Source organism: Trachypithecus francoisi, unplaced genomic scaffold (genome assembly GCF_009764315.1).
Source record: "Trachypithecus francoisi isolate TF-2019V2 unplaced genomic scaffold, Tfra_2.0 Lachesis_group5, whole genome shotgun sequence".
Lineage (NCBI taxonomy): Eukaryota > Metazoa > Chordata > Mammalia > Primates > Cercopithecidae > Trachypithecus > Trachypithecus francoisi.
Window position 1 is genome coordinate 134,679,913 of NW_022681470.1, and position 281,535 is coordinate 134,961,447.

The 281,535-nt window shown below is 51.0% G+C and overlaps 6 protein-coding genes across 11 annotated transcripts; 4 read left to right on the forward strand and 2 right to left on the reverse strand.

Moving 5' to 3' along the window:
• Positions 1-25,801: 25,801 nt before the first annotated feature.
• Positions 25,802-127,669, forward strand: BRD4 (bromodomain containing 4). Its single transcript, XM_033198027.1, is given in 20 exon segments — positions 25,802-25,901; positions 89,575-89,893; positions 93,955-94,092; positions 95,440-95,575; positions 97,378-97,667; positions 98,267-98,629; positions 99,791-99,919; positions 106,171-106,380; positions 107,067-107,266; positions 107,747-108,042; positions 109,065-109,175; positions 118,582-118,634; positions 118,741-119,110; positions 119,741-120,229; positions 120,232-120,327; positions 123,236-123,610; positions 123,737-123,867; positions 123,995-124,200; positions 124,280-124,526; positions 124,804-127,669. Coding segments are annotated over 19 exon segments (4,194 nt in total). The 5' UTR covers positions 25,802-25,901; positions 89,575-89,608; the 3' UTR covers positions 124,873-127,669.
• A 1,883-nt stretch (positions 127,670-129,552) lies between these two features.
• Positions 129,553-136,000, forward strand: EPHX3 (epoxide hydrolase 3). Of its 3 annotated transcripts, none has more exons than XM_033198030.1 (8): positions 129,553-129,806; positions 130,926-131,213; positions 131,321-131,406; positions 131,793-131,950; positions 132,099-132,227; positions 134,842-134,945; positions 135,035-135,171; positions 135,291-136,000. In XM_033198030.1, exons 2-8 carry the CDS (start codon positions 130,971-130,973, stop codon positions 135,514-135,516), a joined length of 1,083 nt encoding a protein of 360 aa, XP_033053921.1. In that variant the 5' UTR covers positions 129,553-129,806; positions 130,926-130,970; the 3' UTR covers positions 135,517-136,000. The 3 variants fall into 3 exon arrangements, with proteins under 3 accessions (XP_033053921.1, XP_033053920.1, XP_033053919.1); XM_033198029.1 differs by having other exon boundaries at positions 129,727-129,820; XM_033198028.1 differs by lacking the exon at positions 129,553-129,806 and adding an exon at positions 130,496-130,783.
• A 25,797-nt stretch (positions 136,001-161,797) lies between these two features.
• Positions 161,798-205,395, forward strand: NOTCH3 (notch receptor 3). The gene is made up of 33 exons (XM_033196580.1): positions 161,798-161,999; positions 165,727-165,805; positions 171,486-171,628; positions 171,707-172,045; positions 172,138-172,260; positions 172,348-172,581; positions 174,018-174,173; positions 174,272-174,457; positions 175,091-175,204; positions 175,442-175,555; positions 176,093-176,326; positions 176,443-176,553; positions 177,722-177,914; positions 177,993-178,144; positions 178,360-178,473; positions 178,929-179,084; positions 181,564-181,789; positions 182,222-182,423; positions 182,557-182,704; positions 183,129-183,313; positions 183,891-184,023; positions 184,103-184,360; positions 184,444-184,562; positions 185,294-185,859; positions 188,917-189,249; positions 192,693-192,847; positions 192,966-193,188; positions 193,353-193,437; positions 197,175-197,337; positions 198,490-198,794; positions 199,064-199,211; positions 202,476-202,573; positions 203,308-205,395. The coding sequence occupies exons 1-33, from the start codon at positions 161,882-161,884 to the stop codon at positions 204,358-204,360; spliced, it is 6,966 nt and encodes a 2,321-aa protein (XP_033052471.1). The 5' UTR covers positions 161,798-161,881; the 3' UTR covers positions 204,361-205,395.
• Positions 205,396-225,646: 20,251 nt separating this feature from the next.
• On the forward strand, positions 225,647-237,386 carry ILVBL (ilvB acetolactate synthase like). 4 transcript variants are annotated; one of them, XM_033195825.1, is made up of 16 exons: positions 225,647-225,788; positions 226,372-226,516; positions 227,823-228,024; positions 228,142-228,269; positions 228,356-228,494; positions 228,582-228,693; positions 232,288-232,387; positions 232,849-232,946; positions 233,062-233,198; positions 234,362-234,496; positions 235,852-235,966; positions 236,053-236,222; positions 236,303-236,373; positions 236,466-236,537; positions 236,716-236,821; positions 236,933-237,386. In XM_033195825.1, exons 1-16 carry the CDS (start codon positions 225,664-225,666, stop codon positions 237,109-237,111), a joined length of 2,034 nt encoding a protein of 677 aa, XP_033051716.1. In that variant the 5' UTR covers positions 225,647-225,663; the 3' UTR covers positions 237,112-237,386. The 4 variants fall into 4 exon arrangements, with proteins under 4 accessions (XP_033051716.1, XP_033051717.1, XP_033051720.1 ...); XM_033195829.1 differs by having other exon boundaries at positions 225,669-226,061; positions 236,933-237,372; XM_033195827.1 differs by having other exon boundaries at positions 225,669-226,057; positions 236,933-237,372.
• On the reverse strand, positions 237,375-245,468 carry SYDE1 (synapse defective Rho GTPase homolog 1). The gene is made up of 8 exons (XM_033195824.1): positions 245,317-245,468; positions 243,449-243,790; positions 242,136-242,780; positions 241,755-241,969; positions 241,050-241,176; positions 240,696-240,856; positions 239,917-240,142; positions 237,375-238,784 (listed from the first exon to the last, which is right to left on the reverse strand). Exons 1-8 carry the CDS (start codon positions 245,402-245,404, stop codon positions 238,381-238,383), a joined length of 2,208 nt encoding a protein of 735 aa, XP_033051715.1. The 5' UTR covers positions 245,405-245,468; the 3' UTR covers positions 237,375-238,380.
• An 18,815-nt stretch (positions 245,469-264,283) lies between these two features.
• On the reverse strand, positions 264,284-265,776 carry LOC117076218 (olfactory receptor 1I1). The gene has a single exon (XM_033199471.1). The coding sequence runs from the start codon at positions 265,763-265,765 to the stop codon at positions 264,629-264,631; it is 1,137 nt and encodes a 378-aa protein (XP_033055362.1). The 5' UTR covers positions 265,766-265,776; the 3' UTR covers positions 264,284-264,628.
• Positions 265,777-281,535: the final 15,759 nt, after the last annotated feature.

A 281,535-nucleotide genomic window follows, 5' to 3' on the forward strand; every position in this document is an offset into this window, starting at 1 on the left:
CCAAGTAGTTGGGATTACAGGTGCCTGCCACCACTCCCAGCTAATTGTTTTTTTTGTATTTTTAGTAGAGATGGGGTTTCACCATGTTAGCCAGGATGGTCTCGATCTCCTGATCTCATGATCTGCCCGCCTCGGCCTCCCAAAGTGCTGGGATTACAGGAGTGTGCCACCACGCCTGGTCTTTTTTTTTTTTTTTTTTTTTTTTTTGAGACAGGGTCTCACTCGGTCACCCAGGTTAGAGTGCAGTGCTGCAATCATGGCTCACTACAGCCTCACCTTCCAAGGGCTAAAATGATCCTCCCACCTCAGCCTCCGGGACTGCAGCTGGGACTACAAGTGTGCGCCACCATGCCTGGCCTAATTTTTGTATTTTTTATAGAGACAGTTTTGCCATGTTGCCCAGGCTCATCTCAAACTCCTGGGCTCAAGTGATCCTCTTGCCTCAGCCTCCCAAAGTGCTGGGATTACAGGTGTGAGCCACTGTGCCCAGTCTCATTTCTTTCCATGGTCACTTAATGTTCCACCCCACTCAACCTGTATATAAGTATTCTTTTTTTTTTTTTTCAATATTTTTTTGAGACTGAGTCTTGCTCTGTCGCCCCAGCTGGAGTGCAGTGGTGTGACCCGGGCTCACGCAACCTTCGTCTCCCCAATTCAAGCAATTCTCCTGCCTCAACCTCCAGAGTAGCTGGGATTACAGGCACATGCCACCATACCTGGCTAGTTTTTGTATTTTTTCAGTAGAGACGGGGTTTCACCATGTTGGCCAGGCTGCCCTCGAACTCCTGACCTTGTGATCCACCCGCCTCAGCCTGCCAAAGTGCTGAGATTACAGGTGTGAGCCACTGCACCCAGCCATATATATAATCTTACAGAGATGGGGGTCTCATGATATTGAACAGGTAGGTCTCAAACTCTTGGGCCCAAGCAGTTGTCCTGCCTTGGCCTCCCAAAGTGCTGGGATTACAGGTGTGACCCACTGCACCCAGCTGAGAGTCTCAATAATTGCAAAAGTTATTGAACCCCTTTTTTATCTTCTACAAGGACATTGAGGACTATGAGATGGGCAATCTGAATCAGATTTACAGTCTAAGATGCCTGTTAATACACTACTTGCTGAGCGTACACTTTATTTTTTTGAGACGAAGTCTTGCTCTGTCACCCAGGCTGTAGCGCAGTAGCACGATCTCAGGTCACTGCAAGCTCTGCCTCCAGGGTTCACGCCATTCTTCTGCCTCGGCCTCCCAAGTAGCTGGGACTACAGGTGCCTGCCACCACACCTGGCTAATTTTTTGTATTTTTTAGTAGACACAGGGTTTCACCGTGTTAGCCAGGATGGTCTCGATCTCCTGACCTCGTGATCCGCCTGCCTCAGCCTCCCAAAGTGCTGGGATTACAGACGTGAGCCACCGCACCCAGCCTTATACTTTATTTTTTATTTTTCTTAGAGACCGATGGTCTCACTCTGTCGCCCAGGATGGAGTACAGTGGCACAATCATGGCTCACTGCAGCCTCGACTTCCTGGGCCCAGGTGATCCTCCCACCTCAGCCTCCCAGGGATCTGGGACTTTAGGTACAGACCATGCCCAACTAATTTTTAATTTTTTTGTAGAGATGAGGTCTCACTATGTTGCTCACACTAGTCTCCAGCTCCTGACTTAAGAGATCCTCTTGCCTTAGGCTAGGCATGGTGGCTCATGCCTGTAATCCCAGCACTTTGGGAGGCCAAGGCGGGACAGATCACGAGGTCAGTATATCAAGACCATCCCAGCCAACGTGGTGAAACCCCATCTATACTAAAAATACAAAATAAGCCAGGCAAGGTAGCAGGCGCCTGTAATCCCAGCTACTTGGGGCGCTGAGGCAGGAGAACTGCTTGAACCCAGGAGGCGGAGGATTGCAGTGAATTGAGATTGTGCCATTGCACTCCAGCCTGGGCGACAGAACGAAACTCTGTCTCACAAATAAATAAATAAAACAGAGAACAGGTACTCAGATAAACACTTGACCATGACTGTTCCTTGCAGCACTGTTTACAATAGTAAACTCACATTAATCAGGTGAACATATAAACAAAATGTAAAATATACTGTATCCATACAATGGAATATTATTTAGTCATAAAAAGGAATGAAGGGAGGCTGGATGTGGTGGCTCACACCTATAATCCCAGCACTTTGGGAGGCAAACACAGGAGGATCTTTTTTTTTTTTTTTTTGAGACGGAGTGTCGCTCTGTGGCCCAAGCTGGAGTACAGTGGCGCGATCTTGGCTCACTGCAATCTCCGCTTCCTGGGTTCAAGTGATTCTTCTGCCTCAGCCTCCTGAGCAGCTGGGATTACAGGTGTCTGCCACAACACCCGGCTAATTTTTGTATTTTTAGTAGAGACGGGGTTTCACTCTGCTGGCCAGGCTGGTCTTGAACTCCTGACCTTGTTATCCCCCTGCCTTGGTCTCCCAAAGTGCTGGGGTTACAGGCATGAGCCACCATGCCTGGCCTCACTGTGGTTTTGATTGACATTTGCCTAATGATTCATGATGTTAGGCATCTGTTTATGTGCTTCTTGGCCATTTGCGTATCTTTGCATATCTACACAGGTTCTTTGCTATTTTATTTTATATATTTTGAGAGAGGGTCTTGCTCTGTCGTCCAGGCTGCAGTGCAGTGGTATGAATATAGCTCACCATAACCTCAACTTCCTGGGTTCAAGCAATTCTCACCTCAGCCTCCCAAGTAGCTGCGACCTGCGTGTGCCACCACCACGCCCAGGTAATTTTTTGATTTTTTTTTTTCTTTTTTTGTAGAGATGGGTTCTTCCTTTGTTATCCAGATTGGTCTTGAACTCCTGGGTGCAAGCTATCCTCCTGCCTCAGCCTCCCAAAGTGCTGGGATTACAAGCGTGAGCCACCACAACTCGCCTTTGCCCATTTTAAAATCAAATTGTCTTTCTGCTGATAGCAGGAATTTTTCGTGTATATTGAATACTAGACACTTGGCAGATATATGATGTGTAAATATTTTCTCCTGTTCTGTGGGTTATCTTTTCATTCCCTTCATAGTGCTCTTTAATGCACAAAATTTTTTTTTTTTTTTTGGGGGGACGGAGTCTAGCTCTGTTGCCCAGGCTGGAGTGCAGTGGCGCGATCTCGGCTCACTGCAAGCTCCGCCTCCCGGGTTCACACCCTTCTCCTGCCTCAGCCTCCCGAGTAGCTGGGACTACAGGCACCCGCCACCACGCCCGGCTAATTTTTTGTATTTTAGTAGAGACAGGGTTTCACTGTGGTCTCGATCTCCTGACCTCGTGATCCGCCCTCCTCGGCCTCCCAAAGTGCTGGGATTACAGGCGTGAGCCACCGTGCCCGGCCTAATGCACAAAATTTTTTTTTTTTTTTTTTTGAGACGGAGTCTCGCTCTGTCGCCCAGGCTGGAATACAGTGGCCGGATCTCAGCTCACTGCAAGCTCCGCCTCCCGGGTTCACGCCATTCTCCTGCCTCAGCCTCCCGAGTAGCTGGGACTACAGGCGCCCACCACCTCGCCCGGCTAGTTTTTTGTATTTTTTAGTAGAGATGGGGTTTCACCGGGTTAGCCAGGATGGTCTCGATCTCCTGACCTCGTGATCCGCCCGTCTCAGCCTTCCAAAGTGCTGGGATTACAGGCTTGAGCCACCGCGCCCGGCCTGCACAAAATTTTTAATTTTGAGGCTTGGCGAGGTGGCTCATGCCTATAATCCCAGCACTTTGGGACACCGAGTTGGGTGGATCACAAAGTCCGGAATTTGAGACCAGCCTGGCCAGCATGGTGAAACCCCATCTCTACTAAAAATACAAAAAATCAGCCAGGCATGGTGACACCTGCCTGTACTCCCAGCTACTTGGGAGGCTGAGGCAGGAGAATTACTTGAACCCAGAAGGCAGGGGTTGCAGTGAGCAGAGATCACGCCACTGCACTCCAGCCTGGGTGACAGAGTAATACTCCATCTCAATAAAATAAAGTAAAAATAAAATAAAATAAAATTAAATTAAATTAAAAAGTGAGTTTCTGGGAAAAAAAAATTTAATTTTGATGAAGCCTAATTTGTCTATTTTTTATTTTCTAAATTGTGCTTTTGATGACATATCAATAAAACCATTGCGATTCAGTCCAACAGGCTGTGAAAATAGAAAAAAAAGGAAAAGAAAAAAACGGCCGGGCGCGGTGGCTCAAGCCTGTAATCCTAGCACTTTGGGAGGCCGAGACGGGCGGATTGTGAGGTCAGGAGATCGAGACCATCCTGGCTAACACGGTGAAACCCCGTCTCTACTAAAAAATACAAAAAAACTAGCCGGGCGAGGTGGCGGTGCCTGTAGTCCCAGCTACCTGGGAGGCTGAGGCAGGAGAATGGCGTGAACCCAGGAGGCGGGGCTTGCAGTGAGCTGAGATCCAGCCACAGCACTCCAGCCTGGGTGACAGAGCGACACTCCGTCTCAAAAAAAAAAAAAAGAAAAAAGAAAAAAACATTGTCATATCCAAGGTCATGAAGATTTCACTCTTCCAGCACTTCGGGAGGCCAAGGTGGGAGATTACTTGAGCCTAGGAATTTGAGACCAGCCTGGGTAACATACACCCCATCTCTACAAAAAAAAAATTTTTTTGGCTGGGCACAGGGGCTCACGCCTGTAATTCCAACACTTTGGGAGGCCAAGATGGGTGGATCACCTGAGGTCAGGAGTTCGAGACCAGCCTGGTCAACATGGTGAAACCCTGTCTCTACTAAAAATATAAAAATTAGCCAGGCGTGGTGGTGTGCGACTGTAGTCCCAGTTACTTGGGAGGCTGAGGCAGGAGAGTTGCTTGAACCTGGGAGATAGAAGCTGCAGTGAGCTGAGATCGTGCCACTACACTCCAGCCTGGGCAACAGAGCAAGACTGCCTCTCAAAAAAAAAGAAACAAAACAAAAAATTAGTCTGGCATGGTGGCATGCACCTGTAATCCCAGCTACTCAGGAGGCTGAGGCAGCAGAATTGCTTGAACTCAGGAGGGAGGCAGAGGTTGCACTGAGCTGAGATTGCGTCGCTGCACTCTAGCCTGGGTAACGGAAGGAGACTTGGTCTCTAAAAAAAAAAAAAAAAAAAAAAAAAAAAGGCTGGGTGCAGTGACTCAGGCCTGTAATCAATCCCAGCACTTTGGGAGGCCAAGGCGGGCTGATCACCTGAGGTCAGGGGTTCGAGACCAGCCTGACCAACATGGCAAAACCCCATCTCTACCAAAAATACAAAAATATAAAACTTAGCCAGGCGTGGTGGCACATGTCTGTACAGCTACTTGGGAGGCTGAGGCAGAAGAATCGCTTGAACCCAGGAAGTGGAGGTTGCAGTCAGCCGGGATCGCGCCACTGCACTCTAGACTGGGCGACAAGAACGTGACTCTGTCTCAAAAAAAAAAAAAATTATTAGCTTGGCATGGTAGCATGTACCTGTAGTACCAGCTACTCAGGAAAGGCTATGGTGGGAGGATCACTTGAACCCAGGAGTTCAAGGCTACAGTGAGCTATGATTCCATCACTGCATTCAAGCCTGGGCAAAAGAGCAAGATCCTGTCTCAAAATATGCCTCTAGGCCGGGCACGGTGGCTTACGCCTGTAATCCCAGCACTTCAAGAGGCCCAGGCAGGCGGATCACCGGAGGTTGGAAGTTCGAGACCAGCCTGACCAACATGGAGAAACCACATCTCTAGTAAAAATACAAAATTAGCCAGGCATGGGGGCACCTGTAATCCCAGCTACTCAGGAGGCTGAGGCAGGAGAATCGCTTGAACCCGGGAGGCGGAAGTTGCGGTGAGCCGAGATTGCGTCACTGCACTCCAGCCTGGGCAACAAGAGCTAAACTCCATCTCAAAAAAAAAAAAAAAAAGCTGGGCTCGGTGGCTCATGCCTGTAATCTCAGTACTTTGCGAGGCCGAGGCAGGCAGATCACCTGAGGTTCAAAGTTTGAGAGCTGCCTAACAAACATGTAGAAACCCCCGTCTCTACTAAAACTACAAAATTAGCCGGGCGTGGTGGCGGGCGCCTGTAGTCCCAGCTACTCAGGAAGCTGAGGCAGGAGAATGGCTTGAACGCGGGAGGTGGAGGTTGTGGTGAGCTGAGATCACACCACTGCACTCCAGCCTGGGCAATAAGAGCAAAACTCCGTCTAAAAAAAAAAAAAAAATGGCCGGGCGCGGTGGCTCAAGCCTGTAATCCCAGCACTTTGGGAGGCCGAGGCGGGTGGATCACGAGGTCAGGAAATCAAGACCATCCTGGTTAACACGGTGAAACCCCGTCTCTACTAACTATACAAAAAAGTAGCCGGGCGTGGTGGCGGGCGCCTGTAGTCCCAGCTACTCGGGAGGCTGAGCCAGGAGAATGGCGTAAACCCGGGAGGTGGAGCTTGTAGTGAGCTGAGATCGCACCACTGCGCTCCAGCCTGGGCGACAGAGCGAGAGACTGTCTCAAAAAAAAAAAAAAAAAAAAAAACCTCTATGTTGTATTCCAATAATTTAATAATGTTAGCTTGTATTATTTAGGCCCGTAGTTCATTTTGAGTTAATTTTTTTGTTTTGTTTTGTGTGGCCCAGACTGGAGCGCAGTGGCGCGATCTCGGCTCACTACAAGCTCCGCCTCCAGGGTTCACGCCATTCTCCTGCCTCAGCCTCCAGAGTAGCTGGGACTACAGGCGCCCGCCACCACGCCCGGCTAATTTTTTGTATATTTAGTAGAGATGGGGTTTCACTTTGTTAGCCAGGATGGTCTCAATCTCCTGACCTTGTGGTGATCCACCCGCCTCGGCCTCCCAAAGTGCTGGGATTACAGGCGTGAGTCACCGCGCCTGGCCCTTTTTTTTTTTTTTTTTTTTGAGATGGAATCTCACTCTGTCGCCCAGGCTGGAGTGCAGTGAGGCAATCTTGGCTCACTGCAACCTCCACCTCCCGGGTTCAAGTGATTCTCCCACCTACTCTCCTGAGTAGCTGGGATTACAGGATACTGTGCCACCATGCCTGGATACTTTTTGTGTTTTCAGTAGAGAGGGGGTTTCATCATGTTGGCCAGGCTGGTCTTGAACTCCTGATATCAAGTGATCCTCCTGCCTCGGCCTCCCAAAGTGCTGGGATTAGAGGCATGAGCCACTGCACCTGGCCAAGTTAATTTTCATATACATGTAAGGTAAGGGTCCAACTTCACTCTACTCCATGTGGTTTATCCAGTTGTCTCAACGGTATTTGTTGAAGAGATTTTTCTTCCCCCATTGAATGGTCTTGACACCCTTGTCAAAAGTTAGTTGACCATATAACTATGCGGTTTACTTCTGCACTGTCAGCTCTGTTCTATTATTCTACATATCTATCCTTATGTCATTGTGCTTTGAAGTATGATTTAAAATCAGCCAGCGGCTCATGCCTGTAATCCCAACAGTTTGGGAGGCTGAGGTGGGCAGATCACATAAGACCAGGAGTTGGAGACCAGCCTGGCCAATATGGTGAAACTCCATCTCTACTAAAAATATAAAACTTAGCTGGACAGGCCAGGAGTGGTAGCTCACGCCTGTCATCCCATCACTTTGGGAGGGCGAGGTGGGTGGATCACTTGAGGTCAGGAGTTCGAGACCAGCCTGGCCAACATGGTGAAAGCTGTCGCTACGAAAAATACAAAAAATTAGCTGGGCATGGTGGTGTGTGCCTGTAATCCCAGCTACTCTGGAGGCTGAAGCAGGAGAATCGCTTGGACTCAGGAGGGAGGCAGAGATTGCAGTGAGCCGAGATCGCGCCATTGCACTCCAGCCTGGGCAACAAGAGTGAAACTCTGTCTCCAAAAAAAAAAAATTAGCTGGACATGGTGACGCACACCTGTAATCCCAGCTACTTGGGTAAGGCTGAGATGGGAGGATCGTTTGAGCCCAGGAGGCGGAGATTGCAGTGAGCTGAGATCATGCCACCTGCAATCCATCCAGCCTGGGCAACAAAGTGACCACACTCTGCCTCAAAAATTAAAATAAAATAATAAATAACCTGAAGTCTGCCAGGCACAGTGGCTCACGCCAGTAATCCCAGCACTTTGGGAGACCAAGGCAGGTGGATCACCTGAGCTCAGGAGTTGGGGACCAGCCTGGGCAACATGGTGAAACCTCCTCTCTACCGAAAATACCAAAAATTAGCCGGGCATGGTGGCAGGCGCCTGAAGTTCCACTTAGTGGAGACACTGAAATTAGAGGATCACCTGAGCCTGGGAGGTGGAGGTTGCAGTGAACTGAGATCATGCCACGGTACTCTAGGCTGAGTGACAGAGACTGTGCTCAAGAAAAATAAATAGGCTGGGCATGGCGGCTCATGCTTTTAATACCAGCATTTTGGGAGGCCAAAGCGGGTGGATCATGAGATCAGAAGTTCAAGACCTGCCTGGCCAAGATGGTGAAACCCCGTCTCTACTAAAAATACAAAAAAAATTAGCTGGGCGTGGTGGCAGGTGCCTGTAATCCCAACTATTCAGGAGGCCGAGGCAGAGAATTGCTTGAACCTTGGAGGCAGAAGTTCCAGTGAGCTGAGATCATGCCACTGCACTTTAGCCTGGGTGACACAGCCAGACTCCATCTCAAAATAAAATAAAATAAATAGATGAATAAATACAAGGCTGGGTGCAGTTGCTCACACCTGTAATCCCAACACTTTGGGAAGCTGAGGCGGGTAGATCCCCTGAGGTCAGGAGTTCGAGACCAGCCTGGCCAACATCCAATATGGCGAAACCCTATCTCTACTAAAAATACAAAAATCAGCCAGGTGTGGTGGTGCAAGCGTGTAATCCTGGCTACTTGGGAGGCTGAGGCAGAACAATCACTTGAACCGGGGAGGCAGAGGTTGTAGTGAGCCGAGATCCCGTCACTGCATTCCAGCCTGGGCGACAGAGTGAGACTCCATCTCAATAACAATAATAATAAAATAAAAACATGAATAAATAAATAAGGAAGTGTGATTCCTCCGAGTTTGTTCCTCTTTTTCAAGATTGTTTTATTGTTTTGGTTATTCTGTGTCCCCCCCCCTTTTTTTTTTTTTTGAGACAGAGTCTAACTTTGTTGCCCAAGCTGGAGTGCAGTGGCGTGATCTTGGCTTACTGCAAGCTTCACCTCCCGGGTTCACGCCATTCTCCTTCCTCAGCCTCCTGAGTAGCGGGGACTACAGGCGCCCGCCACCATGCCCAACTAATTTTTTGTATTTTTAGTAGAGATGGGGTTTCACCGTGTTAGTCAGGATGGTCTCGATCTCCTGGCCTCGTGATCCACCCACCTTGGCGTCCCAAAGTGCTTGGATTACAGGCGTGAGCCACTGCTCCCGGCCTTTTTTTTTTTTTTTTGAGACAGTTTTTTGCTCTGTCAACAGTGTGGAGTGCGATGGAGCGAGCTCAGCTCACTGCAACCTCCACCTCCCAGGTTCAAGCGATTCCCCTGCCTCAGACCCCCCGAGTAGTTGCGATTACAGGCAGGTGCCACCACACCCAGCTAATTTTTGTTATTTTCAGTAGAGACGGGGTTTCGCCATGTTGGCCAGGCTGGTCTCGAACACCTGACCTCAGGTGATCCGCCCACCGCGGCCTCCCAAAGTGCTGGGAAGGCATGAGCCACCGCACCCAGCCCCAGCCCTTGAGTTTTTATATGAATTTTAGGGTCAGCTTGTCAAACCCAGCTGGTATTCTGACAGAGATATCAGACAGGAAATCTACAGATCAACTGAGGTAATTTTTTTTTTTTTTTTTTGAGACGGAATCACGCTCTGTCACCAGGCTGGAGTTCAGTGGGACGATCTCGGCTCGCTGCAACCTCGACTTCTCAGGTTCAAGCGATTCTCCTGCCTCAGCCTCCTGAGTAGCTGGGACTACAGGCGTGTGCCACTGTGCCCAGCTAATTTTTGTATTTTTTCTTTTTCTTTTTTTTTTTTTTGAGACGGAGTCTCACTCTGTCGCCCAGGCTGGAGCGCAGTGGCCGGATCTCAGCTCACTGCAAGCTCCGCCTCCCGGGTTCACGCCATTCTCCTGCCTCAGCCTCCTGAGTAGCTGGGACTACAGGCGCCCGCCACCTCGCCCGGCTAGTTTTTTATATTTATTTTTAGTAGAGACGGGGTTTCACCGTGTTAGCCAGGATGGTCTCGATCTCCTGACCTCGTGATCCGCCCGTCTTGGCCTCCCAAAGTGCTAGGATTACAGGCTTGAGCCACCGCGCCCGGCCAATTTTTGTATTTTTAATAGAGACGACGCTTCGCCATGTTGGCCAGGATGGTCTCGATCTCTTGACCCTGTGATCCACCCGCCTCAGCCTCCCAAAGTCCTGAGACTACAGATGTGAGCCACCGTGCCCAGCCTTGGACCTCTTTTGTTCCTTTTTATTTTTTTTGAGACGGAGTCTCGCTCTGTCGCCCAGGCTGGAGCGCAGTAGCCGGATCTCAGCTCACTGCAAGCTCCGCCTCCCAGGTTCATGCCATTCTCCTGCCTCAGCCTCCTGAGTAGCTGGGACTACAGGCGCCCGCCACCTCACCCGGCTAGTTTTTTATATTTATTTTTAGTAGAGACGGGGTTTCACCGGGTTAGCCAGGATGGTCTCGATCTCCTGACCTGGTGATCCGCCCGTCTCGGCCTCCCAAAGTGCTGGGATTACAGGCTTGAGCCACCGCGCCCGGCCAATTTTTGTATTTTTAATAGAGACGATGCTTCGCCATGTTGGCCAGGATGGTCTCGATCTCTTGACCCTGTGATCCACCCGCCTCAGCCTCCCAAAGTCCTGGGACTACAGATGTGAGCCACCGTGCCCAGCCTTGGACCTCTTTTGTTCCTTTTTTTTTTTTTTTTTGAGACGGAGTCTTGCTCTTTTGCCTAGGCTGGAGTGCAGTGGCTGGATCTCAGCTCACTGCAAGCTCCGCCTCCCGGGTGTACGCCATTCTCCTGCCTCAGCCTCCCGACTAGCTGGGACTACAGGTGCCCGCCACCTTGCCCGGCTAGTGTTTTGTATTTTTTAGTAGACACGGGTTTCACCGTGTTAGCCAGGATGGTCTTGATCTCCTGACCTCATGATCCGCCCGTCTCGGCCTCCCAAAGTGCTGGGATTACAGGCTTGAGCCACCGCGCCCGGCCTGTTACTAAGTATTTTTTATGTTTGATGCTATTGTAAAATGAAGTTTTAACATTTATTTACTTTTTGTTTGTTTGAGACAGAATCTTGCTCTGTTGCCAGGCTGGATGGAGTGCAATGGTGCGATCTCGGCTCACTGCAACCTCCACCTCCTGGGTTCAAACGATACTCCTGCCTCAGCCTCCCAAGTAGCTGGGAATACAGGCGTGCGCCACCACGCCCACCTAGTTTTTGTATTTTTAGTAGAGACAGGGTTTCACCATGTTGGCCAGATGGTCTCGATCTCTTCACCTCGTGATTCGCCCACCTCAGCCTCCCAAAGTGCTGGGATTACCGGGGGTAAGCCACCGCGCCCAGACTAAAACTTTTTTTTTTTTTTTTCAGACAGAGTCTTGCTCCGCAGCCCAGGATGGAGTGCAATGCTGGCCTAATCTTGGCTCAGGGCAACCCGTGCCTCCTGGGTCCTCGTTAAGCAATTTTTCTGCCTTAGCCTCCCGAGTAGCTGGGATTACAGGCACACACCACCATGCCCAGCTAACTTTTGTATTTTTAGTAGAGATGAGGTTTCACCATGTTGGCTGGGCTGGTCTTGAACTCTTGACCTCGTGATCCACCCACCTAGGCCTCCCAAAATGGTAGGATTACAGGTGTGAACCACCATAAAATTTTGAGACACAGTCTTCTTCTGTCGCCCAGGCTAGAGTGCAGTGGTGTGATCTTGGCTCACTGTAACCTCCGCCTCCTGGGTTCAAGCGATTCTCCTGCCTGGCGCACGCTCCCACACCCAGCTAATTTTTGTATTTTTAGTAGTCACAGGGTTTCACCTTGTTGGCCAGGCTGGTCTTGAACTGCTGATCCCAAGTGATCCGCCTGCCTCTGCTTCCCAAAGTGCTGGGATTACAGGTGTGAGCCATTGTGCCCAGCCTATTTAAAAAATGTTTAATTAAAAATTTTTTTTGTACTCAGGAGCCTGCCTGATAATTTTTTTTCATTGTTGTTGAGACAAAGTCTAGCTCTTGTCGCCCAGGCTGGAGTGCAATGGCACGATCTCGGCTCACTGCAACCTCTGCTTCCCAGGTACAAGTGATTCTCCTGCCTCAGCCTCCCGAGTAGCTGGGATTACAGGTGCCCGCCACCATGCCCAGCTAATTTTTGTATTTTCAGTAGAGACAGAGTTTTACCATGTTGGTCAGGCTGGTCTCGAACTCCTGACCGCAGGCAATCTGTTTGCCTCAGCCTCCCAAAATGCCGGGATAACAGGCGTGAGCCACTGAATCTGATCAAGAATGTTTTTCATTTCATTTTTGGGTTGTTCGTTGCCAGTGTACAGAAATACAAGTAAAAGGTTTTTGTGTGTTGATCATGGACCCTAATTTTGTGGAATATATTAGCTCTAATAAGTTTGTTCCTCTCTGTGTGTGTGTGTGTGTTCTTCAGGATTTCCTATCTATAAAATCACATCATCTGTGAATCTAGTTTTACTTCTTTGATGACTGTCTTCCAGTACAATGCTGGCATTGTTGTAACACTTTTCTTTTATTCTTCTTTTTTTTTTTTTTGAGACAGGGTCTTGCTCTGTTGCCCAGACTGGAGAGCAGTGGCACAGCCATAGCTCACTGCAGTGTCAATCTCCTAGGCTGAAGCGATCCTCCCATCTCGGCCTCCTGAGTAGCTGGGACTACAGGCATGCACCATCATGCTCTGCTAATTTTTCTATATTTTGTAGAGACAGGGTTTCTCCATGTTGCCCAGGCTGGTCTCAAACTCCTGGGCATAAGAGAAACTCCTCCCAAGGTGATGGGATTACAGGTGTGAGCCATGGCACCCAGTCTTTTTTTTTTTTTTTTTTTTGAGACAGAGTCCTGCTATGTCTCCCAGGCTGGAGTGCAGTGGCACGATCTCGGCTCGCTGCAACCCCCACCTCCTGGGTTCAAACGATTCTCCTGCCTCAGCCTCCCAAGTAGCAGGGATTGCAGGCACACACCACCATAGCGGGCTAATTTTTTGGTACTTTTAGCAGAGATGTGGTTTCGCCATGTTGGCCAGGCTGGTCTCAAACTCCTGACCTCAAGTAATCCACCTGCCTCGGCCTCCAGAAGTACTGGAATTACAGGTGTGAGCCACCGCGCCAGGTCCCAGCCTCTTTTTAAAGCATATTTACATCCCCAGTAATCTTCCTCTTGACTGAATTCCATTATGTTGATGTGGAAGACCATTTATTCCTGCAAATACTATATTTCCAGCCAACTCATTCAAGCTGGATTATTTCAATAAAGAACAGAGTGTACATAACATCTCCTTTTGGGGTCTAAGTCTATGAGTCACAGGTCAGCGAGTTGGGTATTTGTGTCTGCAATGCCTAGGCATTGTGGGTGCACAGATCACCATGTTTTCACTTAATAGCCCACCCACAGTTCAACGCTACCCACTCAAGACGACAACTGAACCTGCCCTGTGGGAAATGCCTGGGGATTTCAGCTTCTCAGATGCTTACAAAGACTTCGGAACATTTCTCTAAATAGGTGTGAAGAGGCAGAGTTCAAAAATGCATGCAAGTTTCCCATATTTGCTGGCAGAAAATTATCTCTGAAATAACTGCTAAATACTTCTTGTCCTCTTTAGAGATTACCCACATGGGCCAGTGACTAACTTTAGAGAAATGAAATGTGGAAATCTGAGAATTTTCTACTACAATGGTCCCCAAAAGGAAAACTGTAGCCTCCCTAGAGAGACATAAGTTCCTAATTCCTCCTCAGAGGAGGACAATGAGAATGACAATACTGATTACCCCAAATGAATTAAGACCGCAACAATTCTCTGCAGGGTTTGAAATATACTGTCAGCTGGGTATGGTGGCTCACGCCTGTAATCCCAGCACTTTAGGAGGCTGGGGCTGAGACGGGCGGATTACCTGAGGCCGGAATTTCGAGACCAGCCTGACTAACATGGAGAAACCCTGTCTCTACTAAAAACACGAAATTAGCCAGGCGTGGTGGCACATGCCTGTAATCCCAGCTATTCGGGAGGCTGAGGCAGGAGGATCACTTGAAGCCGGGAGGCGGAGGTTGCGGTGAGCCGAGATCACACCATTGCACTCCAGCCTGGGCAAAAAGAGCGAAATTCTATCTAAAAAAAAAAAAAAAAAAACTGGCAAGCGTAATACTATATACATATCTTTATTTTAATTTTTTGAGATAGGGTCTCACTCTATTGCCCAGGCTGGAATGCGGCAGTGTGATCTTGGCTGACTGTAGCCTGGACCTCTCAGGTTCAGGTGATCCTCCTACCTCAGCCTTCCAAGTAGCTGGGACTACAGGCATGCGCCACCATAGCTGGCTAATGTTTTGTATTTTTGCAGAGATGAGGTTTCACCATGTTGCCCATGATGGTCTCAACCTTCTGGGCTCTAGTGATCCCCCTCCTCAGCCTCCTAAAGAGTTAAGATTATAGGCATGAGCCACCATGTCTGGCCTACATGTGTTTATACATTTGTCAAAACCCATAGAATACACAACACAGAGTGAACCCTAATGTAAAGTACAGGCATTAGTTAATCATGTATTGATATTGGAGGGATACTGGCTCATCAGCTGTAACAAATGTAGCACACTGATGTTAATGTTGATATTGGGGAAAATGGGGTGGAGAGTACTACTAAGGGCATATATGGGAACTGTACTTTCCACTCAATTTTTTTTTTTTTTTTTGAGATGGAGTTTCACTCTTGTTGCCCAGGCCGGAGTGTAATGGCGTGATCTTGGCTCACTGCAACCTCCGCCTCCTGGATTCAAGCGATTCTCCTGCCTCAGCCTTCTGAGTAGCTGGGAGTACAGACGTGTGCCACCATGCCTGGCTAATTTTTTGTATTTTTAGTACAGACGGGGTTTCACCATGTTGGGTAGGCTGGTCTCGAACTCCTGACTTCAGGTGATCCACCCACCTCAGCCTCCCAAAGTGCTGGGATTACAGGCATGAGCCACGGTGCCTGGCTTCAATTTTTTTTTTTTTTTTTTGAGATGGAGTCTCGCTCTGTTGCCCAGGCTGGAGTACAGTGGCACAATCTTGGCTCACTGCAACCTCCTTCTTCTCCCGAGTTCAAGTGATTCTCCTGCCTCAGCCTCCCAAGTAGCTGGGATTACAGGTGAGCGCCGCCACACCCAGCTAACTTTTTGTATTTTTAGTAGAGACAGGGTTTTGCCATGTTGCCCAGGGTGGTCTCAAACTCCTGACCTCAGGTGATCCACCTGGCTCAGCTTCCCAAAGTATTGGGATGACAGGCATGAGCCACTGCACCTGGTCTCAATTTTTATGTAAACCTAAAACTGCTAACAAAGTAGTCTATCAATTTTTTTTTTTTTTGAGACGGAGTCTCGCTCTGTCGCCCAGGCTGGAGTGCAGTGGCCGGATCTTGGCTCACTGCAAGCTCCACCTCCCGGGTTAACACCATTCTCCTGCCTCAGCCTCCCCAGTAGCTGGGACTACAGGCGCCGCCACCTCGCCCGGCTAGTTTTTTTGTTTTTGTTTTTTTTTTTTTTTGAGACGGAGTCTTGCTCTTTTGCCCGGGCTGGAGTGCAGTGGCCGGATCTCAGCTCGCTGCAAGCTCCGCCTCCCGGGTTTTACGCCATTCTCCTGCCTCAGCCTCCGGAGTAGCTGGGACTACAGGCGCCCGCCACCTCGCCCGGCTAGTTTTTTGTATTTTTAATAGAGACGGGGTTTCACCGTGTTAGCCAGGATGGTCTCGATCTCCTGACCTCGTGATCCGCCCGTCTCGGCCTCCCAAAGTGCTGGGATTACAGGCTTGAGCCACCGCGCCCGGCCGTTTTTTTGTATTTTTTAGTAGAGACGGGGTTTCACCGGGTTAGCCAGCATGGTCTCGATCCCCTGACCTCGTGATCCGCCCGTCTTGGCCTCCCAAAGTGCTGGGATTACAGGCTTGAGCCACTGCGCCCAGCCTAATTTTTTAAAAATTATAGCAGAGTAGCTTCTGTATCATTACAGAAACGATACGTGTAGGCTGGGCACAGTGGCTCATGCCTGCAATCCCAGCATTTTGGGAATTTGAGGCGGGAGGATCTCTTGAGCCCAGGAGTTCAAGCCAGCCTGGGCAATACGGTGAAACCCCGTCACAACAAAAAATGCAAAAGTTAGCCCAGTGTGGTGGCATGCACCTACGTATGGTTCCAGTTACACAGGAGGCTGAGGCAAGAGGATTGCTTGAGTCCAGGAGGTCAAGGCTGCAGTGATCGTGCCATTGCACTCCAGCCTGGGTGACAGAGAGACCCTGTCTTAAACAAACAAATAAAAAAGATGCATGTAAAGAAATTTCTGCTTCTCTAGGCTTGAGAGTCTAGAACTAGGATCAGCAAACTATGGCCGACAAGACAAATCTCAGCCATTGTTTTTGAACAGCCTTCCAGTGAGGAATGGTTTTTATATTTTTTAAAAGGTTGACAAAAGTCAAAATAATGATATTTTGTGACTCATGAAATTTATATGAAATTCTTATTTTAGTATCCATAACGTCTTATTGCTTGTCATGCCATATGTTTACATATTATCTATGGTTGTTTTTGTGCCACAATGGTAGAGTTACAAAAATTAACAGTGTAACTGGAGTTCGAGACCATGCTGGGCAACTTAATGAGAACCTCATCTCTACTAAAAACAATGAAAGAAAAAAAAAACAGCAGGGCACGGTGGATCACGTCTGTAATTCCAGCACTTTGGGAGGCCGAGGCAGGCAGATCACGAGGTCAGGAGTTCAAGACCAGCCTGGCCAACATAGTGAAACCCTGACTCTACTAAAAATATAAAAATTAGCTGGGTGTGGTGGCACACACCTATAGTCCCAACTACTCCGGAGCCTGAGGCAGGAGAATCACCTGAACCCAGGAGGCAGAGGTTGAAGTGACCCGAAACCCATGCCACTGCACTCCAGCCTGGGTGACAGAGTGAAACTCTATCTCAAAACAAAAACAAACAAACAGAAAAAGCCTAGCATGGTAGCATGTGCCTACAGTCCCAGCAACTTGGGAGGCTGAGGCAAGAGGATGGCTTGAGCCTAGGAGGTTGAGGCTGCAGTAAGCCCTGATGGTACCACTACAACTGCAGCCTGGGCGAAAGAATGAGACCCTGACTAAAAGAAAAAAAAAAAAGGCCAGGCACTGTGGGGCTCATATCTGTAATCCCAGCACTTTGGGAACCAGAGGCGGGCAGATCACCTGAGGTCAGGAGTTCAAGAGCAGCCTGGGCAACATGGTGAAACCCCGTTTCTAATAAAAATACAAATTAGCTGGGTGTGGTGGTACATGCCTGTGATCCCAGCTTCTTCGGAGACCAGGGCATGAAAAGTACTTGAATCTGGGAGGCAGAAGTTGCGGTGAGCTGAGATCATACCACTGCACTCCAGCCTGGGCAATGCAGCAAGACTCTGTCTCAAAAAAAAAAAAAAATTGGCCATGTTATAGAGATTATATGTCCTCCTAAGCCTAAAATGTTGAGTTTTTGGCTCTTTCCAGAAAAAGTTTGTTAACCCCTGGGCTAGGGGAAAAAATGAAAGCAATCTTTGCAGAGTCAGGAATATCTAGGTTCTCAACTCTGTGTAAATAAATGTGTGACCCTGGGTGAGTCACTTAACCTTCTATAACTATAATTTCTAGAATGTAACTTTTTGGGCAAGTTCCCACTGGAAAGTAGGCATTGATTCAGACACAAATCCTCCAGCCCTTTTTTTTTTTTTTTTTGGAGACGGAATCTTGCTCTGTCTCCCAGGCTGCAGTGCAGTGGTGCAATCTCTGCTCACTGCAACCTCCACCTCCCAAGTTCAAGCGATTCTTCTACTTCAACCTCCCACGTAGCTGGGATTACAGGCATGCACCACCATACCTGGCTAATTTTTGTATTTTTAGTAGAGATGGGGTTTCACCATGTTGGCAAGACTGGTCTCAAACTTCTGACCTCAGGTGATCCACTCACCTTGGCCTCCCAAAGTGCTGCAATTACAGGTGTGAGTCACAGAGCCCAGTCTCTCTCGCTCTCTCTTTTTTTTTTTTTTTTTTTTTTTTGAGATGGGGTTTCACTCCATTGCCCAGGCTGGAGTACAGAGACTCAATTGTGGCTCACTGCAACCTCTGCCTCCCAGGCTCTGATGATCCCCCCACCTCAGCTTTCCAAGTAGCTGGGATGACAGGTGTGCGCTACCATACCCAGCTAATTTCTTTTGTATTTTCTGTAGAGGTGGCATTTCGCCATGTTGGCCAGACTGGTCTTAAAGGATTCAAGTGATCCACCCTCCTCAGCCTCCCAAAGTGCTGGTTTTACAAGTGTGAGTCACCACACCCGACCTTTCTGATGTTTTCCTTTTTTTTTTTTGAGATGGAGTCTCGCTCTGTCACCCAGGCTGGAGTGCAGTGGCCGGATCTCAGCTCACTGCAAGCTCCGCCTCCCGGGTTCCCGCCATTCTCCTCCTCAGCCTCCCGAGTAGCTGGGCCTACAGGCGCCGCCACCTTGCCGGTTAGTTTTTTTGATTTTTTAGTAGAGACGGGGTTTCACTGTGTTAGCCAGGATGGTCTCGATCTCCTGACCTCGTGATCCGCCGTCTCAGTCTCCCAAGTGCTGGATTACAGGCTTGAGCCACCGCGCCCGGCCTCTGATGTTTTCTTTCTTTTTTTTTTTTTTGAGACAGAGTCTTGCTCTGTCGCCCAGGCTGGAGTGCAGTGGCCAGATCTCAGCTTACTGCAAGCTCCGCCTCCTGGGTTTACGCCATTCTCCTGCTTCAGCCTCCCAAGTAGCTGGGACTATAGGTGCCCGCCACCTCGCCTGGCTAGTTTTTTTGTATTCTTTAGTAGAGACGGGGTTTCACCATGATAGCCAGGATGGTCTTGATCTCCTGACCTCGTGATCCGCTCGTCTTGGCCTCCCAAAGTGCTAGGACTACAGGCTTGAGCCACCGCGCCTGGCCTGATGTTTTCAAAGCTGACCATGCTATATAAATTTATCCTTGTTTTTTTTTTTAACAGTCTATTGATCTTTTATTTATTTTTTTATTATTTATTTATTTATTTATTTATTTTTTTGAGACGGAGTCTCGCTCTGTCGCCCAGGCTGGAGTGCAGTGGCCGGATCTCATCTCACTGCAAGCTCCACCTCCCAGGTTTACGCCATTCTCCTGCCTCAGCCTCCCGAGTAGCTGGGACTACAGGTGCCCGCCACCTCGCCGGGGTAGTTTTTTGTATTTTTTAGTAGAGACGGGGTTTCACCGGGTTAGCCAGGATGGTCTCGATCTCCTGACCTCGTGATCCGCCCGTCTTGGCCTCCCAAAGTGCTGGGATTACAGGCTTGAGCCACTGCGCCCGGCCTTTATTTTTATTTTTTGAGATGGTATCTCATTCTGTTGCCCAGGCTGGAGTACAGTGGCGTGATCTTGGCTCACTGCAACTTTTGCCTCCCAGGTTCAAGTGATTCTCCTGCCTCAGCCTTCTGAGTAGCTGGGATTACATGTGCCTACCACCATGCCCACCTAATTTTTGTATCTTTAGTAGAGACGAGGTTTCTTTTTTTTTTTTTTTTTTTTGAGACGGAGTCTCACTCTGTCGCCCAGGCTGGAGTGCAGTGGCTGGACCTCAACTCACTGCAAGCTCCACCTCCCGGGTTTACGCCATTCTCCTGCCTCAGCCTCCCGAGTAGCTGGGACTACAGGCGCCTGCCACCTCGCCCGGCTAGTTTTTGTATTTTTTTAGTAGAGACGGGGTTTCACCCTGTTAGCCAGGATGGTCTCGATCTCCTGACCTCGTGATCCGCCCGTCTCGGCCTCCCAAAGTGCTGGGATTACAGGCTTGAGCCACCGCACCCGGCCAAGAGACGAGGTTTCACCGTGTTGGCCAGACTGGTCTTGAACTCCTGACCTCAACTGATCCGCCCACCTCGGCCTCCCAAAGTGCTGGGATTACAGGCATGAGCCACCGCGCCCAGCCTATTTTTGTTTTTTCACATCTATTAGGCCATGAATTAATAAGGAATAGGTTTGAACAGCTCAGGTTCATTTCCATTGGTTGTCACAAAGCATGCATCTCTGGGTGGTGCAGGCTAATGCTTCCAACGAACCTGGGCACCTTTTTCTTTGGCTTCGTTCTTTTTCTGATCATTTTCCTTCAGGTCTTTCAGGAAGCTATCTCAGCTCTTAGAGTGATTAATGTGCTCAATAAGTACATAAATTCTCTTGGCAAGAATTTGGCCGTTAACTTGTTCGTTTAGAAGAATCCCAACAGCATGCTGGGGAACACTGTAGACTCTTCCGGTTTTGCCATTATAACACTTGTGGGGCATTCCTTTGTGAACAGTACCCATTCCCTTGATGTCTACAACATTACTTTTCTTACAGATTTGCATGTATGTGGCCAAAGGAACAACTCCATGTTTTCTTTTTCCTTTGTTTTTTTAGTTTAGTTTAGTTTTTTTTTTTTTTTTTTTTTTTTTTTAGACAGAGTCTTGCTGTGTCTCCCAGGCTGGAGTGCAGTGGCTCAATCTCGGCTCACTTAACCTCCACCTCCCGGGTTCAAGCGATTCTTGTGCCTTAGCCTCCTGAGTAGCTGGGACAACAAGTGTGCACCACCACGGTTGGCTAATTTTTTTTTTTTTTTTTTTTTTTTGTGGGGACGGGGTTTCAGCATGTTGGCCAGGCTAGTCTCGAAATTCCTGACCTCAAATGATCCACCTGCCTCAACCTCCCAAAGTGCTGGGATTACAGGCATGAGCCACCATGTTATCTGAGATAGACGTATCTATCTTAGATAACATACTGTATGTGATCTTGACGTCATCTCCAATAAGGCAGATCTCAAAGTATTCACGTGAAATGACATCCAGCCAGACACAGTGGCATGCACCTGTAGTCCCAGCTATTTGGTATGCTGAGGTGGACTGGGAGGATTGCTTGAGTCTAGGAGATCTGGGCTATATGTATTAAATTTAAAAAGCTGGCTGGGTGCAGTAGTTCATGCCTGTAATGAACACTTTGGGAGGCCGAGATGGGCAGATCATTAAGGCCAGGATTTTGAGACCAGTCTGGCCAACATGGCGAAACCCTGTCTCTAGTAAAAATATGAAAATCAGATAGCCGTGGTGGCGCATGTCTGTAGTCCCAGATACTTGGGAGGCTGGGGCACAAGAATCGCTTGAAGCTGGAAAGCAGAGGTTGCAGTGAGCTGAGATCGCACCACTGCACTCCAGCCTGGGTGACAGAGCAAGACCCTGTCTAAAAAAAAGAAAACAGCAAGAAGCAACAGATATAGGATGATCCCTTTTGTTTAAATAACACAACTATTTCTATACATTGATATATATTGATGCATAGAATAAAAATCTAAGCTGGGCAGGCAGCTATAGTTCCAGCAACTCAGGAGGCTGAGGTAGGATTGCTTGGGCCCAGGAGTTCAAGGCTGTAGTCAGATATGATTGTGTCTGTGAATAGCCACTGCATTCTAGCTTGGGCAACATAGCGAAACCTTATTGTTATAAAAAACAAAAAAAAAACAAAAATTTTTAAAAAAATAGCCAAGTGTGGTGGGGCATAGGTGTAGTCCTATGTACTCTGGAGGCTGAGGCAGGAGAATCGCTTGAGTAGAGGAGGATGAGGCTACAGTAACCTATGATCATGCCACTGCACTCCAGCATGGGCGACAGGGTGAGATCTTGTCTTTATAACTTAATAAATAAATAAATAGCCGGGCACCATGGCTCAAGCCTGTAATCCCAGCACTTTGGGAGGCCGAGGTGGGCAGATTACTTGAGGCCAGGAGTTCAAGACCAGCCTGGCCAACACTGCGAAACCCTGTCTCTAATAAAAATACAAAACAGGCCAGGCGTGGTGGCTCAAGCCTGTAATCCCAGCACTTTGGGAGGCCGAGATGGGCGGATCACGAGGTCAGGAGATCGAGACCATCCTGGCTAACACGGTGAAACCCCGTCTCTACTAAAAAATACAAAAATCTAGCTGGGCGAGGTGGTGGGCGCCTGTAGTCCCAGCTACTCCGGAGGCTGAGGCAGGAGAATGGCGGGAACCCGGGAGGCGGAGCTTGCAGTGAGCTGAGATCCGGCCACTGCACTCCAGCCCCGGCGACAGAGCGAAACTCCGTCTCAAAAAAACAAACAAACAAACAAACAAAAAACAATTAGTCTGGTGTGGTGACACATGCCACTAATTCCTGCTACTCAGGAGGCTGAGGCATGAGAATCTCTTGAACCTGGGAGGTGGAGGTTGCAGTGAGCCGAGATCACGCCATTGCACTCCAGCCCAGGTGACAGAGTGAGACTGTTTTATAAATAAATAAATAACATGTGAACCATGAAGTAACAAGACTATTTTTATTAAAGTGACTCAACCAGATAAACATTTTCTGAGTTTGAACTATCTTCGAGGAGTAAGGCAAAGCACCACAGAAGACAAAAAGAATGAGACATTGTTCTCCCAAACGATTTCTGGAGACAGCTTTTGGAACTGCCTTTACAGCCTGAATATTTTCTCCAGGTTGGATTTAATTTGTAGCAATGGCCAAAAGCCATCTAGTTAGATCTAGTTATCAACCTGGATATATGGTTTTGTCTAAAGTTAAGTGTGACTCTACAGTAAAGTGACAGGTTTTATTATGTGATTTGCAAACCAGCAGTTCCAAATTACTTCCAAAAACATTTACTGTCAACGACAACGATAATTTTTTTTTTTTTTTTTTGAGATGGAGCCTCGCTCTGTCCCCCAGGCTGGAATGCAGTGGCTCGATCTCAGCTCACTGCAAGCTCCACCTCCCAGTTTATGTCATTCTCTCGCCTCAGCCTCCCGAGTAGCTGGGACTACAGGCGCCCGCCATCTCGCCCGGCTAATTTTTTGTATTTTTTTTAGTAGAGACAGGGTTTCACCGTGTTAGCCAGGATGGTCTCGATCTCCTGACCTCGTGATCCGCCCGTCTCGGCCTCCCAAAGTGCTGGGATTACAGGCTTGAGCCACCGCGCCCGGCCAATCTTGTCTTAAAAAATAAATAAATAAATAAGGCCGGGCACGGTGGCTCACGCCTGTAATCTCGGCACTTTGGGAGGCTGAGGCAGGTGGATCACGAGGTCAGGAGATCGAGACCATCCTGGTTAACATGGTGAAACCCCATCTCTACTAAAAAATACAAAAAATTAGCCGGGCGTGGTGGCGGGCGTCTGTAGTCCCAGCTTCTTGGGAGGCTGAGGCAGAATGGTGTGAACCCAGGAATCAGAGCTTGCAGTGAGCCGAGACTGCGCCACAGCACTCCAGCCTGTGCGACAGAGCAAGACTCCGTCTAAAAAAAAAAAAAAAAAATATATATATATATATATATATGGAAGGAGAACTGGTTATGTTTCCAGGTTTGAAAATTTCACAGTATTATTTTAAGCTGCAAGAGACATATGCCTAACTTCCTCCTTTTAGGAATCTCAAAACTACTCCACGTTTACTAAGCTCTTCCGTGGCCAGGTGGGGTGCTTTGGAAGCCCCCAAAGAGGTCATGTGATGTTTTTTCCTCTTGGACTCACACATGTAGAGTAGGCACATACGTCCTTGGAGCTGACTTGGGGTTGAGTCTTCTTTTTTTTCGAGATAGAGTCTTGCTCTGTCACCCAGGCTAGAGTACAGTGGCACAATCTCGGCTCACTGCAACCTCCGCCTCTTGGGTTGATGTGATTCTCCTCCCTTAGTCTCTCAAGTAGCTGGGATTACAGGCATGCGCCACCACACCGGGCTTTTTTTTTTTTTTTTTTGAGACGGAGCTGGAGCGCAGGGGCACCATCTCGGCTAACTGCAAGCTCCGCCTCCCGGGTTTATGCCATTCTCCTGCCTCAGCCTCCCGAGTAGCTGGGACTACAGGCACCCACCACCACGCCCGGCTAATTTTTTGTATTTTTAGTAGAGGCGGGGTTTCACCGTGTTAGACAGGATGGTCTGGATCTCCTGACCTCCTGATCTGCCCGCCTCGGCCTCCCAAAGTGCTGGGATTACAGGCGTGAGCCATAGCGCCCGGCCCACATGGGGCTAATTTTTGTATTTTTAGTAGAGGCGAGGTTTCACTGTGTTGGCTAGGATTATCTTGAACCCCTGGCCTCAAGCCAGCTGCCTGCCTCTGCCTCCCAAAGTGCTGGGATTACAGGCGTGAGCCACCGCGCCGGGTCTGACTTGGGGTTTAGTCTTAAGGATGGGAAGGAGCTGGGCGCAGTGGCTCACGCCTGTAATACTAGCACTTTGGAGGCCGAGGCAGGAGGATCGCTTGAGTCCAGGAGACAGAGACCAGCCTGGCCAACATCATGAGATCCCATCTCCACAAAAATAGTTAACTGGGTGTGGTGGTGCACACCTGTAGTCCCAGTTACCTGGGAGGCTGAAGCAAGAGGATCGCTTGAGGCCAGCAGTGAGCTATGATTGCACCACTGAACTCCAGCCTGGGGGACAGAGCAAGACTATGTCTTTTTTTTTTTTTTTTTAAAGGTGCGTTGGAAGAAGGTCAGCAGGGGGACATAAGAAGAGAAATTAAAAAAAAAAAAAAAGGTGGGTTGGAAGAAGGTTAGCAAGGGGACATAAGAGCAGAAAGGTGCTACCTCCCTGGCCAGGGGCAGCCAAGGAGGATCGGCCTCGGCCTTGCTCGCAACCTCCTCACCTCCTTTCCTCCACTTCACCCCAGCCCCAGCGCCCCCACTGCAGCTCTCTCGCCTCAGCCTCCTCACCTGGGGTCCTCCCTTACGGCTCTCTCCTCGTCTCCTCCATCAGTCTTTGGGGTCCCTCCTCACTATCCTCCCTCCCTGTGAGGGTCTGTCTTCAGACCTTTCTTAGTATTTTCGATGTCTCTCTCAGCCTTCAGATCTTTCCCCGCACGCCCAGCCTGCAGTCCGCGCGTTTCCCCCAGCCCGCTCCGTCACTCTGTAGGGTCTCCCCCTCAGTCCGCGGCATCCCCCACTCACCCCGCAGCCACCGTCTCTTCAGAGCTCGTTCGCGCCGGGCGCGGGGGCGGGGCGCGCACATCGGGCGGCGGCGGCGCGGGGCCGCGCGCGCAGCGTGCGCGGTGACGTCAGTGCGCTGGCGGCGGCGGCGGCGGCGGCGGCGGCTGGGCTGTTTGTTCTGCTCTCCCGCAGCCGAGGAGCCGAAGCAGTGGCGGCGGCAGCGGCGGCGGCGGCTGCCGGCGGTGCCCGCGGGCGAGCGCGGCCTGTGACCTCGGCGGAGCGGCGGGCGGGCCCCGGCGCCGCGCAGGCAGCTCGGGGAGGGGGCGGCGGCGGCGGGCGGACAGCCGGCGGGGGCGGCGTGCGGCCTAGCGTCTCAGGTGAGGACCGGTGCCCTTCGGGGCGGCGGACGGCGCGGGGCAGCCGGGGGGACTCGCGGCGCGGCCCGCGTAACCTGCACTGCGTAATGGGTCCGGTGCGCCGCCACCTACGCCATCCGCGCGGCGCGGGGGCGGGGAGGCCGGGGCTACGCGGGCTCGGGCCTGTGGGCCTCCCGCGCTGCTCGCGCCGGGCCGGGGCTGGCTGCGCCGTTGGTGTCGGGGCGGCGGGGTCGTTTGCGGCTGCCCTGCCGTTGGTGCCGTCGGATCTGGGCTCGGGCTGGCCGGCGGGGCGCGGGCGGGGGACGCGGGCGCCGCGGCGGGGCGGGCGGCCGGGGCGGGCGGGGGGCGGGCCGAGGCGCCCGGCACTTCCTGCCGCCGCCATTTTGTCAAGTGAGGAGGAGGAGGAGGAGGAGGAGGAAGCGGCTGCCGCGGGGTCCGCGGCGCGCCCGGGCCGAGTAAGTCCGGGCCTGGCGCGGGGACCGCGAGCGCCGCCGTCCCGGTCTGCGGTCTTCTGGGCGGGCTCGGCCCCGGCGTTCACGTGGGCCTGGCCCGGCGTGCTCTGCCTCTGGCACCCAGGTCCTTCTGCCTGGGTCGGGGCAGCGCGCCCCCGCCCCCATCTCCTAACCTTCCTGGCGGTCCCCGGAGCCCTGCGGAGAAAGGGGCAGGTCCCCTCCAGAGGGAGGTGGCTGCCGCTGCACGCCGGTCTGAGACCAGGCCTCCGAGGGCGGGAGCGGTGTCTTGGGGGCGAGCTTGGCCCGCTTGATGCACCCACTCCCAGCCTGGCAGCCCCTTGCTGGGCGCTTTGTTTTCGCCGGCATCCTTACAACGGCGTGTTTTATTTGCAGTGTTGTGTGTGGTGGTGGTGGTGGTGGTGGTTTGGGGTGGGGACGTGGGGGAGTTGTGATTCAGCGAAATAAAATGATCCCCCTCCTCCCAAACGGAAATAGCATGGCTTCACCCGGCTGAGATGCCCCCAAGGCTTGGCCTTCCTTGAAGATGGGAAACCCCACTTTGGTGTAGTGGACGGTGTAAATACTTTGGTTCAGGCCGGTGCATGAGTCATGTGCTTCTGCTGGGTGGCTGACCTCCCTTTTACTCAAGACTACACTTTGTTTTTTAAGATTTGTATTTGCTTGTTTACTTGTTTACGGTTTGTGCAGTCTGGTGGGGTGTCTGGTCTTGGTCATTGGGCTCATTTCTCTGCGTGTGTGTTGGATGCTAGTGACCTCTTGGAATGTATGCTTCACGAGAATTGGAATGTCTGCTTACCTTCGACAGGGCTCTACCAGTCCGTGGTCCCAAAAACCAAGTCGCAGTTTTACCTCTAAGCCAGTGGCTCTTTGGGGCTGTAACAATGGTCCGGAGTTTTTTATGAATGGAGCTGTCAAGTTCCCTACAAATTCCTTGAAATTTGTAGTCTTTTAGAAGTTGTAAAGAAAGCGATACTCAAAAGGATTTATGAATGTGTTTTTAATTTCAAGAAAGATTTTGATGGTACAATCTGTTTTATGACCTTGTCTGTGTGTGTGTGTGTGTGTGTGTGTATATATATATATATTTTTTTTTTTTTTTTTTTGAGATGAGTCTCACTCTGTCGCCCAGGCTGTAGTGCAGTGGCGCGATTTCGGCTCACTGCAACTTCCCCTCCGGGGTTCAAGCGATTCTCCTGTCTCAGCCTCCCCAGTAGCTGGGACTACAGGGCCCGCCACCACGCCCAGCTAATTTTTGTATTTTTAGTAGAGATGGAGGTTTCACCATGTTGGCCAGGCTGGTCTCAAACTCCTGACCTCAGGTATTCCGTCCTCCTCGGCTTCCCAAAGTGTTGGAATTACAGGCGTGAGCCACCGTTTCCGGCCGCCAATAGTTTTATAAAACATTTATTTCGGTTTAATTTGGGTGGGGATTATCTTTTCACTTGTAGATAACCAACCGCTTCCCCCCAAAAACTTCAACCAGGGAAAGATAAACCACTCAGGGTCTCTATTGATCAAATGGAGAAGGCAAAGCCTAACCTGAAAAAAATGTATTGCTGCTCTGTTATCCACCATACTTCTTTCTTTGATAGGAAACACAGTATCTTAAAGGCTCAAACTGGAGTAAGCTGGTCTCAGAATGGCTTTAGTTTGTCTTAACTGGAAGGAGTCGAGCCCAGCTCAGTGTATCTTGCTAGCAGTCAGCCCAGTGAAATTGCTGAAGATAAGGAACTTTGCCTACAGATGAAAGATAGATGAGAAGGTAGCTGCTGCGTTTTAAGGATTGTTTGGCTGTTCTGGGGTGCTATATGCGTAGCTTCACTAGTCGAGGACAGCGAGGGAACATTTTTAGCTAAGAATAACAAGAGAATCATTGGCCACTTAGTAAAATTTCCACTAAATTATTGAATTGTTTAAAGGAATTTAGACTTTGTTTCCAGAAGTTGCATTTTTGAGCCAGTTGTTGTGATCTTTGTACTAAATTGCACTTTTGCTTTAGGAGGTGGGGGTAACAATATTTTCTTGTTTCACAATTCAGGTTATTGAATGACTTGAGATTTACAGATTTAAGATAATTGGATTTTGTTTTGTTTTTAATTAATTTTTTTGAGACAGTCTAGCTGTCTGTCACCAGGCTAGAGTGCAGTGGCGTGATCTCATGATCTCGGCTCACTGCAACCTCCACCTCCCGGATTCAAGCAATTCTCCTGCCTCAGCCTCCCAAGTAGCTGGGATTACAGGCACGCGCCGCCGCCACGCCCAGCTAATTTTTGTGTTTTTAGTAGAGACGGGATTTCACCATGTTGGCCAGTATGGCCTCGATCTCCTCACTTCTTGATCCACCCTCCTTGGCCTCCCAAAGTACTGGGATTACAGGCCGGAGCCACCGTGCCCTGCCTGTTTTGTTTTTAAAGCAAAAAACCATTTGGCACTTCAGTGATTTGAAGACCCTGGGCTGTTAAATCTGATTCTGAAAACCTACCATGTAGTCCGTCGTATTTTGTGAATGTAAAATGTTTTGGTTTCTGATTTTGAATAAACTAGTAGAGTAGACCATGTTTGTCTTTATGTTCCTGGCAAATCTGTAAAAAGGAAAGATCAGCTTGTCATTGGAGACGGCTGCTGATGTTTCATAAATCTTTCTGATTTTTGGTGTCTAGAAAAGAGTGTATATTTGCAAGGTGAGAATTGTGAGGAATTCCTTGCTGGTGCTGACATTTAATACATAAGAGATTAGTTTGGAAAGATAAGATTTCCTTGTTAACTTAAAAAAAAAAAAAAGCAGAACGGGCCGGGCATAGTGACTCAGGCCTGCAATCCCAGCACTTTGCGAGGCCGAGGCGGGCGGATCACCTGAGGTTGAGAGTTCGAGACCAGCCTGATGAACATGGAGAAACCTCGTTTCTATTAAAAATACAAAATTAGCCGGGCGTGGTGGCGCATGCCCATAATCCCAGCTACTTGGGAGGCTGAGGCAGGAGCATCGCTTGAACCCGGGAGGCAGAGGTTGAGGTGAGCCAAGATGACGCCATTGCACTCCAGCCTGGTCAACCAGAGCGAAACTCCATCTCAAAACAAGCAAAAGACAAAACCAGAATGTAAGTTGGATGAGGGCAGGGTTTTGTTTGCTTGACTTTGCCTATTTTATTATGTTGTATCTTGTGGCTAGAAGAGCTCCTTAAATAGTCTCAATGAATAAACTGGAGAAATAACTGAGCAAGAATCTTGCATGCTATAATGCCAAATGCAAATAATACTGCTTTAAAAATGTTAGCTGTGGACATAATTGTTCAGTAGTGACTTACAAGGAATGTGAGTTTTAACTAAGATAACGCCGAGGTCCCTCGGAGTTGCAGTAAACTTACTATTAGTCCGAGCAGCCTGGCATGCAGTGTGTTTCCATGCATTACTGGACATTTCCCACTTAACAGTTTGAAGTGCGGTGAGTGGCTTTGCGCTGTGGTTCAACCCTGACCTGCAAAAAGTATTTTTAAGAGGGAGGAGAAGTGGGCGATAAACACACATGGGTAGGTAGCATTTCTTTTTTTTTTTTTTTTTTTTGAGACGGAGTCTTGCTCTGCCACCCAGGCTGGAGTGCAGTGGCCGGATCTCAGCTCACTGCAAGCTCCGCCTCCCGGGTTTACGCCATTCTCCTGCCTCAGCCTCCCGAGTAGCTGGGACTACAGGCGCCCGCCTCGTCGCCCGGCTAGTTTTTTGTATTTTTAAGTAGAGACAGGGTTTCACCGTATTAGCCAGGATGGTCTCGATCTCCTGACCTTGTGATCCGCCCGTCTCGGCCTCCCAAAGTGCTGGGATTACAGGCTTGAGCCACCGCGCCCGACCGGTAGCATTTCTTAATGTGAATTTCATGTTGTCAATGAAAACCTGATTACTTCTTTTTTAAACATTGAACACATTTTTAAATATTTTGATTTTTGTGTGTGCATGATTGACCAATCTGTCTCTACAGTTGGTCCCTGAGCCCTTACTATGTACAAGGAAAGACTGAAAGATGTTTGTATAATGACTTCAATATGCATAGTCTTTATTATTAGCGTGTTCATTCTCCACGTTTATTGAACATCAATTATGTATAATTTGAGCATAATACTATTATTGTAAAATCCTACCAAACATCTTTTTAAAAAAATAATAGTTCTGAGATAAATGTTGTTATACATGATACAATCATCGCTTTTTAAATGTATTTACGGAGATTTGCAGCCATCACTGCAACGAATTTTAGGACATTTCCATCCCCCCAAAAGAAATCCATTACCTATCATTCTCCATCCTCCTGCCCACTCCCCACCACCTTTGCCCCTGGAAACCACTCATCTACTTTCTGCCTCTATAGATCTGCCTGTTCTGGATATTTCAGGAATCCTACAATATGTAACGTTTTGTGCCTGGCATCTTTCACTCACTGTACTGTTTTTTAAAGGTTCTTGCTGTGTAGCATAAGTCAGTACTTCATTCCTTTTTTTTTTTTTTTTTTTTTTTTGAGGCGGAGTCTCGCTCTGTCGCCCGGACTGGAGTGCAGTGGCCAGATCTCAGCTCACTGCAAGCTCCGCCTCCCGGGTTTACGCCATTCTCCTGCCTCAGCCTCCCGAGTAGCTGGGACTACAGGCGCCCGCCACCTCGCCCGGCTAGTTTTTGTATTTTTAGTAGAGACGGGGTTTCACCGTGTTAGCCAGGATGGTCTTGATCTCCTGACCTCGTGATCCGCCCATCTCGGCCTCCCAAAGTGCTGGGATTACAGGCTTGAGCCACCGCGCCCGGCCTTCATTCCTTTTTATAACTGAATGATATTCCATTATATGGCTATGCTACATTTTGTTTACCCATTCATTAGTGGTTAACATTTGGGTTGTTTTCACTTTTTGACAATTGTGAATAGTGCTATTAAAATACGTTTGTGTACAATTTTTTTTTTTTTTTGAGACGGAGTCTCGCTGTGTCGCCCGGGCTGGAGTGCAGTGGCACGATCTCAGCTCACTGCAGCCTCCGCCTCCCGGTTTCAGGTTCAAGCAATTCCCCTGCCTCATTCTCTTGAGTAGTTGGGATTACAGGCACCTGCCACCACGCTCGGCTAATTTTTGTATTTTTATTAGAGACTGTGTTTCACCATGTTGGCCAGACTGGTCTTGAACTCTGGAGTTCAAGTGTGATCCACCCACCTCAGCTTTCCAAAGTGGTGGAATTACGGGCGTGAGCCACCGTGCCTGGCCTTTTGTGTACAGATTTTAGTTTCTCTGCGACAGATATCTGGGAGTGAATTGCTGGGTCATATATCTATGTTCAAGTTTTTGAGGATGCACAGCAACTTTTTAATGGCATTGATTTTTCTAGTACTTAGGTAGAAGGGTTAAAAGCTTAATGGGATACTGAGTAACTGTTTAAATGAATGAGGAAATGTAACCACAAGGGTATCAGTATGTTGACATGTTGTAATACTGCCTTCATGGTTTGGTCACCGTTTGGTTTTTTTACATTGTGCTTGGTTACAGAACAGTTTGAAATGCTGCTCCATAGAGAAGATGCTCCCCAAACTTGCACTTCCATTATTGTAAAGGGTGATGTTTTAAAGCAGTTTGTTTTCAGTCTAAACAAGCTACCAACCTCAATTAAACCATGTCCACATGTCTTAGTGTAATTCATGGGATGTAGTCCACTCTGAAGAAGTAGAGGAAGAGAGTTCTGAGTCAGGGTGAGGGCAGAGCAGCTGTCTGTACCATTCTTGTCCTCGTCCTGAAGAGGAACAACATTGGTTGGTCCACATCATTTGAAAATGAGATCGTAAGCCTTTTTTTTTTTTTTTTGAGACGGAGTCTTGCTCTGTCTCCCGGGCTGGAGTGCAGTGGCCGGATCTCAGCTCACTGCAAGCTCCGCCTCCCGGGTTTTACGCCATTCTCCTGCCTCAGCCTCCCGAGTAGCTGGGACTACAGGCACCCGCCACCTCGCCCGGCTAGTTTTTTTTTTTTTGTATTTTTTAGTAGAGACGGGGTTTCACCGTGTTAGCCAGGATGGTCTTGATCTCCTGACCTCATGATCCGCCCGTCTCGGCCTCCCAAAGTGCTGGGATTACAGGCTTGAGCCACCGCGCCCGGCCTTTTTTTTCTTTAAACAAAGTAGTGCGTGATCATTTTAAGGAATTTGGAAAATATAGGATGTTAAAATGATGGTTGAAAATGATCTCTTAATCCCATCTTCTTTCCTTCCAGTTATTTGTCTCTATCTGAGTAACACAATTGGGTTGTGGTGAAGTTCTTTGTTTTTAATTTTTATTTATTTATTTAGAGAGAGAGTTTTTCTCTGTCATCCATGCTGGAGTCTTCACTCTATCACCCGTGCAGAGATTGGCTCACTGCAACCTCTGCCTCCCCGGTTCAAGCCATTCTCATGCCTCAGCCTCCCAAGTAGCTGGGACTATAGGCTCCCCATTCCACCACACCTGGATAGATAATTTCTTGTAGTTTTAGTAGAGACTGAGTTTTGCTGTGTTGGCCACACCGGTCTCGAACTCCTGGCCTCAAGTGATCTGCCTATCTCAGCCTCCCAAAGTGCTGGGATTAGGATAACAGGCATGAGCCACAGCGCCCAGCCTTTTTTTTTTTTTTTTTTTTTTTTTTTTTTAAAGACGGAGTCTTGCTTTGTCACCCAGGCTGGAGTGTAGTGGGGCGATCTCGGCTCACTGCAAGCTCCGCCTCCCAGGTTCATGCCATTCTCCTGCCTCAGCCTCCGGAATAGCTGGACTGTTAAGTGCCCACCACCACACCTGGCTTATTTTTTGTATTTTTAGTAGAGACCGGGGTTTCACCATGTTAACCAGGATGATCTTGATCTCCTGCCCTCGTGATCCGCCTGCCTTGGCCTCCCAAAGTGTTGGGATTACAGGTGTGAGCCATGGCGCCCGGCTTTTTTTTTTTTTTTTTAAATACTACATTGTGAACATTTCCAAAATGTTTCATTTTAACTGGCTGCTTAGCTGTCATATGAATAGCATAACTTAATTCTGCTATTTTTTGACATTTGGACATGATTTCCAAGTTTTCTTTTTCTTTTTTTTTTTTTTTTGAGACGGCGTCCTGCTCTGTTGCCCAGGCTGGGGTGCAGTGGCGCGATCTCGGCTCACTGCAGCCTCTGCCTCCCGCGTTCAAGTAATTCTCCTACCTCAGCCTCCCTAGTAGCTAGGATTATAGACATGCACCCACACGCCCAGCTGATTTTGTATTTTTAGTAGAGACGGGGTTTCTCCATGTTGGTCAGGCTGGTCCGAAACTCCCGACCTCAGGTGATCCGTCCGCCTCAGCTTCCCAAAGTACTGGGATTGCCGCTGCGTCTGGTTTTTTCTCTGTTTTATCTTTGAATTGGGGGGTGTGTATTTTTGAAAACTTGATTTAACTTATTTTCTGGAAAGGTTGCATGTATTTCCATTTCTCCAATCAGAGCTTGACAGTGTCTTGTTTATAGGGGTGAGATTTTAAACATTTTTTTCCCCACAAATGATGATGTATGAAAACAAAATGTGTCTTTTTTAATGTGGTGAGAAGTGTCTCTAAACTCTTACTCTTTGACTTTTCTACTATCTCCTGCCCAGAGTTGGACTTTGTTTCCTGAAATCAAGTCTCCTGACCCAGCAGTATGAGCCCAGTCCAGTCTTACTGAAATGCTCTAGGGAGGGTGACCTTGGAGGCTTGATTAGCCTCTTGGCTTCCAGTCCTATCTCATTTTTGCTGCCTTGCTCCAAAGACTGATAACACCAGTACGGCACATTCAGGCCTCGGTTAGACTCTTGGCCCTGTTACCTGCTGTGTGACATTCAGTCTGTCACTCAGCCTTTCCAGAGCTTCACTGGCCCATCTTTCAGATGAGAGTAAAGTGAGACAGTGCCTCACAGGGCACACAGCACAGGTCTTGCCAGCAGTGCTGTGCTCTCTCACGGTTAGCTACTGCTGTCCTTGCCCAAGGTGAAGAATAGAAGTAGGAAGAGGAAGCCAGGGGTCAGAGTAGAGCTGCTGACAGCCAGGAGGTGCACCAGCTGATCCAGGACATGGTACTGGGTGATACTACGGCCTACCAGGTGCCTTCTAGAGGTGCCACCTCTTCCAAGTGAGCTCTGAGTGGAGACCAGTGGAAGAGGTGCTTGAAAGCAGGATTGTGTTTGTTTTTATTTTATAATGAGATTAAGAACAGTGATAATGGGATTAGTGGAGGTGCGGCAGCTTTGGGGGCATCCACTCTGGGATGTTTGCTGCAGAGTTTGGGGAAATGATCCAGCAGGGGAAGCTGGCTCAGTGTATCCTCAAGCCTAAAATGTAACTTACCCATCTTATGAAAACCTGGTTATCTGAACACAAAGACATGGTCAGAGAGCCAGAAGGCACTGGTGGGCCAAAGTTTTTCCAGAACACAGGAACATTTTTATCTTTCTGGCCTCCATTGGCCCTGATTCTAATTATATTGGCATGTGGGCTTGGTGAAAGAATTCTGGTCCCCAGGAAGGTGTAAGGTCTCCCTGGAAAAGTTTGGTAGAGTAATCCTGGCAGCTGGATGTGTGGAGGTCCTGACTGGGAGCCTGGCTACTGCTGATTGACTTTGGGCCTTTTGACCAGAAGAACCAGTTAATTCCAGTTACTTACTAGGAGTCATTGGGATCCGGTTCCACAAAAGTTGTTGCTTTTTGTTTGTGTAAAATGCAATTGAGGCCGGGCGCGGTGGCTCAAGCCTGTAATCCCAGCACTTTGGGAGGCCGAGACGGGCGGATCACGAGGTCAGGAAATCGAGACCATCCTGGCTAACACGGTGAAACCCCGTCTCTACTAAAAATACAAAAACTAGCCGGGCGAGGTGGCGGGCGCCTGTAGTCCCAGCTACTCGGGAGGCTGAGGCAGGAAAATGGCGTAAACCTGGGAGACGGAGCTTGCAGTGAGCTGAGATCCGGCCACTGCACTCCAGTCCGGGCGACAGAGCGAGACTCCGCCTCAAAAAATAAAAATAAAAAAAAAATGCAATTGAAAGATGTATTTTCTTTAGAGGTTGGTCACATAATCTAAGCATTAACTTCAAATTAAGAGAATGTGAATAAATTTGACATTTGTTCTATTTTTCATTTGTCTTTTTTTTTTTTTTTTTTTGAGACGGAGTCTCGCTCTGTCACCCAGGCTGGAGTGCTGTGGCCGGATCTCAGCTCACTGCAAGCTCCGCCTTCCGGGCTCACGCCATTCTCCTGCCTCAGCCTCCCGGTAGCTGGGACTACAGGCGCCGCCACCTCGCCCAGCTAGTTTTTTGTAGTTTTTAGTAGAGACGGGGTTTCACCGTGTTAGCCAGGATGGTCTCGATCTCCTGACCTCGTGATCCGCCCGTCTCGGCCTCCCAAAGTGCTGGGATTACAGGTTTGAGCCACCGTGCGCGGCCCATTTGTCTTAGGTGTAGACTGTTGTGTGATTCCTTCCCTCCCTCCCTCCTCTGCCTCCCCACCCCCGCTGCCCCAGGCATGTGTTAGCCTGTTCTGCCCAGCTGGAAGTTTCTGGGACCTTGGGCTGTGGCAGACAGCGTTGATTGGGTTTGGGTGGAGCTGTGTACCAGAGTGGGAAAGGAGAGAGAACACCATGGAGTTCACTGTTGGGTGCAGTCCCAGCCGCGCCCCCTTCTGGCCTTGACCTCAGGGGAGTTAACATCATCTCCGTGTAAGCCACAGTGTTCTCTTCTGTAAAATGGGATCAGTGTGCCTGCACAATGACAAAAGGGGGACCATGTGGGTTCTGACCTGGGCCTCATGTCTAGTTGTATAAAGATGCGTGGGACTCTCCAGAAAGATGGAGGCTAAGGAGTGCTGGTTTTGTTCTCTGCCTGAAAAAGTGAGAAATGCTGTCCAGGCCCTTCCTACTTAGTGTGTGTGGTCACCTTTCCTTGTCTTGGTCCCCACTCAAGGCTGAAACTCTTTATTTGTTCCTAGCTGCTCTTATGTCAAGAGACACTGGTACGCTGTCACCAGGGGAGAGGTGTTGGACTTGGTATTACACAATTTTCAGAAATGTGAACTAGTAATTCTCATGTCCTTGTGTGTTGCTAATGTCCCCAGTTGTTTTTTCTCAGGCAGTAACATATACATGTCTATGGGTGAATTAGCCTTTGAGGTTTTCTTTTGTGTAAAGAAAACGGAAGAGGGTGAGAAAAATTTGGGGACTTCATACTTGAAAATTTTACATGCTGTTCGAGGATACATACATTTTGTGGGAGGAGATCGTTATCATGAGAGTTGAAACAAAAAAACTACATGGAGGTGGAACCTGCCAGCCCAGTGGTGGGTGCCAGTCTGGGCCATACTAGGCTACTGGGGCACATTCAGCAGGGAACATCTGTCTGTGTCCTTGGACCCGTTGCCTATCCACTCTAGCCTCAGTTTTTTTTTTTTTTTTTTTTTTTTGAGACGGAGTCTCGCTCTGCTGCCCAGGCTGGAGTGCAGTGGCCGGATCTCAGCTCACTGGAAGCCCCGCCTCCTGGGTTTACGCCATTCTCCTGCCTCAGCCTCCCAAGTAGCTGGGACTACAGGAGCCCGCCACGTCGCCCGGCTAGTTTTTTGTATTTTTTAGTAGAGACGGGGTTTCACCGTGTTGGCCAGGATGGTCTCGATCTCCTGACCTCGTGATCCGCCCGTCTCGGCCTCCCAAAGTGCTGGGATTACAGGCTTGAGCCACCGCGCCCGGCCTAGCCTCAGTTTTTCATATATAAAGTAGGGGAGATAGGTTTGGGTTCCAGAGAAAATTGACCAGAATCTGGATTTTAAGAGAAAGCAGTTCTTTTTTTTTTTTTTTTTTTTTTTTTAAAAAGAGATGGGGTCTTGCTGTGTTGCTCAGCCGGCCGGACTTGAACTTCTGGGTTGAAGTGATCCTCCTGCCTTAGCCTCCCAATTAATTGGAAGAAAATAATTCTTTGTGTGTATGTTTGTTTGTTTGTTTGTTTTTGAGACTACTCCATTGCCCAGGCTGGAGTGCAGTGGTGCGATTTCAGCTCACTGCGAGCTCCGCCTCCCGGGTCCACGCCATTCTTCTGCCTCAGCTTCGTTTCCCTAGTACCTGGGACTACAGGTGCCCGCCACCACACCCGGCTAATTTTTTGTATGTATGTATGTATTTATTTATTTTGAGATGGAGTTTTGCTTTGTTGCCCCCAGGCTAGAGTGCAATGGTGCAATCTCCCTTCACTGCAAGCTCCGCCTCCCGGGTTCCTGCCATTCTCCTGCCTCAGCCTCCCAGGTAGCAGAGACTACAGGCCCCCACCACCACACCTGGCTAATTTTTGTTGTTGTTGTTATTTTGTTTTGTTTTTGAGATGGAGTCTCGCTCTGTCGCCCAGGCTGGAGTACAGTGGTGCAATCTCTGCTCACTGCAAGCTCTGCCTCCCGGGTTCACGCCATTCTCCTGCCTCATCCTCCCGAGTAGCTGGGACTACAGGCACCTGCCACCATGCCTGGCTAATTTTTTTTATTTTTAGTAGAGATGGGGTTTCACCGTGTTAGCCAAGATAGTCTCGATCTCCTGACATCATGATCCACCCACCTCGGCCTCCCAAAATGCCGGGATTACAGGCGTGAGCCACCGTGCCTGACCCCTTTGTTTTGTATTTTTTAGTAGAGATGGGGTTTCGCTTTGTTAGCCAGGATAGTCTCAATCTCCTGACCTTGTGATCTGCCCGCGTTGGCCTCCCAAAGTGCTGGGATTACAGGCGTGAGCCACTGCGCCCAGCCTTCGTTGTGTGTTTTTAAACCCATGGGTCATGAAACAAATCTAGTGGGTTGCAGCTGGTGTATAGGGGAGAAAAGGGAAATGTCAGAGAGTGTCCCAGTTTTCAAAGATATTTCATAGAACCTTTGCTTTGATCTTAGGTGTTGTGTACATGATAAAATGTGTTTCTTTTGGGGGGGTCATGTCAGAGGAGTGTGAATTACATTGGTTTCCATGCTACTTGATGGCAATTGTGAGTGCCTTGATTTTTTTTTTTTGTGCCATTTTGTGATCAGTTTCTTCATTTGCCCAATGATGACTGTTCTGGATACGCTTTCTAGTAGCAGGTGAAATGCATGGATCTGTAGTTTCTTTTCTTCCCTGTACCCACTGTATTTTAGGAGCTTTGTAGGGGGTGGTGTGAGGGAAGTTGAAAAAGCATGGAGTGGTGAAGGTCTAGTAGTTTGCCACAGGTGAAACAAGAAGTATGTAGAGTGTCATTTGTGTGCATGTGTGGTAAGCTACTTGTCGATTATTCTCAGATGTTGTTTTCCTAACTTTATTCAGTTGACTATTAGGAAATGGTTGTATTAGTTAGGTCTCTCTCTGGTGTAAATAACAAAGTTAGCTGAAGCAAAAGGGGATTTGTTGCCTGATGCCACATGAGGCTTAGAAGTAGTTGAATCTAGGGGCTTCACAATGACTTCAGAACTTGTTCTCTGTCACTAATGTTCTGACCTCAAGGTCAAGAGCGAGTCTTCCCCAGTAGTGCTCTCTGATGGCAGTGGATTCTAGGTTGGGTCATTGTCCATCTCTGACCATGTGCAGAATGGGAATGCTTAACTGGCTTGCCTCAAGCATGGCGCCTGTAGCTGGTCTCTGCCCTCCACTCCCTTAACCCAAGTAGTTGCTCCAGCGGCATCTTGTTGATATGAGGCATGCTAGATGGGATGCTTTGTCCAACGGACAGAGTCCGTCTTGTCTTTTCTGCCTCCCTTCCCTTCCCTTCCCTTTCCCCTCCCCTCCCCTCCCCTCCTTTCCCCTCCCCTCTCCTCCCCTCCTTTCCCCTCTCCCTTCCCTCTCCCTTCCTCCACCTCCTGGGTCAAGCGATTCTGCTGTCTCAGCCTCCCAAGTAGCTGGGATTACAAGCACGTGCCACCATGCCCGGCTAGTTTTTGTATTTTTAGTAGAGGCAGGGTTTCACCCCGTTGGCCAGGCTGGTCTCAAACTCCTGATCTCAGGTGATCCATCCGCCTTGGCCTCCCAAAGTATTGAGATTACAGGCATGAGCCTGGCCCACAGTGCTATACTGAAAGTAAAATGTACCCCCAAACTTGAAGCAAGAAATTTTGATTGGCATACTAGTTTGTAAACCAGAATTAGTGGAAAATAGTTCAGAATTAAGTTACTCACAAAGGGTAGGCTGAAGATAGTTAAGGATGTGTGTATCCCAAATATTTTCATAGAAGATGAAATACACTGTGAATCTTACCTGTGTCAGGCATAGAAGGAGCTCTGGGAGAAGTCAAGCCAAACCTCAGGAGTCACTTGGGTGGGCTGAAGGATGCAGTTTGGAGGGAAAACAGCCCTGAAGGGAGCACAGGAGTGAGACCAGCTTAGACAGTTGAGGAAGTGTTCAGGAAAATCTTGGATAAGAGACCAGGTAGATATAAAGTTTCAGTAAATGCTTACAAGATTGAAATTGTATGTGTCGTATTAGGTCTCTCTCCCATATAAATAACAAATTATATAAATAACAACTTGTTATTTATATGGTAACTTATGTAATTTATATGGTATATTATTATGAGTAACTTGTTACTTCAGGAGACTGGATTCATCTATCTTCCATGCCTGCAAAAGCTACAGTTGTAATTTTGCTATTTACTAAGTTGTTTCCATACTCAAGTTCTTGTAGTCTGCTGCTTGGCATTCCTTAAGCATTACAGAAAGCCACCTCAGATTTCCATAATCAAAAACAAGTGTTAAGTTCTACTGTAATAATCGTTTTCCTACAGTTCTTACGGTTGGAAATATTCGGTCCTTTAGGAGGCTCAAAATAGTTGAGTCTAGTGGCTAAGAATGGGACTGACCTTGCTTCTCTCTAGATCATCACTCCTTAAGAGGAGGCTGGAGGTCTCCTTGAGTATGCTACAAATGCTTTGGATCCTCTCTCCACAAAAATGCACATGGCATAAATATTGAACTCTAAAGACCAGGTACCAGAATTAATTTCCTGATTTTACTCTGAGGAAGAAAAATTTATTATGATGTTGGTTAAAAGGCTATTGATGGCTTTTTTGTTTTTTTCTGTTTGTTTGTTTTGGAGATAGAGTCTCACTTCGTTGCCCAGGCTGGAGTGCAGTGGCATGATCACGGCTAACTGTGGTCTCAGCCTCCCCATACTCAGGTAATCCTCCCACCTCAGCCTCCTGAGTAGCTGGGGCTACCATGTGTGTCACCATGCCTAGCTTATTTTTACTTTTTGAGACAAGGTGTCACTCTGTCATCCACGCTGGAGTGCAGTTGCTCACTGCAGCATCGGCCTCCTGGCCTAGGTGTTCCTCCTACTTCAGCCTTCCAGGTAGCTGGGACTACAGGTGTGAGCCACCATGCCCAGCTAATTTTTTTGTATTTTTGTGGAGACGGGGTTTCGCCATGTTGCCCAGGCTCCAACTTCTGGGCTCAAGTGATCTGCCCACTTCGGCCTCCCAGAATGCTGAGATTACGGGTGTGAGGCACCGCTCCCAGCCTATTTTTTATTTTGTGTAGAGACGAGGTCACCCTATGTTGCCCAGGCTGGTCTTGAACTTCTGGACTTGAGCAAGCCTCCTGCCTTCTTTGCTTCCCAGAGTGCTGGGATTACATGGGTAAGCCACTGTGCCAGGCTGGTTTTCACATTATCTTTCTTTTGTAGACATTTACAACTTGGAAATAGGCTGGATCGCCCATTTTAGTTTGTCCTTGTAAAAATCCTCCAGAGGTTTCACAGAGTTATCAGGTAACGTGTCAACAGTGGTGTGAACCTTCCCAGGGCTCCTGTGCCCCCAACTTTGTCAGCTTGTGCTCTTTCCTGGGGATAAGGAATTGGAGAATGTACCAGAATTGGGTCTGTTGCAGAGGCCACAGATGAGGGTCTTGATACTAGGGCTCTTCACTGAAGCTGCTGCTGTTTGTAAACTCTCTCCATGATTTGCTGTTGTTATGGAGCCTTTGCTGCAGAAGTTAACTGAATGGTTTCTAGCCAGCCTGATTATTTGTGTGGTGGTGTTGGATGTGGATAGGCTTATGAGATGTATGCTTTGGTCACTTACGTGGCTTAATGTGTGCTCTCTGCTGTGGGACATTTGCTTATGCATGCACTTGAACCTGCAGATTGAGGAAGAAAGCCTGTGGAAAAGTACCATTCTTCACCATGACATGCTTATGTTTAGGGATATCGGCATGCTACAGCAAGCAGTGTACACAGTGCCACTCTCTTTTTCCTCACATCCCTGTCTGGTGGAAGGAATAGGAAATACAATACCATAAACTTGAATAATTCATACTTTTGTAATTGGGGCAGAGTTGAGTCAGAGGATGGAAAAGAACTCTTATTACTTCTAAGAATAGCACCTATTACAGACTCTTTTCACCCCTCCCTAATCTCTATAGTTTGAAGATTAAACTTGTATGTGCCAATGGATGTTTTCTCTCATTCATTTACCATTGGTCTTGGCTTTTATTAATCCCATTTCTCTGCTCAGTTGGATTGCAGTCTTAACTGTACAGGCCTGATTTTTGTAACTTAAGCAATTTCCTCTTTCTATTCTGTAATTAAGAGAAATAAGATCATGTACGTGAAAGAGTTCTGTGAAAGGTGGTGCTGGCTGTCTGTAGGTTGTTTTCATTTATAATCTTCATTAAAAATTACTTGGCTCTGAAGCACTTTTCAGTTATAAAAAGCTGCCAAGTATTAGAGTTGTGTGTATATGAGACTCTTCATTTGTTTTCCTTTTGACAGTAGGAAACCGTTGAGCTGACAGATCAGCTGCCTGGAAATAATACCACCTTCATGTTCATCTATTTCAAAATAATAGCTCACCTATCTGTAATCCCAGGAAAGCAGTTTTAAATTTCCAGTGTTGGAGCAGTCTCTCTATTGGGCCCTTTTGAGTTTCATAGCATGCTGCTTGCAGCTTGCCTATCTTCAGTCTTTGGGCCTGTCTGCTCTGGTAACTGATGTCCTTTGCGCTGGTGAGAGCTGGTTACCCTTTCTGGCCTCTTTCCCCTGACCTTCCTGAACACCACCACCACCATTACCCCCTGCCACCCCCCCACTCCCATTGTTCACCTTAAAGCAGTCCTTATCTTTGTTGACTCTGAAAAGTTCAGGGTTTGTAGCAAATAGCTGTCTATGAATAGGCTTCCCTGTAAAGTATAAAGCTACATTTTCTGACTGAATGCTTGACATCTTCCTTAATTTTTTTCTGTTACTTACTGCATGCCTATTCTAAAGTGGTGGAGCCAAACATCCATCAGTCCAGTTTCTGTGTCAACCATGGTGCTGTAGGGAGCTGCAGACCTGGTCACTTCACTGCCACATTGCTCTCCCCAGACCCTGAGCTTGAGGTCACTGCTGCTGATTGTTCTGTCTTAGCGAATATTTCTAAGACTCTATGCATTCCTTAAGTCCTCAGAAAACAACCATATACATCCCGGTTTGCAGATGAGGAAGCTGATGCTTGGAGAGCTGTCCCTTGGGCAGGGTTGCAGGGTCACAGAGCTGGTAAGTACTTGGGAGCACTTGTCTCCAGAGCCTGCTAGCTCCTGACTGCTGTGGCACAAGCTGTGGGAGTCCACCATATTCAGCTTTGTTCTCAATGAACTCAGATGGTCTGGATGGTATGTAATGAGCACAGGGTACAGCTCAGAAGTGCTCTCCAAGACGTCCAGGCAAGGCAGCCTGAGAGGGAAGAGACTTTCCAACTGGGAGCATAGGAAGGGGGCTAGCGTTCAGTCTGGTTCTTCAGTGAGGACAGCAGAGGTTTAGAGACCTGAACGAGTCTGAAAGCAACTACCTGTCCCTTGGAGGTACTCACCAGGGTGAGGGGATGGTCAGAAGAGGGATGCAGAACACTGACTGGACAGGTCTCCTTTTCACCCAGACATCTGGTCAGTAAAAACAGTGCTCCCCTCCTGAGGAGTTTCTCATGAAGACATTCACAAGAGTGGAATTTAACCTCATCTTGAAAAAGTTTCTGCTAGAGAACCAAGTTGCATTGATTTAGTTTCACTTCCATTTTTTCTTTTTCCTCTTTTTTTGTTTCGAGATGGAGTTTGGTTCTTATTGCCCAGGCTGGAATGGAATGGTGTGGTCTCAGCTCACTGCAACCTCTGTCTCCCAGGTTCAAGTGATTCTCCTGCCTCGGCCTCCTGAGTTGCTGGGATTAAAGGCATGCTCCACCACGACTGGCTGATTTTTCTGTATTTTTTATTAGAGACAGGGTTTCACCATGTTAGCCAGGCTGGTCTCGAACTCCTGACCTCAGGTGATCCACCTGCCTCGGCCTCCCAAAGTGCTGAGATTACAGGTGTAAGCCACCACACCCGGCCTTCACTTCGTTTTTTCTTTTGCTACTCAGCACAGGTCGGGGGGGAAGTCAGTAAACTGGAGTGTGTCTTTAGTCCAGGTGCCCCAGGCTCGTTAAAATTATGATGTGAACTGGATGATCTTTCAGGATTGTGGTGAGCTGCTCAGTCTTGAGGTGCTTTTTTTTATTTTTTATTTTGAGACAGAGTCACCCAGGCTAGAGTGCAGTGCTATGATTTCAGCTGACTGCAGCCTCCACCTCCCGGGTTCAAGTGATTCTCATGCCTCAGCCTCCCAAGTAGCTGGGAATACCAGGCGCCTGCTACCACGCCCAGCTGGTTTTTTTTTTGGGGGGGGGGCGGTATTTTTAGTAGAAATGAGGCTTCACCATATTTTCAGGCTGGTCTTTAACTTCTGATCTCAACTGATTCACATGTCTGGTCCTCCCAACATGCTGGGATTACAGGCGTGAGCCACCATGCCTGGCCCTTGAAGTGCTGCTTACTGTAGGGTAGAATTGAGTTCTAGCTCATGGGTGCTTCCCCCCCACCCCCATCCTCTTAAGGATTCTGTTTCCAAGGGAATTTCCTGCCTGCCTCAGGCACACCAAATGGGACTCAGTCAACATCCATGTCCAATGTGTGTGCTGGATGTACTCGGTAATCAGACACTGTTCTGCGTTCTGCACGTGCATTTGATGGTGAACGGAGGGGTTTCCCGTGTGTGTGCTGCATATACTGCAGACATGACAGTGAGTGAGGCAGAGGTTTCAGGGATCCTAATGTCTCCCGTGGTGGAGATTGTTGTACAAAGATCCTAATACCGCTGTGCTAGAAAGGTGGTGATTGATTTAACAGGTGTGCCCTGAAGGATTTTACTTTTACATCTTTTCTTTGACTTTGTAAAATGACACATGATCTCATTCAGTAGGAAATTGGCTCTGAATACCTGTGGGGGGGGGAGGAAACCCAGTCCAGAGAAAATGGTAGAAGTGGTTAAACTCCACGCACAGTGCTACTAGTAAGCCAGTTGAAAAGTACACCATCAAAATAGAATAGATGACTGCGACATGATTATGTTACCCTGAAACCACACTGCGTATAGAATAGAACCTACGCTCCTGTTGTGTGGCACTCTGAGCTCCTGGGTTCTGTGACTCACTGTTGCCTCATTCAGTTCATTTGATTCTTCTTCCAGACATCCCCCAAACCCCATTCCCTCCATCTTCTGAGGTCTGATTTGGACCTTACTTATTTTACAGTGTACTACTACCAATTTCCAAAGCAGTGCCGTCCAGGGGGACTTTCTGCAGTGTTGGGAATGTTCTGCAGCTGGGTTATCCAGCCTGGTAGCCACTGTCCCCTGTGGTAAGTTGGGCCTTTGATGGGGGCTTGGAACACTCAGTAGTGCTGTTGTCAACCTGTTTTGACAGGTTTTAGAGAAAATGGGGTCCCTTTAGCTCCTTGACCATGTGGAGCTTGTGGGATATCCTCATGGATGCTGTCATTGAAGCAGTTGGATGTACAAACCTGGAATGCAGGGGTGGATCTAGACCAGACGTGGGGGTGTTGGGCATCGCCAGGAGGATGGGTGTGAGGTGTCCTCCCAATAGGATGTCAGAAATGGAGTCCCAGCAGGGTCCCAGACTTGAGAAAGCCAGACCCATGTGTAGTAAGAACACAGATTAGTGAATTTGCTTTAATCTCGGGAATGGTGAAGGGCATTTCTTTCCAAAACAGTGTATCCTAGAGTGAACTCCAGTGACCTAGGTAAGTATCATGTTTTCTAGTTTTGCCCTCTGTTCTTGGAGCCTAGAAAATTCCCCACTTCTCTTTGGAATTTGCTTTATCTGACATCTTTAATTCATTCTATGCCTCCACAACCCCACGTCCCCCATGTTGTGAGCAGGGTTTTAGGAGAAGGACTGGCACATTTTGGCACATTATGTTTGTGTGTGGAAAATGGGAAGTGCTGGAAGTGCTGAGCTGTGGTACTAGAAGGTGCCAGTGGTGGGTCCACCTGGAGTGAGTAAACCAGTGGTTGAGATGACTTGAAAATATTCCCTATTGATGTTTCAGGCAGGATGGCCCCTGAGTTCCTGAGGCAGAGGTTCTTAAATTTGGCATGTGTACTCCTCCCTCTCACTCATCATGGGGTTTTTCTGGTAAGCACTTGATGTTTCTGGTTATTGAGCAGTTATTTGTGTTGAGTGCTAGGGACTGTCTAGGTGCTGGAGGTCAGCGGTAAGCAAGGTGAATGACACCCACCCTCCTGCCTGCTGAGTTCATGTGCTGGGAGACTGTGGGGCAAATGATGCAGCCTGCTTGGCTTTTTTAGTCTATGATTACAGATTATTAAATATAAATATTAATGTATTAAAGTTATTACTGATTCATGACATTCACACTTTTTTTTTTTTTTTGAGACAGAGTCTCGCTCTGTCAGCCAGGCTGGAGTGCAGTGGCGTGATTTCGGTTCACTGCAAGCTCCGCCTCCCAGGTTCACGCCATTCTCCTGCCTCAGCCTCCTGAGTAGCTGGGAGTACAGGCGCCCGCCACCACACCCAGTTAATTTTTTGTATTTTTGGTAGAGATGGGGTTTCACCGTGTTAGCTAGGGTGGTCTCCATCTCCTGACCTCGTGATCCGCCTGCCTCGGCCTCCCAAAGTGCTGGGATTACAGTTGTGAGCTACCGTGTCTTTTTTTTTTGGGGGGGGGAGGTGGAGTCTCGCTCTGTTGCCCAGGCTGGAATGCAGTGGTGCGATCTTGGCTCACTGCAAGCTCCGCCTCCGAGGTTCACGCCATTCTCCTGCCTCAGCCTCCCGAGTAGCTGGGACCTCAGGTGCCTGCCACCATGCCCGGCTAATTTTTTGTATTTTGAGTAGAGAAGTTGGGTTTTCACTGTGTTAGTTGGGATGGTCTCTAGCTCCTGACCTCGCGATCCATCTGCCTTGGCCTCCCAAAGTGCTGGGATTACAGGCGTGAGCCACCGTGCCCGGCCACCATTCACACTTTTTTTTGGGAGACAGGTCTCTGTCATTCCGGCTGGAATGCATACTGGCACAGTCTTGGCTCACTGCAGCCTCCATCCTCCGGGCTCAAGCTATCCTCTCACCTCAGTCTCCTGAGTAGCTACGCCTGACATTTTTGTTTTGTTTTGTTTTGTTTTGTGAGTCTCACTCTCTCACCCAGGCTGGAGTGCAATGGTGTGATCTCGGCTCACTGCAACTTGCGCCTCCCGGATTCTAAGCGATTCTCTTGCCTCAGCCTCTGGAGTAGCTAGAATTGCAGGCATGCGCCCCCACACCTGGCTGATTTTGTATTTTTTGGAGAGACGGGGTTTCTTCATGTTGGCCAGGCTGGTCTAGAACTCCTGACCTCAGGTGATCCACCCGCCTTAGCCTCCCAAATTTCTGGGATTACAGGTGTGAGCCACTGTGCACAGCCTTTCGTTTGTTTGTTTTGGTTTTGTTGTTTGTTTCTGACGGATTTTCACTTTCATTGCCCAGGCTGGAGCGCCATAGCATGGTCTTGGCTCACTGCAACCTCCGCCTCCTGGGTTCAAGCGATTCTCCTGCCTCAGCCTCCTGAGTAGCTGGCATTACAGGCGCGCACCACCACGCCCAGCTAATTTTTTGTATTTTTAGTAGAGACGGGTTTTCACCATGGCCGAGGTGGTCTTGAACTCCTGACATCAAGTGATCCACCTGCCTCGGCCTCCCAGGATGCTGGGATTACAGGTGTGAGCCACCGCCCCTGGCCCCTTTTTTGTATTTTTAGTAGAGATGGGGTCTCACCATGTTGTCCAGGCTGGTCTCGAACTCCTGAGTTCAAGCAATGTGCCTGTCTTGGCCTCTCAAACTGCAGGGATTACGAATGGGAGCAAACCGTGCCTGGCCAGTGTTTGTTTTTATTAGTAGTGGGTGTTTATTAACACTTGCTTTGTGTAGCATTTCATTTGACCCAGCCCTGTGAGGGCATTCTCCCACATTAGTATTGAGGAATATGGGCGGAACCTATTTGCCTATGCATGCAAATGCCTGTGTGTTCAAAACATAAAATGCAACATCCTAACCATTTTACAGTGTAACCTACATGCATATTGTTGTGAGGATCACTAGAAAGTTTTCATCTTGCAAAGCTGACACTGTATCCTTCAAATAACTTCCCTTTCCTTCCTCCCCCCAATCTGTGACAGCCAGTCTTCTGCTTTCTGTTTGTATGAGTTTGACTACCATAGTCACTTCATTTAAGTAGAATCAGACAGTATTTGTTTTTTTTGTTTTGTTTTGTTTTTGAGATGGAATTTCGTTCTTGTTGCCCAGCCTGGAGTGCAATGGTGTGATCTTGGCTTACTGCAGTATCTGCCTCCCGGGTTCAAGTGATTCTCCTGCCTCAGCCTCTCAGGTAGCTGGGATTACAGCACCTGCCACCATACCTGGCTAATTTTTTTTTTTTTTTTAATGTATCTTTAGTAGAGATGGGGTTTTACCACGTTGTCCAGGCTGGTCTTGAACTCTTGATCTCAGGTGATCCACCCACCTCTGCCCCTCAAAAAAGTACTAGGATTACAGGCATGAGCCACCGCGCCCGGCCGAATCAGACAGTATTTACAATTTGTCGTTTGTGATTTGCTTATTTCACTAAGCATAATGTTCTCCAGCAACAAATACTGTGTTGTGGCATGTCAGAATTCCACTCTTTTGTTGATGGACACTTGGGTTGCTTCCACCTCTTGGCTGTTGTGAAGAATGCAGCAGTGAACATGAGTGTGCAAATATCCACCTGCCTACTTTTTTTTTTGACACGGAGTTTCACTCTGTTGCCCAGGCTGGAGTGCAGTGGTGCGATCTCAACTCTCTGCAACCTCCACCTCCTGTGCTCAAGCTATTCTCGTGCCTCAGCCTCTCAAGTAGCTGGGACTACAGGTCCCTTGCCAACATGCCTGGCTAATTTTTGTATTTTTAATACAAACAGGGTTTCACCATGTTGGCCAGGCTGGTCTCAAACTCCTGGCCTCAAGGGATCCATCTGCCTGGGCCTCCCATAGTGCTGGGATTACAGGCATGAGCCCCTGCTACCGGCTGTCTTGCTTACTTTTTGAACACATGTTAGAACTAAGAACTTGGATGCAGAAGCCTGCTGGGGGGCTTTAAATTCCCCATATCCTGCCTCCACACGGAAACTGATTTTGGGGATGGATATTGGGCATCTGTGAAGAATAGACACAAAGGTATGAGAGATGGGAGATGGTTCAAACAGTGGCGCAGCCAGGTGTCTTTCAGGACAGCCTAAAGGACTATTTAAGGTGGGGCGCAGTGGCTCATGCCTGTAATCCTAGTACTTTGGGAGGCCAAGGCAGGTGGATCACCTGAGGTCAGGAGTTCGAGACCATCCTGGCCAGTATGGTGAAACCCTGTCTCTAAAAAAAATATGTAAAAAACGGCCTAGTGGGGTGGCTCACGCCTGTAATCTCAGCACTTTGGGAGGCTGAGGTGAGTAGATCACGAGGTCAGGAGATCGGGACCATCCTGACTAACATGGTGAAACCCCGTCTCGACTCAAAAGAGAAGAAGTTAGCCAAGCATGGTGGCGGGCACCTGTAGTCCCAGCTACTGAGGTGGCTGAGGCAGGAGAATGGCGTGAACCCAGGAGGCGGAGGTTGCAGTGAGCCGAGATGGTGCCAATGCACTCCAGCCTCGGCGACAGAGTGAGACTCTATCTCAAAAAAAAAAAAAAAAAAAAAATTCCAGAAATCAGCCGGATGTGGAGGCATGCGCCTGTAGTTCCAACTACCCAGGAGGCGGAGGTTGCAGTGAGCTGAGATCACGCCATTGCACTTCAACCTGGGCAACAGAGTGAGATGCTCTTTCCAAAAAAAAAGAAAGAAAGAAGGAAAAGATGGTTTAAAACTGAATTGGCTCTCACCCCTTTCATCAGTTCCCAGGGACTTATCCTATCAGTGGGCTTCTCACTCCAACCCACTTTGTACAATAATTTCCACAGCAAGTGGTTTCTGTCTTGATGTCACTTTGAAAAGGCTCACAGAATCAACATTTCTTAACATTTCTCTGTGCATTGCCTCAGAATGTAACCAGAAAAGCTTAGGTTTTGGAATGTTTTATGTGTGAGGGTGCTTACCAACTCTTGAGGAGACAGAGAAGAAGTGAGAGGACCCCCTGGTGAAGCCAGATTGGCAAGCTCTGCCTCTCTCCGCACTCAGTGTTCTGTGACTTGTGCATGGATGACTTGATTGCTTTGTCCTTCACTCCGGCACAGTGATTCTTGGGTACGGTCCCTTAGTCCTTGGAAGGGCAGCATGGAGCCTCAGAATTGATTGCCACACTACACAGTTTGCTCCTCCAGAAGGAAGCATGTTTGATTCCCCTCCCCTACCCCCAATTTCAGAAAATCTGGTTGTATCCTTAGAAATGACACTATCGGTTCATCAGTTCATGGATATTTTGGTTTCTAGTTTTTGGCTCTTATGAATAATACCTCTGTGAGTGCCCACACACACTTTTTGTGTAGAAATGTTTTCCTTTCTCTTGGCATATGCGTAGGGGAGCAATTTCTGGGACATTCATTACCTATGTTTAACCTTTTGAGGAACTGCCAGACTGTTTTACAAGGTGGCTGCCCCATTTTACATTGCTGGACATATGCTGGACATCCAGTTTCTCCACATCCTTGCCAACAATTGTTGTTTGTCTTTTAGATGATAGCACAGATTCCTTTTAAACCTACCAGAGATTTAAAGTTTGTTTTTTTTTTTTTTATTTTTTTTGAGATGGAGTCTTGCTCTGTCACCCAGGCTGGAATGCAGTGGCACAATCTCTGCTCACTGCAGGCTCCGCCTCCCAGGTTCGCGCCATTCTCCTGCCTCAGCCTCCCGAGTAGCTGGGATTACAGGTGCCCACCACCACGCCTGGCTAATTTTTTGTATTTTTAGTAGAAATGGGGTTTTACCGTGTTAGCCAGGATGGTGTCGATCTCCTGACCTCGTGGTCCGCCCACCTTGGCCTCCCAAAGTTCTGGAATTACAGGTGTGAGCCACTGTGCTAGTCCCTAAAGTTTTTTATTTTATTTTATTATTATTATTATTATTATTTTTTTTTTTGAGGCGGAGTCTTGCTCTGTCACCCAGGCTGGAGTGCAGTGGCGGGATCTCAGCTCACTGCAAGCTCCGCCTCCCGGGTTCCCGCCATTCTCCTGCCTCAGCCTCCCAAGTAGCTGGGACTACAGGCGCCCGCCACCTCGCCCGGCTAGTTTTTTGTATTTTTAGTAGAGACGGGGTTTCACTGTGTTTGCCAGGATGGTCTCGATCTCCTGACCTTGTGATCCGCCCGTCTCGGCCTCCCAAAGTGCTGGAATTACAGGCTTGAGCCACCGTGCCCGGCCTTATTATTATTTTTGAGGTGGAGTCTCGCTTTGTCTCCCAGGCTGGAGTGCAGTGATGCAGTCTTGGCTCACTGCAACCTTCACCTGCCAGGTTGAAGCAGTTCTCTTGCCTCAGGCTCTCAAGTAGCTGGGACAACAGGCGTGTGCCACCACACCTGGCTAATTTTTTGTATTTTTAGTAGAGACGGGATTTCACCATGCTGGGCAGGCTGGTCTCAAACTCCTGACCTCGTGATCTGCCTGCCTCGGCCTCCCAAACTGCTGGGATTACAGGCATGAGCCACCGCGGCTGGCTCAGAGATTTAAAATTTAAGGAGTTTCAGCTTATGCTTTTTGCCCCCTTTTAAAAATTTTCTATCATCATTTTCTTTTTTCTTACAAATTTTTATTTTCTTCCTCCAGTGTCACAGCTTATACTTCTTCTGTTTTTTTTTTTTTTTGAGATGGAATCTCTCTCTGTTGCCCAGTCTGGAGTGCAGTGGCGTGATCTCGGCTCACTGCAAGCTCTGCCTTCCAGATTCACACCATTCTCCTGCCTCAGTCTTCCCAGTAGCTAGGACTACAGGCACCCGCCACCACACCTGGCTACTTTTTGTATTTTTAATAGAGATAGATGGGGTTTCACCGTGTTAGCCAGGATGGTCTCAATCTCCTAACCTCGGCCCGCCTCGGCCTCCCAGAATTTTTTTTTTTTTTTTTTTTTTTTTGAGGTAGAATCTCGCTCTGTCGTCCAGGTTGGAGTGCAGTGGTGCAATCTTGGCTCACTGCAACCTCTGCCTCCTGGGTTCAAGCAATTCTTCTGCGTCATCCTCCTGAGTAGCTGGGACTACAGGTGCACGCCATCGTGCCCAGCTAATTTCTGTATTTTACTAGAGACAGGGTTTCACCACATTGGCCAGTCTGGTCTCGAACTCCTGACATTGTGATCTGCCCACCTTGGCCTCCCAAAGTGCTGGGATTACAGGCGTGAACTACTGCATCCAGCCACACCCAGCTAATTTTTGTAGGGACAGGGATGCACCATGTTTCCCAGGCTGGTCTCAAAGGGCTCAAGCAGTCCGCCCACCTCAGCCTCCCAAAGTGTTGACAGTACAGACGTGAGCCACTAGGTCGGGCCTAACCTCAGTGGCACAATCTCGACTCATTGTAACCTCCGCCTCCTGGGTTCATACCATTCTCTTGCCTCAACCTCCCAAGTAGCTGGGACTACAGGCGCCCACCACCACGCCAAGCTAATTTTTTGTGTTTTTAGTAGAGACGGGGTTTCACCGTGTTAGCCAGGATGGTCTCGATCTCCTGATCTCGTGATTTGCCTGCCTGGGCCTCTCAAAGTACTGGGACTACAGGCATGAGCCACGGTGTCCAGCTTTTCTTTTTGTTTTTTTGAGATGGAGTTTAGCTCTGTTGCCAGGCTGGAGTGCAGTGGCATGATCTCAGCTCACTGCAGCCCCCCCCTCCTTGATTCAAGCAGTTCTCTTGCCTCAGCCTCCTGAGTAGCTGGGATTACAGGCATGCGCCACCATTCCCGGCAATTTTTGTATTTTTAGTGAAGGTGGGGTTTTCACCATGTTGACCAAGATGGTCTCCTGACCTTGTGATCTGTCCACCTCAGCCTCCCACAGTATTGGGATTACAGGCGTGAGCCACTGCGCCCAGCCAACCTGCCCTTTTAAGAGACAAGGTCTCCACTGTGTTGCCCAGGCTGGAGTACAGTGGTGATTCACATGCATGACCCCACTACTGATAGGTGTGGGAGTTTTGACCTGCCCCCTTTCTTTTTTTTTCTCACCGCCCAACCCTCGCCTTTTTTTTTTTTTTTTTTTTTTTTGAGACGGAGTCTCACTTACTCTCTTGCTCAAGCTGGAGTGCAGTGGCACAGTCTTGGCTCACTGCAACCTCTCTGTCTCCCAGGTTCAAGCAGTTCTCGTGCCTCAGCCTCCTGAGTAGCTGGGATTACAGACGCCTGCCACTATGCCCAGTTAATGCTTTTTAAGAGAGATGGGGTTTTGCCTTGTTGGCCAGGCTCATCTTGAACTCTCGGCCTCAAGCGATCTGCCCGCCAGGGCTTCCCAAAATGCTGGGATTACAGGTGTGTGCCACCGCATCTGGCTGTCCTGGGCTGGTTCACCCCTTAGGCAATCTGGTAGTCCCCACTCCCGCAAGGTCACCACACTGATGCCAGACTTAATGCAGCCAGCCACCTGATTGGCACCATGCAATGTAGCCCAGAACTCCTGGGCTCAGGCGATCCTCCCTCCTCAGCCTCTCAAGTAGTTGGGACTACAGGTGCTCACTTCTGCGCCCAGACTTGTTTCCGTTTTTGGCATTGTCTTGTCCTGGAAAGGGCATGAGATAGACTCAGTGTTGCATTTTGTGCTTAAAGATCTCTGTACCTCTGGTGTGTTTTATATGGACAATTAGAACTTGCTGAAAATGGAGTATACTACCTAAGCAGGTGCACAGATCAGTACCATTGTGACTAGTGGTACTGAAGCTCAAAATGGACATTCACCCACTGGAATTTGGAGACATTGGCAGTGATCTGGAACAGGTTGCTTAATCTTTGAGCCTTTTTCCCTGTCAGTGAGATTGGGTAGCAGAAGCACTCCATCCACCTGTCAGGGTTAGCTCTGCTTGTTACTGATGAGGGTCAAGCACAGTAGAGGGAATTGCTCTTACCCACCCTGCAGTGCTCTTATTTCACTGAAGGTGCTGTAGGTGATGGGCGGTGCAGTGGTTTGGTTAGCCCTGTACTTTTGAGTGATTCTGATTTGTGATTTGTGTCACTTAACTTGAGGAGACTTGGCCTGATCAGTTCAATTGCCTGTGCTTCCTGTGTGTGTTCTTTTGCCTACTTCATTTCCTTGCCCATCCTGAATTTTGAGTTTACTAGTTTTGTCTTTGTTGCATGTATAGGTATACCTCGTTTTATTGTGCTTTGCAGATAATTGCAGGTTTTTTAATTTACAAATTGAGGATTTGTGGTAACCCTGCATTGAACAAGTCTATCAGTGCCATTTTTCCAACAGCGTGTGCTCACTTCATGTCTGTGTCACATTTTGGTAATGTGACCAGTGTGTCAGACTGTTATATCTGTTATGATTTGTGATCAATGATTTTGGGTGTCATTATCATAGTTTTGGGGAACCACAAACCATATCCATATAAGAAGGTGAACTTAATCTATAAATGTTTGTGTTCTGACTGCCCCAGCTACCGGCTATTTCCCATCTCTTTTTCTTTCCTCAGAACTCTCTATTCCTTGAGACACAGCTGTCTTGAAGTTAGGCCAGTTAATATCCCTGTAATAGCCTTTAAAGTGTTCACATGAAAGGAAGAGTCTCGCATCTCTCACACCAAGTCAAAAGCTAAAAATGGCCAGGTGTGGGGTTCATGCCTGTAATCCTAGCATTTTGGCAGGCTTGTTTGGGAGGATCGCTTGAGGGCAGGAGTTTGAGACCATCCTGGGCAACATAGTGAGGCCCCGTCTTTACAAAAAAGTGGAAAAAGTAGCCACGTGTGGTGGTACACGCCTGTGGTCCCAGCTACTTGGGAGGCTAAGATGGGAGGATTGCTTGAGCCTAGGAGGTTGAGGCTGCAGCAAGCTGTGATCATGCCACTTGCACTCCAGCCTGGATGACAGAGCAATACCCTTTCTTTAGCAATGGTAAAAGGCCAATAACATATTTTGAAAGCTGAAATAGGCCAAAAGCTAGGCTGCTTAAGCCAGATAGCCAGATTGTGAATGCAAAGGAGTTCTTGAAGGAAATTAAAAGTGCAACTCCAGTGAATGCCCGAGTGATAAGAAAGTGAAATAGCCTTATTGCTGATATGGAGAAAGTTGTAGTGGTCTGGATAGAGCAAGCCAGCTGCAATATTCCCTTAAGACAAAGTCTAATCTAGCAAGGCCATAATAACTCTATTCAATTATTTGGAGGCTGAGAGAGGTCAGAAGGCTGCAGAAGAAAAGTTTGAAACCAGCAGAGGTTGGTTCATGAGGTTTAAGGAATGAAGCCATCTCCAAAACATAAAAGTGCAAGGTGAAGCAGCAAGTGCTGATGGAAAAACTGTAGCACCTTATCCAGATCTAGCTAAGATAATTGATAAAGGTGGCTACAGTAAACATTTTAGTGTAGAGAAAATAGTCTATTGGAAGAAAATGCCATCTAGGCTTTTATAGCTAGAGAAAAATCAATACTTGATTTCAAAGGACAGGCTTCCTCTCGTTAGGTGCTACTGCAGCTGATGACTTTAAGTTGAAGCTACTACTCATTCGCCATTCTGAATATCCAAGGACCTTAAGAATTATGCTAAATCTAAATTATGCTAAATCTACTCTGCCTGTGCTCTGTAAAGGGAAAAACAAAGTCTAGGTAACAGCACATCTGTTTACAACATCATTTACAGAATATTTTAAGCCCACTGTTGAGACCTACTGCTTAGTAAAATATATTTTTCAAAATATTATAGCTCATTAATAATGCACCTTGTCACTCAAGACCTCTGATGGAGATGTACAAGCAGATGAATGTTTTCATGCCTGCTAAAACATACATTCTGCGGCCTGTGGAACAGTTTCACCTTTCAAGTCTTATTAAGAAGTAACATTTCAGGCTGGGTGCTGTGGCTCATGCCTATAATCCCAGCATTTTGGGTGGCCAAGGCAGGTGGATCACCTGAGGTCAGGAGTGTGAGACCAGCCTGACCAACATGGAGAAACCGTGTTCCTACTAAAAATACAAAATTAGCCGGGCGTGGTGGCTCCTGCCCGTTATCCCAGCAACCCAGGAGGCTGAGGCGGGAGAATTGGTTGAACCCAGGAGGGGAGGTTGCGGTGAACCAAGGTGGCGCCATTGCACTCCAGCCTGGGCAACAAGAGCGAACTCTGCCTTAAAAAAAAAAAAAAAAAGACGGTCTTAATTTTAATGTAGGTGAACTTATGAATCTTTGTTTTACGGTTGGTGGGAAGAGCACTATCCTGAAGTGAAATATATTCTGTATTTTCTTCTGAAAGTTGTACAGTCTTGCCTTTCCAATTTATGCCCTTGATCCATCAGGAAATGATTTTGGGGGTGGTATAAGGTGAGGAGTCAGGTGTGACCTTAGATGAATTACTGATTTTTTTCTAGCATCAGCTTCCTTGGCTGCAAAACTGAGACCCTAATCCTTGCCATGTGCAAGGTTTTTGTGAGGTCGGAATACAGCATACAGACACATTGAGCCCCATGTCTCAGTAAGCATTCAGTAATTGCTTGTTGGTTTAAGTCCAATCTTGTTCCCTAAGCATGTGGACACTCAGGGAAAGTTGGCACTTAACTGGGAAAGTTGCTGCTCGTACATTGCCTGCCAAATTACTACAGGCATCATGGCCAGGCTGGGTTTGGCTGCTCAGCACATCCCCTGGCAGGGCACTGGCAGCCTGGAAAATGTATAGCAGGCAGGTGCTCAGTCAGTCCTAGAGCTGTTTTCATGTGATATCTGATGCATTTATTATAGAAATGAAAGCATAAGAATGTGTTTTAACGGTTTCCTTCCCCGCCCCCCACCCCCGCACAGTCACAAGGCTGATTCCAGGCACAGCTTGGTTAGGCCAGCACTTGTAACCCTGGTGGGGAGCCTCAAGGCACTGAGTGAGCTCAGCCTCCTTGGGCAGAAAAGCTTGTTTAGTTATTGCCAGGCACACAATGTGTGTTCCTGTGGGCAAACAAACAGACGGCTGGAGATCGGGGGACCTGGTGGTCGTCAGCATTTATGTAACCACCATATGCCTTCTGTGAATGACTTGGGAAAGAATAGAGTGGGTTGGGATTATGTGGTAAGTGTAAAAAAGTCAACAATCAGAGGGACTTTGGATTTACCTCTGGAGAGGAGGTAGTGATGACGGATGAGTGGATATTTCTTTGTACCCTGAGCTCTTTCATCCTACCTTGGTGGTCATGTGTGAGAGCAAGTGCTTTGGGTCTCAGAGGGCATCACTCCAAGCATTCTGCCTGGAGTCTGTTGTGGTGAATGTTCTTGCTGGCATCTTGATCAAGGACTTTGTCATAATTAGCAATCAAATGTTTGCTGGTCCTTCTCAACCCTGTAATGTTGATACTTGAAAAACTGGAAACATCCTGACAAACAGTTGGGAAGTGGTTTTGTGAGCTCTGATTATCGCATCACAGTTAAGGGTGGCGGGTAGGTTCTGTATACAGTGCCCCAGAGTGTATAAGGGGAATGTCGTTTGTAAGGAACTCTGTGGGCTAATTGTGCAAATAGGTGCTAGAATGCTGGGCAGCCTTTTTCCTTCGTGGCTTTGTTGTGTTTTATTGTATTGTTGTATTGCGTTTTATTGTAATGACAGTTACTCATTTTAATAAGATGATCTCAGTAGATGGGCTGAATTGTCCTGTTTAAGGCTACTTTTCCCTTCTGAATCTGAAAGTGTTTGCTGTCAGAGCTAGAAGGAAGTTTTGAATCTGGCACTGTGTCGCCTAGGCGTCTTCTCCCCCTTCCCATCCATGCATGCATAGACAAATAGTTTTACTTAGTTTGACATTTAATCAAAATTTAAACATGGGGCCAAGAAAGGTCCTCCAGGAAGCGTTAGTATGAAAAATATTTTAAACAGTAGCTTCGTACTAGCCACACAATTTAGATTTCTCAAGATTAACTGTCTGTACATTAAACACCCTTGAATAGCTATGTATTAACTTTCCCCTACTCTGAGCTGGGAACAGCTTCTCTTTTCCAGTAGATGTCAATGCAGGGGTAGTGTACCCCACGTGGACTCTGTATTACTCCTTTAAGATTGTTGGTCTTGCTGCTTTGTTCTCTTAAGTGTAAAGCACAAGTCACAGAACCCATAGTTTACCTTAACTAGAGCCCTCCTTTCAGAAAAGCACTTTTTAATCCTTTTTTTTTTCTTCTTCTGAGTCGGAGTCTTGCTCGGTTGTCCAGGCTGGAGTGCAGTGGCATGATCCCAGCTCGGTGCAACCTCTGCCTCCTGGGCTCAAGCAATTCTCCTGCCTCAGCCTCCTAAGTAGCTGAGATTACAGGCGTGTGCCACGATGCCTGGCTAATTTTTGCATTTTTAGTAGAGACAGGGTTTTGCCATGTTGGCCAGTCTGGTCTCCATCTCTTGACCTCGTGAGCCACCGTGCCTGGCTGAACTGCTCAGTTTTACAGACAGGAAACAGAAGGCTGACAGCGTCTGTTACTTGGAGTCCCCCAGGTTAGCATGGAAGCTTGGGGTTCAGACCGGGCTGTACTTGCCTGGTGCACTTGCAAGTCTGTCTGCCTTCCCTGCAAAGCAACATCTCCCAGTCCTGGGGGTCTCTGTACCAGGTCTGAAGGGGGTCAGGGGTGGGGTGCTGCATGTGGTTTGTTTATTCTCTTAAGTTTGTATGCAATAAAATTCCCCCCCCCCCCCCGCTTTTTTTTGGAGATTAAGTCCCACTCTTGTCTCCCAGACTAGAGGACAGTGGCGCAATTTCGGCTCACTGCAACCTCTGCGTGCTGGGTTCAAGCGATTCTCAAGTCTCAGCTTCTCAAATAGCTGGAATTACAGGCCCGTGCCACCATGCCTGGCTAATTTTTTATTTTTAGTGGGGATGGCATTTTACCATGTTGGCCAGGCTTTCTCAAACTCTTGACCTCAAATGATCCTGCCTCAGCCTCCTGATGTGCTGGAACCATAGGTGTGAGACTCAGAAACTTTTTTTTTTTTTTGAGATGGAGTCTCTCTTCTGTCGCCCAGGCTGGAGTGCAGTGGCATGGTCTTGGCTCATTGCAACCTCTGCCTCCCGGGTTCATGCCATTCTCCTGCCTCAGCCTCCCGAGTAGCTGGGACTACAGGCGCCCGCCACTATGCCCGGCCAATGTTTTTCCACTTTTAGTAGAGACGGGGTTTCACCGTGTTAGCCAGGATGTTCTGGATCTCCTGACCTCATGATCCACCCGCCTCGACCTTCCAAAGTGCTGGGATTACAGGGGTGAGCCACTGTGCCCGGCCTTTTTTGAGACATCGTCTCGCTCTGTTGCCCAGGCTGGAGTGCAGTGTGACATGATCTCAGCTCACTGTGACCTCCGCCTCTCGGGTTCACGCGATTCTCCTGCCTCAGCCTCCTTAGTAGCTGGGATTACAGGTGCTCACCACCATACCTGGCCAATTTTTGTATTTTTAGAAGAGACAGGGTTTCACCATGTTGGTCAGGCTGCTCTTGAACTCCTTGCGTTGTGATCTGCCCACCTCAGCCTCCCAAAATGCTGGGATTATAGGCATGAGCCACTGCGTCCGGCCGCTTAGCAACGATTGATCTGTTTTCTGTCTCTGTGATTTTGCTTTTCCTAGAATGTCATATTAAATGGAATCATACAATGCAGGGGAGGTGGAGTTTGAGTCAGGCTTCTTTCTGTTAACATAGTTCATTAGAGTCATCTGACTACTTAGTGGGAGTGTTTCAGTTGTTCCTTTTCATTGTTGAGTAGTATTTCATTATATGGATAGACCCCAGCTTTTCTGCATTTCTCAGTTGAAGGACATATGGGTGGTTTCTAGTTTTGGGTGATTCTTAATGAGGCTGCTAAAGCTATTCACATGCAGTTCTTTGCGTGAACATGTTTTTGTTTTGGTTAAAGATCTGCAAGTGAGATGGCTAGGTCATTAAAATAAATATATTTTTAGCTTTATAGGAAACTTTCAGATGTTTCTGGAGGGCTGCATCATTTTTTGGCCTCATTAGCAGTGGATGAGAGTTTTAGTCGCTGCACATCTTCACTAGCACTTGGTATTGTCAGGGTTTTAGGGTTGGGAAGCAGTGGATTCACATAGTCTTGTAGTGGTATCAGTGTGGCTGTAATTTGTATTTCCTCATGACTAGTGACAGGGAGCATCTTCCCAGGTGCGTTTTCTTTCTTCTTTTTGGTATGTATTTATCTTTTTATTTTGCCTTAACGGGTGATTGCCCTACCCTACTCATGGTTTTGTTTGATTGATTGATTTTGTTTTTATTAAGATGGAGTCTTCCACTATTACCCAGGCTGGAGTGCAGTGGCGCGATCTCGGCTCATGGCAACCTCTGCCTCCCGGGTTCAAGCAATTCTCCCACCTCAGCCTCCGAGTAGCTGCGATTACAGGCACCTACCACCATACTTGGCTTTTTGTATTTTTTTAGTGGAGATGGGGTTTCGCCCTGTTGGCCAGGCTGGTCTTGAACTCCTGACCTCAAATGGTTGGCCTCCTAAAGTGCTGGGATTACAGGCGTGAGCCACCACACCTGGCCCACTCATGAGTTTTTGTTTGTTTTTATTTATTTGTTGGGTCAGGGTCTTGCCCTGTCGCCCAGACAGCAGTTGGCAGTGGCTGTCATGTCTCACTGCAGCCTCTGCCTCCCAGGTTCAAGTGGTCCTCCCTCCTCAGCCCCCAGAGTAGCTGGAACTACAGGCACACACCACCACACTCAGCTAATTTTAAACTTTTTTAGTAGAGGTGGGGTTTCACTATGGTGTCCAGTTGGTTCTCTAGCTCCTGGGCTCAAGTGATCCTCCCACCTCAGCCTCCCAAGTGCTGGGATTGCAGGCGTGAATCACTGTGCCTGGCCAGGTGCAAACTCCAAGGGATTCTCTTTGTAGATGGAGAGGCAGCTTTTCATACGCTCTCTGTAGAACAGCAATTCTGTAGAGAGGCAATTAAGTCATGTGTTTTGCTTATGAACCTTAACAGGCCTGGGTGGGTGAGGTGCAGAAGCGGGTGACCACTTGTAATGTTGGGCTCCGCTCCCCTGAGTGAAGCCAGCTGGTTAATGCAGCCTTGCCCTAGGGAAAAGGAAACAGAACATCATACCAAGGAGTCCACTTACGCTGGGCCACTGAAGGAACCGTGGAAACGTGTCCCTATAAATGTGTCCTGATTCTCTGTGTCTCTCTACATGTGTCCATATTGAGAGTTCTGCTTGAAGCTGAGGATCACAAAATAAACCGAAATTATGTCAACCAACTTCTTAGCTGGGCTTGGCCATGGCGGGGATGTCCCAGGCCCTACATATTTGCCTCTTCTTCATTCACCCCCCACCCACCACCACCACCAACAAGGGATTCTTGAGTTGATTGCTTTGCTGTGGGCATAGCATAGCAGTCTATGTGCGGACTGTGTGGAAGTGCGTCAGGCTTTGATGGATAAAAAACTTTGATGGGTATGTGAGCACATATATCATGAGGAAAGAATTGCGTGACTTTCTGTGACTGTTGCAGAACTCTCCAGCAACCATTAGTCTTGGGGAATTCTTTTTAAAATGTCAAGGGTCATTCTGTCCATTCTCTGTGTGATGGTCACTTCTCATGGAGTGATGCAGCCTTCTCCCTTAAGACAGACACGCTGATCAGGAATAGACAGGAGTGACAGTGCCTCTCTTCTGTCCCAGATGGAAGACACTGCCTATTTCTACAAAGTGGGGGATACCTAGCCACCCCAATGGGCAGTCATGATAGCTGAGCATATTTGCTCCCCATGTGCCCACTTCTGCAAGTGTTTGTGGTGCCACCATGACTGGGGAATGACTGTGCCAGCAGAAGAGGGTTGTTGCTACACCTGTGGTATGACCTGTAAAGGTGACACGATGTGCTAGCAGTTACCCAAATGTCAGAATCCTAGGAAATTATCCTGGACTGGTTGGGGATCTCTTAGTGTGAGACTTTTCTTTCTTTGGATCTTAGGCGGAGTGGGATTGATTATTTGAAGGCTTGGGCATTCTTTCTCTTAAGCTGATTTTCTGATTGTGGGAAGTAGATTATAGTAATTTTGGCTTAGTTCAAAGTGTTAGGGAAGCTGTATAGAATTTCTTTCATCTCTTTTTCAGGGTGGGGTGAAGAGAGAAGGGATGTGACCACAGGCTTTTTTTTTTTTTTTTTTTGAGGTGGAGTCTCCTCGCCCCGTCACCCAGGCTGGGGTGCATTGGTGCAGTCTGCTCACTGCAACTGCTGTCCCCCAGGTGCAAGTGATTCTTCTGCTTCAGCTTCCTGAGTAGCTGGGACTATAGGCGCCCACCACCATGTCTGGCTAATTTTTGTAGAGACGGGGTCTCACCATATTGGGCAGGCTGGTCTTGATCTCCTGACCTCGTGTTCTGCCCGCCTCAGCCTCCCAAAGTGCTGGGATTACAGGCATGAGCCACCGTGCCTGGCCAAGCTTTTATATTAAGAATGCAAGGAAAGCATTTTGGGTTTTGCTTGAAAGCCGTTGAGTTAACCACAGTCCTGTACAGACTTAGCTAAGATTCAGGCAAAAACAAGCCAAATATTCCAGCAGTGTTTACGTTAAGTGTTTTTGTTTGTGGACATCCACCCATGTTTGTGCCTTTTGCAGAGCCCACCTTAATAAACTGTTGCTTATAATGAAGTCCAAGGTTGGCTCTGAGTCACTGGGCCTGCAGAGGCAGGCACAGAGGGATCTTTTCTCAGGAGTATTGGGTGCTGCTGTAACCCGTGTGAGGCAGGCCATCATCTTGTGCCTCATAGTGGCTCTCCCAACTGCAGATTCCACTGGTTTTAATAGAATCTCCGGTAATGCTTCCTTTTCTTTCATCTTGCAGAAAGAGATGGCAGAAATGCTTGAGGTTGTGGATGGGCACCCATGTAGGCAGCACCTCTTTCCCCCTGGTGCACCTGGTCCCTTGGGTTTCCTGGACTTGGTCCTTATATGCTGCCATTACCCTTTCACCTCCAGTTTTCCAACTGGTTTCTCCCTCTTACATCATCTGCTGTGATGAAGGCTGGCTTCATACAGAGGAAATGAGGACTCCTGGTTCGAACCCACAGCTATATTCCATTTGCCAGCAGGTGGGGCATCTCCCACTAAACCTGATCTGTGAGCAAAGGCACCTAAAAAGCAGATGAGATGTCAGCTTGCTCTGAAAGAGGCCCATTAGCTCTGTAAATACAGAGTGTGTCTTAGTTCTTTGCATTTGTCCAGTAAACAGTACAAAGGAATGTGTGGAAGTGCGTCAGGCTTTGATAGGTAAAAGACTTGAAAAGCAACCGCAGTACCCTAAGGCAATTTTAAAACTCTTGTGAAGCCAGGGTTAGGGGGGCGGTGGCAGTGGCTCAGTGCTTCTTTGTATTGTGCATATGTTGTTTCCTCAGGAAGGTAGGGAGCAGCAGTATAGACCAGCTGATGTTTTCTTAGCAACAGCTCTCAAGTAGATTTAGGACTGCAGAAGGAGAAGCTTGGAAGGCTCTGGAGTCTGTGCAGCCTGGTCAGTGGGAGGACACAACTGGAAACCATGCCAGGCCTGACTGCCATGCTATATTGTGTCTTTTGTTAAGAATGAGGCTGAGGGCTAATGTAACTGAGGGCTGCAGCTGTATCACATCCTGTGACTTTGTGTGTCAGAAGGGAAGGAACTTTTAAACATCATCTCTCTGTTAGAAGCCATGCTGGCTGCTTTCATGTTTCTTTTGTTTACTCCTCACAAAGATGCAAAGTAGATGTTACAAAATCCACCTAGAAGATGGACCTGGGGCTGAGGTGCCTGCCCAGGGTCACAGGAGCAGGATCTGAAGAAAGATCTTCCTGGCTTTGAAGTATCTTTGTTTCATGTGGTGGCTGTTGGTGGAGGGGCATCTGCCGTCAGAGCCTACTCTGCATGAGAGGGGAGCAGAAAGGGTTATATGTCTAGAGAACCAGGGAGAAACAGTTGTTCGTCAGATTAGAGAAGTCTCTGTCAACACAACTCCTTTGTTAAGGGGATTTTCAGAGGATTTAGAGTAAGTTGATTTGTCTCCCTTTATGCCCCTGGATTTTCCAACTTAAAGCTCTGCCATTGGACAGAGTGGTGCTTCAGAACCTTGGTGTGGCTGGACGGTCAGGAGACTGCACTTTGGGGTGCTACCTCACATCTGAGATCCTTCTGGCTCCCTGCCCACTTTAGCAGCCATGGTTTACTCTCCGCGCCACTGCTGTCTAAAGACACACTGGCTGGTCTGCAGACATCATGCTGTAGTCTCTGCCCCAGGCTTTGGGCTTTGTGTGGCTGACCATCGTGGCTAATCTCTGGCTTTCTTCAAACACACACTGAGGGCTGTCAACCTGCGAAGCATTCACTAGATGCTGTCCATGCTTATATGCAGTTGGTCACACGGTCACAGCATTACAGTGTGGTAGATGCTGTGGTTACATGTAATTGTGCATTGCTGGTATATAATACAAGGAAACAGTTGATGTTTGTGTATCCTGCAGCCTTTCTTCTTATCCAGGAGTGTTCGGGATTCTTTTTTTTTTTTCCTTTGAGATGGAGTGTTCGGGATTCTTTTTTTTTTTTTTCTTTGAGATGGAGTCTTGCTCTGTCGACAGGCTGGAGGGTAGTGGCACGATCTCGGGCCCCCTGCAACCTCTCTCTCCCAGGTTCAAGTGATTCTCCTGCCTCAGCCTCCTTAGTAGCTGGGACTACAGGCGTGCGCCACCACGCCCAGCTAATTTTTGTATTTTTAGTAAAGACGGGGTTTCACTGTGTTGGCCAGGATGGTCTTGATCTCCTGGCCTTGTGATGCGCCTGGCCAGAATTCTTTACCTAAACAATCATATCTGTGAACAAAGACAGTTTTTTTTTTGGGAGACTTAGTTTGCCCTTGTTGCCCAGGCTGGAGTGCAGTGGCATGATCTTAGTTCACTGCAACCTCCAGTTCTCGGGTTCAAGCGATTCTCCTGCCTCAGCCTTCCAAATCGCTGGGATTACAGGCATGTGCCACCATGCCTAGCTAATTTTTGTGTTTTTAGTAGAGACGGAGTTTCACCATGTTAGCCAGGCTGGTTTTGAACTCCTGACCTCAGTTGATCCACCTGCCTTGGCCTCCCAAAGTACTGGGATTACAGGCATGAACCACTGCGCAGCACCCACAAGAACAGTTCTATTTCTTCCTTCCCAATCTGTGCCCCTCTTGTTTCCTTTTCTTGTCTTACTACATTAGTTTGGACTTGAAGTGTGATTAAAAAGGAGTGGTAGGAAAGAATATGTTTGCCTTGTTCCATATGTAGGGGGAAAGCATCTAGTTTCTCAGCATTAAGTAGACCCTATGATTGTAATAAGACAAATTCTGGCCACAGGAACAGTTGGGAACGCCACCCGACGCAGGCTTGAAATTGGCAAAAGTGGAGGACACAAGGAAAGCCTTTTGAAGGAAAGGTTTTAGTCAGATGGTGCCTTGGAGGACAAGGTATTCCCGGCAGAGAAAGCCTAGTGTATTGATAGAAGAAATCGAGGGTCAGGAGGCCACATGAGCTAGCAACAGCAAGTGCATTCATGAGAGAGATGGGGGGACCTGTCTTTAGTCCCTGGGCTCTTGTCAGATGTCCAGTGCCCCGAGGTGCTAGGCATACAGTCTGCATAGACACCAGACATAACACCATGGCACCCCCAGGCTACAGTGGGACATGGCACAGCCTTCTCCAGCAAGCTGGTTTTCTGGGATGGGCAGAGGTTCAACTTCAACAATATGGTTTGTTCTCTGGGCTCTTGTCCCCCTTTGGAACCTCTTATTTAATAGCAGGCTAGGAAGTTGTAAACAGCACAAAGCAGTAGTATGGTGTTGAGTGTTTAGACAGGGAAACCATTCATAGCTGAACCGTAGTTTTTATCTTCGTTTTGGAGCTGGTCATGTTCTTTGGTCTCTGAATGGCCTTCTGGGCGTGGGGCCTGGGACAGCCTACACACCTTTCAGTATCCTTGACTGCCTGCTACTTCACCGCACAGGACTCCAGATACCCCTCACTGGCTCTCAGTATCCCAGGCACCTTGGATGTCAGCCAGGCCCTAGGGACTCAGGCTCTGAGGAGATCAGTGATTCTGTTGATTTTGAATTAGCCATGGCACCCAGCCATCATTTACAACATTCTTCCCTGGGAACCTGGCAGAGAAGTCCCAGGAATTGGCTCGATGAACATTTGGAGCACAATCCTCTCCTGAACTGTTGCCTGCCTGTGGTATATTGAGATTTCTGCAAAAACAGTGGGAAAGGGGAACAAAATTAGCCCTGGATTTCTGGGCCAGTTCTTTTAGTGTCATCCTCCCACACCTAACCTTCCAGGTGGCAAGATAACCAAGTTTCACTTGCATTCGGTGCTTGCTGCAAAAATCACTTACCAACATTCCTCTTCTCATCCCATTTTGGAGTGGAGAGGAAGCAAATGGGCCCAGGAAATCTTCACATGAGGTGTTTCCACCTAGCTGGCAGAAAGCACCGTGAGGACTGGGTGTCTGTCCTCCAGATGTGTCCAGAGCAGCCACAGTCTCTCTCCTCTACCGTGAACTGCATGTCCAGACCTTTATCAGTTACAGCGGCAGAAATGTAAGGGAACAAGAACATTTTGCCTTGGCGTTTGTGTTTTACTCAACACAGAAATGTTAAGTTTCAGAGTATGAGCAAATTGTTACATTTGCGAAAAACTCAGACTCATGGTATGTCCTAGCATGGTACTCTATTTCTTTTTTTTTTTTTTTTTTTGAGATGGAGTCTGGCTCTGTCGCCCAGGCTGGAGTGCGGTGGCCAGATCTCAGCTCACTGCAAGCTCCGCCTCCCAGGTTCACGCCATTCTCCTGCCTCAGCCTCCCGAGTAGCTGGGACTACAGGCGCCCGCCTCGTCGCCCGGCTAGTTTTTTGTATTTTTTAGTAGAGACGGGGTTTCACCGTATTAGCCAGGATGGTCTCGATCTCCTGACCTTGTGATCCGCCCGTCTCGGCCTCCCAAAGTGCTGGGATTACAGGCTTGAGCCACCGCGCCCGGCCTCTATTTCTTAATTATTCCCGGTTGTGCTATCCAGGAGCCCCCAGCCCTCAGTCTACTCATTAGCATACAAAAAGACACTTAGCGATTTTGGGGATTCTAAGGAGTTGTATGCCAGGAAACAGTGAAGACCAAATATGTATTTCACAATATCACGTGCTACAACTTGGATGAATCTTAAGACATTATGCTAAGAGAAAGAAGCCAGACACAAAAGGGCAAATATTGTGATTCAGCTTACATGAGATACCAAAAATAGTCAAATACATAGACAAAAAGTAGTGGTTACCACGAGCAGGGGAATTAAGGAGTTACTGTTTAGTGGGTAGAGTTTCTGTTTGGAATGATGAAAAAGTGCCAGAGGAGGATAGTGATGATGGTTGCAGAACAGTGTAAATGTACTTAATGCCACTGAATTGTACACCTAAAAATGGTTAAATTGGCAGATTTTACGTTTTGTGTATTTTACAATAAACATTTAAAACGTAGTTATGCTTTACCCCTTCTGGGTTGCTAGCTTGGGGACTCCTTACTATCAGTCATATCCACCAGAGACTGTCACGAGTGGTGCCTGCACGGGTCGGCTAAAGCTCTTACACTCTGCCATGACAGTTAAGTTTTTGGCTGATTTTTCTTTTGGCAAGAGCCCAAGTTACCAGCTGTTGCTTCCTGTCTTGTGCCTTTAATTGCTACTCTCCTTTTAATGGACTGCTTATGATCTGGTGTCCTGGGAACTGAGATAAGCCTGCCTGTTCAGTGGTGTGGGCTTTGTGGTGGCCTTACCCAGTGCCACCCTCCTGGGTCTAGTGTCACCGTCCTGGGACTTCTGATTTGGGCTCAGGTAGCCAGGAGCCCTTAAAACAACCACTCTGGTGTCTTTAATAAGTGAAACTGTATGGTTTCAGGGTTGTTTTCTAGCTTCAGTTTTTACATTGGCACCTGAGGTTCAGCTGGTCTTTTTATGAGTTAAAGATGAGCTTATTGGCCGGGCGCGGTGGCTCAAGCCTGTAATCCCAGCACTTTGGGAGGCCGAGACGGGCGGATCACGAGGACAGGAGATCGAGATCATCCTGGCTAACACGGTGAAACCCCGTCTCTACTAAAAACTACAAAAAACTAGCCGGGCGAGGTAGCAGCGCCTGTAGTCCCAGCTACCCGGGAGGCTGAGGCGGGAGAATGGCGTGAACCTGGGAGGCGGAGCTTGCAGTGAGCTGAGATCCGGCCACAGCACTCCAGCCTGGGTGACAGAGCGAGACTCCGTCTCAAAAAAAAAAAAAAAAAAAGATGAGCTTATTATTATTCTTTTTTTTTTCTCTAGCCTAGATGTCACTCCTCTTTTGAGTGGTGCTGCCACTGGCCTCTTTGAACTTTTGGCATTGACAGTAGTCGGCTGTTGTGGGGACACCCAGGTGTGCACTTGGTGTGATCTGGCAGGAAGCACCCTTTCAGGGGCACTTAACTCCAAGAGGAGTTAGTAGGATATTAACTAACAGCAGTGAGCAGAGTTACCCTCCTTGCGTTGCTGCAATCCTTTCACATCCGAAATTGTGAAACCTAAAACTAGACTTTTAGTTTGGGGATGTTTCAGGCTTTTCAAAGAAACATCTACAGGTGTTTTCTCTTTTGCTCACGATGCCCTATTAGGCAGGCAGTTTTCCCCATGGTCCATTGTGTGGTCCAAATTAGTGCCAAGGGCTTCTGAGTCCAGCATTTCCAGCAGCAGAGACAGACCCTTTGGGGTGTAGATAAGTCATCTGAGTCTGCAGCCATAATTGAGTGTCATGAAGACACCTCCAGATGGCTGTGAAATGAAGCTCTTTTGCCTTTGGCCTATGAGAGCTGTGTAACTTCTGAGAATTCTGGGATACAGAGAAGATCAGGGTGGGATCATTAAGTATGGTGGCATGTTATGATAACTAGGGGGTCTCCTTTTGGCTTGGTTTCCCAATTAAAGGTGGAACATACTTGTAAAATGAAAAATGTGGCTTTGATTAGCTGAGTGGCTGTCATTCAGCACTGCTTTCAGTTTATTTAGGGAATCACTTTGTCTACCTAGCAAAATAACTGGAAGGAATTACCATCCTTCTGGCTATAACAGTGTAAACCTAGGGGTTGCTGACATCATAACCTGCCTGAAGGGAGAGTCAAGGATGACTGAACCTTCATTTGACTCAGGAAAATACACATAAGCTTATAATCAATATCTAGGCAAAGTAGTACAGTGTGCAAACCACTGAAGTTGTATGGTATTGCTTAATGAGCTGCTCTTTTATATATGTACATTAATTCTCAAAGGCATATTCAGTTCTTTTTCATTATTTTTAAAGATGATAGTATAAAGATGCTATCACCAAATGGAAGCTGTGGTTTTAAGTAAGCCACAAGCCCCTGTGTTCAAAATAGTTGTGTATCAGGGGAACCAGCCTTAGAGCAATAAATGAAATGTTCCAGTGGAGAAAGTATATTGTTTAGGTGGACTGTTACCCTGTTTTTTGTTTTGTTTTGTTTTGTTTTTTTTTGGAGACGGAGTCTCACTCTGTCGCCCAGGCTTGAGGGCAGTGGCACAATCTCCACTCACTGCAAGCTCTGCCTCCCGGGTTCACACCATTCTCCTGCCTCAGCCTCCCGAGTAGCCGGGACTACAGGCACCCGCCACCGCGCCCGGCTAATTTTTGAATTTTTAGTAGAGACAGGGTTTCACCGTGTTAGCCAGGGTGATCTCTATCTCCCGACCTCGTGATCCAGCCGTCTTGGCCTCCCAAAGTGCTGGGATTACAGGTGTGAGCCACTGCGCCCGGCCTGTTACCCTGTTTAATGCATAATATGGAGGCAATGAGAAGATATTAGGAACCACAGAGCCTCACTTGTGAAAGTCATTAGGAGTAGCAATTTTAAAAGTGCCATCCCATCTGCTGTCTACACTTCTTTTTTCTGTAGGGTTTACATCTCCTAATTTTAGTTATTTTCATTCTTGATTGTCTTTCTGTCCCTGTGAACCCACGAGGGCAATTGTCTTTGTGTTGAATCTCCTGAGCCCACGGTCTCCCAAGATATGTAGTAGGATGAGTCAGAACTCCCAGTATTTTCACCTAAACCAGGAACACTTCAAATGATGGGGATACTGAGTCATCCCAGGCACCTGCTGCTTGGCTAGCCTCAACCAGGAACTGGTTTGCAGTCTGTTTTTCACCTTAACACCATCTCCTTATAGGCCCACTCCAGGAGCAGGGCATAGCAAGTCAGGAGCAGGCCCAGCAGACATATTTTAGGAACAGGATGGGGGTGGTGGTGCTGGGTGATAAGCAATGGTCAGGTTACAGTTACCATAACCCATTGACTTAGGGGTTTTGCAGGGTCTGAAGTGCCGTGATACCCACTTCTTTCCATCTGGGACCAGTAAAAAATACCATCTACCTCTTTAATGTAATAGACTTTTTTTCGTTTTTCATTTATGAAGAACGCTTATTGAACCTCTCAAATGTTTCCTTGGGTTGAAATCAAATTTATAATAGCCTGTGTATCATCCCCTAGAGATAGCAAACCCAACTCATGAGGGAGCCTGTGTTTATGGGGGAAGAGGGGGCCACACTTAGGTTTTCATACATATGGGTATGAGAATGGAACACAATGGAAACATGAAAACTGCAGACTTAGAGTGAGAAACGGGTGTATGTGTTGTGAGCTTTACCGTCTGAGGCGGAGTCCCAGCCTGGCCAGATTAGCTGTTTGCCTAGAGCATCTTTCTGTGGGTTGTTGTTCTGTATGTTGAAATGAATGAAATTGCTTCCCTAGGGCTGTAACACATCTGTTTGGGTGGTATTCTGGGTGTATACTTGCACCCATTTATTATTAAAGGGTTGATTGGAGTTTGTACTGGATTTGATGAGAGTTTTTCTTTTTCAGCATCCATGATGCATTTCTTCACCTGAAAGTATAATGCATTTTGTTGCTATTTCTATAGCAACCAGTGAACGCCAAGGGAACAAATTCTATTTCTGTGTTCTAACGTGGTAACAGGATTAGTGGAGACACATCGAAAGTTCCATTATAAGTTAGTGCTGCGTTTTGAAGAGAATTGAAATGGTCTAGTACTAACTTTTTAACATTGACTTTGAATACACTTCTAATAATCCACATGTCAGTCAGCTTACTCTTGGTGTTAAATGTCATTCGAACAGGAGGGGGCCTCGATGGGAGCTTCTTTTTAATCCCCAATGAATCCTCAGTAAAGCCCTTAGGAATTTCATTTTCTAGGTTTCAGAAGTACACACACCTCTGTCATTAGGGGTTCGTGTGCCCAGCGTGTCACCCCCTGCCCCACCCTTAAGCCTAAGGCAGTCTTACAGTTTTTTTTTTTTTTTTTTGAGACGGAGTCTTGCTCTGTCGCCCAGGCTGGAGTGCACTGGCCAGATCTCAGCTCACTGCAAGCTCCGCCTTCCGGGTTCAAGCCATTCTCCTGCCTCAGCCTCCCAAGTAGCTGGGACTACAGGCACCCGCCACCACGCCCGGCTAGTTTTTTGTATTTTTTAGTAGAGACGGGGTTTCACTGTCTTAGCCAGGATGCTCTCGATCTCCTGACCTCATGATCCGCCCGTCTCGGCCTCCCAAAGTACTGGGATTACAGGCTTGCGCCACCGCGCCCGGCCTCAGTCTTACAGTTTTTAATGTGTCTGTCCTGCCTTGAAACCAAACCTCTCCAAGAACTAAAACAAAAATGCGAATTACTCCTTGCCCTTCAGGTTGCTTCGTTGGAAAGCCGCCTCTTAGCTGAGCCCCTTGCTGAGAGGCCTGTAGCACCCTGTGAAGTGGCCCCCTTTTCCTTCCTGTCTGTGCAGGCAGGGACCTGGCTGTGGGTGGTGCTCCATGGGCAGAACCCAGAGGCTGGGCGCTCTATTGTCCTTACAAGCATACTTCTACCATTGCTTGTGAGCCACACCTTTCCTAGCTTCCATTCTCCTGGTTTCATCAGATCTGTTAGGATGGTGCAAAAGTAATTGCGGTTTTGGTCTTAACAACAAAAACAGCAATTACTTTTGCACGGAACGCTACCTTGAGGGTGGTTTTGAGTGGGGAAGTAATACCTATTTTCTGATTTATTTTATTATTTTTATTTTTTTTAAGATGAAGTTTCGCCCTTGTTTCCCAGGCTGGAGTGCGATGGCGTGATCTTGGCTTACCGCAACATCTGCCTCTAGGGTTCAAGCGATCTTCCTGCCTCAGCCTCCCTAGTAGCTGGGATTACAGGCATGTGCACACCTGGCCAATTTTGTGTTTTTAGTAGAAACGGGATTTCTCCATGTGGTCAGGCTGGTCCTGAACTCCTGACCTCAGGTGATCGACCCGCCTTGGCCTCCCAAAGTGCTGGGATTACAGGCGTGAGCCACCACACCTGGCTATTTTCTGATTTTAAGTAGCTAAGGAGTCTAGCTTTCTGCTGGAATCGTTTGGAAAGGTCATGGGAGAAACACCTCAAGCCTACCTAGATTGTCTCTTTGGGGCCTGGCCTCTGGCTCGGGGCACTGGTTGTCAGAACCCAGAAAACAAACTGTGGGATCTGGGTCAGGGAGTGGGGTTGCTGAACAAAGGTATTTTGAGGTAGGAGACGTGAAGCATTTCTAATTTGGTTCTGCAGTTTGCTTTCCCTGGGTTGTTATGGACCAAGAAACTGTAGCTGACTTTGTTTAGCACTCATGTTCGGGGCGGAGGAGGGGACTTGCCTGTTAGAGCCACCTTGACACATTGGAGGCCTAGTGGCTGTGGAAGGCTGACTGCTCCTCTGAACTTTCCCTCCCCTCAGCAGATGGTACTGTTGCGTGTTCTCTCTGGTGCCAGTGAAAGAGCTCATTCATGCCATTCACAGAGTAGTGTGCTTAGAACTCAGCCCTCCTCCATCTGCTGGGGCAGGCAGCCGCCACTGGGCTTAGTGGCCACCTCGGGCGTTGACTTCCTCCCTGTGGCAGCCCTGTGTGTCTGCTGGGCAGCGCACCGGCATGTGTAGCACCAGCTGCTCGGCTGTTTTGGTAAAAACAAGGGAAGACTGTGAAGCTGTTCTGTGCTCTGCACACCAGCGGGAGAAGCCAGCCGAGGGTGTGGATGGGCTTAGGGCAGCGTCTGTAGTTCGGGCGAATTCTGCTTGTGCCTCGTAAACTTCTTCTGGGAAGGAGCTGATTTTTGGTGGGTGATTGTCCAAGTTTATAACTGGATCTTGTGTTTCACTGCTTTCCCTATTTATTTTTATTTATTATTTTTTGAGACGTGGTCTTGCTCTGGCACCCAGTCTGGAGGGCAGATCATAGCTCACTGCAGCCTGAAACTCCTGGCTTCAAGCGATCCTTCTCAGCGCCCCATAAATCCTTTTAAAGTAAGTTGCAGATGTGATATTACCTCTGTGTATTTCAGCAAACATCTCTTAAGGGCATTCTCTTTGAAAGCAGGGACTGGAACATACATTTGTATGCCCATGTTCACAGCAGCCCTGTACAGAGTAGCCAAAAGGTGTTACAGAAGCAACCTGTGTCCATTGATGGATGGATAGATAGGCAAAATGTGAAGTATTAATCAGCCTTAAAAAGGAATGAAATTCAGGCCGGGTGTGGTGGTTCATGTCTGTAATCCCAGCAGTTTGGGAGACCAAGGTGGGCGGATCACCTGAGTCAGGAGTTCGAGATCAGCCTGACCAACTTGGTGAAACCCCGTCCCTACTAAAAATACAGAAATTAGCCAGACGTGGTGGCACGTGTCTGTAGTCCCAGCTCCTCGTGAGGCTGAGGCATGAGAATCGCCGAACCCGGGAGGTGGAGGTTGCAGTGAGCCTAGGTGGTACCACTGCACTCCAGCCTGGGCAACAAAGAGAGACTGTCTCAAAAAAAAAATTCAGAGGTGCTACAATGTGGATGAACCTAGAAGACATTATGCCCGGTGAAATATGACAACCACAGAAGGACAAATACTTTGTGATTTCAGTCATGCTAGGCACCTATGGGAGTCACTTTCATAGAGACAGAAAGTAGAATGGTGGTTGCCGGAGGAAGGGATTGGGAGTTAGTGTTTAATGGATATGTGGAGTACAGAGTTTGTTTTGCAAGGTGAAAGAGTTCTGAAACGCCCAGTTGTGGTGGCTTATCTGTAGTCCTGGCACTTTGGAAGGCTGAGGCAGGAAGATTGCTTGAGCCCAGGAGTTTGAGACCAGCCTGAGCAACATAGCAAGACCCCATTTAAAAAAAAAAAAAATACATAAATTAAAAAGTTCTGTAGCTGGATAGTGGTTGCATAGTAGCATAAATGTACTGAATGTCACCAAACTGCAGTAAAAAATGGTTAAAATGGTAAATTTTGTGTTACATATATTTTACCGTAATAAAAATAATATTATTAAAGTTTTTACTGTGTCTTTAAAAAAAGAATAAAGGCATTGTCCTCTAAAACCACATAAACATTTTTTGCATACAGGAACCTCAACAATGATTGTATCCTGTGTTGAGATTTCCCATAAATTTCCCCCATTCACACAGGTTCACGCATCACAGGTGATGTGTTAATACTAGTGCTATGTTAATGTTTTCTTTTAAACAGATATATTTTAGTTGAGCAGGTTGATTTAAAGCTCAGGTGGATCTGTGGGTGATAAAAGTGGTAGGTGTGGAAACTGGGGTCTAACCAGCCTGGATGTGTAGTATTCGCCATCCCTGTGGCCCCAGAGCGGAGTTCTTAAAATGCCTGCCCTTGACCAGTGAAACCTCTTAAATTTTCACAGTGAGGTCAGCACTAACCCCATGTGGCTCTTGAGCATCAAAAAATGTGGCTAGTGCTACCAAGAAAATGAATTTTTACTTTAATCAAATCCTAATTAATTTTCAAAGCTGATGCTCAGTTTAGTTAATGAAAAACATCCAGATATGTTGGGGACACCTTGGGTATGTGAATCTACTTCTTCAGCTGCAAGTTTCATGGAATCTAAATACAGATCATATATTTTGGGTGAAAATTTAGCACCTGAATTGTACTATGACTGTGGGGCATGTACGCTTAGATTTCACAGATTTAGTAAGGAAAAAAAAGGTCACACATTTACATGTTGAAGTGGTATTTTGGATACGCATACCTGCTTTCTCTGTTATGGCTCCTAGGATATTTAAAATGGCATGGGTAGCCATATTAGGTTTCTATTGGACATGCGCAGATGTGCAGGTATGGAGTTTCACTTCCTCCATGCAGTAGCCACCTTCCTCTCCCATGCCCTCCACCTGATGTCCCTATTACTTCCCTGTCTCTGCTGCTGAAGTCTCTTTCTCATCTTCTGTGCTATTAGGCCTTCAGCCTGTGAGTACCACGGTGCCTGATTATGGTCTTGCTGCAGCACCGTGTTGGCTCCTCTGTGTTAGGCTAGCACAGGGGAGGTGCTCCGCTGCTTTTCTCATCTGCACGGGGTGGAGGGGACTGGACTGATGTGTGTTACTGGATACCTGAGGATACCTTTGTCCCCCTCTGTCTGGCTTTTGGCCTTAGGTCCATAGGACAGAGGCATGGGAAGAATTGGTGGGAGGGCATTGGGACTTAGGAGAAGGTAATGGGGCACCTCCTTGATGTGGCTCCCTCCCTGGATGAGACAAGCCTAGCATGGCATCTGGGAGAACCTGGGAATGACTTAGGGAACTAGGGAAGACCCATGGGCCTCATGCTGCCAGCCTGTTGCTCTCTGGCTCTCCCCACACATGCCTCCTGAAGCAGTTACTAAAATCAGAGTGGGCACCATCCTAACTAAGCCAGGTGTCTCTCCTGCTGTGCTTCGTGCCCCCACCCACCCCGACCATTTAAGTCCTCTTAAAGTATTTTTCCCCTTAGTTCCTGATTGATAATTGTGTTCAGGGTATTTCAGGGAATTCGAAAAAACAAATGTAAAAAATAATAATAAAGGCCAGGCGTGGTGGCTCATGCCTGTAATCCCTGCACATTGGGAGGCCGAGGCGGGCAGATCACGAGGTCAGGAGATCGAGACCATCCTGGCTAACACGGTGAAACCCCGTCTCTACTAAAAATACAAAAAATTAGCCGGGCGCGGTGGCGGGCGCCTGTAGCCCCAGCTACTCGGGAGGCTGAGGCAGGAAAATGGCGCGAACCCAGGAGGCGGAGCTTGCAGTGAGCTGAGATCATGCCACTGCACTCCAGCCTAGGCGACAGAGTGAGACTCCACCTCAAAAAAAAAAAAGTAATAAAAATTAGCCAAAGATGTGTTATCTTGCCATCTCTTTTCTACTCAGGGATGTGCACTTTTTATATTTTTTCATTCTGTATTTAGACCGTAGTCTAAAGCTTTATGTGTGATGCACCGCATTTCTACATCCTTAGATTTTTTTTCCTTTTTTTTTTTTTGACGAGGTCTCACTCTGTCACCCAAATTGGAGTGCAGTGTCGTGATTCCGGCTCACAGCATCCTCTGCCTCCCAGGCTTAAGTGATGCTCCCTCCTCAGCCTCCAGAGTAGCTGGGACCACAGGCGTGCACCACCACGCCTGGCTAATCTTTTGTATTTTTGGTAGAGACAGAGTTTTGCCGTGTTGCTCAGGCTGGACGTGAACTCCTGAACTTAATCAGATTTTTAGTAGAAAGGTGATGAGGCGTTCCTAGGGAGTGCCACAGGTTCCATATGAGTGTGATAGTCGCTGCCCTGGGTTTTGGTTTCTGTTGGTCTGAAAGTTCCTTACCAGTTAAGTGGCTGTTACTCCTCAGTGGGCTCAAAGGACAAGCTGGCCACATCTGCAGGGGAGTAAACTTAGGTTGTATGGTGGACTCTGAGTCTGCAAGATGCCAGCCTGGCTGCATCTGAGGCTACCTTGGGGCACAGCACCCAGGGCTGCTCTGTGAGTGGCTGCTTCCTGCAAGGGCTGAAGACAGGAGGAAAGGTGCGCGCAGTGAGGAGATGAGGCACGCTGCGTGTCTTTTCTCTCCAGCACCTCCATGCACCTGTCAGTGTGATAGTTGGGCTACTTGACTTCTGTGGGTTATTTACTTTGTGGAAGTTAGGTGGAATTAAGGGCAAACTAATCTGGTTCTCACAAAGTGATAGATGCCTGCCAAGTTTTTTGCTTCCTTAGCTGTTGTCATCTGACATGGTGTGGGTTTCATTTCATTCTGCACCTTTACATTTTGAAAGTTACTGAGATGAGTGGGTGACAGCTATTTACTTCCAAGCATCCCTCTTCGGCAGATTCAGTTCAATTGTCTGGACAGAAGTAGACACTGAATGTATATGGAGGGCCTCCCAGCAGTGCATGGAATGGGTTATCTGGGTGACTTGCTTTTACCTGAGGGAAGAGAAGCCTGAAAGTGAAGTTAACGTTGCCTGGAAGGTGGGGACCCCTTGACCTATTTCCCTAGGATGGCATTGACCATCAAAGTCTTCTGTAAAGGTGTAGGAATGGCCTTCTGTGTACCTTTGGGGGTGTGTATCAGATATAAATCCAGCACTTGAGACACTGTCAGCTCTCACTGACTGGTCACAGTCTTCAGTTCCTGCTTTGTCAACCAGGGACTTTGGAAGCTCTGACATTAATTTACTGTCACATTCTGTGTTCCCTTTTCTTCAAGAAAAGTGATGCCGTTCCTCCTCCTAATCCCCATAGATTGGATTCTGTACCTAATGAGTGGTGAGGGCAAGATGAGAAGAAAAGTCATCTTGTCTAAAGCCATTTCTTGAGAGAGTCTGGATACTGACTGGTGTAACGTCTTTTCCAGATCTTTCTCTTAAAATCACAATGAAGTGCCCAGGGTAATATCGTTGAAGAAAAGATCATCCCATTAACGTCAGCTCCTCACCGAGGTGCCCAGGGTCCGATATCTCTGGATCCTGAGTCAGTGTGTGCTGTTGCCTTTCATGTGTGTGTCTGTTCCTGACTCCATCTCTCCTTGTGGCCATCAAAGGTCTAGTTTGGCTTTCCCACTCAGCAAGGGCTCTTGGTAGTCATGGCTAAAATGTTGCTGGGGGTGTTAGGTCATGGTGTCTCTAGAAGCACTTGGGCCAGCCCTGTTCCCTTTTGTGTCCCCAGTGAGTGTAGGCAGGTTCCAGGGACACCTTGAGTCAGCCACTGCCCTGCTGCTTTGAGAAGAAGCTTAGAGGCATGATATACTCTTGCTTACTCACCCCGGCTGCTTCCCAGTGGGTGAAATTAGAGCAGTTGATTGGAATGTCACCTTTCCCACTTGTGGACCTGTTTCAGTTCAGTGTTGTTTCCACTTGCATGTAACAGGACTGTGTTTAATTAAGCCGGTGCGTTTTGGAACATTACGGCCACAGGCAGTGTGGTCATGAACCATGCAGATTGTCGTTTGCATTTCACTCATCTCTCTCTTGGCTTCCCAAATTCCCAAAGGGCATGATCTTGACCGCTCACATGGAAGTTGGCATAACATGTTTCCCTGGTGTTTGGTATATAGGAAGTTTTTATAGTTTTATATTTAAATGAGGATTATAAGCTTAGTTTTTATACTTTTGTTTGCAATGGGAAAATTGCAGAAGACCGGTGTGATGTCATCCGGAGAAATTTTCTGATCGACACCAGGGGCCGCCCAAGATTGTATTATCAGCTGAGTTTGACTACACCTGTTTTTCACTCTTTAACTTTTTTCTCATTTTAATTATTTGTGCTAAGAAGTGAATTTCCTCTCCCACTCTTGCTGCCTTTGTAGTCTTTCATTCTCCATGTGTCCCCTGTGTTACCTTCCTCCTAGGAAACACTCCTCTTAAGCAGAGCGAAATGCCCAGCTCACTGCCAGCCCCCACGTTGTGATCTGCATTGCTCTCTGGCCATCTTGGAGTCTCTCTCAGAGCAGGGTTTTAATCCATAAATTCAAAGACAGAGTCTTATTCTGTTGCCTAGGTTGGAGTGCAGTGGCATGATCATAGCTTTCTGCTGCAGCCTTGCTGAGCTCAAGCAATGCTTCTGCCTCAGCCTCCTAAGAGCTTGGGACTGTGTGTGCGAGCACATCCAGCTGTGTTTCATATTACGGTGCAGATGAACCTCAGTGCCACATACCCTACACCAGCTCTGCTGAAAAAAATGAATAGGCCGGGCACGGTGGCTCAAGCCTGTAATCCCAGCACTTTGGGAGGCCGAGATGGGCGGATCACGAGGTCAGGACATCGAGACCATCCTGGCTAACACGGTGAAACCCTGTCTCTACTAAAAAAATACAAAAAATTAGCCGGGCGTGGTGGCGGGCGCCTGTAGTCCCAGCTACTCCAGAGGCTGAGCCAGGAGAATGACATGAACCTGGGAGGCGGAGCTTGCAATTAGCTGAGATCGCGCCGCTGCACTCCAGCCTGGGTGACAGAGCAAGACTCCTTCTCAAAAAAAAAAAAAAAAAAAAAAGATGAATAGCTGAAAAGGTGTAAAGTGAAAACAGGTAAAGAAGATGGGATAATGGCTTTAAAAGAGGGAACAAGGAGAAAATGCCACTCTTAGCTGTGAAGGGCACAGCTGAGTCAGTGGGAATGCATAACTTTAATTAACGACACTTCTTTCTTTTTCTTTTTCTTTTTTTTTTTTGAGACAGAGTCTTACTCTGTCGCCCAGGCTGAAGTGCAGTGGCCAGATCTCAGCTCACTGCAAGCTCCACCCCCCGGGTTTACGCCATTCTCCTGCCTCAGCCTCCCGAGTAGCTGGTACTACAGGCGCCCACCACCTCGCCTAGCTAGTTTTTTTTGTATTTTGTAGTAGAGGCGGGGTTTGACTGCGTTAGCCAGGATGGTCTCGATCTCCTGACCTCGTGATCTGCCCGTCTCGGCCTCCCAAAGTGCTGGGATTACAGGCTTGAGCCACCGCGCCCGGCCGAATTAATGACATTTCTGTCATAATCTTTCAGCCTGTAATTTGGCCAGGTGTAGTGCCTGAAGGGCCAGCTCACCAAGTAGAAGTGGACAGACACCAAGAGGCCAGTAGGGGCTTGTGAAAGGGGATAGATTGCATAGAGGCTGAGTGGTTTTTACATGTGTGCCGAGTGGTTGATTGGTTTTCAGTGTAAGTAGGTGTTGTCATCCACACACCTGCCACCACCTCCGGCTTCATTCTGTGGGTCTTTGTACCACCCACCTGGCATTGTTACCTAATTTCATCTGTAATTTTGCATCCTGCATTTCTAATGTAACATCACATACCCTCACCTTCACAAAGTCTAGAAATCTATGGAATGGGCCGCAAACTGTGGCCTGCAGGCCAGTTTTATTGGCACACAGTGAGGCTCATTTGTTTCAGTATTATTTGTGGCTACTTTCATGTTATGATGATGGCAGAATGGAATATTTTAACAGGCTGTTTGTCCTGCACATCTGGCCCTTTATTGGAAAAGTTAGCCTAGCCTGCCCCTGCTAAGAATACATTTTAACCCAACAGTTTTTGTTTGTTTGGTTGGTTTGTTTGTTGGTTGGTTGGTTGGTTTTGGAGACGGAGTCTCGCTCTGTTGCCCAGGCTGGAGTGCAGTGGCGCAGTCTTGGCTCACTGCAACCTCTGCCTCCTGGGTTCAAGCAATTCTCCTGCCTCCGCCTCCTGAGTAGCTGGGACTACAGGTGCACGCCGCCATGCCCGGCTAATATTAGTAGAGATGGGGTTTCACCGTGTTGCCCAGTCTGGTCTCGAACTCCTGAGCTCAGGCAATCCACCTGCATCGGCCTCCCAGAGTGCTGGGATTATAGACGTGAGCCCCCACGTCCGGCCAGCCCAACAGTTTTGATCTTGTCCATGTCAAAGTTTTGTTTTGTTTTTGCTACATGCTTTTCACAGGAACATTTTACTTTACATTCATGAATCCATCCGCCCAGATTTACCCATCAGCAACATGATGTAACCCACATGTAACAATGGACCCTTTCAGTGTACCTGAGCCACTTGTCCCTTCAGCTGCTGGCAGCTTTTGCAGGGAAAAGATGGTGCAGCATTTTCAGTGCTACTAGTTTAATTAGCCTGCTGATGAGTTTCAAAAGCAGAGAGACTGGAATTCTGGTTGATGAGATTGTGGCCTGCCCGGTTTCCTGGTCCTCCTGGCTGCAAGATCCTTGTGTGCCGGTGTCCCCTCCAGTGGAGAACAGAGAGCGAGAGTGTGGCTCACACTCTCCCCTAGCAGGAAGGCCGATATATCTCTGCCTTGGCTTGTCTGATTCAAGGCAAGCTGCAGGGTCTGAGGTACTGCAGAATCAAGAGGTAATGGGGCCCCACCACTCAACTGGTCCAAGAGGTGGGGGGTGGGGTGTATACACGCTGCATGAAGGAGGATTAAGGCTTCTAAGAGCTGCCTCGGCTCAAGGTCCCTGGCCCGGCTCCAGGTGGCGCAGTCTGGCTGATGACACGAGTGCAGTTCTCACCAGCTGCCTGAGCCAGTCAGATGGAAAAGTAATCCTGTTTGTGCTTCCCCACTGACACAGATTGTACAATTAAACAGGCTGCTGTCATGAATTTGAAGTAGCCACCACTGTAGCACCTAGGAGGGGAATAGACCTTCTTATACTGATGTTGTGTAACCAGCATTTCAGCAAAGATGTTTCTAGGACAAGATAAGATGTAAATTGCTGTAAATTGAATCATATTGAGAAATTACCAGGTTTTTACCAGTCAGGGTCCCTCATCCCCTTGTTTTTGTCTCCGGGCAGAATGTAGCATTCCCCCAAAATAATTATTTGTACAAGAGCCTTGGAGCAGTGGAGAGGTGACCTCCTCTACCTGAAGGGTATGTGCGACTGCGAACTTGTGATTTCATGAGGGGCTGTAGTCAGTTGGCATTGACTAGCACTCTGTATGGAATAAAACAAATTTAAGCCATGTTCCCTGAGGCATCTTACTGCTTGGGAAGCATAAGTGACAGCTTGGTGTCCCTTCCCTTTGCCCCCACACCTCATGGCTTCAGTAGGGTGGTATGTTTTAGATTTCACCTATGCGGGGTATGTCTCGTTGTAAGCAGATGGCCACGTGCTACAGGGAGAGGTCTTGGCTCTGATTTGTTTAGGAGGATGAAATTCTTTGGAAACACTACTGCTAGAAGTCTGACTTAAGACCCAGCTTATGGGCCACGTGGCACTCAGCTGCTTCTGCAGAGAAGGCAGGCCACTGATGGGTACAGCAAAGTGTGGTGCTGCTGGCCAAGCCAAAGACCCATGTGGGGTGACTGGGCCTCTGCCCCTTGTGGGTGTTGCCAGTGCTTGGTGAGTGGAGGCAGCTGCGGAGCAGAGGACTTTGAAGCACATGCTGCTCCAAGTGACGTCCAGCCAACCGGGCCATCATACGCTCTGCCTCTGTCACCATGGGGATGATGATGAAGGTGATAAAGTCACAGCCTGCTTTTTAGGGTTGCTGTGTGGATAACTAAGCCAATACAGATGAAGTGCTGGATAACAGTATCAGCTCAGGAAGTGGCAGGTACCTCCTGTGGAGCTCTTCCAGGCCCTAGTGCAGGTCGGTGTGATGATGGTTTGCATAAAGCTCTGCTAAGTGTGGTTTTATGGGAGAATCAGAAAGCCTTCTGTTAACCAGCCATCGTCTTGGCGACTGCTCCTGCCTTCCCTGGCGTCTTTCTGCCTGTGTGCTCCATCACTTTAGGAGAGGGGTGAGTCTGAACAGACCAGACAGAATGAAGGCAGGATTACTGGGTTTCAGGGGGCCTGCTGGGAGGCCAGGACTTCAGGTAGAACTATACATACAAAGTATAGCTGGTCCCAACTCCCAACCCATTGGTTTTCTCAGTGACTTGTGATGGACAGAACTGGAACTGAATCTCCAGCAATCAGCAGATTCTGGGCAGTTGTTTGTGGTCTTTCTCTTTTCCTCTCTGGCTTGCCTTTAGAGTCCCAGAACTAAGCCTGCCCTGCATGTCTGTATCTATCGCTATCTTGCTTTCTAATCTCCTTTCGTGGTCTGGAAACAGGTTGCTTGGGGCCAGGCGCTTTGTGATGAGTGGGCTCGAAACAAAGTCTGTCTGGAGACCCTGAAAGCCCCTTCAAAGGATAGGAGCTAATTGGGGCAGGCGATGAAGAGAACTATGGCTTGATGGAGGATGCCAGTGAAGAGGGCTTGCTGCCATCCACTTTGCAAGTAGGAACTCCATCATTGCAGAAAGTGTTGCAAACTTTCTGAACTGGTTTTGGATTTTTTGTTTTCTACATCTTTTGTTAGATTTCTGATTTGTCTGAACTGTTGACTAGAATGTAAATAAGGTTAGTCCAAGGAAACAATTTGTTTCCTGCTCAAAGTTATAAAACATTACAGTTGTGTTCATTACAGTTAAGTACTGTCTATCCCTAAAATTTCCCCAAAATTCACTTAAATACTATGATTGCAAAGAACATCTTTGAAAACAGGCATACTTAGCCGGATGCGGTGGCTCACGCCTGTAATCCCAGCATTTTGGGGAGGCCGAGGCAGGTGGATCACCTGAGGTCGGGAGTTTGAGACCAGCCTGACCAACATGAAGAAATCCCATTTCTACTAAAAATACAAAATTAGCTGGGCGTGGAGGCACATGCCTGTAATACCAGCTACTCAGGAGGCTGAGGCCCGAGAATTGCTAGAACCTGGGAGGCAGAGGTTACAGTGAGTTGAGATCACGCCACTGCACTCTAGCCTGGGCAATAAGAGCAAAACTCTGTCTTTAAAAACAAAAACAAACAAACAAAAAAAAACGAAAAAAACCCGGCATGCTTAATAAGAGGTCTATGAATTTAGAGGGAAAATTTATGTTTTTATTCTCATTAACCCAGAGGTTCCCAAATTTTCTTGATTCACAACATCCTTAAACGTCTCAGTTTTTTCTTTGATGCTCTCAGGCCAAAGGAAATAGCCAACAATGTTGTTTATTAGGTGGTTAAACTCAAGCAGCAGAATAAGTACCAGTGTCTCAACAACTGTGTAGCTGTCTGGGAAAAAAAAAAAAAAAAGAATATATATTTTATCCTTACAAAACCATACTTTGCCTTTTTTTTTTTTTTTTCCTTGGCAGAGTCTCGGTCTGTTGCCCAGGCTGGAGTGCAGTGGCACAATCTTGGCTCACTGCAGCCTCTGCCTCCTGGATTCAAGTGATTCTCCTGTCTCAGCCTCTGGAGTAGCTGGGATTACAAGTACGTGCCACCATACCTGGCTGATTTTTTTGTATTTTTAGTAGAGATGGGGTTTCACCAGATGGGCAGGCTGGTCTCAAACTCATGACCTCAAATGATCCGCCTACCTCGTGCTCCCAGAGTGCTGGGATTACAGGTGTGACCCACCATGCCCGGCCCATAGTTACTTTCTAATAGGGTGTGTCTGCCTGTTGGGTGCTGCACAAGTTCTCAAACCTTAGAACCAGATTGGATGTCACTACCTGCATTTCCTGTTCATGTTGATTTTTATATGACCTTTGCTTTTTTTTTTCTTTTGGAGATGGAATCTTGCTCTGTCCTCCAGGCTGGAGTATGGTGGCGCCATCTCTGCTCACTGCAACTTTCACCTCCTGGATTTAAGTAATTCTCCTGCCTCAGCCTCCTGAGTAGCTGGGACCACAGGTGCACACCACCATGCCTGGGTACTTTTTTTTTTTTTTTCCCGGTAGAGATAGGGTTGCACTATGTTGACCAGGCGGGTCTCAAACTCCTGATTGCAGGTGATTCACCTCCCGTGGCCTCCCAAAGTGCTGGGATTACAGGCGTGAGCCACTGTGCCTGGCGATCTTTGATTTCTATTATAGCAACTTACTGATCAAGTGTTGCAGGCTGTGACATTGTTGAAAGGAATAGAGTGCAATCTGGTGTTGAAATGATCAACTGCAGCTGGGCGCGGTGGCTCACACCTGTAATCCCAGCACTTTGGGAGGCCAAGACAGGCAGATCACGAGGTCAGGAGATCGAGACCATCCTGGCTAACACGGTGAAACCCCGTCTCTACTAAAAAATACAAAAAAACCTAGCCGGGCGAGGTGGTGGGCGCCTGTAGTACCAGCTAGTCGGGAGGCTGAGGCAGGAGAATGGCGTGAACCCGGGAGGCAGAGCTTGCAGTGAGCTGAGATCCGGCCACTGCACTCCAGCCTGGGCGACAGAGCAAGACTCCATCTCAAAAAAAAAAAAAAAGAAAGAAAGAAATGATGAACTGCTTTGTGCTAATAGTTCCTGCAATGCCATCTGAGTTTGCCATGACATCCCCAGGGCACCTGGGCACTCAGTTTGGGAACTACAGCATTGTCTAACCTTGCTTCATCCTTTTCTTCTACACTGGGAACGTGATGTAGGATTTCTGTTGGAAGTAGATACAAAAGTAGGACATCCAGTTTGATTATGTAGCCTTCTTTGGATTGGAAACAATATGCAAAATTTTTTTCCTTTCCGTTGACCTTCAGCTAACTTTTAACATAGTCAATGGTGGCTCCTGCTTTTTGGCCACAGGTCAGTATGACAATGGAGAGGGAGCAGCATTTTTTAATATTTTCAATGGAAAACTTTGAAGATGTTCTCTCCCGTTAACTATGCCAGGCATGCCTTCTCTTGCCGATGCCTGCCTCACCCCCACCACAGAAGCGCACACACTGTTCCTCCCACTCTGGTCTCATTCTCTGTCCCTTCTTCAGAGATGCCGCCTGTCCCTTGGGTCAGTCCAAATTCTTCTCCTCATCCATGGCCAGAGGAAATTCCTGGCCTCGTCCAGGGTCAGAGCAGCCCTACCCTTCTCCTCCACGGTATTTACCCCACGTATTGCCTAATCACTCGGGAGAATGCCATGTCAACCACTGAGTGCTAGGGCAGAGCATGTTAGGACCTGTTGCTTGAGCGAGTGACTGTGTCTGGTGGTCTCCACTTATCCATGTGAGAGCATGAGCTGTTTTCCTTTTCCAGAGCTTTGAGATTGAGCTGGAAGCCCCAGGATGACAATCTGGGTGTGGTCACTGAGGGGGTACACCTCCTGTGTGCTGGGAAGACAAAAGTGAAATAAAGATGAGCCTGCCTTCAGTTCCCAGGGGTGCCCACCATGGGCTGACCGTGGAACTCACTAGATGGAGATTAGGGAAGCACCAGATGCTGTGGGCTAGAGAGAGAGAGAGAGCACGCACCTGTGAGCCTCTGTCTGCATCCATCCATCTGTCTGGCCGTAGGGCTAGCAGATCAAAGGCTGAAGGTGACAGGGGTGGCTGACTTCTTGTTGGAGCCTAGATGCTAGGGGTCTGGGGCAGTGGGGGGTGGGGGGGAACCGCTGTGGGAAGAATTCACCCAAGAAGGCTGACCTCATCAAATCTGGGCCTTAGAAAAGTCGTCTGGCTCTCACATAGGAGTTCTCACTCTACCTCTCTTTCTTGCCCTATAACAGACTAGAAGTGGTTGGTTTTCCTCATGTTTCTTGTCATTGCAGTAAGAGTGGGCTCTTGAAGTTTCCCAAGCATCTTACTTTCCTGTGGTCATGGGAAGGCTATAGGCATAGCAGTAGGTCAGTATGGTCCCTTGAAGTGCAGGTGCTGTACAGGCCCAGAGTGGGTGCAGGAGTCCCAGGCGTCTTATGGTGATCCCCCTTGTGGGGCCATGGGTGTCACTTTCTTTTCTTTCTTTTTCTTTTTATTTTTTGAGACGGAGTTTCACTCTTGTTGCCCAGGCCTGGAGTACAGTGGCACAATCTTGGCTCACTGCAGTTTCCACCTCCCAGGTTCAAGCAATTGTCTGGCGTCGGCCTCTGGAGTAGTTGGGATTACAGGTGCCCGCCACCATGCCCAGCTAATTTTTTGTATTTTTAGTAGAGATGGGGGTTTCATCATGTTGGCCAGGCTTGTCTCCAACTTCTGACCTCAGGTGATCCGCCCTTCTCGGCCTCCCGAAGTGCTGGGATTAGAGGTGTGAGCCACTGCGCCCGGCCAGATGTCACTTTCATTGGTTATCTTCAGAACCTCCTTAAAGAAACTTTGGGGTACTGGTAGCTCCCAGGTTTGTCTCATGTGTCGAACATGTCATACCTTCACATTCGAACAGACAACCTCCAACAGTTTCTTTCCTCAGGGAACTGGGTGTGTGTTAAGGATGGTGGCCACTGTGTCACGACCGTCTGTGTTGGACACTTCTGGTGTGTGTGTGTGTAGCTCACTAGTGAGGATTTCCTTAGTTCAGAGGCAAACTTAAACTGCCCAGGAATCAGATGCCAGGTTTTGGGCCACTCTATCTGCTTAGACCTGGTCTTCCCACTCCTGGGTCATGTACTTCTCTCTGCCTTGGTGTCCCTATCTGTAAAGTGGGGATGAGGCCAGAAGCAGTGTTAGCATTTTTGAGGATTTAACTGTTACTTGTGAGCTGGCTAAGGAAGGGTGTTTTGGCTTTTGCAATGGCTTAAAACACCAAATGAGGCAAGGTTGAAGAGTCAGGTTTTCTGTAGAAAACTGTTTTTTCCTCTTGTGAGCAGAAAATTCAGCTTCTGGCCAGGCGTGGTGGTTCACATCTGTAACCCCAGCAATTTGGGAGGCCAAGGTGGGCGGATCATCTGAGGTCAGGAGTTTGAGACCAGCCTGGCCAACAGGGTGAAAACCCATCTCTACTAAAAATACAAATATTAGCCAGCCATGGTGGTACATGCCTGTAATCCCAGTTACTGGAGAGGCTGAGGTGGGAGAATCATTTGAGCCCCGAAGGCAGAGGTTGCAGTGAGCCAAGATTGTACCACTGCACTCCCTGGGCGACAGACCCTGTTTCAAAAAAAAAAAAAAGAAAGAAAGGAAGAAAGAAAAGAAAATTCAGCTTCCTTGGCTCAGGGGCCTGTCTAAGCCTGCTGAGAAGGTGAAGAAGAGTAGTCACTGGCCCAGGGCACACATGAGTTTTCATCCCTTGGCTTTGCTGGAAGTCTTTTTGGAAAGAGACAAGCATGGCCCAGCCCAGAAGTTCTGGAAGTCCTTGGCCTCATCTTGCCTCAGGGGCATTGCTTCAAGATTTCCAGAACGTCATTACTTAATGGAAAATTTATGGGGGCTGCTTCCTTTTGGGACAGCTTGGCTCTGCCCCCTGGCGGCCTGTGTCCTTGTGGCTGGGCTGCTCCCGTCCCTGCCTGCCATCACTCACCTGGCGTGTGCTTGTTGTGCAGCATCAGCTGTATGTTTCTGGAGCTGCTTTCTAGAAGAAATCTAATTGTAGAAACCAAACTGCATGGCATTCCTTGGCCTCACTCTGTGTACCCTCCATCCCGGGACCCAGGCTTCCCCAGTGCCTTTAGGCCTCCCCTCCCCTTGGCCCCATCACACTTGTCCCCTTCAGTCACTTTGAACTTGCTGGTCCTGCTACATGGAAGCCCTCTCCAGCCGACTCCACATGTGAGTGGGGTTTAAACCCCACTGACGTGTTTCCTTGTCTGTGATGCTGTCCTTCTGCCAATACTTGTGTCCAGTCACTTGGTGTGTCTGTAATCTGTCTATGCCTGGACCAAGACTGGTACACTGGACCCAAGGTTCCCAGCAAGCTGGTATGTGGCTGGTGTCATTTGTTCCTGTGTCTTCTCCTATCTCACTGGCCTCCCATCTCCACAGCCTAGTCCACGAAATTGTTTTATGTAGCAAATTCTCCATTTGGCACTTTAAAAATAGGATTATTTGCCAGAACTACATTTACAAAAATAGTTTGTGTAATCCTGGTTTAAGTAAATTACACAAAGTAATTCACTGGCAGCTCGGGTGCCTAGTGTGTGCCAGGCATAAAGCTGCTTCTGCACCCACTAAAAGTTCATTGCAGAATGATATCTCCACTGAGTTCTTATGTTTATTACTAGAGATGCTTGTTAGATGCAGTCAGCCCCAAGCTTTCAAAGTTTTTCTTACTACTGGAACTGAGTTTAAAAAGCCGACCATATATATATACTTTTTGCCAGTAGAAAAATGTCACAAAAAGGATGCAAATGGCCAGTATACATCTGAGCAAGTGCCTTTTCTCATGACTCATCAGTGTGGAAACTCAGTCACTGCAAGGGGTGGGTTGTGTTTCCAGAGGGCAATTTGGCAGTAAAAACGTGCATACTGTTGACCTGCAGCTATACATCTTGGGGTTTGTCCCACTGGAAAAACTGGACAGGTATTCAGAACCACCATTGTGAAGATGCTTGTGGCAGGGTTTGCAAAGTTGGGGTGGCCTTCAGCAGGAGTTGTTCAGGTGAGGGGAGGTACCAGAGCAGGTGCTCAGACAGGCACTGACAGCAGGGACCTGTGTTGCTACTGGGGGCGTGCCTTATAGTTAAGAAAAATGGTAGGTCTTGGCCGGGCACGGTGGCTCACACCTGTAATCCCAACACTTTGGGAGCCCGAGGCGGGTGGATCACGAAGTCAGGAGTTTTGAGACCAGCCTGGGCCAAGATTGTGAAACCCCGTCTCTACTAAAAATACAAAAATTAGCGGGGCACGGTGGTGACCGCTTATAATCCCAGCTACTCGGAAGGCTGAGGCAGGATAATTGTTTGAACCAGGGAGGCGGAGGTTTCAGTGAGCCGAGATCTCGCCACTGCACTCTAGCCTGGGCAACAAGAGCAAGGCTCCGTCTCAAAAAAAAAAAAAAAAAAGAAGAAGAAGAAAATGATAGGTCTAGTATGGATTCATTTTTGTTTTATCGGCAGTAAACATGCAGATTTTTTCCTCAGCAAACCTGCATTATTTAAGTTACCAAGAAAATATTCTTAGTAAGTTTGTGGCTTTGCCCTGAGCACTTGGCAGTGGGCTGAGTGAACCATCCATGGGTGGGTGGACCTGGCCTTCCTGCTTCTCCTTGCCTGGCCCACCAAATGGAATTACTGACTTAGCTCGATGCTTCGTGTGTGACAAGTGCAAACAATTTTAATGTAAATGTCATATGTAGGAGTCTGCAAATCATCCTCTTCCACACTCAGGCAGCATCTCCTAAAAGCTCACAGATAGGTAAAGGGATATGCAGGTTTGTGAGACGTGGTGCCATTGTACCTCCTTCCCCATGATCTTCATAGTTCCCAGAGCCCCTGCTGGTTCCTAGTGGGCTCTCACCACCTCACTCTGCCTCCTGTGTTGGTATGTGGTCTCCTCCCTGCTGGAGGGTAAGTCTTTGGGGAGGGGAGATATTGGAACCCTTTCAGTCAAAGCATGGGGTGGCCCCTCTGGTCAACCTGGCCAGCTACTGCCAGAGAAGCTCAGTCCTTGGAGACCACAGCCGGAAGGACTTGTCATTCTGAGCAGTGCCCATCTGCTAACTGATCTCTCACAGGGACTATTCTCTTCCTTTGTAGAGTGCCTGGTGAAGAATGTGATGGGATCACTAGCATGTCTGCGGAGAGCGGCCCTGGGACGAGATTGAGAAATCTGCCAGTAATGGGGGATGGACTAGAAACTTCCCAAATGTCTACGACGCAGGCCCAGGCCCAACCTCAGCCAGCCAACGCAGCCAGCACCAACCCCCCGCCCCCAGAGACCTCCAACCCTAACAAGCCCAAGAGGCAGACCAACCAACTGCAATACCTGCTCAGAGTGGTGCTCAAGACACTATGGAAACACCAGTTTGCGTGGCCTTTCCAGCAGCCTGTGGATGCCGTCAAGCTGAACCTCCCTGTGAGTAGTGTGGGCAGGGCCCAGGGCTGCCATCGTCGAGGTCTCCTCCTGCATGTCTCCTGGTCAGGACAGATCCTGGGGGAGGGTAGGAGATGCATTTGGAGTCGTGGTGAGAGCTTCACGGCCCTTGAGTGAGTGGTTTCAGCAGTTCTAATCAGTTGAAATCGGGGAGAAAGAACAAGTTAATTGGCTTAACAATAACTGGTTTCTTAGATACTGGAATCCTGGGGAAAATTGTGTAGAGGTTGAAGCAGTGGGAGAAAGGAAGGCCTACAGATCTACTTCCAGTTCCATGGTGAGTTGAAGTCAGAGCACTTGGCCATCCTGGCCCCTTCCTTTCTCAAGTGTGGACATAGTTGATCAAGGATAAGTAGACGTAGTTGATCAAACTATGCTAGAGGGGGATTGGCTTGCCACAATAGCAGTCACCTAGCATCATCGTCACTGTCACCCAGAGCACGCAGTGGGGAAAGGTAGTGGATTACCTCCCAGGGAGCGCAAGTACATGGAGGTGACCCCAGGTGGAGAAAGGTGGCTGTGGCTGCAGCTGCACAGGCGGTGTTGCCCTCCCTCCCTCTGACTGCAGCACACTTGCTCTTGTGCTTTTTGTGAGCCCACCACTCTTCTCTTTCCCTAGAGAGTTTTCCATTTGCCCATATCCCTAGCAAACTGTTCTGCAAGCACAACTTGTATCTCCAACTGAACCTCAGGGAGCAGATGGAATAAATGCTTTAGTTTTTTTTCTTTTGTTTAAAGCACCAAGGACTAATTGTCTTTAAATTGTCCTTTACTGTTTGCTAAGTCCCGTACACCCCCTGGCAAGTGCATTAGGTGGTTGCAGCCACTGACCCAGGCTGGAGCTACTCGTGTATAGGAGCGACCTTAGCCTCTGCCAGGCATCCAGACTCCCAAGTTTAAAGCCATTGTGTCTGTAAGAACTGTCTGGTGCTATTGGTTCACTGAATACGTGTCGTGCACTCGGGGGAAGATAATCAGAAGAGGGCAGTATGTGTCTGGGTCTTGAGCTGGCTCAGGAAAGGTATGGAGGCAAAAGGGGCCCCACTCTCTATTGACCAAAATAAGGAGTGGAGGCAGTCAGCTGTGTTGGCCTGCGGGAGGGAGACTGTTGGGGGAGCTCACTGTACCAGTCTCTAGCCGGGCAGGGCAGGGTCCATAGTTGAGAGTGACGTTCTCAGAGCAAATGCACAGAACCAGGAGAGAAGGAGCTGGGGGCTGGAGTGGAACCCAGAGCGCTGTGAGGCCCTTAGGGGTTGGGGGGAAGGCAGAAGGCCTACAGAAGAGAGCATTTCCCCAGATTCCAACATCAGAAGCTACAGGGAGGTCAAAGAGATGAGGATTCCGACCTGACCGTCCTGTTGACCTTTAGGAGGGCATTGGTGACCTTAGGAAGAGGTGACAAAGAAGTAGAAACCAGATTTGCGATGGTGTGAATGCGAAGGTGAGGATGTGAAGCCACCATTTCAAGAAGCTTGGCTTTGAAGGGAAACGCATCAGTGCCAGAATAGCAGAGGGGTCAGCTTGTTACAAGAAAACACAGTGGGAACTGAAGCAGGGAGGGCTGAGAAGGTGAAGACAGGAGAAGGAAGGGCTGGGCGACTTGAGATTGCCGGGAAGCAGCAGCATCCCAGGTGAGGCTGAGGGAACAGTGCTGACCAGCAGGTCAGACAAATATGGGTGGTTGGTTAGGCCATGGGGTTTGGGAGTTCAAGGTCAGTCTCTGAAGTGCAGGCCAGAGAGTGGCCAGGACATTCTTGCTCCGGGCAGAGTGTGAAGCTACCTGTCCCTATGAGTGTTGACGTTGCCCTCATTAGCTCTGACATAAGAGGAAGGGACTGATCCATGGTGGCCCTGATCTGATGTCTTCAGAGATGGGAGAGTGAGGAGCTGAGGAGGGAGCTTGCTGGATGAGAGTGGTCTCAGGGCGTTTGGTGGGGGCTGAGCTAAAGGGGATGCTTGATCAGGAGCATCGTCATGCTAAAGCTGTTTTCCGGGGACTTCCTTCTTCAGGAGATGTTAAGGCCACCCCAAAAAGTATTCCTTGTCTGTTTTCTGACGCCTTCTAGGTCTTCACCTGCATTTTTGTTTGTTTGTTTGTTTGTTTTTGAGACGGAGTCTCGCTCTATCGCCCAGGCTGGAGTGCAGTGGCCGGATCTCAGCTCACTGCAAGCTCCGCCTTCCGGGTTTACGCCATTCTCCTGCCTCAGCCTCCCGAGTAGCTGGGACTACAGGCGCCCGCCACCTCACCTGGCTAGTTTTTGTATTTTTTAGTAGAGACGGGGTTTCACGGTGTTAGCCAGGATGGTCTCGATCTCCTGACCTCGTGATCCACCCGTCTCGGCCTCCCAAAGTGCTGGGATTACAGGCTTGAGCCACCGCGCCTGGCCTTCACCCGCATTTTGATCTCCTGTCATGCCCCTAAACCTTACTATCCAGGCTGGCAGTTCCTCTTCCTCCACTTTTCTCTCTGTCTTCACCCCAATTCCTCTTTACTGTTCTGTTTGCCCTTGAGCCATGTGACACACTGTGGCCAATTCAGTGGCCTTTGGCCATAGAATAAAATCTAAATTTCCACTGTGATAGATCTATTCAGACTTGGTTCTCTTGGTGAAGGAGGTCAGAGCATAGACAGTGGTGTCGATAGTCTGCTTCCAGTCTCCCCTCTTGACCACTTGCCTAAGGTACCCAGGTGTGTACTTGTAGCCCCCACCCCTAGGGCAGTTCCATGACCTGTGCCAAACCCTTACATGTAAGCAGGTGGCCCTTGTCTCTTTCTCGTGGATGTCAGAACATCTCAAAACCCCACACCCGTACCCTGTGCTGGCCTTTCCAACACTCTGCACTACTATTCCCGAGCAGGGCCTTGGTGCTTGCTGTTAGCACACCTGATCTCTCCTCCCTGCAAGAGCCTCTCCATCTGCAGCCTGTGCCTCTACCTTGGGACTCCACTTGGATTTGGTTCTGATACGCCACTCAAACTTAATTACGGGAGCACCTCTCCCCAGTCAGGGTGATGGCTCAGAAAGTTTGGCTCTCAGTGGGTCAGGCCAACAGCCTAAGCTGGTCTAGTCATCGGGGGCTTGCTGTCTGGGTGCAGCCCCCTGCCTGGCCCTCTGTGATTCTCACACCTGGAAACTCAGGCACTGCTTAATCTGTCCCCACATTCCTTCTGTGGTTGTTTTTAAAAATGAACTTAGTTTTAGAATAGGTTTAGATTTAGAGAAAAAGTTGTGAGAATGATGCAGTTTGATTTCGGGCACTTTAAGACATTTACATCTGTTATCTGGCTCCTTCTGTTTGGCACTTAGAGAATAAGATCTGGAGGTTTGAGGGTTGGGATGGCGGATTTTTTTTTTTTTTTTTTTTAAAACTAAGGATTGTAAAGGCTGTCCAGATTTGTCATTTGGCAGTTAACCTGGTCGTTCAACTGTATCTGGATACTAAAGAATCCTTAGTGGTAGACTATGTGCAAGTGAAAGAAACATGAGTCCAGTGAACTTGACTAAGGGTGGAAGCTTATGCTCTGCAGCTCTTCATGGTGACAAGGAGGCAGGAGTGCCAGGGCCAAGGGTTAAGAGTGGGCTCCAGCATTGGCGCCAGGGGAATTTGCATTTTATGGACATGTAAAATTTCAAATGGTGGGGACAGGTAGGACCTGCCATGGATTGTCTTACTAGGTGAGAATTGCTTTTTAAAAGGCTGCCTGGTTTTCCCCTTATTTATTAAAAGTAAAAGAATATTTTAGCATCTATAAAAAGAAAAAATGTGCATTTCAATAAAGGCAACCTGTTCTAAGGTAGAGCAGTTGGAAACTTGTATGTTTCCCTCTGAATTACTCTCCAGCATTCAGGAACCCTTCCCCACTCCACTGTATTTTGGTGTTCCCCCTCGAGATCACTTGCTGATGCCAGTAGGAGCTGTGGTTCCCGTGGATTTACCTGTGCAGCAGCCAGGGGTGAGGTCCCCAGGCCAGCCTGGCCAGCCCAGCGTTTGTGCTGCCTGGCTGCCTAGGTGACACTGGACTTTTGCTCTCTGCTCTCCAGGATTACTATAAGATCATTAAAACGCCTATGGATATGGGAACAATAAAGAAGCGCTTGGAAAACAACTATTACTGGAATGCTCAGGAATGTATCCAGGACTTCAACACTATGTTTACAAATTGTTACATCTACAACAAGGTGAGATATGGGGGTGGGTGTCCAGCTGCCCTGGGGAGAGTGGAGGAGAGGCGACGGCAGTGGGCATGTCAGGAGCCCGTGGGCAGGGGTGTTGGGTGTGGCTGGGCTTCGAGTCTGGCAAGAGGAGACCCTTGGAGGTAGAGGTAATGAGACCTGTGGTTGTGCCTGTGGCTGGGTGTGGGCTTTTTTGCTGGGAGGAGGGTGCTGGCCATGTTGAACTTGCAAGCCGTCCTTGTTAGCCTGAAGCATGTGCTTCTGGTGCCCTTGGGATTTTGGTTCCTGAGCATGTCTAGTAGAGAAGGTGTGAGGAGAATAGTGGCGACTCATGACAAAGTCCATTTGGGTGATGTAAATTGTTAGGAAAGAGCCTGCTAAAATGTAGTTGTGCAGAGGTGTGCCCAAACAGACCTCCACGTGAGAGAGGGTGTGATGGGGCCGGCGCAGAGCTCAGTTGCTCTGTGGGTGATGGTCTGCTGGAACTGTGGACATGACTGTCGATAACTCTTGGCCATAGATGAAGTGTCCCCCCGATCCTACATGTAGACCTGAAGGTCACTTCCTAACCCCGTAGCCAAACCTTTCGGCTCGGCTGTGCCATGAAGCCAGATCATTTGTTTACAGTTCAGACCACAGATGTGATTAAAATCAACCCTTTCAAATAGAACGACTCTGGAGGGAGACACTATACAGAACTCAGCTTTTGACCTCTGCTGGTGTAGTGGGTAAAAATGCCCAGAAGAGATGGGTAGGTGAGTTTCTTGAAGTTTACTGTGTTTTTTAAAGTTTCAGCTCTCACCACTTAGGTTTGAGCAAAATGTGCAGACCAGGCTCTCAGTTTAGAACTGAGTGGGAACAGCATGTTATAGATGAGGTGACAGAGTGGGACCCCTAAACTAGTGTGAGATGTGCAGTGCCCAGAGTCCTGGTAAGCTGCCATGGGGGTACATTGGGGAGCATTGCTGGGGCCCTGCTAATGTATCATGGCAAAAAATCCTGTGTCATTCAAGTATTTCTGGTGAAACTGAATTGTGTCAAAGGAGGGCCCCTTTCAGTGATTGGCTGAGCTTGGCAGATGCTTAAGGCATTAGGATGGCTTCTCAGACAGGCCAGAGCTTAAAAGATGAGGGAGGTGTAGGTAGACAAGTGTAGGCTCAGCACACCTGTGGGAACACAAGCCTCTGTGATACCTGGTAGTGTAGCCATTGTGGCTCCTTTGGGTGCAGATCGGGGAAGGACCCGGAATACGACGCTTCATGCTTTGGGGGCAGGGGGTGGCATGGGGTGCCCTGTCTACAGAGGTGGGGAGGGGAGGGCCCTCTGACTCTACCCCTGTGTCTCCTTATCCAGCCTGGAGATGACATAGTCTTAATGGCAGAAGCTCTGGAAAAGCTCTTCTTGCAAAAAATAAATGAACTACCCACAGAAGAAACCGAGATCATGATAGTCCAGGCGAAAGGAAGAGGACGTGGGAGGAAAGAAGCAGGTAGAGTACTGAAATAGCAAGTAAACTGACTTTCTCCCCGACCTTTGTCCCTTTTCCAAGTTCAGTGGGGGGCTGGGAGTGGCAGGAAGATGGTGACATTATATACTGCATTCCGTGTTTGGACATGTGAGATTGGGTTTGGTGTTGGATCCATCCCACAGGGTCATGTGGCCCTGTGGCCTCTCCTAAGCAGAAATAATTGGGCCCTGCCTTTTCTGAGGGTAGGTGATGGATTTACGATAAAAAGAAAGTGTAACTTTTCAAAGCACTTTGACATTTTTTGAATACTTGACTCTACCAGTATCATAGGTGGTTTTTACTTTTCCATTTTAAGGACATTAACATGACCAGAAATCATTTTAACTAACATCTCAGCTCTAAACCTTGAGGTTGGAAATTGGAATTACCTTAATGCACTGGTGTCAGAGCTATCCCTGCTTCTGATGCTCAGTCATCTGAAGTGAAAGGCTTCCGCATCCATTTCTGCCTGTCACCACCCCCAACTGACACAGGGTTCCAGGGGCCAGCTGGCAGAGCTGTGCACTCCAGGAAATTATTCTGTCTAGGAAACCAGCAGCTACTGTCCACATCTTGTCCTTTGCAACTCCATGCTGCAGAAGGGTGACATTTGCAAGGTGGTCCCTGAGTGTGAGTTGTTTGCTTCTCTGAGCAGCAGCCTTTCACCTGGCCTCCCACGCTGTTCTGAAGTGGTGGCAGAAAGGGGGTTGCTGCATCCCCTGCTGCACGCAGAGGTAAATAAGGAGAACTAGTCTCACGTGTCATCCTGTGGCTCTTGTACGTATCAGATCACATCCCTGATCCTCATGTAAGTCACATCCCTTATCCTTACATGAGGATATTGGTCCTCACTCCCTGGGACCAGGGGTTTGGGCTGCACGCTGGGCAGACAGACATGGTGGCACCTCCTGTTCCAGTCTGGGAGAAGCCCAGCAGTTGTGCCAGGGGAATGAGAATTGGGAAACTCAGTGGAATCTCACCCTTGCTCCTTGAGATGCACAGAGAACATGGGTGTTGCTTGAGCTGGTAGATGAAGGCACTGGGTGTCTTTTTCCGTTTTCATGGCAGCCAGCATGCACACGAAGGATGTGGTGACCCAGGTTATGCTCCCAGACGTTCGCACCCCGGTCCATCCGCTCCAGGTTATGCTCCCAGACGTTCGCACCCTGGTCCATCCGCTCTTGTTAGAGCTCTGACCTTAACCCCTCACTTTTTGCAGCTGGTTGGGTGAGCCACGTGACCATTGTGTGTTTGGACTCCCTGCACAGCTGCTGGGAGGCAGCGCCGGAGCCAGTCATGAAGGGCAGCAGTCCAGCTGCCCCCTGTGGCTCGCGGAGGTGGGGGTCTGCCAGTTTCCAGAAACTTTGGCAAGGGTGGCTACTGCCGGCTCCCTGCCAGAAGCTTTTACTCAGAAGACAGTGCTTCTGGGAACTAGGGCAGCTGTGCCTGGAAGCTCTGAGTGTTTTCCCGCTCTCTGTCCCCTGTCAGCGTGTGCTTCCTGCTCCTTCAGCCTGGGCCTCCAGGCTTCATGAAGGGGTCTTTGTGCCTGAGTTGGGAGTTGCAGCCAGGACGCCCTCGGAAATGAGAAGTGCGGTTTTCTGCTGTTCTCTGAGCCCCAGGAACAGGTGGACGGGTTTGGCAGAGTGGAGTCTGGGATGTTCATCTCTCAGGCAAATGCAGCACGCAGATGTGCGCTCACTGTGTGTGGTGTGTGGCCCCGTAAGGTCAACCAGCATGTGGACGTTAGCATGGCCTCTAACTCCCTGTCTTATTATGATTCGTAGGGACAGCAAAACCTGGTGTTTCCACGGTACCAAACACAACTCAAGCATCAACTCCTCCGCAGACCCAGACCCCTCAGCCGAATCCTCCTCCTGTGCAGGCCACGCCTCACCCCTTCCCTGCCGTCACCCCAGACCTCATCGTCCAGACCCCTGTCATGACAGTGGTGCCTCCCCAGCCACTGCAGACACCCCCGCCGGTGCCCCCCCAGCCACAACCCCCACCCGCTCCAGCTCCCCAGCCTGTACAGAGCCACCCACCCATCATCGCGGCCACCCCACAGCCTGTGAAGGTGAGTGTCCTGGACTCTGGAGGGCTGCTGTCACCAGGGAGGAGAGCAACCCTGTCCTTGCCCGTGCTTTACACAAAGCCTGTCCTGGGTCCCGGGCATTGGTGGGTGTTTCTGGGGAGATCTTGCTGTGTTGAAATTGCAGCCTAGAAGCAGCTGCCCCACTGACTCAAAAGATCCCATAATTGTGTCACACCTCCTAGTGGGTTCCTGCACCCCCCCCCCCCCCGCCCCTCTCTAATTTAGACTGTGCATATTTGCAGATGTGCCATCTAAATAGTCTCTGAATTGTGCCTCCCCTGGGCACTTGGGGGGAGGCCCTGGTGCTAGGTAGTAAGCAGCCTCCAGAGGTCCCTTGGCTTCCAAGTGAGCACACAGTTTTATGCTTTCTCCTGCCACAGGCAGGTCCTGTCCCAGCTGCAGAGCAGAGTGGTGGAACACCGTCTGCCTGTCCTTGGCCCTTTGCCTATGCAGTTATCTTTGGGTCCATCCTATGTGAATGTCGGGCCCCTAGACAGGGCATGGCTTTGGGGGTGACCCTGAGGGCAGCTGTGCTGGCTGCCACTTCTGACTGTGCCTGTTGGCGTCCGTGTTCTTGGCAGACAAAGAAAGGAGTGAAGAGGAAAGCAGACACCACCACCCCCACCACCATCGACCCCATTCACGAGCCACCCTCACTGCCCCCGGAGCCCAAGACCACCAAGCTGGGCCAGCGGCGGGAGAGCAGCCGGCCTGTGAAACCTCCAAAGAAGGACGTGCCCGACTCTCAGCAGCACCCAGCACCAGAGAAGAGCAGCAAGGTCTCAGAGCAGCTCAAGTGCTGCAGCGGCATCCTCAAGGAGATGTTTGCCAAGAAGCACGCCGCCTATGCCTGGCCCTTCTACAAGCCTGTGGACGTGGAGGCACTGGGCCTGCACGACTACTGTGACATCATCAAGCACCCCATGGACATGAGCACAATCAAGGTGAGTGGGATGTGCCTGAGCAGAGGGACAAGGTGGGCAGGCTGTCCCTCCACATCAGAGCCTTCCTAGCCTTTCCAGTCCAAGAGGAGGCCTAGGCCTGGAACGGTGGCTGCGTGGGCTTTTCCTGCTAACTCGAAGAAACTGAGCGCCCCCTGCTGGCCGCTGTGGGACATGCTCTGAGCCCCCGTGCTTGGCCATTGTGGCTGCGGATGGCTGTGCTGCCCCTTCCTCTAGTCTGAGGAAAAGCAAGACAAGCCCTCTGGTCTTGGGGGCCCGGGGCCCCGGGTACCTTGCCCACACAGTAGATGCTCCATGAGAGTTTGGGACTTGGCGGCCTTGCCAGCCTCTTTCTGGTGGGGAAGGCCTTGCTATCTCTTCTGTGTGGGAGGCACGCTGTAAGTGCCAACATTTTCACCATAGTGTTTTGAGACCTTTTTGGTTTTAAAACTTATTACGTGGCCGGGCGCGGTGGCTCAAGCCTGTAATCCCAGCACTTTGGGAGGCCGAGACGGGCGGATCACGAGGTCAGGAGATCGAGACCATCCTGGCTAACACGGTGAAACCCCGTCTCTACTAAAAATACAAAAACTAGCCGGGCGAGGTGGCGGGCGCCTGTAGTCCCAGCTACTCGGGAGGCTGAGGCAGGAGAATGGCGTAAACCCGGAGGCGGAGCTTGCAGTGAGCTGAGATCCGGCCACTGCACTCCAGTCCTGGCGACAGAGCGAGACTCCGCCTCAAAAAAAAAAAAAAAAAACTTATTACGTGTGTCTTCTTCTGGGAGTGGAGTCCCAAACATGGGGCAGGCAGAACAGGGAACAGTGCTGTGTCCGTTTGACGAGCTCCTGTACTGTGTCATCACGATGAGCTGGGCCCAGCCCTCTCCATCACTTCTCCCCCTCAGTTCTGGCTCAGGCTCCACCTCCTGTGGGTTCTGAGTCTACCTGCCTGTGAGCCAGGCAGGTAAGCTGGGATGCTGGCAGGGCCAATCCCAGCCCTGAGGCTGAGAACTGGGGTGATGGCCTGTCCCCTACTAGAGTCTTGACAAAACTGAGAACCAAGAAACCAACTTGCTCCTCTAGGCAGCCCTTTCATCTGCTGCTAGCTACTTCTCCATGGTCACTTGGGCAGACACAGCTAACAGGGACCTGTCTTGTTTTCCAGTCTAAACTGGAGGCCCGTGAGTACCGTGATGCTCAGGAGTTTGGTGCTGACGTCCGATTGATGTTCTCCAACTGCTATAAGTACAACCCTCCTGACCACGAGGTGGTGGCCATGGCCCGCAAGCTCCAGGTGAGGCTTGGGGGAGGGCACAGCCACCCTCAGCAGAGCGGGCTGAGGTCCTCGTGGGAGCAGACCTCTGTGGGCCTTGGCAGTTTTTTTTTCTGTCACTTTCCTTGGGATAATACCATGTTGCTTTAGAAAAGTGTCTAAACTCAGCCTAGTGCACACATTTTAAGTTGAGGTTATTCAGTTAAAGTAGAGTGGGTGTTCCACTGCAGGCCCCCTTCCCCATCCTCCACCAGCTCTCATTTGCTTTTGGCTGGAAGAGCGGGTGTGTGTTGTGCATGGCCCAGTCTCTCCTACAAAACACACCTGTCTCAAGTGGTTCGGGGGTGGGGGGCACTCTTGCCAAGTAGGTTCTGTCACAGTTGTGAGCTGAGGACATCTGCACTGTGGACATCTTTCCACCAGAGCCTTAAGAGCCTTCTAGCTGCAGAATGGTTGTTTTTCCACATGGCCACAATTCTGATGGGGGATCCTGGGCCACTTCCTTCAATTTGAGAGCCTGGGTGGTTCACAATGTGAAATACACGTGTGGACGGGGAGGGGAGATTACAGCATAGACGTGTGAACTATTATTTTTTTAAGAAAGGAAAAATATTTAGGTTTAAAAAACAGCTTTCTTTGGTTAATAAGATTGAGTTAAAAATTTTGGAGAATAAAGTCAATATTTAGTACTATCATCTTTTTCTTTCTTTCTTTTTTTTTTTTTTTTGCCGGGGGAGGGGGTCTTAATTATTGGAGACAGGGTCTCGTTCTGTCACCCAGGCTGGAGTGTAGTGGCACAATCATAGTCACGGCAGCCTCTGCCTTCCAGGCTCAAGCAATCCTCCCACCTCAGCCTCCCGAGTAGCTGGGACTGCAGACTTGCACCACCATGCCCAGCTAATTTTGCCTCTTTTCTTTTCTTTTTTCTTAAAGAGGTGGAGTTTTACCATGTTGCACAGGCTGTTCTGGAACCCCTGGGCTTAAGTGTTCCACCTGCCTCGGACTCCCAAAGTGCTGGGATTACAGACCCATCTTCTTTTTTAAATTATTTAAAACTGTAGATAAATGATCATAAAAATTCCCAGCCTTTTCTCCCCAAGGCCATGGGTTGCTTCGGTTCTCAGGGTCAGAGCAGGCTGTGTGCTGGGCCACCTGCCATCATGAGGTGCTGATGTGCTCATTGTAGGCCTTAGCAGGCTTCTGCACTCCTGGCTCTCACAGCCATCTGCTTCCAGGGCAGAAGTGAGGACTTGGAAAGCCTTTGGTGACCTGCAGATCTGTGCCAGGCAGAGGTCACCAGAGCCCCACTGTCTGCTTGCCTCCCAGCTGCACTAGTTCCTCGTGTTGTCCCAGACTCCCCACCATAGCACCCCATACCTGCTCCCACTGGACCTAAGGCACTGTGTCTCCTGTTCTCTGTGGATCAGGGGCTGCCTTGACTTCAGAGGACATGTGCTCAAACTCTTGAGGTAGGGTAAACACTTTCCTTGTGAAGTTTGTTGGGCTTTTTCTTACTAGTATGGATGTGTCTCTTGTTATTTAAATGCATGCTCAGGCTTAGGGCTTTTTATTTCTACTTTTTGTTAGGGTTTTTTTTTTTTTTGGAAACGGGGTCTCATTCTGCTTACTGCAGCCTCAACCTGCTGTGCTCAGTTGAGCCTCCCAAGTAGCTAGGACAGTAAGCGTGTGCCACCATGCCTGGCTAATTTTTGTATTTTTTTGTAGACATGGCGTCTCACTGTGTTGCCCAGGCTGGTCTCAAACTCCTGGGCTTAGGTGATCCACCCACTTCAGCCTCCCAAACTTCCAGGATTACAGGCATGAGCCACAGCACCTGGCCTGTTTCTTAGTTTTATTTTCTGTGACTTGGGGAGTTGTTGCCCTCTCTTCACTTTGGTGGCGTCTGTGTGCCTTCTTCACAAACAACATTGCCCCTTCGTCATCCATGTTTGCATTTCCCATCCTTGAAGGAGTTGAGGCTTTTTAATTTCTTTCCTTTTTTTTTTTTTTTGAGATGCAGTCTCTTTCTGTCACCCAGGCTGGAGTGCGATGACAAATCTCACCTCACTGCAACCTCACCCTCCTGGGTTCAAGCAATTCTCCTGCCTCAGCCGCCTGAGTAGCTGGGAATACAGGCGCACACTACTACACCCAGCTAATTTTTGTATTTTTAGTAGAGACGGGGTTTCACCATATTGGTCAGGCTGGTCTTGAACTCCTGACCTCGTGATCCGCCTGCTCAGCCTCCCAAAGTGCTGGGATTACAGGCGTGAGCCACCATGCCCGGCCAGGCTTTTTAATTTGAATGCAGTTTTTGTTCAGTGCCACCCGGTGGCAGTGGCGCCCTCAGATTTGTGCCTTAAGCTCCTCCATCGCTCCCTCTCTCCCACTCTCTTGAGAAGACGGGCACAGCTTTTGCCCACACTGCTCACGTTGATACCCATGCCCTTCATCTACCCTCACAGGAAGAACTCAGCAGAAACAGATTCTCTCCCAGCACCAGAGGTGACTGTTTTGAGCTACTTTACTAAGAGAAAGAAAAGAGAAAGCACTTTCTGATGCATTCTATTCCTTCCTTCCTCATTTTTATCTCATTTTTCCTGTCCTCTCCTGCACCGTGGAGCCACCTCCTTTTCACAGATATTCTCCAACAAAGATTTTTGGGTCTTCAGTGTTTTTTGCATTTTTTTCCTTCTGGGAAACCTGCCTGAATGTAGAGTTTACCAAGGCCACTGGGATGTCTGTCACACCACAGACCCTGCAGCAGAAGAGTTTCTTCTACACACAGGCTACAGGTGCTGAACTGTAGTAGACACAGGCCTCACTCTTAAGGGGGGCCCAGTGCAGGCCAAGGGGTAGGGGGTGCTGTGGGTGGGCTGCCTCTGGCCCAGCCTGCTTTGCCTGCCCTTGGGAGGGGTACCTCTCTGCCAGTGCTTGGTAGAGGTGTTTCTCTTTGAGCAACAGAGTTGATGTGGAGGGTTCCAGGGCAGGCTTCTCTTCAGTGGGCAGTTGTGTTTGTGGCATTTCAGGCTTTGTTTTTCTTTCGTCTCTCTACTTTCTCTGCATCAACATGGGATAGAGAGCAAATTCTCCATCAGAGAAGGGGAGGGACAAAGCCCCAGCCCTTGCTCACCTCTTCAAGACCTGTTGGGACTTGCTTAATTGGGTCTCTTAATTGGGCTGGGCCCAAGAAGTGGGATTTATCTGGAAAGTTACTTGGAAAAGGAGCCACTTTATTTTTCTCTCTCAGCCTCTGAATTCTGAGGTCCTTGAGAAAACCTGTGTTCCACAGCCTGACAGCCAAGATACTTGTCTGAAACCAGTGGGGTGTGCTGAAACTGAGAAGCACGACCTCAGAGCCAGACCTCCAGAGGAGTGGGGTGTAGGTTATGGGATGCTGGGCAGGGGGCTGGGCGTCAGCTGGGTCTCTGTCAGTCCAACAGAATGCTTGCGCTCCGTGTTCCATGGTGGGTGCTGGTGCGTGCTCCCCCTCACCATCACCATCCTCCCTTGTGAGAGGCTTGCCCTGGGTGCATCTTGAATCGGGTTTTACTGTCCTCTCGCTGGCTCCACAGCATCCCTGACTGTGTTCTTTCACTCTTAGGTCTTAGCACACTTCCAGCTCATGGCAACCCATTGCTGCCCATGTATTCATTCGCTTTTCTGTTTCCAACTAGAGTGTGAGCTCCTTGAACAGGGAACTTGTCATTCCTGTTTATCATCAAGCTGTTACTTGGGGACATGTGACTGTTGCAGCCACACAGCAAGGTTTTCCTACAGCAGCCCGGGGCCCACTGGCTTGTGGGTTTCCTAGGGTGCCCCCCACTCAGGCTACAACAGCAGTTCTCATGTCCAAGAGACAATGAAGGATGACAGGGTCACGCAACTGGACACGCCAGGAAGCTGGCAGTTCCCAGTCCTGCCAATGTTAGTTTCTCATCCCAGCTGGCTTTGTGTCTTGTATTCTTTGCTCTTTGTTCCTGGGGCCTTTGGAGAGCCGCCATGGGCACCCAGGGAATGGAAGGAGGCCTCAGAGTGAATGCCACGTGCCCCCACCCCACCATTTACACAGCAGTCATCACCTGGTGGGGAGGAACGAGGACATCCTCATGTCTCGAAGCTGGCCCAGCCTTACAGACTAGTTCACTGCAGTAGCTACCAGTCAGTAGAGGGGCACTCCCTCTCTCCTGGGAGGCAGAGCTGATATCTCCCTTCATGATGTCCTGACACTTCTGAGGCCCACTTCTCTAACCTGCTCCCTGCTGCTTGGCAGCAGGCCTGGCTCTTCCAGAAGCTCATGTGGCCCCAACTGCCTCTTGGAGTCATTTTGGGACCTGAGACCACCCATATCCAGAACACTACCCACCTGGCACATAGCTGGGTGCTGCAGGGCTAGGGATCTGTCTTATTCTGTCACTAGGGCCTCCACTCTGATGTGAATCCCCCCACCTTTTCCTCCCTGGGCCCTACTCCTGGCAGGCTAACTGGTGATGGTCTCTGGTCATCCCTTCTTGTGTATCTTCTTCCTTGCCTCAGACCTGCTCAAGGAGTTATTTCTGAATAAAGTTATTTGCTGGGTGCAGTGGCTCATGCCTGTAATCCCAGCACTTTTCACTGTAGGCCTCAGCCTACATTCTAGGCCACCTCGTGGGAGGATTTATTGATCCCAGGAATTGGAGACCAGCCTGGGCAAGATGGCAAAAACCTGTCTGCACAAAAACTTAGCTGGGCATGGTGGTCTCAGTTACTCAGGAGGCTGAGGCAGGAGGATCTCTTGAGCCCAGGAAGATGAGGCTGTAGTGAGCCATGATTGAGCCACTGATTGCATTCCACCCTGGGCAACAGAGCAAGGCTGTATCTCCAAAAAGAAGATGGAAGAAAGAAAGAAAAATTTATTGGGCCAGGCGCAGTGGCTCACGCTGGTCATCCCAACATTTTGGGAGGCCGTGGCAAGTGGATCTGTTGAGGTCAGGAGTTGGAGACCAGCCTGACCAACATGGTAGAACGCTGTCTCTGCTAAAAATACAAAAATTAGATGGGCGTGGTGGTGTGTGCCTGTAATTCCAGCTACTTGGGAGGCAGAGGTTACAGTGAGCTGAGATTGCACCACTGCACTCCAACCTGGGTGACAGAGTGAGACTGTCTCAAAAAAAGAAAGAGAAAAAGTTACTGGCTAAAGGAAGTCATGCTCCGGGTGGCCTGGAGGGGAGGGAATCAACACCACAGTTATATGGGATGCCTGCTCCAGCAGCATGGGAGAGGAAGCCTCAAGAAGTGTCTCCTGAGCCATCAGGAGGGGACTCCAGGGCTATGGTCCTCTCTGAAGCATTGACACACATTTAGGGGAAGGTCCTTGCCATGCTGTGTTTCCACGATGACCAGTTTATTCCTGGTTTAAAGCAGGTCCCAGAATTCTCCTGGGAAGTCAGGCCTGTGCTTCTGCCTCTGTCCTGAGCCATCACTGGATTGAGCACAGCGCCCCCAGGGTAGGGCAGGGACTTGCTAGCTGGCTGGCAGTATGTGTGGTCTATGTGTGGCTGCTGTTCCCTGAGCTACATGACCCCGTGTGGTTCCATCTGATTGCTGGATCTTAGGGTCTCCTGCGCACAATGGTTCCCTCCTGCAGCCTGTCCTCAGTGCCCCACACCTGCTGCCTAAACTTCTCTTACCTTGTCCCATGTACGCTGGAGGTGCCTCCTCCAGTGGTGCAGCCCTGCTTGGTTAAGTGCTCCAGGGACGATCTGAGGAATGAGGAGACCAACTTAGAGCCGTGTCTGCTACAGCAGAGCCTGGTCCCCTAGAGGAGGTGTGCTTGTGGCAGGCACACTCCCACTGGGGACCTCTGCACGTGCTGTGTCCTCTGCCTGGAACACCCTCTCAAGCCACAGACTCCTGCTCCCGCCACGCACCTGGCGGGAGCCTTGGCTGTTTTGCGGTTTGGGGGTGCCCTTGACCAAGCACCCCCAGACTTCAGTGGGCTGGCTGCCTTGGTGGCCTGGGTCTCACGTCCTTACCTTGGCTGTGTCCTCCAGGGAGTAAGTGCCTGGCTACATCTGGACCACCTTGCTCTTCAAAGTGAGATTTGAGAGAAGAGTGTTGCAAGAGTTGTCGGAGGCCCTTGCCCCTGTCTTGGCGGCAAAGAGAGGATCACCATCCTCTTTCGCTCTCGGTTGGTTTCTGTTGAGTTGGCCCCAGCAGCCAGTTAGGCCAGGTGATGCTAGGCCGTGGCCTGGGTACCCAGCAGCCCTCACAGCGTGTCTTTCTCTCACCAGGATGTGTTCGAAATGCGCTTTGCCAAGATGCCGGATGAGCCTGAGGAGCCAGTGGTGGCTGTGTCCTCCCCGGCAGTGCCCCCTCCCACCAAGGTTGTGGCCCCGCCCTCCTCCAGCGACAGCAGCAGCGATAGCTCCTCGGACAGTGACAGTTCGACTGATGACTCTGAGGAGGAGCGAGCCCAGCGGCTGGCTGAGCTCCAGGAGCAGGTGAGGGCGTTGGTGGCTCCATTCTTAATCCCCAGAGTCCATGGACTAGGGTGGCCTCCCCAGAAGTTTCTAAGAGAGATTCTTGGCTCTGAGTTCCCAAGGGAGCAGAATTTTCACTGGACCGCCTATGGCCTTTTCCCCTCTGCTAGGTCAAGTGCATGTTGATCATGCACGTATGTGTGATATTTGTGTTGAGCTTGCAGTTGGGGATGGGGAGTGACGTGGCCATTTTCTGGGCAGAGAGGAGGTGGCTTGATCCTTTCAATGTCTGGAAGGAGGAGGTTGAGCTAGGATGTTCGTCTCTCCTGGGGCTACCTGGTTGCTCCTCTCCCTATAGCCAGTCATCAGGCCCTTCATGCCTGACGTGTCTGTATGCTCTTACTTAGCTTCTTAGGGGCCCTCCTTCTGGGATCAGGATGGCTGTGAGACTTAGTGTCTGTCGACTTGATCGGCTCCTCTGTTGAGGAGGACACTGGCAATCTTCGGAGTTGAGGGAATGGGTGGGGATAGGCTTGTTAGGAATCTGGTTAACATGACAGGTGCAGAGCTGGGGGCCTTCCCTCCCCCTGCGTCCCCTACACACCCTGATGCCCCAGATGCATGTTTTTTGGAGCAGTCGCCTGGGTCTTGGGTGACAGGAAGGTGGTCTTAGCCCTGAGTGTGTGTCTTGCCTGTCTGGTCCACAGCTCAAAGCCGTCCACGAGCAGCTTGCAGCCCTCTCTCAGCCCCAGCAGAACAAACCAAAGAAAAAGGAGAAAGACAAGAAGGAAAAGAAAAAAGAAAAGCACAAAAGGAAAGAGGAAGTGGAAGAGAATAAAAAAAGCAAAGCCAAGGAACCTCCTCCCAAAAAGACAAAGAAAAATAATAGCAGCAACAGCAGTGCAAGGTCTGTGTCCCCTGAGTTTGCCCTGGGTGGGGACCCTCCTTCCAGGGCCTGCTCTGAGACTGTGTGGGCCACTGCCCCTCCCCGTCCTTGTTGGGTGCGGAGGCTGCCCGTCTGCAGCGTGGCTCCACAGGCCAGGCTGGTGGCCATTTGCACACAGGACTTAGCTGCACTGTCTCTGCCCCTTTCTGTAGGATGAGCCTTTGGAGCTCACCATGTTTGGTTGGGGGGAATAGGCGGCAAGGATGGGGCTGTAGCACAACCCCCACTCAGGCAGCCTGCAGTCACAGTTTACTTTCAGTCTCCGCTGGGTGCTCCCAGAGATTGAGTTGCCTATGCCCCGTTTCCTGTGAAGGTCGGTGGGTGGGGGATATGGGAAGGGCACCCCTGGCACTCCTTCACCCCAACATACATGTGGAGGAATGAGTGCCTGGCGTCCTCAGGGGGCCCGTTCTTGATGATGTCTGCATTGTCCCTTCATAGCAAGAAGGAGCCAGCGCCCATGAAGAGCAAGCCCCCTCCCACGTATGAGTCGGAGGAAGAGGACAAGTGCAAGCCTATGTCCTATGAGGAGAAGCGGCAGCTCAGCCTGGACATCAACAAGCTCCCCGGCGAGAAGCTGGGCCGCGTGGTGCACATCATCCAGTCACGGGAGCCCTCGCTGAAGAACTCCAACCCCGACGAGATTGAGATCGACTTTGAGACCCTGAAGCCGTCCACACTGCGTGAGCTGGAGCGCTATGTCACCTCCTGTTTGCGGAAGAAAAGGAAACCTCAAGGTGTGCTTGGGCCCTCTGGGCGTGGGGGTCCTTCTGTGGGCACTCTTAGTAACTTCCCTCCTTGCTCAGTCTACTCTCTGTGCACTTTTTCTTTCCAATTATAACGTTTGTGTTCTTGACACAGAAATCTCTGAAAGGTTGTGACATCACCCTCGGCCCTAGGCTGTCAGTGCCTTTCTAGATCTCTGACTGGTGGTGTCTGGGGCCCCTCTGCACCTTGTTGCCTGAAGCTGTGTTCTAAACCAGAGCTGCTTTCAACCCAGGCTGCCTGCTGCTGAGTCTTTCTCTGGCCTCTTTGGGGAAGGAGGACAGGCGGGTCTGCAGGGTCCCAGGACCTGTGTACCAATGGTTAATGCAGCACTGAACCGGCCTTTGTCCCTCTCTAGCAGGGACAGTTAGGTGTGGCATCCTTTCTGGACTCTTCCAAGCAGTTCTTTTGTGTCACACAGCTCATCTTGGCCTATGGCTTTTCTCTGAGGACTTAGCATCCGGTGTCAGGGCATTGCACAGTCTTTGTCCTCAGCCCATACTGGCTCTTGGTGTCCTTGGGCCCCTACCTGGGGCACACCACATGATGATTCCGGCGTGTGTCTGAACAGCTGTGTTGAGAGACCCCCTGGGGTCTCTCCCTGCCTTGCCTTACCTCTGGGCAGCATGTTCCTTTTGGATCCTCTTCTTCCCCTGTCTGAACAGTAACTGGGAGAATCCAAGCCTCATGCCCAGCGGTACCTTGTGTTAGGAAATTACCCCTCTGCCTGGTCTCTTGAATCCCTGATAAACCCCCCAAAGGGAACTTTGAGAGATTGAAGGAACCTTGAAATCCCAATGTCCGCAGTCTACCCATGGGAACTGTGGGGCCACGTGGGTTCTGGGAGTGACAGCTGGCAGGAGCAGCCCCTGGGCCCACCGTGCACAAGGCTCCTCACTGGTCCTTCCTCCAGATGGATGGGGTGTGCCCATGGCTCAGAGCGGCCTCCTGGGCCACGGCCTCGCCTGACAAGCTCCCATTGCTTGGGTTGCAGCTGAGAAAGTTGATGTGATTGCCGGCTCCTCCAAGATGAAGGGCTTCTCGTCCTCAGAGTCGGAGAGCTCCAGTGAGTCCAGCTCCTCTGACAGCGAAGACTCCGAAACAGGTTAGGTGACTTGTGTCCTACGTGTCTTACCAAACTCCTCCCACCTATGCCCAGCACCAGCTCAGTCTTGTGTCCAGGATGCTAGAGCCCAGAGACCGCCATCCCAGAACTTGCTCAGTTCCTCTGTCTGCCTGTCTCTGTGTCGTCTCCCTGGGGCCATGGATAGCCTTGCATTCTGTGCAGCAGTGTCCATTCTCTCAGCCTGTCCGTCATGCTGTCCCTGCCAGGGGCTGGTCATGGAGGACAAATGGCCAAAGGCGTTGACACTGCGGAGCCCTGGATGGTGGGTGGGGAGGCTGGGCCATGAGGACTGTGGGCATGGGGTCCCAGGCTGTGCTGTTGACCTTGAGGTGACCGCACCCAGCTTTGTGCCCCAGAGGAGACTTCGTGTCCCTAGGGGCTTCCCCATATCACATGCAGTGCGGCAGCTTCAGGGAGACACTTTGCTGATTTCTGGTGGATGTGGAGCAGACTGCAGCTGGCCAGCCGCATGGCCAGTCTGCTGCTGGCCTGGCCCCTGCCATCACCTGGGCCCCGGCCATTGCCTGCTCCTCCCCAGAGTGTGCTCGTTGCTGTGTTGGCTGCTCTTGAATCTGCCCTAACTCCACATGCACCTGGACTTGGTGTGTCTCTCCTGCAATTCTAACTAACAGTCTCTTCTCTTTAAGCCCTGTGGGCCTGCACGTCAGACCCTGGGTTCCGCCTTAGAGCCCACCTTCTGAGCAGCAGCCTCAGTGGGAGGTGGAGGCAGGTAGCGATTCTGGGTGCCAGGTGGGAGTGGAGAGGGTCTGCTCTCCTCCAAGTGTGCACTTTCCTCATTATTCTCAGGGGCACAGATGCTCAGGCTGGTGCAGAGGAGAGGATAGGGAGGGAGCCATGGTGCCCAGGAGGCCTGGCAACCAGCCCCTGCTGAGCGATGGAGCTAACATCCTGTGTTTATGGCCAGCGGGGTTGCCGCTAGGCTGGTGCAGCTGCATCAGTGAGCTGGCGTGCTGCAGACCACCTGAGAGCTGGCCCTAGGGTCTCAGGCAGGCTGGGGAGTGGGCATCCACAGTGGGAAACCTGTGTTTTGGCAGTAGACTCCTGCATGTTTTCCCACGGGCTTGTCGCATCCCTGGGATTTTATTCTAACTAGAAATAAATGCTAACCGTCAATAATCAGTGCATGTAAATAACTTGATCTTGCCAAGGAAGATTGAGGACCCCTCACAGCAGCTGGGGAGAGCCATGTTGCTCTGAGGTGTGTGCGCAGATGGGGCGGGGGCAGGTGGCACCTCGGGTCTTGTCAGTATTCCTTTTCCCTTGGACAGCCTGGTGCCCTCTGCTTCCCAGGTGAGTGAGGAGACTTGCCTTGAAGTGGGCTGAAAGACCCTCTAGGACTCCAGATGCCCACATTCTCTAGCACAACTGTGCAGAATGCCCTGGGCAGCTCACTGGCCTCCTGGCCTTCCCTGTCGCCATCCTTCACCCTTTCATCTCTAACCAGCACTCTCCCCACACTGCTTTTGTAATCCATCAGCCAGCAGGAGGCGCTGCACCCCATGGCTGCCCAGGATAGGGCTGGCTCTGCCACCCGAAGCTAGGGCTCCCACTCGCCGCACAGTGAGTGGGGTGAATGGCTGTATTCTTGGATCCAATTAGCATTCCTGGTGGCCGCTGACTTTTCACTTCCGGTGCCAGCCAAGCCTCCTCCAGCTTGCCTTCCTCTGGGTTTTTGCACCTCCTGTTTTCTAGCTGACTGCTCCTACCGGAGGTTTTATAGCCTTTTCATGTAAGGATCTGAGTGACCAAGTGGAAACCCCAGATGCTGAAATTGTCAGGGGACCCGATTAACTAAAATGACGTGGCATGGTTGGGGCGGGGGGGTTGCTATTTTAGCCCTCACAAGACACCTTAGAGGGCTGTGGACATCACATCCTGATTTCCAGTCTGTGGTCGTGGCCTTTGCCCTTGGCCTCTGCGTCCCTCTTCTGGGCTTCTCTGCTTTGGGAGAGGAGTTGGGAACGCTTCTGGCTTCCTGAGTGAGTGCCCCACACCCCTCCTGCCGCTGCTGAGATTTTATTATTTTTTCACTCCCCCACTTTTAAAAAAGTGGAAAGATTGTGCAACAAGTAATCTGAGAGTCCTGGGAACAGCTGTCCTGGCGGGAAGGAGGGCGAGATTTACAGTCTCAGAGCCTCTGGCTCCCAGGCTCCCAGGCTGTGGCGGTCCAGCCCTGGCCGCTCGCGCAGCTGCCTGGGCTCTGGCCTTCCCCTCTTCCCAGACGCCCTCCCCACCTTGGATTTTGCCTGGCTCCCTTTTGTCTTCGCAGTCCTGACCAGCAGGGGCTTTCCTTTGCCTTCTGTGTGCACTGAGTGAGCTCTGTCGTGGGCCGGCAGGGTGCTTCTGCTCTCAGGCGGGGCTGCTGTGAGGGTTTTGTACGGCAGATCCCGAAGCGGGAACCCACACCCTGGCACCAATAAGTGCAGCCTTCTCCTGCCCTGTCCTGCACAGGACTCTGCATTCTCAGGGCGGGGGAGCAGAGGGGGCATAGCTCCTTCAGCAGCTGCTCTCCTGGGTCCAGGAAGTCCAGCAGCCCTGATGTCCATGGCCAGTTACAGGCAGCTCTGCCTTAGTGGAGGAGTGGGTCAGGGTGGGGGAACATTATTTCCCTTTGGTGTTTTGGGGCCTAATTGATTTGCAGCTCCCCCCAACCCCCCTTGTTCTTGTGTTTCCATTTGGATTGGAGCCGAAATTCCTGAAAGGGCCTATTTTTGTCACTTATACTACGGGGTTAGTTCCGCTGACACGGCCCTGAGACATGAATCACCAAAAGAAACCGAACAGAGTCACTAGATTGAGACTGGGGGGTGTGATACTGAACACCCCTCCTGGCAGCTATCCATAGACCAGGATGCTGTAGACTGATGCAGGCGTGGGGCGGTCCTCTGCAGCCAGGCTCCAGTTCAGGAAACCACGGAACACAGGCAGGAGGAGGATGGCGGGGGTGGGTGCTGCTTTCCTAGCTGGGTACCAGGCTACCATGTATTCCCCACCCTCTGCCCCGGCAGCATGCAGTGCAGTGGGCCAACCCTACCACTTCCTCTCATTCCAGCTAGTGCTTGGGCTGTGGTCTTTCATTGAGCTGTGATTCCAACTAAAGCCTGGAGCTGCTTGAGGGTTCTCTATTGAGACAGGCAGGGGTAGGGCACAAATGCCACCCTCCCACCACCCCTAGGGCATCTGCAGACCTGGGGAGGGGTCAGACTGGAGGAAGATACTGTCCCAGGTGGGCTGTGGACAGCACTGTGGCTTTGCTGTCATTAGCAGTGGGGTTAGGTCTGCCCAGCATATGGGGCAGGGCATGTCCTAGGAATCTCCTAGCTTTGACTTGTCACATTGCTGACATCTGGCTCTTCCCAAGTGTCACGCACAGGTCTTTGTGAGCTGAGGTGTCTCCACAGCTTATATTCCTCTTAGGGATACCCCCTTCACCTCAGCTACCTGGGCTGGGACAGGGTTTCAGGGAGGTGTGAGAGATCCTCCTGGGCTTTGGTCTGGTCTTCTAGTTGGAGCGGGAGCGCAGTCCAGCTATTTTAGTCTCCTGGCTTCCTTTTCCCAGGATTGGAGCGTGTGGGTGTTTCTTAATGGCTCCAGGGGAAAAAGGAATGCTTGATGTTTTGGAAAGATTCGAGCTGGGAAGTGCAGACAGAGGCCATGGGGCATTCTTACCACACAACCAGCCTCAGCTTCCTGACCCCCAGGGTCTTTGAGGCACTTAGTCGCATCTCCAGGCCTGCTGCTTGCCTCTTCCAGAGTGTGGCGCTTACCTAGGGGAAAAGTGAGGACCTTGAAGGTGGGGGAATAGGAAGAGACTTGAAGATGGGGCAGTAGCCTTTCCTTCTGCACAGCCAGGTGACTCCCCCCTACACACCCAGTATTTGCAGCTGGAGGGATTCTGGGGCTTCATGGGTGGGTGAGGGTGAGCCTTGTGGAATGTGGCCCGGAGTGAGAGGCCGCCAGTGGGCGGGTTTTTCCCATGCCCGCACTCAGGGGCCAGGGAATAGCACGTCGGTTGCATCCGTGACTCCAGCAGAGGCATCTGCTCTGCTGTGTGGGTGGGAACAAGCCCAGCGCCCCTCCCTGGTCCAGGGAGCCATGTTGGATGCCCCAGAAAAGGAAAGAAAGGACAAGACTTTATTCCTTGGCGTGTTTCTTTTTCTTTTTTTCTTCCTCTTCAACAGTGTATATAATAGGTTCTGCTTTTTAAGAGTTTGAACTTTTTGTTTGGGAGATCTGGAGGAATGCAGAGATGAGGCTGTTTGCTCTTTCCCCTCCACTGGGGATCCTGCATTCGGGTACCTCCTTTCTTAGGGACCTAGGCGGAAGGGCTGGCATTGCCTCCCTGAGAATAGACAGTGCGCAGCCCCTGGATGAGATGAGCTCAAAGTCAGCAGGGGCCTAGTTGGTTTGCCACACCTGTCTGGTGGGACAGGGCAGGGGCACCACTCAAATTCAAAAGAAGCCGCTTGAGGGCAGTAAAGGAAATGCTGGCGTGTGCTCAGCAGACAGGGCACTCGTGGAGCTTGGTAGTGGGGGCCAAAGCCACTCTGTAGAAGCTGAGCAGGCTGGGGGTGGTTTCCGAGGCGTTCATGCGTTCTGCCTCTGTGACCTTTCTAAGGGGGTGGTGGGTCTGTCCCTACCTACGATTAGCCAGGCACGGGGCAGAGCTCCAGTCTCCAGTGCTGTTCTTGTGTGCATCAGCCACCAGGGCGCAGGAGGCTGGCTCGTTCTGCAGTTCTTCTGTTCTTGTGACTTAAATGGTACATTCCACACCATTTCTCTCACACTGGTTTCTCTCTCCCTCTACGTAGGTCCTGCCTAATCATTGGACACGGACTCTTAATAAAACGGTCTTCAGTTCCAGATTCCTTCCCAGCAAGTTATAGCTTAAGTCCATTTTCTTCCGTGAAAGGGACAGGACTCCATCAAGTTATGGAATTCCTCAGAGCCCTGGGCCTGTCCCCCGGGGTGGATTAGTCATGTCCAGCAGCACATGCCTAGTCCCGCCTTCGGGAAGGCTGCCTGCCTGGCCAGCAGCCCGGGCCTCCCTGTGTAAAGACTGCCTGGCTGTCCTGCCCAGACTCCCTGGTCCTCTGGGGTCCTCTGGGTGGGTGGCATCTCCTGGAGGATGATGACAATCCCCCACACATGCATTCATGTGGTGCTGCTCTGTGTGCAAAGCCAGATCCCAAGTATGTTTTCTCTCTTTGTCCCATCCCTCTTTTTCTGGGACTTTGGACCCTAACTACTTCCCTCCTGAACCTCGCAGTGACATTAGTCCAGGAGAGCTCTTGTTCAGTGTGCGGAAGAACACTCTGACCTCTAGAGCTGCCCCAGATAAGGAGTGGGAGCTTTAGAGGCAAGGCCTCTAGACCCTGGAAGGCTCAGTGAGGCTCTTCCCACAGCATGCTTCTCACTGATACCCTATGAGGTTCGAGCCACCGTTGACTCTGAGCCTTTTGGAGTCTTTCCTCCTCCGTCTCCATTGTTCCCGTGCATTTCCAAAAGCTTAAGTTGCCTGGCGGGCATTTCCCCAGTTTCTTTGGCCTCCCTCTTCTCAAGTCACATAGGGAAAGTACCTCCTGGAACCAGGCTGCAGTGTGCAGGACCTGCCGGGCAGGCACTGGTGAAGGGCCTTGGGCCCATCATTCCCCAACCCCACCAACCTCCTCTAGGGGGGCGAATCTGGGCTGGTGGACCGGAGAGGGTGTCACAGACCCTCAGGGACTGCCCCATGGACACCTCTGATTGGTGTTAACAGTGTGAACATTTTCCCCGTCTTAAGTCACTTAGAATAACGACAGCCCCTGGGGTTGGGGCAGACGAGGTGGCCACATCATCCAAGCCCTCCCAGAGGCACTAATAGGCTTTTTTGCTCTAAAAATAAATACCGGCCCTTTTTTGGTCACAAATCCAGCATCTCAGCAGAAAACTGCCTGACGTGAAAAGTCCCCTAAGAAACTGCGTCTGCGTTTCAGGGGCTTTTCATTTTTTCTTCTTTTTTAAAGTGTAGATTGTGGGTGCTTCCTAAAGGCCTGCCTTCTTCTGAAACTGGAAGTGGGCTGTCGCCATGGGCAAGCCCTCGGGTGCCGGCTCCCCGCCCAATGTGGGAGCCCTGGCAGCTCTCCTCAGCTCCCTGGGCTTGAGCAGCTGCAACTGCCCCAGATTCGCTGTGGAAGCAGGGGCTAGCCCTGGCCTCACCAGAGCCTCCCGGGGCCTGCATTGATGCTCAGGAGTTCCTGGGCTGCTCCTGATCCTCTCTGGGCGTCCAGCTTCCAGTCAAGCTCCGTTTGCCAAACAAACTATTCTGAGCTGCCCTTTGGCCTGCGCCTGTTGTGTTCCTGTTGCAGCCCCGCCTGGCTGAGATGGGAGCAGGCGGGAGAGCCTTCATGCCCAGATTCCCACAGGACAGTTGGGGAGCTGCTGGCATTGTCTTTCTGGGAAGATTGTGCTTTCTTGGACCAAATGGCAGCCTGGATTCCCAGTGTCAGGCCTGCAAGGCCTGCATGCTGCCCCTGCCCCCACCCACACACACACACACACTGTGCACGCACACACATTGCACATGGGCCATAGCCACAGGCCAGCTCTCCTCCAGGGTCCTTTCAACCTCACTGTCCAGGGACCCTCTCCTTCTTGCCCATGGGGCTTCCATCTGGCAGAGAGTGCTCAGGGCTTGTTGAACTTGAAAGCACATTAGACTTAAGCTGTCACCTGTGCTTGGTGCCCCAGGAACAGCCAGAGAGGACAGTGCCCACTCACTTCTCCTTGTTGGCAGCCTCCTGTGCAGGAAGTGCCAGCCGGGCCTCAACGCACCAGCTGGCTGTGGGTCCTGAGGAGGAGCCGGAGGCGGCCGCTCAGTGCAGGCGGGGACTCCTCTCCTCTGCCCTGACCTTACCCTCCATCCTGCCTCCTTTATTGGAGTGGGGCTGGGGGGTGGGCGGAATCAGTGTTTTAATCGGATTTTTAAAAAACATTTTATTTCTTTGTACAATTACCATCCTATGTAAAGATGAAATTTGTGTTGAGTTGAAGATTGTCATGGAATAAAGATCACACCGTACTTGAGGCCATCTTCATGTAACCCTTTCTAGAGAGTTTTGTGTGGGGGTGTCTTGGGGCTGGTGTGTTGTGAAGCTGTGCACTTCCTGTCTTGTCTTTTACTGGTAACTCCAACACAAGGCTCAGACCATGTGGGCCAGATGGGGCTACCTCTACCACCAGCCCCTTTAGTCATCTGGTCCTGGGGGTCTGCCGTGCACCTTCTCTCCCCCACTTGTTAGTCCTGCCTTGCCTGGGGGCCCCAGCACTTGCAAGGGGCCCTGGAGACAAGTCTGCAGGATATTACCTGTGGCCTTTCCAAGGCAGCTGAGACATGCCCCCTGGAATCCCCACAGGCCCCTGCTGCACATTATCCCTACATCTCCTCCTATGGGCCTCTGCTCACAGCCCACAGGCTGTGAGGTGTTAGAGTGGCCATCCCTCTTTTACAACTGAAAAAACAAGGTTTCTTCCAAGGCCACAAGACAATAGGCGAGCCCCAGCATGTCCTTCCCTTGCACACACACTTTCTCCCTCAACTCTGCATCTGGACACATCCCTGAGGCTTCTCCTAGTCAGACTTCAGACGGTGGCCCTGCTGCTTCCCACTACCTTCCGCCTCCTGCCCCAGGTCCCCTCCGAGGTATGCGCAGCATGCCCCTAGACACCATGGCTCCATCACCTCCTCACACCGGGATTAGTGCTGGGAGAGAAGCCGTGGCCTTTTCTTCCTGCTTCCCTAGCGTGCAGGGTCCCACTGGTCCTGTGGCCGCCAGCCTCTGCAGCCCGTGTTCCTCCCACCGCACCACAGCAGTCAGACTCCCTGTTGCCCTGACACTGCAAATCTACCCAAGCTTTCCCTTCTGGCATGTCTCACCCACAACAGTATCTCTCTCACCAGATGTCATACTCTGACTCAGAGCGGTCCTGAGCCCTGTATGCAGGTTTGAGGTGGGGCCCCAGGTTCCCCCATGTCCCCATTTGCAGCCCCTGGTCATTTGTACAAGGACGTGTGTCTGTAGCTGCTGAGGTCTGTGTCTGTGTCTTGTCTCGCGTGGAGTGGTGAGCTCTTACAGGGCACAAGGTCTTTCCCCATCCCTTTTGGTGTCTTGCTGCACTGAGGGCCACGAGCCTCACAGAAGCTTAGCGTGGCCCTCCACGAAGCAGATCCAAGTGGAAGGAGCCTCGATTTGGCCAAAGCATGTGTCCTCCAACACCAGCAGCAAGAGGCAGCACCCTGGCAAGGAGCTCAGGCGAAGCCAGGCAGTGCCATGAAGTGCTTCTCAGTGACAGGAATCCAAAAGGCGCCATATCATGGGCCCGGCCTCCAATCTGGTGGCTGGCGACTGTGTGACCTGCCAGCCCGTGAGCACTGGCCAGGGCTCATGTCCCCCACTGGGGCTTGTACACCATCCATGTTTGGTGAGGGGATATCCAGCTGGCAAAAGTCCCTTAGTGTAAATCTCTGGAGTGGGGACAGCGGTGGGCACGCTGGCTCTCGAGTACACCTCCTAGGCCCAGACATACCCTGGACCCATCCACCCCACTGTGGTGCCAAGCTGTCGGCCCACAGGAACGAGGGCACATGCCGCCTTCTGTCTGCAGCATGGTGACTGTGTCCCAAAGCAGGGACTTCTGAGGTCCATCTACCTCTTTAGTTGCTGGTCATTCCCAGGGGGCCAACCTGCTCCTTTTTTTCTTCCTGGAGTGGGCTCTCTGCATTCTCCCTTGCCAATATGTTCCTCACCGTCCTGTGGCTCTCGCCCCAGCTGAGCCTCTCTGCTTCCCCTTGGAGAATGGAAAGGAGTGGGCCTCAGAGGGCCATGCAGTTGGAAGCCCCTGTGAAGCTGTTTTTTAGCCATGTGACCCTAGACAAGTCCCCTCCCTTCTCAGAGCCCCTCTTTTCTCAACTGTCAGATGAATGTGACCATTGCAGCCATCACAAGTTGTTGGAAAACTGAGCAGGTTGCCGTCCAGGCCATGCACTCAGTCCCTATAGTAAGTGACTGACCCTTGAGTAGTGGGAGGCGTTGGGCAAGCTCTCAGCTTCCGGTGCGGCTGTGGTGATCTGAAGCTTGGCAGGGGAAGCTTTTTCAGGCACAGTCCCTGCTAGGAAAAGCAGCAGGCAAGTGGGTAGGTGATGCCTCGCATGTCTCTCACTCCCCCGTGATGACCAACTTATCCCGTTTCGAACCCGGCTGCCCTCTCTCAGGGTCACTGGTCCTTCTCCTGAACGTGCCCTGTTTTTTCCTGTTTCTCCATCCAAGGCCAGCTCACTCACCTTCTCCCCCAGAGCCTCACTACCTTCTCTTTTCCTCTGCAGAGATGGCTCCGAAGTCAAAAAAGAAGGGGCACCCCGGGAGGGAGCAGAAGAAGGTACATGGGCTCAGGGGGCATCCTCCATTATGTGGGACATTGGGTCTGGCCCTGGCCAGTTCTGCCTGCCTGACATCAGCCTGTCTGTCTGTCTTTCTATCTGCAGCACCATCATCACCACCATCAGCAGATGCAGCAGGCCCCGGCTCCTGTGCCCCAGCAGCCGCCCCCGCCTCCCCAGCAGCCCCCACCGCCTCCACCTCCGCAGCAGCAACAGCAGCCGCCGCCCCCGCCTCCCCCACCCTCCATGCCTCAGCAGGCAGCCCCGGCGATGAAGTCCTCGCCCCCACCCTTCATTGCCACCCAGGTGCCCGTCCTGGAGCCCCAGCTCCCAGGCAGCGTCTTTGACCCCATCGGCCACTTCACCCAGCCCATCCTGCACCTGCCGCAGCCCGAGCTGCCCCCTCACCTGCCCCAGCCGCCTGAGCACAGCACTCCACCCCATCTCAACCAGCACGCGGTGGTCTCTCCTCCAGGTGAGCCGTGGCCCACCCTGGTGTGGGCTGAGACCCCTTCCTGCCTCGGTTCGCCTCAAGACAGGTCTTGCATGAAGTTATTAACACGTTGATTCAGAAGATTTTTGTTTTTAAACACCTGAGACATTTGAGTAACAATCTAGATGATTTTGACTTATTTCTCCCGCTGGGCCAGGCGTCATGTTAGATGAGAAAAGCTGCGACCCCTCTGCAGCTTTTCTCATCGGGGTTGGGGGATACACTCATGCAATGGGATTCCTCCCGTGGAACCTGGAAAACAGCACTCACCTGGGGGATATGGGGACAGGGCCATCATCTTGGGGGCCTGGGCAATGGCCGGGCAAGTGGGGGACCAAGCTCTGCACTGAGGTCTGAAGAGCCATTGTGAGCATGGGGAGCAGGAGCTGGGGACACAGCATAGGGCAGGACAACACTGCCCTAAAGCCCTCTCTGGAAGCTGTTTGCTGCTCTGGAGTTTGTGGGAGACCACGGTAGGTGAGGAGGGAGTGCTGGTTTGAGGGAGGCTAGGAGGAGGCCACTGGAGTCCAGATGAGGTCAGGATGGAGCAGAAAGGCCAGGCTGGGGCCACAGGTGCTCAGGCCTCACCGCCTCGGTATTGTGTCCTTCCAGCTTTGCACAACGCGCTGCCCCAGCAGCCATCACGGCCCAGCAACCGAGCCGCTGCCCTGCCTCCCAAGCCCGCCCGGCCCCCAGCCGTGTCACCAGCGTTGACCCAACCACCCCTGCTCCCACAGCCCCCCATGGCCCAACCACCCCAAGTATTGCTGGAGGATGAAGAGCCACCTGCCCCACCCCTCACCTCCATGCAGATGCAGCTGTACCTGCAGCAACTGCAGAAGGTGCAGCCCCCTACGCCGCTACTCCCTTCCGTGAAGGTGCAGTCCCAGCCCCCGCCCCCCCTGCCGCCCCCACCCCACCCCTCTGTGCAGCAGCAGCTGCAGCAGCAGCCGCCACCACCCCCGCCGCCCCAGCCCCAGCCCCCGCCCCAGCAGCAGCATCAGCCCCCTCCACGGCCCGTGCACTTGCAGCCCATGCAATTCTCCACCCACATCCAACAGCCCCCACCACCCCAGGGCCAGCAGCCCCCTCACCAGCCCCCGGCCAGCAGCCACCCCCGCCACAGCCTGCCAAGCCTCAGCAAGTCATCCAGCATCACCATTCTCCCCGGCACCACAAGTCAGACCCCTACTCAACCGGTAAGTGGCCCTCACCTATAGACTCTCGGGAGGCTGGTGCTGGGCCTGTAGTTTTGTCCTCAGGAAGCCGAAAGGGTTAACTCATGCTTCGGGCTGCAGTGGGTTCAGAGCTGAGCCTCAAAGTCTGGCTGTTGGGAGGGGGACTTGGAAGGGTCATTGGTGCTTTCTGCAGCGTGTTTATCAGGTGTCTGTCTTGCTTGTGAGTCGAGATCACCCAGAATAAGGCCCCTCTGGTCCCTCTTAGAACTTAGAGTCAGGAGCACGACAATGCTAGGTGACTTCTTGCTAGGTGGGGAAGCTAGGGGCCCAGGGGAGGCACCTGATCCACCTCGAGGGGTCAGGATATGCTTCCAAGAGGCAGTGACCACAGACAGGTAAGCAGCTAACTTAGAAAGCAGAGTGAGTAGTGAAGTTCAGGGAGAGCCAGAACCATGGTGGGGAGCACTGAGCTGGAAGCTCAAAGGCAGCTCAGAGCCTTCCCGGGACCTGTCCTTGTCACCTGTTCCCAGCCTCCAGCCCAGTCCAGGCCACCCTTTTCCCATTGACAGCATTGGTCAGGCCACACCCTCTCTCCTTTTCTGGGCACTTAAGTGTCAGTAACTAAAATGTCCTGGCTGGCTCTGGCAGGGGACGTTCTGGTCAGTGCCTCCTGATGTGGTGCTGCAGGGTTAGGGTGGAGGGTCCTGGCTTCAGCAGTGTAGATGGTGCTGTCTGTCTTGGGTGTGTACCGGGTGCTACCTGCAAATCAGCAACAAGGCAGGGCTGTGATTACTCCTAACTCAACAAAAGCTGCTGGGTGCAGGCCGAGTGCGGTGGCTCACGCCTGTAATCCCAGCACTTTGGGAGACCAAGGCAGGTGGATCACCTGAGGTCAGGAGTTTCAAGACCAGCCTGACCAAGAAGGTGAAACCCTGTCTGTACTAAAAATACAAAAATTATCCAGGCGTGGTGGCAGGCACCTGTAATCCCAACCACTCGGGAGGCTGAGGCGGGAGAATCGCTTGAGTCTGGGAGGCGGAGGTTGCAGTGAACTGAGATCATGCCACTGGACTCCAGCCTGAGTGACAGATTGAGATTCCATCTCAAAAAAAAAAAAAAAAAAAAAAAGCTGCCAGGTGCCAAGTGGATCGCTGCGTGTCCTGAGCCAAGAACAGCTGCCTGTCCTCCCTGGGAAACACTGGTGTTGGGCCTCACAGCTGTGCGGCTCTGCCTGTTCTCACATGAAGCAGGGCCAGGCTCCTGTTGGGGGTAATAGACAGGATGCAAGGCATTTAGAGCCAGTACTTGGGTGCAGTGAGCGCCTACCAGGACTGAGGCAGGTCTCCTCTAGCCAGCTATACTTCAGGTCCCTGACCCTGACTCGAGCCCCAACAGGCTGAGATGGGGCATCAAGAGGAGTGTGGATTGGGATCCTGCTGGGAGCTTCAGGTCAAAAGCCAAGTTGTTAGACTCCAAAGAGACTTAACAGGCATCCCTGGGCACCCTGCCAGCTTTCAGGAGCCATCCGTGAGCCACCCTCTGAACCCACCAGCAGGCAGGTGGTATCTATAAACCACAGCCCCTGGAGCCTACTGTTGCCCAGGTCAGACTCAGCAGGTGCTGAAGGCGCTGCCCTAGGTGGGTGGGAAGCTGTTGCAGTCGTGTGCCTGTGGATCCCTGGCAGGCCAGACCTGGGGCCCTCCAGAACTTAATGGAGATGGCAGTGCCCAGAGTGGTCCCAATGTGCTAGAATTGAAGGAGACGTCAAGGCCAGGAAAACCAGCCACGCAGGGCAGTGGGCTGCGGGGACAGGGTGGGCCTGGCCACCATATGGGCTCCAAGCAGCTGCAATGTCTTCTGGCATTAGGAGTGGGTCCTGGCTCTAGAGAGGCAGGAGAATCGACCACACCTGGGGCATTGTGGTTTGCTCCAGGCCTATGAAAATAGGTGTCTCCAGCCAGCAGGACTCCTGGAGAACCCAAGGGTGCCTGTGCTGGCAGACGGTGGAAGGAGATGGGGGTGAGGCTAGGCTGGGAGCAAAAGCATTGCAGAGAGGCAACCTCCTTTGTGGACAGTGTGGCTTGCCCTGAGTTGGAGCTAGTCAGTGGGCGGTGAGGCCCCTTGCCTGCAGGGATTCCAGCAGAGAGAGACCATGTGTTGGATGGGCAGGACTCAGCTCCTCCAGCTGCGCAGTCCTGAGGTGCTGGCTTACTATGATTCAGAGCCCAGTAGTCCCTGTGGCTGCTGGATCCTTCCCAGCCTTGGGTTGGATGCAGATGGCAGGCTGGTCTGTTTCCTAAAAGAGACAGCTCCAGGCCCCGTTCTGCCTGCTCCCCACTTGGCCCAGGTGGAGGTCAATTCCAGGCTTCCCTCTTCTGTGGGGCGTGCAGGGTGAGTGGGGAATTAGGACCATGGGGAGGGTCCTGAGCATCCCCACCCTCAGGACTGAGTCCTGCACCCCCTGCTGTCATCCACGTGGGCCAGGCTAGTTGGCAGGAACCCAGGCTGAGCTTTGTGGGGTTAAAAAGTATTAGGGCCCAGGCCCTGCCAAGCCCACATGTGTCAGGATCTGTGTTTGCCACAGCATCCCAGATGGTTCTGATGCACACAGGAGGGTCAAACACCAGGACTGGTGCCACCAGGCTCCAGAAAGCCCTGCTGCACACTGAGTTATTCCCCACGTGCAGGGAGACATAGGGCACTCAGCCCTTTGGGGGAGCGGTCATGTCCTCACCAGGCCTAGTCACTTGCATGGGTCTTTACCTTCTTGAGCTGAGCTGATGGACCCTTGTCCCAGGGCCTGGGTGGCATGTGTAGGTTCTCCATCCAGCCCATCTTTTCTTTCCCGACAATTTTCTCGGGGCCCAAGTGGCCCAGGGCCAGCAGCTCTAAGCCAGCCCCTTGACACATTCCTTGTCCCCTCTCCTAGGTCACCTCCGCGAAGCCCCCTCCCCGCTTATGATACATTCCCCCCAGATGTCACAGTTCCAGAGCCTGACCCACCAGTCTCCACCCCAGCAAAACGTCCAGCCTAAGAAGCAGGTAACGGGCAGGGCTGGGCCATAGTCTCCAGGGCCAGGCGTGGACCGGGGCCGGGGGTACCTGCTCACCTCACCAGCTGCTGTGCCTGTGCCATCCCAGGAGCTGCGTGCAGCCTCCGTGGTCCAGCCCCAGCCCCTGGTGGTGGTGAAGGAGGAGAAGATCCACTCACCCATCATCCGCAGTGAGCCCTTCAGCCCCTCGCTGCGGCCGGAGCCCCCCAAGCACCCGGAGAGCATCAAGGCCCCCGTCCATCTGCCCCAGCGTGAGTGCCCTCTCCGCCCACAGCCAGGGCTCAGGCCCCCAGGCCTATGTTGGACTTGAGCTTGCTGTGGGGCTGGTGGACTGTGCCCCGCCGTGGGCCTGGGCCCATGGGCTGTTTATGTTCCAGGGCCAGAGATGAAGCCTGTGGATGTCGGGAGGCCTGTGATCCGGCCCCCTGAGCAGAATGCACCGCCACCGGGGGCCCCTGACAAGGACAAACAGAAACAGGAGCCGAAGACTCCGGTTGCACCCAAAAAGGTCGGGATGGAGGCCCATGGGTGTCGCTTGCCCCTTGGCCATGAAAGATGCCATGCTGGGCATGCCCCCTGCTATGCCCTTTGGGCACAGCAGACCCCTCACCCACTCCAACCTCTCTGTTCTGCAGGACCTGAAAATCAAAAACATGGGCTCCTGGGCCAGCCTAGTGCAGAAGCATCCAACAACCCCCTCCTCCACAGCCAAGTCATCCAGCGACAGCTTTGAGCAGTTTCGCCGTGCTGCTCGGGAGAAGGAGGAGCGTGAGAAGGCCCTGAAGGCTCAGGCCGAGCATGCTGAGAAGGAGAAGGAGAGACTGCGGCAGGAGCGCATGAGGTGGGCGAGGGCTCTGGGCGGGGCATGGGGACTCCTGGGGCCACACCAGTTCCCAGCCTGACTGGGACCCTCTGCCCAGGAGCCGAGAGGATGAGGATGCGCTGGAGCAGGCCCGGCGGGCTCATGAAGAGGCTCGCCGGCGCCAGGAGCAGCAGCAGCAGCAGCAGCAGCAGCGCCAGGAGCAACAGCAGCAGCAGCAACAACAAGCGGCTGCGGTGGCTGCCGCAGCCACCCCCCAGGCCCAGAGCTCCCAGCCCCAGTCCATGCTGGACCAGCAGAGGGAGTTGGCCCGGAAGCGGGAGCAGGAGCGAAGACGCCGGGAAGCCGTGAGTCTGGAGGCCTAGTGGGGACCCTGGCCTAAGGGTTAGCTCTTGGGGGAGCTGGGAAAGGGGTACTGGAGCCTGGACAGGGAGGGGCAGCAGGGGAGCCCAGGCCCTGCTGGTCAGCGTGCGGTCATCTGGGCTCAGATGTAGGGGCCTGAGTGCTGTGTGTGAACGGGATGGGCGCTGTGAGGGGTCAGCCCTGGGGAGGGCAGTGGGTGTGAGGACTTGGAGCTGCAGGGTGGCTAGGTCACCTTCCTGACTCCCTCCTTCCTTTCTCCAGATGGCAGCTACCATTGACATGAATTTCCAGAGTGATCTATTGTCAATATTTGAAGAAAATCTTTTCTGAGCGCACCTAGGTGGCTTTTGACTTTGATTTTCTGGCGAAACATTGACTTTCCATAGTGTTAGGGGCGGCGGTGCAGGTGGGAGCAGTGGCCAGGGGATGCCTCAGGGCCTGGCCCTCCTGCATGCTATGCCCGGGGGAAGGCCTGACGGGCAGCTGAGGATTGCAGAGCCTGTCTGCCTTACGGCCAGTCGGACAGACGTCCCGCCACCTACCACCCCGCACAGGACGTCTGCTCAGCGCACGCCTTGTTACGAGCAAGTGCCGGCTGGACCCAAGCCCTGCATCCCCATGTGCGGGGCAGAGGCCCTTCTCTCCGCCAAATGTCTACACAGTATACACAGGACATCGTTGCTGCCGCCACCGTGACTGGTTTTCTGTCCCCAAGAACGTGACGTTCGTGACATCCTGCCCGCCAGGAGTCCTTCCCCACACCCCAGCAATCGCTGCCCGCTCTCAGGAGGCCAGGGCAGGCCCGCGTGGGCTGGAAGCGGGCGAGGCCAGCCCACCCCCTCGCTGGCACTGACTTTGCCTTGAACAGACCCCCCCGACCCTCCCCCACAAGCCTTTAATTGAGAGCCGCTCTCTGTAAGTGTTTGCTTGTGCAAAAGGGAATAGTGCCGTGGAGGTGTGTGTGTCCATGGCATCCGGAGCGAGGCGACTGTCCTGTGTGGGTAGCCCTCGGCCGGGGAGTGAGGCCGCCAACCAAAGTCAGTTCCTTCCCACCTGTGTTTCTGTTTTTTTTTTTTTTTTTTTCTATATATATTTTTTGTTGAATTCTATTTTATTTTTAATTCTCTCTTCTCCTCCAGACACAATGGCACTGCTTATCTCCGAAATGGTGTGATCGTCTCCTCATTGAGCAGCGGCTGCCACCGCGCTGTGGGTAGTGTGTGACCGTGGCTGTACTGTATAGTGAACATAGTTGGCATATCTTTGTTTGAAGTTTGTTGGTGACTCCACCAAACTGGTGTAAAAAAAGAAAAAAGCTCAAAAAAATCCACAAAAAAGACAAAACACACAAAAAAACCCTGCCTATATTTTACTCAGTTTCAAACTTTATTAGTCTATTTTTAATTATAAAACCAGAAAGCTGCGATTTCTTTTCCTTCCCCTACCCCCCACCCATTTGTTGGCTTTTTTGTTTTTTAATGTCAGATCTGTTGAGTTGGTTTTTTTTGTTGTTGTTGGTTTTTGTTTTTGTTTTTTTACTGAGAAAGGAAGGGCCAAGGGATGAGGTGGGCACCAGACCCTGGGGGCGCCACAGACTGAGACTCCCCCACCTGACGCCCAGCCCTGACCAGCTGGCCGTTCCTGCCCATGCTTTTTTTTTTTTTTAATTTTATAATTGGAGCCCTTGGTGAGGTTACGCGTGCCATGAGAACCCACTCTACACCACGACGCTGGTGCCTCAGTGTTGGCCAAACTCTGGAGTCACTGACTGGTTTGACTTTCATACGGTGAATATGCATTTGGTCTGTACTGATCATGGAATAAACACATCTCTCTTTTTTAATGCTGGCGTCTCCCTGACATTTCTTTGTGAACTGTTGCCTAGGCTAGGCCCAGGGGATCCCCTGGACCCCAGACCACCTCTGTACAGGATCTACTGCCAGGGGTGTTACCTAGCCCCTCTCCTGTGACCTGTCCCTGTCTGCCCTGGGCAGGAGCCATGCAGGCTCATACCAACCACCCCAAGCTGAAGCCGTGACACAGAGCCTGGTACCCATCCTTGTAGACCCTGGCCGAGGTGGAGGGTGTACTCCAGCAGAGCCCTGGCCAAACTCCAGACAGTATTCTTCCCCTCCACGCTACTCCATCCTGTCTCCCATTCACCAAAGGTCTCGGGCCACTTCTCCTACCTTGCCTGCCTCAACCTAACTCCTCCTTTCATTTAAGCTCAGGGTTAACCAGATATTCTAAGTCTACGTCCCCCAAAATAGAATCCTAATCCCCCATGCATATACACACACACGTGCACATTGCTGCCCCAGAAAGCCCACAGGTGGCCGCCCTGCCTATGTGCCCACCTGTGTATGCACATGCCCCAGCCACAAGGCACGGGTGATGGCCAAGAAGAGCCCCTAAGATGTAAGATACAAGTATATAATTTATATGTATGTAGAGACAAACAGACATTTCTAGCACTGTTTATTAACCTACATCCCCTCTTTTTGACCTGAAAGGTCCTTTATTGTCTTTGGATCTGCCAAATCTCCCTGTGAGGGTGTGGTTTAGGCATCCAGCCAGAGGCCCCCCACTTCCTCTTTGTCCCTGCCCACTGAGGCACTTCCTCATATACCACTGTGCCGCTTCAAGTGTGACGTATTTAGGTTCTTTGGGGTTTCTTCCATCTCATCCCACCCCCTCATTTTTGTTCCTTGTTTTGTTCAGACACTTCCCCAGGCTGGGTCCAACTGCTGAGCTGGATAGTTTTCTCTGCACCTTCCTGCTGAAGATTTAACTCTGCCATGGCCTTCTCCACACCTCCCTGATGGGTGTCTCTCTAACTGGGTTGTAATTAGAACTGGGATCTATTTAATTTCTCCAGCCATTTCCCAACCCTTCCCACAGTACTAGAAATCTTAGTCCTATACCAGAGTAAGAGGTGTGTACAAGCCCCCACTGTACTGTATGCACGGATCGCTTGGCCAATAATTATGTCAGTGAATCTGAGACTTGTATTAAACACTTTAGACATTTGTAGAAGGGAATTCATAGACTTTTCACTTATATATGAAAGGTTCTTTTTTTTTTTTTTTTGTGCAGTTCTCATTGCAAAAATAAACATTTGTACTGAATATAAAGTTACTCTCCTGTGACGACTGCTGTCTTTTTGTTTGAGGGTAGACAGGAGAAGCGGGGGAGGTGAGGGCGGGGGGTCAGTGATGTGTAGCAGAGGAAGGGAGATTCCCAAGACACGCACCACCCATGTGGCCAGATTAGCGGAGTCAGGAGGGAGAGATCCTGGGAACATCAAATTGTGAGAGAATTGATTTAATGGAAGGTATAAAAGAAAAAGCTGCCAGGCACGGTGACTCACGCCTGTAATCCCAGCACTTTTGGGAGGCCGAGGTGGGAGGATCGCTTGAGGTCAGCAGTTAGAGACAGCCTGGCCAACGTGGTGACACCCCGTTTCTATTGAAAAATACAAAAAATTAGCTGGATGTGGTGGCACACGCCTGTAGTCCCAGCTGCTATGGAGGCTGAGACAGGAGAATCGCTTGAACTCTGGAGGCGGAGGTTGCAGTGAGCCGAGATCATCACACCACTCATTGCATTCCAGCTTGGGTGATACGGTGAGACTCCCAACTGGGAAAAAAAAAAAAAAAAAAAAAGCTTTGATAAAGCTTTGATGTAGGCTAATCACACAACAAAAGAAAGGTGGTGGTTAAGTAGTCCAGGGAGAACAAAAGTTTGTACACTATGGGTAAGGTAATCATACAGGTCTATTCAGCTCTGAGATGCGTTGTTTACTGAGGCAGAACATAAACCACTATTCACCTTTAAGTAGCAACTTCATGGACTTAATTATGGTCCCAGGACAGTAATGTTTAGCAGCCTTGACAGTTCAAAGGTATATGGATAAAAGTGGGAGGTGAAAAGGGGCAAGAGGTGACAAGTGGAGTGTTTTTAAAGGAAACTAAGGGAAACAAAAAACAGCATGTCCAGGGGTAGTGATGTGAGCAAGTCTGTGGCTAATGTCATACACTGATTAAGTCAAGAAATAGAGGCGGGGCATGGTGGCTTACATCTGTAATCCCACTTTGGGAGGTGGAGGCTTGAGGATCGCTTGAGGCCAGGAGTTTGAGACCAGCCTGGACAATATAGCAAGTCCTCTGTATGAAAAAGTTTTGAAAAATTAGCTGAGTGTGGTGGCACAGGCCTGTAGTCCCAACGACAGGTTGTAGTGTTTGAGCCCAGGAGTTCGAGGCTGCAGTGAGCTATGATCGAAACCCCATCTGAAAGAAAGAAAATGCTAAAAACGTTCCAGTGGCTGCTTCCGGGAGGAAGGGTAGGTGTAGCCACAGATTGCTGCCTTTTCCCCCTACATCTTTATGGATGGCTGTTTAACAGGATGTATGTCTTCAGGCAAATGACTTCATCCTCGAATTTCAGGTTCATGATCTACAGGGATGTGATTATGCTACTTAATAGGGTTGCTATACGGGTTAAGTGATGGGTGTCCCTAAAATGTTCAAGAATATCGGGAGAAGGTTGCAAAATAGGAGGAAGAAGCTGGCTGTTTTTTTTTTTTTTTTTTTTTTTTTTTTGAGTCGGAGTCTCGCTCTGTCGCCCAGGCTGGAGTGCAGTGGCGCAATCTCGGCTCACCGCAACCTCTGCCTCCTGGGTTCACGCCATTCTCCTGCCTCAGCCTGCCGAGTAGCTACAGGCGCCGCCACCACGCCCGGCTAATTTTTTTGTATTTGTTTGTTTGTTTAGTAGAGACGGGGGTTTCACCATGTTAGCCAGGATGGTCTCGATCTCCTGACCTCGTGATCCGCCCGCCTCGGCTTCCCAAAGTGCTGGGATTACAGGCGTGAGCCATCGCGCCCGGCCAGAAGCTGGCTTCTTGCAGGGACAGCAGGGCCGCAAGGCTTTGTGACTCTAGGCCCCATCACACCCGGCCCTGTCCCACTTCCTTTTTCGGCCAGAACCCCAGAACCCCAGTCATTCAATAGGTCGGGTTCTCCTCGGGGGAACCAGGCCTGCCCTCTAGGAATCAGGGTATCCCCGCCTCCTTGGCCAGCTCTCGGAGCCTGGGACTCAACACCTGCCGATTGGCTCCCGGGCCAGGACCTGTCGCTTGGGCATCAGTGGCCGCCGCCGTCCAATCACAGACGTACAGGGGCGGGCGTGAGGGCCTGTTGGACCAGCAGGAGGACGGCGACGGGCCGAGGCCGCTGGACCCGCCGTTGGAACCACAGCCGGGTGAAGTCAGTGCTGCTAGGTCTTTGGAGCCAGACCCAGGGGAGGGTCGCGCGCTCCGGGGTGGGGAACACCAGGCGGGCGTCGGCCGGGCCTCCCGAAGCCTCCTCAAGCCGTTAATACCGCCCGCGCCTCCCTCCTAGTCCTACATCTGGCATTACCTCTTCCTCTTTTTCGGCTTCCAGGCCCGCCCGACCCGCCATATTAGGTCCCGGCCCCGCCCTCCGTCTCATTGGCACCCCCCACCCCCCAACCCAGGCCGACCCTCAGCTCTTTGGCCCAGGCTCCCGCCTTCTCCGCCCAACGTTAGGCGTCACCTTCTCTAGGATCCACCCTCTCCCCGCCCACCTGCATAAGCCACGCCTACCACTCCAACTCTCCTTTCTGGCTTGTAGGCCGCACCTACTCTGCATATGCCCCGCCCCTCACTCCAGGTGCCGCCCACTTAACTGAGGATCCAGGATCCCCTCCTTAAGGTTTGGGCTCGGAATTGCCTTTATTTTTTCTTGAGATGGAGTTTCCCTGTTGTCACCCAGGCTGGAGTGCGGTGGCACGATCTGAGCTCACCGCAACCTCCACGTCCCGGGTACAAGCGATTCTCCTGCCTCAGCCTCCCAAGTAACTGGGATTACAGGCGCCCACCACCACGCCCAGCTAAGTTTTGTATTTTTAGTAGAGACGGGTTTCACCACATTGACCAGGCTGGTCTCGAGCTCTTGACCACAGGTGATCCGCCCGCCTTGGCCTACCAAAGTGCTGGGCTTACAGGCATGAGCCACCGCGCCCGGGTCGGAATTGCCTTCTTTAGACCCTCGCCCACCTGCTGCTGAGTCCTCCTGGGCCCCGCCCCAGTCGTAAGCCCCGCACACGCCCTGCTAGGCCCCGCCCATTTCTTTCCCCCCTTTCCAACCCCTTCCTCCCCAGCCTCCGCACCCTACACTTGTTTCCTGTCCCTGTCGCGCCCAGGTGTTTACCTGGCACTCAGGTGAGTCGTGTGCTCCGGCGGTTTCGGTCGGAGCCGCCCGCCTCTTCCCCCAGTGCGTCCCACAAACCCCGACGGCACGGAGGGGTCCCAGGCCAAAGGCGGTGGGCCCCTGAGCCCTGACACCTCCCCGCCACTGCTGCAGGTGACCCCGGCCGGCAGCGCCGCCGTGGTCCCGGAGCGCAGCAACATGCCCGAGCTGGTGGTAACCGCGCTGCTGGCGCCGTCGCGCCTGTCGCTGAAGCTGCTGCGCGCCTTCATGTGGAGCCTGGTGTTCTCGGTGGCGCTGGTGGCCGCGGCGGTCTACAGCTGCATAGCGTTCACGCACGTGCTGTGTCGGCCCCGGCGCGGCTGCTGCGGACGCCGTCGGAGCGCGTCCCCCGCCTGCCTGAGCGACCCCTCGCTGGGCGAGCACGGTTTCCTGAACCTCAAGGTGATCGCACGGGGGCGCTATCGGGGCTGCGGGGTCGCGTGGGGTCGAGACGGTTCAAGCCTCGGGAGGGAGGATTCCCCAGGCTTCAGGCCGTGCCCTCCCCCTAGAGCTCCGGCCTGCGTCTGCACTATGTCTCGGCTGGACAAGGCAACGGACCCCTCATGCTGTTTCTGCACGGCTTCCCTGAGAACTGGTACGTCTGGGGCCCAGGGGCCTGAGGCGCACGGGACTCCGGGGGCAGGTGGAGCTTGGGTTCCCAAGAGGCAGGGGGGAGGGCTGCGTAGATCGGGACAAGCTGAACATAGATGGGGACAGGGGTACTGGCCAGCATACCTAGGATCCCTAGGCCCTGAAGGGACAGGACAAAGGGGTATTGAGGTTGGTTGAAGCTCCCTGGATTCAGGGTGTGGTTGGCTTCAGCCTCAGGCTCTGCCTCTGCCTCTGCCTGGGATTCCTCATCCTCCTTTTAGGGGAAGTTTAGAGCAGGAAGGAGGGGTTGCCAATGGTCGCTGATAGGCGTAGGGTGCAGGTGCAACCTGAGGGCCCTGACTCAGCCTCTCTCCCGCACCCGCCTGGCAGGTTCTCCTGGCGTTACCAGCTCCGGGAGTTCCAGAGCTGCTTCCATGTTGTGGCTGTGGATTTGCGAGGTTACGGCCCCTCAGATGCGCCCCGGGATGTGGACTGCTACACCATCGACCTGTTGCTGGTGGACATCAAGGATGTCATCCTAGGCCTGGGTGCAGACATACCCCCATCCTAGGCGTGGCCTCCCTTATCCTGCACACACACATACCCCCACTTTCTCCTTGCTGGAACCTACTTGCCCCACCCCTGCTTCAGTCCTACCTGGCACCTCACTTATGCCAGCTCCTTGGATTCCCACAGGTTACTCCAAGTGCGTCCTTGTGGCCCATGACTGGGGTGCCCTCCTTGCCTGGCATTTCTCCATCTACTACCCATCCCTGGTCGAGCGGATGGTTGTGGTCAGTGGTGCCCCCATGTCGGTGTACCAAGGTGTGTGTGGGGATCCGGGACACTGGGATGTACTTGTGTGCAAGGGGGCAGGTACATGTGTATGTGTTTGCAATTCTCTGTATACCTGTCGACACATCAGAGGCCGAGGGTGCAGCAATCAACCCAGGTCCCTTCCGTTGTGGAGCTCCTCATTCGGAAATTAATGACACGCCAGACCCAGTGGCTCACACCTGTAATCCGAGCCCTCTGGGCCGCTGAGGTGGGAGGATCACTTGAGGCCAGGAGTTCAAGACTAATCTGGTCAACATAGCAAGACCCCAACTGTCTCTCCAAAAAAAAAAAAAAAAAAAAAAAATTGGCATTGGTGGTGCACACCTGTCGTCCCAGCTACTCGGGAGGCTGATGCAGGAGAATCTCCTGAACCCAGGAGATGGAGGTTGCAGTGAGCTGAAATCATGCCATTGCACTCCAGCCTAGGCAACAAGAGCAAAACTCCATCTCAAGAAATAAATATATAAAATAAAATATGGTCAGGCATGGTGGCTCTCGCCTGTAATCCCTGCACTTTGGGAGGCCAAGGCCTGTGGATCGCTTGAGCCCAGAAGTTCAAGACCAGCCTGGCCAACATGGTGAAACCCCGTCTCTACCAAAAATACAAAAAATCAGCCAGGCATGGTGGTGCACACCTGTAGTCTCAGCTACTTGGGAGGCTGAGGCAAGAGCGTCACTTGAACCTGAGAAGTGGAGGTTGCAGTGAGCCAAGATCGTACCACTGCACTCCAGCCTGGACGACAGAGTAAGACTCTGTCTCAAAAATAAAATAAAATAAAAATCAATCACAATACACTTAGGACTAATCCACATTTTTTTATAGTACTTACAGTAACAAGGAACGTGCACACAGTAACCTACTTAAGGCTCCTGGGCTTGTGAAGGTTGTGTTATCCCCATGTTCCAGCTGGAGGAAACTGAGCCTGGGGAGGTTAACAATGTCTATCATATCACCTGATGTTAATACTCAGCATTGTGGTCATAACTGTGCTCTCTCTCTTTCTCTCTTTTGTTGTTTTCTTTTCTTTTCTTTTCTTTTCTTTTTTTTTGAGACAGAATCTTGCTCTGTCACCAGGCTGGAGTGCAGTGGCGTGATCTCAGCTCACTGCAACCTCCGCCTCCCAGGTTCAAGCGATTCCCCTGCCTCAGCCTCCCAAGTAGCTGGAATTACAGGCCACCACACCGGGCTAATTTTTTGTATTTTAGTAGAGACGGGGTTTCACCATGTTGGCCAAGATGGTCTCAATCTCCTGACCTCATGATCTTCCCAAAGTGCTGGAATTATAGGCATGAGCCACCATGCCCAGCAACTCTTTTTTTCTTGAGTTGGAGTCTCGCTCTGTGCAGTGCAATGGCACAATGTCAGCTCATGGCAACCTCCACTCACGGCAACCTCTGCCTCTCAGGTTCAAGTGATTCTCTTGCCTCAGCCTCCTCAGTAGATGAAACTACAGACGTGTGCCACCATACCCGGCTAATTATTTTGTATTTTTAGTAGAGATGGGGTTTCATCATGTTGGCCAGGCTGGTCTTGAACTCCCGGGCTTAAGCGATCTGCCGGCTTCGGCCTCCCAAAGTGTAATCACTGGGATTACAGGAGTGAGCCACCATGCCTAGCAACCTCTACCTCCTGGGTTCAAGTGACTCTCCTTCCTTAGCCTCCAGAGTAGTGGGGACTACAGACACACGCCACCACGCACGGCTAATTTTTGTATTTTTAGTGGCGATGGGGTTTCATTATGTTGCCCAGGTTAGTGTCTAACTCCTGACCTCAAGAGATCTACCCGCCTTGACCTCCCAAAGTGCTGGGATTACAGGCGTGAGCCACCGCGCCCGGCCTATATATATATATATATATATATATTATATATTTTTTTTTTTTTTTGGTAGATACAGGGGTCTCCTTAATTGCTTAGGATGAACAGGGAGTTTTGTCTGTGTCTTTCACTGCTGTATCTAGAACAAGGCCTAGCATGCAGTAGTTGCTCAATAAGTGTTAGCTGAATAAAGCAGAAGAAATGCACCCTGGCGGCCGGGCACGGTGGCTCAAGCCTGTAATCCCAGCACTTTGGGAGGCTGAGACGGGCAGATCACGAAGTCAGGAGATCGAGACCATCCGGGCTAACACGGTGAAACCCCGTCTCTACTAAAAAATACAAAAAAAACTAGCTGGGCGAGGTGGCGGGCGCCTGTAGTACCAGCTACTCGGGAGGCTGAGGCAGGAGAATGGCGTGAGCCCAGGAGGCGGAGCTTGCAGTGAGCTGAGATCCGGCCACTGCACTCCAGCCTGGGCGACAGAGCGAGACTCCGTCTCAAAAAAAAAAAAAAAAAGAAATGCACCCTGGCCTGGGCAGGGGAAGCACACCAGTGGATATGGGGGTTCCCAGGAGATGCCCCCATCCTGTGGATAGTGAAACATGGCAGGAGAGAATGTAGCTGGTGCCCATGCCAGGAGGGGTGTCTGGTACCTTCACAGACCCAGGCAGGCAGCAGTGGCATTCCTGAGGCTTGTGTGCCTGACCTGGGTGTGTGTAGGGGTGCAGGTGTGTGGGGCCATCCCAGGGGCAGGCCTTACCTCTCTTCCCTAACCCTTCTATCCCAGACTATTCCCTGCACCACATCAGCCAGTTCTTCCGTTCCCACTACATGTTCCTGTTCCAGCTGCCCTGGCTGCCCGAGAAGCTGCTGTCTATGTCTGACTTCCAGGTACACAGGGTACAGGTTGAAGGGAGGAGGGAAGCAGGTCAGGGCTGGGCAGACTGGGCACCGAAGCCAGAGTCCTGCTGTGTACCTAGATTCTGAAGACCACCCTCACCCACCACAAGACAGGCATCCCACGCTTGACCCCCAATGAGCTCGAGGCCTTCCTTTATAACTTCTCTCAGCCTGGTGGCCTCATTGGGCCCCTTAACTACTACCGAAACCTCTTCAGGTAAGACCAGATGCCAAGCATGAACTCAGGAGATTTGCAGGGGCTGGGGGTGGGGGTGGGGGTGGGAGGCAGCCATCCTTCTGCCTATCTGTCTGCCTGTCTGTCTGTCCTGGCCACAGGAACTTCCCCTTGGAACCCCAGGAGCTGGCCACACCCACATTGCTGCTGTGGGGGGAGAAGGACACTTACTTGGAACAGGGGCTGGTGGAAGCCATCAGCAGCCGCTTTGTGCCGGGCCGCTTGGAGGCCCACATCCTGCCAGGCATGGGGCATTGGATCCCACAGAGCAACCCCCAGGAGATGCACCAGTACATGTGGGTCTTCTTACAAGACCTGCTGGACTAGTGGCCCTTGCTGGCCTGCCCAGGAGGCATGGATACTCAGGAAGGAACACACATATCTGCGTGTGCCTGGGAGTCCATACAATGTCCATACATGGGTGGACTCTTGAATCGCTCATACGTATGGGACTCCTGGATCTCACACAGGTGCACCTATGGGTGCCTTGGGACACACCAACCCCTGTACTCACACACAGGCATGGATGCATGCATGTGTAAAATCACTTTGACCCTCGGAACTGGGTATACCTCTCCTCCAGTGGAGCCAGATGCCAAGGGGCCTCACTCTGCTCTTTGCCAAAGTTGGTTCTCTGCCATAGCTGCACAAACCTTAAACCCTGACCTTCCTGTCCCTGCCTTCCACCTCCTGCCTGGGTCTTCAGCTCAGTGCTACTCTAAATACGATACTGCTGACCACATTTGGCTACTTCAACTTAAATGTATGTTAATTGAAATGAAATGCAATGAAAATGCAGTGCTCAGTCACACCAGCTGTATTTCTTTTTTTTTCCCCTTGAGACAGAGTCTTGCTCTGTTGCCCAGGCTGGATGGAGTGCAATGGATGCAGTCTTGGCTCACTGCAGCCTCCACCTCCTGGGTTCCAGCGATTCTTGTGCCTCAGCCTCTCGAGTAGCTGGGACTACAGGTGCGTCACCAGGCCTGACTAATTTTTGTATTTTCAGTAGAGATGGGGTTTTACCATGTTGGCCAGGCTGGTCTCGAACTGCTGATCTCAAGTGATCTGCCCACCTTGGCTTCCCACAGTGCTGGGATTACAGGCGTGAGCCACTGTGCCTGTCCACACCAGCTGTATTTCACGTGCTCGATTGCCACATCAGTGAAGAAAGTTCTGTGTGGCAGCGCTGATGAGGGTAATCCTAGCTTAGGAGCAGGGGTCAGGGCCGGCCGCAGTGGCTCAAACCTGTAATCCCAGCACTTTGGGAGGCTGAGGTGGGTGGATCACGAAGTCAGGAGATCAAGACCATCCTGGCTAACATGGTGAAACGCTGTCTCTACTAAAAATGCAAAAAATTAGCCAGGCATGGTGGCAGGTGCCTGTAGTCCCAGCTACTCAGGAGGCTGAGGCAGGAGAATGGCATGAATCCGAAAGGCAGAGCTTGCAGTGAGCCAAGATTGCGCCACTGCACTCCAGCCTGGCAACAGAGTGAGACTCCATCTCAAAAAAAAAAAAAAAAAAAAAAAGAGCAGGGGACCTCCCTGCCTGGCCCCTGGCAACCTCCCCAAGGGCAGACCCTCATGAGCAGGCAGATGGGTGTGCAGATTCCTCTCCAGCCAGTCCCAGGAGAGCTCCCGCAAGCCCTTTCCCTCACACCCCTGTCATGACCCCAGGCTTGGTCAGGTCAAGTTCTCTTGCCCTGGCCTGGGCTGGCCTGCCTCAGATCCCTGGGAAAACAGCTCTTGTCTCTGTTAGGACAAGTGAGATTCTGGATTCAGGGCAGGAAGGGACCAGCTCCCAGAACAGCCATCTGGGATCTGAGGCCTGCCTCTCCAGCTCCTGGAAACTTCTGCTCCAAATTAGCCACAGTTTCCACTGACTCTGGAGCCCTCTGGGGTGGGGGTTACATGTGGAGGGTGTACCACCCAGCCCCAGGCTGACCATAGCATCTGCTTGTATCTCCCTGGCTTGTGCCTGGCTTTTGGGGGAGGTTACCATCATCACCTGTACTATGAGGACTGAGGGGCCCTGAGAAATACATTCTCCTGTCTCTGAGATGGGCCTGCCTGCTGGTCATCCACCTCCCTTATCCCCAGCACAACATCCTCTGTGTGTGTGTGTGTGTGTGTGTGTGTGTGTGTGTGAGAGAGAGAGAGAGAGAGAGATGGAGTCTTGCTCTGTTGCCCAGGCTGGAGTGCAATGGCGTGATCTCGGCTCACTGCAACCGCCTCCTGGGCTCAAGTGATTCTCCTGTCTCTACCTCCTGAGCAGCTGGGATTACAGGCGCCTGCCACCACATCCAGCTAATTTTTGTATTTTTAGCCGAGATGGGGTTTCACCATGTTGTCCAGGCTGGTCTCAAATTCCTGACCTCATGATCTGCCTACCTCAGCCTCCCAAAGTGCTGGGACTACAGGCGTGCGCCACTGCGCCCAGCACAACTTCCTTTTACTCAACACAGATACCAGGCGGTGTTATAGGTCCTAGTGATAGAGTGTGAGCCGGAAAGAGTTTAAGGAGGAGAGAGCTGACAGGACTCAGGGAAGGCTTCCCTGAAGACCAGCAGGTGGGACCCTAGCTGGGGAATGCACTTATTTATTGTTGTTTTGAGACAGAGTCTCACTCTGTTGCCCAGGCTGTAATGCAGTGGTGTGATCTTAGCTCACAGCAGCCTACACCTCCTGGGCTCAATCAATCCTCCTGCTTCAGCTTCCGGAGTAGCTGAGACTATAGGGGCATGCCACCATGCCAGGCTAATTTGCATTATTTATTTATTTATTGAGAATGGAGGCTTGCTCTGTTGCCCAGACTGGAGTGTAGCGGCATGATCTCAGCTCACTGCAACCTCCACCTCGTGGGTTCAAGCGATTCTCCTGCCTTAGCCTCCCCAGTAGCTAGGATTACAGGCGCATGCCACCACACCTGGCTAATTTTTGTAATTTTAGTAGAGACGGGGTTTCGCCATGTTGGCCAGGCTGATCTCGAACGCCTGACCTCAAGCAATCCACCTGCCTCGGCCTCCCAAACATTTTTTATAGAGACAGATGTCTCACTATGCTGCACAAGGTGGTCTCAAACTCCTCAGCTCAAGTGATCCTCCCACCTCGGCCTCCCAAAGTGCTGGGATTGCAGGCATGAGCCACCGTGCCCGTCTTGGGATGCACTTTTTTGGGAAGTGGGAAGTAGTGACTAGAAAGGTCCCAGGCGGGAAGAAGCTTGGGTCATTGGAGTCACAACACGCAGGCCAGGGGCTTGCTAAGGCAGAGTGAGTGAGGAGGCTTCAGAGAAGAGGCCACATAGCCAGACCGCCAGGGGCTGCGAGGAGCTTGGATTCGATTCTCAAGGGGAGCCAGGGGAGGGTTTTCAGCAGGGGAGGGACATGGCTTGCATTTTGAAGAGCTCCCTGTGGCGGTTGGACAGTCCCACGCAAGAGTGCGAGCGCCGAGGTCTGCGGGGGACTGCGCGCGGCCACAGCACAGGGCGGTCCCACTGTCCCGACCGAGCAGGGACTCCAGGGCCCGGCCCAACCCGGGGCCCCCCTGCCGGGGTGGGAGCAAGGTCCCCCGCCCCGGGGAGGCGAGAAGACAGGCAGAAGGAGGAGGGAGCCACTGAGACGTGGGGCCCCGGGACATCGGAGCTCACGGAGTAGGTTTGGGGCGAGGAGGCCTGTGGACAGGACCAGGACGGCGTCCAGGGGGCGGTGGGTCCAGTGACGGTTGCCGGGGTGACGGGGGACGGGTTGATGGTTGACCGGAACGGGTAGCGGTTGTCCGGGTGACCGGAGGGGCCCAGGCAAAGGCTGACGGGAGGCCTGGGACAGTTGCCCTGGCGACGGGGTTCCGCTGACGGTTGCTAGGGCGACGGAAAGGCGCCTTCCGCCTGCGCGGCTGCAGGCGGGAGGGAGGCGGGGTCTTCTGGAGAAGGCGATCGCGTCGATTGGGCATAGTCCTGGCTAGTGAGCCAATAGAGACTCGTGTCTCTCCTAGACCCGCCTCCCCCAGCCTGAGCCAATCCCGGCCCGCTTTTTTTTTTTTTTTTTTCTGGCCCAAGGGCTTGTAGCGCGCATCTTTTAGGGCTGGAGCGGAGACCTCCGGGGCTTGGCCTGGGATTTCTCCCATGATCGGCCTGTCCCTCTCCCTGCCTGTAGTCCACTTTCCATCACTCACTCTCACTCCTCACTCATTCAGAGGTCTGCATTGATGGTCCAGTAGTAGAATTCTCACTTCCCATTCATTCATTCATCCATTCAACTGTCCCTGCCACCAGTTCTAGGAGGGATGGTGGGAGACAAAGCCGGGCTCTGACACTGCCAGCAGGGTGTGATCAGACCCTGGTGGAATGAGAAACGGGAGGAGCACTTACCTGGGGAGAGGGAGGGAAGGCTCCCTGGAGGAAGCAGTTTTGGAGCTGAACCTGGTAAAGCTGGGCTCCGACCCACAGAAGCCTCCCACGCAGGGATAATTTAGCATTTCCGTGAGACTGGGAGGAAAGTTTGGGATCGGATTGGAACTGTAAAAGGCTTCACATGCCAGCAGGGGAGGGTCTCGGACAGATCCGTGTGTCTGGAATGTCACTTGGGGGATGGTGAGAAGGCGGACCAGAGGGGCAGACGGAGGGTGGGGAGGCCTCAGAGGAGGATGGGCGTGGTCCAGGCAGTGGAGAAGGAGACTCAAGTCCAGGCACTGGAAGAGGAGCAGATACGATGGGAAGGTACAGAGGCAGGTTTGGGATATATTCAGTCTGACGGGGCTGGATCCCAGGGTAGGGACCTAGAAGCATATTATGGGCTAAAGACAAAAATAGCCCAGCAAGCATCGGTGTATTGTGCGGCAGAGAGTCTCTGAAGCTGGGAGGGAGGGTGAAGTCTCCCTAGAGCAGAATGGACAACAAGACTGAGCCCTGAGGACCCCCAACACCTCAGAGACAGGCAGAGAAGAGAGGCCACAAAGGTAGGAGATGAGGCCGGGCGCGGTGGCTCACGCCTGTAATCCCAGCACTTTGGGAGGCCGAGGCCGGCGGATCACAAGGTCAGGAGATAAAGACCATCCTGGCTAACATGGTGAAACCCCATCTCTATCAAAAATACAAAAAATTAGCCGGGCATGGTGGCACACGCCTGTAATCCCAGCTACTCGGGAGGCTGAGGCAGGAGAATCACTTGAACCTGGGAGGCAGAGGTTGCAGTGAGCCAAGATCATGCCACTGCACTCCAGCCTGGGCGACAGAGGAAGACTCCACCTCAAAAAAAAAAAAAAAAAAAAAAGAAGCCGGGCGCGGTGGCTCAAGCCTGTAATCCCAGCACTTTGGGAGGCCGAGACGGGCGGATCAAGAGGTCAGCAGTTCGAGACCATCCTGGCTAACACGGTGAAACCCCGTCTCTACTAAAAAATACAAGAAGCTAGCCGGGCGAGGTGGCTGGTGCCTGTAGTCCCAGCTACTCGGGAGGCTGAGGCAGGAGAATGGCGTAAACCCGGGAGGCGGAGCTTGCAGTGAGCTGAGATCAGGCCACTGCACTCCAGCCTGGGCGACAGAGCGAGACTCTGTCTCAAAAAAAAAAAGAAAAGAAAAGAAAAGAAAGAAAGATCCGGCACAGTGGCTCACGCTTGTAATCCCAGCACTTTGGGAGGCCGAGGCGGGAGGATCACAAGGTCAGGAGTTGGAGACCAGCCTATCCAACACAGTGAAACCCTGTCTCTACTAAAAACAGAAAAATCAGCTGTGTGTGGTGGCGGGCGCCTGTAATCTCAGCTACTCGGGAGGCTGAGGCAGGAGAATTGCTTGAACCCAGCAGGTGGAGGTTGCAGTGAGCCGAGATCGCGCCACTGTATTGCAGAGCCTGGGCAACAGAGCTAGACTCTGTCTCAAAAAAAAAAAAAAAAAAAAAAAAAAGGATAGGAGGTGAACCAGGCAAAAGTGGTGCCCCAGCAATGGAGGAGGGAGGAGTGTCAAGGAATAGAGATGTAGTTCCTGGTGTCAAAAGCTGCTGAGAGACAAGTGTGGTGGTTCATGCCTTTAATCCCAGCATTTTGGGAGGCTGAGGAGGGAGGATCACTTCAGACCAAGAGTTTTGAGACCAGCCTTGGAAACATTGCAAGACCCCTTGTCTCAAAATAAAAAAAATAAAAAATAAAAAAATAAAAAAATTTTAAACTGCTGGGCATAGAGGCTTGTGCCTGTAGTCCCAGCTACTCAGGAGGCTGAGATGGGAGGATTGCTTGAGCTTGTGAGGTAAAGACTACAGTGAGCTGTGATCATGCCACTGCACTCCAGCCTGGGCAACAGAGCAAGACCCTGTCTTAAACAAACAAAAATCCAGGCCGGGCGCAGTGGCTCACTTGTGTAATCCCAGTACTTTGGGAGGCCAAGGTGAGCAGATCACTTGAGGCCAGGAGTTCAAGATCAGCCTGGCCAACATGGTGAAATTCTGTCTCTACTTAAAAAAAAAAAAAAAAAAAATTAGCTGGGCTTGGTGGCGGGTGCCTGTAGTCCCAGCTACTCAGGAGACTGAAGCATGAGAATTGCCTGAACCTGGGAGGTGGAGGTTGCAGTGAGCTGAGATTGTGCCACTGCACTCCAGCCTGGGAGACAGAGCGAGACCTTGTCTCAAACAAAAAGGAAAAACAACAACAACAACAAAAAAAACAGGCCGGACGCGGTGGCTCACGCCTATAATCCCAGCACTTTGGGAGGCCGAGGCAGGTGGATCACCTGAGGTCAGGAGTTCGAGACCAGCCTGACCAATATGGAGAAACCCCGTGTCTACTAAAAAAAATACAAAATTAGCTGGGTTTGGTGGTGTACGCCTGTAATCCCAGCTACTCGGTAGGCTGAGGCAGGAGAATCGCTTGAACTTGGGATGCGGAGGTTGCGGTGAGCTGAGATGGCGCCATTGCACTCCAGCCTGGGCAACAAGAGCGAAACCCCGTCTCAAAAAAAAAAGAAAAAAAGAAAACCCAAAACAAAACAAAAAACCAACTGCTGAGATAATCAAGCGAGAGCCATGGAAATCTCCAAGTTATGAGGAAGGTAAGCCAGGAGTGAGACTGAAGGCAGAGGGCTTGGCTGCTCTGAATGAGGTTAAGCAGGGATGGGCAAGGGAATATTGGAGGCTTGGGGAAAAACAACGGAACACATTCAAACAGAGTAATGCGGTCAGGCACCCAGGCTCACACCTGTAATCCCAGAGCTTTGGGAGACTGGGGAGAGAGAATCGCTTGAGTTTAGGAGTTCGTGACCAGGCTGGGCGACACAGGGAGACCCAGTCTCTAAAAAATAATAATAGTAATAATAAAAAAGACAAACTGGAGAATTTGAGGCAGGTTTGCTGCAAGGACTATACACAGAGGCATGGGCAGAGTTTGGGGAAACCAACAGGAGTTGGTGAGACACCCAGGGCAAGCATCCTTGGGGATCCTTTATCATTTTTGGATGCTCCCGATGGGGCAAGGGGAAGGATGTTAGCAGAGCCTAGGGAGAGAGTCGTGTGGATGATGGACACAGCCAAGTTGAGGCGACCCTGCAGGGAAGGACCCAGGAGGATTAATGTCCCCTATTCACTTTCCTCTGACTACTTTTTTTTTTTTTGAGACAAGGTGTCCCTCTTGTCGCCCAGGCTAGAGTGCAGTGACGTGATCTCAGCTCACTGCAACCTCTGCCTCCCAGGTTCAAGCGATTCTCCTGCCTTAGCCAAGTAGCTAGAATTACAGGCGCCCGCCGCCATGCCCAGCAATTTTTGTATTTTTAGTAGAGACGGAGTTTCACCATGTTGGCCAGGTTGGTCTCAAACTTAGGTGATTCACCCGCCTCGGCCTCCCAAAGTGCTGGGATTAGAGACATGAACCACCATGCCTGGCCAATTTTTGTATTTTTAGTAGAGATAGGGTTTCACCATGTTGGCCAGGTTGCTCTCAAACTCCTGACCTCAAGTGATGTGCCCTCCTTGGCCTCCCAAAGTGCCGGGATTACAGGTGTGGGCCACTGCACCTGGCCAGATTTTCACTTCATCATGGTAGAGATTTCAGCCTATGGCTAAGGAAGAAGGTAATGAAAGCCTAGGGGAGGAGCTCCCCTTCTCTCATGTAGGAGGGAAGGTAATTGGGACAGTGGGGACAAGTGCCACCCCTACAGGAAGGAGGACAAACTTCTGGGGCCAGGGAGGCAAAAATGAGCAGTAAGGGCAGGGGTCCCCAAACCTCAGGCCACAGAGAAACGGGGCCGTACAGCAGGAGCTGAGTGGCAGGAGAGCCAGAGAGGCTCCATCTGTATTTACAGCCCCTCCCGCTCCGCACATGACCACCTGAGCTCTGCCTCCTGTCAGATAAGCAGCAGCATTAGATTCTCATAGGAGTGCAAATCCTACTGTGAACCGCGCATGCAGGGGATCGAGACTGCATGCTCCTTATGAGCATCTAATGACTGATGATCTGTCACTGTCTCTCATCACCCTCAGATGGGACCGACTAGTTGTAAGAAAACAAGCTCAGGGGTCCCACTGATTCTACATTATGGTCGTATCATTATTTCATCTATAATGTCATGTAATAATAATAGAAATGAAGTGCACAAAAAAATCTAATGCGTTTGAGGCTGGTCATGGCGGCTCATGCCTGTAATTCCATCACTTTGGGAGGCCGACGCAGATGGATCACTTGAGACCAGGAATTAGAGACCAGCCTGGCCAACATCATGAAACTCTATCTACTGAAAATACAAAAACTAGTTGGGCATGGTGGCGCATGCCTGTAATTCCAGCTAATCAGGAGGCTGAGGCACAAGAATCACTTGAACCCAGGAGGCAGAGGTTGCAGTGAGCTGAGATCACGCCACTGAACTCCAGCCTGGGTCACAGAGCGAGACTCTGTCTCAAATACATAAATATAAATAAAAATGTAGACCGAGTGTGGTGGCTCATGCCTGTAATCCCAGCACTTTGGGAGGCCGAGGCAGGCAAACCACCTGAGGTCAGATGTTCGAGACCAGCCTGGCCAACATGGTGAAACTCTGCCTCTACTAAAAATACTAAAATTAACTGGGTGTGGTGGTGCGTGCCTATAACCCCAGCTACTTGGGAGGCTGAGGCAGGAGAAATGCTTGAACTCAGGAGGCAGAGGTTGCAGTCAGCCGAGATTGTGCCACTGCACTCCAGCCTGGGCAACAGAGTGAGACTCCATCCCAAAATAAAAGGAGGGGGATGTGTGGGCCAGTGGCCAGTCATGGCTCTCATCTGTAATCCCTGCACTTTGGGAGGCCAAGGCAGGAGGATTACCTGAGGTCAGAAGTTTGAGACCAGCCTGACCAACATGGAGAAACCTCGTCTCTACTAAAAATACAAAATTAGCCAGGTGTGGTGGCACATTCCTGTAGTCCCAGCTACTCGGGAGGCTGAGGCAGGAGAATCGCTTGAACCCGGGAGGCGGAGGTTGAGGTGAGCCAAGATCACGCCACTGAACTCCAGCCTGAGCAACAAGAGCGAAACTCCGTCTCAAAAAAGTAAAAAATAAAAAAAGTATCACTTGAATCATCCCGAAACCACCCCCTACCCCGGTCTGTGGAAATATTGTCTCTCACAAAACCAGTCCCTGGTGCCAAAGAGGTTGGTGGTCACTGAGTTAGGGGACATCAGAACATCACAATTCAGAGGTGAGCATAAGGAGCAGAGGGAGATAAGATCCAGGGTGAGGCCATGGGCATGGAAGGTTGCTGAGGTCCAGAGCCCAGGGCCTGAGAAGACAGGACAGAGAACAGGGCATCAGACACAATGGAAGGTTCTGGGGTGGGGAAACCAGCACCCCCAGAAGGGGTTGAGAATGACCTCCCCTCTACCCCTCCCCAGAACCACAGAGCTGCAGATGCTGCATCAAAGTGAATTCCAGGCTGGGCTTGGTTGCTCATGCCTGTAATTCCAGCACTTCAGGAGGCTGAGGCAGGAGGATCACTTGAGGCCAAGAGTTCAAGACCCCATCTCTACAGAAAAAAAAAAAAAAAAAAAAAAGGCTGGTCACAATGGCTCACACCTGTAATCCCAGCACTTTGGGAGGCCAAGATGGGCAGATCACGAGGTCGAGAGATCGAGACCATCCTGGCTAACACGGTGAAACCCCGTCTCTGCTAAAAATACAAAAAATTAGCTGGGCGTGGTGGCAGGCACCTGTAGTCCCAGCTACTTGGGAGGCTGAGGCAGGAGAATGGCGTGAACCTGGGAGGCGGAGCTTGCAGTGAGCCGAGATCGCACCACTGCACTCCAGCCTGGGTAACAGAGTGAGACTCCTTCTCAAAAATAAAAATAAAAAAAAATAAAGACCAGGCGCAGTGACTCATGCCTGTAATCCCAACACTTTGGGAGGCAGAGGTGGCTGGATCACCTGAGGTCAGAAGTTCAAGACCAGCCTGGCCAACATGGTAAAACCCTGTCTTTACAAAAATAAAAAAATTAGCTGGGCATGATGGCGGGTGCCTGTCATTCCAGCTACTTGGGAGGCTGAGGCATGAGAATTGCTTGAACCCAGGAGGTGGAAGTTGCAATTAGCTGAGATGGTACCATTGCACTCCAGCCTGGGCAACAGTGAGACTCCGTGGGAAAAAAAAAATATATATATATATATATATATGGTGGGTTTGGTGGCTCATGCCTGTAATCCTAAGCACTTTGTGAGGCCGAGGCAGGCGGATCACCTGAGGTCAGGAGTTCAAGACCAGCCTGACCAACATGGAGAAACCCCATCTCTGCTAAAAATACAAAATTAGCCAGGTGTGGTGGCTTATGCCTGTCATCCCAGTTACTTGGGAGGCTGAGGCAGGAGAATCGCTTGAACGTGGGAGGCAGAGGTGGCGGTGAGCTGAGATCGTGCCATTGCACTCCAGCCTGGGTGACAAGAGTGCAACTCCGTCTCAAAAAGAAACCCAAACAAACAAAAAGCGACTTCTCTTCCTCCACTTCCTTTTCTTTTCCATCAGTTCTCACACCCCAACACCCCAGTCTTTTCCTCTGACCTAGCCCCTGATCCAGTGGGGTGTGGATATGTCTATGCGCATACAGAGGGTCTCAGGAAGTCTCGAGGGCTGGCCCTGGACACGATCAGGTTCCCAACTCCTAATTTATTCATTCATCCAGCTGAAAATGATTTCACTTACTGTGCATCAGGCTCTGTGCTGGATGTTGGGGACTCAGCACTGACCAAGACAGATGCTCACCTAGCTCAGAATCTGACGGGCCAGCCAGGCAGGATCACATGGAGTCATCAGAGCCCTGATGGAGGCTGTGTGAAACCTCAGGGAAGGCTCCCTGGGAGAAGAGAATGACAGGCCTTCCAAAGTGATTCTTTTCGACCAGGCGCAGTGGCTCATGCCTGTAATCCTAACACTTTGGGAGGCCAAGGTGGGTGGATTGCTTGAGCTCAGGAGTTTGAGACCAGACTGGGAAACATGGTGAAATCCCGTCTCTACTAAAATACAAAAAAATTAGCCCAGGTGCAGTGGCTCATGCCTGTAATCCCAGCACTTTGGGAGGCTGAGGTGGGTGAATCACTTGAGGTCAGGAGTTCAAGACCAGCCTGACCGAACTCCTGACTCTACTAAAAACACAAAAAATTAGCCAGCTGTGATGGCGGGTGGTTGTAATCTCAGCTACTTGGGAGGCTGAAGCAGAAGAACAGCTTGAACCCGGGAGGTGGAGGTTGCAGTGAGCAGAGATCGTGCCACTGCACTCCAGCCTGGGCAACAAGAGTGAAACTCTGTCTCAAAGAGAGAAAAAAAAAAAATTACCTGGGCATGGTGCTGCGCGCCTGTAGTCCCAGCTACTCGGGAGGCTGAGGCATGAGAATCGCTTGAACCTGGGAGGCAGAGTTTGCAGTGAGCAGAGATCATACCACTGCACTACAACCTGGGCGACAGAATGAGACACTGTCCCCAAAAAACAAAAAAAGCCCAAAGTGATTGTTTGTAAACTAAATCAGATCAGCTTCTTGTGCTAAAACCCTCCAGTGGCTTCACCTTCACTGTGCTTGGGCTAGAATCCCAGACCCTCTGGCCCCTTGGGAGTCAGCCCCACCCGCTTTCCTGACCTCCTCCCCTTTGCTCATTCTGCACCCGGCACCCAGGCTTCCTCACTGGTCCTCTCATCCACCCTCTCCTTCCTCCTCTGGGCCTTTGCACTTGCTGTTCACTGTCTGGAACACCCTAGTCCTGGATGTTTGCCTCGCAGGCTCCTCTTCTCCTTTAGGTGACTTCCCCGCTCTCCCTCACATTTAACCATTTTGTCTCAATGGCTCTGTTTTGGTTTCTTTTCTTTCTTTTCTTTTTTTTTTGAGATGGAATATCCCTCCGTCACCCAGGCTGGAGTGCAGTGGTGCGATCTCGGCTCATGGCAACCTCCACCTCCCGGGTTCAAACGATTCACCTGCCTCAGCCTCCCAAGTCACTGGGACTACAGGCGCCTGCCACCATGCCCAGCAAATTTTTGTATTTTTAGTAGAGACGAGGTTTCACCATGTTGACCCAGGCTGGTCTCCAACTCCTGACCTCAGGCGATCCGCCCACCTCAGCCTCCCAAAGTGCTGGGATTACAGGCATGAGCCATCATACCCAGCCTCTTTATTATTATTTTTTTAAGACAGGGTCTTGCTCTTTTGCTCAGGCTGGAGTACAGTGGCACAATCATAGCTCTCTGCAGCCTCAAACTCTGGGCTCAAATGATCCTCCTGCCTTAGCCTTGGAAGTAGATGCACCACCTATGCCTGGCTAATTTAAAAGATTTCCTTAGGCCAGGCGCAGTGGCTCACGTCTGTAATCCCAGCAGTTTGGGAGGTCAAGGCAGGTGGATCACGAGCTCAGGGGTTCGAGACCAGCCTGACCAACATTGTGAAACCCTGTCTCTGCTAAACATACACACACACACACACACACACACACACACACACACAACAAACAAACAAAAAAAAACAAAAAAAACTAGCCGGGCATGGTGGCACATACTTGTAATCCCAGCTACTCAGGAGGCTGAGGCAGGAGAATCGCTTGAATCCAGGAGGCGGAGGTTGCAGTGAGCGGAGATGGTGCCACTGCACTCTAGCCTGGTGACAGAGTGAGACTCTGTCTCAAAAAGAAAAAAAGAAAAAATTCTTTCGAAGAGACAGGTGGGGTCTCGCTATGTTGACCAGACTGGTTCTGAACTCCTGGACTCAAGTGATACTCCTTCCTTTGCCAAAGTGCTGGGACTACAGGTGTGAGCCGCCGCGCCCGGCTTTGATGGTTCCGTTTGCCTGTTTGTTTCTTGTCTGTTTCCCTTCTCAGGGCAGGAACTGGCTCTGTCTTGGGTCACCTCTGTCTACAATAAGGCCTGGCACCAAGTAAGTGTCCAGTAAATGTTTGTTGAACCACTGAATGAAGGTGAGAAGAGCTGGAGGGTCAGAGTAAGCAGCCAGGGGAAAGGAGCCTTTGTGGTATGAGAAGCATGTTCCTACCAGTGGGAACTTTGCAGGCAAAGGCTGGCAAGGCCAAGAGGCAGGGAGATGGAGCTGATGAGGTGGGGAGGAATTGTGTTACTTCAGGCAATGGGGAACCATGGAAGGTTCAAGCGTCGGAGTGTCCCAGGGAAGCAGTGTCCAGGGGACACGGCTGGGTCCAGCCTCCCTACACTTGCCGAAGGCCCACACTCAACTGCCCTCACCCCTGCTGGTTCTCACTAGGCTCCCACAGCCCACTGCCTGGCTGGAGAACCTGGCCCCAGCTTCTGGGCAGAAGGCGGGACCGCAGTCCCAAGAGGAAAAGCCAAGGGCACATTCTCAGGTTCCTGGTCAGCGGGCCGGCAGCTGTGTCTTGGCCTGGCCCCAGGTCCCGCATCCCCAGGGACTGAGCTCATGGAGGAGAAATGCAGTCCCCAGCCAAGGCAGCCAGCAGGAGCTGGAAAGGGGGCTCAAGCCCACCCCTGCCACATTGGGAACTGTGCGGCTGCAGGCTGCAAGGCCATGGGAAGGGTTGCTCCGACTGCCCCGTCCCCTAGGGATCTGGACACCTTGGGTGGGTCCCACCACCGTGGCTGGAGGGCAGTGGCAGGAACCCGCAGCTGAGACCCCATCTTTGGCTGAGCGGGTGCTCTGTAGATATGTCTTTCTTCTTTTCATTTGAGACAAAGTCTTGCTCTGTTGCCCAGGCTAGAGTGCAGTGGTGCAATCTCGGCTCACTGCAACCTCTGCCTCCCGGGTTCAAGTGATTCTCCTGCCTCAGCCTCCCAAGTAGCTGGGATTACAGGCGTCGCCACCAGGCCTGACTAATTTTTGTATTTTTAGTACAGGTGGGGTTTCGCCATATTGGCCAGGCTGGTCTCAAACTCCTGACCTCAAGTGATCCGCCCATCTCAGCCTCCCAAAGTGCTGGGATTACAGGCATGAGCCACAGCTCCTGGCCAGGTCTTTCTTCTTTTAGTCTGTATTCCCCCGTGCAGTCCTCTGCCTGTGTTTTCACCATTACTGCCCCCTCTCCCACAGACCAGGGTGTGCTGTATCAGCAGTCACAGATTCTGAACTTCCCGCCTAGTGAAATGTGTGTCCAGGGTCCTTGGTTGCTCCTAGTGATGAGGGGCTCAGCACCTCCTACAGCATCCATTCCAGCAGAAAGCCCTTTCTCAATTGTTTGAACACAGGAGGCGGAGTTGCAATGAGCCGAGATTGAGCCACTGCACCCCAGCCTGGGTGACAGAATGACACTCTGTCTCAGAAAAAAAAAGAAAAAAGAAAGAAAGAAAGAAAGAAAGACCCTTCTCAGATGGGCCAAGGGAGGAGCTGACCTTCCTTGAGGGCCCTAACTTTGCCCCTCAATCCCTAGACTCTTCTGTGGAACCATAGTCCATCCCTGCCTGCAAAATTATACTGAACAGAGTGGTTTGAGGTCCCCAAAGTGGCTTTTTTTGGGGGGGGGACGGGGTCTCACTCTGTCACCAGGCTGGAGTGCAGTGGTGCAATCTTGGGTCACTGCAAGCTCCACCTTCCAGGTTCAAGCGATTCTCCTGCCTCAGCCCCCCCGAGTATCTGGGACTACAGGCGCCCGCCACCACACGCGGCTAATTTTTTGTATTTTTAGTAGAGACGGGGTTTCATCATGTTAGCCAGGATGGTCTGGATCTCCTGACCTTGTGATCTGCCTGCCTTGGCCTCCCAAAGTGCTGGGATTATAGGCATGAGCCACCGCACCTGGCCCTGAAGTGGCTCTTCTGGGCTGGGCTTCTCAGCTCCTTCAGCCCCTTCCTGAGTCACCAAACTGTCCCATGTCACTTGCTTCGTGCTCACCCCATGCTGGGGGATGCTGGGACCCTTGAGAAACCTCATCCTCTGTCTACCTCAGTCTTTTGTTTGTTAGTTTTTTGTTTTTGTTTGGAGACAGGGTCTCAGTCTGTCACCCAGGCTGGAGTGCAGGGGCACAATCTCAGCTCACTGCAACCTCCACTTCCCAGGCTCAAGCGATCCTCACACCTCAGTCTTCCGAATTGCTGGGACTACAGGTATGCAGCAGCATGCCTGGATAATTTTTGTGTTTTTTTGTAGACACGGGGTTTTATCATGTTACCCACGCTGGTCTGAAACTGTTGCCCTCAGGTGACCTGCCCGCCTCGGCATCCCAAAGTGTTGGGATGACAGGCGTGAGCCACTGCACACAGCCAACCCTTAGTCTTTACATAGGGGACAAACCAGGGTACAGACACCCCCAACCCCTTGTGAACAAGGCTGAGCCATGGAGAAAAAGGGCACCAGAAGAGCAGGGGTGTCGGGGAGACAGAGGTGCAGACTGAGGGGCAGGGAGGACTTCCCGGAGAGGTATCCTTGAAGAATGGATAGGAGGTAACCAGAAACAGAAATAAGGGGCCAGGCACAGTGAGTCAGGCCTGGAATCCCAGCACTTTGGGAGGCCAAGAGCGGGAGGATCGCTCAAGCTCAGGAGTTTGAGACCAGCCTGGGCAACATAGCGAGACCCCCATCGCTACAAAAAATACAAAAATTAGCAGGGTTTGGTGGTAAGCACCTGTAATTCCAACTACTCAGGAGACCGAGGTGGGAGGATCACTTAAGCCTGGGAGGTCAAGGCTGCAGTGAGCCGTGATCACACCACTGCACTCCAGCCTGCACTATAGAATGAGACCCTGTCTCTATTAAAAATAAGTAAATAAAATAAAGAAATAAATAGAAAGAAAGAAAGAAAGACAGCAAACAGGCCAGGCATGGTGGCTCACGCCTGTAATCCCAGCACTTTGGGAGGCTGAGGCGGGCAGATCACTTGAGGTCAGGAGTTCGAGACCAGCCTGGCCAACATGGTGAAACCCTATCTCTACTAAAAATACAAAAATTAGCCGGGTGTGGTGGCACACCCCTGTAATTCCATGGGAGGCTGAGACCGGAGAATCACTGGAACCTGGGAGGTGGAGGCTGCAGTGAGCCGAGATTGCGCCACTGCACTCCAGCCTGGGCGACAGAGCGAAACTCCATCTCAAAAAAAAAAAAAAAAAAAAAGAAAGAGAGTAGCTTGGGCAAAGGGGTGGCCTTTCTGAGAACTGTGTGAGAAACAGCGGAACATTCCCTCTAGCTGGAAAAAAATGAATTTTCGAAGAGGTCACGCTGGCTGTGAGTTCCTGCTTGGGGAGGAAGCAAAAGGGTGTTTCTGTGCAGCTGGGTGTCTCCGGCAGAGGGAAGCGTCAGGCAAAGACCATGCAAGGCCTGCTGGGTGCAGATGAGGTTTGACATGGTGTGACGATGTTGTTTTTTTTTTTGTTTGTTTTTGCTGGGGGGTTGGTGGGGAGGGTTAGGAAGGAAAGGGTCAGTCCTGGCCCAAGGGGCCTGAAAGCAGGACTGAGGGTCTTGGATTTCCTTCCTGGGTGGTGGGCATGACGCAGGACTAGATCTGTGTCTGCCCCCACGGGCCTGTTGACTCAGCACAGTCACTGTGAGTCAGCGTGTACCCCTTCTTAGGCAACTTTTGTCTACTCCTCTGCCCAACGCCTACCCTGCCCCTGTACTCCATGTGGCCGGGAGTCACTGAGACCCAGGTTCATTTTTTTTTTCTTTTTCTTCCTTTTTTTTTTTTTTTTGAATCAAGGTCACTCTGTTGTCCAGGCTGCAGTGCAGTGGTGTGACCATGGCTCCCTGCAGTCTGGAACTCCTGGGCTCAAGTGATCCTCCTGCCTCAGCCTCCTGAGTAGCTGGGACTACAGGTGTACACCACCACACCCTGCTAATTGTTTCTTTTTTGTTTTTGTTTTTGTAGAGACAGAGTCTCACTATGGCCCAGTCTGGTCTCAAACTCTGAGCTCAAGTGATCCTCCTGCCTCAGCCTCCCAAAGTTCTGAGATTACAGGTGTGCTACACTGTGCCCAGCCAGGTTTTTTTTTCTCTTTTTTTGAGGTAGTCTTGCTCCAAGGCTGGAGTGCAGTGTCATGATCATAGTTCACTGCAGCCTGGAACTCCTGGGCTCAAGTGATCCTCCTGCCTCAGTCTTCCTAGTAGCTGGGACTATAGGCGTGCACCGCAATGCCTGGCTTGAGACTTAGCTTCAAACCTCAACTTTTTTTCCAGAAAGGCTGCAGTGAGTCACTGTCTTTTTTTTTTTTTTTTTCTTTTTTGAGACGGAGTTTCACTCTTGTTGCCCAGGCTGGAGTGCAGTGGTGCGATCTCAGCTCACTGCAACCTCCTCCTTCCAGGTTCAAGTGATTTTCCTACAGCAGCCTCCTGAGTAGTTGGAATTACAGTCACCCGCCACCATGCCCAGGAAATTTTGGTATTTTTAGTAGAGATGGGGCTTCACCATGTTAGCCAGGCTGGTCTCAAACTCCTGACCTCAGGTAATCCACCCACCTCAGCCTCCCAAAGTGCTGGGATTCCAGGTGTGTGCCACCGTGGCCAGCCTGTCTTCTCTAAGTTATACAGCTGCACCTGTAAGATGGAAATGGTCAAATATCTTCACCTCCTGCCCTCTCAGAAGCCAGGGCAAGACCAGGGGTTGTCAGTGATGCTAGATGCTGGTCAGTCATTCAACTTTCTTTGTTGTTGTTGTTGTTGTTTTGAGACAGAGTCTCACTTTGTCACCTGGGCTGGAGTGCAATTGCACGATCTTGGCTCACTGCAACCTCCACCTCCTGAGTTCAAGCGATTCTCTTGCCTCAGCCTCCTGAGTAGCTGGGATTACAGGAACATGCCACTAAGCCTGGCTAATTTTTGTAATTTTAGTAGAGGCAGGGCTTCACCATGTTGGTCAGGCTGGTTTCGAATTCCTGACCTTATGATTTGCCCGCCTCGGCCTCCCAAAGTGCTGGGATTACAGGCATGAGCCACTGTGCCCAAGCTCAACTTTCATCCTTAGCACTCTCTCTCGCTCTCTCTCTTTTTTTTTTTTTTTTTTTGAGACGGAGTCTCGCTCTGTCGCCCGGGCTGGAGTGCAGTGGCGGGATCTCAGCTCACTGCAAGCTCCGCCTCCCGGGTTTATGCCATTCTCCTGCCTCAGCCTCCCGAGTAGCTGGGACTACAGGCGCCAACCACCTCGCCCGGCTAGCTTTTTGTATTTTTTAGTAGAGACGGGGTTTCACCGTGTTAGCCAGGATGGTCTCGATCTCCTGACCTCGTGATCCGCCCGTCTCGCCCTCCCAAAGTGCTGGGATTACAGGCTTGAGCCACCGCGCCCGGCCAGCTTGCTCTCTCTTTTTGAGACAGCTCTGTCACCCAGGTTGGAGTGCAGTGGTGTGATCATAGCTCACTGCAGCCTGGAACTCCTGGGCTCAAGCAATCCTTCCACCTCAGCCTCTTTTTTTTTTTTTTTTTTGGAGACAGAGTCTCGCTCTGTCGCCCAGGCTGGAGTGCAGTGGCACAATATCAGCTCACTGCAACCTCCGCCTCCTTGGTTCAAGCGATTCTGCTGCCTCAGCCTCTGAGTAGCTGAGACTACAGGCACGTGCTATCATGCCTCACTAATTTTTTTTATTTTTAGTAGGGACAGGGTTTCACTGTGTTAGTCGGGATGGTCTCAATCTCTTGACCTTGTGATCCTCCCACCTCGGCCTTCCAAATGGTGGGATTACATGAGTGAGCCACCGCACCTGACAATTTTAAAATTTTTTATAGAGATGGGATTTCACTATGTTGCCCAGGCTTATCTGGAACTCCTGAGCTCAAGCAATCCTCCCATGTCTGCCTCCTAAAGTGTGATTATGGGCGTGAGCCACCGTGCCCGGCTGTCTCCTCTCTTTGACAATCCTTCTCTGTCTCCTTTGCCTCCTTCTCTTTCAGCCTTTAAAAATCATCCATCCGGCCGGGCGTGGTGGCTTATGCCTGTAATCCAGTGCTTTGGGAGGCTGAGGCGGACGGATCACAAGGTCAGGAGTTTGAGACCAGCTTGGCCATTGTAGTGAAACCCTGTTCCTACTAAAAATACAAAAAGTTATCTGGGCATGGTGGTGTGCACCTGTAGCCCCAGCTAGTCAGGAGGCTAAGGCAGGATGATCTCTTGAACCCGGGAGGCAGAGGTTGCAGTGAGCCGAGATTCTGCCACTGCACTCTGGCTTAGGTGGCAGAGTAAGAGTCCATCCAAAAAAAAAAAGAAAGAAAAAAATCCATCCAGCTGGGCACGGTGGTTCATGCCTGTAATCCCAGCATTTTGGGAGGATGAGACCTTTGGATCACAGGATCAGGAGTTCGAGACCAGCCTGGCCAAGATGGTGAAACCCTCGTTTCTACTAAAAATACAAAAATTAGCCAGGCATGATGGTGAGCGCCTGTAATCCCAGCTACTTGGAGAGCTGAGACAGAGAATTGCTTGAATCCAGGAGGCGGAGGTTGCAGTGAGCTGAAACCACTCCACTGCAGTCCAGCATGGGTGACAGAGCGAGACTCCGTCTCAAAAAAAAAAAAAAAACATCCTAAGTATCAATGGACGACTGGATAAGTAATGTGTGGTATAGCCATTCAATGAAATATTACTTAGCCATAATGAAGGAAGGCCGGGTACAGTGGCTCATGCCTATAATCCTAGCACTTTGGGAGGCCAAGACTAACCTGGTCAACATGGTGAGGCTCTACTAAAATTACAGAATTTTTGTATTTTTACAAAATAACTAGAATTATTAACTATTAAAAATACAAAAATTAGCTGGGTGTTGTGGCAGGTACATGTAGTCACAGCTGCTCAGGAGGCTGAGGCAGAAGAATCGCTTGAACCTGGGAGGCGTTGGTTGCAGTCAGCCCGAGATCGTGCCACTGCACTCCAGCCTGGGTGCAACAGAGTGAGACCCTGTCTCAAAAATTAATAATAATAATAATAAATAATAAAATAAAATTAAAAGGAAGGAAGCCTGGATCCACGCTACAACACAGAAGAACCCCAAAAACATGATGTTGAGTGACAGAAGCCAGACACAAAAGGTCACATAGTGTATGATTCCATTGATATGAAATGCCCAGAATGGATAAATTCATAGAGACAGAAAGTGGATTAGTGGATTCGAGGGCCTGGAGGAGGGAGAATGGGGAGGTTTCTGTTTGTAGGGATGGAAATGATCTGTAACTAGAGGTGATGGTCACACAGTATGAACATACTTTAAATGGTCAATGTTTAATTTTATGCTATGTGAATTTTACCTCAATTAAAACAAAAAGCATCAGAGAAGGCCCAGGAGTTGTGGGGTGTGTTTGTAGTTCCAGCTACTCAGGAGGCTAAGGCAGGAAGGACACTTGGGCCCAGGAGTTCGAGGCTGCAGTGAGCTATGATTGTGCCACTGGAACCCCGCCTGGAAACAGAGCAAGACACTCTCTCAAAAAAAAAAAAAAAAAAAGTAAAAAAATTATCAGGAGAGGCCGGGCGCGGTGGCTCAAGCCTGTAATCCCAGCACTTTGGGAGGCCGAGACGGGCAGATCACGAGGTCAGGAGATCGAGACCATCCTGGCTAACACCGTGAAACCCCATCTCTACTAAAAAAAAAAACACAAAAAACTAGCCGGGCAAGGTGGTGGGCGCCTGTAGTCCCAGCTACTCGGGAGGCTGAGGCAGGAGAATGGCGTAAACCTGGGAGGCGGAGCTTGCAGTGAGCTGAGATCCAGCCACGGCACTCCAGCCTGGGCGACAGAGCAAGACTCTGTCTCAAAAAAAAAAAAAATTGATCAGGACAAATAACCAAAAGATGCTAAAATCCATAGGGGAAAGCTCAATGGGTACTAGGATATTCACACGGTCTCAGTGTATCTCCTTATAGGATAAGTGTTCTGTGATGCTAGCCCCTGGTCAGTCATTCAACTTTCATCCCCCTTACAAACGAGGAGGATGGAAAGGGAGGAAAATGGCACCCTTACAGCAAGGAAACTTGACCAACTTTGCCCTGATGATGACAGCTGAACATTGCCAATGCTGGGAACTGACGTCAGGAACCTCCAGATATGATGCACCGGGCGGCATTGCTTCTGTGGTTTCTGCCGAAGATGCACAGCCTGAACCTGATCACAAGGAAATGGCAGGCCAGCTGGCTGCTGGCCATTCTGCACAACTGACCTCAGCTCTCCAAAAATGTCCATGTCATGAAAGACAAAGAAAGGCTGAAGAACCGATTCAGATTAAAAGAAATCAAGAGATATAAGGATTAGAATTAGCCGGGTGTGGTGGCTAGCTACTTGGGAGGCTGAGGCAGGAGAATCTGTTGAACTTGGGAGGTGGAGGTTACAGTGCGCCAAGATCATGCCACTGCACTTCAGCCTGGGTGACAGAGCGAGACTCTGCCTCAAAACAAAAGGATTAGATGCAACTCATGATGCAGCATTAGATCCTGGGCCAGCAAAGAAACATTGCAATAAAGGATTCAATTTTTTTTCTTTTCTTTTTTCTTTCTTTCTTTTTTTTTTTTTCTTTTTTTTGAGACTGAATCTTGCTCTTTCACCCAGTCTGGAGTGCAGTGTCACGATCACAGCTCACTGCAACCTCTGCCTCCTGGGTTCAAGCTATTCTCATGCCTCAGCCTCCCAAGTAGCTGGGATTACAGGCACCCACCACCATGCCCAGTTAATTTTTGTATTTTTTAGTAGAAAAGGGGTTTCACCATGTTGGCCAGGCTGGTCTTTTTTTTTTTTTTTTTTTTTTTTTTTTTTTGAGACGAAGTCTCGCTCTGTGGCCCGGGCTGGAGTGCAGTGGCCGGATCTCAGCTCACTGCAAGCTCTGCCTCCTGGGTTTACACCATTCTCCTGCCTCAGCCTCCCGAGTAGCTGGGACTACAGGCGCCAGCCACCTCGCCTGGCTAGCTTTTTTTGTATTTTTTAGTAGAGACGGGGTTTCACGGTGTTAGCCAGGATGGTCTCAATCTCCTGACCTCGTGATCCGCCCGTCTCGGCCTCCCAAAGTGCTGGGATTACAGGCTTGAGCCACCGCGCCCAGCCCAGGCTGGTCTTGAACTCCTGACCTCAGGTGATCCGCCAGCCTCGGCCTCCCAAAGCGCTGGAATTACAGGTGTGAGCCACCACGCCCGGCCACTGTTTTTTTTTTTTTTTTTTTTTTTTTCCCTACAGGGTCTTGCTCTGTTATCCAGACTGGAATGGAGTAGCATGATCACAGCTCATGGCAGCCTCAACCTCCTGGGCTCAAGCAACTCTCTCACCTCAGCCTCCTGAGTAGCTGGGACTACAGGTACGCACCACCATATGCTGCTAATTTTTTCTAGTTTTGTAGAGTCAGGGGTCTTAGTATGTTGCCCAGGCTAGTCTTGAACTGTTGGCCTCAACCAATCCTCCCTCCTTGGCTTCTCAAAGTGTTGGGATTACAGGTGTGAGCCACTGTACCTGGCCCAATAAAGACTATTATTTGGGCAACTAGCAAACTTTGAATACCGACTGGGGCAAAAACTGTAGTATGTTTACACAAGAGGATGTCCTTGTCCTTAGGAAACACACAGCAAAGTATCTGAAGGCAAAGGAACATGCTGTCTACAACTTGCTCTGAAATCATTTAGTCAAAAAATGCATATATACATATGTGTATAACGTATATGTGCATATATATGGCAAATGTGGCAAAATGTGAGTGGTTGGTGAATCTGAACAAAGGGCTTATACAAGTTGTTCATGCTATTCTGTAACTCTCAGTTGTTTTTGTTTTTGTTTTGAAGTGGGGTCTTGCTCTGCTGCCCAGGCTGAAGTGCAGTGACATCCAGACTCAAGTGATCCTCCCACTTCAGCCTCCCAAGTAGCTGGGACTACAGGCGCTCACCACTACACCCTCTTAATTTTCTTTTAATTTTTTGTAGAGATGGAGGTCTTGCTATGTTGCCCAGACTCATTTTGAACTCCTGGTCTCAAACGATCCTCCTGCCTCAGCTTCCCAAAGTGCTGGGATTACAGACGTGAGCCACCATCCCTGGCATGCAACTTTGTGTGTTTTTAATTATTTTCAAATAAAAAGTTAAAAAATTTTGGTCAGGCGTGGTGGCTCATGCCTGTAATTCCAGCACTTTGGGGGCCGAGGTGTGTAGATCACTTGAGGGCAGGAGTTCGAGACCAGCCTGACCAACATGGTGAAACCCTGTCTCCACCAAAAACGCAAAAACTAGTTGGACATGGGCCTGTAGTTCCACCTACTCGGGGGAGGGGACTGAGGCAGGAGAATTGCTTGAACCCAGGAATGGAGGTTGTAGTGAGCCGATGGCGCCACTGCACTCCAGGCTGGGCCACAGAGCGAGACTTGGTCTTGAAAAAAAAAGTCTGGGCATGGTGGCTCATGCCTGTAATCCCAGCACTTTGGAAGGCTGAGGCGGGCAGATTCCGTGAGGTCGGGAGTTCGAGACCAGCCTGACCAACATGGAGAAACCTGCCTCTGCTAAAAATACAAAATTAACTGGGCATGGTGGCACATGCCTGTAATCCCAGCTACTCGGGAGGCTTAGGTAGAAGAATCTCTTGAACTCAGGAGGCGGAGGTTGGGGTGAACAGAGATTGCGCCATTGCACTCCAGCCTGGGCAACAAGAGTGAAACTCCGTCTCAAAAAAAAAAAAAAAAAAAAAATTGGCCGGGCACGGTGGCTCATGCCTGTAATCCCATAATCCCAGCACTTTGGGAGGCAGAGAAGGGTAGATCACCTGAGTTCAGGAGTTTGAGACTAGCCTGGCCAACATGGTCTCTACTACATAGTCTCTACTACAAATGCAAAATAAGCCAGGCGTTGTGGTGTGTGCCTGTAATGCCAGCTACTTGGGAGGCTGAGGCAGGAGAATCAATTGAACCCTGGAGGCAGAGGTTGCAGTGAGCCGAGATCGCGCGCCACTGCACTCCAGTCTGGGTGACAGAGGGAGATTTGTCTCAAAAAAAAAAATTGCCTGAAGATTTCTGGGATACCCATGTAACTATCTCCTACCAGAATGGTTCTCCCATGCTCAGCCCTACCTGCCTTGTAGGTGATCCCCTCAAACCCAGCACCTCACCTCCTCCCAACCCATTCCTTCTTCCAGGATCCTCACCACCAAGCCAGATACCAAGGAGTAAGCATGGCTCCTTTCTCTTCTTAACCTCTGGCCTGCACACTTTCCCTTCCAACTCTGCCCCTTCCTCTTGGCATGAGCCTGTCCCTCTGCTGGGATGTCTTCCCTTCAGCTCACCTTTCAGGGCCAAACCCCACTGGATGTCCTCTTGGACGCCCTCCAGAGTGCACCCCTGTCCATAGAACAGAGTGTGACATAGGGCTGGAGCCTTAGCCATACTTGTTGAATACATGAAAGAACAAATAAATAACCCTCCCAGGCAAAGTCCTCACCCATCACCTGTGTACCCCAGGCCCTTCCCAGATTCCATGCCTTTCTCTGGCCCAGCCCTGAGCCCACCACACTGGGTGTGTGTGCGTCTAGCTTTTTCTTCCCCAGACTGGAAGTTCCTTCAGGGCTGGGCTCCAGGCCTTTCAGGGTCCCCATTCTTTCCACAGGAACAGAGGGAGCTGCAGGAAGGCTGTGCAGCATGACTGAATTGGGAAAAGGCAATTGATCAAGGCTGGGCGTGGTGGTTCATGCCTGTAATCCCAGCACTTTAGGAGGCCAAGGTGGGCGGATCACTTGAAGTCAGGAGTTCGAGACCAGCCTGGCCAACATGGCAAAACCCAGTCTCTGCTAAAAAAAATAGAAGCTGGGCGCGGTGGCTAACGCCTGTAATCCCAGCACTTTGGGCGGCTGAGGCGGGCGGATTACAATGTCAGGAGATCGAGACCATTCTGGCTAACATGGTGAAACCCAGTCTCTACTAAAAATACAAAAAAATTATAGCCGGGCGTGGTGGCAGACACCTGTAGTCCCAGCTACTCAGGAGGTCGAGGCAGGAGAATGGCGTGAACCCGGGAGGCGGAGCTTACAGTGAGCTGAGATCGCGCCACTGCACTCCAGCCTGGGCGACAGAGCGAGACTCCATCTCAAAAAAAGAAAAAGAAAAAATTAGCCAGGTGTGGTGGCACACACCTCTAATCCCAGCTACCTGGCAGGTTGGGGGGGATGGGGGCTGAGGCAGGAGACTCGCTTTAACCCAGGAGATGCAGATTGCAGTGGGCCAATATAGGGACACTGCACTCCAGCCTGGGTGACACAGCGAGACCCTGTCTCAAAAAAAAAAAAAAAAAAAAATAGAAAAGAGAATTGATCTAATTGAGCCAGATGGGCTGAGGGCCAAAGATGTGTGGGGTATGGGGGTGGGACTAGGGGGCTGGGGAGACCCTTTGAGTCACAGAGGGTAGTAAGGAGGAAGTGGGTTGCTTTCTGGGAGGGCTGAAAGAAGGGTGTGTGTGTGTGCATGTGTGAGCACACACGCATGCATGTGACTCCTAGTGTGTGTCTGAGGTCTGAGGCTGCAAACGTACTCCTAGGCTTCTTGCCTGGTTGAGTGGGTTTTAGCGGTTTTTTGTTTGTTTGTTTGTTTTGTTTGAGACAGGGTCTTGCTCTGTTGCCCAGGCTGGACTGCAGTGGCACAATTTCGGCTAACTGCAACCTCAGCCTTCTGGGTTGAAGCGATTTTCCTGCCTCAGCCTCTCGAATAGCTGGGACTACAGGCGTGCACCACCATGCTCAGCTCATTTTTATATTTTCAGTAGAGTCGGGGTTTCACCATGTTGGCCAGGCTGGTCTCGAACTCCTGACCTCAAGTGATCCATCTGCCTCTGCCTCTCAAAGTGCTGGGATTACAGGCGTGAGCCACCGCACCCGGTCGACTTTTAGGTTTGTGAGTGTTTTAGATCAGCGAGTCCTGGGGAATCTTGGTGCATGGGCTTGCATTTGCGCGTCCGTGGCTATGGGTCCATGAGCCTCTCAGGACGTGACTGGTCTCAGTTTCCAGGGTTTCTGGGAGGCTGTGTTTTTGTCCCAGCTCCAGAGGTGTCCTGCTCTGGGTGTGTATTGGGGGATGGGGATGGGGTGCGTGGGCGTTCAGCAGGTTGGGTGTGCCCGCCACTCCGGGTTCGGCCCGCGTCTCACTGCATGCTCGGCCTGGGTTTCCGAGGGTCCGCGCGTCCCAGGCCATGCGGGTGGAGGGTGGGCAGGGACCCCGGGAGGCCGGGCGGGGGGCGGGGGCGCGCTGGGCCGGCCCCGGGGCGGGGCGAGCCTTCGAGGGCTGGGGGCGGGGCGGCCCGGCCGCCTCACTTCGGCGAAGTTGGCGGCGCGGAGGCTGGCCCGGGACGCGCCCGGAGCCCAGGGAAGGAGGGAGGAGGGGAGGGTCGCGGCCGGCCGCCATGGGGCCGGGGGCCCGGGGCCGTCGCCGCCGCCGTCGCCCGATGTCGCCGCCACCGCTACCGCCACCCGTGCGGGCGCTGCCCCTGCTGCTGCTGCTAGCGGGGCCTGGGGCTGCAGGTGAGGGGCCGGGACTTGGCGGATGGGACGAGGGCGGCAGAGGGGGAGTGCAAGAACCCCCAAGGCCGGGGCTGGGGGCTTTCATGGGAGGCAGGAACCAGGGTCGGGGAAGGCGCGCAGGAGCCCGGGGTTGCATGCCAGTCCTGGAGGTCCCAGAGGTTCAGAATGGGGAGGACCCCAGAGGCCCAAGGAACAGGGACCCTTGAGCGATCAGAGCAGAAGATGAAGGGACCCAGGAGTCCGAGACTGGGAGCTCGAGGTGCAGGGATCAGGGACTCGAGGTGGGAAGGGTGTACAGAGTCCGGGACTCGTCCCCATCCAACTCACGCCTGGAGTCCTGGGTAGCTTATGGTTGGGGGCCCAGGTACTCCTAGGCCGGGGACCTCTCGCACAAAAGCCCCCCCACCCCGCCCCCGACACCCGGGGCGGGCCTGGCCCGGCGGGGGGTGGGGAGGGGGCGCGAAGTTCTGGGAGCTCTGAACTCGGAGAAAACTTCCCAGACCGGCGCGCAGCAAGACCCGGAGCCGGATTCGGAGCCGGAGCCTCGGCGGCGCGCGCGCCCCCTCCCCCGCCCGCAGCCCCGCTCCCTCCTCTGGCCGCGGGGACCCGGAGGCCCTGAGACCCCGCCCCTGCACGGGGAGGGGAAGGGGCGAGGACTCACGTGCTCCCCTTAGGCTCCAGCGCCCCCTCCCCACGGCCGGAGCCCCTCCCCAGTCGGCCAGGGGCCCCCCGCCCCTCCTCTTCTCCTCTCTCCCCTCCCCCGCTCGGGACAATGGCCGCGCCGTCTAGACACCCCCTCCCCCCGGCCGGCCTCGCGCTTTCTTTGCCAGACAAAGCGGGACCCGCGGCAGGGCCGGGGAGGGGGCTGCGGGGGCACCCCCCTCACCGCTACGGGAGGCCTGGTGGGCGGGGGAGGGGCGCCGGCCAAGGCCCCTGGCCAGGGGTCCCAGACGCCACTGTGGGGCTTGGCGCTGGGTGGAATGGGGGTTTCGGGAGTGAACGGCCTCCCCAGCCCAGCCCCGGGGCCCGGACGGGACAGGACAGGGCAGGAGCAGCCGCCTCCGCCGGACCAGCGGCGCACACACATGGCCTGTGACACACTCGCTGGCACACACAACTCTAGGTCAAGTAACAGAGATGCAAACCTGCACACACACAGCACACTCGCAGACATGCACACCTGGCTCAGGAAAGACACACCCAGCTTCACACACACAGCTCACACATTGACATACATGCACACACAAATATGATCACACATACTGTGCATCACTAGTGCAAGGTGTGGTACACACGCTGCCTGCACACACTCAGACAGCACACAGATAAAGATTCAAGGACATGCTTACACCCAGCTCACACATGCAGATGGACAGATAGCCAACCCATACACAGACACAGCGGTGCACACACAGGTCACACCAACACACAGCTGTACACCCAGATGCCCGGTTCACATACACAGATACACAACAGACACAGCCTGCATACAGACAGCACACACATCTGTGCACTCCTGTATGGGTGTGCAGCTCATACACACATGGGCACACCCACGCTGACATGCATGTACAGATAGACTCACATGTAGCTGCACAGGGACACAATAGATGCATGCCCAAATCCACATACAGACTGACACACAAGCCTGTGCACGCACACACATGTGGCTCACATTGCCTACAGCTCAGCGTGACCCATAGCCCATGTTATGAGACCCACAGCGTGAGTTCACGAACACCCACAGGTCCTGGTGTGGGTGGTAGTGTCCAGTCGGCTTGTCCTGTGGGGAAGGCGACATATATCATGTACGCCCATGCTCAGGATCAGTTCAACTCATTCTGTCACTCACCCTCACCCTCTTGTTTTCTATTTCTTTCTGTCCTTCTCTCTCTCTTTTTTTTTTTTTTTTTGGATACAGAGTCTCACTCTTCCCAGGCTGCCAGGCTGGAGTGCAGTGGCGCGATCTCGGCTCACTGCAACCTCCGCCTCCCGAGTTCAAGCGACTCTCCTTCCTCAGCCTCCTGAGTAGCTAGGATTACAGGCGCCCGCCACCACGCACAGCTAACTTTTGTATTTTTAGTAGAGGCTGGGTTTCACCATGTTGGCCAGGCTGGTCTCAAACTCGTCCTGTCCTCAGGTGATCCATCCACCTTGGCCTCCCAAAGTGCTGGGATTACAGGCGTGAGCCACCGCGCCCAGCCACTTTCTATTTCTTTTCTTTCTTTCTTTCTTTTTTTTTTTTTTGAGAGGGAGTCTTGCTCTGTCGCCCAAGCTGGAGTGCAGTGGCGGGATCTCGGCTTACTGCAAGCTCCACCTCCTGGGTTCATACCATTCTCCTGCCTCAGCCTCCTGAGTTGCTGGGACTACAGGCACCCACCACCACTCCTGGCTATTTTTTGTGTTTTTAGTAGAGAAGGGGTTTCACCTTGTTAGCCAGGATGGTCTCGATCTCCTGACCTCTGATCTGCCGGCCTCGGCCTCCCAAAGTGCTGGGATTACAGGCGTGAGCCACTGCGCCTGGCCCGTTTCTTTCTGTCCTTCTCTGTCTTCTCCTGGTCTATCTGCTTCTAGTTCATTGTTTTTTTTTTTTGTTTTTGTTTTTTTTTTTTGAGACGGAGTCTGGCTCTGTCTCCCAGGCTGGAGTGCAGTGGCCGGATCTCAGCTCACTGCAAGCTCCGCCTCCCGGGTTTACACCATTCTCCTGCCTCAGCCTCCCGAGTAGCTGGGACTACAGGCGCCCGCCTCGTCGCCCGGCTAGTTTTTTGTATTTTTAGTAGAGACGGGGTTTCACCGTGTTAGCCAGGATGGTCTCGATCTCCTGACCTCGTGATCCGCCCGTCTCAGCCTCCCAAAGTGCTGGGATTACAGGCTTGAGCCACCGCGCCCGGCTAGTTCATGGTTTTGTGTCTTTCTGTTTTTCTCGATCTTCCTTTCTCCATCACCCTCTTTTTGACACGAGCACGCATGGACATACACACTGTGTCCCCACACCTGATCGAATGCACACAGTTCTCCACTAGCTCAGATCCAGCCACACCCTGGACCCGTCTGGCAGGACAGTTAGACTATGCCACACCCTAGAGGGACACAGCCCTTAGGGATGGTGATGTTGGACAGGGCAGCACATGCCTTGTGCCAGTTGCCCCTCCCTTCAACACACACCCTATTCCAGCAACGCCCAGCGCTGGCTGCTACTGGAGATGCTGTGCTCACTCGTGGGTACATGCCTTGGTCCCTCTCCCAAGAGCACAACGCAGGCCTGCCTGGCTGGAGTAGATGCCCATCAGGGAAAGGAAGACCCACGGCCCTAGGATCCCCTGCCCCTTCCCCTTTTATTACCCCTGAACCTGGACTTGAAGTCCCAGACCTCCCTGTAACACTCAGCACCCTTACTTCCTGTTTCGGCACACCCCATTCTGCACATCTTGGCTCTGGCAGCTTCCCGAGCCCCCACATCTGGCACAAGACAGCCCCTCCTCCTGCCCGCCCCTGCTTTGTGGTTCCCAGGGCCCGAGCTGGCAGGGACAGCTGCAGTCTCAACAGCTGGGGCTGGGGCGGGGGAGGGGGCCGTGGGAACTGTGGATGGGGGGACTCCCTGCATCCGCAGAGACGCCCCCAGCCCCATGCAGCTGTTGCCTGGTGGAGGGAGGGAGGGGGTTTGTCACTTGGGCCTGGGGTTCCTGGGCACCTGGCTGATCCTCCACCTTCCTTCGCCCCCACACAGCCCCCCCTTGCCTGGACGGAAGCCCGTGTGCAAATGGAGGTCGTTGCACCCAGCTGCCCTCCCGGGAGGCTGCCTGCCTGTGAGTGCCTGGCTCAGAGCCACCAGTGGGCCCTGTGTGGGGGGTGCGATTTGTCTTCTCCCTCTGCTTCTGTGTTCACCATGGATGTCTCTACCACTTCCTACATGTGTGTGGCTTGGGCAACCTCTTGTGTTTCCCCATTGGAAACTGAGCAGGGGCTCTGCAGTCTTCTTGGCCTGGGTTCAAGTCCCACATCATGTTGCTGACCATCTAGGATTTAAACTCTTTATGTCTCAGTGTCATGGTCTGCAAAATGGACCTAGTAATCCGAGCTTCACAGTTCTTGGCCACCTGAGGTCACATGTAAAGCCCCCCATGAGACAGGTATTATTCAATCAACAAACTGCCAGGCACCAATGGCAGTGGCTCACACCCTCCATGCCCCTCCCGTCTCTCAACATTTAGTGGTGGGGGACATAGGAGGCCTATAATACAGTCCTCCACTGTCACTTACTTGCAGTGTGACTTTGGGCTAGTCACTTTCCCTCTCTGATCATCATTGCACCTGTGAGATAGGGCATGCTTCACCCTGGCGACTGTGAAGGGGCTTAACAATTTAGTTGTTAGATATCGCAAGGAAAGGCAGGGGGTTGCGGGGAGCAGAGCAGAGGCTGGGAAAGAGCTGAGCAGAGACGGAAAGAGCTCAGTTTGAATTCTGGGGTCTGGGACACCTTGAGCATTCAAGCTTTTTGAGCCTCAGTTTTTGCATCTGGAAAATGGGGCAATAATAACTCCTGTATGCACTCAGCATACATTAACTGCTCAGAATACAGTATGTGCTCAACACATAGGCATTATTATAAATAATAATGGTAGGGAGGCAGGAAACAGGTGCTCTAAGGAGAAGTCTCTCAAGATTATGAGGAAATGCTTGGCTCCTTTCATGCTATCATTAATAACAGCAGTTCACGCCGTAGCCATTAATTGACTCATTAATGTATTCATTTATTCAGCATCATGTGTGCCAAGTACTGGGTCAGTCCCAAGCTGGGTCGGTCTAGGGTGATTTTAGACCCAGAAGAGCCGCTTTGAAGTTACACCTACATTTATTTTGGCTGGATCTCCCACTCGGGCTCACCTTTGTGGAGGGCTGAGCCTGACTGAGGGGGTTTCCTGGGTGGGGCTGGGGTGTCTGCGATGGTGGGGCTGGATGGGGAAAAGTGTGACCTTACCTGGAGCCACACACCTGGGAGGGCGAGCGGTGGGGCCGGGCGCCTGCGCAGTGGAGCTCCGCGCCTGGAATACTGCCGACAGGTGAATGCGCCCGCGGCTGCCCCGCCCTTCGACAGGTGAATCACCGGCGTGCGCGGCGCCCGGAGCCCGGATCGCCCGGAGTGGAGCGGGCTCAATCCTCCGAGCTGGGCTGTGGGAACCACTGCCTGCACGCCCCCCACCCCCCACGAGTCTCTTTCATGGTCTTAAATACTCAGGTCCTTTCAAGGATGCCCCAAGCTGTCACCCCACCCATGGATCCCCCAAGACTCCCCCCCTCCGACCGCAGAAGGTTCCATAGACCTCGTCCCCATCTCCTAGTCCTCGCCTCACCCGCTGTGGCCCCCCCGACCAGGTCTGCGCTCCCCACTCCGTCTCCCCCAAAGCTTAGGCCGTGGGGCGGGGCGCGGGCTGGGGCTGGAACCGGCCCGACCGGTCGGCGGGGGCGCGGGACTCAGAGCGTGGGAACCCGCCCGGGGCGTCGGGAGGGGGCCCGCGCGGGTCGCGCCCTGCCTGGCGGTGGGACCGGCTATCCTCGGCGCCCAGCTCAGCGCGCCCCCTCCCGACGCGCGGTCGCGGCCGCAGTGGTCGCCCTGCAGGCCTTGGAGGAGGGGGCGGGAGCTGTGCCCTCCCCTCCCAACGCCACCCGCACCTCTGCGTGCTCGGCCGTGCCCCGACCTGTTTCGCTGGGGGCCGGGGTGGGGGGGATCTTGCGGGTGACGCTGACTGAGTCAGCCGCTTGTTGAGCTCAGTCGCAGGCGTCTGGGACAAGCCGGAGGGAGGACAACCGCGCCAGGGACGGGGGAGGTAGAGGGGGGTGAGGGTTGGCAGCGTTGGGGGGCGGAGCTAGGACTCTCTGGCTTCTCCAAGCCCCTCCCTCTGACCACGCTAGAGCCCCTTGGAGATTTCCAGTCTTAAGACCAATCCCTCCCAGTTCCAATTTCTCACACTCCTTGGTGGGCTTGGGGAGGGGAGTGCAGGTTGAAGGACCACCCCCCCAGAGATGAAGGTACCGACAGCAGTGTCAGTTCCCCAACCCTCCACCTTCCCATCCCTTCATGGGAGGCTATATAAGTCCCAGGGAAGGGACTTGAGGGTTTGTGGGAGCCCTGCTGTCTGTCCCTGTCAGTGAGAGTTACTCGTTTCCGCGTGGGATGCTGTGGCTTGGTATCTTGAGTGTTGGCCAGGCCATGGGGTCCAATTGGTGTGTCCCTCTATGTGTGTAGCTGTGGTTTCTGGGCCTATGTGTGCTTGGGTGGTTGTGTTCTGGGGTCTGAGACTTTTCTCCTTTCTTTCTTTCTCTCTTTCTTTCTTTCTTTCTTTCTTTCTTTCTTTCTTTCTTTCTTTCTGTCTTTCTTTCCTCTCTTCCTTCCTTTCTTCCTTCTTCATTTCTCTTCCTTTCTCTTTCTTTCTTTCTTTCTTTCTTCTCTTTCTTTCTTTCTTTCTTTCTTCTTTCTTTCTTTCTTTCTTTCTGTCTTTCTTTCCTCTCTTCCTTCCTTTCTCTTTCTTTCTTCTTTCTCTTCTTTTCTCTTTCTTTCTTTCTTTCTTTCTTTCTTTTCTTTCTTCTCTTTCTTTTTTTTTTTTTTTGAGACGGAGTCTCGCTCTGTCGCCCAGGCTGGAGTGCAGTGGCCGGATCTCAGCTCACTGCAAGCTCCGCCTCCCGGGTTTACGCCATTCTCTCGCCTCAGCCTCCTTCTTTACTACTCCCTCTCGCCCGGCTTTTTTGTTTTTTTTTCTTCTGTTCCATTTCTCTCTCCTCCTCGTTCCGCCCGTCTCGGCCTCCCAAAGTGCTGGGATTACAGGCTTGAGCCACCGCGCCCGGCTCCTTTCTCTTTCTTTCTTTCTTTCTTTCTTTCTCTTCTTTCTTTCTTCTTCTTCTTTCTTTCTTTCTTTCTTTCTCTTTTCTCTTTCTTCTCTTTCCCCTTCCTTCCCTCCCTCTCTCTCTCTTCCTTCCTTTCTCTTTCTTTCTTTCTTTCTTTCTTCTTTCTCTTCTTTTCTCTTTCTTCTCTTTCCCCTTCCTTCCCTCCCTCTCTCTCTCCTTCCTTCCTTTTCTCTTTCTTTCTTTCTCTCTCTCTCTTTCTTTTTCTTTCTTTAGATTGAGTTTTGCTCTTGTTGCCCAGGCTGGAGTGCAGTGGCTCTATCTTCACTCACTGCAACCTCTACCTCCTGGGTTCAAGCGATTTTCTTGCCTCAGCCTCCCAAGTACCTGGGATTACAGGCATGTGCCACCACACCCAGCTAATTTTTTGTGTTTTTAGTAGAGACGGGGTTTCTTCGTGTTGGTCAGACTGGTCTCAAACTCCCGACCTCAGGTGATCCACCTGCCTCGGTCTCCCAAAGTGCTGGGATTACAGGCGTGAGCCACTGGGCCTGGACAAGGGTCTGAGACTTTTGATTTGCTGTTCCCTCTGCCTGGAATGCTGTTCCCCATAAATCCCCATGCCCCCCTCGTTACCTTCAAATGTCTGTGAAAACAGAATTCCACCTCCTCAACCCCCTCATTCTATCCCTTAGCCCTGTGGTTTAGCTTCCTACTGCTGCTCTAACAAATTACCACAAACTGGATAGCTCGAACAACAGTAATTCATTGCCATGAAGTTTGGAGGTTGGAAGTCTGAAATCAAGGTTTCGGCAGGGCTGAGCCTCTCCATGGGGACCCAGGGGAGAACTGACTCTTGTAGCTTCCGGTGGCTCCAGACGTTTCTCAGCTTGTGGTTGTCTCACTCCAGTCCCTGTCTCAGTCTCCTTCTCTTCCTTCTCCCACCCAAATCTCCTTTTGGCTGCCTCTCTCATTTTTTTGAGACAGAATCTTGCTCCGTCACCCAGGCTGGAGTGCAGTGGCGCAATCTCAGTTCACTGCAGCCTTCAACTCCCAGACTGAAGCGATCCTCCCACCTCGGCCTCCCAAGAAGCTGGGACTACAAGTGTGAGCCACCACTTCCAGCTAATTTTTTATTTTTATTTTTTAAATGGAGTCTCTCTCTGTCACCCAGGCTGGGGTGCAGTGGCATGATTTTGGCTTACTGCAACCTCCGCCTCCCAGGTTCAAGTGCTTCTTCTGTCTCAGCCTCCTGAGTAGCGGGAACTACATGTGTGCACCACCACGCCCAGCTAATTTTTGTGTTTTTAGTAGCGACGAGGTTTCACCATATTGGCCAGGCTGGTCTTGAACTCCTGACCTCGTGATCTACCCTCCTCAGCTTTCCAAAGTGCTGGGATTACAGGTGTGAGCCACTGCACCCGGCCTTTTTTGTTTGTTTGTTTTTGGAGATGGAGTCTCCCTTTGTCACCCAGGCCGGAGTGCAGTTGTACAATTTCGGCTCACTGCAACTTCCACCTCCCGGGTTCAAGCGATTCTCCTGCCTCAGCCTCCTGAGTAGCTGGGATTACAGGCTCCTGCCACCATGCCAGGTTTTTTTTTTTTTTTTTTTAATGGAAAAAGGGTCTCCCTATGTTGCTCAGGCTGTTCTCGAACTTCTGTCTTGAAGTGATTGTCCTATCTTGACCTCCCAAAGTGTTGGGATTAGTCGTGAGCCTTTCGCTTGTATGAACACTTGTTACTGAATTTAGGGCCCAGGTGAATACTTCAGAATAATCTCATCTTGACATCTCTCATTTAATTGCATCTACATAGCCAGGTGTGGTGTCGTGTGCCTATAGTCCCAGCTACCCAGCTACTCCAGCCTGGGTGACAGAGCAAGACTCAGTCTCTTAAAAGAAAAAAAAAGAAAAGAAAAGAAAAAAATTACATCTGCAAAGAGTCATTTTTAAAAAAAAATAAGGTCCTAGTCACAGGTTCTGGGACATGGACATAACCTTTTCAGGGGCTGCCACCCAACTGACTACATCCTTCATGGTTCTGATGGCTGTCACCACCCCCTGCCAGCATGTTGTATAGTAATTTGTTATTTCTATATGTTCTCCTTGCCTGGACCTTGCTGCAAGGATCCAGAGGGGTAGGGACCACTTTCATTGTGTTTGTTACTGTATTTGTATTGCTCAGGACATAGTAGGTCCTCAGAAAATCTTCATTGCATGAATGAATGTGTGTTTTGTTTTGTTTTGTTTTGTTGGGACGGAGTCTCACTCTGTCACCCAGGCTGGAGTGCAGTGGCACGATCTTGGCTCACTGCAACCTCCACCTCCCGAGTTCAAGTGATTCTCCTGCTTCAGCCTCTTGAGTAGCTGGGACTACAGGCACACACCACTATGCCCAGCAAATTTTTGTACTTTTAGTAGAGACAGGGTTACACCATGTTGGTCAGGCTGGTTTTGACTGGTCTGACTCCAAGTGATCTGCCTGCCGCAGCCTCCCAAAGTTTTGGGATTACAGTCGTGAGCCACCGCGCTCAGCAAATGTGTGTTTGCTGCGCTGTTTCCCTGTGTGTTTCTTGCCTGTCTGGTGTGTATCTTTGTGTCTGGGGCCATCCTGCCCTGTGCTGCCCGACCAAGCCACCTCTGCCCACAGGTGCCCGCCTGGCTGGGTGGGTGAGCGGTGTCAGCTGGAGGACCCCTGTCACTCAGGCCCCTGTGCTGGCCGTGGTGTTTGCCAGAGTTCAGTGGTGGCTGGCACCGCCCGATTCTCATGCCGGTGCCCCCGTGGCTTCCGAGGTGAGAGGGGAAGAGTCTGGAGGGGAGGCAGGCGGAGGTGTCGTCAGTCCCAAACTAACCCTGTCCTGTTCCCTCCAGGCCCTGACTGCTCTCTGCCAGATCCCTGCCTCAGCAGTCCTTGTGCCCACGGTGCCCGCTGCTCAGTGGGGCCCGATGGACGCTTCCTCTGCTCCTGTCCACCTGGCTACCAGGGCCGCAGCTGCCGAAGTGACGTGGATGAGTGCCGGGTGGGTGAGCCCTGCCGCCATGGTGGCACCTGCCTCAACACGCCTGGCTCTTTCCGCTGCCAGTGTCCAGCTGGCTACACGGGGCCTCTATGTGAGAACCCCGCCGTGCCCTGTGCGCCCTCGCCGTGCCGTAACGGGGGCACCTGCAGGCAGAGTGGCGACCTCACTTACGACTGCGCCTGTCTTCCTGGTGAGTGAGCCCTACTCAGGGGAGGCAAAGGGATGGGCGTGGGGACATCAGGCCAGCCCGACGGTGACCATCCTTGCCCCCTTCCCTGCTAGGGTTTGAGGGTCAGAATTGTGAAGTGAACATGGACGACTGTCCAGGACACCGATGTCTCAATGGGGGGACATGCGTGGATGGCGTCAACACCTATAACTGCCAGTGCCCTCCTGAGTGGACAGGTGGGCACTGGGGCCAGAGGGAGCGGGGAGGCAGGCCTCGGGTGGACATGCTCCAGGTAGCTGGACTGCTGCATCTGTGTGCCACAGGCCAGTTCTGCACAGAGGATGTGGATGAGTGTCAGCTGCAACCCAACGCTTGCCACAATGGGGGTACCTGCTTCAACACGCTGGGTGGCCACAGCTGCGTGTGTGTCAATGGCTGGACAGGCGAGAGCTGCAGTCAGAATATCGATGACTGTGCCACAGCCGTGTGCTTCCACGGGGCCACCTGCCATGACCGCGTGGCTTCTTTCTACTGTGCCTGCCCCATGGGCAAGACTGGTGAGTGGCTGTTTCCTCTGCAGGGAGCCATGGATGGTTTTTAGGTGGGGCAAATAAGAAGTCTGACTTGAGTGTTAGAAAGATTATGCTAGGCTGCGCACAGTGGCTCATGCCTGTAATCACAGCGCTTTGGGAGGCCAAGATAGGAGGATCGCTTGGGCCCAGGACTTTGAAGACCAGCCTGGACAACATAGTGAGACCTCATCTCTACAAAAACTTGGTAGGCTGGGTGTGGTAGCTCACGCCTGTAACCCCAGCACATTTGGAGGCCCAGGCAGGTGGATTGCTTGAGTTCAGCAGTTTGAGACCAGCCTGGGCAACATGGCAAAATCCTGTCTCTACCAAAAATACAAAAAATTAGTTGGGCATGGTAGTGCATGCCTGTAGTCCCAGCTACTCTGGATGCAAAGGTGGAAGGATGGCTTCAGCCCAGAAGGTGGAGGTTCCAGTAAGCTGAGATTGAGCCACTGCACTCCAGCATGGGAGACAGTGTAAGACCCTATATTTGAAAAAAAAAAAAAAAAAAAAAAAAAAAGAGGCCAGGCGCGGTGGCTCACGCTTGTAATCCCAGCACTTTGGGAGGCCGAGGCGGGCGGATCACTAGGTCAGGAGATCAAGACCATCCTGGCTAACACAGTGAAACCCTGTCCCTACTAAAAATACAATTAGCCAGGCTTGGTGGCACACGTCTGTAGTCCCAGCTACTTGGGAGCCTGAGGCAGGAGAATGGCGTGAACCTGGGAGGTGGAGCTTGCAGTGAGCGGAGATTGCACCGTTGCACTCCAGCCTGGGTGACAGAGCGAGATTCCGTCTCAAAAAAAAAAAAAAGATTATGCCGGAGGCGACTTTAGAGGGGAAGTTGCTGGGAGAGGAAGCTTGGGAGAGACTTAGGAGGAGGCTGACATTGCACTGATGCATGCAGAAGCCATTGGAATTGGGGAACTCCTAGAAGTTATCTTTGGAAGTGGCAAAGATCAGAGAACATGTTTAGGAGGGGAACATGGATATAGAAAGAGGGCATAACATGGCAGAGGGTATTACAGAAGCAAAGGCTGGAAGGCAGGCATGGTGGCTCATGCCTGTAATCCCAGCACTTTGGGAGGCTGAGGCAGGCAGATCACCTGAGGTCAGGAGTTTGAGACCAGCCTGGCTAACGTGGTGAAACCCCATTTCTACTAAAAGTAAAAAACATTAGCGGGGTGTGGTGGCGCATGCCTGTAATCCCAGCTACTCCGGAGGCTGAGCAGAAGAATCGCTTGAACCCGGGAGGTGGAGGTTGCAGTGAGCTGAGATCGTGCCATTTTACTCCAGCTTGGGCAGCAAGAGCGAAACTTCGTCTCAAAAAACAAAACAACAACAAAACAATATGCAAAGGGTGTGGGCCTTTTGGGCAGAGCAGGAAGGTCTCACTATGACTTCTGCCTACCACTTCCCAGGCCTCCTGTGTCACCTGGATGACGCCTGTGTCAGCAACCCCTGCCACGAGGATGCTATCTGTGACACGAATCCGGTGAACGGCCGGGCCATTTGCACCTGTCCGCCTGGTTTCACGGGCGGCGCGTGTGACCAGGATGTGGACGAGTGCTCTATCGGTGAGGGGAGCTCCATCGTCTGTGAATGGGCCAGGAAAGAGGGGAGAGGAGGGGGTCCCATCCAACCACGCCCACACTGAACGCACTCTATCCGGCAGGCGCCAACCCCTGCGAGCACTTGGGCAGGTGCGTGAACACACAGGGCTCCTTCCTGTGCCAGTGCGGCCGTGGCTACACTGGACCTCGCTGTGAGACTGACGTCAACGAATGTCTGTCGGGGCCCTGCCGCAACCAGGCCACGTGCCTTGATCGCATAGGCCAGTTCACCTGTATCTGTATGGCAGGTGGGTGGTGGGCGTGGCCTGGGCGGGTCCTGAGGCAGGGGCGGGGCCAGATAAGCCCGCGGATGGGCAGCTGAGCAGAATGGGGTGGAAGTGGGTTTGGAGTGGGACCCTTAGAGACTGAAGCCCGGAGGGAGGTGGGGTCAGGGCCAGAAGGGAATCCTGTGTGATTCTGGGGGCTTGGTCAAATGGAGTCAGTAGAACCTCAGGTGGGCTGGGAGTATTCTTGGCCTTAGGACCCTCTCGGCAAGGGGTTGGGGATAGAGAGGCAGAGTCGGGGCTGCTGTGAGGTCAAGGTGAAGCCTGCAGACAGTCTTGCAGTGAGCCTGGGCAAAGGCTATGGGGGGCCCTGGGGCTGGGGGCTGGGGACTGGGGAAAGGGCTTAGTCTGGGGACTGGGGAGAGAAGGAAGGGTTTGAAGGCAAGGCCTCTGCGGACACCCATGAGCCTTGGGCCAATTGGGACCACAGCTGGGTGACAGTCCAGGCTGAAAATTAAGGTTGGGCTGGGAATGTGGGAGTGGGGACGAAGGCTTGGGGGACTTGTCGATGAGTAGGAAGGGAAGTACCTCCTTCCTTGCACCCCGTTCACACCACAGGGCAGCCCCCACTTTCCTAAGCCCTGTTGCCTGCCCCAGGCTTCACAGGAACCTATTGCGAGGTGGACATTGACGAGTGTCAGAGTAGCCCCTGTGTCAACGGTGGGGTCTGCAAGGACCGAGTCAACGGCTTCAGCTGCACCTGCCCCTCGGGTGAGGACCTTGGAAGAGGGAGCCTGAAAAACATGTCTGGGAAGGGGCGAAAACTCCAGGGTGGGTATAAAACCACATTAGCGGATAACTTACAATAGAAACCACAGGTTATGAAGCACATTGAAGTTAATTTAAATCCAAGTAAATGGGTTTTTCCACCCAAACAAGGTGGGGCTGGAGTGGGGTGTACTGCTCTCACCTTTTCTGGGCCTCTGCTCATCCCGTTCCTCACCCCAGGCTTCAGCGGCTCCACGTGTCAGTTGGACGTGGACGAATGCGCCAGCACACCCTGCAGGAATGGCGCCAAGTGCGTGGACCAGCCTGATGGCTACGAGTGCCGCTGTGCCGAGGGTGAGGCGGGCCAATGACAATCTGACAAGAATCAGGAGGCGGAGCTTGTGGGCGACAGGGCCAATAACAGACTTGGGGAGAGCTTGGGGGCGGGGTTGTAGCAAGGCAGGACCCAGTGACAGAGTTGGGGGGTGGAGCCAATAATGCATATAGACTGACATAAGGCTACCTGTGGAGCCAAAGGGTTGGGCTGGGCACAGGGTGCGTGTGACTGAATGGGGAGGGCCCAGTACCTTCCCCTGGCACCTGCCATGTGCTCCCATCTCCAGTGGGGTGTGGGGCAGAAACAGGGCTGGAGGTGGGGCCACAGCTGGGGGTGGGATTTAACTGTGGGAGAGTCTTGGCTAGGGACAAATTCCGGAGCTTATAGAGGGGTGGAGTGGAAGTTAAGTTGGGGGGCAGGGCCTGTATTGAGCCTGCCTCCTGACAGCTTGATGGGCAGGGCCTCAGATAGAGCTGAACCAGGATTGGTCCGAGGCCTCACCTGTGGGCAGGCCCCTGGCAAGTGGGCGGAGCCTGACACTCTTGGCCCCGCAGGCTTTGAGGGCATGCTGTGTGAGCGCAACGTGGATGACTGCTCCCCTGACCCATGCCACCATGGTCGCTGCGTGGATGGCATCGCCAGCTTCTCATGTGCCTGTGCCCCTGGCTACACGGGCACACGCTGCGAGAGCCAGGTGGACGAATGCCGTAGCCAGCCCTGCCGCCATGGCGGCAAATGCCTAGACCTGGTGGACAAGTACCTCTGCCGTTGCCCTTCTGGGACTACAGGTAGGACCGGGGGCTGGGGCAGAAACAGCACTCCTGAAGGGGCACAGAGGGTTTGGGTAGGTTGCATTTAGTGGGGCACAGTGGTGATTGCTGCATGCCATGTTCCTGGCCACCAGGTGTGAACTGCGAAGTGAACATTGACGACTGTGCCAGCAACCCCTGCAGCTTTGGAGTCTGCCGTGATGGTATCAACCGCTACGACTGTGTCTGCCAACCTGGCTTCACAGGTGGGCAAGTGGCTGCCATGGAGAGGGGGTCCTTAGATCGAGGGTGAAGTCGCTCGTTTCTGTGGGCCTGTTTTGCCTATATCTTTGCAGACTCTTGTCCAATGAGGTTGTCCGTGCTTTGCCCTGAGTCTGTGCTGTCTCATTGGCATAAGGTTATTTCGAGATTATTCTGGAGGCCGGGCGTGATGGCTCACGCCTGTAATCCCAGAGCTTTGGGAGGCCAAGGCAGGTGGATCAGTTGAGGTCAGGAGTTTGAGATCAGCTTAGCCAAAATGGCGAACCCCGTCTCTACTAAAAATACAAAAATTAGCCAGGTGTGGTGGTGGGCTCCTGTAGTCCCCGCTACTTGGGAGGCTGAGGCAGGACAATTGCTTGAACCCAGGAGGCGGTGGTGGCAGTGAGCCAAGATTGTGCCACTGCACTCCAGCCTGGGCGACAGAGTGAGACTTCATCTAAACACACACACACACACACACACACACACACACACACACACAAGATTATTCTGGAACATAGATGAAAGTGTCCAAACTCAGTGACTAGGTTATTTCTGAATGGGACTAAAGTAATTCTTGGTGGAAATGAATGGGACTTTGCTAGGTGTGTTGGCTCATGTCTGTAATCCCAGCACTTTGGGAGGCTGAGACGTGAGGATCACTTGAGCCCAGGAATTCGAGACTAGCCTGGGCAACATAATGAAACCCTGTCTCTACAAAAAATAAACACACTCCCAAAGCCAGATTAGTCAATAAGTAGATAAACACACACACATGCACACAATTAGTCGGACGTGCTGGTGTGCAACTGTAGTCCCAGCCAGTCGGGAGACTGAGATGGGAGGATCGCTTGAGCCCAGGAGGTCGAGGCTGTGGTGAGCTATGATCACGCCACTGCAGTCCAGCCTGAGACACAGAGTGCGACCCTATCTCAAAAAATAAGAAGAAAAGAAAAAGAAAGGGACTTCATGGAAGTTTGGGGACCAGAATGATCTGGGGCAAGGCAGCTCTTGTTTGAGGAGGTGAGTGTCCTAATTTGCACAAGAGCTGATGCTTACGAAAGAGGTTGTCCTTGCTCGGGGGTGTGGGTGTGCTAAGTGGGGTCAGATCGTCCCTCCCTGGTTGTCCCTGCTGCCTTTGTTCTGAGGTGAGATTGCTTGTGTACTCCCCAGGGCCCCTTTGTAACGTGGAGATCAATGAGTGTGCTTCCAGCCCCTGCGGCGAGGGAGGCTCCTGCGTGGATGGGGAAAACGGCTTCCGCTGCCTCTGCCCGCCCGGCTCCTTGCCTCCACTCTGCCTCCCCCCGAGCCATCCCTGTGCCCATGAGCCCTGCAGTCACGGCATCTGCTATGATGCACCTGGCGGGTGAGAGTCCTTCTCAACCTCAGACACCGCCTCCTCTCCCTGGCCAACCTCCTTGGCCTGACTACCTTCCCCTGCCAGGTTCCGCTGTGTGTGTGAGCCTGGCTGGAGTGGCCCCCGCTGCAGCCAGAGCCTGGCTCGAGATGCCTGTGAGTCCCAGCCCTGCCGGGCCGGCGGGACATGCAGCAGCGATGGAATGGGTTTCCACTGCACCTGCCCCCCTGGTGTCCAGGGTGTGTACCTCACCTTCCCTCCACAGCCCTCTCATCTCTCTTCTCTTCTACTCTCTCCTCCCCATATATTGGCTTCTTTTTTGCTTTCAATCATTTCCCTCCAGGAGCTTGGGAGGTGGGTATTGAAGTGGGCACAGGTTGGGGGAGGTGGGGGGAGATGGGATCAGGGAATCCCTCAAGGCTATCTCTGCTTCCTTCTCTTCCACCCCCCACAGGACGTCAGTGTGAGCTCCTCTCCCCCTGCACGCCGAACCCCTGTGAGCATGGGGGCCACTGCGAGTCTGCCCCTGGCCAGCTGCCTGTCTGCTCCTGCCCCCAGGGCTGGCAAGGTATGTCACCTGCTTCTCGCCCCTCCTCCTCTCCATCTCCTCTGCCCCCTGCCCTATCGGGATTGATGCTGGGGATCTGGAGGGGACCATCCCCAGCCCTGCCTTTGAGAGAGGTTTCCTTCTGGGAAAGACAGAGCTGGACACAGATCTGCTGCCTGTGTGGGTCAGCCTTTGGAAGAGGAAGGGCTATGGGGCTAGAGATGCTGGGACTCAGGATGGGATTTGGGGTACAGCTTCCTGGAGGAGCAGATCTCATTGTAGGTATTTGCCACCTACTGAGACAGAGAGACGGCTGTTCTGAAACTGCATAGGCAAAATGCCCACACGCGACTGACAGCATGGCTTATTTTGCCTTCACCCATCTCAGCCTGCAGGTTCTTCCTGAGCCCCAGGTGCCTGGGACCCTGCTCTATACCCTGTAATCCTAGGTGTAACCTTTTGCTCCCCACCCTCAGGCCCACGATGCCAGCAGGATGTGGACGAGTGTGCTGGCCCCGCACCCTGTGGCCCTCATGGCATCTGCACCAACCTGGCAGGGAGTTTCAGCTGCACCTGCCAGGGAGGGTACACTGGCCCTTCCTGCGATCAGGACATCAATGACTGTGACCCCAGTGAGTGCAGGGGAGCTCTTGGGGGTGCTGCTCTGGGGAACACAGTCATTAAGCTTGAGCTGTGTGCCTGGCACTGTGCTGTCATTTCGTCTTCACAGTTATCTTACTTTTCCCGTTTTATTCATATGGAAACCTAGGCCCAAGGAGGTTGAGTGACTTCTTGCCCGAGGCTATGGAACGAGTTAGGAAATGAGCTGGGCTTAGAACCCTGGAGTCTGTGCACTGCCTTTTTTTTTTTTTTTTTTGAGACAGTCTTAGCTCTGTTACTGGAGTGCAGTGGTGTGATCATGACTCACTGCAACCTCTGCTCTCTGGGCTCAGGTGCCTCAGCCTCCCCAGTGGCTGGGACTATAGGCGCGCACTACCATACCCAGCTAATCTTTTGTATTTTTTGTAGAGATGGAGTTTCACCGTGTTGCCCACGGTGGTCTCCAATTCCTGGGCTCAAGCAATCTACCTGCCTCCACCTCCCAAAGTGCTGGGATTACAGGCGTGAGCCACCACACCCGGCCTGAGTGCACTGGCTTTGAGAGCGAGTTAATATCGTGTGCAGAGTATGAGATAAAAGGCCCCCTAGAGGCCGGGTGCGTTGGCTCACACCTGTAATCCCAGCACTTTGGGAGGCCAAGGTGGGCGAATCACCTGCAATCAGGAGTTCGAGACCAGCCTGACCAACATGGAGAAACTCTGTCTCTACTAAAAATACAAATTTAGCAGGGTGTGGTGGCACATGCCTGTAATCCCAGCTACTTGGCAGGCTGAGGCAGGAGAATCACTTGAACCTGGGAGGCGGAGGTTGCGGTGAGGTGAGATCGTGTCATTGCACTCCAGCCTGAGCAACAAGGAAAAACTGTCTCAAAAACAAAAAACAAACAAAAAGGCCCCCCAGAGGATTCCCCAGGGATGCCGCCCAATAGACAACACAAGCCATATATGCAATTTCAAATTTTCTAGTAGTCACATTAAAAATAAACAGAAACTGGAGATATTAAATTTAATATTATGTATTTATTTATTTATGTATTATTTATTCAGAATGTGGCTCTGTCGCCCTGGCTGGAGTGCAGTGGTGCGATTTTGGCTCAATGTAGTCTCGAACTCCTGGGCTGAGGCAATCCTCCTGTCTTAACCTCCTGAGTAGCTAGGATTACAGGCACTCACTACCATGCCTAGCTAATATTTTTATTTTAATTTTGTAGATATGGGGTCTCGCTACATTGTCTAGGCTGGTCTCAAACTCCTGGCCTCAAACCACCCTCCTGCCTTGGCCTCTCAAACTGCTGCCACTGTGCCTGGCCAAATTTAATATATTTAAATTTAATTTATTGAATGTATATAATCGGCTGGGCGCGGTGGCTCACACCTGTAATCTCAGCACTTTGGGAGGCTGAGACAGGTGGATGACCTGAGGTCAGAAGTTCAAGACCAGCCTGACCAACATGGAGAAACCCCGTCTCTACTAAAAATACAAAATTAGCCCTGCATGATGGCTCATGCCTGTAATCCCAGCTACTCAGGAGGCTGAGGCAGGAGAATCACTTGAACCCGGGAGGCGGGAGGTTGTGGTAAGCTGAGATTGTGTCATTGTGCTCCAGCCTGGGCAACAAGAGTGAAACTCCATCTCAAAAAATAAAATAAAATAAATATAAATAAATAAAAGTAAATGGATATAATCTATTTTATTTAACCCAACATATTAACATATCATTTCAACATGTAATCAGTATAAAAAGTGTTAATGAGATATTTTACATTTTTCCTTTTTTTAATTTTTTGGAGACAAGGTCTCACTCTGTCACCCGGACTAGGGTGCAGTGGTGTGGTCATGATTCACTGCAGCCTTGATCTCCCAGGCTCAAGTGATCCTCCCATCTCAGCCTCCCCAGTAGCTGGGACTACAGTGTGCACCACCACACCCAGCTAATTTTTGTATTTTTTATAGAAATGGGGTCTTGCCATGTTGCCCAGGTTGGTCTCGAACTCCTGAGCTCAAGTGATCTGCCCACCTTGGCCTCCCAAAGTGTTGGGATTACAAGTGCGTGCCACCATGCTCAGCCTATTTTTTTTTCATACCATGTCTTCAAAATCTGAAACCCAGTGTGTATTTTACATTTATAGCACTTCTCCATTTAGTCACAATTTCAAGAACTCAGTAGCCACATGTGGCTAGTGGCCACTGTCCTTGGCTTGTCCCAAGCACAGGAATTAGATCAGGCACAATTAGCAGCATTTGCTCGGCAGCTTAAAGGGACATTTTGGTTCTCCCAACATCCTGCCCTTGCCACATAGGTGAGGTTTCCAGATAAAGGAGGGGACGAGGCCACAGAAGGGGATGGATTTAGATTCCTCTGATCAAATGCACCCCATCCCAGTTGAACCTGGTTTCCTCCTGAATTCTTCTCAATCCAAGGCATATCCCAGTCAGACTGGACTAATGGGGGCAAAGTAGGTGACCAGACTGCCTTTCTCCTGTCGGCAGACCCATGCCTGAACGGTGGCTCGTGCCAAGACGGTGTGGGCTCCTTTTCCTGCTCCTGCCTCCCTGGTTTCGCCGGCCCACGATGCGCCCGCGACGTGGACGAGTGCCTGAGCAACCCCTGCGGCCCGGGCACCTGCACCGACCACGTGGCCTCCTTCACCTGCACCTGCCCGCCTGGCTACGGAGGCTTCCACTGTGAACAGGACCTGCCCGACTGCAGCCCCAGGTGGGCGGGGCCTCTGTTTGGAGCGCAGGAACTCTGACTTGGGATGAGGCCTGGAATCTGGGACGAAGTGGGGACAGCAAGGACTAGGGGAAGTCCTCAGCTTGATACCCACTGCAGACTGTGATGACTAATGGGGCAGGGCCAGGGAAGGAGCAGGGCGTCTATTTGGAGGTCACCTTGGAATCTCTGGTGCCTGAGAGGGCATGGTCTCCAGGTGGCTCTCACCTTAGGGCTGAAGTCCCTGGTGAATTGGGGCTAAGGGACTTGGTTGGCTTCTGCTGGGGCTGCAGCTTCTTGCGGAGATAAGGGTCAGGGAGTGGGACGTCCCCAGCGCTACCAGTGGAACTCAGTGCTTCTAGCGGGACTCAGGAAGGAGGGCGGGGCCTGTGAGGGGGCGGAGCCTGATTCTCCCTCCCACTCCTTCCGCCCCAGCTCCTGTTTCAATGGCGGGACCTGCGTGGACGGCGTGAACTCGTTCAGCTGCCTATGCCGTCCTGGCTACACAGGAGCCCACTGCCAACATGAGGCAGACCCTTGCCTCTCGCGCCCCTGCCTGCACGGGGGCGTCTGCAGCTCCGCCCACTCTGGCTTCCGCTGCGCCTGCCCCCAGAGCTTCACGGGCCCGCAGTGCCAGGTGGGTGGAGTTACTGGGGACCTGGGGGAGGAGCCTGCCTGGTATCCTAGAACGGAGGAGCCAAGTCCGGGCACAGTGTCTCCCAGACTACCCCCTATACACCCCAGTACTGACTCTAGTGCTTCCCCTCCAGACGCTGGTGGATTGGTGCAGCCGCCAGCCTTGTCAAAACGGGGGTCGCTGCGTCCAGACTGGGGCCTATTGCCTTTGTCCCCCGGGATGGAGCGGACGTCTCTGTGACATCCGAAGCCTGCCCTGCAGGGAGGCTGCAGCCCAGATCGGTGAGTGGGAGCACGCGGGCGGGGCTGTGGGGTTTCGGGAGGGGGCTCTTGCACGTACCTCCTGCTAGTGTGAGCCGAATGGGGGTGTCACAGAGCTTATGCGGCATGGTGGGGTGTGTGGCTAAGTGGTATGGGTGTGTGAGCATGTGACAACTGGCCGGGATGGTGTGTGTGTCTGTCACTGTGAGACAGCACGGATGGTGTATGTGCTACAGGGTGTGACCGAGCTGCTGTGAGCGTGGAAGACGTGTGTGTGTGTCAGTGATGAGACCTTGCCTGCTGGAAGGGTGTGCAACAACCTGATGGAGTGTGGGTGCGATCCTGTGGACCCATTCTAGCAAGGATGTTGGAAGATGTGTGTGATGGAGGCAGAAGGGGGATATATGGGGTTACCTCTGTTCCTGTGCCACTCTCCTCTTTGCAGGGGTGCGGCTGGAGCAGCTGTGTCAGGCGGGTGGGCAGTGTGTGGATGAAGACAGCTCCCACTACTGCGTGTGCCCAGAGGGCCGTACTGGTAGCCACTGTGAGCAGGAGGTGGACCCTTGCTTGGCCCAGCCCTGCCAGCATGGGGGGACGTGCCGTGGCTATATGGGGGGCTACATGTGTGAGGTAAGGGGGCGCTCCCCAGGAAAGGGAAGAGGGGGTGGGCATGCTTAGGTGTGTCTGGGCACATGTTTCCGTGCATCTGTGACTTGGTGTGTGTATGTCTCTAAATGTGTCTGAGTTTTTGCTTTTGTGACTCTTGGTATATCCGTAGGTGTCACTCTGGGTAGATCTGGGGTGTTTATTTGTTTGTTTTTTGAGACAGAGTCTCACTCTGTCACCCAGACTGGAGTCCAGTGGCACAATCTCAGCTCACTACAACATTTGCCTCCCGGGTTCAGGTGATTCTCCTGCCTCAGCCTCTCATATAGCTGGGAATATAGGCACCCACCACCATGCCCAGCTAATTTTTGTAGTTTTCATAGAGACAGGGCTTCACTATGTTGGCCAGGCTGGTCTTGAACTCCTGACCTCAGGTGATCTGCTCACCTCGGCCTCCCAAAGTTCTGGGATTACCTACTGGTAGTGCGCTGGACATCCGTGTGTGACCTTTTGTGCTGGCGTTCTTTGTATCTTCCTGGGTATGTCCAGTTGTGTCTGTGTCACACTAAGTTGAGTGGGTCCCTCTCTTGCCCCACTGAAGTGTCTTCCTGGCTACAATGGTGATAACTGTGAGGACGACATGGACGAATGTGCCTCCCAGCCCTGCCAGCATGGGGGTTCATGCATTGACCTCGTGGCCCGCTATCTCTGCTCCTGTCCCCCAGGAACGCTGGGTATGCCAGGGCCAGGGTTGGGGGGACAGGATGGGAGGCTGCCTTCATTCCCTCCTGACTACCCCGTTTCTTCCCCCAGGCGTGCTCTGCGAGATTAATGAGGATGACTGCGGCCCAGGCCCACCCTTGGACTCAGGGCCCCGGTGCCTACACAATGGCACCTGTGTGGACCTGGTGGGTGGTTTCCGCTGCACCTGTCCCCCAGGATACACTGGTTTGCGCTGCGAGGCAGACATCAATGAGTGTCGCTCAGGTGCCTGCCACGCAGCACACACCCGGGACTGCCTGCAGGACCCAGGCGGGGGTTTCCTTTGTCTTTGTCATGCTGGCTTCTCAGGTAAGCATTGGAGAAGGGGCTGGCCTGGGACCCCGCCTGTTATTCCCCCACTGTGGTTGATCTACATGTTCCTGCTCGCTCAGGTCCTCGCTGTCAGACTGTCCTGTCTCCCTGTGAGTCTCAGCCATGCCAGCATGGAGGCCAGTGCCGTCCTAGCCCGGGTCCTGGGGGTGGGCTGACCTTCACCTGTCACTGTGCCCAGGTAGGTGTGGGTGGCGGCCTTTGGAGGAGGGGCAGGGGCGTGGCCTCTGGAGTAGTGGGGCCTGGCGTCTAAGAGGAGGATGTGGCTTTAGGGGAGACTTCGAAGGGAAGGGAGTTTCTGGAAAATGCTGACATTTCTAACGGGTGTGGTAGCTCATACCTGTAATCCCAGAACTTTGGGAGGCCTAGGCGGGAGGATCACTTGAGGCCAGGAGTTCGAGACCAGCCTGGGCAACATGGTGAAACCCTATCTCTACGAAAAATAGAAAAATTAGCCGGGTGTAGTGGTAACTGCCTGTAATCCCAGCTACTGGAGAGGCTGAGGCAGGAGAATCGCTTGAACCTGGGAGGCAGAGGTTGCAGTGAGCCGAGATCGCGCCATTGCACTCCAGCCTCGCGACAGAGTGACACTCTGTCTCAAAAAACAAAGAAACAACCCCCCGCCCCCGAAATTTCCTGGAGGTTTGAAGGGAAAAGGGGGTGAGGCTGGTAATTGGGGGGCGTGGCCTCCGGGGGTGGCAGGGCGTGTCTGCCAGGTTGTGGAAAGGGGAGAGGTTGGGTGGGACATGGGGAGGTTGTCGGGGGCGGGTCTCAACCTTCCTTAATCTTGACCTCTTCTCTTCCCTCTCTCTCCCCTTGACTCTTCTTTTCCCCACTCCTCCATTTCTTCTCCTCCTTCCCTCCACTCCCCTCCTTCACTTTTTTTCCTCCCTCCCCAAACCTGATCCCCAGCCGTTCTGGGGTCCGCGTTGCGAGCGGGTGGCGCGCTCCTGCCGGGAGCTGCAGTGCCCGGTGGGCGTCCCATGCCAGCAGACGCCCCGCGGACCGCGCTGCGCCTGCCCCCCAGGGTTGTCGGGGCCCTCCTGCCGCAGCTTCTCCGGGTCGCCGCCGGGGGCCAGCAACGCCAGCTGCGCGGCCGCCCCCTGTCTCCACGGGGGCTCCTGCCGCCCCGCGCCGCTGTCGCCATTCTTCCGCTGCGCTTGCGCGCAGGGTTGGACCGGGCCGCGCTGCGAGGCGCCCGCCGCGGCACCCGAGGTCTCGGAGGAGCCGCGGTGCCCGCGCGCCGCCTGCCAGGCCAAGCGCGGGGACCAGCGCTGCGACCGCGAGTGCAACAGCCCGGGCTGCGGCTGGGACGGCGGCGACTGCTCGCTGAGCGTGGGCGACCCCTGGCGGCAGTGCGAGGCGCTACAGTGCTGGCGCCTCTTCAACAACAGCCGCTGCGACCCCGCCTGCAGCTCGCCCGCCTGCCTCTACGACAACTTCGACTGCCACGCCGGTGGCCGCGAGCGCACTTGCAAGTGAGCCCATCCACCCGATCGATCCGTCTGTCTATGCATCCATCCCAGTCTGTCTGTCCATGGGCCCTGCCTCTCCTTCTACCTGCCCATCCACTTGCCCCGTCTGTTTCTCTGTGGACCCTATCTGCCCATCAGTGTGTCCCATGTGTCTGTCCGTCTATCTGTTCATCCATGTGTCCTGCTTATCTTGTTCTTGTTTCTATCTGCGTATGCACTTCTCTGCCCCGTTTGTCTGCCCCTTTCTCCATCCAAGAATTTCTTTTTCTTCCCCTCCCCTCCAAGATGGAGTCTTGCTCTGTGGCCCAGGCTGGAGTGCAGTTTCGCAATCTGGGTTCACTGCAGCTCTGCCTCCCAGGTTCAAGTGATTCTCCTGCCTCAACTTCTGAAATAGCTGAGATTACAGGCGTGAGCCACCGTGCCCAGCCGAATTCCTTTTTTTTTTTTTTTTTTTTTTGAGACAGTCCTGCTCTCTTGCCCAGGCTGGAGTGCAGTGGCTGGATCTCGGCTCACTGCAAGCTCCGCCTCCCGGGTTCAAGCGATTCTCCTGCCTCAGCCTCCCGAGTAGCTGGGACTACAGGTGCCTGCCACCACGCCTGGCTAATTTTTTTTTTTTTTTTGTATTTTTATTAGAGACAGAGTTTCACCATATTGGCCAGGTTGGTCGCGAACTCCTGCCTCGTGATCTGCCCGCCTCGGCCTCCCAGAGTGCTGGGATTACAGGCGTTAGCCACCGCACCTGGCTCCATTTTTTTTTTTTTTCCTTAGGCAGGGTCTTGCTCTGTGGCCCAGGCTGGAGTGCAGTGGTGTGATCTTAGCTCACTGCAACCTCTACCTCCTAGGCTCAAGTAATCCTCACACCTCAGCCTCCCGAGGAGCTGGGACCACAGGTGTGAGCCACAGCATCCGGGTAACTTTTGTGCTTTTTTTAAGAGATGAGGTTTCACCGTGTTGTCCAGGCTGGTCTTGAACACCTGAGCTCAGAGTGATCCACCCAGCTTAGCCTCTCAAAGTGCTGGGATTATGGGCCTTAGCCACCACACCTGGCCTAAGAATTGTTTTTAGCGGCCGGGCACAATGGCTTACGCCTGTAATCCCAGCATTTGGGAGGCAGAGGTGGGCAAATCACCTGAGGTCAGGAGTTCGAGATCAGCCTGGGCAACACGGTGAAACCCTGTCTCTACTAAAAATACAAAATTAGCCGGGCGTAATGGCACATGCCTGTAAAGGCAGGAGAATCGCTGAGATCATGCCATTGCACTCCAGCCTGGGCAACAGAGTAAATCTCCGTCTCACCAAAAAAAATAAAAACAAACAAAAAAATAAAATAAAATTTCTTTTATTCATCTGTGTACACTGCACCTCTGCTTGTCCATCCTTGGGCTGAATCTGTCCATCCATGCAATCTTTTTGCTCCTCTATATGGCTGTCTATCTGTTTTGTGCGTGCCCCTGACTGTCTCTGCCCCTCTTCTGCCCCTCTGTCTGTCCTAGGCAGTCCATCTGTCCATTCCTACACCCTGCCCCTTCTGTTCCTCTGCGTACCTCTCTGTCCGCTTGGAACTCTCCACCTCATTAATCTCCACATCCCCAACTTCTCTGCTTCCCCCCCAGTCACTCTGCTCCAGCCACCCTGGCCTCTCTGCTGTTCCCCAGATGCCCCAGGCTTGATCCCACATCAGGGCCTTTGCACAAGCTGTTCCTACTGCCTGGCTGTTCCCTTCCCCCACATGGTTCCTCTCTCACCTCCTTCAAGTCTTTGCTGAAATGGTGGTACCTTCTCAGTGAGCACCTCCCTGATCACCCCCAGCCCGTCCTCTGCTTTATTTTTCTTCTTAGCATTTAATTCCATCCAGCACTATGTGTGTGCATGTTCATATATATATATATATATATATATATATTTTATTTTTTTTTTGAGACAGGATTTCTCTCCCATTGCCCAGGCTGGAGTGCAGTGGTATGATCTTGGCTCACTGCAACCTCCACCTCCTGGGTTCAAGCTGTTCTCCTGCCTCAGCTTCCTGAGTAGCTGGGATTATAGGCACCAGCCACCACACCTGACTAATTTTTGTATTTTTAGTAGAGATGGGGTTTCACCATGTCTGCCAGGCTGACCTAGAACTCGTGACCTCAGGTGATCCATACACCTCGGCCTCCCAAGGTGCTGGGATTACAGGCATGAGCCACCGCACCCAGCCTGTATTTTGATTTTATTGATGAGTAATGGAGATGCTGTATATTTGGCTCATGTGTCTCCCTTACTGTCTGTCTTCACCCAGTGGAATGCTAGCTGCACGTGGGCCAGGAATTGTGGCTGGACCTTATTCTTGTGCCTGCAGCAGTGCTCAACACATGGCAGTCAGTCAGTTAGTATTTACTGATTAATTAATAGTTAGCCAGTGAGGCCTGGAGTGTGGTGTGGGCTTGTAGTCCCAGCCACTTGGGAGACTGAGGAGGAAGGATCATTTGGGTCCAGCAGTCTGAGACTGCAGAGAGCTATGATCGCACCACTGCACTCCAGCCTGGGCAACAGAGCAAGACCCCATTTCAATCAATCAATTAAAAAAAAATTATCAAGGACCGGGCACGGTGGCTTATGCCTGTAATCCCAGCACTTTGGGAGGCCGAGGCAGGTGGATTACCTGAGGTGAGGAGTTCAACAGCAGCCTGACCAACATGGTAAAACCCTGTCTCTGCTAAAAATACAAAAATTAGACGGGTGTGGTGGTGCATGCCGGTAATCCCAGTTACTTGGGAGGCTGAGGTGGGAGAATTGCTGGAACCAGGGAGATGGAGGCTGCAGTGAGCCGAGAGATCATGTTAACTGCATTACGGCCTGGGCGACAGAGCAAGACTCTGTCTCAAAAAAAAAAAAAAATTGTCCAGGGAATGACAAGATTTGTAGAAAGCCTGACATGGGTCCGTACATTCCAGTCCCCTGTGCAAGCCTTGTCGGAGTCTCTGTGCTCTAAAAAAAAATTGTCCAGTGAATGCATGGAAGGGGATCCTCTCTTCTGACCCCTGACCCCGCCCCTCTCTGCCTCACCCTTCCCACCAGCCCGGTGTACGAGAAGTACTGCGCCGACCACTTTGCGGACGGCCGCTGCGACCAGGGCTGCAACACGGAGGAGTGCGGCTGGGATGGGCTGGATTGCGCCAGCGAGGTGCCGGCCCTGCTGGCCCGCGGCGTGCTGGTGCTCACAGTGCTGCTGCCGCCGGAGGAGCTACTGCGTTCCAGCGCCGACTTTCTGCAGCGGCTCAGCGCCATCCTGCGCACCTCGCTGCGCTTCCGCCTGGACGCGCACGGCCAGGCCATGGTCTTCCCTTACCACCGGCCCAGTCCTGGCTCCGAACCCCGGGCCCGTCGGGAGCTGGCCCCCGAGGTGATCGGGTGAGTGATCCCACCTGGAAGAGCCGCGGTGGCCGGGGAGAGGAGAGATGCGGTTGATCCAGGTCTTGCGTATTTCATTTCACTTAATGCCTTTACCACCAGATGTCAGGAGCACCGCCTCCTGGCTGTGACGAGCAAAAAATGCCTCCAGATGGAGCTAGTGCTTCTGGGGTAGAATTGCCCAGGTGTAGCGCTGGCTCCTGGGGAGGCAGGTTGCTAAACGGTGGCAGAGTGGTTAAAGACATGTGTAGAGTTTTTCTCTTCGTTTTTTCTTTTTTCTTTTTTTTTTGAGACGGAGTCTCTCTCTGTCGCCCAGGCTGCCCGGCTCACTGCAACCTCCGCCTCCTGCGTTCAAGCAATTCTCTGCCTCAGCCTCCAGAGTAACTGGGATTACTGCCACCCGCCACCACGCCGGGCTAATTTTCTTCTTCTTAAAGATGTGGAAGATAAAGCCGGGCACAATGGTGTATTTCTGTAGTCCCAGCTACTTGGAGGATCGCTTGAGCCCAGGAATTCAAATGTAGCCTGGGCAACATAGCAAGACTCCCATCTCTTTTTTTTTTTTTTGAGATGGAGTCTTGCTCTGTCGCTCAGGCTGGAGTGCAGTGGCGTGATCTCGGCTCACTGCAAGTTCCGCCTCCCGGGTTCACGCCATTCTCCTGCCTCAGCCTCCCAAGTAGCTGGGACTACAGGCCCCCACCACCACGCCTGGCTAATTTTTATTTGTATTTTTAGTAGAGACGGGGTTTCACCGTGTTAGCCAGGATGGTCTTGATCTCCTGACCTCGTGATTTGCCCGCCTTGGCCTCCCAAAGTGCTAGAATTACAGGCTGCGCTGCTGTGCCCGGCCTTCCATCTCTTAATAATAAAAAGAAGAAGGAGGAGGAGGAGGAGGAGGAGGAGGAGGAGGAGAAGAAGAAGGAAAGGAAGGAAGGAAGGAAGGAAGGAAGGAAGGAAGGAAGGAAGGAAGGAAGGAAGTGAGTGGTGGGTGTGGTGGCTTATGCCTGTAATCCCAGCACTTTGGAAGGCCGAGGCAGGCAGATCACTTGATGCCAGAAGTTTGAGACCAGCCTGGGCAACATGGCAAAACCCTGTCTCTATTAAAAACACAAAAAATTATCCACGCGTGGTGGTGCACGCCTTTAGTCCCAGCTACTCAGGAGGCTGAGGCATGAGAATCACTTGAAGTCAGGAAGCAAAGGTTGCAGTGAGCCAAGATTGTTCCACTGCACTCCAGCCAGAGCAATAGAGCGAGACTCTGTCTCAAAAAAACAAAAACAGGCCGGGCGCGGTGGCTCAAGCCTGTAATCGCAGCACTTTGGGAGGCCGAGACGGGCAGATCACAAGGTCAGGAGATCGAGACCAGCCTGGCTAACACGGTGAAACCCTGTCTCTACTAAAAATACAAAAAAACACTAGCCGGGCGAGGTGGCAGGCACCTGTAGTCCCAGCTGCTCGGGAGGCTGAGTCAGGAGAATGGCGTGAACCCGGGAGGCGGAGATTGCAGTGACCTGAGATCCGACCACTGCACTCCAGCCTGGGCGACAGAGCGAGACTCCGTCTCAAAAACAAAAACAAACAAACAAACAAATAGAAGTATCCTGCTAGTGGCCTAGTGGCCTGGTAGAGGTACTGGAAGGGAGGTGTAGCTGTTGTTGCGGAGACGGCAGAGACCTGAGAGGGGTGGATCTCTGACATAGAGAGGAGGGGTGGGTTTTACAGATATTGAGATGCGGGTGATGGGAGGGGAGGGGTGGCAGGATGAAGGAGAGTGGTTGATGTACCAGCCCCTGACTAAGCTAACTGAGTGATAGGACACAAAGCGAAAACAGGTCATTTTGGCGCTTGCCGAGTCTGAGGGACCTGGAGGTATTGGGAAGGCCTCCAAGGAGGTGCCTGGGCGCCAAAGACACAAACAAGAAAGACATAAAAGTATTGATGATCATTGAAGCCATGAGAGGGACTCAAAGGAGTGGGGGGAGAAGGGAACAGAAGAATTAATCTGGGGACCCGGAGACCTAAGGATTGGATGAATGGAATTAGCTCAAAAAAGAGAATGAGGCGGGGTGTGATGGCTCACAACTGTGATCCCAGCACTTTGGGAGGTCGAGGCAGGAGGATCACATCAGGTCGGGAGTTCGAGACCAGCCTGACCAACATGGAGAAAACCTGTGTATACTAAAAATACAAAATTACTGGGGCATGGTGGCGCATGCCTGTAATCCCAGCTACTCGAGAGACTGAGGGCAGGAGAATCGCCTGAACCCGGGAGGCGGAGGTTGTGGTGAGCCAAGATCGCATTATTGCACTCCAGCCTGGGCAACAAGAGTGAAACTCTGTCTCAAAAAACAAAAAACACACACACAAACAAACAAACAACAATGCCCTGGCCAACACAGTGAAACCCCATCTCTACTAAAAATACAAAAATTAGCTGGGCATGGTAGCACCTGCCTGTAATTCCAGCTACTCAGGAGGCTGAAGCAGAGAATTACTTGAACCAGGGAGTCGGAGGTTGCAGTGAGCTGGGATTGCGCCACTGCACTCCAGCCTGGCGACAGAGCGAGACTTCATCTCAAAAACAAAAAACAAAAAACAAACAATGTCCATTAGCTGGGCGTAGTGGCCCAGGCCTGTAAACCCAGCACTTTGGGGAGGCTGAGGTGGGAGGATTGCTTGAGCCCAGGAGTTCAAGACTAGCCTGGGCAACATAATGAGATCCAGTCTGTATCCCCTCCATGCCCCCCACCAAAAAAAAAAAAATTAACCAGGTGTGGTGGCACATGCCTGTGGTCCCAGCTCTTTGGGAGAATGAGGTGGAAAGATTGCCTGAGGTCGGGAGGTCAAGGCTACAGTGAGCTGTGATTTCACCACTGTGCTCCAATCTGGGCGACAGAGTGAGACTCTGTCTCAAAAAACAAAACAAAACAGAACAAACAAACAAAATAAAGCAGGCCGGGCATGGCGGCTCACCTCTGTAATCCCCGCACTTTGGGAGGCCAAGGCAGGAGGATCACCTGAGATCAGGAGTTCAAGACCAGCCTTGCCAACATGGTAAAACCCCGTCTCTTCTAAAAATACAAAAAAATTAGCTGGGCGTGGTGGCACATGCCTATAATCCCAGCTACTCGGGAGGCTGAGGCAGGAGAATCGCTTGAATCCAGGAGGAAAAGTTGCAGTGAGCCGAGGTGGCGCCACTGCACTCCAGTCTGGGTGCAACACCAAAAAACAATATCCATTGGATTCACAGCTCTGGGGGGACTGCTGACCACAGCAAGACACGTTTTGGGGGTGCAATGGGGTTGGATGCCAGGTGGTTGCAGATGGGTCATGGAAACCTGTGGGTGAAGAGCCAGGCGCTGGGGAGGGAAGGTGGGGCTTGGTGCCAGGGGGTGCATCAGGCAATTCTTGAACCCTCTGGTCCCTCCCTGCTGTCCCCGCAGGTCGGTAGTGATGCTGGAGATTGACAACAGGCTCTGCCTGCAGTCGCCTGAGAATGATCACTGCTTCCCCGATGCCCAGAGCGCTGCTGACTACCTGGGAGCGTTATCAGCGGTGGAGCGCCTGGACTTCCCGTACCCACTGCGGGATGTGCGGGGTGCGACCCGGCCTTGGGGAGGGGGTGGCGGGGACCAAGCTGGGGGCAGCCGAAGCCCCTCCCCAATGCCAAAGCCCCGCCCTCTACTGAAGCCCTGCCCCCTGCTTCCTACTCTTAGGGGAGCCGCTGGAGCCTCCAGAACCCAGCGTCCCGCTGCTGCCTCTGCTAGTGGCAGGTGCCGTCTTGCTGCTGGTCATCCTCGTCCTGGGCGTCATGGTGGCCCGGCGCAAGCGCGAGCACAGCACCCTCTGGTTCCCCGAGGGCTTCTCACTGCACAAGGACGTGGCCGCTGGTCACAAGGGCCGGCGGGAACCCGTGGGCCAAGATGCGCTGGGCATGAAGTGAGAACCCTGCTCACTCCCTGTCCCTGACTACGGGGACCTTGTGAGCCCTGGACCCCGCCTTGACCTGACTCAGACCTCTGCCCCCACCTCAAATCCTCCTTCCCAGCTGGACACCTCTAGTGTCTCCTCTCACATCCCCTATTCTCACCATTGTCTGCCAGGAACATGGCCAAGGGTGAGAGCCTGATGGGAGAGGTGGCCACAGACTGGATGGACACAGAGTGCCCAGAGGCCAAGCGGCTGAAGGTACTGCCCTCTCTTCTGAGCTTTGCCCCCTTCTCTGGCCCCTCCCCTCAGGGTACTGGGTGGGGTCCCCAATGGATGATGGGCGTAATCAGGGGATATCACCGCTGTCCCCACCTCCCTAGCTCCAGAGAATAGTCACAGCTTTGCAACGCTGTTTTCCTCTTAGTGTGGTTCTGTGACCTCAGAGGGAGGAGGAGATTTGCCACTGAGGCCCCAAGGGTCCCTCTGGGCAGGTGGAAAATCCTTCACTCCGTCCTGCCCCTCCCCGGCCAGGATCCTGCCTCCTGGCCAGTCTGCACTCTTTCTGGAGGTGTCCCCCAGTCCCAGAGAGCGAGTCTGCCTTATCTCTGTCAGTTCCTATTTTGTCCAGCATGGGGTTAGCCTGGAAGTGCTCTGAGCCAGTTCTAAGCACCATTTCATGCAGTCATGCCCCTAGGTTCAGTATGAGTCAGCTGTGGCTGCCATTAAAAAATCCCACACAGGGCCGGGCGCGGTGGCTCAAGCCTGTAATCCCAGCACTTTGGGAGGCCGAGACGGGCGGATCACGAGGTCAGGAGATCGAGACCATCCTGGCTAACATGGTGAAACCCCGTCTCTACTAAAAATACAAAAAACTAGCCGGGCGAGGTGGCGGGCGCCTGTAGTCCCAGCTACTTGGGAGGCTGAGGCAGGAGAATGGCGTGAACCCGGGAGGCGGAGCTTGCAGTGAGCCAAGATTGCGCCACTGCACTCCAGCCTGGGCGACAGAGCGAGACTCCGCCTCAAAAAAAAAAAAAAAAAAAAAAAAAAAAAAAATCCCACACAGGTGGATCACCTGAGGTCAGGAGTTCGAGACCAGCCTGACCAAAATGGTGAAACCCCATCTCTCCTAAAAATACAAAAGATTAGCTGGGCATGGTGGTGGGTGCCTGTAATCCCAGCTACTTGGAGGCTGAGGCAGGAGAGTCCCTTGAACCCGGCACTCCAGACTGGGCAACAAAAGCAAAACTCCATCTAAAAAAAAAAAAAAAAAAAAAAAAAAGCCTGCAGCATGGGTGACTCAAACAATAGAAATTTGTTTTTTCATGGTTCTGGCGGTTGGAAGTCTAAGCCCAAGGTACCATCAGGGTTGGTTCCTGATGAGGGCTCTCTTCCTGGCTTGCAGATGGCCACCTTCTCACTGTGTACACAGAGGAAAGAGAGAGAGAGAGATCTGGTACCCCATCCTCTTCTTGTAAGGATACCTGTCCTATTGGATTAGGGTCCCACATTTATAACCTCATATAACCTTAATTACCCCCTTAAAGGCCCTGTCTCACCAGGCTTAGTGGCTTGCACCTCTAATTTCAGCTACTTGGGAGGTTGAGGCAGAAGGATTGCTTGAGTCCAGGAGTTGGAGGCTGCAGTGAGCTATGATTGCACCACTGCACTCCAGCCTGGGTCACAGAGCAAGACCCTGTCTAAATAAAAAGTCCTGTCTCCAAATGCAGACACATGGAAGTTTTATATATGATTTAGGGTTTTAGTGTATGATTTTTATTTTTATTTTTATTTTTTTGAGACCAGGTCTCACTCTGTTGCCGAGGCTGGAGTGCAGTGGCGTGATCTTGGCTCGCTGCAGCCTCCACCTTCCAGGTTCAAGCGATTCTCCTGCCTCAGTCTCCCGAGTAGCTGGGATTATAGGCATGTTCTACCATGCCTGGCTAATTTTAGTATTTTTAGTAGAGACAGGGTTTCACCATGTTGACCAGGTTAGTCTCAAACTCCTGACCTCAAGTGATCTGCCCGCCTTGGCCTCCCAAAGTGTTGGGATGACAGGCGTGAACCACCGTGCCCGGCCAGTGTATGATTTTTAGAAGGGGCACAATTCAGTCCATACAGACCTTTGCTAGCATTACTGAGGCACCCACTGAATGTCTCTAATGCACATGAAACATCTTATTTCATCTCTTTGAGGACCCTATAAAGTAGCCATTGACATATACTTCAATTTACAAACTCCCTTCCTCTGTCCATATTTTAATGTTGTGAAATGGAGGCATCTATTACAGTGGACAGATAAAAAAATTTGCTCAACCCAGACTTTTTCTCTTTCTTTCTTTCCTTCCTTCTTTCTTTCTTTCTTTCTTTTTTTTTTTTTTTTTGAGACGGAGTCTCGCTCTGTCGCCCAGGCTGGAGTGCAGTGGCCTGATCTCAGCTCACTGCAAGCTCCGCCTCCCGGGTTTACGCCATTCTCCTGCCTCAGCCTCCCGAGTAGCTGGGACTACAGGCACCCGCCACCTTGCCCGGCTAGTTTTTTTGTATTTTTTAGTAGAGACGGGGTTTCACCGTGTTAGCCAGGATGGTCTCGATCTCCTGACCTCGTGATCCGCCCGTCTCGGCCTCCCAAAGTGCTGGGATTACAGGCTTGAGCCACCACGCCCGGCCTCTTTCTTTCTTCCTTCCTTCCTTCCTTCCTTCCTTCCTTCCTTCCTTCCTTCCTTCCTTCCTTCTTCCTTCCTTCTTCCTTCCTTCCTTCCTTCCTTCCTTCCCTCCCTCCCTCCCTCCTTCCTTCCTTCCTTTCTTCTTCCTTTCTTTCTGACAGAGTCTTGCTCTGTCACTCTGACTGGAGTGCAGTGGCACTATCTGGGCTCACTGCAAGCTCCGCCTCCCGGGTTCACGCCATTCTCATGCATCAGCCTCTTGAGTAGCTGGGACTACAGGCACCTGCCACCACACCTAGCTAATTTTTTTTTTGTATTTTTAGTAGAGATGGGGTTTCACCGTATTAGCCAGGATGGTCTCAATCTCCTGACCTTGTGATCCGCCCGCCTCAGCCTCCCAAAGTGCTGGGATTACAGGCATGAGCCACTGCACCCAGCCCAGACTTTTCTTTCTGCTTTCCCATCCCAAAGCAGGTATCAGAGGTATTAAAAGGGTGGCCCAATGTAATTGTGGTGGTATCTTAGCATGGTGGAATGACTGTGTCATCCTGATTTTGCCAGTGAGAAGCTCAGAGCTTTAATGTGATTTGCCCAGAGCCTTCCAGCTACTAAGGGGTGGGGTTGGAACTTGAACCTGGATCAGATACTATCCCAAGCTGCTTATCCTGTGTGCTTATAGTCCCGGCTACTCGGGCCACTGAGGTGGGAGGATCATTTGAGACCGGAAAGTTGAGGCTGCAGTAAGGTATGATTGCACCACTGCACTCCAGCCTTAGTGACACAGTGAGACTCAGTCTCTAAAAATATATATACGTAAATAATTAAAGCCATTTATTACTTAAAAAGACAAAAAAAAAAAAGAAATCTTGTGTCTTCCTTTTATTAGCATCCTGGGCTGTGGCACACATTGATTTCCTGTTAATCCCAGCACTTTGGGAGGCCCAGAGGGGTGGATCACTTGAGGTCAGGAGTTTGAGACCAGTCTGGCCAACGTGGTGAAACCCCCGTCTCTACTAAAAATACAAAAAATTAGCCGGACTTGGCATGTGCCTGTAATCCCAGCTACTCCGGAGGCTGAGGCAGGAGAATCACTTGAACCCGGGAGGCGGAGGTTGCAGTGAGCCAAGATCATGCCACTGCACTCCAGCCTGGGCGACAGAGCGAGACTCTGCCTCAAAAACAAACAAAAAACCAAGCAGATGGTAAATGATTTCCCAGGGCTCTATGTGTATCTCCTAAAGAAAAACCTGTAGGAACGCTCAGCCCCATCCCTAGCAGCAGCTCTCCCCAGCGCCAAAGGGTGAGATCTAAGATTCCGGGTGCCTGCCCCTCTAGGTAGAGGAGCCGGGCATGGGGGCTGAGGAGGCTGTGGATTGCCGTCAGTGGACTCAACACCATCTGGTTGCTGCTGACATTCGCGTGGCACCAGCCATGGCGCTGACACCACCACAAGGCGACGCAGATGCTGATGGCATGGATGTCAATGTGCGTGGCCCAGGTCAGTGACAGTGCCCCTCCCAAAGGGATGCTCCTCACCCATCGTACCTGGAAGAGGTTATTTCTGAGTCTGTGTTTTGGGGAGAACTGGTGGAGTCTCTAAGCTTCTGTGAAGGGTGTGTGTTCAGCAACACTCTTGGTTGGAAGTGACAAAGGTCCAACTCAAACTAGCTTAAGTAAAACAAGGGATTTATCGACTCATGTAACTAAAAGTGGCACATTTGGATCCAGGACTCAGTTTTACCCTCTCTACCCTTTGTCTCCAATCTTAGAAAACCTTCCTAATGTGCCAGGAAAAGTCTCAGGATGCATTCTGATTGGACAGACTAGGGTCACCTGCTCATCCTTGAGCCAATCAGTATGACCAGGGGGCTGGAATATGCAAATTGACCAAGCCTGATTCCCTTACCTGTCCTTGAGCCAGTGGGAGTAGGAGGGGGTGTAGGGAGGTGTGTCTCTACCCAGGACTTGAGAATGGAGAACTGGATGCAAGTGGCTCCCTAAGAAAAACGAGGACAAGTGCTTGTGTACAGTGTGTGCAGTGTAGCAGACTATGTTGTTTGATCCTCTCAGATCCATCTTTGCTATGTTCCAGGGCATTCCTGCCTTAGCTTCATTTTGCTTTTGCTCCAAATGGCCTGTACTTATGGCTCTCTTTTGAAGTCCCTCTGGCTACTGGGGCCTGAAGTGCCTGGGATTTTATGTCCCTGGGGTTGGCTCTTTTTTTTTTTTTTTTCCTTTTAAAATACTCAAATGAATTGGCAGAAAGGGACAGCTCCTAACCAGTGGATGCACGAGTATGAGGGGGATGGTTTATTTACCTTGAGCTGGATTAGAACTCTGGGGTACAACGCATGTTCCAGAGTCCCTCTGCAGGATCAGGGTGGAATAACCCTTTGGGAATTTACTGGAGGTTGCACACTTGCTTGACTCCCAGAGTCCCTTGTCCTGTGTTCCCTGCGCCCTAGGAGTCATTCTGTGATAAATCACATGCCCACGAATCCTCATCCTGGGTGTGGGTGTGCAGACAGGAGGATCTGCCAATCTGCATTCTTCCATGTGTCCCATTAGCTCCTAATGGGATGCCCTTGATAACATTTCCTGGAAAAGGCCCTGTGTTTACCTTCCTGTCAACACACTCCTGTCCCTGCAGATGGCTTCACCCCACTAATGCTGGCTTCCTTTTGTGGGGGGGCCCTGGAGCCGATGCCAACTGAAGAGGATGAGGCAGATGACACATCAGCTAGCATCATCTCCGACCTGATCTGCCAGGGGGCTCAGCTTGGGGCACGGACTGACCGTACTGGCGAGACTGCTTTGCACCTGGCTGCCCGTTATGCCCGTGCTGATGCGGCCAAGCGGCTGCTGGATGCTGGGGCAGACACCAATGCCCAGGACCACTCAGGCCGCACTCCCCTGCACACAGCTGTCACAGCCGATGCCCAGGGTGTCTTCCAGGTGAGACAGGCACACCCTCTGGACTTCGGAGCTGGGGCAGGCATTAGACTTACCTGGATTTGGCCCCAGTTCTGCCTTTCAGAGCTCATTTTTTCTCATTTGGAAAATGGGGATATATGGGAGTACAGTATCTGTCAAGCAGCTGCTCTCCAAATCTCACCAATTTCAGGGGTTGGGGTGTGGAGGTTGGAGACTTCATGGGACTTAGCAGTGCTCTTGATTCCTCTGTTCCTGCCATGACTCCTCCTGCCGCATCCACTCTGTCCTAGATTCTCATCCGAAACCGCTCTACAGACTTGGATGCCCGCATGGCGGATGGCTCAACGGCACTGATCCTGGCGGCCCGCCTGGCAGTAGAGGGCATGGTGGAAGAGCTTATCGCCAGCCATGCTGATGTCAATGCTGTGGATGAGCTTGGTAGGTTGGCAGAGGAATCAAGTCTAGGCTGGGTTAGTGTCACCTGGGCCCCGAGGGTCATGTTGGTGCAAACTCATACCCATGTTGAGACCCAATCACTGAAGCTGATGTACACATAACCAGGCTTCACGAAGCCTGCAGGGTCATGCAGGGTCACCACTAGTCCTTAGGGTGCCTCAGGGATTTAGAAAAAGGTGCCTTTCCCCTGGACACTTCATTTTCACCTGCTTTGTTAGACAGACACACTCTACTTCTACCTGCTGGAAGTTATTATAATAAACGTGCACATCTGGCCATGTGTGGTGGCTCATGCCTGTGATCCCAACACTGGGAGGCAGAGGCAGGAGGATGGCTTGAGGCCAGGAGTTTGAGACCAGACTGGGCAACATAGTGGGTTTTACAAAAATTTTTTAAAAGATTAGCCACATGCAGTGGTGCATACCTGTGGCCCTAACTACTCGGAAAACTGAGGTGGGAAGGTCATTTGAGCCCAGGAGGTTGAGGCTGTAAGCCATGATTGTGCCACTGCACTCCAGCCTGGGGGACAGACTCTGTCTAAAAAAAAAAAAAAAAAAAAAAAGTCTCCAGACATTGCCAAATGCCCTGGGGGCCGGGGTTGGGGAGTTTCTCCCGGTTGAGAACCGTGGCTTCAGGGCAGAGCTGGCCAATAGGACTTTCTGTGATGATGGAATTATTCTCTGCACTGTCCAATATGGTAGCCACTGGCCATATATGGTGACTTGAAATGTTGCTGGGGCAAATGAAGAACTAAATGTTTTAGTTCATTTAATTCTTTTTCTCCTTGTGTTGCCTTTTTTTTTTTTTTTTTTTTTTTTGAGACAGAGTCTCGCTCTTGTTGCCTAGGCTGGAGTGCAGTGGTGTGATCTTGGCTCACGGCCACCTCCACTACCCGGGTTCCAGTGATTCTCCTGTCTCAGCCTCCCTAGTGTCTGGGACTAGAGGCACCCGCTACCATGCCTGGCTATTTTTTTGTATTTTTAATAGAGACAGGGTTTCGCAATGTTGGCCAGGCTGGCCTCGAACTCCTGACCTCAGGTGATCTGCCTGCCTTGGCCTCCCAAAGTGCTGGGGTTACAGGCATGAGCCACTGCGCCCAGCCTTTAAAAAAAAAAAAGAAAAGCTGGCGCGGTGGCTCAAGCCTGTAATCCCAGCACTTTGGGAGGCCGAGATGGACAGATCACGAGGTCAGGAGATCGAGACCATCCTGGCTAACATGGTGAAACCCTGTCTCTACTAAAAACTACAAAAAACTAGCCGGGCGAGGTGGCAGCGCCTGTAGTCCCAGCTACATGGGAGGCTGAGGCAGGAGAATGGCGTGAACCCGGGAGGCGGAGCTTGCAGTGAGCTGAGATCCAGCCACAGCACTCCAGCCTGGGTGACAGAGCAAGACTCCGTCTCAAAAAAAAAAAAAAAAAAAGAAGAAAACAACCAAAAACCAAAAAACACCTTTATTGAGATATGATTCACATGCCATACAATTCACCCATTTAAAATGTACAATTCGGCTGGGCGCGGTGGCTCAAGCCTGTAATTCCAGCACTTTGGGAGGCCGAGACGGGCGGATCACGAGGTCAGGAGATCGAGACCATCCTAGCTAACACGGTGAAACCCCGTCTCTACTAAAAAAATACAAAAAAAGAGCCGGGCGAGGTGGCGGGCGCCTGTAGTCCAGCTACTTGGGAGGCTGAGGCAGGAGAATGGCGTGAACCCGGGAAGTGGAGCTTGCAGTGAGCTGAGATCCGGCCACTGCACTCCAGCCTGGGCGACAGAGCCAGACTCCGTCTCAAAAATAATAATAATAATAAAATAAAATAAAATGTACAATTCGATGGCTCTTAGTATAGTCAGAGTCGTACAACTATTACCACAATCAATTTTAGAACATTTCATCACCTGAAAAAGAAATTCTCACCACTTGGCCATCATCTTCCAAGCCCCTCATCTGTCCAGCCCTGTGCAACCAGTGATTTGCTTTTTGTCTCCATGGATTTGCCTGTTCTGGACATTTCATATAAATGTAATCATATGATATGTGGTCATTTTTGTCTGCCTTTTTTTCAGTTAGCATTATGTTCTCAAGGTTCACCCATGTTGAAGCATAGTTCAGCTGAATTATACTCCATTGTATTGATGGACCTTTTTTTTTTTTTTTTTTTTAATTTTTAGAGATAGGGTATCACTTTGTCACTCAGGCTGGAGTTCAGTGGTGTGATTATGGCTCACTGCAGCCTCAAACTCAGCCACTGTGCCTGGCCAAAAGTTTCCATTTTGATCATGTCCAATTTATCTATTTTATAGTTGTTATTGTTATTTGTGGTTTTGGTGTCATATCTAAGAATCTTGGCCTAATTCAAGGTCATGAAGATTTACTCTTTATGTTTTCTTCTAGATGTTTAGTTCTATAGTTGGAGCTCTTATATAGGTTTCTGATCCATTTTGAGTTAAGTTTTGTATAAAGTGTGAGGTAGGGGTCCAACTTCATTCTTTGGATGTGAATATTCAGTTGTTCCAGCACCATTAGTTGAGAAGACCATTCTTTCCCCATCGAATGGTCCTGGCACCTATTTTATTAGATTTAAATCTAAAGAACCACATGTAGATTGGGCACAGTGGCTCATGCCTGTAATCCCAGCACTTTGGGAGGCCAAGGCTGGTGGATCACTTGAGGTTAGGAGTTTGAGACCAATTTGGGCTCAAATATGGTTCCACATAGTGGAACTCTATCTCTATCAAAAATACAAAAAATTGGCTGGGCATGGTGGTACATGCCTGTAGTCCCAGCTATTAGGGAGGCTGAGGAGGGAAAATCGCTTGAGCCCAGAAGGTGGAGGTTGCAGTGGACTAAGATTATGCCAATTGACTCCAGCCTGGGTGACAGAACAAGACACTGCTTCAAAAATAAATAAATGGATAAATAAGAACCATATGTGACTGGCTACTGTATTGGACATCACAACCCTAGGTTCAACTGAAGGAGGTCCACACAGCACCTCCTGTGTATAGACGGTCATGCACGTGCACGCACACACACACACACACACATACACACAGTACTTCCCCATTGCACAGAAAGAGTCATTTTGCAGATTTGCACATACATGGATCCAGACACAAGTACTTGGATATTCATGGCGAGCCTGCCTCCTCTACCCCTAGGCCACATTCTAGACAATTTCTGCCTCCCTGACATGGGGGCCCCGGGACAGGAGCCTGGTCCTGACCTCTCTCCCCTTCATCCTCCAGGAAAATCAGCCTTACACTGGGCTGCAGCTGTGAACAACGTGGAAGCCACTTTGGCCCTGCTCAAAAATGGAGCCAATAAGGACATGCAGGATAGCAAGGTGAGCCCCAGCCCTTGGTCCACTGGAGGTCAGCACTGGTACAGCGCCACTGCACTCCAGCCTGGGCATCAGAGTGAGACTCTGTCTCAAAAAACAAAACAAAACAAAACCCCAAACATTGAATTAAAATATAATTTACTTTGGTAACTAAAGTTTTTGGTGGCTCCTTAAATTTTGTGCCTAATGGCTGGGTGTGGTGGTTCACGCCTATAATCCCAGCACTTTGGGAGGTCGAGATGGGTGGAATACTTGAGGTCAGGAGTTCGAGACAGCCTGGCCAATGTAGTAAACCCCTGTCTCTACTAAAAATACAAAAATTAGCTGGGCGTCGTGGTGCACACCTGTAATCCCAGCTGCTCAGGAGGCTGACAGAGGAGAATCGCTTGAACCCAGAAGGCTGAGTTTGCAGTGAACCGAGATGGCACCACTGCCCTCCAGCCTGGGCCACACAGTGAGACTCTGTCAAAAAAAAAAAAAAAAAGTTATGCCTAAGGTGAGTACCTCGCTTAACTCACGCCAATCCTGGCCTTGACCCCTGGCACTTAGTAGGTGATGGATGAATGTGGTTTAGAGGAAAGAACTTGTCCAGGCTCCCCCAGCGCAGCCGGGATTTAACCCAGGTCTGTCAAACTCCAGTGTGCAAACTCATAGCTCTCGGGCTCCCCCAAGAGGCTGGAAGACTTTGCTACTCTTAACCGGGGTTTCGCTGACCTCTGTGGGTTCTGGCGCCCTAGGAGGAGACCCCTCTGTTCCTGGCCGCCCGCGAGGGCAGCTACGAGGCTGCCAAGCTGCTGTTGGACCACTTTGCCAACCGTGAGATCACCGACCACCTGGACAGGCTGCCGCGGGATGTAGCCCAGGAGAGACTGCACCAGGACATCGTGCGCTTGCTGGATCAACCCAGTGGGCCCCGCAGCCCCCCCGGTACCCACGGCCTGGGGCCTCTGCTCTGTCCTCCAGGGGCCTTCCTCCCCGGCCTCAAAGCGACACAGTCGGGGTCCAAGAAGAGCAGGAGGCCCCCTGGGAAGGCGGGGCTGGGGCCGCAGGGGCCCCGGGGGCGGGGCAAGAAGCTGACGCTGGCCTGCCCGGGCCCCCTGGCTGATAGCTCGGTCACGCTGTCGCCCGTGGACTCGCTGGACTCCCCGCGGCCTTTTGGTGGGCCCCCTGCTTCCCCTAGTGGCTTCCCCCTTGAGGGGCCCTATGCAGCTGCCACTGCCACTGCAGTGTCTCTGGCACAGCTTGGTGGCCCAGGCCGGGCGGGTCTAGGTCGCCAGCCTCCTGGAGGATGTGTACTCAGCCTGGGCCTGCTGAACCCTGTGGCTGTCCCCCTCGACTGGGCCCGGCTGCCCCCACCTGCCCCGCCAGGCCCCTCATTCCTGCTGCCACTGGCTCCGGGACCCCAGCTGCTCAACCCAGGGACCCCCGTCTCCCCGCAGGAGCGGCCCCCGCCTTACCTGGCAGTCCCAGGACATGGCGAGGAGTACCCAGCGGCTGGGGCACACAGCAGCCCCCCAAAGGCCCGCTTCCTGCGGGTTCCCAGTGAGCACCCTTACCTGACCCCATCCCCTGAATCCCCTGAGCACTGGGCCAGCCCCTCACCACCCTCCCTCTCAGACTGGTCCGAATCCACGCCCAGCCCAGCCACTGCCACCGGGGCCATGGCCACCGCCACTGGGGCACTGCCTGCCCAGCCACTTCCCTTGTCTGTTCCTAGCTCCCTTGCTCAGGCCCAGACCCAGCTGGGGCCCCAGCCGGAAGTCACCCCCAAGAGGCAAGTGTTGGCCTGAGATGTTCGTCAGTTCTTAGATCTTGAGGGTGCTAAAGAGACCCCCATTCTGCCTCCTTTCTTTCTCTGTCTCTTTCTTCCTTTTAGTCTTTTTCATCCTATTCTCTCTTCACCAACCCTCCTGCATCCTTGCCTTGCAGTGTGACCAAGATAGGTCATCAGCCCAGGGCTTCAGTCTTCCTTTATTTATAATGGGTAGGGGCTACCACCCACCCTCTCAGTCTTGTGAAGAGTCTGGGATCTCCTTCTTCCCCCCTTCTCTCTTCCCTCATTCCTTTCTCTCTCCTTCTGGCCTCTCATTTCCTTACATTCTGACATGAATGAATTATTATTATTTTTCTTTTTCTTTTTTTTTTTTTTACATTTTGTATAGAAACAAATTCATTTAAACAAACTTATTATTATTATTTTTTACAAAATATATATATGGAGATGCTCCCTTCCCCTGGGAACCCCCCAGTGCCCCCGTGGGGCTGAGTCTGTGGGCCCATTTCGGCCAAGCTGGATTCTGTGTACCTAGTATACAGGCATGACTGGGATCCATGTACCGAGTACACGACCCAGGTATGTACCAAGGAGGCACCCTTGGACACACCCACTGGGGCCAGGGGTTGGGGGAGAGTTGGGAGCCTCCTCCCCACCCCGCCTCCCTCACTTCACTGCATTCCAGATGGGACGTGTTCCATAGCCTTGCTGGGGAAGGGCCCACTGCCAACTCCCTCTGCCCCAGCCCCACCCTTGGCCATCTCCCTTTCGGAACTAGGGGGCTGCTGGTGGGAAATGGGAGCCAGGGGAGATGTGTGCATTCCTTTGTCTCCCTGTAAATGTGGAACTACAAGAAGAGGAGGAGCTGCCTGAGTGGTACTTTCTCTTCCTGGTAATCCCCTGGCCCAGCCTCATGGCAGAATATAAGTATTTTTAGGCTATTTTTGTAATATGGCTTCTGGTCACGATCCCTGTGTAGCTGAATTCCCAAACCTTGCATTGTACAGCCCCCACTCCCCCCACCACCTAATAAAGGAATAGTTAACACTCAGTGTTGTTGGTCTGTGTCTAGGTAAGGTGGGGAGTGGTGGCAGTGGGACTTCTATCTCCCCCACCCAGCGCTAACTTGAGCTCCCATCTTGGGGTAAATACATTTGACTTGCCAGTCTGCTTATGCTTCCTCTTTTGGCAGATGACTACCAATTGGATCAGTGGTGGTCACCTGACTTAAGTTGAGCCAATCAGATTCTTTTGCTTGAGAACCTTTTTTAATGGAGAGGCTAAGAAACTGGTCAGTTGGTGGAGCTCTTAAGGTCACAATTAGATTTAGAAATATCAGTGGCCAATTCGAGGTGGTGGGCAAACAGATGAGCAAAGAGGGCAGAAGAATGAAGCTAATATTCAGGGAGAATCAGAAATGAGAGCTCAAATGGCTCTTTGAGGGCTGGGGGGTTTATCTCAGCTCCCAATGCAGTATCAATTCCAGTTAAATGAGTGTTCATTCCATTGAGATCAACAGGTATTTATTAATTGCTTTCTAAGCATCTGATGATGATTCTACATGAATTTCACTTTTACTTCATGCTCCTTTGGGTTTTGGAGATAACCTTGGACCCATGTAATAAATACTTTTTTACTTGTGCCAGCTTCAGTGGGTTTCTGTTTCTCACAACCAATCATGCATGCTCCAAGACAAGGTTCTGTTTACACTGGTGTCTTCAGGAAAGGAGGATAGGATTTAGTGTTCGTTGATTCTGTCAGTTGGAGTGCTCCTAGTTGCAAATGACACAAAAGCCTACTGGCTTAAACAAGAAAGGGGTTTATTAGCTTATATAAATTAAAAGGACCAACTTCAGGGGAGATTTGATCTAGTGGCTCAAATGTGGTCAACAATGGCTCAGTTTCTCTTCGTCTCTACAACTTTCTCTGGGCATCAGTTTCATCTACATCCTCCACATGGCACCCAGTACAACCTCTCTTCCCTACATCACACAGCTCCAGCCCTCTCTCTGTGTTATCAAAATAGGTGCCATATTGCTCTTTCCAGGGGAGAGAGAAACTTCTAGTATTGTGATTGATTTTTCTTTTATTTACTTTCTTCCTGTTTTTTTGAGATAGAGTCTTGTTCTTATCACCCAGGCTGGAGTGCAATGGTACAATCTCGGCTCACTGCAACCCCTGCCTCCTGGGTTCAAGCAATTCTCCTGCCTCAGCCTTCTGAGTAGCTGGGATTACAGGTGCCTGCTTCCATGCCTGGTTAATGTTTGTATTTTTAGTACAGACAGGGTTTCACCATGTTGGCCAGGCTGGTCTCGAACTCCTGACCTCAGATGATCCATCCACCTTGGCCTCCCAAAGTTCTGGGATTACAGGCATGAGTCACTGCACTCGACCTTGTGGTTGATTTTTCTGTTGACTCCAATTGGTTCATGTATCCACTCTCTAACCTAAGGTTTCTTAATTTCAGCATTATTGACATTTGGGGACAAATCATTCTTTGCTCTGGGGAGCTGTCCTGTGCAATGTAGGATATTTAACAGCATCTCTGGTCCCTACCCATTAGCTACCAGCAGCACCCCTTTCCCAGTTGTGACAACCAATATAACATGTCTCCAGATATTGCCAATTGTCACATGGGAGGCAGAATCACACCTGTTGTTTTCTTAAAGCGTGTCTTAAAGTCTTTTCTTTGGAACTACTGGTGTGCTAACTTTAGGGGCAATCAGGTTTACAGAAGCATGAATTCCGTAGAAGCTTCTAATAAATGTTTACTCCTCCCCCACCCCCTTTAGGCTAAGTCTTTGAAGATGAAAGAGTCTCTTTTATGTTTGTCTCAACTTTATTTTATGTTTATTCCCTTACCCTCTAACCTTTATTGGGCACTTACTGTGTGCCAACTCCCGGACAAGTTGTTGAGAATAAAATGGTGAATTATATAGGCCCAGTCTCTGCTTTTATGGAATTTCAGGCTAGTTGGGGGATGTATGGGGAGTGCACCCCTGTATCCCCTTGGAACTTACCATTCTAGTGCTTGCTTACAGCATCTGACTGCGAACACCTGAGACTCTCCACCTGGGGACTTCCTCTTGTGTGGGGCAGGAGTAACCCTCAACATATGAGGGATGAATGAGAGATGGTGGATAAATACCCCAGTTTCATCACCACTGTCTGGGGGAATTCATGGATATGATCCGCAGAGTCTCCCAAAGGATGCTCTTTGGGATTAAGCCCCAGTTGCCCACAGCAGCAACCTACTCTTCCTCAATCCTACTAGAGCTTTCTGGAATGATCTTGTGAATAAATTCCTTGCACTCGAATCATTGGTCCACGAGGAGTCCATCTAGCTTTATGCATGAATAGATTCTTGGGAATAAAAAATAAAATATCTGTTGGGGCTTAAGCAAGTTTGGGTATTCTTCTTCCCAAGTGCTGTACAAATGCGGAGAAAGTCATTCTCCCTACCCACTTTGTCCACTCTATCATGCAACCTTGGCTTTATGTCAACAGAATATTGAAGAAGAGTGTCCCACGGGGGAACCCACTTTCGTACCTCGTGGAGCTGACTTATTTGTAAGGACATATGAGACTCATCCACACTGGGAGCTCCCTGGAATGACTACAGGAAGGATGTTAGGTTGAGGACTACGAAGCCTGCATTGGTGATTGGGGAAAATTAACTAATGAGATTCGAAGATTCATATGTATGTGATTTCATTGGCAAGCTGAAGTTGGGAAGGGTTGGGGACTTTGGAATTGACATCCTAGTTGATTTCTTGACTGAGAGGACAATGATAAACAGCTGAGTGTCTGCTTTTTGCCTCCAGATCTACACTCATCTTCCTCCACTCTTTTCTGTGCTCTGGGAGAATGACCTAGGTAGATGGCATCAATGGGTTTCTTTACTCTCTGCCTTCCACTTGGGTTTGGCCAATGAGAGACACAGGTGAGGGATTAGAGGGTGGAATGTATTTATCTCCCTGGCTACCTGCCTGCAGGGTACCTGCAGTGCTCTCCCTCCAGCTACCTACCCTCTGTGGGTCTGGGTTATTGTTTCTTCTGCTTGGCCCTTTTGGCCTAGAAGCGATAAAGTCTGTCCACTATTGTGAGCCCCAGGGCATAGTAACATTCCTTGCCTACATTCTGTGCATGCTCATCTGTCTACCATGTCAATCATTTATCTATTATCTATCTAGGTCTATCATCTATCGTTTATCTTTCATCCATCTATATCTATCTCATGCTTCTCTGTCCTCTGTTGTCTATTTATATGAATCTTTCTATTTTTCTATCATCTTTCATTTATCTATCTTTCTCTCTATCTACTAATCTTTCTTTTCCTTTTTTTTTTTTTTGAGATGGAGTTTCACTCTTATTGCTCAGGCTGGAGTGTAGTGGCAAGATCTCGGCTCACTGCAACCTCCGCCTCCTGGGTTCAAGCCATTCTCCTGCCTCAGTCTCCCCAGAGCTGGGATTACAGGCATGCACCACCATGCCCAGCTAATTTTTGTATTTTTTTTTTTTTTGAGACGAAGTTTTGCTCTTGTTGCCCAGGCTGGAGTGCAATGGCACAATCTCGGCTCACTACAACCTCCACCTCCTGAGTTCAAGCAATTCTCCTGCCTCAGCATCCTGAGTAGCTGGAATTACAGGCATGAACCACCATGCCTGGCTAATTTTTTGTATTTTTAGTAGAGACAGGGTTTCTCCATGTTGGTCAGGCTGATCTTGAACTCCCGACCTCAGTTGATCTACCCGCCTTGGCCTCCCAAAGTGCTACGATTACAGGTGTGAGCCACCGCACCTGGCCTAATTTTTGTATTTTTAAGTAGAGACGGGGTCACCGTGTTGACCAGGCTGATCTTGAACTACTGACCTTGTGATCCACCTGCCTCGGCCTCACAATGTGCTAGGATTACAGGCAGGAGCCACTGTGCCCAGCCTTATCTGAGCTTTTCAAAGCCTCTATAGACAGCTCATTCCCTAGCTTTTGGTTTAATCTATTTGTCTCAACTGTTACTCACTGCCTCAGGCATCCATGAAGCTAAAATACTTTCCTGTAGCTGTTGTCAACAAAGGACCCCCAAGGAGAAGGCTTTTTGCATGGGATTATCTCAGAACCAGGTCAAATACAGAGAGCTTTGCAAGTGGGATCTTGCAGGGAACCACTAGCGTGGTAAACAATGACAATTCTTGGCCTGGTGTAGTGGCTCACACCTGTAATCCCAGCACTCTGGGAGGCTGAGGTGGGCAGATCATTGAGGTCAGGAGTTTGAGACGAGCCAGGCCAACATGGTGAAACCCTGTCTCTACTAAAAATACAAAAATTAGCCAGGCATGGTGGTATGTGCCTGTAATCCCAGCTACCCGGGGGCTGAGGCAGGAGAATCGCTTGAATCCCGGGAGGTGGAGGTTGCAGTGAGCTGAGATCGCACCACTGTACTCCAGCCTGGGCAACAGAGAGAGGCTCCAGAGGCTCCATCTCAAAAAAATATTAAAACAAAAAAGACAATTCTTTGGGAATGAGGCTTGAAAGGGTTCTAGGTCTATTTTGCTTTCTCTGGTGGATGTCAGGCTGCACCAGAGTTTGGGATGCTATTTTTCAAGATGACCGTGGAGCTGGAGAGTGGGGGATAGGACCAGATATATTAAAATGCCAACTAGTATGCTGTTCTCAATGATATGCAGTAATTTTTTGAATACATGCTCTCAGAGTTGCTGTAAGACTTTAGTTAATTTCTAGAATTCTCAAAAATTTAGTCTAACAATTTTTTCTAGCTTTTTCATTTCTTTATGGAGGACATACTTTATGGAGGTCCATACTCTGACATTTTTTCTGACATTCCACCTCATATTGGTTGATGACGGATTGTTAGATTTATGCATCTGGAGCTCAGAGTAGATGGCTGATCTAAGATGTAGATTTGGGGAATGTTAGTATAGAAGTGGTATCTAAAACCGTATGATTGTACTAATCAGTTAGAGAGAAGAGAGTCAAGGTTGAAGCCATGAGCTGCTTCAATATCAGAACAGCAAAAGTACAGAAAGAGAGTGACAAAGAATGGTCAGAAATGAAGTGGACAAACCACATGCAGCAGATAGTGTCGGTCCCCTGCCCACATCCACTTTCTCTGACCACTTCACTGCATATTGTCCTGATTTCCAACACCCAGTGCTTGCATCTATTTGTCTGAGGGCTTTCTCTGGATATCAAAGCTTACTCCATCCACACATACAGCAGGGCAGGATTATTGGATAATTAATGCACTCAGGAGCAACCCTCAACAATGACCAGCTGGAGTGGGTGTATACATACCTCACCTCCCTTGCCCTTCTGTGGTGAATGTTCTATGCTGCCACCCAGAGGTCCCCAGTGGGATTGACCCCAGTTGCTTACAGGGATAACTTACTTGATAGGACATGCTTTATAAACTTCCTTCTGTTCCTACTTTCACTTCTTCAGATCTGGGATCACCTCCCAAATAAACTTACTTCCACTAGAATCCTTGTCTCAGAGTCTGTGTCTGGGGGAAACCCAAACTATGCAGGCCTTTTGGCATAGAGTGGGTACACAGAATCATGAGTCTGTACTTATCAGCTAGGGAGAGAAAAGAGGTCTAGGACTGAGCCCTGGGGAATTATCATATTAGGGGTCAGAAGAGGAGGAGGCTAAGGAAGAGTGGCCAGAGAAGAAGCATATACCATGAAAAGAAAGAGAAAGGAGCATTGCAAGGAGGGGATTTATCATCTAAGTTTAATGCTCCTGGAGAAAGGAATAAGACGAGGCCAGGTCCAAGATACCTCACAAGCTAACAGGAGACACAGGAACACAGACAATATGAAGAGAAAACCCAGGACCTCTGGTAGCCCAGATCCTGCATATGACTAGCTTGGGGGTTCTTATGGAAGGCTTCCTGGAGAAGGTGATGCTGGAGGTGAGTTTTTAGGAAAAGTAGGACTTTGCCTAAAGTAGGAGTTCCAGAGGAGGAATTTCCTTCCTTGTTGTAATTGAATAAATGTGTGAGTGTTGTTATAAGTGGAGCAATGACTGGGTTTAGAGGTAGAGAAGGTGGCAGGGGTCATATCACAAGGGTCTTGGGTGTGAAGATGGAGGAATTTTAAACTTTGAGGGCAATGGGGAGCCATGGAAGATGCATGAGTAGAGGAGGAGCACAGCTTGAGTTTTCTGTCCTGGTGGTCAGTGCAGAGGTCAAACTGGAGGAAGTTGACACTGCAGGTTTTTGCAATAGGTAAGAATAATGCAGTCCTGAGTTGGGGTGGAGGTGAAGGGACAGAGAGAATTTGGAGAGGAAGAATGCTGATTTGGTAATTAATGGTCTAGGGAAGGAGGGATGGAGAAGGCTGAGATCACCAAGATATGTTAAGCCTGGGCTACATTGGTAGAACAACATCAAATGATCCACTGCTTCCTCCCTCTTTTGAGGGCAGGGCCTGGGGGTGCATTTCCTAAGGAAGCAGCCTTGCCTAGCGTGGGTGGGTAGTAGGAGCATTAATGAATGCAGTGAGGAGTGTATTTCTGACTGTCATCCACAAAGAGAAATGGTAATTAGTCCTTTTCCCGCTCTGTGCATTCAGGACCTGCGGGCTGAGGAAGCTGACCCAGGGGTCTTGAGTTTCCTGGAGGGAAAAGCCCCGCAGGGTGCACCTGCCTGATCTCCGTGGGACTTCTTAGTGTTCAGGGAGCCCCTGGGACGGCAGCTCTGGGGACCCTCAGCATAATAGGAGCTGTATCCTCAGCCCCTCCCTTTTTAGGTGGTGAACAGAGCCATGCCAGCAGGCCCTGCAGGAGCCTCCCTTGGCAATGGTGAGTGTGAATTCAGAGGCTTTTCCTGGCTGAAGGAGCCACCCCGGCCCATCCCTGGCCTTAAGGTTCAGATCTACAAACAAATGGGGAGAGAGAGAAACTGTACAGGGACTGAGCTAACCCAGCAAAGGCTGAGCAGTGACACTCTTGGATGGAGTTTCCCAGAGAGGCGTTCAATCCGTTTCTTGCCGACTGCAAAGCATGGGCTGGAGGAGAATATGAGATTTTCCCAGAAAGGAAAGGAGGCGCATCTGGCGGAACCAAAGGGAGACCCCTGAAAAGTCACACACATGCAGACACAGCATTACGGTGTGAACAGCTGTGTAAGCAGACAGGGAAGATGTAGGGTGTGGACACGCATGTGCCCTAGACTCTCATGAGTACACGCGCGCACACACACACCCCCACACACACACAGAGTCATTTAGGGTGGGGCTGAAAGGGGAGGAGAAGGGCCTTTGGGGGTCTTCCTGATGAGAAGAAAGAGGAAAGGGAAAGACTCCAGACCCCAATCCCATGCATTCCTCGCCTTCCCGGCTCCAGATAGCTCTCAGGAGTGTCACGTGGTCCCCTCTCCCCTGCACTGTGGAGGTGGCATTGGCTTGGTCCCCGAGCTCAGCACCTACTGGTTCCCTGTAACTCTTTCACTAAGCAAGAAACCAGCCTGGGCGCTCTCAATGGGTGCAATTTTCATGGGTTCCAGGTGGGCAAATAAGGAATATTCTACTCCTGTAAATTAACTTCCTTTTGGATCAGGCCTGGAAACTGGACATATTGCGGCAAACTCAGTCATAGCTCCTCAGCTGTTGCAGGGTTAATGTTCAGCCACATTTGGGGTTTCCTCCTTTCTTTTTCCTTCTGTCCGGGGTGGGTGCAGGGGATTGGGGCAGATGCCACCTCCAAGATGAGAGCGGAGAGGGGCCAGGTTGTTGGTTTGAGAGCTCTAGGCGCTGCGGGTCCCCACCCCCAGCAATATTGAGATGGACAGAGTCCTTGCTGAACTCCAGGTGGGCTGGCCCTGCTCCTATCCCCCAGTGTGACGCTGCCAGCTCCTCCACCACCTTTCTTTGAATCTACTTCTGTTTTTTTTTTCTGTTTTTTTTGAGACCAAGTCTCGCTCTGTCGCCCAGGCTGGAGTGCAGTGGTGTGATCTTGGCTCACTGCAAGCTACGCCTCCTGGGTTCACGCCATTCTCCTGCCTCAGCCTCCTGAGTAGCTGGGACTACAGGAGCCTGCCACCACGCCCGGCTAATTTTTTGTATTTTTAGTAGAGATGGGGTTTCACCGTGTTAGCCAAGATGGTCTCGATCTCCTGACCTCATGATCTGCCCACCTCAGCCTCCCAAAGTGCTGGGATTACAGCCATGAGCCACTGCGTCCGGCCTACTTCTGTTTTTAAAAAAATAAAAATATTTTTTGAGACAGAGTCTCACTCTTGTTGCCCAGGCTGGAGTGCAATGGTGCGATCTCAGCTCACTACAACCTCCGCCTCCTGGGTTCAAGTGATTCTCCTGCCTCAGCCTCCTCAGTAGCTGGGATTACAGGCGTGTGCCACCACACCTGGCTAATTTTTGTATTTTTGGTAGAGACGGGGTTTCACTATGTTGGCCAGGCTGGTCTTGAACTCTTGACCTCAGGTGACCCACCCACCTTGGCTTCCCAAAGTGCTGGGATTACAGGCGTGAGCCACTGTGCCCAGCCAAAAAATTTTTTTAATAAAAAATATTTAAATATTTGTTCAATGAATACATGAATGAATGGAAATGTGCTTTGTTTGTTTGTTTGTTTTTGTTTTTGAGAGGATCTCACTCTGTTGCCTAGGCTGAGTGCAGTGACATGATCACAGCTCACTGCAGCCTCAACCTCCTAGGCTCAAGCAATTCTTCCACCTCAGCCTCCAAAGTAACTGGGACCACAGGAGCACACCACTGTGCCTGACTTATTTATTTATTTATTTAATTTTTTTTTGAGATGGAGTCTCACTTTCTTGCCCAGGTTGGAGTGCAGTGCCACAATCTTAGCTCACTGCAACTTCTGCCTCCTGGGTTGAAGCGATTCTCCTGCCTCAGCCTCCCAAGTAGCTGGGATTACAGGCATGTGCCACCACACCCAGCTAATTTTTGCATTTTTAGTAGAGACAGGGTTTCACCATGTTGGCCAGGCTGGGCTTGAACTCCTGATCTCAAGTGATCTGCACACCTTGGCCTCCTAAAGTGCTGGGATTACAGGCATGAGCCATCATCCACAGCCTGTCTCTAAACTCACTAACCCATCAAGAAATTCATTGGTCGGCCCGGCACGGTGGCTCATGCCTGTAATCCCAGCACTTTGGGAGGCCGAGGAGGGCAGATCATGAGGTCAGGACCATCACGGATCGAGACCATCCTGGCTAACACGGTGAAACCCCGTCTCTACTAAAAATACAAAAACAAAATTAGCTGGGCGTGGTGGCGGGTGCCTGTAGTCCCAGCTACTTGGGAGGCTGAGGCAGGAGAATGGCGTGAACCCGGGAGGCTGGGCTGGCAGTGAACCGAGATCCGGTCACTGCACTCCAGCCTGGGCGACAGAGCGAGACTCCGTCTCCAAAAGGAAAGAAAGAAAGAAAGAAGGAAGGAAGGAAGGAAGGGAGGGAGGGAGGGAGGGAGGGAGGGAGGGAGGGACAAAGAAAGAAATCCATTGGGCTTCACCTTCAGAACCCATGCAGATGGGCAGCTCCTCACTATCTCCATGTGCCCACCATGGCCAGCCCACCTCATGGGCCCACGTGGTCCACACTGGTCCCATTATCATCGTTCTGGACCAGCTTAGTCACCTCCTAACCTGGTGTCCAATGTCTCACGCCCACTGTTTTCCCACAGCCACCAGAGGGCGCCTGGGAACACCTGAGCCTGGGGATGTCCTGCCTCTGCTTAGAACCCTCCACGGCTCCCACCTCACTAGGAGTAAGTGACTAATCCTCCCCTTGACCTACAAGGCCTAGACAACACCTCCCTGTCACCTCCCTGTCCTCACCTGCTCCCTCTCCCTCCTTTTCTCTCCCTCACCATTCCTCCTTGCTGCTCCTGTACCAGGCATGGTGCAGCCACAGGGCGTTTGCATATGCTATTGCCTCAACCTGGAGCGCTCTCCTCCCTCTTGACTCATTCCCTCATTCTTTTTCAATTGTGAATTCGGGGTCTTTGCCTGGCTGGAGAAACCACCCTGATCCATCTCTAGCCTAGAGCTGAAATCAGAAAATTGGGGTAGTCAAGGAAGGAGAAATTCTGAGCTGACTGTGATTAAACATCAACAAGGCCTTTTCTGAACATCCCATTAAAAATGGCTACTCTCCCCTGATTTCCCAATTCTCCCTTTAGGTCCTCTTTTCTGTTTCTAGCACTTAGCTCTGATGTAACTCACTTGTTGAGTTATCCTGTCTGTGGCTTATTGCCCAGCTGCCTCCCCTAATACCTTCTGTTCCTCCAGGGCAGGGATCTGTGCCCATTTAGTTCCCTGCTGTGTTCTCTTGCCCTCAACAGCACCTGGCACAGAGGAGCTGTTCATGAAGATGTGTGGAATGAAAGGTGAGCCACTGAAACTCACAGTCCCCAAAGCACAGCCTCCAAAGACAGGCTCCTGGGTTCCAATCCTGACGCCAGGACTGAGAATGTGAGCAAATTATGCCTGCTATGCCCTATTCTCAAGCAGTGCAGAGCACAGAATAAGAATCCCAGGTGTCCTCACAAGAAGTTAGAGACTGGCCAGGCGTGGTGGCTCACGCCTGTAATCCTAGCACTTTTGGAGGCCAGGGCAGGCAGATCACCCGAGGTCAGGAGTTCGAGACCTGCCTGGCCAACCATGGCCAACATGGTGAAACCCCGTCTGTACTAAAAATATAAAAAATTAGCCGGGCGTGGTGGTGGGCACCTGTAATCCCAGTTACTTGGGAGGCTGAGGCAGGAGAATTGCTTGAACCCAGAGGCAGAGGTTGCAGTGAGCCAAGATTGCACTACTGCACTCCAGCCTGGGCGACAGAGCGAGACTCGGTTTCCAAAAAAAAAAAAGTAAGAGACCAAAAGATTCCTAACACTGGCCGGGCGCGGTGGCTCAAGCCTGTAATCCCAGCACTTTGGGAGGCCGAGACGAGCAGATCACGAGGTCAGGAGATCGAGACCATCCTGGCTAACACGGTGAAACCCCGTCTCTACTAAAAAATACAAAAAACGAGCCAGGCGAGGTGGCGGACGCCTGTAGTCCCAGCTACTCCGGAGGCTGAGGCAGGAGAATGGCGGGAACTCGGGAGGCGGAGCTTGCAGTGAGCTGAGATCCGGCCACTGCACTCCAGCCTGGGCGACAGAGCAAGACTCCGCCTCGGCCGGGCGCGGTGGCTCAAGCCTGTAATCCCAGCACTTTGGGAGGCCGAGACGAGCGGATCACAAGGTCAGGAGATCGAGACCACCCTGGCTAATACAGTGAAACCCCGTCTCTACTAAAGAATACAAAAAACTAGCCGGGCGACGAGGCGGGCGCCTGTAGTCCAAGCTACTTGGGAGGCGGAGGCAGGAGAATGGCGTAAACCCGGGAGGCGGAGCTTGCAGTGAGCTGAGATCCGGCCACCGCACTCCAGCCTGGGCGACAGAGCCAGACTCCATCTCAAAAAGAAAAAAAAAAAAAAGATTCCTAACACTGTCAGGGCATCTTCCTATTACCTGTGACTTCACAAGATCAATCTCTACTTTCATAGATGAAGCTCAGAGGAGCAAAATTAGCTGACCAAGGTCACCCTGTTCCTGGTAAGGCACCAGCATTCAAATCCAGGCTTGTGAAATTACAGAGCTCTACCTGGTATTGCTGCTGGCCACTGAGGGGCTGTCTTTGAGCATGAGATTTCTGCTCTAGGTAATGGTCATTTTTTTTTTTTACAGGTAGTGATCTTCTCATCACTGGAGGCAAGCAAGTGGAGGCAGGATAATTGTGGTAGAGGACACTCCTACACTGAGCAAATATCGAGGGGGGTTTCCTTTCCAATTCCCTTCCATATGATGCTCAGGAAGGGGCTGGTTTATACCTGAAGGGAGCCTGTGACAATACCTTAAAGGATTTCTTCCACAGGCACTTCCTCTTCAGATTATTTCTTAAAACTTTAATTACAAATTATAGCCGGGCTTTCTGAAAAGCAGAGTTGGGAGGGGAGGCAGTACTCTTGCTCCTGGGTTGACTCTCACGGTCTAGAAGAGAGTGCCAAGTGGGAAGCTGCTGAGAACCCACTGCCTCAGCAGAGCCATCTTGCCTGCATGGAGAAAGAGCCTCCCTTGATATAATTCTTTTTTTTTTTTTTTTTTTTTTTGAGACAGAGTCTCACTGTCTCGCCCAGGATGGAGGGCAGTGGTGCGATCTTGGCTCACTGCAACTTCCACCTCCCAGGTTCAAGCAATTCTCCTGCCTCAGCCTCCAGAGTAGCTGGGACTACAGGTGCCCACTGCCACGCCCCGCTAATTGTTTGTATTTCAGTGTTTCACAGTGTTGCCCAGGCTGGTCTCCAACTCCTGAGCTCCAGGCTGGTCTCAAACTCCTGAGCTCAGGCAATCCACCCGCCTTGGCCTCCAAAAGTGCTGGGATTACAGGTGTGAGGCACCACGCCCGGCCTCATTGATGTAATTCTATTCCTTTCCATCTCCACTTGCTACAGTACATCTCTCTCGTTATTAATAGTAGCCAGAAGTAGTCAATACACACACACAAATAGTCTGAGTTCTTCCAATGACATCTCCAAAGCTTGGAAACTCCATCAGTACCTGCTCTGTTATTCAAGACATCACAGTTTAACTAGTGGTTTGCCATAACGTAACATAGATCACCAGATCCTCACCTTATATCTGTGTCTTCATGACCTGCTTTCTGATGGGCAAGTTAATGCCTTATAGTTCAGGTTTTTATTACAGCAGAACCCCAGTTCTGGTACTTAGTAGGGTAAAACCCCACATCTGGTACTTATTAGGGAAAAACCCCACTCTTGGTGCTAACTTTTAAGTTATTGTACAGTATGAGCTGCTGCTGTAACAACTATATCCTAAAATAGAGTAGTTTAACCTGGATAGAAGTTATATCTTGCTCATGTACAGGTCTAGAGGTGGGTAGTTTAGAGCTGGTAAAGTGCTTTCCTTAAATCATAGCTTCCAGGTCTGAGTCCAAAGTTGCTTCTTTAGCTCCAGCCACACCTTTTTTTTTTTTTTTTTTTTTTTTTTTGAGACAAAGGTCTTGCTCTGTCGCTCAGGCTGGAGTGCAGTATTATGATCTCAGTTCACTTTAACCTCCACCTCCTGGGTTCAAATGATTCTCGTGCCTCAGTCTCCCGAGTAGCTGGGACTACAGGCGTATGCCACCATGACTGGCTAATTTTTGTATTTTTAGTAGAAACAGGGTTTCTCCATGTTGGCCAGGCTGATCTTGAACTCCTGGCCTCAAGTGATCCGCTCACCTCTGCCTCCACAAAGTGCTGGGATTACAGGTGTGAGTCACCGCGCCCAGCCCAACCATACATTTTTATCCCAGGCTATAGGAGAAACTTGAAAGCTCAAAGGAACATATACTCCTTCCTTTAAAGGGCACATTGGGCTAGGTGTGGTGGCTCACGCCTGTAATCCCAGCACTTTGGGGGGCCGAGGTAGGTGGATCGCCTGAGGTCAGGAGTTCAAGACCAGCCTGGCCAACATGGTGAAACCCTGTCTCTACTAAAAGTACAAAAACTAGCCAGGCATGGTTGTGGGCACCTGTAATCCCAGCTACTCAGGAGGCTGAGGCAGGAGAATTACTTGAACCCAGAAGGCGGATGTTGTAGTGAGCCAAGATGGTGCCATTGCACTCCAGCCTGGGTGACAAGAGCAAAACTCCGTCTCAACAAAATAAATAAATAAATAAATAAATAAATAAATAAATAAGTATGACATAGTGGACTTTGGACTTTGGGGTACTTATTATACTCAATGGAGTACTATGTAGCCATGAAAAAGAATGAGATCCTGTCATTTGCAACAATTTAGATGGAACTGGAGGTTGTTAAGTGAACTAAGCATGCAGCCATGCACAGAGAGACAGTCTGCATATTCTCACTTATTTGTGGGAGCTAAAATTAAAACAATTGAACTCTTGGAGATAGAGAGTAGAAGGTTACCAGAGGCTGGGAAGGGTAGTGGGGGATGTGGTGAAAGTGGGAATGGTTAATGGATACAGAAAAAAAAATCTTGTCTTCCCCATAAATACATACACCTACTATGTACTCACAAAAATTAAAAACTAAAGAAAAAAATAATAAAAGTTACATCAGTGCAGTTTGGGAAGTAAATAAAAAAAAAAAAAGAAAAGAAAAGAAAAGAAATGTGTCTAATATAAAACAGCAATTGAAAGGCAAAATTAGGATTCAGCCCCAAGTTGTCAATACTCTTCACAATCTTATCCAATTCATTGGGAGCCAAGATCCTGTGGTTAGTACAAAACAAACAAACAAACAAACAAAGGAAGTGCAGGATAAGAGAAAGGGAAGGGAGATAGGAGTGAAGATCTCCTTCCCAGGTGGTCTGATGGGAGCCTCAAGAGAAAAATAAAGGTTTTTTGTTTTTGTTTTTGTTTTTGTTTTCTTTTTCTCTTTTTTGAGACGGAGTTTTGCTCTTGTTGCCCTGGAGTGCAATGGCACAATCTCAGCTCACTGCAACCTCTGCCTCCCAGGTTGAAGCAATTCTCCTGCCTCAGCTTCCTGAGTAGCTGGGATTATAGGCGCGCACCACCACGCCCAGCTAATTTTTTGTATTTTTTGGTAGAGACGGGGTTTCACTATGTTGGCCAGGCTGGTCTCAAACTCCTGACCTTAGGCGATCCACCCGCCTCAGCCTCCTAAAGTGCTGGGATTACAGGCATGAGCCACCGTGCTTGGCCAAGAGAAATAAAGTTTTAGAGCAATTTCTAGATTCTGTGTATTCATGATTAGCTAATATAACTCTCTGGGAAGGAAATAATAGTTATTAAGAGAATAGTAATTCTTTTTTTTTTTTTTTTTTGAGACGGAGTCTCGCTGTGTCGCCCAGGCTGGAGTGCAGTGGCGTAATCATAGCTCACTACAGCCTCAAACTCCTGGGCTCGAGCAATCCTCCCATCTCAGCCTCCCAGGTAGCTTGGACTACATGTGCACACCACCACACCTGGCTAATTTTTAAATTGTTTGTAGAAACAGAGTCTTTCTAAGTTGCTCAGGCTGGTCTCAAACTCTTAAGTGATCCTCCTGCCTTGGCCCCCCAAAGGGTTGTGATCACAGGCATGAGCACCCAGCCTCATTTTCAGTTTTAAGGGGCATGTTGAGCACATTGAAAGTTATGTAGGATGACTCCATTTTTCTTTTAAATTTTGGGAACCTGTTCATTTATACATTACTAACAACTCCTTTAGTAATGTTTTTGTGGTTTCTGTGGATTATTTTACCCAGTGGCGAGAGCCTGTTGGTTTCCATTTATTTGCTTGAGTGGATGGAAATACCAGTTCCACCATTCCCTGTTAGGCATTACCTCCTGCAGGTGTGGAGCCAGTTATGACTCACACCTCATGACGATGGTTGGAAGCCTACGCCTATGCAATGCTGTCCTTGGCCCAAGGAGATGAAAGCCAGGATTAGGGGCCTGCATCAGTTTAGAAGGAGCTCTAAGTGCCTTAGGAGCCTTCTCAAAGGCTGTAGGAGCGTTTAGAAACACAGGCCTTTCATGCCCACTGGGAAGAGTCAGGAAATCTGGGAACCAGTTTAATTCTGAACCACTCGCTGGGACTTACAGAGATCACCCGCCTCTGTGCCTCACAAGTTATCAAAGAGAGGAACTGACATTGATGATTGCTTCCCTCTGTGACATTTCCAGACTCTATACTTACTATGAAACTCATAAAAATAAGGATTGACGAGGATATGAGGGTGTGGTAAGTGCATTGCTTCCCCAGACTTGAAACACTTAACAGTAGCGTTTCCTGCGAGTAACATCAAAGACGCCTTTGAACTGAACAGGCAGAAATTGAATTCATTTTCCAGTTCTCTTTCAAACCTTCTGGTTACTTCAAGGGACCACTTTGGTTTGGTGCCAGTGTGTCTTTAAACAATACTATTTATTTATGGACGTTGTGTGTGTGCATATAATTATTTATTTACACATATATGTATAAAATTATATGTATGTAATTTTAGTTTTTACAGGATCATGCAGTAAAATTGAACATTTTCAGAGTTCAGTTCAATAAAAATTTTAACATAGGTAACCACTATTGTAATTAGAATTGTAACACAAGCAACCACCACAATACAAAACAGTTCTATCACCCCCAAAACCTTTTATGCTGCCCCTTTTATTCTAACACCCTTCCCTAACCCCTGGCAACACTGATCTCTCCTCCCACAGCATGGTTTTGTCACTCTTGGAGAATATCATATAAATGGATCATATTAGTGGTACCTTTGAAATTGGCTTCTTTCTTTTTAGTTTTGAGATAGAGTTTCACTTTTGTTGCTCAGGCTGGAGTACAATGGTACAATCTTGGCTCACCGCAACCTCTGTCTCCTGGGTTCAAGTGATTCTCCTGCCCCAGGCTCCTGAGTAGATGGGATCACAGGCGCCCACCACCACACCTGGCTAATTTTTTTATATTTTTGGTAGAGACGGGGTTTCACCATGTTGGTCAGGGTGGTCTCGAACTCCTGACCTCAGGTCATCCACCCGCCTCGGCCTCCCAAAGTGCTGGGATTACAGGCATGAGCCCCACACCCGGCCAAGATTGGTTTCTTTCAATCAGGCTACTTATTTTGAAATTCATCCAAAGTGTTGTGTGTTTCTCTGCTTTTCTGTTTTGTTGTATTTTATGTTTTTAGCAAGACAGAGGGTCTTGCTCTGTCTCCCAGACTGGAGTGCAGTAGGACAATCTTGGCTTACTGCGGCCTCGAACTCCTGGGCTCAAGGGATCTTCCCGCCTCAGCCTCCAGTATCTGGGACTACAGCTGCATGCCACCATGCCTGGCTAGTTTTATATATATATATATATATATTTATTTATTTATTTGAGATGGAGTCTCGCTTTGTCACCCAGGCTAGAGTACAATGGTACGATCTCAGCTCACTGCAACCTCTGCCTCCCGGGTTCAAGAGATTCTCTTCCCTCAGGCTCCTGAGTAGCTGGGATTACAGGCACCCATCACCATGCCTGGCTATTTTTTTATATTTTTAATAGAGCGGGGTTTCACCATGTTGATCCGGTTGGTCTCGAACTCCTGACCTCAGGTGATCCACCCGCCTAGGCCTCCCAAAGTGCTGGGATTACAAGCGTGAGCCACTGCACCTGGCCTGTCGTGTTTTAGTAGTTTGCCCTCTTTATTGTTGAGCAGTGTTTCATGGTATGGGTGAATCACAGTTTATTCCTTTCTTAAGGGATTTTTTTTTTTTCCCCAGTTTTCAGCTATTGCAAATAAAGCTCCTATGAATAAGCACGTGCAGATTGTGTGTGGTTGCATATTGTTCAAAATCCTCTCTGGCTTTCCAATTCACTTAGAATAAAATTTGCAGTCCTCCTGCAGTCTGTAAAATCACACCTGTCCGGGCTTTGTCCAGCCTTTGATAGCATTTCCTCCCTGCCTCTGCTCTTTCTTCCAGCTATCCTGGCTTTCCTGACTTTCTCTGCACAGGCAAAGCCCAACCCATTTGTAATGAGTTGAATGGTAGACCCTAAAATGTACATTCAGAACCTGCGAATGTGACTTAATTTAGAAAATGTTTTTGCAGAAGTGAGAGGTCTCAACATGAGACTATCCTGGATTAGGGTGGTACCTAAATGCATCATCAAGTGTCCTTATAAGACATAGAGGAGGAGGGCTGGGCGTGGTGGCGCATGCCTGTAATCCCAGTGCTTTGGGAGGCTGAGGCAGGTGGATTGCCCAATGTCAGGAGTTCGAGACCCCTCTGGTCTACCTGGTGAAACCCCGTCTCTACTAAAAATACAAAAAAATTTAGCTGGGTGTTGTGGCGTGTGCCTGTAAGCCCAGCTACTCAGGAGGCTGAGGCAGGAGAACTGCTTGAACCCAGGAGGTGGAGGTTGCCATGAGCTGAGATCGCGCCACTGTACTCCAGCCCGGGAGACGGAGTAAGACTCCGTTTCAAAAAAAAAAAAAAAAAAAAACAGAAGTTGATGTAGGCACAGGGAATAAGGCCATCTGAAGATATTGCAGAAACTGGAGTGACGCAGCCACAAGCCAAGGAATGCCTGGAGCCTCTCGAAGTTGGAGGAGGTAAGGATCCTTCCCCAGAGATTTTCAGAGAACGTATGGCCCAGCTGATGCCTCCATGCTGAATTTCTGGCCTCCAGAGTGTAAGAAAATTAATTCCTGTTGTTTCAAGCCACCCAATTTGTAGTAATGTATTATAGCTGTCAAAGGAAATTAATAAACCACCTCAGGGCCTTTACACGTGCAATCTCCTCTATCTGGATTACTCTTTCCCCAGATTCTTGTGGGGCCCATGTCCTCACTCCCTCCTGGTCTCTCTGCTCAACTGTCACCTCCTTAGAGAGTCTTCCTGCTCGTCTTAAGAGAAGCCCTTACTGTATCCCTCTAACTCTATAATTTGTTGTACTTCTCTTTAAATAGCAATCAATTTCGATACATGGTATTTGTTCCCTCTCCTGCCCCACTTCCGCCCCTTTTTTTTAAGAGACAGTCTTGCTCTGTTGCCCAAGCTGGAGTGCAGTTGCATGATCACAGCTCACTGTAGCCAGGACCTCTTGGGTTCAAGCAATCCTCCCTTCTCAGCCTCCCAAGCAGCTAGGATAGCAAGCACCTGCCACCATGCTCAGCTAATTTTTTTTGCTTTTTTTTTTTTTTTTTAATTTTTTAGACAGAGTCTCGCTCTGTTGCCCAGGCTGGAGTGCAATGGCGTGATCTCAGCTCATCGCAACCTCCGCCTCCTGGGTTCAAGCGATTCTCCTGGCTAAGTTTATTTATTTACTTATTTATTTTTATTTTTTTGAGATGGAGTCTCACTCTGTCGCCCAGGCTGGAGTGCAGTGGTGTGATCTCACCTCACTGTAAGGTCCGCCTCCCGGGTTCAGGCCATTCTCCTGTCTCAGCCTCTCGAGTAGCTGGGACTACATGCGCCCGCCACCATGCCTGGCTAATTTTTTGGATTTTTAGTAGAGACGGAGTTTCACCGTGGTCTCCATCTCCTGACCTCGTGATCTGCCTGCCTCAGCCTCCCAGAGTGCTGGTATTACAGGCGTGAGATACTGAGCCCGGCCTGTTTTGTTTTTTTGTTTTTTGTTTTTTTTGAGAGACAGGGTCTCACTTTTTGTCCCCGGCTGGTCTCAAATTCCTGGCCTCAAGTGATCCTCCTGCCTTGGCCTCCCAAAGTGCTGGGATTACAGGAATAAGCCACCACGCCAGGCTTGTTTCCCTTTTTAAAAAAATCACTTGTCCTCTGTGTATATTTGTTTCAGGGACTGTTGATTTGTTTCAGCCTTTGGCTGAGAAGTTTTTTGGACATTTCTCTAGTGACCATCTTTCTTTATCTGGAGAGAGATAGGACAGATAATTAGTTTTGGAGCATGTTAAAGCTTTGTCTCCCAAGAAAGAACTTACATCTATTACAACATCTTTCTCTCTCTCTCTGAAAACTGTATCCTTGCTACTAAGACTTTTTTTTTTTTTTTTTAGCTTTACAGAAAAGCTGTAAAGATAGCAAGATAATTTTTATCTACTCTTTATCCAGCTTCCCTGAATGTTAACATCTTATATAACCATAATACATTTACTGAAACAAAAAGATTAACACTGGTTCATTACTATTAACTCAACTGCAGACTTTATTTGGATTTCACTAGCTTTATCCGCAAATTTGTCCTTTATCTTGATTCCTGGATCCAGTCCAGGGTACTATATTGAATTTACTTGTCACATCTCCTTTCCTGCCTCTGGTTTGTGGCAGTGCCTCAGTCTTTCTTTGTTTTTCATGACCTTGCCAGTTTTGGAGAGGTCTGGTTAGGCATTTTATAGAATGTGACTCAATTTGAGTTCCATTGCTTGCTACTATATTATACAAAAAATATACACACATATATGCATAAATATTCATTTATAGTGTGGAAAATATACATAACATAAAATTTACCATTTTAAGTATTATTATTTTGTGAGACACGGTTTGCTCTGTCGCCCAGGCTAGAGTGCAGTGGTACAGCCCCACTGTTGTGAAAAGCGAGCTGTGTTCGGACGGCCTGAACCTACGGGCTTGCATTGTTTGACCAATGGAAGGCTGCGGAAGGTAGGGCCCCCAAAGGTCTGGGCTCCCGAAGCCGCCGAGGGGCGTGGCCTCCAGGTTTTAAGAAAAATAAAATGGGTGTGAGGCCTGCAGTGCGAGCCAATGAAAGGCGAGGGGAGGCGGGGTCTGTGTGCGAGGCGGCCAGTAGAGGCAAGGCTCTTTCGAGTGGCCCAGGAGCGTGGCTCCGACTGTGCGCATGCGCATCGGGCCGGACTACGGGGCGCCGCTGAGCCCAGTGGGCGACCCGGGCAAGGACGGGCTCCCGGGTCACGTGACACGGAGCGGGCCGAATTCTGCAGGAGGCAACGCCATAGTCTGGAGGTGAAAGTTCATAGCCTCGGGGATCGAGCTGGTGTGGGAGAACTACATCCTGATGTGATGTGACCTCGACCCGTGGCCCGGGGTCTGGGTCCAGGCTCGGGCCCGTGCGCTCTCTAAGGGAGAGGCGTGGCTTGCGTGGAGGGTCGCGCCAGCTAACCTGGGGGCGTGACCTCGTGCCTTTTGGTGGCGTACCGTGTGGAGGGCTCACTACTGGGGCTGAGATTTGGGGTCCCCTTGTGGAAAGAGGGGACGGGCCTATCCATTGACAGGTAGGTAAGTGGAAGATAACTCTGTGGTGCTGTCGTCGCCGCTTTGACCTGTGGTGGCTAGTTTGGGTGGGAGTGGTGGTGACATAAAGGATTGGGGCTAGCCCCGCGAGGGGCGTGACCTTTTCACAGAGAGGCGTGGCTTCACGCCGAGCCTAGGCGCACAAAGGGTGTGGTCTGGCAGGGTTGGGGGCGTGGCCGCACAGAAACTGGCGGCAAGGGGCGTGGTCCTGAATCCGGACTGGGAGGGGGGCGCGATTTCTTCCGGATAGGTTCCCTGTCGCGCCCAAGTCTGGGAAGTGCCCTTTTTCTCTTAGGTGCCACCTCATGGAGACCCCCGCGGCCGCCGCCCCTGCCGGGAGCTTATTCCCCTCCTTCCTGCTCCTGGCCTGCGGGACGCTGGTGGCCGCCTTGCTGGGCGCCGCGCACCGCCTGGGGCTCTTCTATCAGCTGCTGCACAAGGTGCGGGACACAGAATGGGAGGTGGGCTGGGGGCAGTCAAAGAGGGAGGGACCTCGTGGTGCTGCTTCCAGCTCACTCATTGTGCAAGGTGGGAAAGCGAGCCCCGACTAGTCCAGAGGGACTGGTAAGAGGCTGTGTCCAGGGCCCTGTCTCCATTGCCACGCTGCGTATAGGGGCCTGGACTTTGCCACTAGTGAGAGATAACATAGAAGCTGCCGCTGCCCGGGCACGTGCACCCCACCTACCTCCTTCCCCAGTGACTCTTTTCACAGAACAGATGGACAGCACCCCTAAACTGTATGGGATAAATGCGGCAGAGGGCAGGCACCAGCAAGGGGGTGGCAGTGTCAGTTTCATAACAGTTGCCCTCTGCTGACAGTACTGTAGATTTTCTTACCTACCCTTAACCTTTTCCTTGAAAGTAGGTGCTGTTCTTTCTGCCTCATTTTCTGCAAGAGGAAGCTGAGACTCGGAGAGATTGTGTGGTGGTTTGCCCTAGGTGACATGTTTGGAAAGAGCTGATCCCACAGGCTTCCCCCTGAACTCCTTGCACCTGTTTGAAATTTACCCCTTCCCCAGACCCCCTTCTCAACCCTTTCTCTCCTAGCAGGGACCAAGCTTGACCTCTCCCTCCCCACACCCTTCTCTGATCCTTCCTCTGCTAGCCAAGAGTCATGCCACTGACCTTCAGGACTTGCAGAGATTTAAAGCAAGCCTTGGATGTGTAGGGCTGTGAGGCAGCTGGAGTTGGGAGGCCTCGGCACAGTCTATGCCAGCAGCTCACTCCCATGCCAGGCACATGGTGGCTGGCAGCCTATCAACTAAGCCCTGGGCCTGTTTAGCATCTATCAGGAGGGTATCAGGGAGGCTGGAATCAGGAGCCCAGCTGCCAGGCCCTGCAGGGATACTGGAGGACAGTCAGGAGTCATAGCAGATGGCTACCTGCCAAACTCCCTGGGTTATATAAACCGTCTCCTCTCTCCCTGATTGCCCTGCCATCCTGGAGACAGGCAGTGTAACAGTGGGGCACTTAAGAGCGTGGGTTCTGTTGGACTTTCAGTCTTACTTGGGCAAGTCTTGATGTCCTGAGCTGTAAGAGGGGTGTAATGACAAGGGGATCTGATAAGATGTTACACCTTGCTTTGAGCCTGTTGTGTAGTATAATATATGCCTAACCAAGACCAAGCTTCTCTTGACTTCTTACCCTGCTTCTGTCCCCTTACCTGGGGCAGGGGGATTGCCCGCTTTCCCAGCTGCCCTCTGCCCTGACCTTTAACTTTATTGCTCCATCTGTCCTTGGGCCCAGGTGGACAAGGCAAGCATCCGGCATGGCGGAGAGAACGTGGCCGCTGTGCTGAGGGCCCATGGCGTGCGGTTCATCTTCACACTGGTGGGTGGGCACATTTCCCCGCTGCTGGTGGCCTGTGAGAAACTGGGCATCCGTGTGGTGGACACACGCCATGAGGTCACCGCCGTCTTTGCTGCTGATGCTATGGCCCGCCTGTCCGGTGAGAGCTGGGGACTGGTTGGACTGTGGGATACAGTGTCTGTGAGGGTTGGGGCTTTTCAGAGGTGGGAGAATGGCCAAGAGAGTGGGCATGGCCGTGATGGGCTCTGTGTTCCAGGAACGGTGGGCGTGGCGGCGGTGACAGCAGGCCCTGGCCTCACCAACACGGTGACGGCGGTGAAGAATGCTCAGATGGCTCAGTCCCCGGTCCTGCTTCTGGGTGGGGCCGCCAGTACTCTGCTGCAGGTACCCAGTCCTTGGGGGCTGGTGGGGGCCTAGGTGGGGCTTGAAGGGCTCATGTGGTAACCCTACCACACCTCTGTCTTTGCCAGAACCGGGGTGCGCTCCAGGCCATTGATCAGCTGTCTCTTTTCCGGCCACTCTGTAAGTTCTGTGCGTCTGTGCGGAGGGTGCGGGACATCGTGCCCACCATGAGGGCCGCGATGGCTGCCGCCCAGTCGGGCACCCCAGGTAGGTGGAGGATGGTGATGCTGAGCAGTGCTGGGGCGGAGGGGCTGGGGACATGTTGTGGACTCAGCGTCCTCCCTGCCCCTGCAGGTCCGGTGTTTGTGGAGCTGCCCATTGACGTGCTGTACCCCTACTTCATGGTCCAGAAGGAGATGGTGCCAGCCAAGCCACGCAAGGGCCTCGTGGGCCGAGTGGTCTCCTGGTGAATAGCCCCACCCCTGCCATTCCCTTCTCTATCCCCCGTCCTCTCCTGCAGCTTCCAGCCTGTGTCCATCCTCCTTTGATTCACATGTGGAGTGGGAGGAGACAGCTGTGGGGAGAGCATTCCAGGTAGAAGGAACAGCAAGTGCAAAGGTCCTGGGGCAGGAATGAATTGGGTGGGTGGGGAGAGCAAGGTGGCCCTCATGGAGGCAGCAGAGGGGAGAGGCTCAGGACAGCCCTCCTCCTCCTCCTTCTCCTCCTCCTCCTCCTCCTCATCATCATCTCTTCTTCCTCCTCCCTCTTCCTTCCTCTTCTCCTCCTTTTCCTCCCCCTCTTTCCCCTCATCTTCTCCGTTTTCCTCCTCCTTAAGGATGATCCTTGAACCTCAGAAGGGAGGTTCATTCTTACATTTACAGAGGAGGAAGCTCAGAAAGGTGAAGTCACTTGCCCAAAGTCACACAGCTAAGAAGTAGCAGAGCCCAGGCCGGGAGCAGTGGCTCACACCTGTAATCCCAGCACTTTGGGAGGCCGAGGTGGGTGGATCACGAGGTCAGGAGATCGAGACCATCCTGGCTAATATGGTGAAAACCCCGTCTCTACTAAAAGTACAAAAAAAAAAAAGAAAAAAAAGCCAGGCATGGTGGCGGGCGCCTGTAGTCCCAGTTACTCGGGAGGCTGAGGCAGGAGAATGGCGTGAACCCGGGAAGTGAAGCTTGCAGTGAGCTGAGATCACGCCATGGCACTCCAGCCTGGGAGCCTGGGTGACAGCGTGAGACTCTGTCTCAAAGAAAAAAAGAAAAAAGTGGCAGAGCCCAGACTCGAGCCCTCTCCTTTCCTCCACTCACATCTTTGTCCTTTCCTTTTTTTTTTTTTTTTGAGACAGAGTCTTTGTTCTGTTGCTCAGGCTGGAGTGCAGTGGCGCGATCTTGGCTCACTGCAACCTCCACCTCCCAGGTTCAAGTGATTCTCCTGCCTCAGCCTCCGGAGTAGCTGGGACTACAGGCGCCCGCCACCACGCCTGGCTAATATTTGTATTTTTTGTAGAGACGAGGTTTCATCATGTTGGCCAGGCTGCTCCTGAACTCTTTAACCTCAAATGATCCACCCTCCTCTGAAGGGGTGACCTGCCCCTCCACACCTGTGGGCGTTTCTCATTAGATGGAACGAGAGACTTGAGAAAAGAAATGAGACACAGAGACAAAGTATAGAGAAAAAAAAGTGGGCCCAGGGGACCGGCGCTCAGCATACAGAGGACCCACGCCGGCACCGGTCTCTGAGTTCCCTCAGTATTTATTGATCATTATCTTTGCTATCTTGGAAAAGGGGAAGTGGCAGGATAATAGGATCCTAGTAGGGAGAAGGTCAGCAGAAAGACATGTGAATAAAGATCTCTGTGACATGAGTAAGTTTAAGGAAAAGTGCTGTGCCTTGATATGCATATGCAAATATCTCCATAAACCTTTTTAGTGCATAGAGAGCAGCATTGCCACTAGCATGGCCCACCTTCAGCCCTAAGACGGTTTTCTCCTTTCAGTAAATAGAACATACAATTGGGTATTTACACCGAGATGTTCCATTGCCCAGGGACGGGCAGGAGACAGATGCTTTTCTCTGTCTCAACTGCCCAGAGGCCTTCTTTCCTCTTATACTAATCCTCCTCAGCACAGACCCTTCACGGGTGTCAGGCTGGGGGACGATCAGGTCTTTCCCTTCCCACGAGGCCATATTTCAGACTATCACATGGGGAGAAACCTTGGACAATACCCAGCTTTCCTAGGCGGAGGTCCCTGCGACCCTCCGCAATGTATGTGTCCCTGGGTACTTAAGATTAACAGAATGGTGATGACTTTTAACGAGCATGCTACCTTCAGGCACTTGTTTAACAAAGCACACCCTGCGTAGCCCCAAATCTATTAAACCTTGAGTCACCACAGCACATGTCTCTTGCAAGGACAGGGTTGGGGGTAGGGTTACAGATTAGCAGCATCTCAAATACAGAACAAATACAGAACAAATACAGAACTTCTTTCTATGTAGACACAGTAACAGTCTGATCTCTTTCTTTTCCCCACACTCCTTGGCCTCTCAAAGTGTTGGGATTACAGACATAAGCCACCGGGCCTGGCCTATTCTCCTCTTTTTCCTCCTTTCCTTTCTCCTTCTCCTCTTCCTCTTCCTCCTACTTCTCTCCCTTCCCCTCAGTCCCTTCCCTTTGCCTGTCCTCGGCCCTTCCTTTCCATACATTTAGCGAGCAGCAGCCATGTGCCAGGTTCCAGGACAGGCACGGGGCATCAGCAGTGGACAAGGTAGTCAGGTACTCCGGATGTGTGTGAAGCCCCCGAGGGTCAGCTCAGGCAGTAGTGATTTTGTTCTATGGCCTCATTCTTTATTTTTTTGAGACGGAGTCTCACTTTGTCCCCCAGGTTGGAGCGCAGTAGTGTGATCTCGGCTCACTGCAACCTCCACCTGCCGGGTTCAAGAGATTCTCCTGCCTCAGCCCCCCGAGTAGCTGGGATTACAGGTGCAGTCCACCATGCCCAGCTAATTTTTGTATTTTTAGTAGAGATGAGGTTTCAACATTTTGGCCCTATAGCCTCATTCTTAATGCACTTTGACCCCTGGCTTCCCAGTCAGTCCCTCCCCTTCTCCTCCTCCTTGCCCCTCTCTCAGGCTGCTGCTCACAAGGCTGTCTCTTATCTTGCCTTTTTTGTTTTGTTTTATTTTGAGACAGGGTCTCGCTCTATCACCCAGGCTGGAGTGCAGTGGTATGATCATAGCTCACCACAGCCTTGAACTCCTGGCCTCGAGCAGTCCTCCCACCTTAGCCTCCCTTGCCTTTCTTTACTTTCAGGGTTTCCCACGGTTCCTTCCTTGGCTGCTTCTGTGCTGTCTCAGCCTGTCCTTAACAGTGAAAGCAGAGGCTTCTGGCTCTGAGCTCCGACTGTTTCCTGCCAATGCCCATGCATCTCTCTTTGGCTGGATACAGCATCCCCTGAGGGCAGGGCTGGGCAGGATCTATCTTTGTGTCTCCAGGGCCCTGCACAGGTCCTTCAGGAAAGTTGGGGCCCTGGGGCCCAATGAGCAAGGAGACCAGAAGGTCCTGTTTAAAGCAGGAGAGGATAGTGTTCAGAACTCCCATGGATCAAGTGGTACGCAAAGCACCTCAGGACCTAAATGGACAGATCCTTGAACCTGGAGAGGGAGGTTCATATTTACATTGACAGAAGCAGAAGCTCAGAAGGGTGAAGTCACTTGCCCTAAGTCGCACAGCTAGGAAGTGACAGAGCCAGGACTTGAGCGCACATCCGTTGGACCCACAGGCTTAATCCTGGCATGCTGAGCCTGCTTTCCTTGCTTCTGGGGGTCTACGTGGAGTTGGGGTGGACCCCAGAGGCTACCGAGGGGAAATAGGCCGCTGGAGACCTGGCCACCAGGGTTCGTCTGCCCCTGAGGTTTTTTACTCCCCATCCCTGTCCCCATGTCACTTTGCTCCTGGCTTTTCTCCTGGCCCTTTTCCCGGCCCCTCTCCTCCCTCAGATCCTGGAATCCTTGTAGTTCATTCTGGAAACTTGGTTCTTTCCCCTCCCTCTTGCAGGTATTTAGAGAATTACCTGGCCAACCTCTTTGCGGGGGCATGGGAGCCTCAGCCCGAGGGACCGCTGCCCCTGGACATCCCCCAGGCTTCCCTGCAGCAGGTGAATTACCTCTCTTTTTCTGTCTGAGGACCCTACCCAGCAGGGGCCCCTGACCCTCTCCCTGAGTCAGTATTGGGGCCTTGATCTTGGGTGCTCATGGCGACTCAAGGGTGGCCCTTTGGCCGGACGCGGTGGCTCACGGTGGTAATCCCAGCACTTAGGAAGGCCGAGGTGGGCGGATCACTTGAGGCCAGGAGTTCAAACTAGCCTGGCCAACATGGTGAAACCCTGTCTCTACTGAAAATACAAAAGTTAGCCAGGCATGGTGGCATGCGCCTGTAATCCCAGCTACTCTGGTGGCTGAGGCGAGAGAATCATTTGAACCTGGGAGGTGGAGGCTGCAATGAGCTGAGATCACACCACTGCACTCCATCCTGGGCAACAGAGTGAAACTGTGTCTCAAAAAGTAAATAAATAAATACATAAAAAGACAATCCTTTGAGCCCCACCTCTCGCCCCAGGTTCAGCGCTGTGTGGAGATCCTGAGCCGGGCCAAGAGGCCCCTAATGGTGCTAGGGAGTCAGGCCCTGCTCACCCCGAAGTCTGCTGACAAGCTTCGGTGAGAAGCCCCAGCCCTGCCCTTGTTTTCACCTTCCCAGTTCCCGGTCCTTGGGTGCTCTTGGGGAGGCGGGCGGCCCCGGCCACACTGACCTCTGCTCTGCTTGGACTCCCAGGGCTGCCGTGGAGACCCTGGGTGTTCCCTGCTTCCTCGGGGGGATGGCACGGGGGCTGTTAGGCCGCAACCACCCCCTCCACATCCGGGAGAACCGCAGTGCGGCCCTGAAGAAGGCAGATGTCATTGTCCTAGCAGGTGGGCCTGAGCCTCTTCCTTTCCCTCCTTCCCCCAGGAACCCCCTCACCCTGTTAGCCAGCTTCACACAAAGGAGGATGAACATCTAGTGGGCACCTACTGTACTTGATACACATTTTCACATAAAGCGCTTTGAACCCTACCAGACACATAATAGGTGTATCAGTTAGCTACTGCCCTGTAACAACCATCCCCAAACTCAATGGCTAAAAATGCATTTCTGATTTCTCAAGACCCACCTATAAGGTAGGTGGTAGCTGTGGTTTTGACTGGGCTCATTTGTGAGTCTGCTCTTGGGTTAGGCAGGAAGGCAGCTGTGCTGATCCAGGCTGGGCTCGCTCACCTTGTATGGGGATTGGCTGGCCCTGCAGCTGGTCTGGGATGGCTTCAGCTGGGGTCATAGAGTTCTTCTTCCCTGTCTGCATGGCCCTCTTGTTTCTCAGCCTCCAGTAGGCTAGCCTGGGCCAGCCGACTTGGTGAAGGATGAGAAAACTATGGGGCTGGGAGAGTGTGGTTGTTGAGAGAGAGAGTGGAGGCTGTGTGGCTTCTTGAAGTAGAGTCTGCAGGAATGGGGGATGGGGTCCTGAGTCATCTGGAGGTGTCTTCACTCAGAGGTCTTGCAATTGATGCCAACTGTTGCTGGGGCTGTGGACTAGGGCAACTACACAGGCCTCTCCTTGTGGTTCGGGTTTCCTCCCAGCATGATGGCCTCGGGGTAATCAGACTTCGCAGACAGAGAGCACACTCCTTGGCCCCACCCAGGCCTCTAAGAGTGAACAAGAAACTGCATCTCTTCTGACCCAGCCTCGGGTGTCATGCTATGTCACTTCTGCCACCTGATTCAAGGAAAGGGGACCCAGGCTGCACCTCTCTCCATGGGAGGCATGTCAAGGTGACCTTGTACAAGTGGATGTAGGGTGGGAGATATTGTGGCCATCTGGGAAAATAGAACCCGCCTCTGCCCTATCCTGTTGGCCAAAGCATGTCATGAGGCCAGCCCAGATTCAGGGGGTGTGGGGAGCTGCAAGGTCACTGCAGGCGGCACAGGTGCAAGGAGACTCGGTGAGGAACAGGGAGTCTTTTGCATCCAGTCCACCACAATGGATCAAGTAAGGTAGAGGACATGGGGCCTCTACCCACTGCATTCCTGTCCTCCACCCCAGGAACCGTGTGCGACTTTCGCCTATCGTATGGCCGTGTCCTCAGCCACAGCAGCAAGATCATCATTGTCAACCGTAACCGGGAAGATATGCTGCTCAACTCAGACGCCTTCTGGAAGCCCCAGGAGGCTGTGCAGGGTGAGCCCCTAATCTCCCCATACACATATGCGCTCTTCCCGGTCCCTCTCCTCCTGGTTTCTGCTGCAGCTGGCTTGAACCTGGTACGGTGATCGAGGCCCAGACCTTGCCCTAGGGCGCTGCCTGTCAACCAGAGACAAATAGTTGGCCCTCAAACTGATGAATGCTTCTTTCTTTAAATTTTTTTTATTTTTATTTTTTAAAGATGAGGTCTTGCTCTGTCACCCAGGCTGGAATGCAGTAGTGCGATCACAGCTCACTGCAGCCTCAAACTCCCAGGCTCAAAGCAATCCTCCCACCTCAGCCTCCTGAGTAGCTGGGACTACAAGCGTGCACCACCACGCCAGGCTAATTTTTTATTTTATTTTATTTTATTTTTTGTGGAATCAGCATCTCACTGTGTTGCCCAGGCTGGTGCCGAACTCCTGGCCTCCAGTGATCCTCCTGCCTTGGCCTCTCAAAGTGCTGAGATTACAGACCAGAGCTACTGCGCCCGGCCTAATAGATGCTTCTGTAGGAACAAATGGTGGGGTGGACACAGAGGGAAGCTTGAAAACATGCATGTGATCACGTTCCCTCCCACACTGCCCACTGCCCTCAGGACGGAGAGCACACTCCTTGGCCCCTTAGCCTCTCTGTCTTCCTGCCGTATCTATGCTCTCTCCTTATTTGAGTCAACTTGGACTTGAACTTGTTCATTGTTCTGAGGATGTTGACTCCTCTGCAGCCTAGGCGACAGGATGCTCTTGTGTTAAGCAGAGAAGTGGCACCGTTGCATCTGTGTTGGGAAGGTCCCCTCAGCAGCCATGGACGGCCGGCTGGAAGGGGGCCGGGTGGAGGCCAGGGGGGCTGCTAAAAATGGCCAGGACAGAAACGAGGAGGCCTGAACTGGAGATGAACAGCGGGAGAGCCTCACCTTCTCGGAGTCTCCATTTGATCATTTGAAAAATGGGGTGGTGAAAAATACATCACGGGCTGTTTGTTAGTTCACTTCAGTAACGTTTGCTGTGCGCTTCCACATGCCTGGAATTGAGAGATGTGCTTGGTGGATGTAGCTCTTTTCATTGTTTCCCAGGCAGAAGGAGGTAGGGGGAGGGGACGAGGCCAGCTTGGGTTTGTCACCTGCCTTGTGCTCCTTAACTCTTGTTTCTTGGGTCTTGTCCTCCCTTTTCACCTGGGCTGCCCTTCCCTGGTTCTGGGGTGTTTCACCTGTTTTTTTCCTAGGAGCACCCCTGGCCTGCTTCCCGTCTGCCTGCTCGGATGCTGCTACTGGCTTCCTGCTGTTTTGAGTCCTCTGGTGCTGGAAGAACAGGAGGAAGCCGGCTCCCCACAGCTGTGTCCTCTTCCTCCCCCAGGAGATGTGGGTTCCTTCGTGCTGAAGCTGGTGGAGGGCCTTCAGGGCCAGACATGGGCCCCAGACTGGGTGGAGGAGCTGCGAGAAGCTGACCGGCAGAAGGAGCAGACCTTTCGGTGGGGCCTGGGTGGAGTGGATATGGGCAGGGGGTTCCCGGCAGACCCTGCTGCCAATGCTGGTGACCTTCGCTGTCCTGTTGCAGGGAGAAGGCAGCGATGCCTGTGGCCCAGCACCTGAACCCAGTGCGGGTGCTGCAGCTGGTGGAGGAAACGCTACCTGACAACTCAATTCTGGTGGTGGATGGCGGGGACTTTGTGGGCACCGCTGCCCATCTGGTACAGCCCCGTGGCCCCCTGCGCTGGCTCGATCCTGGTAAGGAAGGGCTCCCGCCAGGGGCAGTGGGCACCATCCATCTGGACGCCTTCACACCCACCTGCTCTTGGTCCTCTTAGGGGCCTTTGGGACTCTGGGAGTTGGTGCAGGATTTGCACTTGGGGCCAAGCTGTGCCGGCCGGATGCCGAGGTGAGGCACTGGAGTTGAGCACTGGAGTTGGGAGACTTGCTGCTCTCTGGGCCCTGATCCACCCTAACCACCCTGGGTCCCCTCCTCACCAGGTCTGGTGCCTGTTTGGGGATGGAGCTTTTGGCTATAGCCTCATGGAATTTGATACGTTCGTCAGACACAAGGTGACTGGGCTGGCCTGAGGGAAGCTTAGGGCCTGGGGTTCTGGGAGATGTCACCAGGGGTGGGCTGAGGTGGGGAGGGAGCCTTCTGTCTGGCAGAGGCCCTGTCCCTGTCTCTGTCCTCTGGCTGGCCAAGTCATGGGGCTGAAGGCTGCAGCCTGCCTTCATCTTCTTCCTGTAGATCCCAGTGATGGCCTTGGTAGGGAATGATGCTGGCTGGACGCAGATTTCTCGGGAGCAGGTGCCGTCTCTGGGCAGCAACGTGGCCTGTGGCCTGGCCTACACTGGTGAGGGGGCCTCAGCAAGGTTGGGAGGACAGAAGGCTGTTTCAGTCCCAGCTGGCTGCATGTGCGGTGGGCTGAATCCTTGCCACCATCTGACTTAATCTCCTCTTTTAGATTATCACAAGGCAGCCATGGGTCTGGGGGCCCGGGGCTTGCTGCTCTCACGGGAGAATGAGGATCAGGTGGTCAAGGTGCTGCACGATGCCCAGCAGCAGTGCCGAGACGGCCACCCGGTCGTGGTGAACATCCTCATTGGGAGGACGGACTTCCGCGATGGCTCCATTGCTGTATAGGGCCTTGGGGGTCAGGATGCTTGGCTGCCTTCCTGCTGCTGGACTGTGTCCAGCTGGTTTGGAGTCTCATCATTGCTTGCCCTGGGCCTATCCCATGAGGCCTGATGACTCCACCACCTCCCTGAGGAGGGGTTGGAGGGGTCAAAGCTCAGAGATGCTCCTTTGTGAGCTCTTCGACCCTCTTCTCCACGGACCCAACTGTGCCCTTTGTCCCCTCTCTTACGGAGACTGAATAAACCACCTCTGGCCCACGTGGGCCCACATACTCAGTCTCAGAACCTGTGCATATTGATTTATTATCCACAAAGATGGAGGTGCGGAAAAGAAGAGGGAGACAGGAGGGAACCATACTCTCCCACTGGAACTCTGGGGCCCACTGAGGCACCATTACTGGGGATTTCAGGGTGGCTGGGCACTGCAAACTGCTCCCTCCTCTGTGGTCCCTGAAAGAGCCCCACACGCCTGCTCCAGACGTGTCCACGCACACCAGTCCTCACAGACACACACACACATGCATGGAGGCAATAAATATGTTCCGTACCAGACTGCCCCCAGCCTGACGCTTTGGGGGGCCCCCCTCCAAAAGAGAGGGGTTTAAGTGCTCAATTTTTTTTTTTTCAGGGATGGGGATTGGAAAGGCCAGACTCTGTTACCTCCATTTGCTGACTAGAGGCCAATCGTGGGGCTTCCCGGGAAAAGGGTGGGGGAAACCAGCTGTTTCTCCATAAGCCCCAGGCTGCCCCTGTGTCCATGCTGGAACCCAGGATAGGGGCTGCCTCCCACAAACGGTGCCTCATGCTAGTCCTTGTGTCGTCCAAGGGAGGGAGAAACAAGAGTGCAGTGCTCAAAGCTAATACTGATTCGGTTGGCAGCAGCAAGAGGGTCGACTAGACGTGACTCACCACGACAGGGTGATGCACACCGTAACTGGTGTTGACCCGGCCAAGGGGAGGCAAGAGAGGCCAGCCTAGCAAGCGCGAGAACTGCCTTTTTGGCAACAAAAGGGGAAGCCCTTGGTGCTCAGGAAAGATGGTCACAACCTCTGGTCCCTAAAATCCCCAGTACCCAGACTTCGCAACTAGTGTCCAAATACTGGGCCCTGGAAACGGGGAATGAGTCTCAGCCATACATGCCACTGGTCCCATGGTAACTCCCTAACAACCAGGAGCTCGGCCTGAGCAACAGGTCTGACTCTCCTTGGTCACCAGGGCACCGCCTCCGCCACCGGGCGCCCAGTTTTGTAACTGGGGTCCCGCCCTGTCCTCTGGCTCAGAGGCACACGTTGATTTGCTTGGAGAGCTCTCTCTCCAGATCCAGGATGAGGGCGTCAAAGTCTTTGAGATTCAGGTGCGGGTTGAAGGGTGCATCGAAGTCATCTTCGAAGTCAGCGGTGACCCTCGGCTCACCGACCTCCTCGTCCTCGTCCTCGCTGTCACTGCCCGTCACGTGGTCGTAGTCTGGCCCGGACAGGAAGTCCCGCCCACAAGACAGGAAGTCCCGCCCGCAAACGCTCCAGTCGCCGGCGTAGCGGTTGCTCGGGGGGCTCTCGGGGCCTCCTCGGCCACGGGGCCGAGTCACCACTTCGGGGTCTGCCAGCGGCAAGTGCAGAGGTGGTTGTCGTTTGGGTCGCAAGTACGGCGCGACATCTGGAGCTTCTCGGGGCAGGCGGGGATCTGAAGGGAGACAGGGCAGGTCATACACAGAGGCGACAGCCGACCTCTGATTGGTTGCTTAGGGAACTAGGCTCCTGATTGGCCTGTGGAAAGAGGCCTTCGACCGTTTCAGGGTTTCACGGGCGGAGCTAGAACTGGTTGCTTAGGCAACTGGACCTCTGATTGGCATGTAAAGAGGAAGGGCCTCTGACTGCATCAAAGATGGATAGCGGCAGGTGCCCTGGATCATGCCTGTAATCCCAGCACTTTGGGAGGCCTGGGGCAGGCAGATCACTTGAGGTCAGGAGTTCAAGACCAGCCTGGCCAACACCGTGAAACCCCGTCTCTACTAAAAATACAAAAATTAGCTAGGACTGGTAGTGCGTGCCTGTAATCCCAGCGCTTTGGGAGGACTGAAGTGGGTGGATCACTTGAGGTCAGGAGTTCAAGACCAGCCTAACACAGTGAAACCCTCTCTCTACTTAAAATATAAAAATTAGCCAGGACTGGCCGGGCGTGGTGGCTCATGCCTGTAATCCCAGCACTCTGGGAGGCCGAGGTGGGTGGATCACGAGGTCAGGAGATCAAGACCATCGTGGCTAACATGGTGAAACCCTGTCTCTACTAAAAAAAAAAATACAAAAAATTAGCCGGGCATGGTGGCAGGTGCCTGTAGTCCCAGCTACTCGGGAGGCTGAGGCAGGAGAACAGCATGAACCCTGGAGGCGGAGCGTGCAGTGAGCCGAGATCACGCCACTGCACTCCAGCCTGGGTGACAGAGAGATCTCAAAAAAAAAAAAAAAAAAAAAAAAAAAAAAAAAGAATCAGCTCCATGGGGCAAAGTGATTCAGTTTATAATCCCAGTACTTTGGGAGGCTGAGGCAGGAGGATGGCTTGAGATCATGAGTTTGAGACCAGTTTGGGCAGTATAGAGAAACCCTGTCTTTACATAATAATAATAGTAATAATAATAAAAAGACAAAACAGATAGATTGGTTGGATCTGAACTGGTTGCTGAGGCAACCAGGTACCAGTTTACTCCATGAGGGGACGTAGCCTGCTTCAAGCCCAAGACACTGATTGGTCCCCTAAGGTAGCATCACTGCAGCAGCCTGGCTCAGATTGGTGGTGCAGGCCCTGGGCATGAGCTCACCTGGCCAAGACTGCAGCAGGTAGTGCAGCACCTCGATGTGACGCTTGAAGTCCACTGCACTGGCGAGGCCTGGGCCGGAGCTGCGGGCACGAGGCCTTGTGGGTGCCTGGCGTGCCGGCAGCAGCACAGGCCCAAAGCACACGGCCAAGTTCTGTGGGGTCATGCGGTTGTAGGCATGGAAGGAGGAGACAAGGCGCAGGTGGTCCAGGAGAAGCGTCAGCGTGGCCTGGGAGAGGGTTGAGAGGATGTAAGTCAGACAAAGTCAGGCCCCTGTGGCACCTACCTGCAAGAGACTAAGGTGGCTAGAGTAAGGAAGCAGGTTCACAGTCTCATAGCTGGGATGTGGTCGGGTTAAGACTATTAATCATTAGGTATTAGTATTATAAGCCTATTTGGTTGGAGGGAAGACCGAAGCCAAAGGCAACTAAGCATTGGAAAGGCAAAGCTGCCATGAATGCCATTTTACAGATGAAGGTATTGAAGCACAGAGAGGGATGGAACTTGTCTAGGTTCCCTCAGCCAGGAACTTCCCTTGTAGGTTGAAAGACGAGCATTCAGCATGCATTTTTGACACATCCTGGCTGTGTGACCTTGGGTAACTCACTCACCTGCTTTGGGCCTCAGTTTCCAAATCTATGAAATGGGATGCTAATAGCACCTATTTCTTGGGGATATGATGCTGCTGCCAGCTCATGCCCATCGCAGGCCCAGCCATGGGAAACATTCTATTGGTATTAGCCCACTCTCAAGTCCCATCACTCCCACCAGGCCCAACTCACTCTTTCCACATCCGGCAGGCAGCTGAGAAGCCCACGGGTGCCCTCAGTGGTGGGGGGAGCTCTGTGTGGGGGGTCCCGAGCCATGGCCTCCAGTACCACCTGATACAGGGGCTGGGTGATGAGCGGAGTGGGCAACTCTCGAAGATAATCCTTGAGGATGCCTGTGAACACAGGGCCCCCTCTGGTCAGGGCACCACTGGCTTCTAAGGCCAAGGAGGGGCACAGACAAGGGGGAAGAGGAGGTGGGTGAAAGCAAGGTCAGATAGGAGGAGTGAGGTCCCAGAGGAGCCGCAAGGCCTTGAAGTGAGGCATTGAATGGGGGTGAGCAGGCAGAGGAGAGGGGGCCATGCTGACCAGTGATGACATTGATATCGGGGTACAGGTCCTCAGATAGGCAGACCGCTGCACTGTCCCGCTCAAAGGCATCCCGAAGCTCTTTCTTCACTGCCGCTGAGCCACATAGACGGTACAGTCCCACTACCTGCGGGCGGGAAGAGAGAGTGAATGTCTTCCTGCTGGGGCCACAGACTAATCAGGGCCCAGTGGGGTGAGCACTGGAATTCTGGGCCACAGCAGCAATGGACACTGTGGGCTGGGAGGTTGGAACTACCTTGACAACCTGGCCTTGTAAACCCTCTGCTTGGACTACTTGTCTTGGCTCCCACCTCCTCTGACTTAGGAAACTCTGATGCTTCTTCCAGGAAGCTTTCCATGACTACCCCAGGTTTTGTTTTAAGCTCTCCCAGACCCTAGGTACACCCCCGCCCCACTCTAGTCCCAGTTAGTTTTACATTTGTGAATGACTAGAGTCGTATCTTTTCCCCCATCAGACTCTGAGCCCCAGGAGGGCTTGGATCCTGTTATTAAATCGATGGATGACCCATGGGTTCCGCCCAGGGTGCTACAGTCAAGGGGGGGCCTTCTGCCCTTGTCTAGGCTGGGACTGGAGCTAGGAATGGCTCAGGCCTGGGGTAGGGGTCTGGCATCTGTACATAGGGTGTCCTGAAGAGTGGGTCTGAGGTCTGGGGGCCAGAGGGGTGGAGTGGGGTGGGTGCTCACCCGCAGCCCTCGGCGCTCGATCTGCCCAACGCACTTCTGGATGATGAGGGGCACCTGGCCGGGGGGCCGCTCCCGCTCCACCAGCAGTGGCAGGGGCAGCCCGAAGACGCGGGGCTCAGCTGTGGCAGGGGCTTCCTGCTGCTCCGACAGGGTCAGCTTGGCATAGAGCAGCCCCTGGGGCTCCAGGCGCACGGCCAGCTGTTGGGCCTGGCACCCTGAGGACACAAGGGCCTGAGCTGGGTACTCTGAAGCTTCATGTACCCTGGCCTCCCTACTCCAGGTCACACCTTCCGCCCGGAGCCCAGCCCCCTAGGCACTCTGCGGGGGTGGTGGTGGGGTTTGGGGTCCCTGCCCCTCCTCCCCTGCAGCCACATGTCCTACCTCGGAAGACCGTGGGCAGCAGCACGGTGCCCTGGGCACAGGGCCGGTGCCTTCTCACTCCAGGGTCCCATGCAAGCACCAGGGCGCGCAGGAGCCTGGCGGCCTCCAGCTCCAGGTGGAAAGTGTGGTCCAGCCGCAGGAAGTCCGGCCCCCCTCGCAGCGGCCCTGTTCGGGCCCGGGCCTCCCCATCCACTTGTAGTAGGCAGCAGAGGTCTCTGGGGGTGGCCCCTGGCGCTGGCCGCAGCCCTCCGAGACCGTACAGGTGCAGGCTGAGGCGGCCCCAGAGTGCGGCCGGGGGTGCCCGGGCTGTGGGACCCACCTCGTAGGGCCGGAAGGAGGTGGGCGACGGGGGCCCAGCTGGGCGCTCCGGTGAGTCTCCGTCGCTGAGGTAACCGGCCCTCGGACTCCGGGTGCCCCCGGGCCCTGCTGCCCGCCCGGGGCCCCCCACGCTGCTGTCCAGGTGGTAGCGGCTGATGACGGAGCCCGCAGGGGCAGCCCTCTCGCGCTCCCTGCCAGCCCGGGGGCCTCGCAGGCTCAGGCGGCGCCGCAGTTCCGGCAGCTTCTTCATCTTTATGGAGAGACGCCTGGCGGGGCCCGGGGACTTGGTGCGGGAGGCTTTGGTTGGGGGGCTGGCAGGGGCTGCACCTGTGTGGAGAGCAGACCTCAGGGTCCAGGAACCTGGGCTTAGGGGAGGAGGGTGAGGCTGGTGCTCCCCTGTGGGGAGGGGGCGTGAGGCTGGTGTTTCCCTGAAGGGAAGGGGTGTGAGGCTGCTGCTCCCCTGTGGGGAGGGGGCGTGAGGCTGCTGCTCCCCTGTGGGGAGGGGGTGTGAGGCTGGTGTTCCCCTGTGGGGAGGAGGGTGAGGCTGGTGCTCCCCTGTGGGGAGGGGGTGTGAGGCTGGTGTTCCCCTGTGGGGAGGGGGCGTGAGGCTGGTGCTCCCCTGTGGGTGGGGGCGTGAGGCTGGTGCTCCCCTGTGGGAGGGGGTGTGAGGCTGGTGCTCCCCTGTGAGTGGGGGCGTGAGGGTGGTGCTCCCCTGTGGGGAGGGGGTGTGAGGCTGGTGCTCCCCTGTGGGTGGGGGCGTGAGGCGGCTGCTCCCCTGTAGGGAGAGGGTGTGAGGCTGATGCTCCCCTGTGGGGGGTGTGAGGCTAGTGCTCCCCTGTGGGGAGGGGGTGTGAGGCTGATGCTCCCCTGGGGGGAGGGAGTGTGAGGCTGGTGCTCCCCTGGGGGGAGGGAGTGTGAGGCTAGTGCTCCCCTGAAGGGAAGAGATGTGAGGCTGGTGCTCACCTGGGGGAAGGAAATGTGAAGCTTGTTCTTACCTTGGGGGGCCAGGCCCTCTGGCTCAGCTGAGCCTGGCTGTGGCCCGGGGAGCTCAGGTGCTGGAGGTCTGGGGTCTTCCTCAGGGATGGGGTTGTACCAGATCTCGCCGGCGGGCTCTCCACTGCCAGGTACCCCAGGCCCTAAAGAGGTGTCCTCAGCTGGCTTGGCCCCACCCAGCACCCATCGGCGGCTGCTGGGCTCCAGGCTTTGCAGGTAGGCCCCCCGTGCAGGGCTCCTTGATGCCTCAGGGCTGGGGGGCCCCTCTGCTCCGGCCTGGGACCCTTCGGGAGCCTGGGGCTCTGGCTCTGGAGGGCTGGGCTCTGGGCGCTGGGCTGGGCGGCCTGGTGGAGAGCAAGGGGAGTGAGACCCAGCCCCTCACTTCCTGCAGAGCAGCCCTGTGCAATTGATCAGTGGGTGGGATGCTGTGTACAGCCCTGGCCCACCCCTGATAAGTCACTGTTCCTTGGATCCTGCTGTTTTGTTTGGAATAGGCAGCAACAGGCTAGCGATCTCAGTTATCAGCTTAGAGCGCCCCTACTCAGTCCCTGACATCCCAAAAGGGGACTCCATCCCTGTAGCCTCAGGGTTCTAAGTCAGGCTTCCTGGGGTCCGTAGGTACTGCGTTCCAGTCTCCACTTCCTCTCCCCTCTCAATAACTGTGGCATGGAGCTTTGCACTTGTGTGGCCTTGGGCAAGTCGTTTCCCTCTCTGAGGCTCAGTATCCTCCTGTGAAATGGGGGGATGTTATTTCCATGTCCAAGGAGGCTTCCAGGAGCCTTTTGGAAAAGTACACAGCCCACAGCAGGCACTACGTGCTCAGGAGTGAGGAGCTGGGTTCTCTATTCCCTGCAGCACAGTCACTCCCAGTCCCCTGCCCTTTTTACCCTCCCTCCTGTCTTCCAAACTCTGTCGCCATCCTGGGATGGGCCCTTGTCCTTCAGCCCAGGCCAGACCCCACAGGCTCAATGCCTTGGGACTTCCCCTTCCCTCCCTCCTCTCCTCCTTCATGTCCTGGGCTGTTTCCTGTGTGTGTTTGTGTTTGGGCATCCCTGTCCCTTCTCCCTGCCCTGGGAACCTTGGAAATCTTTGGGAAGGCCTGGGGGGAAGGGGCACGTCCAAGGAATGGTCTAGCCTTCCTCCTTTAACTCCTTCCTTCCTGGGTCCCCCTATCCCACGCAGCTGTTATCTCTAAGGTCTTTACTTGCTACCCTGCTGAACTCCTCCTCTGGTCACCTCTGATGTCTACCCCCTAGGGTCTCTATTGGTAGCAAAGCCCAAAGAGCTGTGTAAGTCACTGGCCCTGGGCACATTACCCCATTGCTCCGTGCCTCAGTTTCCCCATCTGTATAAAGGGCACAGTTTCCTGCGGCTAAGGCAGGCGCAGTTGCAGTCACCGGTTAGTAGGTGGAAGGTGGAGGGGGTAGCTACTCTGATTGACGGGCCGCCCCGCTCTCCTTTGCAGGAGTGCACCCCCCATCTCCCATCCTGCGCCTCCAGGGCTTCCGATGCCCCTTGCCCAGCCTGACTGGGCCCCAGTGTCCTGGCCTCCCAGCCCCTCCTCCCCTCCACCCTCCAGGCCCTCAGTCGCGGCCCCATTTCCTGTCGTGGGCGAGGCCCCCTCCCGGGCCTCCCAAGGAGCCCGCAGCGCTGGCATCCTCGGCCAGCTGCACATAACGGTTCGCGCCCCCCTCCCTCCCAGTCCCTTCCAGGACCCCTACCCTCCCCTGGCTGGAGGCACCGCAGTCTGCAGCGGGGTGCGGGGGGCTCCCCCTGATTCCCCCCACCGTCTGTCTTCGGGTTCCTGGGACCCCGCTCCTAGGCCGGGCGGGGCTCGGCGCCCTGTCTTCCCCCACGGATCTCCGCTCACCGCGCTCCTTGGCGTCCGACTTTTTCCGGGGAAGTTTCTCCCGGCCCCGCAGGCGGGAGAAGGTTTTCCTGAGTAGCGGCTCGGCCATGCTGCGGCCCGGGCCGGGCCGAGCCGAGTGCGCGCCCTGGGCTCCGGCCGCGCCGCCCCGCGCCCTCCCCGCCCGCCCGGGCCTCCCCGCCCGCCCCCACCCCGCGCCAGCAGGAAGCACATTCCGGGAATGCTTGGCCCAAACTTTTTTTTTTTTTCTTTCCCTTTCCCGCGGCCCGAGCGGGCGATGCTGGGAGATGTAGTTGCCTGGGGCCGGGAGGGGATGGAATGGGGGCTCCGGGTGCCCGGATCCGCTCCAGCTTCGAGGGGACGTGCCGATCCCTAGTCTTCCTCCTCACCCACCCTCCCTGGATAGGACTCTGGGTGATGGCATCCAGGAAGTTCTCTTGGGTCTGTCTCCAAATCGCAGCTTACGCGTATCCCCTCTCTCCTTCCCAGGTACTGCTTCAACCTGGTGCAAGCCGTAGTGTCATTCGTTTCAATGACCGTCCCCACTACCCACCCCACCCCAAGCCTCTTCCTTGGTCTCCCCATGCCACTCTTTCCCCACTCAATTCTCTCACCTCCAAATTCCAATTACTACTGCTGTTTGACAAACCATCCCCAAACGTAATGATGTAAAATAACCATGTCGTGATTGTGAAAGGAAAATAAATCTTCAGACCCCCAAAGCACTAAGCCAAAGGGAAAATGTCAAATTGGTAACTGTGTAGGGCAAACCTACCTCCCATTCTATTCCTAAGATAGCTACAAGGTTGAAAAAGCTATCTGGGCACGGTGGCTCACTCCTATAATCCTAGCACTTTGGGAGACTGAGGCGACGGATCACCTGAGGTCAGGAGTTCAAAACCAGGCTGGCCAACATGGTGAAACCCCATCTCTACTAAAAATACAAAAAAAAGAAAAAAAAAAAAGAAAAAAAAATTAGCCAGGCATGGTGGGTGGGCTCCAGTAATCCCAGCTACTTGGGAGGCTGGGGCAGGAGAATTGCTTGAACATGGGAGGTGGAGGTTGCAGTGAATCAAAATTGTGCCACTGCACTCCAGCCTGGTCACTAGAGCAAGATGCCGTCTAAAAAAAAGAAGAAAAGAAAAGAAAAGAAAAAGCTACACACTTCCCTCACAATTTGCCCACAAGGAATTCCTTATGGACAAAGGACAGGCAGAACTCAAAACTCCTTCTGCTCACATGAGACAAACACATATCTGATCGCTTCCTTACCTATTTGTTTCACTAAGCCAGATTAAGGCATATCTTAGTCTTATCATAAGTGACTATCTCTGTAAATTGCATATTCAGAAAGGCTAGTCAGAAACTCAAAAGAATGCAATTGTTTCTCTCTTATCTACCTTTAACCTGGAAGCCCTCTCCCTAGGTTTGAATTGTCCTGCCTTCCCAGACCAAACCCACGTACATCTTACATATATTGATTGCTGTCTCATGTCTCCCTAAAATATATAAAAGTAGACCAAACTGGTCTAGCTGGTACCACCACAGCTCACTGCGGTCTCAGCCTCTTGGGCTCAAGTGATGCTCCTGCCTCAGCCTCCCCAGCAAGTGGGACTACAGGCACGTGTCACCATACCTGGCCAATTTCCCTACTTTTTGTAGAGATGGAGCCTCATTATGTTACCCAGACTGGTCTCAAACTCCTGGGCTTGGCTGGGTGTGGTGGCTCACGCCTGTAATCCCAGCACTTTGGGAGGCCAAGGCGGGTGGTTCACCTGAGGTTGGGAGTTCAAGACCAGCCTGGCCAACATGGGGAAACCCCGTCTCTACTAAAAATACAAAATTAGCTGGGGGTGGTGGCATAGGCCTATAATCCCAGCTACTTGGGATGCTGAGGCAGGAGAATTGCTTGAACCCAGGAGGCGGAGGTTGTAGTGAGCCGATACTGTGCCATTGCATTCCAGTCTGGGCAACAAGAATGAAACTCTGTCTCAAAAAAACAAAACAAAACAAAAAAATACACAAAAAACTCCTGGGCTCAAGTGATCTGCCTGCCTTGGCCCCCCAAGTAGCTAGGATTACAGACGTGAATCAAGGTAGTGGTCCTGACTTCCCTGGGCTTATGTTGTCAGGAGCTTCTAAGTCTGTGTCACAGGCGTGTCCTTAACCTTGGCAATATAAACTTTCTAAATTTGTTGAGACTTGTCTCAGATACCCTTTGGTTTACATGATGCTCACAGATGCTGTGGTTCAGTTTGGACAGGGGAGAGTGCCTGTCCCTATACCTCAGTTGGGAAGACTCCAAGGCTAGGGGGTTACTAAAAAATGGCGGGGGGTGGGGTCCTGAATCATCTGGAGGTGTCTTCACTCAAAGGTCTTGCAATTGACATCAGCTGTTGCTGGGGCTATGGACTAGGGCAACTACACAGGCCTCTCCATGTGCTCAGGTTTCCTTCCAGCAATGGTGGCCTTGGGGTAGTCAGACTTTTTAGACAACCACCCAGGCCTCTGAAAGTGAACAAGGAGGAAGTTGCGTCTCTTCTGACCCAGCCTCGGGTGTCATGCTGTGTCACTTCTGCCACCAGATTCAAGGAAAGGGGACACAGGCTATACCTCTCTACATGGGAGGCAAGTCAAAGTGACCTTGTACAAATGGATGTAGGGTGGGAGATATTGTGGCCATCTGGGAAAATATAACCTGCCTTAGCCCTACCTTTCATTCTCCATATATTACCCACAGTGGACTTAAAACTGAAATCAGATTATGGCACCATCCTGCTGAATAGTGTTTCTGTGACTGCTCACCCCACCTAGAATAAAATCCAGATTCTCACCATGGTCTAAGAAGACTTCCAGCCTCGTCTCTTTGGCTGCCCATTCACTCACCATGGCCTCCTTTCTGGTTCTCCTTCACATCAAGCTGTTTCTGCCTCAGGTCCTTTACACACACGGTTCCTTCTGCCTGGGAAGCCCTTGTTCTTCTGAGGCTACCTCTCTCTCATCCTTTAGGTCCAATGGCACCTTCTAGGGAGGCCGTTTCTGTCCACCACCTCTGTCTAGTCAGTATCACATCACTCAGTTTCCTTTCTTCTAATACTTGCTACAACTTGAATTTAACAGTCCCAGTGGTTTGTTCTAGTTTATCTGCCTCCTTGTCCAGACTGGGGCTCCACTAAGTGGTCAGGTGATGCTTATCTATGTTGTTCACTGCTGAATATTCAAGTAGGAGATCAGGTGTCAGGTGATGGAGGTCTGTATAGGAGGGGGTGTCCAAGAGGCCTGGACCAGGAGGCTGTGTGTGTTTGGTTTTAATGTGTCCTGATGTGGTTCTCTGTGTTTATCCTACTTGGAGTTTGTTGAGCTTCGTGGATGTGTAGATTCATGTCTTTCATCAGTTCTGGACTTCTGGGAAGTTTTTGGCCATTGTTTCATCAAATATTATTATTATTTGAGATGGAGTCTCACTGTGTCACCCAGGCTGGAGTGCAGAGGCATGATCTTGGCGCACTGCAACCTCTGCCTTCTGGGTTCAAGTGATTGTCCTGCTTCAACCTACCAAGTAGGTGGGGTTACAGGTGCCTGCGACCATGCCCGGCTAATTTTTGTAATTTTAGTAGACATAGTTTTGCCATGTTGGCCAGGCTGGTCTCAAACTTCTGACCTCAAGTGATCTGCCCGCCTCAGCCTCTCAAAGTGCTGGGATTACAGGCATGAACCACCATACCCGGCCTCATCAAATATTCTTTCTGCTCCTTTCACTTCTCTCCTTCTGGGACTCTCATTATGCATATATTGGTATACTCATTGTACAACTGTTGGTATACAGTTCTCCTAGGTGCTGTTCACTTTTCTTGGATGTGTGTGTTTGGGGGGCATCAGTCTGTAAAAGGGTGGAGTGCACCCTCCTCCCTATGAGATCCCTGCGCGGATGCCTTTGAGGCAGCTGTTGACAGGGGGAAAGAAGTCAAGGGTCAAGACAATACCTCTTTATAAGTTGAGGGCAGAGGCTGCAGGACTAAGGTCCCAATGGGGTACTTCAGAGTCTCAGAGGAACTGGGGTCTGACATGGGGGTGAGAGCAACCCTTAGCCCCACCCATGTGACACCCACATACCACATAAATATTTATTATTATTATTTTTTGTAAATCTTTTTGTGTTTCGTACTTTTCCTGTTGTCTGTATTTGCCTGCATGTAGCGTATTTAATTCATCATTGGCTCTGATTCTTTCTTAGCAATCAGAAATCTTCATAAGTGAGAACAGATTATCTGCAAATTATATGTAATGAAATGGTTATGAATTCTAAGTTTCACAATGATGTTTGTATGCTTATTCTTGTAGATTTTGCTAGTTGCTGTACAGATTTTAGAGCCTGTATGTGCACCCCTTCCCTTCCCTTCCGTTCCCTTCCCTTCCCTTCCCTTCCCTTTCCTTCCCTTTCCTTCCCTTCTTTTCCCTTCCTTTCCCTTTTTTAGAGACACAGTCTTGCTTTGTCACCCAGGCTGGAGTGCAGTGGCACGATCTGGGCTCTGACTCCCTGGTTTAAATGATGCTCCTGCCTCAGCCTCCTGAGTAGCTGGGATTACAGGCATGCACCACCACACCCAGCTAATTTTTGTATTTTTAGTAGAGATGGGGTTTCACCCTGTTGGCCAGGATGGTCTCGATTTCCTGACCTTGTGATCCATCCACCTTGGCCTCCCAAAGTGCTGAGATTACAGGGGTGAGCCACTGTGCCTGGCCCATTTTCTTTTCTTTTAAAAAAAATTATTTTCATGGCTGGGCACAGTGGCTCATGCCTGTAATCCCAGCACTTTGGGAGGCCAAGGCAGGTGGATCATGAGGTCAGGAGTTCAAGACTAGCCTGGCCAAGATGGTGAAACCCTGTCTCTACTAAAAATATAAAAATTAGCTAGAGATTACATGGTGGCAGGCACCTGTAATCTCAGTTACTCAGGAGGCTGAGGCAGGAGAATCACTTGAACCTGGAGGGTCAAGGTTGGAGTGAGCCGAGATCGTGCCACTGCACTCCAGCCTGGGCGACTGAGTAAGACTCTGTCTCAAATTAAAAAAAAAAAAAAATTAGGCCGGGCACGGTGGCTCAAGCCTGTAATCCCAGCACTTTGGGAGGCAGAGACGGGCGGATCACGAGGTCAGGAGATCGAGACCATCCTGGCTAATACGGTGAAACCCTGTCTCTACTTAAAAATACAAAAGACTAGCTGGGCGATGACGCGGGCGCCTGTAGTCCCAGCTCCTGGGGAGGCTGAGGCAGGAGAATGGCATAAACCCGGGAGGCGGAGCTTGCAGTGAGCTGAGATCCGGCCACTGCACTCCAGCCTGGGTGGCAGAGCAAGACTCCGTCTCAAAAAAAAAAAAAAAAAAAAAAAAATTATTTTCATGCTATTTTTATTTACTTTATTACTATTATTATTATTTTATTTATTTTTCTTGCTCTATTGCTCAGGCTGGAGTGCCGTGGCACTATCACAACTCACTGCACCCTCAACCTCCTAGGCTCAAGTGATGTTTCTGCCTCAGGCTCCCAAGCAACTGGAACTACAGGCATGTGCCACCATACCACGCTGATTTTTCTATTTTTTTGTGGAGATAGGGTCTCATTATGTTGCCCAGGCTGTTCTCAAACCTCTGGGCTCAAGTGATCTTCCCACTTTGGCCTCCCAAGTGGCTGGGATTATAGGTGTGAGCCACCGTGCTTGGCCTTATTATTTTTAGAGACATGATCTCCCTCTATCACCTAGGCTGGGGTGCATTGGTGTGATCATAGCTCACTGCAGACTTGAACTTCTGGGTTCAAGCAATCCTCTTGCCTCAGCCTCCTGAGTAGCTAGGCCTATAGGCATGCACTGCCATACCCAGCTAACTTTACAATTCTTTTTTTTGTAGAGACAGGATCTTGCTATGTTGTCCAGGCTGGTCTCAAACTCCTGACCTCAAGCGATCCTTCCTCCTTGACCTCTCAAAGTGCTGGAATTACAGGTATGAGCCACTGCACCTGGCCATGTGTGTATTTTCTTTCCCCTAAATGTTCTCATTGGCTGCAGGCCTGATGTGCTGTGCTTTTGGTACCTGGTGGGTTAACCAGCCCCAGAGACATATAGATCAATTAGTTGAAAGACCAAAGGACCGTTTCCTGCCAGGTTTGGGCAGAGCTCAGCACCTCTGTGGTAGTCAAGGGGAGTTGATGGATAAATACCCCAGCTCCCTCACCCTTGTGTGGGATGATTGAGGTTCTTGTTCTACACTGACCCCTAGTGTTCACCCACGGGATTGAGCTCCAGCTGCCCACTGTAGAAAACTGCTTATCAATATACTCTTTGCTGACTTCCTTCCCTTCCCTCTCCCACATATCCACCCCACTTACAGTATTTCCTGTTTATTTCCTAAATACTTGAATCCTTGTCTCAGGGTTGGCTTCTGGCAGACCCCAAACACAGACATTCTCTCTAGGCCTCTGTTTGATGTGCAAAAGGAAGAATACATTAGGCTGTTTTCAAGGCTATGGACATGGGGCGTGGTTCCGTGGGGCTACATCTCCATTCTACCAGCTCCCTGCTGTGCTCAGTTCCTGGGGAATGGGAGATAGAGAAGATTTTGGGGAGCAGGTCCCAAGCTTCCTCTACCTGCTGTGGTCATTCTCGTTTGTTTCCACACCTGAGGCTTGCTTCTATCTGGCATCTTCCAGAAGAAAGTGAACACCTCAGCCTGCTTAGGCCTCCCTGGCTGGAAGTCAGACTCAGAGGAACCAGAAAAGAGGTGGCTGCCCAGAGATATCCATCAGAGTAGCATTCAGGAGCTGGAGGGAGAGGGGGATGATTGTATATAATGAAATGGTTATGAATTCTGTTACCATAAAGCAGCTTCCTGAGGCAGAGCCCAGTCAAGCAGAGCACAGCATTGCTTGACCAGAGCCTCCCATTGACCCTTGGAAAAGTCTGGCCAGACAGCTATAGAGCTGAAACTGAGGTGCAGGAGGGTCCCTAGTTGCTCCATGCCACCTCCAGAGTGGTCTCTGTTTATCAGCTGCAAGGCTGTGGAACTTTCCTGCTGGCTAGGCCCCTGCACAGCCTCAGGGATAGACTCAGCAACTGACCACCTGCAGCCATGCCAAGAGCTCTCCCAGCTGGACATGGTGGTTCACACCTATAGTCTCAGCTGTTCCAGAGGCTGAGGCAGGAGTATCACTTGAGCCTAGGAGTTTGAGGCTGCAGTAAGCTATGACTGCACCACTGACTCTAGTCTGGGCAACAGAGTGAGACCCCCCCCCTCTTTTTTTTTTTCTTGAGATGAGGTTTCACTCTTGTTGCCCAGGCTGGAGTGCAGTGGCACGGTCTCGGCTCGCTGCAACCTCCGCCTCCCAGTTTCAAGCGATTCTCCCACCTCAGCCTCTCGAGTAGCTGGGATTACAGGCGCCCACCACCACACCCGGCTAGTTTTTATAATTTTTAGTAGAACTCCTAACCTCAAGTGATCCGTTCTCCTTGGCCTCCCAAAGTGTTGGGATTACAGGTGTGAGCCACCGTGCCCAGCTAAGGCCCTGTCTCTTAAACAAAGCTTATCTGATGTCTAACTCCCAGGCCTGGGTTGCTGGTGTGGACCCTCTAGACTTTACAGGGTGGGTGTACCAGGGGAAGTAGGAGCAGCCTGCAGAGAGGTGGCTGATCAGAGGAGGACAGGTGGCTGGGTGGGCAGGGCTTTGACAGACACCCCACATCATCCTTAGCTCCTGCCTCTTTCCTCCCATGCTTCTGGGCTCTCCTGCACATTCCGAAGTAAAGTCTGGCCCTTGTCTGGCTCCTGAAGAGTTTGTCTTCAAGATGGTGGAGTATCCTGTGTGATGAGAGTCTCTTTGTATACCTGGAGGTCACGCCAGAGAGTTTATGCCAAAAATGTGTTTTACGGCGGAGGCGTTGGGCCTCGCTGAATCAGTTTGACCTCTGGAGGGGCTTGAGGCTGAGTAGCGAAGGTCAGTCACACAAATGGGCAGCCATATCTATGTGGCTGTTATGGGCTAAATCAAGCTTGTTAAACCTGCCACCCACAGGCCGCATGTGGCCCAGGAAGGCTTTGAATGTGACCCAACATGAATTCGTAAACTTTCTTAAAACACTATGAGATTTTTTTTTTTTTTTTTTTTGCGATTTTTAACTCATCGGCTATTGTTAGTGTTAGTGTATTTTATGTGTGGCCTAAGACGATTCTTCTTTCAGTGTGGTCCAGGGAAGCGGAAAGATTGGACACCCGTGGGCTAAATTATGTTCCCTTCAGTCCCTTGCCAAATTCCTATGTTGAAGTCTTAACTCCCGGTCCCTTAGAATGTGACTGTATTTGGAGATAGAGTCTTCTCTTCCTCCTTGGCTTCCCAAAGTGCTGGGATTACAGGTGTGAGCCACTGCTCCTGGCCATGTATGTATTTTTCTTCCTTTCTTCCTTTCTCCCTTTTCCTTTCTCTCTTTTCCTTTCTTCCTTTCCCCTTTCTCCTTTCTCCTTTCCTTTCCTTTCCTTTTTTTCTTTTTTCTATTTTTTTTTCAGGGTCTCTCTGTGTCGCCCAGGCTGGAGTGCAGTGGTGCGATCTCAGCTCACTGCAACCTCCACCTCCCAGACTCAAGTGATTCTCCTGCCTCAGCCTCCTGAGTAGCTGCAATTACAGGCCCGTGCTACCACGCCCAGTTAATTTTTGTATTTGTGGTAGAGACAGGGTTTCACCATATTGGCCAGGCTGGTCTTGAACTCCTGACCTCAAGCGATCCCCCGACCTTGGCCTCCCAAAGTGCTGGGATTGCAGGCGTGAGCCGCCGCACCTAGCCCCCCATGTGTGTATTTCTCTTCCCCCAATTTTCTTCCTCATTGACCACAGGCCTGAAGCGCCGTGCTTTTGGTACCTGGAGGGTTAACCAGCCCCAGGCACATACAGACCAATTCGTTGAAAGACCAAATGCAGGTGGAGGGACTGGTTAGGTTTGGGCAGAGCTCAGCACTTCTGTGGCAGTCAAGGGGAGTTGGTGGATAAACACCCCGGAGCTAGAGACAGAGGTAATTATGTTAAAATGATGTCTTTAGGGTGGGTCCTAATCCAGTAGGACTGGTGCCTCATGAGAAGAGGAAATTTGGACACAGGTGTGTGCACACATAGAAGGAAGACAGTGTGAAGTCTCAGAGAATAGACAGCCACTTCCAAGGCCTGGAGAGAAGCTGCAGAACAACCCTGCCAATGATCTTGAACTTGACTTTGAACTTCCAGCCTCCAGAACTATGAGAAAATAAATTTCTGTTGTTTAAGCCTCCCAGGCTGTGGTCTTTTGTTATGGTAGTCCCAGGACACTAGTAATCCTCCATTACCTGCAGGGAACATGTTCCAAGACGCCCGGGAGATTCCTGAAACCGTGGGTAGTGCTGAACCCTAGCTATACTATGTTTTGTGATCTCGTAACTGCCAAGGCTAGTAAGGGACTAACGGGTGGGGGTGTTTACAGCGTAGATGGGCCAAACAAAGGGATGATTGACATCCCGGCTGGGATAGAGTGGAATAGTGCAAGATTTCATCACACTACTCAGAATGGCATGCAATTTAAAATGTATGAACTGTGGCTGGGCATGGTGGCTCATGCCTGTAATCCCAGCACTTGGGAGGCTGAGGTGGGCAAATCACCTGAGGTCAGGAGTTTGAGACCGGCCTGACCAACATGGTGAAACCCCATCTCTACTAAAAATGCAAAAATGTAGCTGGGTGTGGTGGTGGGCACCTGTAGTCCCAGCTGCTCTGGAGGCTGAGGAAGGAGAGTTGCTTGAACCCAGGAGGCGGAGGTTGCAGTGAGCCAAGATTGTGCCACTATACTCCCGTCTGGGCGACAGAGAGAGACTGTCTCAAAACCCAAAACCAAAAACTTACAAATTGCTAGCACAATAGGGTGACTGTAGTCAAAAGTAATTTAATTGTACATTTGAAAATAACTTACAGAGTATAATCAGATTGTTTGTAACACAAAGAATAAATACTTGAGGGGATGGATACTCAATTTACCCTGATGTGTGCATGCCTGTATCAAAATGTGACATGTTATTCATAAATACATACACCTACTATTTACCCACAAAAAAACTTACAAATTGTTTATTTCTTTCTCTCTCTCTGTATTTTTTTTTTTTTTTGAGACGGAGTCTTGCTCTGTTGCCCAGGCTGGAGTGCAGTGGTGTGATCTCGGCTCACTGCAAGCTCTGCCTCCTGGGGTCATGCTATTCTCCTGCCTCAGCCTCCCAAATAGCTGGGACTACAGGTGCCCGCCACGACATCCAGGTAATTTTTTTGTGTGTTTTTAGTAGAGATGGGGTTTCACCGTGTTAGCCAGGATGGTCTTGATCTCCTGACCTTGTCAGCCGCCCGCCTCGACCTCCCAAAGTGCTGGGATTACAGGCGTGAGCCACCGCACCCGGCCCAAAGTGTTTATTTCTCAAATTTTTCATTTAATATTTTTGGACTGCTGTTGACAGTGGGTAACTGAAACCTCACGAAGAAGGGGGAACTATTGTAATACAGTGGCCAACCTCCAATAAGAACCCAGAACACTTCCCAGCACTTTGGGAGGCTGAGGTGGGTGGATCACAAGGTCAGGAGTTCAAGATCAGCCTGGCCAAGATGGTGAAACCCCGTCTCTACTAAAAATACAAAAAATTAGCAGGGCATGGTGGTGGGTGCCTGTAATCCCAGCTACTCGGGAGGCTGAGGCAGAGAATTGCTTGAACCCGGGAGGCAGAGGTTGCAGTGAGCCAAGATTGCACCACTGCACGCCAGCCTGGGTGACAGAGAGAGACCCCGTCTAAAAAAAAAAAAAAAGCCCAGAACACCAAGGCTTGGGTCAGCTCCTCTGGTTAGCAACACTCTGCACCTGTTGTTACACATTGTGGCAGTGAGAATTAAGCATTGTCTGCACAACTCCACTGGGAGGAAACAGCTGGAAGCTCATGCCTGGTGTCTTCTAGATGCTGCTTCTATCTGCCTTTTACCTTTGCAGATTTTTTTTTTTTAATGGGGGCCAGGCATGGTGGCTTACACTTGTAATCCCATTGCTTTGGGAGGCCAAGGAGGGAGGATCACTTGAGCCCAGGAAGCAGAAATTGTAGTGAGCTATGCTCACACCATTGCGTCCCAGCTTGGGTGACAGAACCAGATGCTGTCTTAAAAAAAAAGGAATCTTGCTCTGTTGCCCCATCTGGAGTGCAGTGGTGCAATTCTAGCTCACTGTAGCCTTGAACTCCTAGGTTTGAGTGATCCTCTGACTTCAGCCTCCCAAATAACTGGGACTACAGGTATGCATCACCATGCCTGGCTAATTTTTAAAATTTTTTGTAGAGACAGGGTCTGGCCATGTTGCCCAGGCTGGTCTCGAACTTCTGGTTTCAAGTGATCCTCCCGCTTCAGCCTCTTAGGTGTTGGGATTATAGGCATAAGCCACTGTGGCTGGTCCTTTGCAGATTTTAATCGGTATCTGTTTACTGCAGTAAACCATGAGTATAACACCATTGCTGAGTTCTGTGAGTCTTTCTAGCAAATCATTAGAGGTGAGGGATGCCTTTGGGACCCCAACCACAAAGGTTTACATGAACAAAACCACCTCCATTTCCTGCCAAGTTCCTGGCAAATGGACAATTGGGAGGATTGTCCCAATCCATCTCTGGGACCTTCAGCCCAAATCTTAGGGAATCTTTCTTACACTTTCCTGGAAGTGGCCACTCCTGCTGGCTTGTCCACCTTTCACTCCCCAGAGTCCCATACCAGGCTGCTCCCTCCTCCTGGTACAGGCTTTGAGTTGCTCCAAGCTGCAGTGTGACCTTGGGCAAGTCACACCTGGGAGGCTACCAGCATCATGAGGGAGGGAGGGGATGGGTTTTGAGGTCACACCAGCCTGAGCTGGATTCCCCCACTCTGCCCCTGATCTGGCATGTGGCCTTGGAGTGGTCACTTTTCCTCTCTGAGCCTCAGTTCTTGGATCTCAAGATTTGCTTTGAATCATCCCATAAAATTTCACATGGAGACATGGAAGTGTTCTTGTACTTTTTTTTTTTTTTTTTCTGAGACAGAATCTTGTTCTGTCACCCAGGCTGGAGTGCAGTGGCACAATCTTGGCTCACTGCAACCTCCATCTCCCAGGTTCAAGTGATTCTCCTGCCTCAGCCTTGAGTAGCTGGAACTACAGGTGCGTGCCATCACCCCTGGCTATTTTTTGTATTTTTAGTAGAGATGGGGTTTCACCATGTTGGCCAGGCTGGTCTCGAACTCCTGACCTCAGGTAATCTACCCACCTTGGCCTCCTGTAGTGCTGGGATTACAGGCGTGAGCCACTGCTCTCGGTCTGTTCTTGTACTCTTAATACAGGCCAGGGCCGGGTGCAGTGGCTTACACCTGTAATCCCAGTGCTTTGGGAGCCAAGGTGAGAGGATAGCTTGAGGCCAGGAGTTCAAGACTGGCATAGGCCACATAGTGAACCCTCGTCTGTATAAAAAAATTAAAAAATCAGTCATGTGTGGTGGTGTGTGCCTATAATCCCAGGTACTCTGGAGGGTGAGGTGGGAGGATTGCTTGAGCCCAGGAGGTCGAGGCTGCAATGAGCCATGGTCACACCACTGCACTCCAGCCTGGGCGACAGAGCGAGACCCTATCTCAAAAAAAACAAAAACAAAAACAAAACATATATATATATATAAATTAAGGCGTCCCACCATCTTGCTGGCTTTGCTCTGTGGGATGAGGCACCTGGCTTCTTTGATTTCAGCAGAGTCCCAGTCCCACAGGCACCTGAGTGTGGGACAGGCATAACTGAAGGCTGGAGGTGTCAAAGGAGGAGAGCACCTCTCACTTAATCTTGACTGTAGGTATCTTTGTTCCAACCCAGTCTACTTTGGCTGCTCCATCCGGTATTCCTAAAGCCTTTCCATCACACTGCCTCCTCATTCAGTCATTCAGAAAATATATTTTGTGGCTGGGTGTGGTGGCTCATGCCTATAATCCAAGCAATTTGGGAGGCCGAGGTGGGTGGATTATTTGAGGTCAAGAGTTTGAGACCAGCAGCTGGGCACGGTGGCTCAAGCCTGTAATCCCAGCACTTTGGGAGGCCGAGACGGGTGGATCACGAGGTCAGGAGATCGAGACCATCCTGGCTAACACAGTGAAACCCTGTTTCTACTAAAAAACATACAAAAAACTAGCCGGGCAAGGTGGTGGGCACCTGTAGTCCCAGCTACTCGGGAGGCTGAGGCAGGAGAATGGCGTAAACCCAGGAGGCGGAACTTGCAATGAGCTGAGATCCGGCCACTGCACTCCAGCCTGGGCGACAGAGTGAGACTCTGTCTCAAAAAAAAAAAAAAAAAAAAGTTCGAGACCAGCCTGGCCAACATGGCGAAACCCCGCCTCTACTAAAAAAATAGAAAAATTAACCAGGCGTGGTGGCGGGCGCCTGTAGTCCCAGCCACCTGGGAGGCTGAGGCAGGAGAATCATTTGAACCCGGGAGGCGGAGGTTGCAGTGAACCGAGATCGCACTACTGCACTTTAGCCTGGGTGACAGAGTGAGACTTCATCTCAAAAAATAAAATAAAATAAAATAAAATAAAATAGAATAAAAAAGTTTTTTTTTTTTTCTGAGACAGGGCCTTGCTCTGTCACCCAGACTGGAGTGCAGTGTCATGATTTTGGGTCACTGTAACCTTTGCCTCCCGGGTTCAAGCGATTCTCCTGCCTCAGCCTCCTGAGTAGCTGGGATTGCAGGCGCGTGCCACCACGCCTGGCTGATTTTTGTATTTTTAGTAGGGATGGGGTTTCACCATGTTGGCCAGCCTGGTCTTGAATTCCTGACTTCAGGTGGTTGCCAGCTTTGGCCTCCCAAAGTGCTGGGATTACAGGCGTGAGGCACTGTGCCCAGCCAGAAAATATACGTTGAATGACTACCATACTAATCATAGGGGCACAGAGGTGCAAAGATAAACAAGATAACACAGTTTCAGCCCCCAGCTCCTAGCTCAGTCAAATGGGTGAAACAGACATTAATCAAAGGATTACATAAACTAATATAAAACCACTGCAGTGATGAGGCTGGGTGCGGCAGCTAACACCTATAATCCCAGCACTTTGGGAGGCTGAGGCAGGTGGATCACTTGAGGCCAGGAATTTGAGACCAGCCTGGCAAACATGATGAACCCCGTTTCTACTAAAAATACAAAAAATCAGCTGGGTGTGGTGGCGCATGCCTGTAATCCCAGCTACTCGGGAGGCTGAGGCAGGAGAATCATTTGAACCCAGGAGGTGGGGGTTACAATGAGCCAAGATCGCCCCGCTGCACTCCAGACTGGGACACAGAGCAAGACTCTGTCTCAAAACAAAACACCCCAAGAAACCACTGCAGTGATAAAGAGATCACCGATGTGACATTGAGAGTGGGGATAGTGAGTGTAACATTAGGGCAACTGATGTAGGTGGGCAAGTGATGGGGGTTAGGGGAGGCTTCCTTGAGGAAGTGAAGTTTGTACTGAAATCTCAATGCCAAGCAGGAATTTACTCAGAGGGGTTGGGAAAAGGGAACAGCATTTGCAAAGGTCCTGTGGCACCTCATCTTCTGATGGTTTTCAGCCCACTTCACCTCTCACTTTTTGGTCTTTCTTTGTCCCCTTAACTCTTGTCACTTCCATCCATCTATATCAGGGTTGGCAACCTATGACCCATAGGCTAAATTCAGCCCTTGAGATAATAATAGTTTTGCATTTATTTTTATTTTATTGTATTTGTTAGTGTTTTAGAGACAGTGGTCTTACTCTGTCCCCCAGGCTGGAGTGCAGTGGTGCAATAATAGCTCACTGCAGCCTTGATCTCCTGGGCTTAAGCGATCCTCCTTCCTCAGCCTGCTGAGTAGCTGAGACTACAGGCATGCACCACCACGTCCAGCTAATTTTAAAATTTTTGTAGAGATGGGGGTCTCACTATGTTGCCCAGTCCGGCCTCGAACTCCTGGCTTCAAGCAATCCACCTTCTTTGACCTCTCAAAGTGCTGGGATTACAGTCATGAGTGAATGCACCTGGCCTAGAGTAGTTTTAACATTTTAAAAGTGGTTGAAAACAAGCCCAAAGGCTACATTGTATGACATATACTAGGATATGAAATGGAAGCTTCTGTGTTTATAAATAAAGTTTTATTGGAACACAGCCAAGCCCATTCCTTGATGTCTCATCTATGGCTGCTTTCACCAGACAGCAGCAGAGTTCAGTCATTGCAACGGAGAAGTTAAGGTCCCCTAAAGCTGACGATATTGACAACCTGGACCTTGACGGAAAAAGTTTGTTGACTCCAGATCTATGGCGTGGATCACTGGCGGGTTCGTTCTGAAGCACAGCCCCCCTCCCCCATCCTCCTTAAACCTTGTCATGGTCCCACTCGCCGTGGTCCACAGACCGTGTGACTCCCAGTGCCCTCCACGGGCGCCCTGCAAACCCAGCTCCCCTGTCACTGTGGGCTCAGGCCACACCAGTCTCCATGATTTCTTTGAACGACACAGGATCCTTCTCATCATGGAAACGTTCCACCTGTTGTTCCCTTCCAGGGGGAGAGTACACCTACGGGCCAGGGAACTGGGCCAGTTCACAGCTAGAATACAAGTTTCTGGGTGGGGGGGAGGGGGGAGAAAAAGTTTTAAATCCAATTTGTGAAATGGCATTATTGCCACCTAGTGGCCACTTCTCTAACTGTAGTTTTCAGAGCTTTTAGGGATGTTGGGAAGGTTCCCTCCTGGACGTAGTGGCTAGAGCATCATCCCAGATCTGGTTCTCCTGTATCTCTGAACCTAAAGACTATTTGGGTCCCGGTTATCTACAGGAGACCCCCATCTAGCCCAGTGATGCTCAAACTTTTAAATTACATTTTTCTTTTTTTCTTTTTTTTTGAGACAGAGTCTTGCTCTGTCACCCAGGCTGGAGTGCAGTGGTGCCATCTCGGCTCACTGCAAGCTCCGCCTCCCGGGTTCACGCCATTCTCCTGCCTCAGCCTCCCGAGTAGCTGGGACTACAGGGCCCGCCACCACGCCTGGCTAATTTTTTGTATTTTTAGTAGAGGTGGGGTTTCACCGTGTTAGCCAGGATGTTCTTGATCTCCTGACCTCCTGATCCGCCCGCCTCGGCCTCCCAAAGTGCTGGGATTACGGGAGTGAGTCACCACGTCCGGCATAATTTTTGTATTTTTAGTAGAGATGGGGTTTCACCATGTTGGCCAGGATAGTCTCGATTTCCTGACCTTGTGCTCTGCCTGCCTTGGCCTCCCAAAGTGCTGGGAATACAGGCGTGAGCCACCGTGCCCGGCCTGCCATTACCTTCAATGTCAAAACTGCAATTTCTTCTACACCTACCTTGTAGGGCTGTTGTTTAACATTTACTGAGATTGTGCGTATAAAGGAGTTAGCATTGTTCAGATAATAAATCTCGGTTGTCATCATCATTATTGTCATCACGCTGAAATCCATGCAATTTAAATCCTTCATCCTTTTCTCCAGTTCTAGCCCAGGGTCCCTTGACCAGAATACATGGTGAATCGTAAACTTGAGAGGATGTGCTACAGTCTTTGTAGGCTGCTGACATTTCTTAAACTAACTGTATTTGTTTTCTAGGGATGTTTTAACAAAGTACGACAAATCGGGCCGAGTGTGGTGGTTCACACCTGCAATCCCAGCACTTTGGGAAGGCGAGGAGGGCAGATCGCTTAAGGCCGGGAGTTTGAGACCAGCCTGGGCAACATAGTGAGACCGTCTCTCTACAAATATATATAGCTGCTTACAGTGGCATGGGCCTGTAGTCCCAACTACTCAGGAGGAGAGGCAGGAGGATTGCTTGAGCCCAGGAGCTTGAGGTGAGGTTGCACTTTAGATATGATTGCACCACTGTGCTCCAGCCTGGGTGACACAGTAGATCCTGTCTGTCTCTAAAAGAAAAAAAAAAAAATTAAAAAAGTACAAACAACTAGGTGACTTAAACAATAGAAATTTATTGTCTTACAGTTCTGGAGGTTAGGAGTCCAAGATCAAGGTGTCAGGCCAGTTGCAGTGGCTCACACCTGTAATCCCAGCACTTTGGCAGGCTGAGGTGGGCAGATCACTGGAGGCCAGGAGTTCAAGACCAGTCTGGCCAACATGGTGAAATCCCATCTCTACTAAAAACACAAAATTAGCTGGGCGTGGTGGTGGGCGCCTATAATCCCAGCTACTTGGGAGGCTGAGGCAGGAGAATTGCTTGAACCTGGGAGGTGGAGGTTGCAGTGAGCCAAGATCGTGCCACTGCATCCAGTCGGGATGACAGAGCAAGACTCCATCTCAAAAAAAAAAGAAAAGAAAAGAAAAGAAAAAGATAGATCAGGTGTCAGCGGCTTTGATTCGATTCCTTGGTTCCTTCTGAGGGCTGAGAGGCAGAGCCTGTTCCACACCTCTCCTGGCTTCTGGTGGTTTGCAGACAGTCCCTGGCATTCGTTGGCTTGTAGGAGCATCACCACAATCTCTGCCTCCATCTTCACATGGCATTCTCCCTGTGTGTGGGTGCCTGTGGCCAAATCTCCTCTTTTCATAAGGACATCAGTCACATCGGATTAGGGACGACCCTAATGACCTTACTGTAATATAATGACCTCTGTAAACACCCTATCTTCAAATACGGTCACATTCTGAGGTCCTTGGGGTTAGGACTTCAACATATCTTTTTTTATTTTAGTATTATCATTACTTTTACAGGCAGGGCCTCGCTCTGTTGCCCAGGCTGGAGTGCGGTGGCAGGAACATAGCTCACTGCAGCCTCGAAGTCCTTGGCTCAAGAGATCCTCCTGCCTCAGCCTCCCAAGCAACTAAGACGACAGGTGCACACTACCACACCCAGGTAATTTTTTCCTTTTTCCTTTTTATTTTTTGTAGTGATGAGATCTCACTATGTTGTTCAGGCTGGTCCTGAACTCCTGGCTTCAAGTGATTCTCCCTGCTCAACCTCCCAAAGTGCTAGAGTTTACAGGTGTGAGCCACTGTGCCTGGCTGCCCCTATATCTTTTTTGGGAGCCACAGTTCAACCCATAACACTAACTTTTTAAGTGACCTGGGTCACCTGATCTGTGGCTGACCCTGTGTGTAGAATCATACTGGGTTCAGGGTCAGGTGATGGATGTCACAGGAAACACATAGATTTTGGAGCTAGGCTAGGGTCTGTGTTCCCAAACTACGATTGATGGAGTGTCTGCATCAGAGTCCTCTTGACTGGGGGTTGTGGGGAGACAGGAAGCCCATTGGGAATTGAGAAAGCAAGCCCCAACCATAGTCATCGCTACAAGTAGAGGTCTCAAGATCCCCCAGGAGGCTGAGGCTTGCTGGCCGACTAAGCAAACAGCACGTGAGCTAATCTCACTTGCAAATATTTTCATAGTTCTTCCACAACACTTAGGAGACACTGGCTAATACATGGGCTATCTGTGTCTGTCTATCTATCTATCTATCTATCTATCTATCTTTCTATTATCTATTGATCAATCGATTGATCTATCAATCAACCAACCTACCTATCTATCTATCTATATCTATCTATCTATCTATATCTATCTATCTATCTATCTATCTATCTATCTATCTATTATCTATCTATCTATCTATTATCTATCTATCTATCTATTATCTATCTATCTATCTATCTATCTATTATCTATCTATCTATCTATCTTCTATCTTCTATCTATCTATCTATCTATCTATCTATCTATCTATCTATGAATGACAGATCTTGCTTAGTTTCCCAAGCTGCTGAAGTGCAGTGGTGCATTCATAGCTCACTGCAACCTTGAACTCCTGGGCTCAAATGATCCGCCTGCCTCAGCCTCCTGAATAGCTGAGACTACAGGTGTGCGCCACCATGGCTTGCTAAAGTGATTTTTTTTTTTTTTTTTTTTTTTGTGGAGATAGGATCTCTGTATGTTGCCCAGGTTGGTCTCAAATTCCTGGCCTCAACGATCCTTCCTCCTTGGCCTCCCAAAATGCTGGGATCACAGGCTTGAGCCTCCACACCTGGCCTTTGTCAATACTAAAATGAGTGTAGCTACATCTCTTGTTTTCAATACTCTTATCCACATAGCAATCCTAAAAGCCTGATCTCCTAGGGGGGCTAATTTCAGGCCACTTTGATCCTTGCTATTCTGATCTTTATGGGGAAGATAAATCCTGGGGAAAATGCACACGTTTCCTTTGGGTGCTCGTACACTTTGTTCATCTCTTTATGACACATTTACCACGTTGTACTGGAAGGGTTTATTCCGTGTCTCTATTCCCAGCTAGACTCTGAACTCCTCGAGGGTAGGGGATGGGATGCATCTCTCTGTCCCGAGCACCCAGCAGTGATCCTGGAACATGATAAACATCCAAAAACTGTTCTGGCCTAAGACAGGGGATGGCCACTTTGCTGATGAGCTTCCCCAGGGCTGCCTTCACGTCCTTGTTCCGTAGGCTGTAGATAAAGGGGTTGAGCATGGGGATGACTACCCCACACATTAGGGTGACTGCCTTGTCCTTCTCGGAGGAGCTGGGGGATGCGGGCTGTAAGTACACAGCAAAGATGGTCCCATAGAACAGTGACACCACAGTGAGATGTGAGCCACAGGTGGAGAAGGCTTTCCACTTGCCCCGGGCCGAAGGGATCTTAAAGACTGTCCAGAAAATGCGGATGTACGAGAGGAGGATGCAGGAGAGTGGGCTGGTGCCCATGACAATGCCAGAAGCAAAGATCATCAGCTTGTTGGTGTGTGTGTCCGAGCAGGAGAGCTTCAGCAGGGGCATGAGGTCACAGAAGAAGTGGGCGATTTCGGAGCTGGTGCAGAAGGTCAGTTGAACCATGAGGCAGGTGTGTATGAGAGACTGGAGGTTGGTGATCACCCACGATACCCCCAGCAGCAACCCACAGACACGAGGGCACATGAGAACCAAGTAACCCAGCGGATAGACAATGGCCACAAAGCGGTCGATGGCCATTACTGCCAGGAGAAAGCTGTCCATGGTCCCAAACAGGTGGAAGGCATACATCTGGGTGAGGCAGCCCGCAAAGGTGATGGCTCTGCTCTGAGTCTGGATGTTCACTAGCATCTTGGGGACGGTGGTGGAGGATAATAGGATGTCAACGAGTGAGAGGTTGAAGAGGAAGAAGTACATGGGCGTGTGGAGGTGAGAGTCCGTGATGATGGCCAGGATAATGAGGACATTTCCAATGATGGTGACCAGGTATGTGGAGAGGAACATTGTGAAGAGGAGGGTCTGATGCTCTGGCTTTTCTGAGAGTCCCTGGAGAAAGAATTCTGAGATTTCGGTTTGGTTTTCTGGTTCCATGTATGGTCGTTGTCTAGCGGGAACAAAAAGGGAGGAAAACCACACAGAGCCGGGGGTCAGAGATGCCATTCTAGTCCCAGCTTCCCACGGAAACCTATACTGTTCTGTGAACATTCCATCAAATCCATCAGATTCCTTTGTGTTCGTTTATCCTCAAGCCATCTTCAGTGGGCTTCTGTTGCTCCTCAAGCCAAGTCCTTCATTCTTGAGACAGTCAGGGTCTCAAGGATCTAACAGAGTCGCTCATAGTCAACATGGATGTTCTCTATAAACTCTTTTGCTTCCTTCAGTGGAGCAAAGCTTCATAGAAAACAAAACGAAATGGCCCACGCCTGTAATCCCAGCACTTTGGGAGGCTGAGGCGGGCAGATGGCTTGAGGTCAGGAGTTCGAGACCAGCCTGGCCAACATGGTGAATCCCCGTCTCTATAAAAATACAAAAAAATCACTCAGGTGTGGTGGTGGGTGCCTGTAATACCAGCTACTCTGGAGGCTGAGGCAGGTGAATAGCTTGAACCCGGGAGGCAAAGTTTGCAGGAAGCCGAGATTGTGCCACTGCTCTCTAGCCTGGGCTACAGAGCAAGACTCTGTCTCAAACAAAATACAAAAAACAAAAAGAAAAAAAAAAAAAAAGAAAATCAAGCAGAATCAAACCTCAACAAAAACACTATACAGTAAAGGGAACCTGACCATCTTCTGTTTTTCCTTCTCTTCCTTTCCTGTTATTTCTCCCTCTTTTCTTTTTCCTTTTTCTTTTTTTTTGAGACAGAGTCTTGCTCTGTCACCCAGGCTGGAGAGCAGTAGCACGATCTCAGCTCACTGCAACCTCCGCCTCCCAGGTTCAAGTGATTCTCGTGCCTCAGCCTCCCAAGTAGCAGGGATTATAGGCGCACACCACCCCGTCTGGCTACTTTTTGTATTTTTAGTAGAGACAGGGTTTCATCATGTTGGCCAGGCTGGTCTCAACTCCCAACGTCAAGTGATCTGCCCGCCGTGGGCTCTCAAAGTGCTGGGATTACAGGCGTGAGTCACCGCACTTGGCTATCTCCTTCTTTTCTTTCCTCCCTCCCACTCTCCTTCCCTTTCATACTTCCAGCAACGATGTATAATTTTAACATCAGTTTTGTGTTAAAAACCGATGAATGGATAAGTAAAATGTGGTAGGAATATACAATGGAATACTATTTATTCAACCACGAGAAAAAAAGGAAATTCTATCATTTAAGACTATATAGATGAAGTTGGAGGACATTATGTTATGTGAAATAGCCAGGTACAGAAAGACAGATTCCACATGGTCTCACTTATATGTGGAATTTAAAATGGTGAATCTCATAGAAGTAGAGTAGAATGGGCCAGGCGCGGTGGCTCAAGCCTGTAATCCCAGCACTTTGGGAGGCCGAGACGGGCGGATCACGAGGTCAGGAGATCAAGACCATCCTGGCTAACACGGTGAAACCCCGTCTCTACTAAAAAATACAAAAAAACTAGCCGGGCGAGGTGGCGGGCGCCCGTAGTCCCAGCTACTCGGGAGGCTGAGGCAGGAGAATGGTGTAAACCCGAGAGGCGGAGCTTGCAGTGAGCTGAGATCTGGCCACTGTACTCCAGCCCGGGCGACAGAGCGAGACTCCATCTCAAAAAAAAAAAAAAAAAAAGAGTAGAATAGTGATTACCAGGGGCTGGGGGAGGGACGTGGGTGTTAGGGAGATATAGATCAAAGGATACAAAATTTCAATTAGATGGGAGACATAAATTCAGGAGATCTATTTTACAGCATAGTGACTATAGTTAATAACAACGCATTGTATACTTGAGAAACTCTGAGAGTCGATTTTATGTGTTCTCACTACCGAGAAATGATAGGTAGCAGATGTTCTGAGGCTGATAATGGGGTCATACGTTGAAAATGTCATAAGTCAGTTCTGGCATGGTGGCTCATGCCTGTAATCCCAGCACTTTGGGAGGCTGAGGCAGGTGGATCACCTGAGATTAGGAGTTCGAGAACAGCCTGGCTAACATGCTGAAATCCCATCTCTACTGAAAATACAAAATTATCTAGGTGTTGTGGTGCATGCCTGTAATCCCAGCTACTTGGGGGGCTGAGGCAGGAGACTGTCTTGAACTTGGGAGGCAGAGGTTGCAGTGGGCTGAGATTGCGCCACTGCACTCCAGCCTTGGCAACGAGAGTGAAACTCTGTCTCAAAAAAAAAAAAAAGAAAAAGAAAAAAATATATAAAAGTCAAAAATGCATTGAACATACCTAACCTACCAAACATCACAGCTTAGCCTAGCCCACCTTAAATGTGCTCAGAACACTTACTTTAGCCTACAGTTAGGCAAAATCGTCTAATACAAGATCTATTTAATTTGATTTAATTTATTTTGAGACAGGGTCTCACTCTGTCATCCAGGCTGCAGTGCAGTGGCAGAATCACGGCTCACTGCAGCCTACACCTCCTGGGCTCAGGTGTTTGTCCCACCTCAGCCTGCCTAGTAGCTGGGACAGGTGTTTTTATTTTGCTCTCAGCAATGATGATATCTGTAATGGGTTAAACCTTCCTAGGAGCCAGTTTCTTTCTTTTTTCCCCAGCTATTGGCTGCTCAGCATGATTTTTATTTTATTTAATTTTATAATTTTATTTTAAGTTCCAGAATACATGTGCAGGACATGCAGGTTTGTTACATAGGTAAACGTGTGCCATGGTGGTTTGCTGCACCCATCAACCCATCACCTGGTATTAAGCCCAGCATGCGTTAGCTATTTATCCTGAAGAGGAGCCAGTTCCTTTTTCTTTTTCTTTTTCTTTTCTTTCTTTTTTTTTTTTTTTTTGAGACAGAGTCTCTGTCGCCCAGGCTGGAGTGCAGTGGCCGGATCTCAGCTCACTGCAAGCTCCGCCTCCCGGTTTACGCCATTCTCCTGCTCAGCCTCCCGAGTAGCTGGGACTACAGGCGCCCGCCACCTCGCCCGGCTAGTTTTTTTGTATTTTTAGTAGAGACGGGGTTTCACCGTGTTAGCCAGGATGGTCTCGATCTCCTGACCTCGTGATCCGCCCATCTCAGCCTCCCAAAGTGCTGGGATTACAGGCTTGAGCCACCGCGCCGGCCCTTTCTTTCTTTCTTTTCTCTCTCTCTCTCCCTCCCTCCCTCCCTCCCTCTCTCTCTCCCTTTCTTTCTTTCTTTCTCTTTCTTTCTTTCTTTCTCTTTCTTTCTTTCTTCTTTCTTTCTTTCTTTCTTTCTTTCATGAAGTCTCACTCTGTCACTCAGGCTGGAGTGCAGTGGCGTGATCTTGCCTCACTGCAACCTTCGCCTCCTGGGTTCAAGCGATTCTCCTGCCTCAGCCTCCTGAGTAGCTGGGACGACAGGTGTGTGCCACCAGGCCTGGCTCATTTTTGTATTTTTAGTAGAGATGGGGTTTCATCATATTGGCCAGACTGGTCTTGAACTCCTGACCTTGTATTCTGCCCGGCTTGGCCTCTCAAAGTGCTGGGATTACAGGTGTGAGCCACCGTGGCCGGCCGGGAGCCAGTTTCTTAATGCATAGGTCTTACAATAACTGCCACAGGGAGACTGTGTTAGCTACAATTTACAGTGAGCAGATTGGGGCTGAGCGAGTTGCCAGGGGCACTCAGCTTGCAAGCGCCTGATCTCGCCTTTGAATTTAGATTTATTTTCATTCTCTCATACTCCCTTTCCTCCCTAAGAATGGCCACTCTCACCTCTTTATGAGGCATTTGCAAGCTAAACTCTGTGCTGTCAACACGTGCAAGGGAAAAATATTCAACTACAAGCATTTACACGTGTTTCTTTTTGAGACAGAGTCTCACTCTGTCACCCAGGCTAGAGTACAGTGGCACCATCTTGGCTCACTGCAACCTCTGTCTCCTGGGCTCAAGTGATTCTTGTGCCTCAGCCACCCAAATAGCTGGGATTACAGGTGCGCACCACCACGCCTGACTAATTTTTGTATTTTTAGTAGAGACGGGGGTTTCGCCATGTTGGCCAGGCTGGTCTTGAACTCCTGACCTCGTGATCTGCCCGCCTTGGCCTCCCAAAGTGCTGAGATTACAGATGTGAGCCATTGCACCCGGCCAATGAAAGGGGTTTTTAAGGAAGGTTAGCAGCATAATCTCCTTGGTAACCCCAAGAGACCTTCAGCAAAGCCCTATGTTACTTTTTGAGGTTTTTTAGTGTTGGATTTGAGGTTTTTGCAGTGCGATGCTTGGTTTTCCCTAGGCTGGATAGAACACTGCGATTCCCTTCCTGGCAACGTATTTGTAACAGTCCTCAGTTGTTGACTTGGGTTGCATACAGCAAGCGGTTCTCTACCTTGAGCGTGCTTCAGGGTCACCTGGAGGGCTTGTTAAAACACAAAAAGCTGACTGGGCATGGTGGCTCACACCTGTAATCCCAGCACTTTGGGAGGCTGAAGTGGGAGTATTGCTTGAGGCCAGGAGTTCAAGACCAGTCTGGCCAAGAAAGTGAGGCCATCCCCCATCCCGCCCCGGATCTACAAAAAATAAAAACAATTTGCTGGGCATGGTGGCATGCATCCATAGTCCCAGCTACTCAGAAGTCTGAGGTGGGAGGATTCCTTGAGTACAGGAGTTCGAGACCAACCTGGGCAACACAGTGAGACCCTATCTCTACAAAATAAAAAATTAGCTGGGCATGGTGACACACACCTGTTAGTCCCAGCTACTTGGGGGACCAAGGCAGGAGGGTCTCTTGAGCCCAGGAGTGGGAGACCATTTTGGGCAACATAGGGAGATCCCTGCCTCTACAGAAATAAAATTAGCCAGGCATGGTGGTATGTGCCTGTTATCCCAGGTACTCGGGAGGCTGAGGTGGGAGGATCACTTGAGCTTGGGAGGTCAATGCTGCAATGAGCTATGATTATGCCACTGCACTCCAGGCTGGACGACAGAGTGAGATCCTGTCTCAAAAACAAAAAGAACAAACAAATGAACAAACAAAACAATGCCCCCCCCAACCCCCGCCACCGCTCGCAAACTCATCACACACAAAAAGCTAAGCACTTTCCCTGAAGTGTCTGGTGTAAAAACTAGCACTTCTAGACAGTTTCCAGAGGATGCTGGTGCTTCTAGCCCAGGGACCATACTTGGGGAGCTGCTGCATTGGAGAAACCTGTTTCTCAAGACCTCTCCTATCTGTGCAGGTGTCCTGCAGCTGCAGACCCTCAGTGCTTTTCCTCCACATGTCCTACCACAAAGGTCTGCCGTCTGTGTGCTTTGTACACTCAGAGAGTCTAGACTTGATCTCAGTTTCCTCTCTCTCTCTCGGCATCCAAGAAGGAGACAGATTCCTCTCCCACAACCCTCAACCACCTCCCCCAGCTCAATCCCTTCCCCATCCCACACTTGCTTACCAGGATGGCATCACCAAGGGGAGGGTCCCAGGAAGCCTCCTTCTCCACCAACTGCTAGAGGATCCCGAGGTCAGCACTAAACCCCCAGGAAGGGAATGGGGGATTACTCACCTGTGATTGCTGGCGTGAGCCTGATATCTATGGGAAGGATTCATATATGCATCCCCCCCGAGACTAGGGCAGGTGAGTGGGGGAGCCAGGGGAGCAACAGGATATTTATGGTCTGGGAACTCTAGGAGACTTCATCCCCATGGCTCCTTGTTAAGGAAGAGGATGCTAATTATTTTGTTTCTCCTCTTTGCCACATGTGACCTCTTCTTTTGGAGATGGGTGCGCTTTGGGATCACGGGGGGGGGGGGTAAGAAGAGGAAACAGCCACTAAGGATTTGCTCTCACTAGGACATCTCCCTAGGGTCTCCTCCCAGCTCAGGCTGAGCTTCATGGAAGCTCCCAGGCAGAGAGGTCTGGGGGATCCCAGACCCCAGTTGGGCACTCAGATGCCTGAATCTGAGAGGTTCTTTCATTCATTGCATTATGGAAGAAACTGTTTGGTTCATTAAGGAAAGCTCCAGAAGAGTATCAATCAATCAATCAATAGACATTGAATAAATGAATTTATCAAACACTTTTTTTTTTTTTTGAGATAGAGTCTCAGTCTTTCACCCAGCCTGGAGTACAGTGGAATAATCTCGGCTCACTGCAACCTCCACCTCCTGGGTTCTAGCAATTCTCCCTCCTCATTCTCTCAAGTAGCTGGAATTACAGGTGCCCACCACCATGCCCAGCCAGTCTTTGTGTTTTTAGTAGAGACAGGGTTTCACCATGTTGGACAGGCTGGTCTCAAATCCCTGACCTCAAGTGATCTGCCCTCCTTGGCCTCCCAAAGTGCTGGGATTACAGGCATGAGCCACTACGCCCAGCCTATCAAACACTTCTTGATCACCTGCTGTAGGTCGGGTGTTCTGCTTGGCACTGGAGTTGGACATGGTGGCTCATGCCTGTAATCCTAGCTACTTGGGAGGCCGAGGTTGGAGGATCCCTTGAGCCCAGAAGTTTGAGACCAGCTTGAGCAACATGGCAAGACCATATATCTACAAAAAATTTAAAAAAATTAGCCAGGATTGGTGGCACAGGCCCATGGTCCCAGTTACACAGGAGGCTGAGGTGGGAGGATCACTTGAGCCCCCGAGGTCGAGGCTGCAGTGAGCTATGATTGCACCACTGCATTCCAGCCTGGACAACAGAGTGGGACCCTGTCTCTAAAAAAAGAAATTCTTCCTATCAGCCACAGAGAACGTGTGTAGGATACTTGTTGAAATTCTCCTAGGGGGTTTAGTATATATTATAATTACTTTCCCTAACAATATTGGCTGCTGGACTGTTGGTTCTCGGATTGTAACTCTTGGGGAGGTCAGCTTCAAAGCAAGAAGGCAGACCAGCTTCACGTTGGACATGTGGAGATATGAGTAGATGCCAACCTTACTGTCATTATTTTTTAAAAATTAAAACTATTGGGCGGGAGCGGTGGCTCACGCCTGTAGTCCCAGCACTTTGGGAGGCCGAAGCAGGCGGATCATGAGGTCAGCAGATCGAGACCATCCTGGCTAATAGGGTGAAACCCCGTCTCTACTAAAAATACAAAGAAAAAAAAAATAGCCAGACGTGGTGGCTGATGCCTATAGTCCTAGCTACTGGAGAGGCTGAAGCAGGAAAATGGCGTGAACCTGGGAGGTGGAGGTTGCAGTGAGCCGAGATCGCACCACTGCACTCCAGTCTGGAAGACAGAGCAAGACTCCATCTCAAAAAAAAAAAAAAAAAAAAAAAAAAAATTAAAACTATTTTCAGAGGCTGGACACGGTGGCACACACCTGTAATCCTAGCACCTTGGAAGGCCAAGGCAGGTGGACCGATTTAGCTCAGCTGTTTGAGACCAGCCTGGCAAATGTGGCAAAACCCTATCTCTACTAAAAATACAAAATTAACTGGGCATGGCTATAGTCCCAGCTACTCAGGATGCTGAGGTGAGAGGATCCCTTGAGCCCAGAGGTGAAGTTTGCAGCAAGCCGAGATCACGCAACTGCACTCCAGCCTAGGTGACAGACAGAGATCTTGTCTTAAAAAAAAAAAAAAAAATCAATTTGAGCCCAAAGGTTGGGGAAAAACCCAGCTAAAAAGTCCACAAGGTGGCCAAACATGGTGGCTCATGCCTGCAATCCCAGCACTTTGGGAAGCTGAGGCGGGCAGATCACTTGAGGTCAGGAGTTCGAGACCAGCCTGGGCAACATGGTGAAACCCAGTCTCTACTAAAAGTACAAAAATTGGCTGGGTGTGTAATCCTAGCTACTCGGGAGGCTGAGGCAGGAGAATCGCTTGAACCCGGGAGGTGAAGACTGCAGTGAGCTGAGATCGTGCCACTGCACTCCAGCCTGGGCAACAGAGCAAAACTACATCTCAAAAAAAGAAAAAGAAAAAAGAAGAAGAAGAAAAAAAGTCCCACAGGGTGAACAAACTTTTGCCACTGTCCATGGTCCTGAAAAAAAGTATTTCGCCCAAAGCCATGTTAGGTAGGACATTAGTGTCTCCCATCCGAACTCTCCTGGGAATTCCAAAGCCAGTTATAGAAAGAAGAGTGAAGAGGCAAAGAGGAATGGAAGATACATCCGGGAAGAAAAAATCCTTTCGTTTTGATATGACTCTATAGAAAATGTTATCAAAAATAACATTTACCCCCCTGGGAAATTGGTATGAGGCAGGACCAGTTCTACACTCCCAGAGTCCAACTTTCTAGTCATGTTGGTTTGGAGTCCAGTGGCTGACTGTGTTGGGAAAATCTTAGAGTCTTTATGTGGTAACAAGTCTGGTACCAGGAAACCATCAAGGAACACTGGGAGGGAGGAGGAAAGGGGTGGTCTACTTCATTCTATCCTCTAGGAGTGAGGTCCAGATTTCTTCTCTCAGCATCTTGGGCTTCAGCCACTCTCCACCCATTTTTCCAAGCACAAATGATTTTTTTTTTTAAAATCCAGCACCTAAAAGGTTTTTATATAGTCCCTGATTTTCTTCCTTGATTAGAATCTAGAAGAGATGTGGATTTCTGAATTCTTGTAGGGCCAGGGGCTCCTGATGTGTCAGTGGTCAGGTAGAATGGACAGTCTTTTAAATTTTTATATTTATTTATTTGTTATTTTACTGTAAGTTCTGGGATACATGTGTTGAACGTGCAGGTTTGCTGCATAAGTATACATGTGCCATGGTGGTTTGCTGCACCTATCAACCCATCATCTAGGTTTTAAGCCCTGCGTGCATTAGGTATTTGTCTTAATGCTCTCCCTCCCCTTTGCCCCCCCCCCCCACCTGACAGGCACCGGTGTGTGATGTTCCCTTCCCTGTGTCCACGTGTTCTCATTGTTCAACTCCCACTTAGGAGTGAGAACCTGCGGTGTTTGGTTTTCTGTTCCTGTGTTAGTTTGCTGAGAATGATGGTTTCCAGCTTCATCCGTGTCCCCACAAAGGACATGAATTCATTCTTTTTTATGGCTGGATAGTATTCCATGGTGTCTATGTGCCACATTTTCTTTATTCAGCCTATCATTGATGGGCATTTGGGTTGGTTCTAAGTCTTTGCTATTGTGAACAGTGCTGTAATAAACATACGTGTGCATGTGTCTTTAGAGTAGAATGGTTTATAATCCCATTTATTTATTTTTTGATACAGTTTTTTTACAAAATATCATTATGTTTTTATGTTCCAGGGTACATGTGCAGGCTATGCAGGTTTGTTACATAGGTAAATGTGTACCATGGTGGTTTGCTTCATCCATCAACCCATCACCTAGGTACTGAGCCCAGCATACATTAGCTCTTTTCCTTAATGCTCTCCCCACCCTGACCTCCCCCAACAGGCCCCAGTAAGTGTTCTTCCCCTCCCTGTGTCCATGTGTTCTCATTGTTCAGCCCCCACTTATAAGTGAGAACATGCGGTGTTTGGTTTACTTATTTTTGAGACAGGGTCTTGCTCTGTCACCCAGGCTGTGAGTGCCATCACAGCTCACTACCGCCTTGAACTCCTGAACTCAAGTGATCCTCCCACCTCAGCCTCCCAAGTAGCTAGGACTATAGGTGTCTGCCACCATGACAAGCTAACTGAAATTTTTTTTGGTAGAAATGAGGTCTTACTATGTTGTCCAGGCTGGTCTCGACCTCTTGAACTCAAGCAATCCTCCTGTTTCAGCCTCCCACATTGCTGGGATTACAGGCATAAGCCACTGTGCCCAGGGGAACTGATGGTCTTGATTTGGGTCCAAACAGGCTCTAATTATAAAGCACTTGGGCACAGATGGTTTTATTTGGTTCCAGAAGTGGGGAAAGTGAAGCAGGAAATAAAGTATGTTAATAAACACATTATATTCCCTTTGCAGGAAACAGGGCTCCGTCCTGCTGGGGGTACTCTCTGGGGTATCACATAGACCGCACCTTCAAAATTATTCCATTGAGGGAAGAGGTATGTGGGTATTTACCATTGACTCCTTTATTCGTTGAGGGTGGTACGTGGGGTGTTAAATTCTCTGCTGTGCCCGCTGCTCTGCACTGCAGACTGGCTGAGCACACTCCCACAGTGCTGGAGAAGATGTCCAGGCAGCAAACACAGAGGCAGCAGGGTTTCCACCAGCACATGTGAAATTGCCCACCGCTGCAGTAAGGTGAAATCAGAGGTGAGCGAAGGCGCTATGGGTTGGGGCATTTTCAGTATCTGCTCGGGGACCCGCTCTTAGGTGAGGAAAAGAGTGGGGTTTGTTTATTTATTTATTTATTTTTTGATCTGTCTCCCAGGCTGGAGTGCAGTGGTGTGATCTCCGCTCACTGCAACCTCTGCTTCCCAGGTTCGAGCAAGCCTCCTGTCTCAACCTCTTGAGTAGCTGGGATTACAGGTGTGCGCCATCACGCCCGACTAATTTTTGTATTTTTAGTAGGGACAGGGTTTCACCATGTTGGCCAGGCTGGTCTTGAACTTCTGACCTCAACTTCAACTGATCCACCCACCTCAGCCTCCCAAAGTAGTAGGATTACAGGCGTGAGCCACCAAGCCCAGCCTCGTTGTGGTTTTGATTTGCATTTCCCTGATGATTAGCGATGTGCATTTTTTCATGTATCTCTTGGCCTTTTGCATGTCATTGGATAAATTTCTATTCAAGTTTTTAATCGATTTTGCAATCGAGTTGTCTCTTGGCTATGGAGTTGTGGGAGTTTATTTTATATTTTGGTTATTAATTCTTTATCATTTATATGGTTTGCAAAGGGTGGGTGTTTCCTCCTCTCTCTTCCCATCCTCATTTCAATTAGGCTTCTTTTAGAAACATCCTTTCCATTTCAAGGCTCTCTAACTGGATACTGTATTATTTTCTTAGGTCTTCTGTAATAAAATAACATGAACTAGGGCAGGGGTCCCAACCCCCAGGCCATGGACTGGTACTGGTCTGTGGCCTGTTAGGGACTGGGCCACACAGCAGGAGGGGCAGTGGGGCAGATGAGCAAAGCTTCATATGTATGTATGTATGTAGGTATGTAGGTATGTATGTATGTATTTATTTTTGAGATGGAGTCTCACTCTGTCACCCAGGCTGGAGTGCAATGGTGTGATCTCGGCTCACCACAACCTCTCCCTCCTGGGTTTAAGTGATTCTCCTGCTTCAGCCTCCCGAGTAGCTGGGACTACAGGCGCCCACCACCATGACCAGCTAATTTTTGTATTTTTAGTAGAGACGGGATTTCATCACGTTAGTCAGACTTGTCTCGAACTCCTGACCTCAGGTGATCTGCCCGCCTCGGCCTCCCAAAGTGCTGGGATTGCAGGCGTGAGCCCCCGTGCCCGGCCTGTATTGCCCATTTCAAGATACTTAGAAAATGGAGGATCTTGAATGTAACTACCACAGAGAAATGGTAAAGGTTTGAGGTGACGGACATGCTCAATACCCTGATTCGATCACTATGCAATGTACATATGTATTGAGACGTCACAGGTACTCATAAACATGTACAATTATTATGTGTTGATTATAAACAGAATTTAAAAATGCATTTAGTGTATCCTAAGCATTCACTCATCACTCTCTCACTAGCTCACTCAGGGCAACTTCCAGTGCTGCAAGCCTGGTAAGCGCCCCTTATAGATATATCATTTTTTCTCTTATACCTTATTTTTACCGTATCTTTTGTTTTTTTTGAGATGGAGTCTCACTCTGTCGCCCAGGTTGGAGTGCAGTGGCATGATCTTGGCTCACTGCAACCTCTGCCTCCCGGGTTCAAGTGATTCTCCTGCCTCAGCCTCCCAAGTAGTTGGGACTATAGATGTGCACCACCGTGCCCAGCTAATTTTTGTATTTTTAGTAGAAATGGGGTTTCACCATATTGGTCAGGCTGGTCTTGAACTCTTGACCTCATGATCCACCCACCTTGACTTCCCAAAGTGTTGAGATTACAGGCGTGAGCCACCACGCTCGGCCTAGTGTACCTTTTCTATGTTTAGACACACAAATGCTTACTGTTGTGTTACGGTTGTGCTGCCAACAGTATTCAGCACAGTAGCATGCTTTACAGGTTCATAGTCTAGGAGCAATAGACTAGACCGTATAGCCCTGGTGTGTAGTAGGCTATACCATTTAGGTTTATGTAAGCTCACTCTAGGTTACTGGCACAATGGTGAAATTGCCTAATGATGCCTTTCTCAGAAAGAATCCCTGTCATTAAGTGACACAAGACTGTATATGTTTCTCTAAAACCTACTTATTTATCCATTTTTTTAAAACTTGGCAGCACACACATCATGGAATTCCTCCAGGTGAATAGATAGATATCTAACTCATTATTTTTAATAGCTACCTAATGGCTCACAATAGGAGCGTACTCTGATTATTCAACCCTTCCACCTTTGAGGGCACACAGGTTATTTACAGTTTGTTTTTTGTTGCTACTACAAATAATCCCTTGATAAATATCGTTCTGTAGGGTGGATTCCCAGTGTGGAATTTTAACTAGGTATTGTTCTAGTAACTTCCCAAAAATGCAATCATAAATCACATTCCCACGAACAACACACAGGTGTGCCGTTTTCAACACACAGTTGCAAGCACTGGGTTATTATTGCATTGCCTTATTATTTTTTGAATAATCGCCAGTCCGATGAGTGAAAAGTAGCAAGTCCTCATGACTCTCATTTTCATTTCCCTGACTGATAGTGAAGTTGGACCTCTTTTTCTTTCTTTTCTTTTTTTTTTTTAACTTCACTAGCAGGAAGGATCTCTTTTCATTATTTTATTTTTATTTTATTTTATTTTAAGACAGAGTCTCACTCTGTCACCCAGGCTGGAGTGCGGTGGTGCGATTTTGGCTCACTGCAACCTCCGCCTCCCAGGTTCAAGTGATTTTCCTGCCTCAGCCTCCTGAGTAGCTGGGATTACAGGGCATGTGCCACTAGGCCTGACTAATTTTTGTATTTTTAGTAGAGATGCGGTTTCATCGTGTTGGCCAGGCTGGTCTCGAACATCTGACCTCAAGTGATCCATCCCCCTCATCCTCCCAAAGTGCTGGGATTACAGGCGTGAGCCACCAGGTCCGGCCTGTTTATTTTATTTTTTTTAAAGAGCTCTCCCATGGCTGCCCATTTCAAAGATTGTTTGCATATTTGGACACATTTAGGTTATTTGTGTCTTATTTGCAGGAGATCTTTATGTGTATTGACCTTTTAGTTGTAACGACTTTTATCTGGTCCAAGACCTGTAAAAAATATCATTAACCCTGATACATCTGCATGCTTGAACTGGTCTCTAGACTCCAGCACTTCAACCCTTGCTGCCTACCGGAATCACTTGGTCAGCTAGGGTTGATATTGTTGAAGCCTGGTGGCAGGGCGCAACTCCCCAAGATTTAGCTTTCAATGGTTTGGGACACAGAAATCAAGATATTTTTGTCATAGTAAGATTCACATAATATAAAAGTCATCATTTAAACCATTTTAAAGTGTACAACTCAGTGGCATTTAGTACATTCACAAGGTTGTACAACCCCACCTCTATCTGGTTCTAGAACACTTTCACCCCCTTAAAAGGAGACCCCATGCCTGTGAGCAATCACTCCCCATTCCCGCTCCCTAGTCGGTGGCTACCTCTAATCTACTTTCCATGTCTGTGGATTTATCTATTCTGGACACTTTATGTAAATGGAATTATGCACTGTGAGGCTCTCTTTGTCTGGCTTCTTTCACTCAGCATCATGCTTTCTTTTCTCTTTCTTTTCTTTTTCTTTTTTGAGACAGCGTCTTTCTCTGTTGCCCAGGCTGGAGTGCAGTGGTGTGATCATGGCTCACTGCAACCTCCACTTCCAGGCATCAAGTAATCCTCCCTCCTCAGCCTCCGGAGTAGCTGGGACTAAGATTCACACCATCACGCTAGGCTAATTTTTGCATGTTTTGTAGCGATGGGGTTTCGTCATGTTGCCCAGGCTGGTCTTGAACTCCTGAGCTCAAGTGATCCTCCTGCCTCAGCCTCCCAAAGTGCTAGGACTACTGGCATGAGCCACTGAGCCAGGCCTGTTTTCAATGTTTATCCACATTGTAGCATGAATCAGTACTGCATTCTAATTTTTTTTTTTTTTGAGACAGAGTTCTGCTCTGTCGCCCAGGGTGGAGAGCAGTGGCGCGATCTCGGATCACTGCAACCTCCACCTCCTAGGTTCAAGTATTTCTCTTGCCTCAGCCTCCCAAAGAGCTGGGATTACAGGCACACACCACCATGCCCGGCTAATTTTTTTTGTATTTTTTAGTAGAGAAAGGGTTTCGTCATGTTGACTAGGCTGGTATTGAACTCCTGACCTCAGGTGATCCGCCTGCCTCAACCTTGCAAAGTGCTGGAACTACAGAGCCAGCATACCTGGCTGGTACTGCATTCTTTTTATGGATGCATAATATTCCAGTGTATGCATATACCATATTTTCTTTATCCATTCATCTGTTGGTGAATATTTGAACAGTTTTCACCTTTTGGCTGTCTTGAATAATGCTGTGATGAATGTTTCAGTACAAGTTTTTCTTTTCTTTTTTTTTTTTTTTGAGACGGAGTCTTGCTCTGCCACCCAGGCTGGAGTGCAGTGGCCGGATCTCGTCTCACTGCAAGCTCCGCCTCCCGGGTTCACGCCATTCTCCTGCCTCAGCCTCCCGAGTAGCTGGGACTACAGGCGCCGCCACCTCGCCCGGCTAGTTTTTTGTATTTTTTAGTAGAGACGGGGTTTCACCGTGTTAGCCAGGATGGTCTCGATCTCCTGACCTCGTGATCTGCACGCCTCGGCCTCCCAAAGTGCTGGGATTACAGGCTTGAGCCGCCGCGCTCGGCCTGTACAGACTATTTCATCACCCAGGTATTAAGCCTGGTACCCATTAGTTATTTTTCCTGATCCTCTCCCTCCTCCCACCCTCCACCCCCAGTAGGCCCCAGTGTGTGTTGTTCCCCTCTATGTGTCCATGTGTTCTCATCATTTAGCTCCCACTTACAAGTGAGAACATGTGGTATTTGGTTTTCTGTTCCTGTGTTAATGTGCTAAAGATAATGGCCTCCAGCTCCATCCATGTCCTGCAAAGGACATGATCTTTTTCTTTTTTATGGCTGCATAGTATTCCATGGTGTATATGTACCACATTTTCTTTATCCAGTCTATCACTGATAGGCATTTAGGTTGATTCCATGTCTTTGCTATTGTGAATAGTGCTGCAATGAACACAATGCATGCATGTATCTATAATAGAATGATTTATATTCCTCTGGATATATACCCAGTAATGGAATTGCTGGGGCAAGTGGGATCTCTGTTGCTAGGTCTTTGAGGACTCTCCACATTGTCTTCCTCAATGGTTGGACTAATTTACACTCCTGGTGTGGGGTTTCTTTCTGGGGCTTGAGAGAGAGAAGCTAAACAGTTATGAGTGTCTCCTGTTTACATGGCATGAGTCTGCATCGGGAAACTGCTACTGTGGTTCAGTGATTTATAGTCCTGGATTAAGACATTAGTCTTTTTTGGGAACATTGATCAAGGATGAAAGAAAAATGGGCTGCTTCAGCAACAATGAATCCCTTTGTGGGATTTTACAACCAGAACCTTATTTGGATGCGTTTGGAGAAGCTCGTTCCAGTGTTACTCAATTTTCAAGTAGTAACAATTTGATCTCATGGCCACCGATTTATTTACCTTCTTTATTTTTTAAATCTACTTATTTATTTTTTTTTTGTGATGGAGTTTTGCTCTGTTGCCCAGGCTGGAGTATAGTGGTGTGATCTTGGCTCACTGCAACTTCTGCCTCCTGGGTTCAAGTGATTCTCCTGTCTCAGCCTCCCAAGCAGTTGGGATTACAGGCGCCTGCCACCACGCCTTGCTAATTTTTGTATTTTTAGTTAAGACAGGGTTTCACCATC

What these genes read in the sequence shown, in the direction of transcription:
- EPHX3 (XM_033198030.1), top strand. Translation starts at nt 130,971, where the DNA reads ATGCCCGAGCTGGTGGTAACCGCGCTGCTGGCGCCGTCGCGCCTGTCG. An exon ending in GGATGTCATCCTAGGCCTGG is followed by an intron (nt 131,951 to 132,098) that starts GTGCAGACATAC and finishes GGATTCCCACAG; the next exon opens with GTTACTCCAAGTGCGTCCTT. An exon ending in CCCCATGTCGGTGTACCAAG is followed by an intron (nt 132,228 to 134,841) that starts GTGTGTGTGGGG and finishes CTTCTATCCCAG; the next exon opens with ACTATTCCCTGCACCACATC.
- NOTCH3 (XM_033196580.1), top strand. Translation starts at nt 161,882, where the DNA reads ATGGGGCCGGGGGCCCGGGGCCGTCGCCGCCGCCGTCGCCCGATGTCG. An exon ending in TGCTATGATGCACCTGGCGG is followed by an intron (nt 177,915 to 177,992) that starts GTGAGAGTCCTT and finishes TTCCCCTGCCAG; the next exon opens with GTTCCGCTGTGTGTGTGAGC. An exon ending in CTGCCCCCAGGGCTGGCAAG is followed by an intron (nt 178,474 to 178,928) that starts GTATGTCACCTG and finishes CCCCACCCTCAG; the next exon opens with GCCCACGATGCCAGCAGGAT.
- ILVBL (XM_033195825.1), top strand. Translation starts at nt 225,664, where the DNA reads ATGCGCATCGGGCCGGACTACGGGGCGCCGCTGAGCCCAGTGGGCGAC. An exon ending in GCCCCAGGAGGCTGTGCAGG is followed by an intron (nt 234,497 to 235,851) that starts GTGAGCCCCTAA and finishes TTCCTCCCCCAG; the next exon opens with GAGATGTGGGTTCCTTCGTG. An exon ending in ATACGTTCGTCAGACACAAG is followed by an intron (nt 236,538 to 236,715) that starts GTGACTGGGCTG and finishes TTCTTCCTGTAG; the next exon opens with ATCCCAGTGATGGCCTTGGT.
- SYDE1 (XM_033195824.1), bottom strand. Translation starts at nt 245,404, where the DNA reads ATGGCCGAGCCGCTACTCAGGAAAACCTTCTCCCGCCTGCGGGGCCGG. An exon ending in CGATATCAATGTCATCACTG is followed by an intron (nt 240,857 to 241,049) that starts GTCAGCATGGCC and finishes CTGTGTTCACAG; the next exon opens with GCATCCTCAAGGATTATCTT. An exon ending in CCTGCTGCAGTCTTGGCCAG is followed by an intron (nt 238,785 to 239,916) that starts GTGAGCTCATGC and finishes GTCTCCCTTCAG; the next exon opens with ATCCCCGCCTGCCCCGAGAA.
- LOC117076218 (XM_033199471.1), bottom strand. Translation starts at nt 265,765, where the DNA reads ATGGCATCTCTGACCCCCGGCTCTGTGTGGTTTTCCTCCCTTTTTGTT.